The following is a 256,670-nucleotide window of genomic DNA, read 5'->3' as shown; positions in this document are numbered from 1 at the left end:
CGGCAGCAGCACCTGATGATATCCCCACCTGCCAAAAAAGCAATTTTTCTTGATCGCCTTCAAAACACAACACCTGAAAATCCTATTTGAGATGTATCTTTTCAATGAACTTACCAATAAGCCCTCTTTCAATGCAAGAAGTTTAGCAGTTTCAATAGCTTCTTCACTTGATATCTGCAAAAGCAGACAAAATTAAGTGATCAGCATATGGAATGTGGATTCAGACTAAAGAAATGCGTAAGAAACTCATAAGGAGAATAAAGAGAAAGATAATCACAAGAAAAAGGCATTATCCCTCCTTTTTATTTTTCGGAGAAAGACTAAAGAGACAAATTGACAGATCCAGAGCCAATACTACTTATCAAAGCTCCTGTTTAGCAACATCCCTACATATGAATCAAATTATTGCCCCCACTCCCAAGGATGAAGTGGGAAGTACAGATCTTTTTTCTTGTTTAAAGAAAGCAAATCTTTAATTAATTGTTTATTTTCTCATGAAGTAGTGGGGATTGGGGTGGGGGAGATAATAGGATAGAATAGTGCATACAGCAACGTGTTACTCACAGAGGACACAGTACAACAGTAACAAATCTATGAATCAATTTAAAATTCATAAAACCAATCAAAACTTTAATGGCTCACTTGGATAACTTCGTCCAGCATATTAACATCCAAAACACCAGGGATGAAGCCAGCACCAATTCCCTGGATCTTATGTGGGCCTTACACATCAGCAACCATACATTCCTCAGTAAGAATGAACGATTTACACAAATGTGGGTAGGCACGTCATAAATATTAATGCAGCCATAATAACTTATGTAGAAAAACAGATGCTAAAGATACGACTATTTTACATTTCATCGGGAGGATGCAGAGGGGCATGGACAAGGTAGATGTTGAAGTGTCATTTTGATCTCCGAACAAATTCAGAGATAAATAACACATCACATGCATGTATTTACATGTTTTCATAATACATATGCATTCATGGTAAGAAACATATTTGCACGTGGTGATTAAAGAAAATCACCCACACAGTTGCCGTAGTACAAAACCGGTATGAGAATGAAACTAAGAACATTAGCAACCCATATGAGAAACATTGACTACATTACATTCGATTGACACATAAGACAATTTAGGCTGGGGGTATGCAACAAGAGTCTCTGAAACCTGGGGACAGCAGAAATCGGTAATGGATAAAAGAACACCAGGTACTTCAACTAACAGGCCATTTTGGAGTCCCCAGGGGGGATGCAACTAAGGTCCCTTGAACCCAAAGGTAGCAGAAATCCCAGAAGATAAAAGAACACGCGGTACCTCAATCAAGCTATAAGGTCCCAGAGCAATGAGTTCTCATCCAAGCAAACAACTTCTATGCAGCACAATCAAATGTTTAAATTGAATAGCATAAATAACATTTAACTAACTAAGGTTAAATTCAAGAAGAAATGAGATTTCTGGAGCACCACATGAAACCAAGTTTACTAGTCAGGAAGAGATTTACATATTCCACTTTCCACATCATACCGACTGCACCACCGGCCTCAACAGGCAATTGGTAAAGCATATACATGAATCAAATGATGAGAGAATATAATGAGAAAAATCAGGACTCACCAGGTTTACCCCCAGACAGCACTGGACTTTCAACTGGTTCGATGCCATATAGCTAAGTAACATTTAAAAAAATAATAATAATAATAATAAGGAAAAACCAACAAAAAGATTAGGCTTTTGGATATTCATATAGCAAAAAACACAAAAAATCAGAAAAGTGAATTCCTACCTTAACATTAGGATTCTGCTCTTTCAAATATCTCCCAGCACCTGTTACTGTTCCTCCTGTCCCTATCCCCGAAACAAGAGCATCGACTTTTCCACCAGAGCCCTTCCAGATCTCTGGTCCAGTAGTCTCATAATGGATCTAAGAAAGTGTGCGAGTGTGTGTAACAATTGCATTATTTTTTTGGATCAACTTATGCCCCATGAAAAGAACATGACAGAGTTAATACCTTTGGGTTGGCAGGATTTTCAAACTGCTGAAGCATATAAGCATTGGGAGTCTTTGTCAGTATTTCTTCTGCCTTCTGAACAGCTCCTTTCATACCCTTGGCTGGATCTGTGAGAACTAACTCAGCCCAAAAGCTCGAAGAATCGTTCTTCTTTCTAGACTCATTGAAGAAGGCATGGTTATAATAAGTTTATAACCCTTAGCGGCAGCCATGAATGCCAGACCTATGCCAGTGTTTCCGCTAGTAGGCTCAATCAGAACACTCTGCATCATAAGCAACATTAAATTTTGTGATGTCATCACTAATCATGTTCTGCATTTTATTGACCAAAATATACAAACTTTCCGTGCAATTGTCACAAAGTAACAAGCTTGTCAGTAAAATCAATCCCATTTTATGAATCTAGAATCAGCAATAGATCCGAGTTATACGACTTATTTTGTGGTTGAGAGAGAGAGAGTGAGAGAGACTTCCAGCAGATTTCTTTTATGTTGATCAGCAAATTGCAATCACTTTTAAAAATTCAAAAGCAATATAGTATCAATGTCAGCAAGAAAATATTTATACAAGCAGAACAATCTCATTGGTGAGTAATGAGGAAGGAACCTTTAAAACATATGATGTATGACACAACAAGATGCACAACAAGAATTCCATATAAGGACAATAACTAAAACAAAAACTAACTTCACCCGGTGTAATGAGTCCCTTCTCCTCAGCATCTGCAATCATGCTATATCCTATCCTGCAGCAAAGGAAAGAAATATATATATGTGTGTATGTATGTATATATATCCTAATAACAGAAACTTTTATTGCACGAAATAGATTAGAGCCTTGGCCTACGATACTGCAACATCTATTTCAAAGTTATAGACTGCGTGATGTCAAGTGAATGGATCTTCCAACAAACTATCAACTTAAGCTATTAAGATGGGTATATGAACAAAAGCCTTTAAGTAAAAATTAATGGAAAAATTGTAAGATGACATTTTACTGGTTTTCTTCCAAATAGGCCATTAAAGAGACCTATATACCTGTCTTTGACACTCGAGCAAGGTTCCATCATCTCCAGCTTTGCAGCAATTCGGGCAACGCAACCATCTACAATATGGTTGAGATATACCAACGGAGTTTTTCCAATCAACTGTACATCTCGAAAATGAGGTTATATCTACCGAAAGCTATAATAATTCAGCACGTGGACAGGGAAAAGAAAAAAGGATGTACATGACTTACTTCAGTGACATCTTTTGCGATGGCTGCCTTCTCTTGTGCCATTTTTAGCAAAATACTGCAAAATCAAAAAGAGAAGGATAAGTCAATAAACAAATAGGTGCAAGATCTCGAAAATAAAGCAAACAGGACTTGGATTAGCTGAATTGATTGGAAGCAGTACCGAGATTCCCCCTTAATATTTTCATTCATCAATTAGGGGGGGGGGGGAGATCGTGACAGCGTACAGTAAGAGGTGGGGGGAACTGAAACACCTTAACCGTTCAGCTATTATTGATCCGACAAAACATCGCAGTTACAATCTTAAAAATAAATAAGTAAATTACAATTTACAAGCCAAAAGTAGCGAAATCCCAGTTCCAGCGCCTTGAATCAATCTAAATTTAATTGGCGGGAAAATTATATAGCAAAAATTCAAAGGAAAACCGAAAAATAGAGCACCAGAAATTAACTCTAGAGTTGGCACGAAGAATCGAAAGGGGAAAACATTACATATCAATGAGTCAATCCGCAGAGAAAAGACTGAAACTGGCATTTAGAAAGGCCGCTGTAATATATTTATATATGTGGTTAGGAAGAATAATGGAACACAGACTTAACCCATAGAAAGGAAATATATCAACCAACCAGGAAGATTCAAGATCTGTAAGCACGGAAAGCTGGAGGCATGACAAAACAGGAAAGAGAGCGCGGCAATTTTCCCAAAAGAATAATCAGGTTAAGGAAAACCGCTCGAAGAAATTAAAGCAGGGAGATGGGATTGGAGAAGTTGAATAGCTCACCGGTAGAATCTTGTTCAGAAATGAATGTCAATCACAGAAGGTTGACACTGGACTGGCACTCTTCCAGACGCAAGGGACGACAGACGCTAGGAGAAAGACCTGGCGGTTCTTACTCAATGAAAATTGATATTTGAGGACGATTACCAATTTGTTTTTCATTTTGAAAAATAAATGTTATCTGTGCGGGCAAAATGCGGCTGGCATCATTGCGGCGGCCGGAGAGCCATCATTTGTCACTATTTATTTTTAGTGTTTTACTCCTCAATTAAAAATTTATTAAAATAAAAAAAATAATTAAATTATAAATTCATGCCAAAAAAAAAAAGAACACGATTTTAATTTGAAAACTTAACATAATGAATAAAAAAACCTTGATATAAGTATTTTTAGAATTAAAAAACAGAATTAGGATCATTTTTATTTTATAAAATTTGAATTTATTTTAGTTTTGGTTTTTAAAATTTAAAATAAATTATTTTTGTCTCTATTTTAACCTCATTTTAATTTTGATTTCTAAATTTAAGTCTTTAAAATCTAACATTATGTTGGTTTTAAGTTTTACTTCAGAGGTTTAGAATACTATTTTAAGACAAAACAATTTTTTAGTCAAACTAAAATGGGTCTTATTAGCACTAAAGTAAATATGAAAGTTGGGTTTGGTTTTAGGGTAGAGGGTAACTGAGAAAAGAGTTTTTTAAGCTCCTTGAGTCGGCATTATTAGACCCGTGGTGGCGGCCGCGGGTAGTGGCATTTTTATCACTTTAAAAATTATTTCTTGCCTTTTTTTGACATTTTTAAAGTTGAAAAGGTGTGATTACCTATCTTCAAAAGGTGAAAATGACCTATCTTCGAAAGCCCTCAACGCCACCTTCCTCTCACTTCGGATACGCGAACAAAGTCGAATATTTTGGTCCCAGAAAAGAAAAAAGTTATGATAAAATTTTTAAGAAATAATTATAAAATAAATCTTAAAATTTATCATTTTTTATTATAAAATTTGTTATTACAGGCTAAATTTTTTTAATAATTATTTTTTTAGATTTTGTTATAATTTTTTTAAAAAAATACAGAGTCGAATTATGGGAGCCAGGTGGCTTCTAGTTATGTTCGCTGGCCCACCTGCTTTTGATGGGAAAATGACAGAGGGACAGAGGAAAAGATTTCCAATCAAATGCGGAAAAATGTTCTGACTGAGAAACAAGAGGCGCAAAAGGCGGGCGCGGGCCAAATCAGCCATCGGATCATACATGAACGTGCACACCGCTAAGATATCGCCGCATATTATAAATATAACTCCTCAACTCTTACTTTTTATAATTTAATTACAATAATTTGGTTTTAAAATAAATAAATAAATATGCTTATTGGTTGTCACGCCAAGCATGCCAATACTCCCCGTAGAATTTATCAGTGTCCTTCCTCAGAATTTAGAAATTAGAGGTACTTTGATTGTTCATTTATATTGATCGGATTTTATCAACTCGACGTCCGCGCAGCCTCGCAGTATTTAAAAAAAAAAAACTGTTCTGTGAATTATATTTTTGTCGGATATATTGATTGTTCGTTTGTTTATATGAATTAAATTTTTTATAGATCATGACTGGTATAATTTACTTTTTCGCATTGTATTTAATCGGAATATGCACATCTAAAGTACTCATCTGATTCTATTTAAGAATTACTTTGGTCATATTTCACACAGATCAATAAAAATTTTAAACTTCATTAACTCTCATTTAAAATTTAATAACTTTTAATTTTATCTTTGTTTAATATATATATTATACTTCATGTAAATAAAATCAATACAATAATAAATTAGAGTAAAATTGTATATCTATACAAAAAAATTTCAATATTCTATAAATAGAATCAAAAATAGTTTTTCTATCTGTCCTATAAATAGAAAACAGAGGAGCATGTTTTATTAATTAAATATAAGAAATATAAATTAAAGTCCACAAATGAATATATATAACTCGGACAAGTTTTCTGGCACACAAAAAAAAACCAGGGCAGGTGACAAAAAAACTGTTTATAGAGTTTTCTTTGCCAACAAAAATATTTGCAAGGTGTATGACTTGGAGAGGACGTAGATATTATTGTGCTACTCTTCCGGTCATTAATATAGAACCCAATTCTTGAATTAATTTTGATCCTAAATATAATACTCATTTTTCATATTTATCAATTTTTTTTAAATTATCTCTATGGATACTCCCTCAACCATAATCAAATAGAAGAGGGAAATGGGGTATTAAAAAATATGATTATGGTGTTTTAGGAAAAATGTGTCACTTTTCTTATAATTAACTAACTTACCTAACTTTTTTAATCTAATTAAATTAGCTAAATGTATCTCATATTAAGGACAATAGGAGTATAATATTAAAATTTTGAAACTTTAATAATTTGTTCGGCATATAAAGTTAATCATTTTTCGATTGCGAAGGGAGGAAGTCAAATCATTAATCATCCCCCGTTTCGTGAACAATCCGCGGCAGCGTCACATGCAAATCGAGACTTTTTTAAAACGGTTAATTAATACTCGACAATAACTTAATGAGTTTAGGAGAATATATTTATCTCCTCAATATATTTTTTTTGGGTTAACACTCGAGATGTGTTTTAATCACGGCTTGCTGTTTCATACTTTCACGGCAAAAATGTTCGCAAAAACAGCAATATAATAATTAATACTCGACAATAACTTAATGAGTTTAGGAGAATATATTTATCTCCTCAAAAATGTTCGCAAAAACAGTAAATAATAGTAAGTGGATAGAATATAAAAAGCATATACATCAAGCGCGTTGGTTTTCACGAAGACTTTGGTTACATTTTACGAAAGCATGTTTTTTAAAACGCAAAGGCATTTCTGCTTCGCTGGGAACAAAGCACATTTGTGTCTTAACCAAGGTGGGAGGAAAAGTTTAGAGGAAATAGTAGTTTTCCCCGCTGTAATTCCCGCTCTAATCAGTGTTATATGATTTTCACCGTTGTAACTCACAACCAAATTAATCCGCTCAACCAAATTATCAGTTTCGTTTAGAAGAAGTATGACACTAACATTTGACCCCAAAAAAAAAAAAAAGTATGGCACCAACATCAACACCATGTTCCGGACAGCTAAGCCCCATGTTTACTTCCGTGTCTTAGATACAACCTGCGATTTTTTGTTTTGTTTTTTTTCCGTGGCCAGAGTTTGCAGTCAACGGCTCATTATTATACCAAGGCTAAAAAAGAAAGTCACCAACTTGATTGAAGTGGTAAGCAACCTCACTTCTATAAAAAAAAAAATACAAATTCAAATCTCATAAGGTATACTTATTGAGAGAAGCAAAAATCCTTTATACTCTAAATCTTAAAAAGAGAAACCATTGATCAAGTGGAAAAAAACAAAAAGCCGCAGCAGTTTGTCATTTGTCGGGCTGCCATTTTCTCTAAGACATGCATAAGATAAATTGCAAGCACACCCTAACCTTAATATGGTTGAACTTTAAGGGTAATTAAGTGAACGAGGAGGCTTATATGACTTTATTACTAGTTTTTATTTTATGTTATCATTTAATTATATTACAAAATACTCCTCCGGTCCTTATTATAAGACCCCATTTGACTTTTTATTTGGTCCTAATTATAAGACCCAATCCATTTTGTCTCTTATATTTATGCATTTCTTCCAAGATAATCCTTCTAATAATGATAGTTTTAGCCAATATACTTAATTAGCGAGAATATTTTAAGAATGACAACACTTATTTATTATAAATAACCAACTTAACTTACTTCCTTAATCTCCTCAAATAAGTCAATTGGGTCTTATAATTAGGACCGGAGGAGTAAATCATATGTCACCTCTGGTCCTAATTATAAGAGCTAGTTGACTAATTTGAGAAGATTAAAGAAGTAAGTTAAGTTAGTTATTTGTCCTAAATAGGTGTTGTCTTTCCTAAAATATCCTTACTAATCAAGTGTATCGACTAGAACTATCATTGTTAGAAGGGCTACCTTAGAAAAAAATGTATAAATATGAGAGACAAAGTATATTGGGATCTTATATTTAGCACCAAAATAAAAATCAAACAAGGTCTTATATTAAGGACCGGTGGTGGTATTTAGAATCAGAGGAGTATTAAACACTAAAAACATATAACCTCCAACTCTTAATATAAGAGTTTGTTTGATTTTTATTTTGGTCCTAAATATAAGACTCTCAATCTATTTTGTCCTCATATTTATTTATTTTTTTACAAAATAATTTTTGTAATAATGATAGTTTTAACTACTACACTCGATCAGTAAGGATATTTTAGGAAAGACGGCATCAATTTATTATAAATGACTACCTTAACAATTTTTCTTACTTTATTTAAATCAGTCAACTAATTTTTATACTACATCCGATCCTTAATATAAGACCATGTTTGACTTTTATTTTGGTCTTAAATATAAGACCCTAATCCACTTTGTCTCTCATATTTATACATTTTTTTCCAAAGTAGTCATTCTAACAATAATAGTTTTAGTCAATATACTTGATTAGCAAGGATATTTTAGGAAAGACAACACTTATTTAGAACAAATAACTAACTCAACTTACTTTCTTAATTTCTTCAAATTAGTCAATTAGCTTTTATAATTAGGAGAGAAGGTAGTATTAAAAACTGGAGCTAGTACTATTCAACGTAAAATTCATCTTAGATTCCCAAAAAAAAATGCAATATTTGTCACGGTCTTTATTTCATGTCGCCTGTAGTTCATATACATGCGGTAAAACGAGCAGCGTCTCGTGTGGATGTTTTCTCTCTCTCTGCTGAGACGGTGACAATTTCTTTCCTTCTTTTTTTTTTTGAGCAAAAAGACGGTGACAATTTCTAAGCAAGTAAAAACAAAGCGAACCGGCTCGGCTCCACCCTCCGCTGATGCCCCCAGATTGCCAAACATATGAAAATACTCCACTAAACAATTTTTTTTTCATTTTTAAAGAAAAACACGTTACATCAACTTGATGTGTTGTCGTGTTGATAAACTTCTCTTTCTTTTTTGCCAACGAATTGTTGCCAAACGGCTGGCATTTATATTATTAGGCCGCACTTGTACAGGAATTCTTTCATCTAAACTAGATGGCCGGTTTTTTGTCAATTAAAACCGCAAAAAAGAGTGAGAGATTTTTTTCATTGTCAGGTCATTCATCAGGATAACTAATCTGATCAAATTAAAAAAATAATTTAAGCTAGTTATTTGTAATAAACAGATGTTATCTTTCTTAAAATATCATTAATTGACAATAACTTAATGCACTTAGGAGAATATTTTAATAATATAAATAAAAAGTATCGAACACGCTGGATCCTAATATATAAGTGATTTTTAAAATATTTATTTCATCTCTATAACTATCATTCAATGATAATTTTGCGTGCTCGTGAAAAAAGTGATGATTTTACGCATCTTTACTTCATATTACTGGTATGTTTTAGAGAACTTTATGACGCGACGCGCCACCAAGCATACTGTTAATAAAGATAAATAAAATAAATCTTCTTTCCAGGGGCACAAAGAGACTCCTTCGTCTACTGCTAAAGATGTGTTTGGATTGGTTTTTAAGAAATAATTTTACAGTGTTTGATATAAGCATGTGATAAATATTTTATCTTAATTTACGTAAAAAGATGTTTTTTAAATTAATTTTGGTGTTTTTCAAACACCGCCTTAGTCACATTTTCTTAAACAGGGGTGTCCTCTTATGGAAGGCAAATGTGAACAACCATTCCGACGAGGATTTGAAGTTTAGTTGGTAACACTTGTTTGAATTTAAAATAAAATGCTCACTGCCAGGCAGAGAAATAACCATCGGTGCATCCCGGGTTGGAAATAGACGAAACTCTTGGCCCCAACAAATCAAGATCTTCATTGTCTTCAAGGTCCCATGTTGCCTGCCTCCGTAACAATTGCCACGTCCCCCCTCTTGGATGGATTGTCAAGAACCATCTTATTGAATTCATGTGCGGACGCTTGGGGACTTTTTTTCAATATAAAAAAATTAAAAAAATGGGAAAAAGACAGAAAAATGCCACTTGAATTTCATAATTCCCAAATAATCTGCTGAATTTGAGAAAAAACCAAATTGTCCTTCATTTTAAATATTGTTTTTAAAATAGCACAGCCCTCACTGGCCAGTTGGTCGCCGGAGCTCCGGTGACGGGCCGACAATTGGTCACTAGAGCTCCATCCATCGGAATTTTTTTTGTTGAAAATTTTTACAATTTCAGTATAACGGTTAACATCTTTTGTAATACTATTAACAACTTTAGTATAGCAGTTAACAATAGGTTTTCTAGGAAATTCAACAAGCTCTGGCGACTGGAAACAATTTTTTTAAAATTTTTTACAACTTCAATATAACCGTTAACAACTTTTGTAACGCTATTAACAATTTCAGTATATCGGTTAACAACAGATTTTTCGAAAAATTCAACAATTGGTTGTCGGAGCTCCGACGGAGGAAAACAATTTTTTTGAAAATTTTTACAACTTCAGTATAACGGTTAACAACTTTTGTAACCCTATTAACAATTTCAGTATAACGGTTAATAACAGTCTTTTGAGTTTGTTAACGGCATTACTGAAGTTATAAAAATGCCACTTTTTGAATTTTCTGAAAAACCTGTTGTTAACTGCTATATTGAAGTTGTTAATAGAGTGACAAAAGTTGTTAACCATTATACTGAAGTTGTTAAATCTTTTTTTTTAAAAAAACATAACTGTTGTTAATTTACAATTTCAGTATAACAGTTAACAACTTTTATGATGCTATTAGCAACTTCGATATAGCAGTTAACAATAAGTTTTTTGGGAAATTCAACAATTGATTGTCGAAGCGGCCGGAACAATTTTAAAAATTTTTTTTACAACGTCAGTATAACAGTTAATAACTTTTGTAATGCTATTAACAACAAGTTTTTTGAGAAATTCAAAAAGTAGCAATTTTACAACTTTAATAATGCCATTAATAAGTTCTGTAACTCTATTAACAACTTCAATATAACATTTAACAACATATTTTCTTAAAAATTAAAAAAAAGGCAGTTTTACCACTTTAGCAACTTTTTTTTTGAAAATTTTACAACTTCAGTATAACCGTTAACAACTTATATAATATCATTAACAACTTTAGTATAGCAGTTAACAACAAGTTTTTCGAAAAATTAAAAAAGTAGCATTTTTACAACTTCAGTAATGTCGTTAGCAAGTTCCGTAACTCTATTAATAGTTTCGGTATAGTATTTAACAACAGGTTTTCTTAAAAATTAAAAAAAAAGGCATTTTTATAACTTTAATAATTACATTTTTTTTTAAATTTTTACAACTTCAGTATAACGGCTAACAACTTTTGTCACTTTATTGACAACTTCGATATAGCAGTTAATAACAAGTTTTTCGAAAAATTCAAAAAGTGGCATTTTTATAACTTCAGCAATGTTGTTAACAGACTTAAAAACCTGTTATTAACTGCTATATTGAAACTGTTAATAAGGTTACAAACGTTGTTAACTGTTATATTGAAGTTGTAAAAATTTTCAAAAAAAAATTGTTTTCCTCTACCGGAGCTCTGGCGACCAATTGTTAAATTTTCTGAAAAGTTATTAATAGAGTTATAAAAGTTGTTAACAGTTATATTGAAATTGTAAAAATTTTTAAAAAAATTGTTTCTGGTCGTCGAAACTTGTTGAATTTTCTAGAAAACCTGTTGTTAACTGCTATACTAAAATTGTTAATGGCATTACAAAAGTCGTTAGTCGTTATACTGAAGTTGTACAAATTTACATCCAAAAAAAAAATCCAACCGACGGAGCTTCAGTGACTAATTGTCAGCTGGCCGCCGGAGCTCCAGCAACCGACTAGCCAGTGGGGGCAATGCTATTTTTAAAACAATATTTAAAATGAAGGGTAATTTGGTCTTTTCTTTTAACATGATAATCCTAATTTGGTCTATTGAGATCAAATTGGGATTTCTCAAATTCAGCAAACCATTTGGGGATTATGAAGTTTAAGTGGCATTTTTCTGTCTTTTTCCCAAAAATTTAGGTGAATTAGTTCATAAAAATTCACTAGAGCTAATGTATGTATCTAGGTCTTATGAGTTATGAATCGATTCTTTAACAACAAGAATTGATTCTTATTCCCTTGAAGGCACTTTTTTTTTTGCTAAAGCATATGTATCTTTCTATTTGAAGCAATACTATTCGAGATACTGTTGGACACTAAATATGGGCACTCTCCCATCGAAGATTCGAACCTTGATTCATTATGTTGTGAGGAACTAGCTCTTTCTGCTAGATCCAATCCCCTATTGGTGCTTAAAGGCACTTGTTGCTGCTGAGTGTTTGAAATTTAATTCCTCTTAGTGTTTTTGTAATGTTTTATTTTCGGGCTTAGCCCTCCCTCATACAAGGAGGGGAAAACAAAAAAAAAGGCCACGTCCCACCGCTATTCAATTCAAGAATCGAAACTAGACAACCCAACCCAAATTCCTCGTCCCATTTGAAAGGTGCTAGGCTTTAAAAATTTATTATGATATTTTATAAAATAATATTTCCTCACACATTTATTTTAGAGAGAACTATAATGGGGTCATAAAAAAGAAAAAAAATTACAAAACAAGTCGTAGGAGTTGTTATTCTCTACTCTGAAAGTTATTATAGACTGTTTAGATTGTCATTAAGATTTTTTAATAATTATTTCTCTTTCTTAAAATTTAATTGTAATTCTTCTTTTATTTTATATAAAGCAAAATCGTCGAATGTTGACAAATGTTACCTTTCTCCTTTTTTTATATAATAATTTTGCATTAGCGATCTTAGAAGTTGAAAATATGCTAATAATTACTACGCTAATCCTAAGCTATTGAGGATCTCAAGCTTAATGAAATAGATAGAAGCGTCTTGAATAATTTACTGTAATTTTCGGCAATCGGCATGCATAAACAACTGATTAATGAGGACATTTAGAAAAGATAATATTTATATGTTATAAATAACTAACTTAACTAATTTTTTTTAATTTTTTTCAAATTAGTCATTTAGATATTATATTAAGGAGGAGTATTATGATATATTTTTGTTTAGGCATGTGTGATGCTAGAACTGCGATCAAAGGGAGTGGTCAGGTTATTGATTTTGTCAAAAAATTCATTGTCGTATAACAATGTCGTATTAATTAATTAACTACTATAATTGTAAACCTGAAGCGCAAATAAAACAATAATTAATAGGGCAAAACTTTTTTGGTATTCATTGGTATCAGAAATACAGGGCTTGTTTGGTTTCTTGTTTTGAAAACAGGTTTTTATTTTTAAAAACAGAAAAACGAAAAAAACTTGCTTGGTAATTTGTTTTTAGTTGACTGTTTTAAAAAATAAAAAATAGCAACATATTTTTAAAAACCAAGACACCAAAACAACTTTTAAATGTTTTCTTGTTTTTGTCTCTTTTTTATTTTTTATTTTGAAAAGTTTTGAGAAATTTTCTTCTTTTCTCACCTACTATCCATTATTTATCATTAGTAGTGATAATTATTATCTACAAGATATGATTTTCTATAGTTTTTTTTAAACATGATTTTTTAAAATTATTATTCAAACAAATTCTTTTATTTTTTTAAAAACTTGTTCTAAAAAATAATTTTATAAAATTGTTAAAAAAAACAAAGGACAAAAACAAGGCCCATATTTATTTCCTAGAAGTCAAGGACGCGAACAAACAGCACACACGGTTAAAAATTAAAATATCAATCAAAAGAAATGAATATGCTAAACGCAAGGGCAATTTGCCATTATCCTTAACTTGTAGGACTGGGACCGCCAAGAAAGGAAGAAGAAATGGCTAATGGCATAACTGGGAGGAGGTAGGTGAGTCGAGGGGCCAGAACACGCAATATCGAGGGGCAATATCGTCCCGCGGGAGCCAGCCCTCCTACACCGATCCGTACATTCTCTAAACGTCAAGGCAACACAGATCTTGCATTCTCTTGCATTATTCTTCTCTTCGTTGCTGAACCGGGTCCAACCGAGCACATGGGAGTCCCTGCCTTTTACCGGTGGCTGGCAGACCGCTATCCGCTCTCGATTTCCGATGTAGTCGAAGAAGAGTCGGCCGCCGGCGACGGCGGTGTTTCTTACCCTGTTGATGTGTCGAAACCTAATCCCAATGGCATGGAGTTCGACAACTTGTACCTGGACATGAACGGTATCATTCACCCTTGTTTCCACCCCGATGGCAAGGTACATGCTTCAGCTCAACTCACTTTTATCTGCTCCTTTTGTCCCCCCAATCACATGTTAATTTGTTCTCCTTCGTTTGAACCGGCAAATTTGCAAGTGAATTCACATTTTATAGAGAGTCTAGAAAAGGCTTTATGGGATTAAATTTCCATACTTTAGAAGCAGGGTTGTATAATTTTCTCCTTTCTCGCAACACCTTGCTATGGATATGCTTTTTCATCTACTATGCTTTTTCCATATGGTAATTCTCATAGTAATATCTGCTTCTTTAGTCCAAGAAAGTCGGTAAGTACAGTTAATGCTAAACTTAACTCGAGAGAGAGAGAGAGCAGGACTTTTTAGTGGCATTTATTTTATTTACCCCATTTTCTGTCTAGAATCGAGCATCATCGTTCCATTCACTCGGTGAAATTTCTGCTTCAACTTCCTAACGCATATTTACATGACTAGCGTAGAAGAACCTCATAGAAGTCTGCTATCCCAAAACTGCTGGGATCAGTGGTTTCAGGATTTTTCGTGGACCGTAGCACTAAAAGATTGAGATAAGAGAGACAAACGGGTGTAGTTTGGGTTGGAAATTCTTTAGTTGGTGTGTTTGTCTCGTCTAACTAATAATTGTCTGTTGACAATATGGTGACATGATCTATGAAGTGATTTCTTTAAACTTGCATTGCTGTTTTAAAAATTGTATTGTTTCTGATAAATCTCTAATTGCAGCCTGCACCTGCTACCTATGATGATGTTTTTAAATCAATATTTGATTATATTGATCATATCTTTTCGTTGGTTCGCCCGAGGAAGCTTCTCTATCTTGCAATTGGTACGATGCATATGTTTATTTTTTTAAATTTATTTCTAATGTAATCCTTTCTTCGGGTATTACATTTCCGTTGGCAGATCTATTTATGTTAGAGCTCCGACAATGATAGGTTTTAAGTCCAAGGAATATGAGAACTTTATATCAAAGAGCCTAACAATCTTTTGTTTGCTTGTCAGGCCTATTACTGTATGTGTACTATGAATTTTAAATTTGGTGAAAATTTTATCATGTAAAGTATTCAGTCATGTGTATGGAAAATTATACCGAATAACCAAGATGGGGAAGCCTTTTATATATCCACATTTTACAAGTAGGCAATCTTTGCATCTGTCTGAAATGCTAAGGCTTTTGATTCGGTGGGGTCAATTGCTAGTTCTCTTTTTCTTCTTCATTGAAGTTAGTTAGAGAAAAGACAAGCTGTTAATCAATTTAGCATATTTGGATTATGTATATCAAAATTCTCCCCTTTCAAGGAGGAAGTCAAAGTACGATGTATCCATACAGTTGTCTGTTGATAGAATGCAATGATGTAATGCAATTCATTTAGCTAGCCCTATCTAGTGGGATAGAGCTTGTTGTTGTGAGGAGGTGGGCAAGGAGATATTCTTTTATTCTACTCCTTCTATTTGAGATTATATTTCTTGTTTAGTTGACCCAAGGGATTATGGTATCTTTTATCCCACACCAAACCAGATTTAGCACATGCAGTTCAAGGTGCGATTCAAATTATGCTCAGCCAAGTGATCAAGGCATGAATGCTGTCTTATCTGAAAATTATTGAACTTAGGTTCAGTCCAAGCAAGCCCATAGTGTTATTCTGTGATAATACGGTAGCTATTCAGACTGCTAATAATCCAGTGCAACATGATTGAACTAGGCATGTTGAGCTTGATAAGAAATTAGGAACCATATTAAGGATAATCTCTTTTCGGGCACTATATACTAGAGGCTTGGACCAGTGACTAGTTGGCTGACATTATGACTCATGCTGTTCCTAGCAAATCTATATTGTCATCAGCTCCCGAGTTGGGTATGTGTGATATTTATGGACCAACTTGAGGGGTTGAGCTAACAAGAAGTTAGGCTGTCAATTAATTCAGGATATTTGAATTATGTCTCTTTAAATTTTCCTTTTTTTTTTTAAGTCAGGAAGACATTCTTTTAATCTGGTCCTTTTCTATAGGATTAGTTGACCCACGGGACTTTGCATATATTTCACTTGAATAGAGAGGTTTACAACAAAAATTTGAATAACTTCCCTCTTTAGCCATTTCCTTTCATGTGCTCTTTTTCCCCCTTTCAAAATTTGCACGAATTCCTTATTCCATATCTTGCAGATGGTGTTGCGCCAAGAGCCAAAATGAATCAGCAGCGTTCTCGGCGCTTCAGAGCTGCAAAAGATGCAGCTGAAGCTGTAAGATACTATGCTCATGTTATTACAATGATTCTTTTATTTTCATGACGAACTTTTTGAACCTGTGATGCTTTTATGTGTGAATCTGAAGGAAGCTGAAGAAGAAAGACTGAGAAGAGAATTTGAGGCTTTGGGAGAGCTTTTACCTTCTAAAGACAAGCCTGAAACTTCTGACTCAAATGTCATCACTCCTGGCACTCAATTTATGGCCGTGCTGTCTGTGGCCCTTCAGTATTATATACAGACTAGATTGAACCACAGCCCTGGCTGGCGGGATACAAAGGTGCTACTATTTAATGCCATGTAGTTTTTACTTCTCTTGGTCCCTTCTAGAGTTAACAATGTATTTTTTGTTAAGTAATTCTTCCTGTGTTTTGTCCCTTGGAAGAAAAAGAATTTTTATGATACTTTCTTTCCATTTATTTTACTTATGGGGCTGCATTATGTGATCATTGGAAGGTTATGCTTTCTGATGCAAATGTCCCTGGTGAGGGAGAACATAAAATCATTCAATACATTCGACTTCAACGCAACCTTCCTGGTTTTAATCCAAACACTCGACATTGTTTGTATGGGTTGGTGAGTAGTTTTCCAAGCATCGTTTTTTTTTTTTTTGGGGGTACTTTACTTGACTTGTACGTGGCATTTTCTTTGAATCAGGATGCTGATTTGATTATGCTCTCTTTAGCTACTCACGAGGTTCACTTTTCAATATTGAGGGAGGTTAGTTTCCAATTAATCATTATGATGGTATTAGCTCATTGATCTCTATGCTTAGTCTAAATGATTACCCGGGTACACAGATGGTTACTTTTCCTGGACAACAGGAGAAGTGTTTTTCATGTGGCCAAGTTGGTCATCTTGCAGCTGATTGTCAAAATAAACCTCGTGATAATGCTGAGGATTGGAATCCAGTAGATGACACCCCAATTCACAAGAAAAAATATCAGGTTGGAAGACTGATACTTCACATCTGGAGCTAGATCTTTTCTTTTTCTATCCAGGGGAATTTAAATTTACTTACCCCTTGTGTACAGTTTCTTAACATCTGGGTACTGCGGGAGTACTTGCAATATGAATTGGATATACCCAACCCGCCTTTTGAGATTGACTTTGAACGCTTAGTGGATGATTTTGTTTTTCTATGCTTCTTTGTTGGCAATGACTTTCTTCCACACATGCCAACATTAGAGATCAGGGAGGTAAGCAGTTGGCAGAACTGAGTTCCTTTGAGTTATTGCCTGTAACAATAGATATCTCAAGTGTGTCAGCTTCTTGTTTCTCTATAGTCATTTTGTAGTGCTGTGCATATTTCTTTTTACCAAATTGCTTATGCTGCTGCCTTTTAACTTCGTACTAATTCAGGGGGCAATAAATTTGTTGATGCATATTTATAGAAGGGAATTCACTGCCATGGGTGGCTATCTTACCGAAGCGGGTGAGGTAAATTTCTCTCTCTTTAAAGTTCAGTTAATTTCTTCTCAGGCTATCATACTTCATTATCTTATTGTGATTTATAATTAATTCTTTTATAAAAAAGAATTAACTCATGAGCAATCAGCTTGGAAGTTTCCATGATTGTTTCTATTTGAATTTTTATTTGTCAGGTCTTCTTGGATAGAGTGGAACATTTTATCCAAGCTGTTGCTGTTTATGAAGATCAAATCTTTCAGAAGCGAGTTCGAATTCAACAGGTATTCTGCTTTTTTCTGTTTATTTATTTATTTTTATTTCCAGGGGTCTTGCGGTCATAAACCTTTTACTGCTTAAATACAATGTTGCATTACTGCTTAGTGGTTAAATACAAAGTTGCATTAAACAGATGAGGAGCGCCTGCAGGTACTTTGACTGTTGCTGGCATTTGATCTAGTTGCATTATAATTGCTCTAAGAGTGAGATAATCAAATCTTTCTAATTATTTGTTGAAGGGAAAAAAGCACGGCATGCAGAGTTCAGTGTTTGGACAGATTTTTTAACAAGGGCTCTAAGCTCTGAGGAATATTTCATTGTTCACTTTTCATATAAATTGTTTGCCCACTCAAATTTCTCACTGACGTGGTTTTTAACACGTGCATGCAAATACAATTATTATCTATTCTTTTGGTCCTGCTCATACCATGTTAATAAAAAGCTGCTGCTAATACGTCACAAGTTAGATTGTAACATCATATTTTTCTCGAGGCTCTTTAAATATTTTCATGATCTAATGTGCGTAATCTTTGTTTTCCTTTTTGATTCCATATGCAGGCTGCAGAAAGTAATGAAGAGATGAGAGCTAGGGCAAGAGGGGAAATACCTGAAGAGCCACGGGCCTCAGCTGTTGATAAGGTTCGATGTTAAGATTTATTTCCATGATATTTCTCGCATTTTGATTTGAGGATATTTGGTATTGATGTTGCTGATGTTACAATGGTATTACATCTGGGAATTGGCATTTAAAAAGCGTTTTCTCTTAGAAGTAAGTTTGCTTGAAGAGCTTGAAGATTTTTTGATTTCACAAATAATTTGTTGGGTATATTGCAGGATTCCACATGGAGAGTTTCTTGTGCTTGATTATTTTACCCCTCCCTCCCCCCAACTTTCTTTAATCATGTACAGGCAAACACAAGAGAAAGTTTAGTGTTTGTTTTGATGCAAACTGCTTTGCTTGGATTCATCATGAAATAAAGTGACCTTATGCTCGAGACTCCTTTGGAACAACTCAATAATTATTTCTCAGACTTCTAAAAATGATCATTCTTTTTCTTTGTGATTAGAATTGTACGCTTTTGTAAGCGTATGGTCTGTATTTTTAAGATTAGAAGGATTAGTATGTGAAATTTGTTTGCAGTTGGAGCCCAGAGCTGGGCCATTGTTGACATTACAAGTCTTGTGACTTTAGCTACCCAGAGTTGCTGTCAAAATACTTATGTTATTAACTGTTTATTGTTTTCTCAGGTTAGGTTAGGGGAGCCTGGATACAAGGAAAGGTATTATGCTGAAAAGTTTGGTGTGTCAGGGCTCGAGGATATTGACAACATTAAAAAAGATCTAGTGAGTTCTATTATCAGTCTTTGTGGCTTCAAAGTCTGGCTGATAAACTTAATATGCTCTTGCTTTTCATGGATTCCTCCTCTTTCCCCAAAATAATTGTGCATGCACGGATGCTTATGCGTACATACACATGCTACATATTTTCCTATTTTGTTAATCAAACCCACACAATTCCCACACGTTCTTTTTTTTTATAAAAAAAATTAAACATTCATGTTATATGCAGTTAATTCTCCTAGATTTCTTGTGCAGGTTTTGAAATATGTGGAAGGCCTATGTTGGGTTTGTCGATACTACTATCAGGGTGTTTGCTCATGGCAATGGTTAGTTTGACTTTCATTAGTTATAAAATATATGTGCTATCCTGCTTTTCCTATGTTTTCCTCTATTGACTTGTTGGGTTGCTAGATTTACATGCATGATATAGCCACTAAGACTCCTCTTTGGTTGCTTAGATGATTGAAGACTTCGGGCCTTTTCTCATGCATGAAGCTTACTTTTCTTCAAACCTAATTGTCCACAGTTTCTGAAATATATCTTTCCTTCCATGGAGACTTGTATGGTTGGAATATGAGCTTTTATTGAAAGGTGACAAGGCAGTTACAAAAATGTGGAATGATTCACTTTGTTTTTATGACTGTACTGATAGTGTCTTGATAAATGTCTTTGTGCATGTTGCTTTTACAAATGATGAGTTTGGACATTTCTTTACCTGTTGAAACTCATACTCTATTCTTGAGGACTTCTTTTTAGGACCAAGGCTATTTGTGAGTTACTTTAAGACAATTGACGAGAACTGATAGAAGATTGGCTTTTTTGATAAAATATCACCCGTGACTACTATTAAATCTCTCTCTGATTGTTGTTACAGGTACTACCCATACCACTATGCTCCTTTTGCTTCTGATCTTAAAGATCTAGCTGATCTGGAAATAACCTTTTTCTTGGGAGAACCGTTTAAGCCGTTTGATCAGCTCATGGGGACCTTACCTGCTTCAAGGTTTCTTCCCCTTTCCTGTCTTTAGATTTTTTGTCTTGCGCTTCCTATTCTATTTTTTATATATATATGCGCTTATCATTTTCATGTCACAGTTCAAATGCGCTGCCTGAAAAATATAGAAATTTAATGACCGATCCTTCATCACCTATTTCTGACTTCTATCCTGCTGGTAAGTTCGTTTGACTTCTTTTGATTTTTCCTGCTATATCTTATGTCATTTAATTTCTTTGCTGGTATTGATTTGATTCTTTTTTAACAGATTTTGAGATTGATATGAATGGCAAACGGTTTGCTTGGCAGGTAATATTTAGTGTTTTTACACTTGTGATGCTTTAGAGTGAAGTTGTGGGGGTCAAAATTTATGTTTTTAATATAATTTTGGGGACCGCCTTTCAGGGTGTTGCCAAGTTGCCATTCATTGATGAGAAGAAATTACTGGCTGCAACAAGGAAGCTTGAAGGCACATTAACGGTCTGCTAAAGGAAATTTGTTCTAGAGTTATTTATGATCACTATTTCTATAATCGATGGTTTAAACAATACTTGGTTCCGCTTTTACTGGTTATCACTGACTTTATTAGCTTTGTGGTCCGCTTTTTTCTCGTCTTCAAAATGGATTAAAGAAGAGACCATCAAATTAAAGCTGGGGATTTCTAAATTTTTCTTTAAACGTTTTTGTGGGTATTCTAGAATTTATTTTGGTATAAGTTATTAATTAATTCAATGCTGAACCTTAGTGGCTAGTTGTTTCTTTCCGGAGTTTATTGTGCAAGCATTCTCTACATATAGTTGCATTTATATGTGTTTGGCTGGAGGGAACGTAGTTGCTATACCATAGCCGCTTCTTAATATATCTGAGATCCTATGCTGCGATCATCGTATTCTGCTGCTTCTTATCCTCCTCTTCCTTATGCTTCTCTATAAGATTTTGATAGAAGATCAATTAGAAATTTATTTCATATTTTTAAAATGTTCAATTAAAATGTGGGTTTATACTTTGCACGGACTCCAAGGCAAATTGAATTGTGTACGGGTTATGAACAGTGCAATTTCCTATAGGTTTTATATCATGCATAGATACATATATAATATTTCTTACTGATTAGCTAGTCATCTGCAGGCAGAGGAGCAACTCCGGAACAGTGTGATGCTGGACTTGCTTTATGTCAGCCCTCAACATGCTTTAGCTCCACATATTGTCTTGTATTATCAACTTTATCACCTATCAGCTCCATTCGAAAGGCCTGTTTGGCCAATTGACACAAATGCTAGGTTGGTGAATGTGTCTATGGTCAATATTTATGAACAACAAGTGGTGTTTAATCAGCTCCCCTTTTCTAATTAGCAGTGGTGGAATGAATGGATATCTTTGGCTTTGTGAAAGAAATGAGTTGAGACCTTTTGTGTGCTCCCCTGTCAATGGATTGCCTCACATTGAGCATAACCAAGTACTGTAAGTTTGTCTTACATGCCTATTAACTTCCCCCAGTATATGGAAAGTTCTTTAAGACAATTTATGATGAGTTTTCTGTTGGCTGAATTTCAGAAACATTACTTATCTCAATCCCCCTCGAAGCCACAGACACATCCCAAAGCCTCCTGCTGGTGTGGTCATGCCCGGAAAGGTGTGCATATTGCAGCTGCTTCTATTTAGTTTGGCCAGACTTAACTCAGTTTGGTTGCCACCGATGGACTCATACTTTTTGACTTCTTGTGGGATTTAGCTTTCTTAATTTTTTAATCAAAGAAGAAAATTTCATATTGATCTTTGTCTTATTTTTGGATCACTGATGTAGATCATAGTTACTTTGGCATTTTTTGTCTGCAGATTTTAAAACCCATTGATATCAAACCTTTCCCTGTTCTATGGCATGAAGATAATGCAGGTCGGAGATATGGAAGGGATAGGTGAGGATCTGTTGCTCAGGTTTACAATTTCTTTCGATTTTCTTAGGATACAGTATGTCTATGATATGAGGACCAAAATCCCCCCCCCCCCCAGTTTTTGATCAATAAATGTTTTGCACCATAATTGCTGTATCTTACAAGTAATCATTAATGTTTAAGCCCTTAAAATTCTTATGCATGGAGACACACTGTAGAAAGCTTGTCACCTTACTTTTTAGCACCCAATGAATCTTACAGGCCACAAGTACCTGGAGCAATAGTGGGCCCTCAATTGGGGGAAGCAGCTCATCGTCTTGTCAAGAACACCCTTAATATTAAATTAAATAATGCATCCCATGGATTGTTGGAGCAACCTTATCAGACCAGTCCTGGCCATCAAGCAATGAACAGACACACAGCAGCTGGATCCTCTGGATATGGAAAATATTATGCAGAGGACGCAAGCAGTTATTATGCACATTATAATAATCATCAGGGCTTGATGAGCAGGCCTAGATTTCTGATCTCATCTAATGGGGGACAAAATGACAGACATAATTTTAGGATGCAAGATAGGTCACAGTACCAGGAACAGTTCCATAACATGAAAACAGGGTTTTCTGCAATGACAATGGAGGAAGGCGTGAGATCTAGATCATCTACCATTGTTTCATGCAAGCCACCTGCAATGTTATCGAGAGCGCCTAGTTCAGGGTCAGCATCCAATCTACAGCATGCACAGAACATGGGGCCTCCAATACCACCTCCAAAATGGATTATTCATAAAGCACCCACTGTGAATGGAATACATAGCAGACATCATGAAGCTGCGCAAGGCATAACTTCTGATAAGCAAATGAAGAAAGTTTACCAAGTTAAAACACGTCATACCCAAAATATGCCAGAGCAAGGAGATCGATAGTGATTGGTGTGGATCTTGTTTTGCCTGTGTTTTGGCCGCATTGGCCTTCCTCTCTGCTTTTTTCAAATTGGAGATCGCAATATATTGGTCCCCCAAGTTCGTTGACCTTTTTTCTTTTCTAATCTGGGTACTTTGAATTTGGTGGCCCCGGGCATTAATCTTATGACAATACAAATGCAGAGCAACAGGTGATGGAAATATCCTGAACGCTGATTTTCACAGCTACAGCGCTGCTCCGCTCTACTAGTGAGGTGCTCCCTTGATGCTGGACCAGGCTACACTGAGTACACCCGGTGAAAGCAAGAGCACTCATATTGGTGGTTTTTTTCTTGCCCCCCCCCCCCAACTCTTCATTTCAGCAAATGATATTTATGCCGGTTTCATAGGCGGATGGGAAAAGTTAATTGGCTTGTGTGCTCGTTATGTGGGCCACAGCATGACAGTAGGGTAGTGCACTGTATATGTAAAACCCCTTAGGACTTTTTTTGGGGGGGGGGGGTAGGACTGAAATTTGCTTATATAGGATTATACTGGTGCGAATAGCATCCCGTTGTAGTTCTCAGCCGCAGATGTAAATGTTGGTTCCGTCGTAGTTGGGGGTGGGGAGCGGGGACACACTGTTGGTAGCCGAATGTAGTATGTGCCGCAGGCAACTGGTAGGATCCTTGCTCGAAACTAAGACTCAGCTGCCCAAATTGCCAGTTGGGCTGATTTCTTTCTTTTCGCACATTTTCAGGGTCATTTATGTTTACGGGCTTTAGTGAGGGCGCTTGTTCCGAAGGATAGGAGTTTGATACGTACCAAAAAACAAAAAAAAAAAAAAGAGAGTTTGAAAGAATAAAAGAAAATTTAAATTAGATATCCCGGGGCGGGGGTGTGCAATCCATGAACAGTAATTCATGATGGATAAAAAAGGGGGTTGATTTCATGATCTTATGAACACTAAAAGACTCAAACTGAATTTATAATAGATTACATTTTATCGAAATCTTTAGCTAATAGTATATTTGTTTTAATGACTTGCCCCCATTTTTTTTGTTTTGCTATTATTAAAAAATATGTTAGTGAACTTTTAATTATTTTTTGAAATAAAAACCTATATAAAATCACCTGTAGCTTTACCTTTTCATGATTCCATTCCATATGCATCAAATATAGCAAAATAGTTGGTAAAGTCACTTAATGGGTACGAAATTTTTTTTACTAAGTTTAATTTAAAAAATAAAAAGATAATTTTCTAGTCTTTTAACTTTCAACTCATTCATAATTCATTCTTTTAGGTGTGTGTTAGAAAGATGAGAGACTGACTTGTAAACGAGTCAAAAGTTTAGAGATTAAATCATAATAAGTTATAGCTAAGAACTTGAGTTATTAGTTAATTAAAAGTTAACAAACTAAAGATTAATTTTTCCAATTAAAAAAGTGAAGTTAAAAGGTTTTAATCATTTTTTTGTTACTCTTTTATCTAACATCTTTTTTTCAATCAAAATTTTATGACCCCTTTTTCAATTTTTTTAATTAAGCCCATTAAAGTTTGTGCTCAGCTCCAATTCCATTATACCGTAGGGTTAAGGCTTGGGGCCTTGAAGTGCCTGCTCCACTGAGGAGAGATGCAGGGCCAAGAATTGGCTATGAATATTGGTTTACTTTTCTATCCCGGGTGCCTGCCCATGAACTCATTAACTATTGCTTCGGATCTCCCTGGGTTTGTTTAATGTTTACATGCCAACTTGGGATCCAAACAAAAATTTGACAAATCACCGTGCCCTTATCCCCAAATGTTGCCTGGTGTCCATGTAACAATATTTTTTTTTAAGTAAATAAATAAAGATTTACATGGAGCATTTGCTTTCCCACCTCTATCCCCACCTGTTATCAACGAGTTCCTAACTTCATAAACCCACGGTCAGGCCCAAAAAACCCATGAACCATCATCAAGAACTTCAAACAGCTTTGTACCCACAAGACAACTGAAAGAATTCCGTAAGGCCGATATAAGCATTCCAACAGAAATGCAATACTAAAGACAAGTCGCTCTTTAAGAATATCCAGCACTCAGTTTAACAGCAGCGTAACTTGAATTTAAAGCTGGAGTGAGTCTATGAAGGAAGTAATAAGGTAACAAAACATATCATATCAGGACGCAGTAGTGAGGCGACACATACAGAAATAGGACAAACGGACGCCTGAATCTGCTAACTAATCATCGCACAAAGTCGCAATAGGGAATAAACAATCTATCGTTACGATAATGCGCCTTTACGGGAAGGCAAAACTTCTTTTGTAGAGCAGGCAAGACTTCTTTTTTTTCCCTTGTTTTTTTCCCTCTATTAGAAACAGTAAAATATTTCTGAACAGAGTCAGATCATGAGAAGCTATGCACGAAATCAGAGTCCATCATGAAAAGTGAATACGTGCAATGTCCATAAGTTGACCTTCTTCACTTGCTCAACTCGAGGAAGAAAATTTTCCGTCAGCCCAAGGCTAAGGAATAGATTGCTTCCCATCAGGCGACACATCCACCTTTTTCCCACCAGAATAATAGCAGTATCTTTTGGATTAGGAAATCCGATCTAAAATTAGATTAAAATATGCTGCTGTCCAACAAATAACAATAGTACAAAAAGCAAACCCCAAAGACCTGGCACTACATGCAACTCTGATAAGCAACTCCTCCGGAGTTCTGACACAAGAAAAAGAGTGAATCTTTCCGTAAGAATGTTCCACTATACAACACTCACTAGCGCATCCTTTACAGTTTACACTACATCATATGATACGATGGTATCACTTTACAATACATCGATAATGTAGTTATAAGATTATAAGGATCAACAATATTCTACAGTAAGCTGACATTTTATTAGACAAACGTTCTATAAAATCAGCAAAAGATAGATTTAAAAAAAAAAAAAAAGGAAAGAAAAATACTAGCTAAACTATCAACCCATTGATAAATTACCAAGCAAATCTTTATGGACTAAACACAGACATGAAAAGGGACAGGAACACAATCACTCACAATAAAAACACCATTAAATTAAAAGCCTTGGTCATCGTCCAGTGGATCGCAACTCCTCCAACGCAGCCTTGATCTGATCCTGCACCAACTCCAGCCGCTTCGAGTACACCTCCAACTCCAGAATTTGTTGCCTCCTCCACTTCTCATCTACCGTCTCTCCACTGCTGTAATTCAGGGATGGCACACCGAAGCTCAGTGGCATAGGATTTAATGCCAATCCTCCAAACCCCCTGGCCCCAAATGGGCCACCCATCGCACTATTCAGTACGTCCTTGAACAGGGGCGACAAACAGCTCCTCACCGTCTCCTCAATCAAGCCTGGTATTATATGGTTATCGTTGTAAATATTATTACTAGTATTAGCATTATTATTACTAATACAATAATTATCCCTGTTTGACGCCAATCCATCATTCAAGTCGCGCTTCTCATCGGATCTGATCCCGGATCGAGACCGTGACCGCTTCCGGGACGATGGCGTTCTCTTCTCCGCAGGAATCCCGATTATTACCTCATTCTTGGACTGTGAGAGGCTAAAATTAGGGTTAGGGTTAGGGTTGGGGCTGATTTCGTCGTCATCCAACGCGGTATCTTCGGCAGCTGCGCCGGTTGAACCCAAATTACTCCAGATCTTGCGAGAAATTTCGAAGGTGGCCTGATCGTGAGGGCTCTTAAAGGACAATTCTTTGCCGGCGCTAATCTTATTCAAAACATTGCGGTATTTCTTCTTCAGCCTTCGGAGCTTCTCAACAAGCTGGTTTTTGTTGAAGTCGAGCTGAAGCTTGGACTTGATTTGGTCGTAAAACAAGGCGGTATCATTGTGGTGGGAGGATCCACGCTGTGTGGTGTAGTCAAGGAAGCCCTGCAAGAGCTCGATCTCGTCCTCATCGGTCCAAAGGCGTTGAAAAAGTCTGCGAGAATCGTCCAGGGGCTTTTTCTCTTCGCTGGAGTCAATTCGCTGACGCTTGGGATCGACGGTGTCAGGGACGACAATTGTGGTAGCGGTGGTCGAGGGAATTGGGGCAGGAGCGCCGTTGGAGACAGTAGAACTGGGCACGGCGACAGTAACGGTGGCGGAAGGGCCGGGGAGGGTAGGGGCGAGCGCAGAAGAGGTGGAAGGAGAAGCTTCGCGATCTTCATCGTCCTCAGGTTCACCAAGAACGTCGTCGTCGTCGTCGTCGTCTTCTTGAGACTCGTCGTCTTCGTCGTCAAGGTCCTCTTCGGGGAAAACGGCGTCGTGTTGATCGGATGCCATGGGGAAGAGAAGAGGTGGTGGGGCTGGGGGGATTTGATTTTGGTAAGCGTGGTTTAGTGGCGTTGGGGTAATGTTATGCGGAAGGGGCGAGTGAGGAGGGTGAGCTGGCTGGTGCTCTGGCGTGATGGCATTGGAGCCACATTGGATGACGACGCCATCCCTGTGCTGGGCGTGCTAGTTTAGGTAGTGCATTCCCCCAACCAAACCCAACCCACTTTCTCCGTTATCCCCGCCTTTATTTCATTTCATTTCATTTACTTTGTACTCTTCCCAACTTATGTATGTCGTCTTCCTTTTTTTTTTTTTATCACGTCTTTTGATGGGCAGCGTGTTAATTCTGTTTTTTCAATCATCAATTTTTAGATCAAAACAAGGAAAGCTTTTTATTTATTCTTTTTTTAAGTGATGAATTACCGGTCGCTACCCATATTGATGCGATTTTCAGAAAATAGAAGGAACTCTGGGAAAGAAATTATTTCATTTCGGTAGAATGCAAGCCAAGTTGGCTAACAGAAGAATGCAGTTAATTATCCAGCTGGAAGGTGAAACGTGAGGTCTAAAACGTTGAAACCCAACGGATCACCGCCAAACGCCTCCGCCTCGTGCTCTGTTCGGCCCAAAAAGTAGAAAACGCATCCCAAATTGACTACCCAGTGCCCAATGGGCTCCGCATGCACAACCGGTCGGCGGACATCTTCACATGATTGTTGTTTCTTGTTGCAACTGTCAACATTTCAATGCGCTTCCCATTCTCTTTCGCCAAGTTTCACCCATCACCCATGCTCTGAAAGAAATCATTTCCAGATCAACTTTAGGGGAGTATTTGCAAAAAATACATTTATTCTACCGTTGCATGAAAAATATTCCTACCTCCTGTACTTAATATAAGACCTTTTTTTATTTTTTATTTTAGTCTCAAATATAAGACCCCAATCCACTTTATCTCTCATATTTATGTATTTTTTTCTAAGGTAGTTCTAACCAATATACTCCTTCAGTCCTTAATATAAACTCTATTTAACTAATTTAATTATGTTAAGGAAGTTAGATAAATTAGTTAATTATAAAAAACATGACATATTTTTCCTAAAACATCATAATCATCTTCCTTAATATCTTACATGCCTCTCCTACTTGGTTGTAGTTGAGGAAGTATAGGGATAATTTAAGAAAAATTGATGAATATGAGAAATAGATCTTATATTTAGGACCAAAATCAATTTAACAATTAGATCATATATTAAGAACTAGAGGAGTACTTGATTAGCAAGAATATTTTAGAAAAAACAACACATTTATTACAAATAACTAACTTAATTTATTTTTTTGGTCTACTCAAATTAATCAGCTAGTTCTTATAATTAGGACCAGAGGCAGTATTATTTGAAATATGCTTATATCATATTATATGTGGATTTTTATCATCACCAATGAAAATATCTCTCCAATTTTCACCGCCAAATTAATGTGAGGATTGGACTGTTTGGGAGACTTACCCCAAGTCTGGTGAATTCTCAGGACTTCCTACACATGAATTTACTCTCCAACAAAAAACAGATGCTTTGTTCATTATCATAGTTCTGTTTCGTTATAATAAGCCTCATACGTAAATTTTTAAATTGTTAAGAAAGGATATCACTGATAATATCCATAAAATGTTACATAACACTGCCCAAAGGATTAAAAGTAGATAAAACTAAACGGAAGGGTCCCTGGTTGAGAGATGGCTTGGGAAATACTAATACAATTAACAGGGGTTGATAGCGGACAAAGTGAAGTATTATGTCAGCTTTGTCGCGAGGCGACGAATATTGGAGTTGAAGGGTCACGTAGTTCTTTGAACCTAGTGCCTTTAACTGAAGAGGGGAGTCAGTGCCTTGAAGGAACGGGAGAAGCAGGGGACTTCAGCGCTACAACTGTTTTGGATGCGTTTGGCTTCATTGCAGTATCAGACAGCGGCTATATAATCTTTTCTAGCACGCAATGTAAAGCTGGTCCGAGTAAAGTTGCTTGTTTGCTACGTCTCAATCACCCGGGACACTTTAGTATAACAAGATTTGGACTGTGACCCTGACACACACTAAATAAATATGTTGGGAAATTCTCCACGCACCTCACTATCCGTGGACCGTGGTTAAAAAAACAAAGCAGCTTGTATTATACTATTCACAAGTAGCCATTTCTTAGTGTATGCTGCGTAGTTTTGAAAAATGTGACATATAAAACGCAGCAACTTCGAACCTGCACTATCTTTGCCTCAGGAATTATTAGTACACGAGCGGAGTCCAGTTGGCGACTACCTCAGATACTTCCAACTCTTGGCAAACCGTTATATATATTTCGTGAAATCGAAGATTCATGAAACAGGGATTTGTCAGAAACAGAAACTCACCTTGAGGAACTGTAAGGTGTTTTCATAGTTTAGAAGGAAAACAATCAGTAAAGAGGGAACTTGGCTTTAGTCTTCTCAAAGACTTGTTCTGCAATGACGGCACCGCTGCCATCAGCCTTCTTGATCTCCAAGTGAGCTTTCTGATGAATACCGGTTCCCCTCAGTGCATCTGCAATGAAGTCATCGAATCCAATTGCTATTGCAGCTTCTGCTTCGGCTCCATACACCAACCTCTGTTTCAGCACAACAAACAAGACAAATTTTGAACTTGTATTCTCTTTCTTTTCAACGCATTCTTTTCCTCAAGTAAAACTTGACATTTGAAATGAAATTAGGAGAACTTTCACCTTAATTCTTGACAGATGAATTGCTCCAAAGCACATTGGACAAGGTTCACATGACGCATATATTTCACAGTCAGAAAGCTCGATTTTATTTAACGTTCTACAGGCCTACAGATCAAGTCATTTTTAAATTGAACTATTGAATGAATGCCAAGACGAAGCATATACGAAGAGAGGACAAAGAAAGAAAAACTGGCATTATATGCATGAATAAATGGAACCCAAATCCTGTCTATGAGCACAGATAAACAGAATTATGAATAGGTATAAAGAGGATAGGGTAGCAATGATTATTAGTCAGACCTCTCTTATAGCAGTAACCTCAGCGTGAGCGGTAGGGTCAGTGTTTCTTAAAACCAAATTATGACAGCTTACAACAACTTCATCATTTCGAACAACAACAGCACCAAATGGACCTCCATCGCCACATTCGACCCCTTTATATGCTTCTTCCACTGCTTTTGTTAAGAACTTGTGGTCTCTATCCTGTACAGCTGATTTGACAGGACAAGATAACACTCATAACTTCAGGGAATAAAATGTCTGGCAGTAAATAGCCAGCCCCTCTAACTTCCTAAGTGACACTACTTTTGAGAGAGAATGATCTGTGTGGATAAAGCAGCAAGATAGATTTTTCAATCCACTAATTTAGGAAACAATTCTTCAATGGATCCGGATCAAGCAGAGAATGTAATTCCCTGAATAACAACAAATGACGCAATTTTGAGGGCTGGTATTGTAAGTATATGTTGCCTATGGATGCAACACTGTAATTAAATTCATACATATATACATCTTGAATAAAATATTTAAGCCAAAGCAGATGTGGAAAGAAATAAGAGAATACCTTAATATCTATAAAAGATAAAAAGAAACAAAACATATACCTTGGGCATAATAGATTTTGATCTCTACAGATAAGCATAAAAGAGAGGTACTAAAAAGTTGGTAGCAAAACATTACTTTCTTTCTTCTCGCTTAAATCAAGTAAACAGAGAAACGCACAAACCTAGATCATCAGTAAACAGAGACAAGAGCCCCTCTGTGTATGTGCGTGTGTGTAGCCTTCGTGACTCAATGTATCAAAGAGTAATAGCCGTTCACTTTCCTCGCACATTCGTTAATCTAAATAATACATTTATAAGATGGAGGACCTTTTCCAAGCATAATCAGCTGAATGTTAAAATATATATCGATATCTAATACACAGACACGGTTTTGACTAAGTAATTATATCTATTTAAAACAACAAACTATAATTATATTATGATCTTTCATATTTTGCGATTTTCATGCCCATTATATCTATCATAAACTAGATTTTAACAACTTTGCGTCTATCCCGTAACGTTAATATAACGGTCACACATTAAGATGTCATAAAATTTAACTAATATGAGATGCAATTTTTCATTTTTCCCGGTAAATAGATGCATGAAAATTGAGGATACCTTCTTGGAAACCGGCAAATGCAGAAGCCACAGAAATCGCTCCTTCTTTAGCTTCCACTACTATGATCGAAAACAAGAAAAGAGGAAGTGAAGACTGTAAAATTCTTCCAACCAGAAAATTAACAATGTATTGTCATATAATAGTTATATAGATATTGAAAATTACAGCGGATAACTGATGATGAAGAAGAATGGTTAAAAAGTATATAATACTCCATCGGTCAGATTTTATGATACGGATCTTCATATGATAACACAAACAAATAAGAAACAAATGTACATAACAAGCCGTAACTCAGGAATAGTCCCCCCCCCCCCCGGACCAGCAGGAATAGTTAGATTTTGTCCCTTCCCAAACATCCGATAAAACTGGAAGAGTCGTTAAATTTTACTTTGCAGAAAAATCCACGGACTTTAAGCCTCAGAGTAGATACACCGATTAAAAAAGCACCTATTTTTCATAGTCATGTGACTGGATGCGTTTGGATTTGCAAATCCAGATGGCATTTGTGTTTTGAATCGGTTCAGTATTGAATGGTCTTCGCGTTGTTACTTATAGCAGTTTCTGCTCTGATCTCCATCCTAATACAGTTCCTTTATCAACCATCATCACACTTCGACTGGGTTCTCAGCCATATTAAAGCACTTCCTGCTTTGGAAACACACAGGAAAGACATGCAATCGACTCGACCGAAGGACATTTTCTTTAACAGGTTGAGAATATTGATACAAATTATAACAGAGAAAACAAAAACAAGGTTAAACCGGCGATGATTAACGAGAAATTTACCATTGGCAGCAGCCGCAGCAGCAGTATTATCTTCCATGAATGTATAAGAGGACAAAGGAGAGAATCTAGCGAATAGGTATTCGAGAAACAGATGGAAGCCAGCGGGGTAAAGGAAAGGAACGAAAAGAGGAGGAGGGGAAAACAGAACCACGAATTGTACAGATGAAAGCGAGAAAAGACTGAGCCAGAAGCCAAAAAGGAAACGGGAAAGAAAAAGACGTGATGCGTTATATATTTATTATATTATTTTGGACCAATGGCGAGTCACATTTCGACTTTCCTTGTTATCCTGCCACACCAGATTGCCGGGAATTCTCTCGTGATATTCTTAATTCTTTTTTAGCAGGATATTCTTAATTCTTTTGAGTAGGGCTGTTCACTAAACGGATCGGGATCGGACAGGCCTATCCCGGTTCCGTCCCGATAAACAGTAACGAACAGATTTTCTGTCCCGTGTCTCAGTCCGTTCCGGGGTTATTCCAGTCCAGCCTCCAAGTCGGGACGGGACGTCCTGAAAATATTTTTTTAATTTTTAATTTTTTTATAAAAAAATGATTTTTTTAATTATATTTTTTTGAACTTAAATCTTATAAAAATATCTTTTTATTTGTTTGGGTACTCTTAAACAAAAGCTCAAAATATTACATATAATAGTCATTTAAAAACTCTAAACAAAAGCTTTTAACACAATAAAAACTTGCTAAAAATTCTAATCATTAATAATCTCAAATCATTAACAAATATAAAAACTTTAAATAAATATATCTATAGTTCCATACAATAATCTCAAATCTTAAAAAAATATGAAAAAAAATGATATTATATAAATAAGATAAAAAATTAAAAAAAAAAGAATCGGGATGGGACGACCCCGTCCCTTGTCCCGTCCCGTTACGGTCCCTTTTTTGTCCCGTCTCGGTTTGTCCCGTCCTGAAAAATTTCGGGACCGATCCGTCCCGTTCTAATAAGATCGGGACCGGAACGGGCCGACCGGGACGGACCGGCCTTGAACACCCCTACTTTTGACCTGATCAAAATGCGTTTTTAGTCTTTCATGCTCAATCAGTACTAAAACATTCGGTTAAAAAAAGTAACATTATGACAAAAAACATTTTATTAAATGCATTCATTCCTTGCTATTTTTAAAGAGGCAGAATCGTATTCAATATTTTTATATATTTTTTTTAACATAAAGACTACTTTAAAAAAATAATTAAATATGAAAGATGTATGAATTAAAATTTTATATTTAAAATTAAATTAAATTTTCACATACTTTTTATAGTTAGATTGAAGGTAGCACGTACTGTGATTAGAAAACCAAGGCTCATGGGTTGGGCTGCATCTCCAACAGAAAAGAGAAGCCGAAAAGGGGTTCAGCCCATCACACAGTCTCCTAAAGAAGCAAGTGTGCTCCCCCTTCTAAGCGGGATCAGATCCGAAGACCCCAAAAGAGGATCCGTCACATCGCGCTTCAATCATTCCATGACATCCCAGCCCTCCTACTGTCAGGAGGTTTTATGGATTCTGCACTATTTAAAAATAATAAGAAGTGGAAAAAAGCACTATTTCAGAACACTTCCATTTACTAGTCGGTGTCGTTTTTATTTTTGGAAAGTTCTTTAGAGCTCTTCTCCAGAGAAACCTTTTTTCATTTTGGGTTTCACTGCATTTCCCAGTTGTTGTGTTATTTTTTAAATTAGAAAGGCAGATATTAACAAATTAAGGTTATAAGTGAGAAACCCAATACGCCCGTATTTATATGAAAGTTTTTACGGTATCCTATTACTATTTCTACTTGTAAGTCATTTATAAGGGGGAAAAATTTGTCCTAAATATAAGTCACTAGTAGAAAAATTAATAATTTTTTTAATTTTACTCTTATTAATTTAATACATGCGAAAGAGATAAAATAAATAGGCGAGATAAAATATAAAAATATCTCTTCTTATAATTTACGTGACTTGGAGACAGAAAAACCGATTCATGGGGTTGAGAAAGTTAAACGTAAAACGTGGGTGTAGTGTCCAATTTAATGAAATGCTGACAGTGATGTGAATAATTCTAAAGAGTAAGAACAAATAAATTAATGAATAAAATTTTTATGGAAGAACGCTAGCAGGAGTGAGGTGACATAATGCAATGGAAATCCAACTGCTTTGATTTTTGCCAATAACATCGAAGAGGATGCTATGGTGGGTCATAGCGCGCGATTCGTGTTTTCCTCTTATTCTCGACATCTTTCTTTCTCTTCTGAAAACGACTGCATCACACGTGATTGAGGTTTGAGGGACAACAAAGCAGAGCAAGAGGTTGAGAAACCGTCTCGTGTGTTCTGGCCCCATCAGGGATTGACTCACACCAATTTCACATTTTCGTAGATCGACGTCTACAAATCATTCACACATCAAACCATAAAAGTTATATTTTTAAATTTAGATTTGAGACCAAAACAACAAGCGCTCTCTTACGTACGTACGTACGTACGTAAATTTACAAACGGTCGATTCCTATTCCTGGGTGTGGAAAGAAAAGGGAGAGAAATGATTGGCTGTGCCATTTTTTTTATAAAATTAATAACATTATAATAAGAAAACTTTTAGATGAGCAAAAGGCTGGCAGCCAATCACACACTTGATTCAGTGTATCGTCCCTTGAAGATCTTACACACGGTATGTCATTCACTATTGTCGGCATGATCCCTCCACAGAGTTTATTGTTTCTAAATCACTTTATCTCGGAAGGAAAGAGTCTATGTAAGGTATTTTATATCCATGAAAGAATCTATGTTTTATACGTCGACAGCATCGACTGGGAGGGAAACTGTCCTGCGTAGAGAGGGAGGAAGCAATGACCCTGCATACGAACTCTTTGTATTAACCACACCTTCTTCACCAGTGAAACCCATCGCCTCACAAGTTCGGGCCATTTGGGTGTCCGAATTGGGGCGGCTCATATTGACAATAGAACGGCAACTCCAATTGTTAGTAAAGGATTTTGAGTGAATCTCTTGGTTGCCTGTGTTTAATGCGTCTCTCGGCGAAAGGGACAATGACATACTATATTGTCGATCCCTGAGTTCCCTTAACTCGATTTGATAGGCTGCTCTGAGCCATCTGAGTTCCTGTTGAATCTCTTTCCCACCCCTGTCCTCAAGGTCAACACACAGTGAACGAATTGTAGATAAGTAATGGAATCTTGATAGATTTGATAGACAATTTCTTGAGTTGGGTGTAATTTCACTTTCCCTGACAACCTCTCCCTTGTCTTCTGCTGATGCTTGTTTATCTACTGGTTCATTTTGTTCATTAGAATGGCTGCGTTCAGAATCTACAGGAGTGATCTCGCAACTTTCAGGTTGTTTCCACAACTCCTGATATTGGGTTGATGTGTTTGGAGCATCCTCTCTAACACGATCTTCATACTCAGACTGGAACATGATCTCCTCAAACCGCCCATGCGTTGAAGCACTACAACATGGAAGAAGTTGCGAGTTCTTGGCACCTGAAGTATGTGGCAGAAAATTCATGGAGCCACTTGATGTATGATTCGATGCACAATTGTGACAATGCTTTTGATTTGCGAAGCGAGGAGTTTCCTCAATCCCTGGTCCCGGCCTCCATTCAGGCACCAGGGAGACTATTTCCCCATCTATCATATCTGCTATTCTGGTCACATCTTGATCAGTAATATCAAGTTCTGCAACCATTTCAGTTGCCACACTTAGTGCTGTGTCCATCTCTATGTCAAACGGGAAATGAATATTTCGGACACGACCTGCAATACAGGAAGTCTGGCTAAGTTTAAATCGAGTAATGAAATATGCAGCAGGTATATGCCATATATCGAAACAAAATTAGAGCATGTGACATTTCAACCTTCTTTATCCGCAATTCTTAGTCTCAAAAAGATGCCACCGTCATCTTTCCTCCGGCCTTTGATGCTTATGTCAACATCTTCAGCTGGATCGTCATCGCGATGCTCAAAAAGTTCGATTCCACTTGGTTCAGTATCAACTGGATGAGAATACCAGTATCCTGGAGCGTCATATCCATAATAATTTGAGTATTCACCGCTTACGTTGCTATAACTGCGGTGAAGATCTAAGAATGGATGACGGCCAAAAGGGCCCAAGTCATCAAATTCTCTACTATCTACTAGTGTCGAATTATAGAAGTTATCATCAATTTGGAGAAACGGGTCATCAAGAAGCTCCCTTGCTGAGAGTCTTAAAGACACTGTTGCCAAGCATTTCTCAACAAATTGTCGCACTTCCGGATCTTTAACTTTATACAAAGCATCTGGCTTTTTCCCCTGGAGATATAAAATGTCAATGAGTTATAGCCAATCCGAATAAACAAGTCTCATTTCACTTAGAAAGAAAACCTCTTACAGATATAACTTTCTTGTAGATTTGAGCCGGATGACTGCACTCGCTGTAAGGATATTCAAATGTCACCATCTCTAATATGCACATTCCAAAGGAATATACGTCAACTAATTCATTATATGCCTCTTCATATACTTCTGGGGCCATAAACTCAGGTGTTCCTGTGAAAAATAGACAGTAGCAAATAAGACTCAATCCATAATTACTCATCCCTGCTCCAGTCAACCCTCCCTTTTATATTAAAAGCAACAGCCACGCTATAAATAATTTCCAAAATCAAACATTAACTAACTATCAACGGTGTCAGATTGTTTTTTGATACCCTCTAGTTGTGATATACACTGACATGAGATATAGACATACCGACACAATGAGCAGCGAGGGATTTTTTGAGAATTGCTGCCAGGCCAAGATCCCCAATCTTCACTTCCCCTTGGTTTCCATTAATAAAAATGTTATCGCATTTGAGATCTCTGTGGATCACAGGTGGGTCGTGGCTATGAAGATACAGAAGTCCTCTCAATATTTGTCTACACCAATGCTTCACTGCTCTGATGTTTACTCTCTTGTGCTTTAGCCTGTACCTGTTCCGTCGTTGAAAGAAGTATGTAAAAGAAGAAATAATACAGATCTCAAAATCACATAAAATATGAAGTGGAAGGAAGTAATGAAGAGGGAAGAAAATCGCTGGAAATCCGAAGGACTTACTGTCTGAGTGTACCAGATGTAAACATTTCAGTGACGAAGTTGATATTTCTATTGGCAGTGTCAACCCAAGAAGTGTAAAATTTCATAATGTTTTTGTGTTTCAGCGTTTTGAGAAGATGAATTTCACAGTAGAGCCGCTCAAGTTCTTCAGGGCTTTGAAGGAAATCATACAGCTTGACTTGGTTCCATGCAACTTCAATCCCTTGATACTCATCAAATGCTCTATATCTGCATTAATTGAGGAGCCAAACCGCAAAATCAATGAAATTCGCATTTCTACAAACTAGAAAATCACGGAACAGATCAAATTCGGAGGGAATCTCCAGAAAACAATCAACTCGAGCGCTTCCAAAAAAAAAAAACTTCAAATAAAATTATCAGATGCGGAGTCCGAACTGAGTTTAGATTCATACACTATCTTCGAAGCTCCTTTGCCGAGGATTTCATTGTACTGCAACAAACAAAGAAAATAGCATCATCAAACTGAGCGAAGCAAGGGAGAAAGAGGGGAAGAGGAACAGCGCCATACTCTGCCGTATCTGCCAGTAGGATCAACTTCGACGAACTCAGAGTAATCCGGTTCTAGGTGTGCGACACCATTCATTCTCTAATCTAATTTGAGCTCCTTTTGCTCTGTTATGATCAGGTCGAGTTTTTGGTTATGGATTCTGCCTTTGCAATTCTGACACAGGAACAGAGGAGAGGAGGCCGAAAGAGGGAAGGAGGGGGGGGGAGAGGAATAACGTTTATTTTCACAAGAAAAAGATAATGCTTTTTTGTAAACTTTAGGAGACATAAAAAATTGGAAAAAAAACAGAGAGAGAATCAAATCAAAGAAAGGTAGAAAGGTTGTCAAATAATTGACGAGAGAAGCAGAGGAGAGGGCATTCTGAGGGGTAAGGAAACAGAGGAGCCGTCCCGAGGACAAATGGAGAAAGAAGAGGAGTCTTGCCTGGCCTGAACATCCGAGGGAGGGCTATAAGAACCAAAAACAGCGAACAAGCACGGGACCCATATGTCCGACCAGCAACATGAGACTGCATTCCAGCCTCGTATCTCATGTCTGAATCCTAATGGCCGCTGATTCTTATTGTTTAACCGTAGTCATAAATCATAAGCACGTTCCCAGCGCCAGATCCATTTTTGAGAGATGAACTAAGGTGAGTTCGTATGCACTACTGATGACATTGAGAAATGAGAATAAAATGGAAAAACCCATCTCATTTATGAATAGAATGAATAAGATAATTAATATAATAATAAAAATACTTAGATTATGTGTCTTTTTTTATGTGAGCCTATAATAATTAAGTGATAATAGTAGTATTTCAAAACTAAGATACTACTTAATCACGTGTGCTGATCGGAAAACTTGATATGTAATAAATTTAAAAAATAAGTGCTGCACATATGATGATATGAGATAAGAAATAACAAATTAGTTAAGTTTTCAGACATCTTTAAAATATATATTATGATTATCCCAGAGCAAAACTTGTATTTCGTGTATGTAGGACCGAAGAGAGCATAATTATATTGCTTCCGGTTCTAATTATAAGAGCCAGTTGACTAATTTGAAGAGATTAAAAAAGTAATTTGAGTTAGTTATTTATCCTAAATAAGTGTTGTTTTTCCTAAAATATCCTTGCTAATCAAATATATTGACTAGAACTCTTATTATTAGAAGGGCTATTTTAGAAAAGAAATATATAAATATAAGAGACAAAGTGATTGAGATCTTATATTTAAGACCAAAATAAAAACCAGACAGGTCTTATATTAATGATTGGAAGCAATACTATATCTTTGACATCGGATGCCGTGTCCATCTTTGACTCAAGAGCATTGTCATCTATGCACTGCATGCGTTTTTTTAAAGCATGACTCCAAATTCCATATCAGAATAAATAAACTTTTAACGTGGACAAGAAAAAATATAAAGGAAATACGTACATAAACTTTCTCTATATTTATTATTTATTATGTTAAGTTTTTTAATAATATAGAACTAAACATCCTATTTTTATATAGATTTATAGTCGAGTCATTTTAAAAATAGGACACATACATAATCATATATGATTCAAGAATCTGACATGCAATAAATTTGATCTAGCATGATATGTTTCATATTTGTATACTTAAAAAAATTACTTGAATGACGTAACTTAGAAAGTGAATCATTATTTGCAAGTTGCAACTTAATCAGTTACCCAACCTATGCAGGGCAAAGGATACAGGCGTACCTAATGCTATGAGATTAGAAATCCATCTGTAATTAAACAAGTATATATTCCTCCGATCCTTAATATAAGACCCATTTAACTAATTTGATTAGATTAAATAAGTTAGGTAAATTAGTTAATTATAAGAAAAGTGACACATTTTTCCTAAAACACCATAATCATCTTTCTTAATACCCCATATTCCTCTTCTACTTGATTATAGTTGAGGGAGTATTCATAAGGATAATTTAGAGAAAATTGATAAATATGATAAATGGGTCTTATATTTAGGACCAAAATGAACTCAAAATTGGGTCTTATATTAAGAACCGGAAGAGTATAATATTGTTCCTTTAAAGTCCATGGTCCTGCGCCTTCAGAATTGAAGGGGATATTAAATAAGATACACGGGAGCACAACTTGCACACGTCATGTGAGAAATGTCTTTTGGATTTTTCAATAGATGGAATAATTAAAAATTATTATTAAATAATAATGACAAAAGCATGACCATTAATTAAAATATTTAGATTCCATGTCATACAAAAGTACTCCTCCGATTCTTAATATAAGACTTAATTATTAAATTGGTTTTAGTTTTAAATATAAGACCCATTTGTCATTTTTATCAATTTTCTCTAAATTACCCATATGGATATTCCCTCAACCATAATCAAGTAGAAAGGGAGGGGGTATTAAGAAAGATGTTTATGATGTTTTAAAAAAACATGTCGCATTTTCTATAATTAACTAATTTACCTAATTTTCTTAATCTAATCAAATTAGTTAAATGAGTCTTATATTAAGGATCGGAAAAGTAATTTCTTCCTAAATAAGAGCACTAAACAAGTTAGTGCATGTTTGGATACTCAACAATTCATGTAAAAAAATAACGTTGAGAGAACTCAATTGTTAGAACTTGCATTGAAAAACCCAAATTTTGAGCAGCAAAACTCGCAATTTCTAATTCCCTCTTCTTCTTCTTTAATAATATACAACTCAATATTTCTAATTCTGATTTGTGCCTCACCAGCACCAGTCAAAATAAGATCAGGCGCGCATGATTAAAAGGGCCACACAGCAAACTACGGACTACTTGGTGGTAAAATAAGGGGGATTTGAAACAAACAAGAACGGGCAGTTTTGTCATTACACATTGATTACCGGACTTAATTTTTCTTTTCGTCGAATACGGGTATGCGGGAAAAAGGCTTTCCCCAATACGGTAAAAAGACTGCGATTTGAATATCGGTATTATGTCAACCGAACATGAGGCGTGCGCGCGACGTTGGTTCACATTTTGATGGAAGGATTGCCGAGAACCAAACATAGGCTGTGTTTGGGTAACACCTCAAAGTCATGGTTTGAGGACCCAAACCATGGTTTGGGGAATAAATCACCTAAACATCTCCTCCAAAAACCAAAACCATGGTTTTAGAAAAAGCAAAATTTTTTTGCTTTTGGAGAAAAAAGGAGAGTGTGAGGGCCTATATGATATATCTTGTTATTTTTTTATAAACATAATTTTTATATATTTAATCTTATATTTTATAAATATATATACACATTAATTATTTATTACTTATATTATCTTATGTATTATTAATTATGTTGGTAAAAAACATATTATTAACAATTTTATTTCTTCAAATTAAAATATATCATAAAATTTATTTTTTCTGTAATTATCATATTAACTTATGTCTTTTTTTTAGTAATTTATATATATAAAAAGTGCTTCTGATAACAACTATTCAAACACTCTCACTTCTCAGAATCACTTTTTTACAAAAGCTATTTTTCACAGAATCTATTTTTCCCATAATCTATTCTCCAGAATTACTTTTCCAAACCACGGTTTGGTTTCATCCAAACACACCCATAAACTAGTTAACCTGCCAAAGAAAACGAGAAAACAATCATTAAAAAGTGGTAAATAATACTACTTCCGGTTCTTAATATAAGGCCCTGTTTGACTTTTATTTTGGTTCTAAATATAAGATTTCAATCCACGTTGTCTCTCATATTTACTCAATTTTTTTCTAAGATAATCCTTCTAATAATTATAGTTCTAGTTAATACACTTGATTAGTAAGAATATTTTAGGAAAAATAACACCTATTTAGGACAAATAACTAACTCAACTTACTTCTTTAATCTCCTCAAATTAATTAACTGGCTCTTATAATTGGGACCGGAGGTAGTAAATGATAGTGAAAAAATTATAAATGCATTTTTTTTATATATGTTTCATATAACACATACATCTAGTTATTTTTAAAAGGAAAAAGGTCTCTGAATTTTAAATATGATATCTATGTGTTTTTTTCATCCCAATTGAGTCATTTGATTTTATTTTTTAATAACAATAACTCTCATAGCTTTCTTCTGCTAGTATTTTTAGTCTCTATGTAATAGTTAATGATATTAATAAAACAAAATTAAAAATTTAATTAAGAAAAAAACACATAAGTGTCAAATTGAAAATTAAAAAAAATATAGGTATCTCCAATATGGTTTTATCTTTTTAAAAACTATCCATCACATGATTATGTAGAGTAATATTTTATATAATTTTATAATTTATAATCATTATTTGTATTTACACGATTGAAGACTGAGAGGGAAATATAATGCATTATATTCAAATGAATGATGACTGCAGTTTCTAAATATTTCTCATTTGTACGGTGGCGATAAAAATAGTTCTAATTTGTGCATTGTAATGGATTTCAGACCTGTATTGCTTTTTAAAAACTGAAAAAAAAAAACAACAAACAAGTATTGATACAAATATTCAGTCTGGTGGGACGTTATTGTCGTGACATAAAACAGCAACGATGAGTCGAAGATGCCGCGAGCTTTTTTTTTTTGGGGGGGGGGGTTTCCGTGAAATGCCGTACATCAGAAGGGTTGGGCAAAAAAGAAAGAAAAAGAAAAGGACGACCAAACAATGCAGAGAAATATAAAAGTGTTTTTTTTTTTTTTTGGAGGGGGGTGTTTCAAGATGGATGAATGGTTATTGGTTAGCGAATGACGGGGTATCTATGTTATTACCTATTATGGCTCACCAAAAGCCAACCTGCTCATAATTGTAGTTGATTAAAACGAAGGAACATGTGCTGGACGCGCCAAACGACGCCAACGCGCGTGCGCATACCTTCTCCATTTTCTTCCTCGTGACCATGTGGATTCACCTGTGCATCTCAAACCCAAAATCATGGGGTTCCTCTCCACAAACTACATGCAATGCACCTTTTACCTAATCCTGGGAAACCTCAACCCTGTTGCACTATATATTTCCCCCAATAAACAATATCTTAATACTTCTATGATTTTATTTACAGCACACCTTCAAGCTGGTTTTTTTTTTTTATAAAAAAAAGCACACTTTCAGGTTTCAAAACATTTTATTAAAATAGGGAAAAAATAAATCTTACTAATTTTATTTTAAAATTTAATAAATTTTCAATTCTGCTGTTATTTGATATATACGAATTAAGAAAGGAACAGTTTTTTTGTTTTTTGATGAACAGAAAGTAAAAGTTAATTAAGAGTAAAATTATAAACTCATGTAATAGGGTCAATGAGGTAGCTTGTTTCTGGAGTGCAAAATAGCATTTGTTGAAGATCACAGGCATATCGTATTTCTGTAAATGAAAACACAGTTCACACACTTTAATAAAACTCTTCCATGGCAGAGTAAAATAGAGGGGTGTGGGTGATGAGGGCAAAGGGACATGTGTGGTGTTGGGAGCGTAGGGTGCAATGACTGCCAAATAAGGGCACACAGATACACGAGGTGGGATCCTAAATACGCACCTCTTCGCCCCCAATGCTTCTCATCAGGAGAGGGATACAAACACAAAATGGTTATATCTAATTAATGTGTTTTAGTTCTATCTCCTGCCCCTGGGCTAAGCTTGCCGAGTTGCAGTCGCTTATCCCAATCTCAAATCAGGAACGACACGGCGACAAATTGGAACACGGGTTTGTTAATTTAAATGGAAGTGAGTGATGTGAGTGCGTGCTGATTACGCTGCAAATTAAAATCACCCACGGAAAAAGAGTACGAACAGAAGCGGACGGAGGAGGTGTACGAATCAGGGAACTAATGTGTCCCCACCACCATTAACCAGCACATCAGAAGATACGAGGCTGTGTGGTGGTGATGCCCCTGTCTCTGCCCTTCTCGATCGTGTGTTGTAGGGATGTTTGTGCTCAAGTGTGGGGCCGGCCAGCCTCCTCCATCACCTGCTGCCACCATCTAATATCTTGTGGATGCTGTGGTTTCATTGTGTGCGCCTGTCTCTCCCTGTGAAGTTTGGCCTTCCACGTGACGAGCCTGGCTGGTGGCCTTCTTTTCAGGCTCATTCATTTTCCTATATCACATATATTTCCCAAACGATAAGAATCACCCCCTTCTCTGCCTTTACGTCAACAGGATATAATAATAAATTTGTTTGCCGTGGTGGTTTTTGACACTGAATTGCCCCTCTCCGTTTTCTACGTGACCTTCTTCAATCAGTGAGTGAATCATGACGGTGAGGAACTTCAATTTTCTCCTCGCTCCCTTTCCCACTATTGACGCGGACATGCAATACCACACTTCTTTCCCTACGCCGGCCTCAGTCGAAGCGCGCCCCAATAATTTCCTATATCAATTAAATTTAGGAAAGAGACGCTGTTCCAGACTTCCAATCATGGGGTATATGTTCAATATATTGATATTTCTGTGGAATAAAAAGAAAACCTCAAATCACACTACTTGTAAGTTACGAATGGCCTTTTTTTGTGGAATATACATGCTAAATTAACATGCTGATATTCGGTACACCATAATCATTGCGTCTAAACTCTACAGATGAAAGATGCAATGAAATACTTGTAAGAAAAAACTGTTGCAACGCCATGAGTGGCGTGAAAGGCCAACGTATAAGATAAAAACTAAAAGGGTAAATAGTGACAAATTTGGGGCCGAGAACTGGCCATCCACTGTCCCAAACGAGCCAGTAGTGGTGATCCAAAATCCAAATCTTCCGTGTTCCGACTGCTGAAGGCTTCTAGAAAGTCAAGGGCATGCAAAGGATCAGTCAAAAGAGAACAACAATGGACCATAAAAAAAGATGATTAGGTAATTGATCAAGTTGCATGGCCCATTATTTTGTTTTCTAGCTGGTTTATGTATAATGCGGGCATTTTCTGATGGTATGTTTCCACAGGTACACCGCCAGAATCAGAACATATCCGTTAAATTACATTATAAACAAAAATTTTGCAATACTTCAATTCCTCCCTATCACATTTGATTGCGTACCAAAGCATCCCTTTCGTGCGAAAATGATGTTTCGAGTGTGGAAAACCCTTAAAAATTATTTAGTTTGTTTAATGTTTAAATTGAGAGGCTTTGATGTTAGAAAATCAATTAAACAGAAAAAGTAATACTTTAGAGACTCAATGGAAAAGCTTTATGATCAAGTCGGGAGAAAAGCATGTCTTAATAAGTCCTTATCTGGGGCATAAAGTTACGATAAAGATCAAGAGAGACGGGTGGACCATATTAAATTTAAGACAACTAAATAACAAAGTGATGGAGCATGGCACCATCCAAAAGATGAAAGGCGGCTGCCCAGCTTTGAAAATCAAGTTGATTCCCATCCATGCAGGGACGCATACAGCATCTACTGTAATTTTATATAAATCACTTATTCCTTCTCTTTCGAGACAATGCAAAGCGCATTATCTATTAATTAATTAATACATAACAGACATCATGCTGCATGCTCTCGTGCTTTTTATTCACAGCTATTCTTATAATTTTTTTAAATATTATACCATCCATTTTCGTTTATTTTATTTTCAAAGTTCACTTTGTTAAAAAAGTGAGGACAAAGTGACAGGCTAGAGAAATAATGAAATACTACCTCTGATTCTAATTATAAGAGCTAGTTAACTAATTTAACAAAATTAAAAAAATAAGTCAAATTAGTTATTTGTAATAAATAGGTGTTGTCTTTCCTAAAATATCCTTACTAATTAAGTATATTAGCTAGAACTACCATTATTAGAATGACTAACTTGAAAAAAATACATAAATATGATAGACAAAGTGAATTGAGGTCTCATATTTATGATTAAAATAAAAATCAAATAATATCTTATATTCAGAATCGGAGGTAATATGACTTTATTTTGATGCGAAGGACGGAAATAGCCTTTAAAAACAAAAGTGACACGGGTTTTAACTATTGGCCCAAAATGTCCGGCTGTAATCGGGCTATATGGCCCAGTACCGATTTGCCCGCTCCAGCCAATTTAGCATGCGAGTTCTTCTAAACAAAAATTTTTCCGATGCATGACGTGGTTTTGTAGAGGGGAGAAGAAAAAGAAAGAGAGAATGATTGATTCAATTAAAATGCATGCAAAGGGTTTACTTATCACAGGGAGGAATTTTGCAAAAAGTTCACTCATTTAGACCCTGTTTGGCAGAGCAGTGAAAATCTCTCATAAACACGTTTCATGTAAGTTGAGATAAAACTCCTCTCACGTACTTGCCTTGTATTTCGTAAATCATTATTAAAAAGTTATTTATAAACTACTTATAAGCTGGTTCTCAAAACAACAAGCCAAGAGTCACTGAATTTGACGATTTGTTCCCTGAATTGAGCCAGATTTATTATGTTTTCTTAATCGCTGACACTAGTGCTGTCAATAAGAGTTTCTCATTTTGTCCTTGATTTCTCTGTTTTCTGTCACTGCATCATTTCCATTGCTAAATTATTATTATTATTATTATTTAAGCTAAAAGCTAAAAAGTTCAGATCTGAAGCCAAAACTAGGTCGATATGCAAATTTGTGTTGACCCCCCCTTTTTCCCCAATATCAACCAACTAGATCGAGAACACAAACGAAAGAAGAAATCGAATCTTGAAGACGGCACACTAAAAGAAGCCGGAGGGAAAACAAAATGAAATGAAAAGGGGGAGGAGAAATAAAGAGAGGCGGGCCGAAGAGGGGATCAATCTCTGGCCAATTCGTGCTGAAAAGCCTTGGAAAGGAAGCTACCTTGTTCAAGAACAACAATGAGGGGAGAGCCACTGATGCCACGAGCAAGAGCATTCATAATCTCGGTCATGAAGGACTTGAACTCGTTGCCGTCCAGCCATCCATTTCGGTCTTCATCAAACCTCTCGAAGACCGATCTGCAGAGCCCATCAATCTCAGCCTTTTCTCGGGGATAGTAACCTAATGGCAATAACTTGCGGAATACGCCGCGAACATCGTCCTGCGAAAGCACTCCGTCGCCGTCTTCATCAAGCACCGCAAGCCATTCCCGCGCGAATTTATCAAACGTGTTCTTGTCATCCACAAACTCCGTGATCGTCGAGCAACTGACAACGGCAATGCTCATTGTTGGGGTTTGGAATTCAGATTGGCATCCGAATGCCTTCGGCTATAGAGTATCAGGCATTGCGTCCTCACACTCTTCTTATATATGCTCAAAAACTACTAACGCCCGAAACGCTGGCCTTTCCAACGCTTCAACCATATAATTTGACTTTTAACAAAATTATGATTTATGAATATCAATATCACATCGACCGACGACCACTCTGTAACCAACCTCACCCTTTTTCTCTGGCCACTCCCGAAACTTGTTACTTTACACAAGAATCGAATTTCTTAGCAACTACTCCATGTAGCTTTATTTCTAGTATTCTTTCTTTCATTCTCTTTTTGTAACACATGCTCGTGATGTGGCCTACAAATATTTCTGGCCTTTGAATTTTATAAAAGTTTTATTTTTGTATTTTAATCCAAAAAACATATCATATTTTTAATTTATTTGGTCCATGACAACGATATTTTCCCTTTAGTCATTTTAACTCGTTCCGTACATATGCACCTAGTAAAAAAATGTGTATACAGTGACATTCATTTTATTTATGACTTAAACGAAAGAAAAGGAAAAAAAATTGTCAATACATCAGCAACGTAACATCAAGTTAAATTGTTCACATCATACGGCATTTGGATTTTGGATGCAAATTTAACAAAATTTCCAGCGAAAGCCTCCTTGTTAATTTGCCTAACATGATTCAAGGTACTACTACAGAACTATGAAACAAAAATGTTTGAATGAATCTAAAATGTTATAGCATGTCATATTTGCTGGTAAAAAAAAAAGCATATAATATTTTGTTCACAAGTAATGATTAATATGACTTAATTTCTCATCAAATTCTACGCAAGACAGAAATTGAATCCTCAACTGAGAAATGTACATGCACACAAACATATATTTGAGAAAAAGAAACAGTTCTGCTGTATGCGTATAGTAAGGGTGTGTTTGGATTAACAGTCGTAGAAGTAATTTTTTTTCAATCTGATTGAGTAAAGTCAGATAGTGTAATGTGATTTATATTTGGATTGAATTTTATAAAAAAATCAGTTTGAGAAATTGAAATTTATTTGGATGATAAATGAAAAAGTAAGTTTGAATGCAACATAACTTAAACGAACATAAATTTTATTAAGTACTACATATCTAATATTATATATATATATATATAATATGACCATTTGAAAAGAAGTAAGGAAAATAAAATTATTAAAAATAAAGAAATTTAATTTATCATTAGAAAGAAATTATATATATAATGTAACCATTTTAAAAGAAGGAAAATAAAATTACTAAAAATAAAGAAATTAAATTTATTATTAGAAAGAAATCATATAGATAATGTAACCATTTTAAAAAAAAGTAAGGAAAATAAAATTACTAAAAAAAATTAAATTTATTATTAGAAAGAAATTATATATAATGAAGATGTTGGGGAGGCCTCTGTTCTATTTTTTATCTCAAACGATTGTATCTTGTTTTCTCTTACATCAGGAAAGATAAAATACATGCAGGAATGTCAGAGTAGATAACAAATTTTAAAATCCAATTACTACTCCAACGGTATCAATAAACGCCTTGGAAACTGGAAAAAAGCAGCTTAAAATAACTTTTTGCAGAAGTCTATTTGAAGACCAAAACCCAGGTTTGTAAAATGTGGGCCTAAACATGTTTTTTCCTCCCACCCACCTACAACTTCTTCGGTTGGGATGCACGTTTGGGGCCCAAACGGCATCCCAAACACGCTCGAAGTAAGTTGAGGATTGGATTGTTGTTGATGGGGTCAGAAGGCTGTGCAGAGAAGAGCTAGAAAGAACAGAAGAGCGGCGAGTGCCAGGAATAACGAGATTGGGGAGCAAGCCTTCCATGCCCAAAACATTGACATTGCCTGCCCCTCACTTCTGTTGGCGACATCCGACTGCCATCAACAGACCCAGATAAATAAATAAGATCATGCAGGCCACGTAAATTCTATAAAACTGAAAGGATTATAGTCTTCATGATCACAAACTCTCACCACAAGAGGTTTCAGCAACTCTGCGCTATCTCTGGCCAATTCGTGGTGAACAGCCTTGGAAAGGAAGCTGCCTTGTTCAAGAACAACAACGAGGGGAGAGCCACTGATGCCACGAGCAAGAGCATTCATAATCTCGGTCATGAAGGACTTGAACTCGTTGCCATCCAGCCATCCATTTCGGTCTTCATCAAACCTCTCGAATACCGATCTGCAGAGCCCATCAATCTCGTCCTTTTCTCGGGGATAGTAACCTAATGGCAATAACTTGCGGAATCCGCCGCGAACATCGTCTGGCGAAAGCACTCCATCGCCATCTTCATCAAGCACCGCAAGCCATTCCCGCACGAATTTATCAAACGTGTTCTTGTCATCCACAAACTTCGTGATCGTGGAGCTATTCACAACCGCAACGTTCATTGTTTGGGTTTGGAATTCAGATTTGATGGTTCCAATGCTTCGAAATGCCTTCGTCTATAGAGTATCAGGTATTGCGTCCTCACTCTCTCCTTTTATATGCTTCAAAACTTCTAACGCCCGAAACGCTGGCCTTTCCAACACTCCAACCATATAATTTGACTTTTAACAAAATTATGATTTATGAATATCAACATCACATCGACCACTATGTAACCAACTTCACCTTTTTTCTCCGGCCACTGTACTCCCAAAACTTGTTACTTTACACAAGAATCGAATTTCTTAGCAACTACTCCACGTCGCTTTATTTCTAGTATTCTTTCTTTCATTCTCTTTTTGTAACACGTTAGTGATGTGGCCTGCAAATATTTCTGGCCTTTGAATTTTATAAAAGTTTTATTTTTGTATTTTAATCCAATATCATACTTTTTGTTTACTTGGTCTGTGACAACTCATTTTAACACCTAGTATTTTTTTTTTTAAAAAAATTTCTATGCCGTGATATTCATTTTGGGCTTGTTTGGAGCTCTGTTCAAAATGAATTTTTAAACAAGTTCACATAAGTTAAAATAAAATTCTCTTTGTATACTTACGTCGTATCTCGTAAATTATATTTGAAAAGCTACTTATAAGTCAATCTAAACAAACTTTTTATTTATGACTTAATCGAAAGAAAAGGAAAATTTTTTGTCAATGTATCGACAACGTAACATAAGGTTAAATTGTTCACATCATATGGCATTTGGATTTTGGATGCAACGTGCGTTTTGGTAAATTTAACAAAATTTCCAGCGAAAGCGTCCTTGTTAACATGATTCGAGGTACTACAGAACTATGAAACAAAAAATGTTTGAATGCATCTAAAATGTTAAATTTATATAGCATATCATATTTTGTTCACAAGTAATGATTAATATGACTTAATTTCTCATCAGATTCTGCACAAGACATAAATTGAATCCTCAACTGGGAAATGTACATGCACACAAACATATATTTTGAAAAAAGAAATGGTTCTGCTATATGCGTATAGTTACTGGGAATACGACAAGCGATGAAATAAGTTGAGGATTGGATTGTTGTTGATGGGGTCAGAAGGCTGTGCAGAGAAGAGCTATGAGAAATAGAAGAGCGGCAAGTGCCAGGAATAAAAAGATTGTGGAGCAAGCCTTCCATAACCAAAACATTGGCATTGCGTGCCCCTCACTTCTGCTGGCGGCATCCGACTGCCATCAACAGACCCAAATAAATAAATAAGATCATGCAGGCCGCGTAAATTCTATAAAACTGATTGTCAAGGATTATAGTCTTCATGATCACAAAATCTCACCACAAGAGGTTTCAGCAACTCTGCGCTATCTCTGGGGTATGAGGTTTTCGTCTGATCTGGAAAAGTAATCAAAATTATGGGACACAGTGCAGGTGATGAACCAGATCATAACAGACACGTGCTTGTGTGTTTCATTTCTTGAGTTTCATTCTACATGGTTGCTTTCAATTATGTATGAAAGGGAGGCCATAAGAAAGGGCACTTATTTTGCACCTTGGTCATAACTATCAGGGCTTACGTTGCATTCCTCAGAATCTGCTGCGGGAACATCTCTTGGCCTGCACAGAATGAAGAAGCACAAGCACCAGAACGAAAGGTGAACCTACGGGTCTATTTCTATCAACAGAATAGATATACAATGATCACCGACAAAAGTAGAACATTCGATCCAGCTTCACCTCTCTAGCGCTTCAAATAAAGCTAAGGACGATTAAAGAGAGGAAAGCGAGGGCAAAATTGAAGTAGGCCAACTCTGTCATCATTTAACTAGTGCTGCACCAAAGATTCTTGATCGACAAATTAAAAAGACCTAAAATTGATATGGAAATATCATCACAAAGCAACTCCTACCATAGTTGATTGGAAAAATTAGCAGATTACCCAGTTCTTATATGAAACATTATAAGTATCCATGCGTTTGCTACCCCACCCATGGAAAAGTGATGATGTCCAACTCTGTCTTTCGAGAATTGACAGCCCCTCTTACCACTATATTGTGTTCTCTCTTAAGACATGGGGAAATATCTAAATGCAAGATACTAATAAAATGCTTAGTACATTCAAATAGTGGCCGAATTAAAATTGGTTCGGTTAGCTTCGAGTAGGTAGAAAAGAAAGGCCATGAATAGGTACTCACCAGTCTTGCGATGGCACTGCAGAGATGCTAGAAACCAATGATTTTGTTCTCAGCTGGATATCTTTAAGCATTTTCCATCGATATTCCACATCTTCATCTGTTCTGAAAATTAACTGTACACATGCGTTACCGACTCAAGCAAATATTTCTTCTCTAGTTCTAATGTAAATTGTAAATCTACCAAATCAGCAGGGATCGGTTCTGCCGCTCGAATAACTAATCCTACAGTCTCAGTAGCGCGGCTATCAAATCAAAATATTGACAGCAATGAATCTATTTTCCACCGTAGGAATGAGCCGCTCATAAAATTAGCGCAGAATGTCAATCAATTTGACAAGAAAGACAACTGAAGAATTGTGAGTGAGAGAGAGAATATACAAGATGGGTTTGGCCGGTAGGTTGCGTAATAAGGATTCGAGGCGATCAAGTTTAGCTCCGAGCTCCAATAACTTGGATCGGGCGGAATGTACGGAAGTGGGATGGATGAGACGTTCGTGCTTGATTCTGCTCTCCAAGTCCTCCAACCATCGGGAAGCCTCCTGGGCTTCTCGAAGCCAGGCATCTATTATCAAAGGAATCTTGGACATCTCGAATGATTTAAAAAAGAGAAGCAACAACCTCGGAACAGCACAAACAGCGTGCAGTGTCAGTGTCTAATTAATTATCCATATGCGCTGGGAGCAAAGGAGTGGGTGGTCCTGGACGGCGTTGAGGAGCGGAGCCTCTTGAGACAAGAAATTAATGGAAGCCATAGTGATAATTACCGGCACATGATTGAGCTGCCGATGAGAGAGAGCAGACAGGGGATAAGGTTTTGATTTTGACAGTCACTTGCTTACTCTGTAATATTGTTCGCCATTCGTCAGGAAAGAGAAAATACATGCAAGAATGTCAGAGTAGATAACAAATTTTAAAATCCAATTACTACTCCAACGGCATCAATAAACGCCTTGGAAACTGAAAAAAAGCAGCTCAAAAGTAACTTTTTACAGAAGTCTATTTGAAGAACAAAACCCAGGTTTATAAAATGTGGCCCTAAACATGTTTTTTCCTCTCACCTACAACTTCAGTTGGGATGCACGTTTGGGACCCACACGGCATCCCAAACACGCTCGAAGCAAGTTGAGGATCGGATTGTTGTTGATGGGGTCAGAAGGCTGTGCGGAGAAGAGTTAGAAAAAACAGAAGAGTGGCGAGTGCCAGGAATAACGAGATTGGGGAGCAAGCCTTCCATGCCCAAAACATTGACATTGCCTGCCCCTCACTTCTGCTGGCGACATCCGACTGCCATCAACAGACCCAGATAAATAAATAAGATCATGCAGGCCACGTAAATTCTATAGAACTGAAAGGATTATAGTCTTCATGATCACAAAATCTCACCACAAGAGGTTTCAGCAACTCTGCGCTATCTCTGGCCAATTCGTGGTGAACAGCCTTGGAAAGGAAGCTGCCTTGTTCAAGAACAACAACGAGGGGAGAGCCACCGATGCCACGAGCAAGAGCATTCATAATCTCGGTCATGAAGGACTTGAACTCGTTGCCATCCAGCCATCCGTTTTGATCTTCATCAAACCTCTCGAAGACCGATCTGCAGAGCCCATCAATCTCGTCCTTTTCTCGGGGATAGTAACCTAATGGCAATAACTTGCTGAATCCGCCGCGAACATCGTCTGGCGAAAGCACTCCGTCGCCATCTTCATCAAGCAACGCAAGCCGTTCCCGCACGAATTTATCAAACGTGTTCTTGTCATCCACAAACTTCGTGATCGTGGAGCTATTCACAACCGCAACGTTCATTGTTGGGGTTTGGAATTCAGACTTGATAATTCCAATGCTCCGAAATGCCTTCGTCTGTAGAGTATCAGGTATTGCGTCCTCACTCTCTCCTTATATATGCTTCAAAACTTCTAACGCCCGAAAGTCCGAAACGCTGGTCTTTCCAACGCTCCAACCAGATAATTTGACTTTTAACAAAATTATGATTTATGAATATCAAAATCACACCAACCACTCTGTAGCCAACTTCACCTTTTTTCTCTGGCCACTCCCGAAACTTATTACTTTACACAAGAATCGAATTTCTTAGCAACTACTCCACCTCGCTTTATTTCTAGTATTCTTTCTTTCATTCTTTTCTTGTAACACATGTTAGTGATGTGGTCTGCAAATATTTCTGGCCTTTGAATTTTATAAAAGTTTTATTTTTGTATTTTAATCCAATATCATACTTTTTATTTACTTGGTCTATGACAACGATATTTTTCCTTTAGTCATTTTAACTTGTTCCGTGCATATGCACCTTTTTTTTTTTTTTTAATTCTATACAGTGATATTCATTTTAGGCTTGTTTGGAGCTCCGTTTAAAACGAACTTTTAAGCAAGTTCACGTGAGCCAAAACAAAATTCTCTTCATATATTTATCTCGTATCACGTAAATTACATTTGAAAAGCTACTTATAAATCAATCTAAACAAACTTTTTATTTATGACTTGAATGAAAGAAAAGGAAAATTTTTTGTCAATGTATCGACAACGTAACATAAGGTTAAATTGTTCACATCATATGGCATTTGGATTCTGGATGCAACGTGCGTTTTGGTAAATTTAACAAAATTTCCAGCGAAAGCCTCCTTGTTAACATGATTCGAGGTACTACAGAACTATGAAACAAAAAATGTTTGAATGAATCTAAAATGTTAAATTTATATAGCATATCATATTTTGTTCACAAGTAATGATTAATATGACTTAATTTCTCATCAGATTCTGCACAAGACATAAATTGAATCCTCAACTGGGAAATGTACATGCACACAAACATATATTTTGAAAAAAGAAATGGTTCTGCTATATGCGTATAGTTACTGGGAATACGACAAGCGATGAAAGAAGTTGAGGATTGGATTGTTGTTGATGGGGTCAGAAGGCTGTGCAGAGAAGAGCTATGAGAAATAGAAGAGCGGCGAGTGCCAGGAATAAAAAGATTGTGGAGCAAGCCTTCCATACCCAAAACATTGGCATTGCGTGCCCCTCACTTCTGCTGGCGGCATCCGACTGCCATCAACAGACCCAAATAAATAAATAAGATCATGCAGGCCGCGTAAATTCTATAAAACTGATTGTCAAGGATTATAGTCTTCATGATCACAAAATCTCACCACAAGAGGTTTCAGCAACTCTGCACTATCTCTGGGGTATGAGGTTTTCGTCTGATCTGGAAAAGTAATCAAAATTATGGGACACAGTGCAGGTGATGAACCAGATCATAACAAGACACGTGCTTGTGTGTTTCATTTCTTGAGTTTCATTCTACATGGTTGCTTTCAATTATGTATGAAAGGGAGGCCATAAGAAAGGGCACTTATTTTGCACCTTGGTCATAACTATCAGGGCTTACGTTGCATTCCTCAGAATCTGCTGCGGGAACATCTCTTGGCCTGCACAGAATGAAGAAGCACAAGCACCAGAATGAAAGGTGAAACTACGGGTCTATTTCCATCAACAGAATAGATATACAATGATCACCGACAAAAGTAGAACATTCGATCCAGCTTCACCTCTCTAGCGCTTCAAATAAAGCTAAGGACGATTAAAGAGAGGAAAGCGAGGGCAAAATTGAAGTAGGCCAACTCTCTCATCATTTAACTAGGGCTGCACCAAAGATACTTGATCGACAAATTAAAAAGACCTAAAATTGATATGGAAAAATATCATCACAAAGCAACTCCTACCATATTTGATCGGAAAAACTAGCAGATTACCCAGTGCTTGTATGAAACATTCTAAGTATCCATGCGTTGGTTACCCCACCCATGGAAAAGTGATGATGTCCAACTCTGTCTTTCGAGAATTGACAGCCCCTCTTACCACTATTGTGTTCTCTCTAAGACATGGGGAAATATCTAAATGCAAGATACTAAGAAAATGCTTAGTACATGCAAATAGTGGCTGAATTAAAATTGGTTCGGTTAGCTTCGAGTAGGTAGAAAAGAAAGGCCATGAATAGGTACTCACCAGTCTTGCGATGGCACTGCAGAGATGCTAGAAACCAATGATTTTGTTCTCAGCTGGATATCTTTAAGCATTTTCCATCGATATTCCACATCTTCATCTGTTCTGAAAATTAACTGTACACATGCGTTACCGACTCAAGCAAATATTTCTTCTCTAGTTCTAATGTAAATTGTAAATCTACCAAATCAGCAGGGATCGGTTCTGCCGCTCGAATAACTAATCCTACAGTCTCAGTAGCGCGGCTATCAAATCAAAATATTGACAGCAATGAATCTATTTTCCACCGTAGGAATGAGCCGCTCATAAAATTAGCGCAGAATGTCAATCAATTTGATAAGAAAGACAACTGAAGAATTGTGAGTGAGAGAGAGAATATACAAGATGGGTTTGGCCGGTAGGTTGCGTAATAAGGATTCGAGGCGATCAAGTTTAGCTCCGAGCTCCAATAACTTGGATCGGGCGGAATGTACGGAAGTGGGATGGATGAGACGTTCGTGCTTGATTCTGCTCTCCAAGTCCTCCAACCATCGGGAAGCCTCCTGGGCTTCTCGAAGCCAGGCATCTATTATCAAAGGAATCTTGGACATCTCGAATGATTTAAAAAAGAGAAGCAACAACCTCGGAACAGCACAAACAGCGTGCAGTGTCAGTGTCTAATTAATTATCCATATGCGCTGGGAGCAAAGGAGTGGGTGGTCCTGGACGGTGTTGAGGAGCGGAGCCTCTTGAGACAAGAAATTAATGGAAGCCATAGTGATAATTACCGGCACATGATTGAGCTGCCGATGAGAGAGAGCAGACAGGGGATAAGGTTTTGATTTTGACAGTCACTTGTTTACTCTGTAATATTGTTCGCCATTCGTCATTAGATTTGCCTCAAATCATTATCACGCCCCTTAGCTTTAATCCCACTCCAAACTAAAGTCGGCCTTTCCATTTCGGCGGGGAAGCCACGTTGACGTCCTTCACTCCCTCCCTTAGCGCCGCTTTTTAGTTTTTATGCTTTGAAGAAATAGAGGAAAGAAGCTTGAAAAAAAAAAAACAAAAGCATGGCGACGAAATTTCTTCATAAGGATCATATTATATTTTATTCAACGAAAACCAATAATATTTCAAGACTGTTAACAAATAGCAGTTCAACCACTAAAAACTGAGTCGATGTCTCGCGGGGTTTTTGAAACTGAAATCTGATCATTTATGAAAATTCTGTCAACGAACTAAATGTAATTTTTTAAGCGTTCTTTTTCTCGGGATGCAATTCTGTTAATGAACCATGATTATTTGAATGTAATTTTGCTTTGTCACAACTCGTAGGCTTTCTACTGCTTATGATGCCAACCCTAAACCGGTGATGAACGGCCATATTAAAAAATTTGTGTATTCCTCCCATATGATATCTATTTCGTGATCATGTGACGCAAATGGTGCAACTGGTATAAATTTTTTATGCATGGAGTGAGCATTCTTGTCCATGCTTGTGGTAGTGAGTGCCTTTGTCAACATTTTAGTTCTGAAATGAACAGCACACATGGACGCGGTCACGAAGGGGTGTCACCTGATAAACTCTTGCCAGACTCTTCACTTCAAACCTCGTGGTAAAACAAGTCGTGCTATACTAAGGCTACGTTGAGTATGAAATATTGAAAATAAAAGATAAAGATTGGGATTGGGGTTAAAAACATGTGTTAAAAATATGTTTAGTATGAGTAATTTCTTATCACATAGAATTAGGTAATCCCATATAGACAGGATTGAAGAATACCACCTTCTCTTATAGTATTCTCTAATCCCACATATATGGATTTGTCTAATCCCAGATATCATATAATTACTCATACTAAATACCCTTTTAATGTAGTTTTAGATTTTCAATGTCAATCTCTATTCTTCATTTTTAATACTTTGCAGCAAACAGGACCTCAGAAACCAATCCTGTTCAATATGCAGAGATAACTGAAATAGGCTTTATTTCTCTCAGCAAAGCCCTTTTCCATGCATAATCCTTACGAATATTCTATGTTGCCTGAATTCCTATTCGACTGATATAATGGGAGAAGGGCTGTGAGGGGAAAAGTCCAAGTACATTTTAGAGCTGGCCGGTAGTTAATTAGATCATATTTATCCATAGGAAAAGGGATCAAATGCAAAACCCAACAGCTAGCGCTGCAACCCCCTGTTTTTTTTGTTTTTTTATTAGGCGTAGTTAATGGGCAATCGGCTCACTCAATAAGCACAGTTTGGACATGAAGGGCTTGGGCCTCAAACAATGCGTTGGTTGGAGTGATAAAAATTTAACAAACGAACAGGATCAGATAGGCATGTGATCGAGCAGTCATGATGATTGGAATTGGGACCCCGCGCTTTGTTTTGTTTGGAGGGCCCACAGCTACATAAGCTGGTGGAGACATGTTTTTCAGGGGAAAGCTAAGAATTCAACAAAAGGGAAAAGAGAGAAGGTGACAAAAAGTGAAAGGCATTTTTGGGGTATCGTGTAGAAATATCTAAGGCATTTCCCCGTTTGAAATGAGATGATTATGGCTTTCTTTGAAATAATGGTGAAAATTTCTTATAGACATGTTGCACGTAAGTCGAATTAACTCTTCTTACATACTGGTTTTATATTTAGTAAATCATAATTAAAAAACTATTTATAAATTGTTTTAAATGTGTTCAATGATATTGAAGCACGGGACAAATGAAGCATCCATTATTGTGCCATGAGATGAAATAATGTTACATAGTAACTTTTCTTTTCTTTTTTTTTTTTAAAGAAAATAGATGAATAGTGAGGAGGGGCGTGATGTGCGGATGAAAGTGCCGTGCTGGGCAGCACTGTCCTGTGCCTGCACCTCACAACATGTCATCATCTCTTATTTTCTCCCCATCCCTCGCAATTAAAATCCTTTCTCAGGGGGAAAACACGCACACCTTGGTTCGCCCACCTGGGAATCCTTTCTGCAATTTATTTCGAGTGTTTGGGAGTTTCTAGAAGCATTTTATAGAATTATTTTCATGCAAGCGGAGACATACTTTTTTTAATATATTTATTTTGGATTCTATAAAATTATTTCTAAAACTGTAGTTTGGTTTTGAGGAAAATCGTAAAAAAAAAACAGTTGAAATTGACAAATTACATATAAGGACTAGCTCAAAAAAATTGTTATTAAAACTCATACTATTGTTGTCACAACACATATTAGTATTATAACAGGTTCCTATTTACAATTTTTCTATTTCAGTGATATTTTTTTATGATTTTTTCTTGGTTCTATCTAAACATGATTTATCAAAAATACTTTTAAAAATTGCTTTCATACTAGTTGAAAAGAAATTTTTCTTGCATACTTATTTTGTATATCGTAAAATCATTTTTTAAACCCACAAACACTCACTTATCTGATTCTTCACGTTTCAGCAATTCTAATAATAAAGGGCGTTAGCCTTCATCTTCTCCCCCAAAAAGGGGGCAACTTTTACATGAATTTTCACCATAACTGACGGAGTGCCTGTTTCATTTACAAAATATATTAAAGGAATATTTTAGGATGATGAAATGTAATTCGACTATGATACGTTTGTCATTCCAGTTAGTATTTCGTATTTTATTGCCGTTCACTGCTTAATGTGAATGATTGTGGTTTGTGGGCATCATTCCTTAAATATGGGCTTATATTAAAGAAGATTGCAAAACTCCTAATGATAAATATGGTTAATGACGATAAATACAAACATAAATATAATACTCCTCCAGTCTTTAATATAAGACTCATTTAATTAATTTGATTAGATTAAGAAAGTTAGGTAAGTTAGTTAATTATAAGAAAAGTGACACATTTTTTCTAAAATACCATAATCATCTTTCTTAATATCCTCTCTCCCTCTTCTACTTGATTATGGTTGATGAAATATCTATAAGGGTAATTTAGAGAAAATTGATAAATATGAGAAATATATCTTATATTTAGAACAAAAACCAACTTAACAATTAGGTCCTATATTAAGAACAGAAAGAGTAGTCAGTAAATAGAAGTCAGAATAATCCCAGGTTGGCCATCATTCTTTCCTCCAATTTGAAGGCAAGGGTGGGGACATGAGTGAAGAAAGGCATATTATCATTGAGATGGGGGATCCAGGTGGCAGACAGCTGGCTGAATTGGCCAGAAAGGGGATTGTCTAGCATTTATTTCCCTCGCACCGCATGTGCCCAGCCCATTTTGCCCTTTGCAATTGCTTTCCTTTTCCTACTCGCCCCTCGCCGCTTTCTTATTTTGTTCCTTCCTGTGTTCCTCATCACCCCCAACTCTTTCTCATCCTCAACCTCAAATGACCCTTTTATCCCCTCTAACGGTCACTCTTTCTTTCATCCTTTTCCCTCCAACGATCACTTTGTTTAGCTCCCTCCGCACCCCGCATTCCGACAGACTAATCACTCCCCGACACGTAAGGACACTTGTGTAATTCCACTCCCACTCCGAGGTTCTTTCCGTAATTTGAATATTACTGTTATAAACAATAAGAACAGAGCGACGCCGGGAACAACAAGAGCTTCGATATCACGCCATAATATTCTGCGATTGATTTTGCTGTATGTATAGAACTGAGTCATGGGCGACTCAAGCCGTTCTACTTTCATTGACATTGATTTGATACCTTTAGGAGGAAAGGTAATTCATCAACATCCTACAATCATATTCTTTCCTCGGCCTCTCTGTTTTTTTGTCCTTCATGATATGATTCCATTGTGTTTTATAAGAAAACTGGCATTTATGGCTCTGCTTTTGGAGTTTTTCAGCAATTCATGGTGAAAACTAGCAAAGGTTCTATCTCTGTATTGGTTTGCGGAGACCAAGAGAAGCCTGCTCTAATCACTTATCCAGACGTAGCTCTCAATTGTATTTATCTTCAATACTATCTCATTTTTTCCCAATATTCTGAGCCGCGTTTTATCATTTGGACGCATTCAAACTCAGTCAGGATATGTTGACAATATGTTGGTCTTTTAACTCGCTAGTGCCTGAAGAGGCTCATGTATTTCTTTTGCAGATATCTCCTGTTTTCAGGGTCTGTTCTTCTGCCCAGATGCTTCTTCTTTGCTGCTTCACAACTTCTGCATTTATCACATTGATGCTCCTGGGCACGAGGTCGCTATCACGTTTCTAATAAATGTTTCTTTCAAGGCATTGATGTGTGTGTGTTTATCTTCTAGTTGTTATTATAAACAGCCTTGAAGATCAATCTATGCAAGAAATCGGATAAATCCTTCTTCCATGTTGTGTATGGTAGCTAACGAGGACCTTTGCTGAACATTAATTAGCTGGGCTTGCTTGAGTTCGCAGCTAGGGCGTCAAAAAGTTGGGGGAGTGGAGCTCATGATTTGATGAAATACTGATCATGAAGTAAATTTCAGATCATAAAGAGAATAAGAGCGTTGTATATCGTTACGCGCATAGTTGCCTCCTATTTGATGGTTAATGGAACATAAAATGTTTCATTTTTTCCTAATATAATTTATCCTTTACCCATAAAATTTTTTTCTCCGGGTGAAACTGTGGTAGCTTAGAGTATACTCATATATCTAACAATATGACCCAAGTGATAGGCAGTCCACTGAATCTAATAGACTCGTTCTCATTTGCTCAAGAGTCCTTGCAGCTGGGAGCTGATATGATTCCTTCGGACGAACCATTGCTCAGTGTGGATGACCTTGCAGACCAGGTCGTAGAAGTGCTTGATTTCTTCGGGTATGTCGCCTTTGCTCTTTCTGTGCCTCGATAGGCACCCATTAGGTATTGTTTTTTAACACAGGACACTGCATTATTGTATGTGAAAGGAAAAACTTGGATCTCTATAGCAACTTCATCCTTTAACATGTTAGCCTAATTGAGGGTAAGAGATTAAGCATATATGTTGATTGCTAGTCATCAAGATGAAGATTCTATGGTATCATATGTGCAAATTGATATAGTGATGATACCAAATGATAGGCGGTCACTTGGCAGGTGATATTTCCTAGTAATTTGAACAACAAAAGCAAATGGATGTACCTCCTTGGAATACTCGCTTGCATTATGTCTTTCTTTAATCTGAGTCTACGACTTTCTGGTTCTTGTACCAGGCTGAGAGAGGTTTTATGCTTGGGTATAACAGCTGGTGCTTACGTCCTCACGCTATTTGCCGTAAGTTGGCAAATATTGGTTCTAACTTTTCTTTCATAGTAATCTAATGTAATAAATCCTCATGCAATATCCCACTCTTGGCAGATGAAATACAAAGAACGGGTGCTTGGCTTGATTCTTGTTTCGCCTCTTTGCAGAGCACCTTCATGGACCGAATGGCTTTACAATAAGGTTTTAATCTTCGTCAGCTTAGGCTTCGTTACACGTAACTGCATAAGGAATTTACAGCTAGCTTAAGGCAATGAAATAGGTCAAGTCAATGTCATCCTCGCAACAGGTTTATTGAAGTTGTATCTGCAATTTTATATCTCCAACGATGCAGGTTTTAAAGAATTTACTATACTTCTATGGCATGTGTGGTTTATTGAAGGAATGCCTTCTGCAGCGTTACTTCAGCAAGGTAAACTTCCTTGTCTACGGGAGAAATTGGGAGGAAGAGTGGCAGCATTATGTAACATCTCTTTTGTACGTTTCTTTTAGGAACTTAGAGACGGTGTGGAGGGAGCAGAGCCAGACATGATACTAACTTGCCGAAGGGTATGAATATCAGAATATCACAATTTGAGTAACTACTGATACACGTAGGCATTTGGCATCGAAATATAATTGAAGTTGTTGGGAACGAGAGTCCTGTGGATGAGCAGGCCTGACTGACAAGTGGACTTTCTTTTGATTTATGATTGCAGCTTCTGGATGAAAGGCAAAGTTTGAATGTCATGCGTTTTCTTCTAGCCATTAATAAGTAAGTTGTTATTGTTGTTTTGAGGAACGTGTTTTTCTGTTCACACCTTTTATTAACAAAGAAAAGGCTTTTAACACACAGTAGGCATGACCTCACTGAGGGTCTCAAGAACTTGCGGTGTAAGACGCTCATATTTGCGGGGGCAAGTAGTCCGTTTCATGCTGAATCTGTGCACATGAGCGCAAAAATGGACAAGAAGGCCTGCGCCCTTGTTGAGGTAGGCAAAGGCTAAGTAATCCATTCACTGTGATCTGTTACTGCATAGCAATATCGTTCTAACGATAAAGATTAGAAAACCAATCACAACCTTTCATAATATTACTGAGACACAGAAAGAAATGAAGTGATTGTGCGGTGGTGTTTATTTTTTTAGGTCAAGGCTTGCGGGTCATTGGTGACAGAAGAGCAACCATATGCCATGATAATTCCGCTCGAGTCATTTTTAATGGAATTTGGGTACCACAGAGAACCAATATTTGCTTCATGCCCGTCGTCAACCACTGGGTCTAGCCCGGCTAGCCGAATAGCGCCAGAACTCCTCTCCCCTAAGAGTCTGGGGATTAAGCTCAAGCCTATCAGAACCAGAATGAATATTGAAATCTAATCTAAGATTTGCACATAATATAGAAGATAACTAGTTTAGCGCATTCTTTGGTAGGTCCTAACACCTACATGTAATTATGTGTCGTTAGAGGCAGTAACGTCACCCTCTGGAAAGCCATTCTTTCTTCTGGTTATCTTATCAACTTCCATTTTTATTCCAACTGAAGAAGGGCCACACTGCCATTATTTTCTACCGGCAAAATTTGTATGTTCTTTGAAGAACTCATTCAATGTCATCAGCATTGGGCTGGTTGGGCCAAGTCGAGGTTAAACTCATTGTTATCAAAATGGTGTGTTTCATCCGCGTACAGGGGCGCTTTAGGGAAAAATGTTTACAGGCAAGCAGGATGCAAATAAGTGCCGCTCATTACGCCCACAAAATAATTAATTAAATTTGAAAATAGCTTCTTCTTTCTTTCTTTCTTCTCTGTTTTTATTTTCCCCTGGACAACGAAAGGGTTGATTCATTGGCCTTTGATATCGTGAAGTAGCCGAGTTAGTTAACATTTGAAAGATGAAGAATGATGAGTACGCCTTGCGTCTAAACTTCACCCGATCACATCCAAGATCTTACTTGTAACTGTGTCTGGCACTGACAAAAATTTGCAGGAGAAACGACAAAGATAGATGTTGGTACAGCCGCACAGCAACAAATATGAATTTGCAGTATTGTATTCAGCTACAACAGAGTGTAAGCAAGCAAGACGTTCGAATTTAAAACCCTCACGCTCCTTTTCTTTTCCTCCACATACGCGTTCATATAAGGACAAACCTTTCAGGTATCATCTTCCTCGTCATATTGGTACATATCTCTTCAGAGCTTGCTTCCCAGCAACTGCCGTTGCCGCAGCAATTCCGCCGATCGCACCTGCGATAGCAGCCGATCGCGGTCCAGCCGCCCCCCTGTAAAGCGCTCCCGTACCAAGTCCTGCCACGACACTGTTCAACAAATCATCCTTACCCCTCAAATGGATAACGCCACTCTCTAGACCAGCAAAGATTAAGCCCAAGACGCCGAGCGAATTCCCGAATCTGCGGCCGGTTTGACCTCCCGAATTCAGGATGCGGTTGATCCGTAGCTTTAGCGAGTCACCGGGCTCAGCAGCCTTGAGGCCTTGGACGGTGCCCTTAGCGGCGCCGAACATAGCACCTGACAAGTAGCCGCAGCCGGTGTAGTACTGCAGATTTTCGCCCCAGGATCGATGGGCTCTGGCTGCCTCTTCGGGAAAGAGATGCTCTGGGGCGGTAGGGAGGTTGTAGAGTTTCTGGATCGGAACGTTGAGGTCTTGATACGGATGGTAAACCCGCGTCTTCTCCTTGTCTGGTTTGCTTGAATCCATGTCAGGAGATGTCGGGTCACAATTTCAGCTAAGAATTCAACAAAGCAGCAATTTGAAGGGTGTGGATGGCTCTGTGTTGAAGGATTCGTTGCTTAAATTGGCCGGCGAACACACATATGTCAACTATAAGGCTCCTCCCCTGGGCATCGTGTTCGTAGGGTTTAACGCCTCCAAGTCCAAGGGTTTTGGCACTTGGTGGTTCGATTCCCTTCCCTCTTTTTAAGATAATTAATTTAAAAACTATTCTTGAGCTGGTATGTTCGAGATTTTTACTATGTGGCCTTGCCAGCGTTACTGGCCACCTTTTTTCCAATGAAAATAGAAAAGTAATCCCATATTAGTAACTTAACCAGATAGCCTGACCAAAAAGAAACCATAAATTACCCACTAAAAAAGAAAAGAAAAGAAAAGAAACATGGTTGGCTTAAAAAGTCAATAATTTTTACTAGTTCTGGTTACATAAATTTGCCACCCTCACCTATTAATTTGTTAATTCAATTAGAGAGCATTAGATGAATCAAAGATCATAAAATTGTGATACATTGAAAGTCACGAGGGTGCGGACCCCAGCCATATATTCGAGGTTAAGGTTATCCCCTGTATGGAGAAGACGAATGACCACAATAGGCCTCCTTATTATTCGCAAAATTCTTATTCATAAACTTGGTGCGCCCACAGATTCTGCAAGCGTTCTTGAGGCTAAGTGTTTCGGTCTTCCAGGGCCAATTTGTTTATCAAGTGTGATTTTAAGTTCTCTTGATTAGTAAATTCGCTTATTTGTCGAGACTGGAAACCTCCCTTTGTGCAAGTAATACCCATGATTTTTCTCTGCCATGCATGCGGTTTTTTGTTGTTGATGTTTATGGACACCTTTGTCTTGGAGGATGTGTTCTGTGTTCCTTTCTTTTGGGGATAAGAGGAGGAGGCCGCGCGTGTATAAGAGATTATGAGTTACGAACAAAAAAGACTGGGCTAGAGTTTGCCTAAGATTTGGGCCTGCATAACGTCCCAATGAGACTTGGCCACGTAAGCGGGGACCGATGGAGTCACAAGTCAGGACGCCTCTTTCCACGACTCATTGCAAGTTGTTTCAGACTCAATAAAACCTCACCTGCACATAATCTTCTCCTATTGACGCCTTTTCCTCACTTACGGCCCAGCACGAGTGGATCGTCCCCCTTCATCTTCACTCTACGAATATTGCTAAGCAAACCACTCGTGGCAGGCGCTGCCTCTGATGGACGGTCCAACTCCGAAGCGCCTACATCAGGCACTGATCATGAGTAGGTTATATGGGGGAAGGGGTCAGTGATTAGGGTGTACGATAACAGTGTATTCGTCTGCAGCATGTGAAGATTCCCAACCTTGTGTAACTGGTCCCATCCTCTGCATCATCTCACGTGTCCTGCCATCTGGATGCCGTTTATTATCCCATCCGCTACTGCATAGGATTCTAATGGCCCAGTGACAACCATGTATATTTAATTGCCTTTTTTCCCTCTTATCATTTTCCCGCCCCAGTCGCCTCCCCCTCCCCACACTCACCCCCCGCGCGCGTCCCCTTTACTCCCCGCAATGCCTTGACTCAATTAATTATGACACAGCCTGAAGAACCATGGTCATTTATTTTCATGTTTGCTAACTTCCTATATCATGCTGATGAAAGGCCGATGAGGATAAGCCCGGGTTTTGGGTGGAAAGAGGAAAAAGCCGAAATGAATTGCAATATTGCAACGTGGATGGATATTGACTTGTCCGATGTCGCCGCGTTTGTATTGCTGCGAGGTGACTACTACGAGTAGGAGGGTGGTACTGGTGAGCTCAGTTCCTTCTAAAAGGGTGTGGTGGGCCATCCCTCCTCTTCCACACAAGGACAAATTCCTTGATAGATGTGAGGGCGGGAGAGAGAATACTGGGAGGGTGGTGTTTTGTAATGTTTTGTTGGAGCTAGCGTTTTGCCCATTTACGGTGTGAGCAGCAGCAGGAGGAGAGAGTTGAATGAGCCTAGTTAGAGGGAAGAAGAGAACTCTCGCTCACAACACAAAAATGTTCGATGGAGTCCCAGACCAATTCCATCAGTTCATGGCACCCACAACCTCATCACTTCCACTTCACTTGCCTTTCCCTCTTAATGCCACTCTGACACCCAATACCACTATCTTCCCTACCATTGATCCTTATCCCTTGCCTCCGCACCACCCACCCCCTTCTCCTCCCCACAAACACCAACAGGATAACAGCTTGGACAGAGCGTCCATGAACTCGGAGGTTGAAAGAGAGAGGCAATTACCTGAGCTCATCAATTCCTGCTGGACTCACGATGAAGTGCTTGCGCTATTCAGGATCAGATCTAGCATGCAAACCTGCTTCCCAGACCTCACATGGGAACATATCTCAAGGTAATTTAACTTGCTTAAACTGGATCACATCCGCTCTGATTATATCTTTCCCCTTGTTTCTTCTTCTCAACTTCCAAACTCAGTTAAACTCCACGCGTTTGGATTTCACCATCCAAAATTAAATTGCAAAATTATTAACTAACTAAACCATGAATGGGCTGGTGGAATTCGTGTTTGACGATCCGAGTATTCGTATGTGCTTTGCTCAGTTCCTTGTGGTAGACAAAACGCATACATGCACGTCCGCTTAGCTGTTAGCTCGCACAGTGAAAAGCACCGTATAAACTCCGGGGAATTATGAGGGCGACGAGCTGGGAAGGGGACGGAATTACAAGAAACTCATTTTGTCTAGCCATTAAGGGCTTGTTTGGAGCTCCGTTCAAAACGGGCTTTTAAGCAAGTTTACGTAAGCCGAGACAAAACTCTCTTCACATACTTACCTCGTATTCCGTAAATCACGTTTGAAAAGTTACTTATAAGTCAATCCAAACAAGCTCTATCTTTATGGCCGTATATAGGTGTACAAACTAATTAAGACACATGTATGAATGATTTATGCTATACAGCTGGTGCTGGATCTTACACATTTAATTTATGGTGGGGGCAGGAAGCTAGCAGAGTTTGGATTTAAGAAGAGTGCGGAGAAATGCAAGGAGAAGTATGAGGAGGAAAGCAGATACTTGAACCACATTAATTACAACGAAAATTATTGTTTTATTAGTGAGTTCGAACAAGAGCTTTATCAAGAGGAAGGAGATGATCAAGACCCTGAAGCCGAGGTTGGGACAGAAGAAAAGTCGACGCCGCAGCTGCAAGAGCCAAGGGAGGGACAAGAAAAGACGTCAGGCCATGCATTGGAAGAGGGTTCTACAAGACATGACACATCAGCAGCACCTGTCATTACGAAACGCTGCGTGGCAGAGAAACCAAAGGAGAGAAAGAGAAAGAAGCAAGACGGTAAATTTGAGATGTTTAAGGACTTCTGTGAGAACGTTATCAGCAGGATGATGGCTCAACAAGAGGAGATGCACAATAAGCTTCTTGAAGATATGATGAAAAGAGATGAGGACAAGTTTGCGAGAGAAGAAGCTTGGAAGAAACAAGAGTTAGACAGGATGAACGAGGAGCTCGAAATGATGGCGCACGAGCAAGCTCTGGCGGGCAATCGGCAGGCCACAGTAATAGAATTCTTGAACAAATGCGCGGCGAGCTCTCCCAAATTAACAAATAATAGTTCAGATCCGAACGCATTGCATTCGCAAAACCTTCAATTTTCTGTCAAGATTAATAACGACAACAATGAGCCACCACCTTCTTTTACAATGATATCGCCAACCCATCAAGATACAATAAACACTTCTGTAGCTTTACCCGTCATGAACTCTAGAGCAGCAAGAGCAGTAGAAAACCCTAGTTCAAGTCATGGCCAGGGGGGATTACAAGTTGCAAAGAACCCTGGTTGTCTCAATTTCGTTTCAACATATAAGGCGTCGTCGAGTGAGAAAGGAGACGTGGGGAGGAGATGGCCGAGGGAAGAAGTGTTGGCTTTAATAAACCTGAGGTGCAGTCTGAATAACAATAATATTAATGAAGACAAGGAGGGAATCAAGGCTCCACTGTGGGAAAGAATCTCACAGGGGATGTCAGACATGGGATACAAGAGAAGTGCGAAGAGGTGCAAGGAGAAATGGGAGAACATAAACAAGTACTTTAGAAAAACTAGGGATATTAACAAGAAGAGATCGCGTGACTCCAGGACTTGTCCTTATTTCCATCTACTCGCTACTTTGTATTTTCAAGAAAAGCTTGTTCCCGATCAATCTGAATTAGGGCCACAAAGCAACATGGTTTCACCACCAAATCACCCTTCGCATCAAGTCATGCACTTCGACGGAGGTGACAACACTGTGATGCAGTGTACCTAAGGTTTTGCATGCGGATTAATCTGTTTTAATTTAATTCATTTCTCCATTTCATGACATATATATGATGTTTAAATGTCACTTTTTTTATAGCTTTCTTTTGTTATTTCGTCCACCATTATTCCACAGCATAGATTAATATAACATATATAGCGCGCGCGAGCACACACAGAGAGGAATAGTTTGAATTATTTTGGCGAGCAGTATGAGCACCGACAGTTGAGGGACGAGAACCATGTTTACAGGTGCGAGCTCTAATTATTATATACGAGGACAATGACAGCGGGGGAATTAGGGGGAGACATTCTTTTTAAGGCATGTATAGAGCCTTTTACTGGGACCGAGAAAGAGAGAGGGAGAGAAGAATAACACGGTCCATTCAAAGCCAGGTACATGAAAGAAAGGTATATCAAACTAACGAGATCTGATTATGCGAAATACTTATCTTTTTAATCATTCACGTTAGGAATCAGGTGATGGATAAATCAAACGTGATTGAAGTCGATTCCCATAAGACACAATGTGGAGCACTATTAGCAATGCTTATGTGACTTTAACGTAACAGGTAGCATGCATTTACAGGAGTCATTAAATGGAATATAACTGCTAGGAAGAACGAGTGCGTTGTGATCAAGTCCAATTAATCTCTTCTAAAATGGAATATATATAATTGTTTCGAAGCAAAAAATTGGGTGAATATATACATGTGTGTGTATATATATTAATAAATGAAGGGGATGGTGCAAATTGAATAGTCACCGTGAAAGGGTTGGCAGTACATAAATTTTTGTGTGGAAGTCAACCAGATTCACCGCCGAGATGTTCACGAAGGTTGTCTCATCCATTGAGTTAGAGAAAGACGAGATGTCGAGTCACTAATCCATAGCATGTCTTAATTTATCGGGTGTTGAATAGCATAAACATTGGGTGAAGGATCTGAATACATAACATGTATTTTGTCCTTAATGAGGGGAATGCGCATATGAAGGAGATGAGTTTGTGTGGGAGGGGGTCCCACTTTGTCTTTTCTGTGGTCGGGCCCCGCGGTTCTCGCCCCACATGTGCTGCTCTTTTGCTCCTTCCTGCATTCCGCCAGCAGCATGCGCTTGCATGTGCATCTGTGGGCTCCACAATCATCCATCCCACGGTTTCAAATCTCTCCGTTTTCGCTTCCTAAAGTCAGACTTCATCGCGGCCGTCAACGGCCTAGAGTCAATAGGGCCGCAAGCTTGGAAGCCCACTGGGCCTCTTCCGTTTGGGCTGGGCTTAATTTCTTCGGATGGACTCCGGACATGCCCCGCTCACCCGTCTGTTAATCCCTGTAACAACAGTCCTTGCATGCCCCAGAGCGGATACTAATCACTATGTATGCTTTGTCATAGTGGCAGAGAAGACAAGTAAATCTTGTTATGGAAAAGTAATAATACCCGTCGTCAATATGGATATGAGTGCTAATGTCAATGGCAGTGGGTATGCGTACGGTCCTTGTTTCGGCCTGCAATGGTTACTATGATTAAGATGGAGAGTATGCTCTCGAAAATGGGCAAGCATAATGGGACGTAGCGAAAAAAATCAAAACTTGTCTGTGGCAGTGAATGGGTGTGTAAGGTCACATAAAGGTGGGCGTTGTTCATATCACGAGCTACAAAAAGGAACCACAAAAAATAATCATTCAATTTCACGACCAGAGTAGGTTGGTCTACTTTTGCATGCTCTTTTTGGTGCGTTTATGTGAAATGAATGCCTTTTGACCAGTGCTGGCAACAACGAATACCGGACGAAGAGACCCTTTTCCAGAACCAAGGCTCTTTTGCCGGGGGGGTTGGGATTTTTAGGAGTAATATGTAATGTAATGCCACTGAACTGTTTTCCCCAACACAGGAATGAGAGGGTGCTCAGTTAGTGCAGTTATGAGACTGGGACCTATTTGGCTGCAAAAAGAAGGTCAGGGCAAATAATCCCAGCAAGGGATGATGACGCGAGTTTGCTGAAATGCCCTTAAAATTTCTATCTCCTCACTCCCCATGCCCAACGTTGCTATAACTTCACTCTTCCGTTCTCGTGGCCTTTTCTCGTCTGCGGTCAAACCCCTGCGCCTCCTCGCCAGTCGCCTGCTTTCTTTTGGTGACCCTGGTCAAACTTCAGGCTTTTGCTTTCTTGTTTCATCACTGTTCCTTTTAATACGATAACTGATTTTGGATAATTAATCTAGGGCGGAAATGTCTAAGTTTTTACTTTTATATTCTATTATTAACAATAGCGATTAGTATAAGTGTTTGCCTTTTTCACCACTGCTGCGAAAATGAACGGAAAATACGAATACCGTGTAGAGGTGAGAGAGAAGTACTGTAGTGGAAGCAAGAGGGAAAATATGGCGGGAAGATTTTGGGGGGGGGGGGAGTTCTCATTCATTTAGAAGCGCATAAAATGCAGAGTCCGACATAATTTACCTCTCTTTTGGTTTCAACCACCGTATTGCTTGCATCCAACATAACACATGGAAGTCGACATACAGTAACAGTGTTAGGTGGGTTATCGTAAGGGCGTCAGAACTACTCAGTGCGCCACCAAACTTTGCTTTAATGCTTTAATATCTCCTCCTCCTCCTCATCTCCCTTTCCTGCGCGCCACCACCACCCTTTGGTTGCGTTTGGTAGGAAGCATTGAAAATGAGGGATTGAAATTGGGATTACAAGTGAGAAAATCTATCAAAAGAGTGTTTAGTATAAAAGATTGTTTGATATATGGGATTAGCCAAAGCCATGTATGTGGGATTGGAGAATACCATGGGGAGAAGTGGTATTCCCCAATCCCACCTTTATGGGTTTGCCTAATCCCATATAACAAATAATTACTCATGCTAAGTATTATTTTAATGATTTTTTTTAATTACAATTCCAATCTCAATCCCTCATTTTCAATGCTTCGTACCAAACGGGACCTTTATGTTTATGCGGTTTCCGTGTGGCCATGCGGGTGCTCCTCCTCAGTATTGGCTAATCACTATTACATCTCAATCGTCCGACAATTCATATTTAACCTAATTTGTTTTTATATTTTTTATATTTTAATACATGCAGAATTTAAATTATTTATTTATTTATTTATTTACAAATCATCCGTCAAATATTTTAAATGTGAATTATTGGAACTGTGTGCAAACGATGCAATTTCAACTTAAGACCACGAGTGACAAAGCCAGTTCATCCTCTGCACATACATGCCTCTTTTTCGTCTTATCTTTCTCCCTTCTATTCTAAAATGAATGGGAAGAATCTGGGCGTTAAATACTACTCCTCCGGTCCTTAATATAAAACCCATTTAATTAATTTGATTAGATTAAGGAAGTTAGGTGAATTAGTTAATTATAAGAAATATGACATGTTTTTCCTAAAACACCATAATTATCTTTCTTAATACCCTCTCCTCCTCTTCTACTTGGTTATGATTGAGGGAGTATCCATAGGAGTAATTTAGAGAAACGTGATAAATATAATAAATTGGTCTTATATTTAGAACCAAAACCAACTCAACAATTTGGTCCTATATTAAGCACCGGAGGAGTATCATCTTTATTCAACGTTTATTAATTCTTGTGCTATCCCAAACTCAAAACCATTTTTTTTAAATTTATTGGTGTCGGATTTAAATATCAATTTTATAACATAAAATTATCCCATCTCCTATTTTCAGCTCTGCTGCATATTAGCCTCGAGCTCAACTTAAAATGATTCATTCATATTGTTAATCACTGTGAGTGTTGCGACTTATTGGGTTTTCCTATGCTTTATGTTGATAACATTAGTAGTTACAGTCTTACTGTTCGTCTGACATAATCAACCCTTTTTTCTATTAATAATACTCTCAATACTTCAAAATCCACTTATTCCAATTTAATTTAAAAAAGCATATTAAATACGTCACATTAACCATGTAGAACTTGCTCTTGCAAAATAACATAAATTTGCATTGCTTCGATGCTTGTGTATATATATATATATATATATATATATATATATATAAGTAAAAAAAAAAAAAGATTATCGGAGGAGGTGTGTTTTGAGCACTGGTTTTTCTATTTCATCACTAAATCGTAGTGGCAATGATAACAAAAAATAACTATCTGAACGTGTTTTATTCTCAAGGATAATTCGAAACAAACATTTTATTATACTAGCTCCGGTATTTAATCTAAAAATTAGTTGACTAATTTGAGTAGATTAAAAATTCTTGTAAAGTTAGTTATTTGTATAATAAACATGTGCTGTCTTTCTTATAATACATTTGTTAAGCAAATATATTAGCTAGAACTACTATTCAATTAAATTTTTAACATGTGCAATCACTATAAGAACTATATTAGAATAAAATAGATAAATATTAAAGACAAAATAAATCAAAATCTCACATTTAAAATTAAATTAAATGTCAAACTAATTTTTATATTAAACTTTGTACCCTCAACAATATGGGGAGTGCTTATGTTGAGTTATTGAATCTCTGGGAGTTGTTAGGATAGTTATCAAATTATAATTTTAAAAATATTTTTACGGTATACAAAATTAATACGTGAAGAAATTTATCTCATTTTATAAATTTTTTTTCTTTAAAAAAATACTCTTGGGTGGTCCGAATTCCCAAACATCCCTATGCCTGCTGGTGCAGCAATTCAGTTCACTCTGCAATTTTTTGACAAGGGTTATAAGAGCAGCACAATGGATGTCTAACGCTCGGAATGATTTGCCTGGCCTTTTTTCCCCCTGATTAGGAGAAAAGAGAATGAGCCAGAAGAAATTTTTGGAGATGAGAGAAGCGGGTCCCTAGAGCTACATTTTTTTTTGGGGGGTTTTTGGGGAAGGCTCGAGAGATTAGCGGGGTAAGGGGAGAGAACGACAAAAAAGAAATGAAACTGAAACAGAGCCCAATAAAGTCGATCTCAGAAGGTGTCGAGTGTGGACACCCCCACCTCCCGTTCTTTTACTTTCTGCTTCTTTCGACACAGCACCCCCATAAAATAACAACATATTTTTAGAGGGCGTAGTAATCAGTATTTCACTTCCATGTTGACCCATCATATTCATTTCTTTTTCCCTACGCTCTGAAACCTTCATGTTCCACATCTAACTGCGACTATCTCTCGCGGGCCTCCCCTCTCCCAATCCCTTGCTCTCTTAAACTATATTATTATAATAATCTCACACCATAACCCCCGCTCCCTCTCTCTTTCTCTCTCTGTCCTTTTCTTACTCCCAACGACAATGGCGGAGCTTCTTCTGCTGCTTCCTCCTCTGCTGCTGCTGCTGCTTCTTCCTCTCATGCTTCCTCAACAGCGTTGTCGTTTTCCAGCTCTTCCACCAATGTCACACTCACAGCTCTCATTCTCAGCTTCTTCTCTTCTCCGCTCGCTTTGAATCCCCTCGATCTGTTTCACTTCTTACAATACTCAGGTGCATTCTGTCTTCCCTATTTTTCTCTTGCTTGAACTTCAACCTACTCCTGATTTTACGCCCTTATATCACTCTTTCATACATATTTTCCCACTATCTCGATTCCTGTTTGGTTCTTGTATTTGCTATTTTCACAGTTGAACTTGAGTGCTTACTTCGATTTACTTCGATTTTACTCCTTTCTCCTATATCTGACTTTGCGACACTCTTTGTCTGTTACAGACTGCTTTCTTACTTTGCATTTTTGCAATGCCTTAATCGCATTTTCGGTATTGTTAGCCTGTTTGGAACAAATATAGGAAACGAAGCATGGCATGCTTTTTGATCTTGCTACCCCCAATTTGTTTGTCAGAGTTCTATGGCCGGTGCTTCGTCATGCATCTGCTGGTCGAACGCGGCATCCATTTTCCACCATTATTCTCTCCAATTACTATTTTTGCCCCTTTGGTCAAATTCAGAATACATTGCTAAAGTATCGTTTAGAGTTTTGCCCCCCGATGCCTGAACTTTCGTGGTTAACTTGATGTGATCCAGTGTCAGTTTTTTTCATAGACCACGTCATCCTAACGTTGCTGTATATTGCGTTTTAGTTACCTTTTTTTTTTTTTGGCGGAATGCATTTGTATTGTAGTTACTGGCGAGCTTTATAGGCTCGCTGTATTTCCTCGTCAGCACTCGCTGTTTGATTGAACATTTAAAATGCCACTTCTGCTTGTTTTTCCCTCCTAATATTTTTATCGCAGATAACTGTGTGCTGGATTCAGCTTTGTGAATAATCACTACTGCATTGCAATTCTCTTTTCTTATATCCTGAGAGAGTATAAACTACAGAGAGAGGAAAAAAGGTCACTTAGAACCATTATTGACTTCATCCGATTTTTTCGATTGTTGTTGTTTTGATGTTCAATTATCGTTTAACTATTTCCCCATTTTGCCTTTTCATAAGGACCTAACTTGCTAGATTTGGTCTGCTCCTAGGGAAGGTTAATCTCTTGTTGAACTCATGGAGCAATATGAAATACTCGAGCAAATTGGAAAAGGTGCTTTTGGTTCTGCTCTTCTTGTGAGGCATAAGCACGAGAAGAAGAAGTGAGAAAGAAACCTGCATTGGTTTTTTTTTTTTTAATTTGTTTCTGTAATTACTACTTTAAACTATTATAATCATGCAACGCCAATGCCATAATGCATTGCTGAAAGTGCTGTTTTCTTTTTCCTTTTATGCAGATATGTTCTGAAGAAGATTCGCTTGGCACGCCAAACTGAGCGATCTCGTAGATCTGCGCACCAGGAGGTTAGTGCTGGATAATGATTTTAACAAATGAATTAACTAAAGCATTTTGGGCTGTCTATTCTGAAGACACTAAGGGCTTAAAAATCAGTTTCACATAAGAGCAGTTTGAATTTTTGATGTGAATATGATTGGGATGTTTCTTACATCTCGGTTCTTTGCCTTTGTAGATGGAGCTAATCTCTAAATTCAGAAATCCATTTATCGTGGAGTATAAAGATTCATGGGTAGAGAAGGTAATCTCTTGGTAAATTCAAGAAATTTAACTCTTGATCTTATCTTAGCTAAACTAACCCTGAATATGTTGTTTGTTGTGTTCCTTTGATGTAGTACTGTTGAAGATTAATCAATAATAATGGTTGGAAATCCAAGTGTTATATGAAATAGCCGATTAATACTCTTGTTTGTATTATCTTACGCTACACTAACTGCAACTATTATTGATTTATTTATTTATTTTCTTCTATGATAAGTTTTTGTGCTTTATTTATTATTAGGGCTTGTATTGCAAAAACTAATGGCAACCGCTTTGTGTTGTTTGATATTGATGATCCGCTTCTCAGGGTTGCTATGTGTGCATTATTATAGGTTACTGTGAGGGTGGAGATATGTAAGTCCTTTTTGTTTTTAAATTTCTTCTTATTTGCAGTTCATAGTTCTTTCTCCTATTTGGTGGCTTTTGTAAATTGTAGTGTTGTCAGTGTTATTAACACCGACATGGATTTAATTACAGGGCGGAAGCTATCAAAAAAGCAAATGGAATTCTTTTTCCAGAGGAGGTAATGCTAATTTGGTTTGTCCCCGCTGAATTTGCAATATATACCCATTTAAATTTTTCTCTCGTATGAGAAAATGGTCTGGAATATCAGTTAGCATGTGTGTGTCTTGAAGTATTCTCTGTCTGCAGAAACTTTGCAAGTGGCTTGTTCAACTTCTTATGGCACTTGACTACTTGCACATGAACCATATTCTTCACCGGGATGTCAAGGTTAGCTGCAGTTATCTTGTTTTAATTAGCAGTAGTGATATCATTTGCTTCCTAATTCTTGAAAGCTGTATACTAATTGGGAAAAAAATCACTTGGTACTGATCAGTGTTCAAATATATTTTTGACAAAAGATCGAGACATACGCCTTGGTAAGTTGTTATGTTGTTTCTCAGCCAAGAAGACTACTATTTTTTGTTTTTGGGCAAGAAAATGAACATCGTGATCTTGCTTACAATGACTTAATGATGAAGCAGGCGATTTTGGACTTGCTAAGATGTTGACTTCAGATGATCTTGCTTCTTCTGTAAGATATTTTTAAGATATAAATTGAGTTATGCTTCTGATCGTAACGTTGGCTTGACGTAGCATCGTTAATGATAAGAATGATTTTCTTTTTATTCTGTTGACTTAGGTCGTGGGAACACCTAGCTACATGTGCCCTGAGCTCCTTGCTGATATTCCTTATGGTTCTAAATCAGATATTTGGTCTTTGGGTAAGCATCTGCAAATTATGTAATTATTTCTCTGTTAAATTTCTTATTGTCTTGTTAACTACGTATTAATGACCTCTAAAATCTGCCGTCCAGGATGTTGTATATATGAAATGACAGCACATAAGCCTGCTTTTAAAGCATTTGTAAGTTTTGTTTTTCCTTTGGTTAAAAAGGTTTTTTTTGTCTCTAGCTTGTCTTTTCGGAGCTTGTTTAACGCTATCATCGCTGCTACTTTAGAAAATAATTCAGTTTATTTTGTTGTTATGAAAATTTTTCTTGACCAAGTGTTATATGAAATTAATCGGCTGAAACTTTTGTTATATTACTCTGTCAACAAATTTTTTGTTCTGTGAACTGAAGACTGAACTCGAGTTTTTGGTTTTTTTTTTTTTTTCCCAAGAAATGCTCAGTGCTATTTTTAACTTAGTTTCTCTCTGCCGAATTTGGTGTTTTAGAATTTGGTAGATTATTGACCACTTTAGCTTATTTTCACTATGAGTTATGAGCACGCAACTTTGTGCATGGCTTTGATCACTGGAAGACTTGTAGAATTCTAAATTGCATCTTTGATATTTTTTTTTTATTTTAATTTCATTGAGCAGGATATACAAGCACTGATAAACAAGATTAACAAGTCCATAGTGGCCCCACTGCCAACAAAGTATTCTGGTGCATTGTAAGATTTTATTTTCATCATCAATTATAGTTATTTTGGTTAAAAAAAATTATAATTATTTTGGTTAATTTTGCCTGTGGCAAATCACATTTGCAAGTCTTGCATTGGCATAGATAGCATTCCCATGAACCTAGCTGCCAAAGTTGCCCAATAATACCTACTGTCGGTTAGTTAAAGACCGTTGAACGTGGGTTTTATGTAAAATAATATAAAGCAATGTTTATATTATGGATGATACTGTTGATCTGATCATATTTTTATTTCCTCTTGGCAGTCGTGGTCTTATTAAAAGCATGCTGCGGAAAAATCCAGAGCTTAGACCTAGTGTATGTATATTCTCTCGTTGTCTTCTGACCTATATAATAATTCTATGTACAAATTTGTCATTGATCAACTGTGTGCTTCTGGTTGATGCAATATTCACTCGAGTAGTTGCAGACAGACTCAACCTGTTACGCGGAACCATTTTTTCATTTGAAGTGTATTTGTGGTGGCAGGCCGCAGAGCTACTTGGACACCCTCATCTTCAGCCTTATGTTCTCAAGATCCATCTTAAAATCAATAACCCCAGACGAAGTACACTCCCAGCCCATTGGCCAGACTCCAAATACACGAAGAAAACTAGATTCGTGGAGGCAGGAGATGATGCTATTTCCACCTACAGGGATAAGCGGAATTCTTTTAAAAACGACCGGACTTTGAATCCTAGCATATCTGAAGCTGAGCTAGATTCTGTAGGCTCTACCCTAGAAATAGATTGTACTCCAGACCATTTGAATCACCGGTTAGCAGAATTATGTGTTGGGGATAGCCCTGAAATGAACAAAATCCGTAAGCCAGGTGTTGCCAGGAACTCACGCGTTTCCAGAACTCCAAGATCAACATCGTCAAAAGCTTTGGCCAGCCCTAAGAAACAAATGGAGTTCTCAAAGAATCGTGAGCTGGTAAGACATAATGGAAGTTTTCTGGTGTTTTTTCTTGGGCTGAGGGAGGAGGGGGATGTTGTCTTAATGGATGCTAATGCTATATTATACGAGGTTTCTTTTTGACTTAATTAAATGATTGCTTGCAGCACCATATCCCACACAGTGCCAGAAAATCTCTCCATACGACTCGCAGAGCATCATTTCCATTGCCCAAAAGAGGTGCTGTTCTTGGCCACGAAAAATCACCTCATATTTCAGTCAACTCCCCCCGCATTGACAGGATAGCTGAATTCCCATTAGCATCATATGAGGGTCTACTGTTTCCCATTAGCAGAACTTCATCAACCTCTGCACAGGGTTCCTCAGTCTCGCCGCCTTTTGGTGATCGTTCAATCATGAAAGATAAATGCACCGTTCAGGTGTCTGATAGAGCTGCTGTCAGGCCTAGTTTGACGGATGCTTCGCAGGGAACCAAATGCAACGTGTATCAGGAAAAAGATGAGGTGAAAAGTGGGTCCTCTGATCAAAATGCAACTGCCGGTGCGTCAAGCCATACCTCTTTAGACTGGCACCGCCGGCATTTTGACACTTCATCGTACCAACAAAGAGCTGAAGCCTTAGAAGGGTTGCTCGAATTTAGTGCGAGGCTGCTACAACAAGAAAGGTATGGAGAACTTGGGGTGTTGTTGAAACCCTTTGGACCTGGGAAGGTCTCTCCACGTGAAACTGCTATCTGGTTGAGTAAAAGCTTCAAAGAAAACACTCAACCATGAGGAATCCTTTTAAAGTTTAAACCGCTGTACTTGAAAATTCTAACTCGTAACCCCTTTGTAGAGTACGAAATTTTCTTTTCCGCTTTTCGTAGAATGTTGGGAATTAGATTGCTGCTAATTTTGTAGACTGTCAAGATTCGGCATATAGTTTTCCCCACTTACCGAATCATGTTAAGCTGAGGTCACAATCTGAAAATTGAGGACGAAACTGATGTCTTCATGATATTAATATAATTCCCGACTGACTTCATTTTTTTGGGGAAAAAAAAAACTGTCTAATATTTCCGAATTCCGTGCTCCGTTTCGCTGTCCTTTGCTCGAACGGGAAGAAAAGAGCCATCATTTATGAAATAAAATTGAAGGCCGTACTAATGTTGCATCAAAATTGACCCTACCGTCTTAGTTTTTTTTCCTTTAATTAGTTTTGAAAATCACTCGCAGCGTGATGAACCCTTATACGTAGTGGTTTATACCGAATGTGAGGATCAATTAACAAAACGAAAGAGGAAAGCTCCAATTACAAGAAGAGAGTTTGCTCTCTAGTCACTACAATTTAAAAATTTGGTTCTCCCAACTTTATGGCATTCTGCTGCTTTTGTGATGCTTGGGTTACGGATTACCCATTCCATCTGGCATGCAGCAGACCATTCGTGATTTTGCTTCACCACTACATTTTTGCGCCAAATAATAGGTTGGTGATGATACGGAGCAGGACTAGGGCATGTCCCGAAAGTGCTACACCACAACTAACATTTGAAAACTCCGACAGAAGCCACCAAGTACCAACCAACCATTCTTCCAAGACATCACTAGCCCTTCAAATTGAATTCCTCGCCTTGTTATGAACCGAGAATGAACTCTGCGTTCGACCATCCAATGGCTCTATAGGCTTGTCAATGCGCCTGATCCCACGTTTGGGGCGTTGTTTTGGTTCACTCTCGGACCGAGCTTTGGCCCGCGATGACTCTGTTCTTGTCATGTAATTTGGTTCGCGTGAATATGATTGTTGATGACGCAGGGAAGTGGATGAGCTCTCTGTTGGATTTAATCCAGACATAGCCGAGTAGTCTGCCGGGCTGTTTGGTGCTGAGCATTGACGGTGTCGCTTCGAAAGCGAAAGATGCTTTGAACTCAGCGTCCGGGCATCATGCTCTGTGCTCTTACGAGGTGGACCGTCTAGACGGGCACTTCTGCTTCTTAAAACTCCTAACGATTCTCTCAGATTCATATCCTTCGATTCCTGCATAAACAACTCCGGGAATTCCTTTAGAATTAAATTAATTCATCTCGAAAGCTAAGCAGAATGGTGTGAGGAGAACTCACTATACATTCTCGTACGTGACTTTTGTCGAGAAGGGTGGATTGTTGAGCCGTCAGAATTCTGTGGATTCGGGTTCTAACTTGAATGGTTATCAAGGCGTGCATGCCGCGCAGTGCGGTGGTTGTTTGCTTCCTGACAAGGTGACCTCTCACTAACGCCTGCAACTTCACCAGTCCCCTCAGAGCATGCAGTGCTTTTCTTGCCTGAGAAATCAAAACTTGTATGTGAGAATATTCTAGAATGCAAGCAAAGCCACAACATGAAAATACGGGAATCATAATGGTACCAAATAAGTGCGGAAAGCAGCCTGAATCTTGGTAGCGGCGGCGTTTTGGATGTGAGGAGGAGGGAGAGGAAGGGATTGGAGGATGGCCCGTATTTGGAGCTTGGCAGCTTCAGTTAAATCAAAAGATAACGGCAATCTCTGCTCTGCTACCTTTACTGATTTTCTTCCGAAGCTCCATCTACGCTTCACTTTGGGGCTGTGGCTCTCCCTCTGCCCTCCTCCGTCAATCTGCTTGTACTTCTCTTCCTTCTTTCCTATCAGCAAGTTCCTGATCCACCTGCTCGCCTTCCCCATTTACACCAACCTCTCTTACAGGATTTCGTTCTGTTTCAAAACACTTGAATGCAGGTGCTTAACTTCCTGGTCATATATTTACATACATACAATATATACTCTTGTTACTCTTCTGCTTGTCCAGTATAATTATTATTAATGGTTTCGGCCTGCAATGTTTTCCCCTGATAGAGCCACTTGCCATTCCGTTGGATTTGGAAGCTTTTTTAATGTCATATGGAAGAGCATTTCCTCAACCGGCTCATCTGAATTTCAAGTACACTGCTCATCATTTACAAGTCGGTTATAAAATTAAAAGGTCCTTTATTTTGTTATCAGGAAGTGGTTCAAACTTGAAAGTCGTGGTGAATCAGAGCTAATGTTCCCTTCCCTTGTGCTCAAGTCCCCAAGGGCCCCTGCGCAGCAACTGGATACGCAGTTAAAGCCCCCACCTAATTCACCAAATCAACTCAGCATTCAGATAACAGAATCATCAATATCTCTATACTAAAACTGACAAAATAACTTGAACTATAAACAAACAGTACCCGCTCTAGACGCATTTTATTGCAAGAATCAGCTTTGTTTATTTTAATTTGAAATTGTCGCCGCTTTTAAATTTCCACCAACACATTGACCTGGTCTCTGGTATGCCGTGGTAAACAAGACAAAAATTAGATTCCGTGCTCATTTCGTGGACTGCTCCTTTTAAATTTTGACCACCCACCTTTTATGATATTTTATTGTTAAAATTTTATTTTATTTTTTAAAATTTCTATACAAACAGAATATAAAATAAAAATAATCATCTAACTATCATATACTTAAAAGAAAAGATATTTCAAGTTCAAAGCAAGAAATGCCAATGAAGCAGGAGGGGTTTCTTCAGTCCAATTTCGACTTTCTAGAAGTTACTGTTTGAACATGAACGAACGATAAAATACTAATATACGTGTCTGACTTTGATCTCATCTCTGTGCCGTTGTATAATGTTTCGCTTTTGAATTTGTGCAGTGTTACACGCTCCCACATCATCAGAAGGGGTTCTATTCAGAGAGCCTATCAGATCAACGGCATTGCATATTATATTGCCAATTAACGTCCTCTTTTATTTTTTCCTTTTTGTTTTTAACCTGGTGTCATTTTCCTCACTCCCTTCTCCTTACTCGTTCCGGCTCCCAAATGAATTCTTCTTCTTCTTCCTTTTTTTTTTTAATAGAAAAAAAACCCCAGTTTCTTCTACTTTTCGCTCTTCTAGATGACCGGTGGCATCATCTTGAAAGTCTCTCAATTTTGGCGCAGCAGAGAGAGAACTTTGATAAGGAGCAAGGAGTTTGTTATGTTATGTTCTGTGGCCGTGGTCGCCAAGATGGAAGTTCTAGAAACATGATTATATTCCATATAACTTCAAGTTAAAAATTCAACAGCGTACCGAACCAGTTTTGACATGCAAGATACACAAGAGAGCCGCGTTTGTCTCGTGCTCAGCGGTTTTTGTGTTGGCCCCGTGTTGAAAAATTTAATAATGCCCTTATTAAATGAGAAGAAGGACACGACTCAGCGAGGTGTGAGCTAAACTAAAGATTACAATAAACAAAACGAGCTTTCATTGCAAATTTAAGGGAACAAGTAATTCATATAGCCCAAACAACCCGCCATTATCTTTTGATTATATTCTGAAGTCTAAGAAAAAAATCAGCCTTATTCAGTATTTTCTACGTTTATTGACCACCATCATAATATATAACGTACACACAAACCCTCCTCTGATCATCTCTCAGCTGAATTGCCTTGGCTCTCTCTCTCCCTATCATGGCGTCCTCCAGGTTGTTGGGCTTTGTAGCTGTGCTTGTCATGTTGATACCCATGTCTGCGAAAGGGGGTCCTCTGGATGATATTTTAGGTGCCTAGTTTTGTGTGTGTGTGTTTACCTGTTTTCTCACTGTCTTATCTCTCAATTTGAATTATGAAGTGCTTTACTTAATCAGTTGTTTGGATATTGCAGAGAAGGTTTGCGATCAAGTGGAGTGTGGGAAGGGAAAGTGTGTGGTGAACACAAGTTTGCCCTTGAACTTCATCTGTGAATGTGATTCTGGCTGGAAGCGAACCAAAGATTATGACAATTACACCTACGCCAACAACTTTCTCCCATGCGTCATTCCTGAATGTAAATTTTCAGATTAATTAACGTCAACCTGCCTTTTTAGGTTTCGAATTTATTCAGATTCATGGCTTAAAACTAAGTAAGAACAAGCGCAGGTAGCCTGGACTACGGTTGCCAGTCAGCTCCACCTCCAGTCCCCGACAGGGATTATCCCTACAACCTCTCTGCCTTTGATCGTCAGTATTTTAACATAACACAACTGCGTCTCATTCATGCTTATTATTATCATTATTATCTTTAAGGAAACATCTGTTAAGCAAATATATATACACATATATATATATGACAGCTTGCTACTGGGCTTACTGTGGGGAGGGTCGTTGCACGAGGAACAGAACACATACGTACTCTTGCGAATGCGATTCGGGTTACTCCAACCTCCTCAATATTTCAGTTTTCCCATGTTACAGCTCATGTAAGCGCACAGTTACTGTTATTCTGTTCATCTGCCGGGCTTCTTATAAATAAACAGTAAACTGACGAAAAAATTTGTTGGTACTTTAATTGGCAAGGCACTATTGGATCAGACTGTTCCAGGCTTGGAATCAAGGTCGCCGATGCTACTTCCAGTGACGGTGGTGGTGAATCGAATCCAGGTCAGATTCAACACCAACATCCCACCTTGTCTTGCTCTTCTCGTTTATACATCACTCATTATGACCCCACAGAATCCACCATCTAAGAACACCTGGATCGCTGGAAATTTAAAGAAGTGGAGCCAAATATTCAACATGTGTGAATGAAACTGACCAAAAATATAATTTAGACAAAGATAAAACATTTGGGTGTGTGGAAAGTCAATCATCCCACATCACTGTATTTCAAAATTTTCAAAGGGCGTTATTGTTAAAGTTATCCCGTGTTTAACAACCACCTCCCATCACCATCCAAAATAAGAGAACAGGAAGGCACCAGACGACACGAGCATGTTAATTAAAGCAGCAACCAACATGCGTTTTCATGATTAGAAGAAATTTAAAAAGAGAGACTTGCTTACGTTTGGTTTGGATGTTTGCAGCAACTTCAAAGCGTGCGGGGAGGCTCCACTGGATGGCGATACTGTTGCTGTCCACGGGCGTGGCTATGTGGAATTAGCAGGCCTTAGGCCTTTATCTCTTTTTCATTCATTGCCTTCTTTCCATCATTGTTTCTTTTTGCTTGTTTGTGTGTGTGTGTGTAATACATAGAAAGTATATTATGTATAGAAATAAAATCACGGCGCAGTCATTGCGTCATGTACACTCGTACTACCACGTTCATGCTTCACCTTCCATGAGCTCTGTGTTCTTCCTACTTAGTGTTATCACTATATATATTACTTGCGTTTCTTTCATTGGCTCTCTGCTCCTGCCACTATTCCTTCCTCTTGTTCTCCTTCTCTGCTTGTACTCGGCTCACATTCCACAATGCTTTGCGTCCCATGCAAATCACTTCTGGAAATTGAGGAGGAACAACAATAAATTTAAAACAAAATCATTTTTTTCGGCTGAGACAGAACTTGAGAGGTAACACTCAGATGGCTTTATTTATCGCAAAACATGATAATTCTGTTGGATTGGATGCAGCCAAACATCATGAAAACGCCGCGTCATAATGACAGGCATCTTCAGCGGATTTGATGCCTGTTTATACCCGTAACTGTGGTCAGGGCAACCTCGTTCGAGATCTAAAAGGGTTATGAAGCCTCAAAAATAGCAATTACGAAATTTGATAAAATCACGATTTAATTGGGATTTTAGTTTTTTCCATCATACTCTTCGTCGTCTTTTTTTTTTGGGTCAATGCACTGTCAAAAAAACTTTGATTGTTATAATATTGTTAACTCCTTTTAACCAACGAAAGTTAGCTCTAACAGAAAGAACTAGTTTCTTATAAAGTAACAAATCAAAGGTTTGAAGATGCTTATGTGTAACCCCAAAAAAAAAAAACTCCTTTTGCTCACAAAATGACTTGATTATGTTGAAAAAACAATAGTGACTTGATTATGAAGCCAAAAGTAATGAATTATTTCCCTTTGTTAATTTGGTCTTCTGAACAAGATTCACATGAAATTCTACCGGTAAATAACAATAATAAAAATATCTAGACAAATTCAAGGGCGCAGTCTCAATCACCGTGCCATTCCGATGTCCAATTATCACAATAGATATGCAGATCACATCACCATGCTTTCCAAACGTATGCTACTATATGTGTTCCAAAATCTTTACTATTATGGAGCAAGATAATTGTGGATTTAGTGTTGATTATTTTTGTATAATTTCTCCCTTCATTAATTACAATAATTATTGAAATATTTACGAGGGTTTTCTGGTCAAACAACATAAAATATCATTATAATTTAAGTTATTGAATAGTGCTTTTTGTATTATGTGAACCACTTCAAATAAAAAAATTTTTTGGCCAGACAACTTCAAATAACATATTCCTTTTTTTTGTTTGGTACAATTCAAATAACATATTTCGAAACACTGGCAATATGACGCTTATAAAATTTTTGACTCTTCATAATTTAACTTCAAGGCCCGCAATTTTATCATAAACCCAACGATTACAAAGAACATTGTCGGCCCAATAAAAATAGAAACTTCTCGGGCCATGCTCCCTCGACATGGCGTCATTTAGCCGTGGCAACTTGCTGTTTATTCGCTGTTCTGTTCTCTCCGTCGTAGGCTTCCCAGAACTAGTCTTGCCCTTTTCTATCCCTTTCCCGTTGTCTCTCGATTCGCTGTTTCTCTGGCGGATCAGCCATGTCTGCAGAATCAGCTAGTGCGATTCACAAGAACCAAGTAAGATCGTTTCTTGTTATTCCTGCTTGCCTGTGCAAATCTTGTACTTCTCTTTTTCCTTTTGCAAATAAAATTTCTTCAAACTCAGATTAACAATTCTTTTTTGTTTCGGTTTGCTGCCGTCAATCAGCAGACATAAGGCTGGAAAGTTTTGACACTTGGTTATATTTCTTGATCAGGTTGATCTGTTAGACTTCATAGACTGGTCTGGGGTAGAATGCCTCAATCAGAGCTCTAGTCACCCTCTTCCCAATTCTCTCAAACAGGTATTTTCACTCGAATTATGGTTTATCTTACTTATTGTGAAATTTCGTCATTCAATTTGACAAAATTCCTTTTTGTGCGGGAAGAATCATAAAAACAAGTTGTACATGAGTTTTATATTTTAATCTCCTGTTCTTACCGAGCCGTGGGAGCACAAGTGTTGCGTTTTTCAAACTCTTTTTTTTTCCCTTGATCGGTTAGAGGGATATTTTTCCATGTTGCAATTAGCGTTCCACCCTTGATGACTTTTTTCGTTTTTTTTTTTTTTTGGCTTTAGCTTTTTTCCCCCTTTAGTTTTAATTGTTTAGTGAATAGGGTTACAGAGAAGATGAGAGCTTGCATTTGGAGAGTGATGCGGACGAGCAGCTTTTGCTATATATTCCTTTTACGCAAGTTGTAAAACTCTATTCCGTTGTTATCAAAGGACCTGAAGAGGAAGGTATTCGCTACAACACTTTCTAAGTTTATCCCTTGCATTGCATAAATCTGGGCATCGATTAAACCGTGCTCTTCTCACTAATATGTCTTCCCCCTTTCCCTTTTACTTATGATTTTTCCCATAATGCCCTTTCTCTGTCCCTGGAGTTCTTTCCGGCATTCTTGGCTTGCACACTATTATATCAAATGTGATCATCCCTGTGAAATTTCACTGATTCACTTTTTGGAAATCTTCTATATTTCCTGTGTTGTCTTAATGAAACTCGACGGTCATAAGAGAAACAGAAGATGCTTATATCAGACTTAGTCTATTGTGTTTTGTAGAAAATATAACAGTAAGAGATAGTGTTTGTCAAACCCAGCTGCTTGTATCTAGGCACAGCTTCTTTTGTTGTTTTCTCTTAGCCATGTATCTCTTTTCTTTCTTTCTGTCTTTCTTTCATTGTTTTTGTGGTGATTTGATCTTGCTAAGAAAAGAGGGGTAAGGCAGTAACAGTAAATTGAACTGGTGAATGTTGACTGTTGTCGGACAACTTACCTATTTCAGATGCTAATTAGTTCAGCGGAATATTTTAAATAAAGCAACGATTAGGTTGGAATATATGATCTCCATGTATCACTACTGCACACGTTTCCTGTTGACAATGATTACAGTAGGACTCTAATACCAGTTCTCTTTCAGGTCCAAAGACTGTGAAGTTGTTTTCCAACAAGGAACACATGGGATTTAGGTATAATCTGTGTTTAAAATGTATCTGTTTATTATATTATTTGCGTCCCTTGTCTCAACTACTTGCTGACTATATATACAAATGACAGTAATGTCAATGACTTCCCTCCTAGTGATGTAGCAGTTTTATCTCCAGACAACCTTCTGGTCAGTAGTCAATAACTCTATGTAGGGTATCTACTGTTATTTACAGATATATTTTACCAGAATGCTTGTGAATTTTATGCTGTGAATGATCAAGTTGAACTTTGACAGGGAAAACCTGTAATTCTAAAGTATGTCAAATTCCAAAATGTTCGTAGGTATGTTGATTTCCTTAACTTTAATGGGTTTCTTCCTTTTATCATTCAAATATTTAATTAGCAGCTGACTGATCTTCATTGATCGAACAGCTTGACAATTTTTATTGAGGACAATCAACAGGGTTCCGAGATCACTAAGATTCAAAAGATTGTACTGTATGGCACAACGTAAGTTTTAAAACACCTCTTGACCGCCTCACTTTGCTATGAATATGCTGCTATTATGACCAATCCCTGATGAGCTGTCATTTCTTTATTCGTCCTAACTAAAGTTGTATGGTACACTCGGAGATTTCTTCAGGGATGTCTGATTGTTTATGAAATTATTTTGAGTTGGGGTCTAACTGAAGAAAGAAACACCATTTTACATGAGCCGGATAGTTAATTGATCTGGCCATTTTCTGTATGCCTGCTTCAATGCCTTTCTGTTGGAGTGTTGGCAACTTTTTTGGTTTTCTTGTAAGTGAATGAATTAGCCAGTTATAAGTGACAACGCACATCCAGTGAGATTGGAAATTTGTGAACAGCCTGAAGGATGTAAACAAGAGACAAGTTCCATTCAACCTTGTTTACATGAATTTTCGTGCACCTTCTTCTCAGAAGAATATATCACGGAGGTTATATGGTTGCTGAAGTTTTATTTAATAAAACATTTAAATCTTGTGTCTCAAAGTATTGCCCCTAAGATGATGAGGTGTTAGTGTGGTCTCAGTGAGTGCTGAGTAAGTGAGTCGTCCTCATTCCCCACCTTGGGGCAGTGAGTAGCAGTTTCATAAATTTACTTTTGTAATTTCTTGTTTAAGGTGTTGCCTATTACGAAATGGCACGTATTTCTGAATCTTGAATTGTAATGCAGGGTAGAGACAACGGACATGAAGGGGTTGAAGAAGATTGAGGATCACTGATCATGAACCGGAGACATTTGAAAATTGATGGATGAATCGACTTATGTCCATTACTTGCATTTCTGCCGCGAGAATTTTTTATTGGAAGTGTTTTATGCTGCCCCCTGCATTATATTTAATGACTTTTAAGTTGTATCTGATTTCACATCAGGCTGACGCACATTAACCTGGTTAACGTTGGCGGTAGGAGGGAATATTGAGCTGTTCAAAGATACAATTATTTTTCTTTTTCCTTTTTTTTTTTTTAAATTAATGTGGGAAGTGCCTGGAAACATAATTCAGTTAGGCGTTTTCTTGGATAGCTTAACTTGAAAGGACCTCAGCTGCAAAGGTTAGACTGGATTTTGATCTAGGCTTACGATTTACGATATCATTTGTCAACATGGGGTTTCGACTTCGATCTGCATTCGTTCGCCCCTGGCTTCAGGTCTATACCCAATGTCCGCATGAGGCTCAGCCGTTGCGGCGTTATCATGCATAACAAAGCCAATCTGCCACCTGCTTATGAATACGAACTTCATCTTTTGGGATCAGTAATAACTTTCAAGTATCTAACTACGTTGATGTTTTTGATGAACGGTTTTCTTCGAATATGACACACTGATCATTGGATTTAATGACCTTAAGAGGGAGCAGCATTTTCAGGAGATTGAAAATGAGAGGTGGGAATTGAAATTAAGATTGGAAAAAATCTATCAAGACAATGTAGAGATTGTTACATGGGATTAGAGAATGTTATTAGGGGATGGTATTATCCAATCTTATCTTTATGAGTTTGTTTAATTTCATATTACAAGAAATTACTCATTGTAAATATTTTTTTAAATAATTTTATAATTATAATTTTAATCTGTATTTGTTATTTTTAATGTTTTGCATCAGACGGGATCTAAAAGTAAAATTTCGATCAGCAGCAGAAGAGAAGATTTGGATCGCTAACATGTTGGAATCATTTGGATCTGACCTTTCGGTAAAAGGCCCATGGCTTCTCAACTTCTGCTCCACTCCATCAAGCCATCCAGATGTCACCCTTACGAGCTCGAGGCCATTCAAAGCTCATTTTCTAATCTTGGCAGTGAAAAATCAAAATGAAACAAAACGATGCACCAGCCGGGAATCGAACCCGGGTCTGTACCGTGGCAGGGTACTATTCTACCACTAGACCACTGGTGCCGTTCATTTGCCTGTGTTGCGTTCAAAATTCTCATCTCTTAATTCTCACTCCGCCAACGTCGCAGCTGGGGCCTTGTGGGAAATGAGATAGAGAGTGCTCCTTTTTATATTTTATATTGTTCGGTTTTTTTCGAGGATAAAAATTAATACTCCAATGAGATGCGGATGCCCCTAATTGCTCCGCCCAAGTTCGTCTTTAATCCGTAGTCCTGTCGCCCCCAACTAAACCAGAAGTTCGTCTTCTCCACTCCCGCCATCGCGAGTTAAGCCATCCCTCTGCAAGCCCGACCACCTAAAAACATTAGTGTGTCCCTTCTTCTTGCGTGCGCTTTCATTGTCGGTCAGGTTGAAATATGAGAACTATGAAACACTGAGATGTCATTGATAACTAATTCCTTCTTATCAAATCTGTTTCTAAGGAAAGCAAATATTCGTGTGAGCATGCGCAGTGAAATCCCAATTTTTTATAGTACAAAAGTATAATTCGTGATTGTGGGACTATTGCCAAGAACAACCTCGGTCGTCAATTTGAATACTCAATTCTCGAAGCGTCTGGCCCATGCTTCTATCTATCATATGCTATGCCTGGGTTCCGGAGGCTGCGTTCATAGTAAAATCAAATTGATATTGCCGTTACAGCAGCCTTCGTAACACAAATTACCGCATTCTCCGCTCATATTGAGGCCTTGGAATCTTTTGGGGGCGTGTTAGCAAATCTCCAGCTGAATTGGTCCCTGCTCTTAAAGTACCGATCACCTGCCACTTCATCAATGGGAACTGTCTCAGAAATTTCTTTGAGGTCCCCATTTGAAAGTTTCAATGACAGTGCATCCAAATTTTGATCTAGGTTCTTAATCTTCGTTGTTCCTGCAAAGGTCCAGAAAATTCCTGTCAGCTAATAAAAAATATATATACCCCTGCGACAAAAGAGATGGACAAATATAAAGATAATGTCGTTTTGACATAAACAGAACATGACGCGGCAATGAATCTGAACTACAAGCGTTAATCCTCAGATTCAGAGCAGTGAGTTTTGATGGGAATATAGGAAGCCAGCCGCTCACCAGGGATAGGCACAACGTCATTGCCTTGTTGGAGTACCCATGCCAATGCTAACTGAGCAGGAGTGCACTGATGCTTCTTCGCAATGCTTTCCACCCGATCATATATTTTCTTGTTCTTCTCCAAATTCTCTGCTTGGAATCGGGGATATGAACTCTAACATGTGAAACAGCCATCAGATAACCGTGGCTCTTACATAAAAAAGTTGTTTTGCCCTCTCAATTTTTAATTATGCTATAGTGGGTAAACAGTGCGGGTTATTACCCTGCACTGTACTAACGTTCTGTAAAGAAGAGTACTGGCCATTTTAACCAAACAAAAGGATATTGTAATGTAATAAGGAAAGTATTTTATAAAAATAAAATATTAAAGGGGAAACAAGCATGCTTAACTAATGTTTCAAACCGAGGATTCAAAAATAAACGTGAAAGATCGTTGTATTCTGTACCAAGGAGCCACGTGCAGGCACAGTTTCCACAACTCCTCGACCACCAAAAAAGCCACGACCAAGAGGGCTATATGGCACTATTCCAATGCCGAGCTCTCTACAGCAGAAATCCATCAAGAAAGTGAACTCACATGACCAGAGTCACTGATTCGGAAGACAAACATGCACAGACAGCATCGACTAAGTTTTGGTTATTTGTTTGGTTTTTACCTTTTAATCCTTTTCTTTAAGCTAGTATACTGTAATGAATTCTTCGGGTTGTGATTTAAAAAGCTAGATAGAAAGCGGAGAGCTAACCTACAGAGAGGAACTATGCCCTCTTCAACATCACGAGTCCAGAGGGACCACTCTATTTGCACAGCTGTTATGGGATGAACCGCATGCGCTCTCCTAATTGTGTCTGGACTAGCTTCAGATAATCCAATATATTTGACTTTTCCTTCTTCCACCAATTTCTTAAGTTCACCCACCTATACATGTTGCAACAAAGTACTCATGATTAATGTATACTGCTGTAACACGTACGCCATATTACAGGGTATTATTGTAGAGGAAGAAATCGCTGACCGTATCTTCTATTGGCACTGACTTGTCCACCCTATGCTGGTAATAGAGATCAATGTATTCCACACCAAGCCGTCTCAAGCTGCCTTCACAACATGAACGCACGTATTCCGGTGTACCTACGACCTCAATATCAGCGAAGAAATCTGAATCTGCCTTAACACCAAACTTCGTTGCCAGCTGGATTTTTTCTCTAGGTAACTCTTCTATGGCCTGCTCATATCATGCCGGGGAACCAATAGAATATGTAAAAAGTTTAAAAGTGATACATTAAAATGAGATATGTTTTTACAAGTTTAGTTACTTTGACGTGCAAAAACAGTTAAGGAGAAATTTTCGTTGAACAATATGCAGAAATATCCTTTTTTTTGCTCTAACAATGGGGAGAAATTTCAACTGCAAGAACATTGAGCTGCTAATCAAGCTTTCCAAATCTTCGTTCGGAAAAAAAAAAAAAACAAAATGACTCGTTTTTTAAGGGCACAGGCTCTATCAGAGCCAAAATTCTTCCGTGAACAAGCAAAACATAGGAATCAACAGAGAAATAGCCGTGAAGATAGATCATATTCACCTTTCCGACCAAAATCTCGTTGGTATTGGCTCCATAAAAGTCGGATGTATCAAAGAACGTAATCCCTTTACTGAATGCGTACTTGATAATGGATATTCCGACCTCTTCAGGGACAGGAGCGTTATAGACTCCGGAAAGGCGCAAACAGCCAAATCCTAACTTGGAAACCTGAAAAGAGGGCATGCTTATCCAGCATCATACACAGAAAGTAGTAACAGAAGCAATTGTAGCGGATAACTCAAAGCCTAGGGTTCCGAGCTTAACGCGAGACATGTGAGGCGCGGCCATTTTGGAGAATGGATTTCAGATATTCAGTATCACCGTGTGGATGCAGAGGCGATGTATATAGCACGGCTGAAATATGTGGTGTTTGGTGCAGTGATCCATTGTCAATTGCCAATCGTCACTGAAAATGTAAGGCAAGGAAAGTCACAAGCGACGCGTAAGAAATTTTAATATTATATTATACTTTTTTAATTAAAATATTCTAAGTGTGACACGTTTAGTCAGTCAGTTAAGTTACTGAAAATGTCAGGCAAGGAAAGTCACAAGCGACGTGTAAGAAATTTTAATATTATATTATATTTTTTAAATTAAAATATTCTGAATGTGACACGTTTAGTTAGTTTAGTTAATCAGTTAAGTTTAATTCAGATAAGATTTTAGATTCAGTTCTTTTTAGTCATTTCTTAAGTTTGGTGATGGGTTAAGTTTTGATAGCTGATTGAGGGAGCATCTGAAAAAAAAAACTTAATATATGGCTCTTAAGGTTTCCTGATTAGTGGCGGCTTTTTTCTTGTTTTATCATTGTATCCACTTCTCCGTTAGAATTGATCCTGATATCTTTTTTATTAATAATATTTTAATAATTTCAGTTATTCTAATTCAGATTAAGAATGAGAGCATTGTGGATTGCTTTCTAAAACTGCTTTCTCAAACTATCTAGTATGACAAGAAATATTTACAAGTCTTTTACCACTATTTTAATGGTTGTAGAGTTTCATATGACTATTTGAATAAATACATGAGTTCGACATGGATTGCTCTTAAGACGACGTCCATGAGCAGTGGCATTCACGGTAGCCGCCGCGGCCGCCCTTAAATTTCAACCAACACTAAGAAATAAGTTTTCTATCTCAACAAATAGATAAATAAAGGAAAGTCACTGTTACATACCATCACGAAATCATTAAAAAAAAAAAAAAAGAAAGAAAGACTTTGCCCTACAAACTAGATCACATAGTCCCACGTAGTCATGTCAATAATTTTTCTGCTTTTTTTTTTACCAGCACAATAATTTTTTGTTTATAGTTTTGATCATCAAGTCATTTAATTTTACTTGTTATCACAATAGTCTATTTTTGATATATTTGCAAATCTATGTAATATTTAGGGGATGTTTTGCAATCCTCAAAAGTGCTTCTAAAAAGTATTTTTCTGCAAAACCAGACAAACTCCTTTATATATTTACTTCATAAACCGTAAAAACACTTTTAAAATCATGTTTTGGTTTCTATCTAAACATCTCTTTAATCATTACTCTGTCCAAAATTAACTGGAGTAAGTTTTCAGTTTCCAAAGAGCTTTTTTTTAATCAATCCAAAATTTTACGTGGAAAAAATTAAATATATAAATGAGGCCAATTTCTTCTTGAGACCCGTAAGATTATACCCAATCACTGCGCAAATAATTCGCTGATGTGTCAAAGAGGAAAGGAGAATTGCAAATATACTGTGCAAACATATAATCTTGAAAGAGATTACGTGTGCAATAAAAGCGATGCCGAGTGATACAACTTCAAATGAATCAAAGCTTGAAGAATTAAAATTCCCCCCGGGGGGGGGGGAGAAGAAATGGGCTTAATTTTTTATTATTCAAATTTCACAACGTATTTAGACCGCATAGACGGATTTATGACTCTTCTTTTCTCACATTTTTCAGTTTTATTTATCCTTAATATATTTCTCAGCCGGTAAGCAGTCGTATCTCCGCTTTATAAAAGAAATTAATTAAAAATGGCAACGGAAGTATCAAATTCAAAAATTAGAACTGCTTGGCATCAGAAATTAATTTTTACATTGGATTGGACTAGATTTGTATATAGCTTACTACATTTTTAAATTAAACACACAGTTTCTTGCCATAAATAATGAACATGTTATAATCAACAAATTTACAGAATTTTGCGTAAACATAACCCTACACTAGCAGATTTTTCCGACGTATCGGAAATTTTAAAAGGAAAAAAAGAACACTGCACCCTCAGCCAACTCATTAACGGAACTTAAACCAACCTTTGATTTGAATGAAGAAGAGGTAAGTTTGAAGAAATTTTGAAAGAACTTGAACACAGAAATTATCGATCGAAGAGAGATTTTGAGGTTCTGCCCAAACATTGGTGGATAAGTCATAAGTGTGATTTTAATCTGGCATGGGGTATTTATTTATCAAACCCTAAACTTAAACTGGACATACAATTACCTACTAAATTGAAAGGAGAATAAAGAGGGCAACAGTAGCCTACATTGCGTAGCCGCGATGCAGTGGAACACGGAGGAGCTATGGAGGGGACAAATCAGCCAGTTCGCTACGTAGTCGACGGCGAAAGCAATGGCCGGCGTTGTTTCCATCTCGACATCTGGTTCGTCAAGAGAATGAATAAAAGGATCAACCAAGTTGCGTTCTGCAAATTGCGAAGAGATGACAGTGAATGGCTAGTAAAAAAAGGACAGTAACAGTGGATGCCGGTTAAGATTAAAATAATGTGAGCTGTACTATACAGAGTAAATTAAGTAAATGCCAGTTAAGATTAAAATGATGTGAGCTGTGCCATTAATATTTCGCCGAGATAATAAAATGACTTAAGTATGTGCTAGTTAAGATTAAAATGATATGACTGTGTTATTGAAATTCTTGCGAGATGATAAAATGAATTAAGTAAGTGCCACTTAAAATTAAATCGATGCGAGCAGTCTTATTGATATTTTTACCGAGTCAATAACAACTAGTAATTATGATCTGCGAGCTGGCAGGTGATTGAGTTTGGCTTGACATGCTGGCTTTTGTGGACGCGGAGGAATAAATCAGGATAAATTTAGAGAGCCAAAAAATCCGAAAAGAGTGATTGATCACTATGCAAAGGAGTGCTTGATGGTGTATAATCTAAGGTATTGTTTGGTATGAGAAAAAAATAAAAGGGGGAGGAAAAATTTTGATAAGCTCCATTTAAAAAAAAAAAAACAGAGAGAAGTAGGGTTTCAAATTTTGAATAAAAAAAAGTAATATAAAAGAGTAACAAAAATTAAGTAAAATGTTCTAACCGGACGACATCTTCAATCTTTGAAGTAGGACTTGTTAAAATTTTTCCCCTCCTCCTTTTCTCTTTATTTTTTCATACCAAACAGATCTAAATGATAACAGAGAAATGATGAGAAAATAAGAATGTATTAAATGGACAAGACCGGAGGACCGGGTTTTGCCCTAAAAGCATGTAAACGTATTAAATGCTGGATCAGGGGATTCAGTAGGAAGCTGTGATTGTGTTTTGCCCTAAAAGCCAAGATTTGGGGCATTTTTACAGGCTTGAAAGTGGCCTTTAATGTTGGCATTCAAAGTTTAATTGTTGAATCTGATTCTACAGGAGCTGTCCATATTCTGTACAGGCTAAGGGATGAGAAGGGCCTTGAATCTAGCCTTCTGAAAGCAGTTAAATTTGAGTTCGCTAACTTTACATGGATTAGGTTTCAACATGTCAATAGGAAAGGTAATTCTTGCGCGGATTGCTTTGGTAACCTTTTTTTTCAGATTGAGTAGGTTCTCACTTCTTTCAAGAATCCACTTTCTAGAGCTTGGAATTTTTTGTATAGAAACACAGCGGGCGTTGCATTCCCACGTTTAATTTTGAAGCAATGAGATTGGGCTGACAATCCCGTACTTTAAAAAAAAAAAAAAAGATCGTGATCTGTGAGGTGTGAGCTTGTGAATAGCTTGCTTGACAAGCAACAGATTCGAAAAGGGCAGCCGATTCATGCGGTGGGTCCCACTGCGAAACCTTCTCGTTATATCCGAAAACCGGAAAAAAGAAAATCAGAAGGGTGGGCACTATAGAAATTAATAATACTATATGGTAACATCCTTTCGGCCAAAAAACAAAAGGAGAATTACATTCAAGTCCCACATAAGAGAAATAATCACTATAAAGTCTCAAATAACAGTCTGAGCAGCCTGAAATAACAAGTCTTACAGTGAGAATGACAGACTTGTTTTTTAATTACTTGGAACCTCATTGTAATTCTTCCAGAAACAAAAGAAGCGAATATCCTTTCAAATATACCCCAATTTATCTTACCCATACCATTGTCAGCGTTTCCTTTTCTGCTACGCCAAGATAATATGATAATCATGTTGGGGTGAAAAAGGGGGGGCGCAAGAACATACTTCTAAATGTTATAAGTTTTAGTTTAATTTTTTTTGGTGATAAGTTTTAGTTTAATTTCTTAATGTTATAAAATGTTTTCCAGGCCTTTAATCATAAAAATAATAATTTTTGTTTTAATCATAGTTATTTAAAAATTTAATATATACATTGAGAATATTTCATCAACATTTAAATTTTTCATATCGCATGCAATGTACAATATAACATTTCTAACATTGAAAAAAATATATAAAAATTCGAACAAATTGTATTATTTATAAATTATAAATACCAAGGTCCATTTATTGACATATTAAAATATTGCCTTGCAAAAAAGCAACGGGAAAAAAATGAGAAAGAAGAAAGCTGATGAATATGCGAAGGGAAAACAGAGAATGTTACTAATCAACTAGCGATGATGCGACGCGACGTGAATAGATTCCAAATGTATTCACTGAGATAATCCTAGGACGTTTATCACTGTATTACTCCCCTTTTTTGTTTTTGTTTTTACTTTAAGATGATTTAAAATTTATATTTAAAATCATTTATTTCTAAATACGATACATAATTTTTTTAGTCGCTGTTTTTTCACAATACATAATTCATAATTATGTGATGTTTCAAAAAAGGAGAGTGAATCTTTATTCCTAACTTGCCCGTCAAGTTTTGCTTTTGCGTAATAAAGGGAATCATGGCATGGCCGCCTCATTTCCACTCTGTGATAAAGGGAAGTGACAACACTAGAGGTAAACATCATAATCTCACGCTTTTTTCCGTTTTTATAATTATAGCGTTACGTTTGCATATAATTAAATTCCTCTCTTCATCACATGGATGATTTAATTTACGGTAAATTGTCAAAGGCCTCACAGTTATTATACTATTTACCGAATCACCATTCCTTAACTGATATGGGATGGGCATATACATTTAAAATTAGGAGAATTACAGTGAGGTCCCAAGTAAGGAAAACAATTGAAAAACAAGTCCCACAAGTTGTCATTCTCACTATAAACCTTATCATTATAGATTGTTGATGTTGTTATTGGGACCTTTTAGTAATTATTTATTTTCTGTGAGACTTCATTGTAATTTTCCTTTTAAAATTTTACTTACGCCAAAGCATATGTTTAATTTTTTTTAACTTCAATTTCATCTCTTAACTTCAACAAAATATATAATTGGTCTTTTAATTTTAAAAAAACATTTAACAATTATGATTACTTTGAAAATTAAACTCAATGTGTTCGTATTTATTAAGAATGTTTTATGAATATTTAAAATTTAAATGCTATTATTTTTTTAACAATTTTAGAATTAAATTAAAGGATTAAAAGTATACTTTTTAAAATTAAAAAACTAATTTGAAATCTCATGTAAAATTAAAAATTAAAAGGAGTAAAATGTACTTTAGCCTTTTATATATTGATTAATCATGACAATTCGCAACTTATTCCAACTTGTCTACTGCTTTTAAATGATTCCTTTTCGCGGATAACTAAGGGGCCGGCCAATGTGCATATTAGCGAAGAACTATTAAAGCTCTTATTAGCTAGTCAAATGCAGCCGTAGATGATTTTTTTACACGCAAACTTAAACAGTAAATACTGTTTTTTTTTGGGGGGGGGATATTATGGATTTATGGTCTAACTGATCTGATGTAAGTTTTCCTCCCTTTTCCAAATTCGCCAGCCATTTTCGTTTCCCAAGCAATTTCACAAAATAAGCTATTTTAAAGTGTATCGATATACATAAATACAACTTAATATGTTTTAAATTTAATTTCTTAATTAAATTAATTTTATTTTCATATCTGAAAACAAAACGACGCCTTCTCATGTTCTGTAATTTTTAATGTCAAGGAAATCAATTAGATTTATCATCATATTAAAAATAAGGTCACAATCTGACGTGTAAAATCTTTAGTTACTGACGTCGATGTGTAGTTATTTATTGTATTATAGGAGTAGTATATTATAACAGAAGTTAATTTGTTTGAAAAATATATATTCGCAATAATATCAACGTGTTTAGGAGAATCAAATATTACTTCTTGTTTGGAAAAAAAAAACTTAGAGCAATTTAATTAATGATAATTGTTTTTTAAAAGGCATTCAAGCATGATTTACCATATATGATTATAGCGTGGAAATTGGAAGGCTGCCTAACATCGTTGGGCGGACATTTACTTTCTTTTCCCCTCTTTATGCACGGGCGGGCATTCACTTTTATGCAAATGCTACACTTGAGTACACATTACATCAAATTCTAGTTAGAAATTCAATTTAATTCTAAATATAAGATTTTAATTTATTTTATTTTTAATATTTATTTATTTTGTTCCTAAGTAACTATAATTACACGTATTAAGGAGTTTTCATAAAATAATAGTTTCAATATATATAATTAATAAATATATTTTAGGTAAAACAACATTCATTTATTATAAATAATTAATTTAACTAATTTTTTTAATATACACTTGTTTATTAAAAATAACTAATGCAATTAGTTTTTTAATATTCATGAATTATTTATCTAATTATTATATTAAGGATTAGAGTTGGTATATATTCTTTTGATCCTATTTATAGGTCACTTCCAATATCTTTCACATATACCAACAAAAATCTTAAACCTTTTTTATATTAAAAAAAAATCTTAAACTTCATTAACTCTCATTTAAACAGTAACTTTTTAATTTTATCTCTATTTAATATACATTACACCTTACGTAAACAAAATAACACAATAATAAATTAAGGGTAAAATTGTATATCTATGTAAAAAATTTCTCTCAGTGTCCTATAAATAGAACAGAAAAATTTCTTATCTCTTTATAACTAGGACCACAGAATTAAGTATGTTGGGGGTGGAAAGGTGGAAGTTTAGGTAGGAAAGTTCAAGACTTGAGCTATTAATAATCATCTTCTAATCGTGAGAGAGACAGGTTCCCCACCATTATAAATTGATTACGGTGATTTTTTTTTTTTCCCTTTTGCCCCGGCCCGTCAACGCGGGAGAAGTACTGTTGAAGATGTAAAATATACATTCACAAACGCACATATATCATTTGTAATACCAACGGTGTTTTAAAGGCAGGCTACGCTGAGTTCTAATAACTAATCCAATCCAAATGCAGAAGCGTAAATTAAAGGTCATGCAACATCAGCTCTTTCTACACACGACATTCAGACAGGTTCCCCACCATTATAAATTGATTACGGTGATTTTTTTTTTTTCCCTTTTGCCCCGGCCCGTCAAGAAAAAGGAGAGAAGTACTGTTGAAGATGTAAAATATACATTCACAAACGCACATATATCATTTGTAATACCAACGGTGTTTTAAAGGCAGGCTACGCTGAGTTCTAATAACTAATCCAATCCAAATGCAGAAGCGTAAATTAAAGGTCATGCAACATCAGCTCTTTCTACACACGACATTCAAACCCAATATGTATACTGAACATATTCAAGAAGAAAAAAGAAAACTTAAAAATGTATGCATATATATACACGGCAAGAAAAAGTAGAGAGAAAGGAGTTTTGGCGGCAAATGTTTGCAAAATGGCCCCCCCTATATGTGGTTGCTCAGGTTCTGATTGATACCTAGTTTGCAAAGTGAAGAGAGGGAATATGAAGTGAGGGGAGGAGGGTTGCACGGCTAAAGCAATTGGAAAAGGGACGACCTTGGAATATTCAGAAGGTCTTGCATGTGGAGGGTGCTGAGCGTGATATTATTAAATTGCGCCCCCCGCCCCTTATTTCTTTTGGGGACCGCATTCATGCATCCTCCCCCCTTTTCCGCCTGCCTTTCTGTTCTTCCTCGTTTCCCTTCCATTATCACCATCCACATCCATCTCATTTATTGTTCACCCCCACTTTACTATCTCCAATTAATTAGCACAGAGAGGTTAAGCAGTATTAGCAATCATATTCCTACTTCTCTCAGTAGCCAGCCTCCCACACAAAGATCCCAAACAAATTAAACAGACGTGAACAGAGAGATCGAGGTGGAGATAGCCGTGTGTGTGTGTGTCCTTCATCACATACATGAGACAACAGATATGACAGTGCAAACATTCATTTACACAAGCTACTACTTGCCTCGTGCTTCATGTCTGCCCATAATATATAAATAATTTCACCACCAAACGGGGCGGGGACCAAAAGCACAGAGAGGTTAAGCAGTATTAGCAATCATATTCCTACTTCTCTCAGTAGCCAGCCTCCCACACAAAGATCCCAAAAAATTAAACAGACGTGAACAGAGAGATCGAGGTGGAGATAGCCGTGTGTGTGTGTGTGTCCTTCATCACATACATGAGACAACAGATATGACAGTGCAAACATTCATTTACACAAGCTACTACTTGCCTCGTGCTTCATGTCTGCCCATAATATATAAATAATTTCACCACCAAACGGGGCGGGGACCAAAAACCAAAGGAAAAAAGCAACCCTACAAACACACACGCTTTATCACGCCTTTTGCTTGCCGTTTGTCTATATCTTCCTCTCGCATCGCTCTTGTATATCTCTCTATTCCTCAACTTCCTCCTCAGAACAACAAGAATACGGGGTGACAGACGCCGAGGGCCTAATTCAAGGGGCAATATATGTACGTGTGTGTGTATATAGTCCTAGGTAACCTATATATAAAATATATGCACCTGCAGCAGTTGAAGCTGCCAGCATGATCTGAGCTTACCTTCTGATATTGATTTGGGGCGAGAATAGATCATGCGGCAGTTTCACCTGTTGAACGGAAGCATACCCCCCCACCGGCCCTATTTCTCTCTCTGTTTCCCAGATCCTCTACCTATCTCGTTCCGCCTGATCCTGCCATCGAGCCAGGTTTTGCTTTCTTCCTTCATTCCCTTCCTCCTTTTGCTTAATCAATTAGCAATATACAAATATGTGTGTGTGTGTGACCTCATCCCTACTCTCAGTACTTTTCATTTCTGCAATTCTACACATGTAAATTAAACTGGCCGATATGTGCATACATTTCCTGAGCAACAGATGCGGGATGTGTTCCGATTTCAAGTGACCGAAACGCGGTTTGGTGCTTTTGATGATGACGGTGGTGGTGATGATGCATCACGTTTCCTGTTATCAATATTCAACGCTTTGGGCTTGTCTTTTATTTTCTTTTTATGGCGTGCCTTTTTTTTTTTTTGTGGTTCCTTCGTTTGCAGTTGTGTTCATCATCGCACACGGATGCATTGGTAATGTTTATCTGACCCTTTTATTCCGCTTGCGCATCTTTCAACCTACAGGTGCATGTATGAGGAGAAATGGGATCTTGCAGCGGCAGCTTTCAGTTTCAGATCTACATGCGCCCATTTTCGATGAGAATCCATTCATTAACACTGATCGATTTATGGCGTCAAGAAGCAGGTGGGTGACTAATTCAGGGTACGGAATTTCTTATTCTGCTTTTCTTCGAAACTGGGCATGTTATTTAATCATTCATCGGCGCAGCGGGGCCTGTATATATGATGTAAGCAAATTCAAATGCGACAGTTAAATAGGAGACACGCTATTGAGTTTTAACATTGTGAAGAAGAAATAACTTATTGTTATTTGTCCTGCTTGATAGAAGAAATTAATAACTAGTCAGATCAGTCCGATGAAAAAGAAGAGTAGGGGGAATTTATCTGATTTGGCTTGAGTATACAGCGTACCCAGTTGGGAAATTAACCAAAACGAGGAAAAGAAGAGATGGAAGAACTTGAAAGAATGAGAATCAGTGATGTGTATGCCGTTTATAAATTATGATTTTCAACTTTGATGTCTCCCAAGGATTTTGCATCGTGAAAAACTATAAGCTTAACAACGGAGCATTAGGAACATTGTGAAGAAGAAATAACTTATTGTTTTTGTCCTGCTTGATAGAAGAAATTAATAACTAGTCAGATCAGTCCGATGAAAAAGAAGAGTAGGGGGAATTTATCTGATTTGGCTTGAGTATACAGCGTACCCAGTTGGGAAATTAACCAAAACGAGGAAAAGAAGAGATGGAAGAACTTGAAAGAATGAGAATCAGTGATGTGTATGCCGTTTATAAATTATGATTTTCAACTTTGATGTCTCCCAAGGATTTTGCATCGTGAAAAACTATAAGCTTAACAACGGAGCATTAGGAGAAACCCATGCAGTTCATACTAGGTACTGCATAAAGGACAAAGTCTCCATCGGGATCATGGTCAGGTTAGCAGATAAAAACTTTATTTTTGTGGGAGTGACTCAGGATGAGTGTGAGATGTCATATATAACAGACGGACGACTCAGGATGAAGGATGGTTTATGGTGGTCTGGACGGCAACAGTGACACAGCTAAGTACGGGATCTAGACGATAGATGGTGGTTAGAAGCTTTATTAGGCTGAGAGAAAAGTTTGACAAGGCAACAGCTAAGTAAGGAACATAGTAGCTTTCTTTTTTGTTTTTTGCTCTCTGACAGTAAAAATAGTAGCTTGACTGTGGATTTGCGGTACTAGTATTGGAGATAATAGTTATCAGGGTAGATTCCTGCTAGTATGTTTCCAGACTTCACGTGAAGCAGCTGGCCAGCCGAAAAAATCATCTTCAGAGGTGTCATTGATCAGTTGGTTTTCCGCTACGTACTACATAGATATATATATATATATAATATCTTTACATTTTCATATGTATGTCTTCATGTATCCCTCGAGGGAAGCTGTATGCATACTCTGATTTTTAGCTGCCCTAATCAAAACAAGTTCGAAAGCCAGCGAAAGTGCGCCTCATTGTTAACTAATCCTCATATCTCTATATTTATATGGCATTCCAGCCATTTACGTACGTACTTTCGTATTTCTTAAGCATTGTTAACTAAGCATCCACTCGTCATGTTGACACGGATTTTACAAAAGTCATATGCCTGTTCTTCAATGCACAGCATGGATCACACTCTTCATGACTTATTAATATATAATACAGTAACGCTACTTATCGTTAATTTTATTATATATGTTTATACATTCAAATTACAACTTAAAATTTATGAATTAAATTGATAATACATGTCAGAATTCTATCTTCCCCCTGAATTAATTAAAAAATGTAAATGGTATAAAATGATAGTATTTAGCTTCATTTAGATTGATGATTTTTTTTAAAAAATTATGCGATGTAATTTATGCCCCTAAGGTTTGAATGATTGAATCCCCTTTGTCATATAAAAATCATATCAAGAAGGTATTTCTTTACAATTTTTAAGTCGTAAAATCTTTCCCAGTGTTGATGATCCCATCATATATACCTGATTGGTACTATAAAATCAGCGTAAGCTTAGCGTAGTATAATTTTATTATTATCATTATCATTATTATTATATAGTTGGCAAAAGAGATGTTATCAATTTTTCTATACACGTCAGATGTGGAGTATTTTTCTTTTTTGACCTGGATCAGATGTGGAGTAGAAGTACAGACTAACAGTTAGCTTCCCTCCATTTGTCTCGCAATGTGTGCTCGTTTTGGGCAAAATTGTAATATTCCAAAAGATGGATTGATTAATTTCCCTCAATTTTTTCCTCTCAATAATTAAAACTGCTTTCCGCTTGTGATCTCATTACAGTAAGCCTGAATCAGCCTGAAATTAATAAGTTTATTAATATCGCAAAATCAATCTTATATAATATATAAAATCTGCCAAAAAAAAAAAAGGCCCTTTCATAGGCTATGGATAAGGTATTTTACACACTAAACTCAATGCTTTTCGGATGTCTATTTAGTTAGAGGTTAGAGCTGAGAGGTAAAAGCATTACAGCTGTCAAATATTAATTAAAGAACAGTATGCTAATTAAGAATAGAAGTGTAAAAAGAAATACCTACACGCATGAATTCTTTTTCCTCTGCGCGTGTGTAGGGACTAAATATGACGGGGTAAAACACGGCCTGCAATATGATTTTACATGAAGTGGTCGCCGTCGAAGAATCGATGCTTTCCAAGTTTAACGGCATATGCAGATAACAGAGAGGGAAAAGAAACTAACAAAATGACGTACCATGAGTAGCTCAAAATCACTCTATCTTGAAATTAATCTCCAAGCGTTCTTCTTGCTCCCGCCGTCCTCGTCCAAGAATACAAATTAATGATCAGATTAGTATAATGCCATTGTAGGTAACTGAGGATGACAATGATGTACTCTCCCTTGTACTTTTCTTTCTATTGCTGATATTAATAGGTTGGCTGGGTTTATTACATTTTTTTGTTTCCTGCCACGCTTAGATCGAAGACATGAGTAAAATGAAAACAAGGGGTAGTGTAAATATTCTAACTTTATACTGCCTGCAAGGGTTAAATTTAGACACCATCATAATCCAAATCCGTAAGCTGAAAACAAACGTTATCAACCAGCGTGGTCAGTAATACTGTGCCAGCTAGTAAGCGCACGCGTGATCCGATGGGAAGCTACTTAAACCATCCCCAAAAAAAAAAAAATGTTGATGCAAGTTCTAGGAATTATGGATATATAGTTGAAGTTTTCTCAAACCGCGCCATGTACCGTGATGAATATGTAATCATATATCGAGTGTATTTACAGCATGACCAATCAACGAGGAAAGTTCAAACATACTGCCAATGGAGCCGGCCTACGGCTTCCAAACATCAGCAGAGCAAGTTTAAAATTAACAACTGAAAACTGGTAGCTGTAACTTGGTGGTTAAAAAGATACCTGAAATTTTCTGATTTCACTTTCTCAATGAAATCAGTCTCTCGAAGAGGGATAGGAATCATTATGTGTACACACAGTATTATGAGTGAGCGGCGCAAAAACAGAGCCATTGTATAACGCGTCGCTCTTGAGCCGTAGAAGCTTCCCTCTCAAGCCTCTGGCCCTCACTAACTTCTGGTACAGTGGAAGCCTGCCTGGCATAGATCCGGGAAAATCATATAGAAATGGAGCTTCCATCGAACCTGTTACCGGACGAAGCGAGCCCGGGGTGGATGAACAAAGCAGACAACGCGTGGCAGTTAACTGCAGCCACAGTGGTGGGTCTCCAGAGCATACCGGGGCTGGTCATCCTCTACGGGAGCCTCGTCAAGAAGACCTGGGCCGTTAACTCTGCCTTCATGGCCTTCTACGCCTTCGCTGCTGTTCTACTTTGCTGGGCTTCTTGGGCTTTCCGAATGTCCTTCGGTGACGAACTGGTTTGCTTCGTGGGAAAACCAGGCGTTGCGCTGGACGACAAGTTTCTGTTAGAGAAGGCGTTTCTGGGGTTGTTTCCCACCGCAACCATGGTGTTCTTTCTTCAGGGCGTGTTCGCCGGAATCACCTTGATCTTAGTAGCCGGAGCATTACTTGGTCGGATGAACTTTCGAGCTTGGATGCTGTTTGTGCCACTCTGGCTCACTTTTTCCTACACCGTCTCTGCCTTTAGCATTTGGTCCCCCAATGGGTGGCTTGCAAAGCAGGGCGTCATTGACTTCTCCGGAGGCTTTGTTATTCATCTCTCCGCCGGCGTTGCCGGCTTCACACCGCTGCTTATTGGGTATATCTTCGTCCCTCCCATCCAGCCACTTTATCTGGTTCTTAAATCGTCAGAAACTATCAGTGTTGTTTGACTTACAGTAAAATGTATACGGCGTTTGCGTTTTTAATATATAGGTGGGTGGGTCCAAGATCAATGAGGATAGGGACGCGAGTCCGCAAACACCAAACAACATGATTATGGTGCTCGCCGGAGCGGGGCTGCTGTGGATGGGGTGGAGTGGATTCAACGGCGGAGGGCCGTTCGTGGCGAGCACGGTGGCATCTCTGGCCGTCTTCAACACACACGTGTGTGCCGCCACCAGCATCATCGTCTGGGTCATCCTGGATGCCTTCTACTTGGGAAAGCCCACCGTGTTTGGCGCCGTGCAAGGCATGATCACTGGCCTTGTCTGCATCACTCCCGGCGCAGGTAATACTAATAACCACCTTACATTCTGTATATTTCCGATATTTCCTCCTTCACGCTTAAAACACTTTATTTTAATTCACCTTGCAAATAACTGCAGGAGTTGTGCAAGGATGGGCAGCCATCCTGATGGGATTGATATCCGGAAGTGTTCCCTGGTACACCATGATGATTCTCCATAACAGGGTGAGGTTCTTGAAGGATATTGATGACCCTATGGCCGTCTTCCACACACACGCCGTGGCCGGCGTTCTTGGCGGCCTTCTCACAGGTTTCTTCGCAGTTCCTAAACTCTGCCATCTCTTCTATGCGGTGCCCGATTGGGAGAAGTACATGGGCCTTGCTTATGCGCTTCAGAATGGATCTACACGTGCTGGTTTGAGACAGATGGGGATCCAGGTCGAAGCCATGGTGCTCGTGATATGCTTGAACGTGGTCATGACGAGCTTGATTTGCTTGGTGGTGAGGACCATAGTACCACTTCGAGTTGAGATAGAGGATTTGGTTGTGGGGGACAAGGCAGTCCATGGAGAGGATGCATTTGCGTTGTGGAGTGCTGAGGGCGAAAGAATTCAGAATCTAAAGCGCAATAAAGTTTTTGATGCTCAAGATTACCCATCTTTTACCCCCAAGTCAAGCAGCACAATTCAAATGGTCTGAGTCTAACGCGTCTGCATTTTGGAAAAGTGAGAATATTCATATCTAAATTAAATTCTCTTGAAATGACTGTGTTCCTTCAACCTGCATTGCTATGTTCTGGATATATGTATCAAATTCAACACGGAATCCGTTCCTTCGCTCCCAAGCAAGTACACTCTTTAATATAAGATCTTGTTTGACTTTTGTTTTGATCCTAAATATAAGACCTCGATCAATCTATTTTGTCTTTCATGTTTATATATAGTTTTTCAAGATAGTCTTTCTAACAATAATAATTTTAGCCAATACATTTAATTAGTAAGAATATTTTAGGAAAGACAACTCCTATTTATTATAAATAACTAACTTAACTTTTTTTTTTTAATTTACTCAAATTAGTCAACTAGCTCTTATAAATAGAACCTGAAGTAGTATTTAGGAATATCCTTGCGATCATGGGGAAAGAAAATAAGATTATGAAGGTATTTGAATCACTCCAAAAATGTTTTTAAAAAGTATTTTTTAAAAAAATTGAGGCAAACTCCTCTACATATCTACTTCGTATGTCGTAAAATTATTTTGAAAATCATGATTTAGTTTTTATCCAAACATTTCTATGTCAAGAGAAAATCAGATACCATTTATATGCTGTTGTCGTGTTTTCTGTTTAACAAAAGGAAAGTATTTTCCGACTGAGGCACTGCAAAAAAATGTCAAGGCATTGATGTATATGCCGAGTTAAGGGAAGAACTCATTCAACCCCATCACCACTGTCTACGGGTCAAAATGAAATTTGAATTTATAAGCGTCTGTCTCTTTTAACATTGGGTTACTGGGCATTTTTATTAATATTAGACTATTTTCAAGGAGTACAGAAAATCCTAAATTATTCATTAAAATAGTGTTGCTCTTCAAATATTAAAACGCGCAGCTTCACGTTTATAGGCGTCACATAGCTTACTCATCAGGTATTCATCAACCCAAAAAACCTATCAACCTGAGTTGGTAGTTAACTGGCAATGATGCCAACAAAGTATTGCTCTGATGGTATAAGTTCCCGCTAGATTTCTTTTAACCTTGAGTTCGAGTTCCAACACCTCTGTAGGAAGAAGAAACCATGAACTCTAAATCGAATTAGCCGATTTTTTAGGTATTTGGTAATAAGCATATATGTACTTGTTGGCATGTAAAGCCTTAAAAAATGGTGCTATGGGCTTTGATAAAAAGAAAGCAGCGGTGCCAATTATTTCACACTATTGAATTTTATGTATTAGTTGCATTATTTATATTTTTAAGGTAAAAACACTCTAAACATGAAAATAACGTGACTATTAATCGGAATCAGTTTCAATACTCATCATCTTGATATATATTTTGAACTCATTGGATCTGGACCGTTTATATTTGATTTGAACGATTCAGATTTAAAATCTTTACTTAATTATTTTTAAATAGAAAAAACTATTTTTGCAAAAATGATAGTTAATAAATTATTTTTATTTTAGATTATATACATATTAATATAATTATTTAAAATAAATAAAAAATCAAATCTAAATTATCAAAATAAAATACAGATAATTGAGATATGATGAATTGGTGAGTGCTGACACTAGCTTTGTTATTAATCAGTTGAGGACGGGGTGCCCCGGCAAAACAGTGAAAAGGGAAAAATACCATTTAGCCCTTCTTTAACTTGTAGTGGTAAGACCATATGCAAACCGGTCTTCCTTTCTTAACTACTAAGGCCTTGCGATCTCAGCATTGACTCAATCCGCGTGACGTTAAACGACCGGTGGAATTCTTATTTATTACAAGTGAACAATGAAGAAATGAAAGCGATCAATTAACAATTTAATAATTAACATTAAACTATAGGTGGATTTGGACGAATGGACGCATTTCACATGAATTTATTATTTGCTTCTGAAAATTGGAAATAGAAATAGGAATGGGAGTTAAAGCATTGAAGTCCAGACACGGAAAATACAAGACGCAGACCGTATTATTTTTAGGTTCCAAAACTTCCCAAGTCCTCCTGCTCAGCTGAGTTCAGAGTTCAGACTATCCCGTGGCAGAATGACGGACGGAGCGTTGCGTGTTCTCGACGGAATGCACATCAAAGCCGTCGATCTCTCCCTGCCGAAGCCCGACGACGTCTTCTCTGGAGCTCAGCTACTGGACATAGCCGATTCTAGAGCCTCTGATTCCCTCTTTGGTCTACCATTACCGGAATTAATTAGAGCCTCTGCTCTATTGCGTATCATCACCAGCGATGTCGACACTTTCCGGTCTTCCGAGTTCACCAAGGACAAAGCCTCCCGGATATTCAAAGACTACATCGCAGCGATCGCCGATGAACTCAAAGGTTCATATCCTTTTTGTGTGGGAAATACTGAATTCTAGTTTTGTTGTCTTAGCATATCCGATATCTGCCTCTTTTCAATCTCAATCACTCAAATAATGCACTATAATTACAACCTTTTCATTTTTCAGCGAGGTCGATTTAACTCTTGATTTCCTAGTCACCAGTGTTGAGTGGTTCGTGGGCTTTTGTACGATGTGTTTGGTACTGAACCCCTTTTAATCTGTTCGGAGTTTCCGCTGGGTAGGGAAAAATGAAGATGAATTAGGAAGATTTCAGGAACAAAAAAATGCCACTAGAAATAGCACGAGTCAAATAGGGAATTCAGAAGTCTCTTTTTGATACTTAGATCAGACTTAAAAAAAACCTGATGTGGATGATGGGCCTGAATTTCACTTTCTTACGGAAAACGTTAAGCTTCTTTAACCTTTCTTTTTCTTAAGTTCTATGATAAGTTTTGAACGATTATCAAATCTTCCGCGTTTTCCAAATTGCGCTTTCATGATCAAATAGTTCGGCGTTGATGTTTTGACAAAGGAAAAAACGCTTCATATTCATACATTGAAATTATACGTGTAGGTGATCCTCTTGTTGTATCCATCTTGGATGGTAACACTCTGCGGTTGCTTTTGGAGGACGAGGACGATTTTGCCATGTTAGCAGAAGATATTTTCACTGATTTGGACGCTGAGGATAAGGGGAAAATCAGTAAGAGTGAAATCCGTAACGCTCTTGTCCAGATGGGAGCTGAGATGGGTGTTCCTCCTTTCTCAGGTTCACTTTTTTTCTGCTTTAGGCTGCGGCGCTTGTTTTTATTATTGTTTTCTGTTTCTTCCTGTTTTAAGCTATTATACTTTATCAGGAATTTATAAGTGGCTGCAGCATCAAAGCACTAGGACCAAACTTTGGCGTTATCTTCTCCCTCCCCAGTAGATTTGTTGTCCCTTGATAATGAATTGAAATTATGCAATATATAATCATAACCACCAAAATATAGATACTCTGGGATCCGATCCGCGTACGCGTGTTAATGGAAGATGCACAATTTATTTTGTATATGCAAGAAAAATGAACCTGGTCCTTTCTCTTAGCTGATCCATATACTCATGTTTATGGTACTTGTGAACTTCATGTATGGTAGTTCTCCAAATCTGAGAAACTGACAGCTTTTAGCGTCTTGGACAGAGTTTCCTCAGCTAAACGACATACTGCGAAAACATGGAGCAGATGGAGAAGAACAACTGGGCCAGGCACAGTTTGCACAACTTCTCCAGGCCGTTCTGCAAGATCTAGCTGAGGAGCTTTCGCAAAAGAATGTCATTTTTATTCGGAACATAAAAATCATCAATGGCTCTAAGCTAAGACAGGTATCTTCTACATCCATTTGTCTTTACCCCAGTTAAATTTCATTCTTATATCTATAACATTAATCTATTCCATGGTAAGTGTTTCTTGCATATCTGAGAACTGATTTACTATTCATCTTCCGAGTCTAAAGATGACAATGTTAGCATCTGTTGCGCTCTTATCTCCTTTCTGTCTTGTACTATTCCGGTCCTAATTATAAGAGCCTGTTGACCAATTTGAGGAGATTAAGAAAGTAAGTTGAGTTAGTTATTTGTCCTAAATAGATATTATCTTTCCTAAAATATCCTTGCTAATCAAGTGTGTTGGCTAGAACTATCCTTGTTAGAAGGGCTACTTTGAAAAAAAATATATAAATATGAGAGACAAAGTGGATTGGGGTCTTATATTTAGAATCAAAATAAAAATCAAACAGGGTCTTATATTAAGGATCAGAGGTACTATAACGTAGCATTGTAAGTTTTGCTCAGTGGGATTGGTCATATCAATTCAAGGTTGGACATTGAAGTCAGAAAGGGTTTTTTCTTCTTTTTTTTTTTCAAAAAATAAAATAATAAGTAGATGCCGTCGTGCCAGTTTACGCCTATGGTTATGCATAACTGATATTGTAAACAACGATGCAGCTGTTGACCAATGAAAAGGAATTAAGCAGCATTGCAGAAAAGCTTGTGCAGGAAAAGCAGAATTCCAAGAGCGGGTCAGGGAATAAGGAAATATTAAGGAGCTTCCTTGAAAGAAATGCGAAAGAGTTGGGTTTACCACTATCTGAAGCGGACGAGGCAGTTGTTCTTCTTTATGATGATATTTTTGCTGATGTAGGTAAAGAGAAACATGAGGAATCGGATAAAGATGAGTTGGTAAGGTTGTTGAAAGAAATACTGCAGAAATTTGCGGAGCGGCTTGAATCCAGTCCAGTTTTTCAGGATTTTGCTGTATAAGGTACTCGAGTTATTGCACAGCTCTTCAGATTCATTATCGGGTGAATTTGCTGTGCTGTACGTGAGTCATTTATCTGTGCATCTAAATACACACCCGTCCCTTCTGCTGCGAAAATTTGCATTATACAGTACCTTCTATAGTGAGTTCTGTATTTGTGGATTTATGTAACATGCACATGAACTCCATTTCTTTTTTCTTTTTTACCTTCGAACTCCATATTACAATTATAGAAGAACATGCTGTTGTGATCCGAGTTTTTTTTTTTTTTATGGCTTTGAAAAAAGTCAATAGGCCTGTAGATCCAGGGCTCATCATCTCTTGTTATCCTCAAGTACTGTCTTGAGTGGGTTGGTAAAAAAGGTCATGATTTGAGGAGAGGATCGAGTGTGAAGTGTGAACATTAATCAGGGTTTAATCGCTTTTTTTTTTTTTTTAACAAAGAGAGGGCCTAAGCCTAAAACAAATTACATGTTACTCAAGTGTGGGTATAAATATTCCAAGACGTCATTTCGCTTAGCGCCCCAACATATTTGGCGCCATATATCCGTGCAGAAGTATTCATTCCTCCGACAAGGACTACTTTTCAACCAAATGAGCAACCATATTTGATGTCTTGGAAGCATATTGAATACGAAGAAACCAATCACGTCTCATAATTTCTTTTATGCGATCCCAAACTATGAAAAACACATACGTGTCTGTGAATCATTAATGAGTCTATTTACTAGTAGTTTGCAATCAGACTCAGAAGTAATACTATTCAAGTCGGGATCTCAAGGGGTAGTCATTGGCTTCAGCAACGCCCATTCTTTAGCTGATGTCTAGAATAAAAGTTTTGGAATTGTAAATTTCCGTGCTGCTATTGGGCTCGGAAACGGATACAACTATCGTCCAATGAGAGTAGCGACCTGGGTGTGGGCCGCATCAATAATAGCCAATATTGTTCGGCCCAAAAGACAAACAAGAATGGCCCAAAATAACACTAACTCAGAGGGATTAAATCCCAGGCTGTCTCTGTACCCAAAGCCCCTCAGATAAGCAGAAGCATTGATACCCTATTTAGGCCGGACCATCAGCGACGGTATTTCTGTTCCTGGCAACGTACTTCATCCAATCTTAAATATAAAAATTAATTTAACTTTTAATTTAATTTTATATATAAGATCTTAATTTATTTTGTCTCTCATATTTATCCATTTCTTCCAAAATAATCCTCATAGTAATTATATGTATTAAAGATTTCATCAAATGGTACTTCTAACTAATACAAATGATTAGCAAGAATATTATAGGAAAAATAATACCTATTTTTTACAAATAACAAACTTAACAAATTTTTTTAATCTATTCAAATTAGCCAACTAACTTTTATATTATTAAAGATTCGAGATAGTGTCTCAGTTTGACTTCCCAATTCATATTCAACAACTTGTGGATCTGCAAGTCATGAGGCTATAGCAAATCTCTAGCCTTTTATCTATCAGCATGTCTATTACCAAGGAAGGAACATGTGGGGCTGGGATAAATACATCATAGCATGCTATCGTTCTCGAAGTCTGATTTTGTGATGCCTTTGAGAGAATTGAACATTTCACATTCGCATGCCAGTAACCGTGAATCCAATTTGCCACGAAGCCACTTTCATTCAGGGAAGGACCTCGTGACTGAAAAGTCTACACGTTATGCATTCATCTAAACGAAGAAAGAAACACGTTATGCATGTGAATGCCCGTCGTCGTATCCTCCGCCCTGTTGCCCTCGCTTTTATATTACTATTATTGTTATTGATTATTGATGATTATACCAAAGCTTAGGAGATTGCACGTGACTTGGAATAGAATTACCAGACGGATCAACATCCTCCACCAGTGCCGTAACCTTTCCCCATCAACGTACCTATATTGCCCCTCTCATAACACGTCTTTCTCATTTCGGGCTCTCCTCACGAAGCCATGTTTCCTTATTTCCGAGTTGTAATTACTGCACCAAATAAACAATAAATACAAATAATAACTACTCTGGCATTTTAAAATGATTGTTATAATGGCTGGTACAGTTAAAAGTAAAAAAATAAATAAATAAATTTGTATGGATAAAGTTAAGGCAGTAACTAGTAATTACTGACCACGTTATCCCAATTAGTTGTGTGTGTTTGGCGAGACGCTCTGCCCGTCCAAATCAGATGTCCCAATGTTGCAAAACGCACCAAACAAGTTCAAATTTGCCCCACAAAGTTTAACTTTCGAACTTTTGAGTCATACAGGAATTAGGCAGAATATCAAGCAGCAGCGACCTACTTTTGATAGATCACCATTTAAATAAGCGATGGCATGGGCAAAGGCTTCATGATTAACGAGAAGGAAGTATATAATCCTTATCTTATAAACCGATCATAAAGATAAACAGAACTTTGAACTTCTGGCACAGTAAAACAGCCCCAGAAAGCAAGTAATGGGCTTAGCAAATTACAACGAAACCCGCCACAACCTTCCTGAATCCTTACTTCCCTCCTACACACCAACAAACCTCAGACAAAGAAATCCTCAATAGCTAATGAACACCACCGATGACAACATGAATGCTGACTCTTCAATTAAAACAAATACACGTGTAGCCGACCACTGCATAGCCACTTCATTCTTTGCCGTCAGCAGCCCGAAGTGATCCCAGCTGAACCGGAGCTTGAGTTTGAACCACTTTGGATGACCCATAGGATGCAATATCAACACCCTGAGCCTTCTCTTTCTCAATCTGCTCCTTAATCCAGAAGTACGTTATTCTCAGCCCATCCTACCAGATGAAAAGTAAGATCACTGTAAGTACGCACAGAATAAAGCTGACGCTTAACCACATCAAAACTTCTAGAAAATTAAGAGAAGAAAGATGATACAAGGCTGAGGTCAACTGAAAAGAAGTGAAAGTGAGAGGATCACTTTCTTTCTTCTGAATATACCTTCAACTTCATAGTTGGAGCCCATCCAAGTTTCTCTTTGATCAGAGTGTTGTCTGAGTTACGACCGCGGACACCCTCTGGGCCAGGAATGTGGTGAATAGGAATATTCTTGTCCTCGAAGCTAAGAACAATCTCAGCCATCTCATTCATGCTCACCATCTCATCACTCCCAATGTTTACTGGCTCACGGAAATCTGATTTAGTCAATCTAAACACAAATAATGGACCAAAATGGTAAGTCTTGTAAATAAGAAAACCTCACAAAAAAAAAACAAGAAGAAGAATTAAAAGAAGGCAGGAAAAAAAACAAAAAGAAAAATGCTTACGTATCACTGCAAAACACTTTGCTTGTTTTTCCCAAAAAAATCAGGCAAAAAAAAAAAAAAGGATTTTCCCATAAGAAAAATGAAGTAAAACACAAGCACGTCAGGAGTAGAAAATTCTTGGCGAAGAATTCAGTACAAAGGGGTTCCTTCAATTAATAATGTTTCTCTTTAAATGCCCCAATTTTGAAAAAACTCAGTTTCACTAGGAAACCTACTTACAAAGTTATAGATTTTCAGTATCAAAAAATTTTGACATTAGTATCTAACTGTGAAATATATTTACGTCAGTAAATAAACATTAACGTTCATAATTATTCTAAATATAATCAGCTGGCTCCATTTTATTTTTTGATACAAGGGCTATCTGATGATCTGGGAGAGCAGAAAAGGGAGATGGGCCAATGCGCGAGTTGTCACAATTGAACTCTATTCGTTGGTTCCCAAGGGAATTTGGGTGCAGGTTGAGCTAAGGCTCATTGCTAGGCTTCATCCTTATTCACAGATGTGGCAAGTCCAGAAATTAACTTTTCAACTCGGGGAACCCCCACAAAGATTATCTGCATGATTCACAGAATCAGTTAAGACTAACCTAAGTACACCTTCAACGCACTCATCAATGAAGGTGAAGGATCTTGTTTGCAATCCATCTCCCCACATCTCAAACTTGTCGGCGGAAGTGAGGGCCTTTCGGCAGAAAGCTGCAGGAGCCTTCTCCCTTCCACCTGTGTGAAGGAACAACAAAGTCACAAAATTGGCAAATCAACAACGCTGCAATTCATATTTTCCGAATTATAACCCCATTTAGAGAGGGCAATAACTCCAAATTTGCAATTAAGAGAAGAGAATACCTTTCCATGTCCCAAAAGGACCATAAATATTATGGAACCTACCAACACGGCACTCAATTCCAAAATCCTTGTTATAATGTTTACATAGCTCCTCTGTTGCAAGCTTCTCCAGCCCATATGCATCTTGTGGCTAACACATATCATTAAATTAGCCACGTGAGTTCTAACCTTAATGGGCAAATCAAGAAGAAGCAGAAATGATCTGATTAGAAAAATCACCAACAGACCTCAGCAGGCCAGGCATCAGACTCCTTCAAGCTCACATTAGTTTCCAGTTGTTTAAATTCAGGGTAGATACAAGCACTAGAGGCATAGAAAAACCTGAAAATACATTCATGGCATGTGACGTGTATTAGTAAAAAGGCATAAACTCAAAGCACAAATTGAGCAAATTCAAGATGGCTAACCTCTTGACCCCGTTAATCCTGGCTGCCTCAAGCATGTTAAAGCTAATCATTGTATTGTTGTACATGATAACAGAATGATTGGACTGGATAAAGCCCATTCCACCCATATCAGCAGCAAGGTTGAAAACATGGTCAACATCCTTCGTAACCTTTAGACAGTTCTCCATGACTCTGAGATCAACAAGATGGAATTCTTGGCAAAACATGTCTTCGGTCATGTGCTCATTTTTCTTCCAATCAGAGGCTATGATGTAATGACCCTCGGTTTTCAGGCGCCGTGCTATGTGAGAGGCAATAAAACCGCCAGCACCAGTGATGGAAATCCGAAGCTTCTCTGAAGGCCAGTAAGGCTCTCTCTCGAGGTTCTCATAGGTGTAGGCACCGTAGTCAGTTTTTCCGGTACTTCCCATTCTGCAGCATTGAATTAGTCATGCAAGGACTGATTGATAGAAACTCACTTCACAAACATTATGTCACACTTCGGACACAACCGAGTTTCAACGAGGAAAACATCAATCAGTTATAGAACAAAGTTGAGTAACACGCAAAATTCGGGAAAAAAAAAAAGAACGCTGCGAAAGCAAAATTAGCAACGAGAAAAACATTATAATGGGATTAGAAAAAGGCGAACACGGGAAAGCAGCTAACTCGCTCGAGTAGGCAATTTTCCCCCTCCACATGTTAGAAATACGAAAAGCACTCATCGACGGATAACAGTACTCAAATCAGTTTCTTCAAAAAAGAAAGAACAATGAAAGCATAGCTGCCAGAATGTTCGATTGAAGCAGAGGATTAGCACACCATACAAAATGGCCTAGTGAGGGAGATGCAGAAGCCTATGAGAGAGGACACCAAAAATGACGCAAGTGACAGAAACGATTGAGACCATACACATGAAATGAAACAGTAAGGCAGTTAACAAGAGTGGTATGCTAATAAATAAAAGCTCAAACCCTAAATTTGAAGAATGGAATAAGCAACGGCTAAAAAAATGCAGATAACAAGAACGCCGCAAAGGAGACAGAGGAATTGCATGAAAGAATGAAAAAGGAATTGAAGGACAAACCTGAGGAAAGGTGAATTGAAGGCAGCAACGAACTAGAGAAGAAGAGAGACGGCAACCTGAAGGTGGTGAGAAGCCATGGGGGGAAGGAGCTATATATAGACTGGATACAGAGCGAGGCAGGAAAACCACTCATTTATTACCTGCTCACGTGAACCGATCGCCGAGAGAGGAACGTACACACACAGACACCCAGACGCCACAATATTTCCTTCTTAGCACCGCGCAATAAAGATATAATTACATTTTAAAAGATGATAATAAAAGGAATATCCGAATTCAAATACTCACATTGATGGCAGAGTTTTTATTTTTATTTGAACATTTATAAAAAAATGCTTTAGTGTCATATTTTAATGAAATTTTTATAAGGAGGGTTATCAATACTTTTATGTTTAAAGTGAATTAAATTAAATTATCAGATATAAGTGGCTTTTCTTTCAAATAAAGAAAATACCAATACGTTGGCTAAAGAAAAGAAGATTCCAATACAGGTAGTCATGCAATTTTTTCGAAGATTAATTTCCCTCAAATGTGAAGTGCTTTTTTTTTTTATAAAAAAAAAGTTTATTAACTATAAGTCCAGCACCGTCCTGTGCCCAGATTAGTCAAGGCATGAAAGTTACCCCCACTAATACGAGTATTAAGAAACGAAAGTAGTATAGCATTCAATAAACTAATTTGAGAAAATGATTAATATTATAAAAAATGAATTAATTTATTATATTTAAAACTAAATTCAACCTAGCTACCTTTCATCTTAAGATTTAAGAATACGAGGGGGCAAGATGTTTGTTTTATCATTACACGTTACGGTAAATGTACTACCTCCATTTGATAATATAAAAATTAGTTAGAGATTTAGGGCTTGTTTAGTTTTTTTATTTTGAAAACAATTTTTTGTTTTTAAAAACAAAAAAACTCGTTTAGTGATTTGTTTTTAATCGATTGTTTTAAAAATAAAAAAACCAAAACAACTTTTATCTGTTTTTTTTTGTGTTTTTTATTTTTTGCTTTGAAAAATTTTAAGAAACTTTCTTTTCTTCTCACTTACTATTCAACACTTATTATTATCAAAAACAACTATCACCTACCAAGTATAGTTCTTTATGGTTTTTTTTTCCAAACATGATTTTTTAAAATTATTACCCAAAATTTTTTTTATTTTTTGTTTTTAAAACTTATTCTAAAAAACAATTTTATAAAATTATTCTGAGAACAAGAAAACAAAGAACAAAAACAAACAGGCCCTGAATTTTTATCCTAAATATAAAATTTCAATATATTTTATCTTAAATATTTATCCATTTATCCATAAATATAACTCTAATATACATGATTAATAAGAATATTTTAGGGGAAAAAAAAAGTAACAATAATTTATTATATCAATTATAGTTTTGTAAATTAATTATCTAACTCTTAAATTAAAAAATCTAGTATATTTAAAAGGAAAAATTATATTGGAGCTACCTATATGTTCTCTCAATTTTTAATTGGGTACTTATATTTTTTTCTTAATTAAATCATTTAATTTTACTTTTTTAGTAATATTAACTCTTCTAACGTCCCTTTATGAGTATTATTAGTTTCTCACTAATAAAAAATATATATAGGTATCAAATTCAAAATTGAGAAAAAGTATAGGTTTTTTTAATAGGGTTTTTCTATTTAAAACGATAATCGGTGTTGAAGAAAAGAAAAGAGAAATGAAGAAGAGCAATGGGGCGCTATTCTGGTATTGTAGTGCGCATGGAAAATTTTAAAGAAAACACAGAAGCTTTTGAAAAATGTGGAATTTGGCATGCTGGTTTTAAAAGTATCCTTGGCAGAGACAGGGAGAAAGGGAAGGAGGGAGGAAAGTACCCGGAAGCTGCGTTGCTTGGCCCAATCGCAGGCAGCCCCTCCGCCTTTGGCTGCCTTCCACCTTCTTTTGCAAATTTACTTGTCGTGATGACCCCTTCCTCCATAATTTCCATTGCCCTGCGACGATTATGTTCTTCAACCCTGCTGAGGGTTTTGTCGGCTCTCCCCAGAGATGGCCAATGGCCGATACAGGACACAAATTGAGAAGGAGGGCGAGGCTGTTGATAAATGGAATTGTAGAGGGTATTGTGGTCATCCAAGTTTTGCTCTCCTGGGAGTGGGTTTTGCCGGCGCAGGATCCTTTCACCATACTATTGTTGCCAAGCCTCGCATAAATACAACTGCGCATTACGTCATGTAATAACTTTTTTTTTTTTGGGGCCCATACAGGATTACAATTCCTGCCGGTTTAAAAAATTTGTAAGCATTTAAATTCATTTTAGCTGAAGGCATGCGTTCAAACCACGAAGCTTCTTCCAAGCTGATGAACAAACTAATGATTATATGAGAATGAAGTAAAATCATATTGTTCCTTGGATTTTTTTTTTTTTTTGGGTTTTAAGGGAAGCGTGAGCCTTTAATCGCTGTGTATTGTTGGGTGTTCTGAGATACATTTTATGAGAGAGCAAGTGAGTCAGGTGAAATGGCGTAATCGCATTTGGGTCAAAGCCTGTGAGTGAATGGAGAGATGGCCGATGGGCAGTGAAATGGGCCGAAATTATATCCAATAAGAATGAAGAAGACACGTGTGAGGATGAGGGAGAGTTACGAAGCAGCAGAAGGGCCCAAAACGGGGGCGGAGGGATCACCAAACGGATAGGCAGGGATGCAAGTGGGAGACTGCGACGTGACATTGATAAGTCATTTACTGCGCCTGCTTCTACCTTTTGGGGACACGGATGAGTCATTTTGATATTCTTCGCCACTAATCCTCCATCTCCACTTGCCCCTCCGCCCAATGAATCCTCATACGCTTCGCCTTTTTTGCGCCTTTTCAACTCACAAGCGAGATCCAACCTCGGAGTTTCAACCGGGTTATGAAAAGATTTAAGCATCGAATCCCCATATTCTTAAACACCGTCACGATTTCAAGCCTAAATTTTGGTTGTTTTAAACTTCAATCCAGAATAATTCAATCAATATAGCTTCTTAGTTCAGAACAATTATGTGGTTTTCTTTATTCAAAAGAATACAATTCCTATAATTCTTTTTAATTCAACAAATTACCATGGCTGAGTAGCTGTAACTCGGAAAGCCCTGATGATTCTAATTCTAGTCGCGGGATCCGATATGTCGGCCTGCTCTCCGACAGCAAATCCGATTCCAATCTTTTGGGCCAAACGGTAAGTCCGACCTGCAACTAACAGGGCTTTAACCGGAATGACCACGTGGGCCCATAGTCCACCAGCCATGTTTATCCATTATCCTTACTTGTTCCGATTGAATTTATACGCCAAGTATTTCGTTTTGGAGCCACGTCATTTTACCACCGCCTTGTTTTGAAAATTCCGCCGCATATATAGTGTGTATAAATATATAAATATAATAACTCGGATCTCATTCGATTTTAAGAATCTCGAAAATTTAGGGGGCAAAATAACATTTTCGCGCGTGAACCCCATCAAATCCTGTTCTGTTATGCCCTGTCCGAATCTGAAATATAGGGATCCTGCACCAACGACCTTTTTTCACTCCATGATGACCTCAGCGGTTCCCTTGCTTTTTCTCCATTTTCCCCATTTTTCTACTCCACAAATTATTACATCTTGTATCCGTCACTGGCATTATTTATTTTCACTACATCCGAAGGGGATCATGAAAACGAACTGGGATATTGTACTATAAATAATAATGACACTCCTTGCAGATTTTATATCGACTATTCATGTATCATTATCAATTTTCCAAGACAAAGAGATGAAATTGGATTTGTCGTGTGGAGATGAAGAGAAGGTGTGAAGGCGGACATGTCTGGGAAAAAATTCATGTCATGGCACCGTTAATGTTGAAACGTGAGTACAAACTATTCCAAAGATGCAAATGGCCAATTTGGGGAAAGAAAAAAGTGGATAATGGTCCATTTTGAAATTGAAAGGCGATATCGATTAAATTCACAAAGTGCAGACTGGATAAGAATGAAGAAAATAAAGGGAAACAAAATCGGACCCATCCTCCATTTTCAAATAATAAATTTCTTTGATGACGGCATACAATATAAAATCCGATCCCATCTGAATTCCTTTATTTTCGCAGGATAAATTAAAAAGTAAAAGTTCCACTTCATGCATGTTTTTTAATTTCTTCGTATCCGGGTCAATTCCTGTCTAATGCGATAACGTTAACACGAGAAAATGAGAGGATGTGTTCTCGATCGGATCGTACAGATACGATCCCACACGCTTTTATCGTCTTGACGATCTAGAAAATCTTTTATATTTCCCGGGCTTCTCACTTACCGTATCCGTAATGAATATTATTACTTGTTGATCCGCATTAATTACATGCACTGGGTCCTCTCATTTGCTCTCATTGGGACAGGATCAGACAGCCATCCAATCTCAGAAGCGAAGCGGGAAACAATATGGATAGAGTGCTTTCAGTGGAGGAAATTTCTGAACAGTTTTGGTCGCCGCCGGTATCCACCGTAAAGGATGAATCCTCCTCCGGGATGAATCGCAGTGCTTCCGAGTGGGCCTTCCAGCGATTTCTCCAAGAAGCTTCTGCTTCCCATGCTCCTCGCCCTTCTCCTTCCTCCCGTCCTGACAAAAACGACGAGCCTAATCTTGAGATTAAGGAGCAGCCCAAACCCAGACAGGACCTCACGGCGCCATCCATTCCCAAGAATGCTGCTGGCTTTCCCAATGCACCTTCTCCAAGCGTCCCTGTCGATTCTGAGCAGTACCAGGCTATCCTTAAGAGCAAACTCAATCTCGCTTGCGCTGCGGTCGCCTTGACTCGGGTACTTCTTTTCGTGACACCTCTTATTTTAGAATTTACATTGCTGGGAGACTTGGCAAACGTAATAAAAATATATGCGGCGACCGATAACACATGTGTTGTTAGTTTCTGTACTGTTTATTGATTTCTGAAAACCATTAGTGATATTATTTCTTTCCCGACTTTATAAAATGGCTACTTCTGGCCGAAAAAAAAAATTATAAAATGGCCGGATAGGCCGGATTTTTAACGTAGTCGGTGACGTGATCCGGTTTGTTGGCTTTAAGGGTGCGAAGTATTAGAAATTTGAGATTCAGAATGGCGTGTTTTCTGTCTCTCCTTCAAGCCCCTGCCCTTGTTGCTTTCTGTAGCTCGTTGAGATTCATATCAAAACGAATAGTCCAGAACTGGACTCATTTATTGTTACGTTTTGGGCCAAATCATTAGAAGGTTACGGTTTTTATGGAAGTGAGACTAAATTAAAAGGCAAATGGAGACTCCAGTACCTTTGGCGGGCAACACAAATTGTGCCGATAGAAGCAAAGTCCGCTCTATTTGGAGGGTTGCTTTTAAAGTCAGCTGTCCGTCGGACTTACGAAGGCACAAGTTTGAAGATTGTTACTGACATATCGACTCGTATTTCCCTTCCTATGCACAGTGATTCAGATTATAGTTTTTAAATGCGGTCATTTCTCAAGCTCCTACCAAGGCTGAGTATTAGAAGAATTGGGCTTTTAATGGTATCATATTTTCAACTTTGGGACCAAAAGGAGCTGTAGCTTTTGCGGTTATAATTTATGTTCAACATCTCTCTTTTTCCTTGGTATTCTGCGTAATTTCTGTTCTTCTTATATGCTGTATAACATTAAGCGCTTTGTATTTTACTGCATGGTTGTAGTAGCACTTATTCTTTTGTGCTCTTCCCTCTATGTCACGCCAACTCTCAATATGCTTGCAATTTTTTGCGGCTCACTGGACTGATTCTACTATCTGAAATTGATCGTAGCTTCATGTATGTTCGGCTTCAATGATTTTCTTAATAATTTTTCAGATGTGTAATTTAAAAATTCTCATATGGTCTAACAGTGGTTACTGTTTCCCCATTCCATCTTTGTTTCTTTCTTTCGTTATTTTTATATATATAAACCTTTTGGAATTTAGCTGTGTCTCATGCTGTTTTCTGCTCATGGCAGCAGGGTTCCTTAGCCAAGTCCCAAGATCCAGCCACTTTACCTAATGGCGTATCAAAGGCCAATAAAACTTCTCAAGCTGGATCTCCTGCTACCTTAGAAGGTTTGAATCTTTAATGCTTGCAGACATATTTATGAAAGTTAGTGCAGATGTAGGTATTGGTGTGTGAATAATATACAGTGAACAAGATGGATGGCATTTATTTATATCCCATGTGTTAAGAAGCTTGATGCATATTATGCTTAGTGAATAATTATGTCAATTATAGCTGCCATTGTATGACCTTGTAGGACATGATCCATCTAACATACCCGATAAAGATGCGAAGGGACCAGTTGCAATTCCTTCATTACCTGCCGTTCAAAAGAAACTGGCGATTGCAACCAAGCCAACAACCAGTGGATCATCGAGGGATCTGTCTGATGATGAGGAGGTTGAAGTGGAGACTGAAAATATGGAACCTGCAGATGCAAAACGAGTAAGGAGGTACACTAATTTTGGCTGCATACAATGAGTTTGTTTCTGGTCATGTTCAATCTTTTAGTGTATGTCTGTATATGCTCTCAGGAACCAGTTCCAATGTGAATGTGGCTTGTGTGTGAATTAGAATTTTTTGAAACTTCACAGATTCATAGACTTTCCTTCTGAATAAATTATGCGATTGGCCTGCCAGACAGAAATTGTATCTAGTGCATCCAACAATGTGGGACCGAATAACTTCTCATGTTGCTGTTAAAGCTGCATGAATGTAGAAAGAAGAATATGTAAAATATTTTATTAAACGGTTCTTCATTTAGTGAGGGAAGAATTACGCTATGCGATTATTTGATGCCTAATGGTATCAGTATCACAGGATGCTTTCCAATAGGGAGTCGGCCAGACGCTCGAGAAGAAGAAAGCAGGCTCATATAACTGAGCTTGAAACACAGGTCGTATGATCTCTTTTAAGCTCCCATCCCTCTCAATTACTCTCTCCCCATGTGGGCTTCTTTCCAATTGAGTCGTCTCTATTTTCTGACCTAATTTTGCACTTTAGGTTGCTCAATTAAAAGTAGAAAATTCATCATTGTTAAAGCGTCTTGCTGACATAAGCCAGAAGTACAATGAAACTGCTGTTGACAACAGAGTCTTGAAAGCTGACGTCGAAACATTAAGAGCAAAGGTAAGCGGCTTGGAAGCGTTCTTTCAGTTGTATTTGTTTTGGCATTAAGAAAATCCTTATGTAGCAAACATACTAGCTCTTGCTAAAAGTTGCTGTTTCTGCTGGATGTCATATTCAGGTAAAGATGGCCGAAGAGACCGTGAAAAGAATAACTGGGTTAAACCCAATGTTCAGTGCCATGTCTGAGATATCATCGATGGGTATGGCATCATTTGATGGAAGTCCTTCCGACGCATCAGATGCAGCTGTACCTGTGCAAGATGACGCTAACCATCACTTCTATCAACTCACTTCTAATAATTCTTTGTCCGGGCCTGATTCAAGAGTCAACAATGGAGTTGGAGATATTTCTTCCATGGAAAATGTGCAGCAGAACCCCGCGGCAATGGCAACTGGAAACAAGATGGGGAGAACAGGTTCCCTGCAGCGGGTGGCTAGCTTGGAACATCTTCAGAAGCGCATCCGTGGAGGTGGTGCAGATTCTTGTAGTCGGCCCTGCAATGGAGAGCAGTAATAAAAAAGAGCAGCCATAAAAAGGAGCATGGCTAGAGAAGTTCTGAAGCATTTATTTCGGTTGTAAAGGATGGCCTATTCATCTTGATTATGTTGTAAATCAATTTGATATGCTCAGCAAACTTGTAAATTATGCCCCATTCGTCTTACTTTGCAACCCATCAATTGCCAAATGTAATTACTTATCTTCGGATCGGTCTTTTTTATTTTTTATTTTTTCCCCCACTCGCATTCGGATTACTCACTAGTCACTAGTCATTCACTCATTTGCGTATATTTTTTATTAAAAATTAGTTGTAGGATCATTTTCTAATTACTTTCTAATTACTGTATTAATATTTACAAGGGAAAAAAGTTTTTACGAAAGGGAGAATTTTGATATCAGTATTATAATTGTTTTTAATCTTTTTTTTTTTTGCGATCTATAATCGTTTTTAATCAAAATGAAAGCGCGCGTTATATGTAGATGAAAAATAAGCAATAAAGATGAAAAATATTGCTTAGCTGAGCCCTATTCTCAATTGAAAAAGAAGGGGAAAAACAAAACAAAATTAAAAAATATCAGTCATACTGTCATAGGATAGGGCCTTGGTCCACGTTATCTCATCATCTCCAGCCGTCGCACATACCCAAGAGGTCCCAATTTGCGCCGGAACCTACACCAGAGCACGCCCAACGCCGGATTTCTCAAAGATCTCAAATAAACAGACGATGGAGATTTCATCTTCTCTTACCCTCTCCCTTTCTTCTTCAATTCCAAGAACCCCCGTACATCTTCCTCCCTCCTCCTTCCTGGTCACTAACTCTACCTCCACATTCTTAAAGAAAGCTTGGATTGGTATTGGTTACCCTTCGGTACGGGAACGAATCAGAAGCAGAACCACTCAATCCAAAAGGGGTCTCACTTGCAACGCCTTGTTCGGATTGGGTGTACCGGAGCTCGTTGTCATTGCGGGAGTGGCTGCTCTGGTTTTCGGACCCAGGAAGTTGCCAGAAGTGGGTCGGAGTATTGGCAAAACCGTTAAGAGCTTCCAACAGGTTCCTACACTCATCTGACACAGCTATAGTTATAAATTATCTACTTTGAGTTAATCTACTGCCCTTTCGCTGGAATTCTCTTTTAATTATGATATTATTAAGGATTTTTTAACTCGTGTGTATGGGCACTTTAATTAGAGTTCAAAGAGTTGGAAAATGAATTCAATTTTTTCCTCCTCTATGTAAGCTTACGCATAGCATCAATCCGAGCTTGAATCTATGGAACCTTTCGGTTTCTTTCGGAAAAGATTTGATAATGCATATCGATTTCGATTCTGTCGTTTTCAGAGTTGGCCCTCGTTGGAAGCCTATAGGCTTTGTGCATAGCCTCGCCAAACACCCCCCCCCAAAAAAAAAAAAGCTTTTTTTTGTTGGGGTTGTGCTAGCTGAACCGCACTTTGTGAGTGTGGAAGATCTTGCCTTAGTTTCACTAGATTCGTGCATGCAACATGCCTTTTGGAGTATTCATGACTGATGTGAAGCAGTGATATTTGAAATATCCCTGATAGTCAGGTGGACTTTAGTATTTTATCCCTCTGTTTCATGATGGAGAGGGAGTGTGTGCATATTTGTAATTACATATACGCTCACATTACTTGCATGAGTGCAGATTAAGGTTTATGCTTACACTAAAATGTAAGAAAAGACCTTGAGATGTGCTGTTCTATTCATGACTTAATGGTGCGGCTTCCTATAAATGTTACTTTTCCGGTTCTTAATATAAGATCTATTTAACTAATTTGATTAGATTAAGGAAGTTAGTAAGTTAGTTAATTATAAGAAATATGACATGTTTTTCCTAAAATACCATAATCATCTTCCTTGATATCTTTTTTCCTTCTTTTACTTGGTTATGGTTGAAGGAGTTTCATAGGGATAATTTAGAAAAAATTGATAAATATGAAAAATAGATTTTATATTTAGGACTAAAATCAACTTAACAATTAGATTCTATATTAAAGACGGAGGAGTATATTGTATGTTGGATTGATATATTGCTAGTTTTAGCTGCATCTGCGCCTTAGGTGTTTAGTGGCTAGTTAAAAGAGTAGACTGTCTTTTTAGGCATGCTCTTTTCTTCGTCAGTCTCTCTTAGACAAGAAGCTCCATTTGTCTTGTGAAAAAGATGACAGATTGAATGCTTTAATTATCAGGTGCTGTTTCGTATACTTTTGCAGTACTTACTCTCGTCACAACTCGTTGTGTTCATAGAGTATTCGTTTTGCCTGTTCATATTTGCTTTTTTATGAAAGAAGAATCAAACCACAGAAAATAATTTGTTAATGACTAGGAAATCTTAAACAACATGACTTAGAAGGGAGAGGCAAGAGTTTTTTTCTTTTTTTTAATTGTTTTGAGGCTTGATATAATTATTTGCTTGGAACAAGTTTGGATTGTGGAACTTTTGCTGCCACTAAAGTTCATGGCTGGCACTCCAAATTTCACTTGAAAGCTTGAGCTTTTTTGGTGGAGTTGCGACCTTGGTTATATACACTGAGCATTCATTAATCTCTGTGGTATGTCTGCATGTGCCATGTGGCCATAATTCTCCAAAAAATTGCATTGGGAGGATTTCCTAAGAATTAGAAGATTGAGATCTATTAACTGCTGAATTTTTTTTTTACACATTGCTGTTAAAGTTTCTATTGAAATGTAAATCTCGCAGGCAGCTAAAGAGTTCGAATCTGAGATTAAAAGGGAACCTGATACCATAGAAGAGACTTCTGCTGAGAAACCTGCTGCTGTCAGCGAACAGGAGAAGCAAGATATCAAAGTCTCTAATTCAAAGGAGAGCGTATGAAATTTGTAAAAGATACGCCAAGTAGGTAGCTTAGCAAAATTTCACAATCGCACAATCCATTAAAAGAAATTATTCTACCCTGTCACCGAAATTTTCTTTCGACGCTTAAGTTATGTTCCTTTGCAATGGTCTGCTCTGTTCACCGGCATATATGTGATAACTCCTCGTGAGCTCTGTAGGCCGATTTCGTGGCAGCTTTTGACGACTGTCCAGATGAGAAAGTAGGGGAGGATTAGTGGGGTGGGAGAAAAGTTGATGCTTTTTACACCTTTCCTCAGTATTTAATTAATAGTTGAAAGTTGCTTACCAGTTACCCGTTCAAAAATTTCTGGCAAATACTTGTGGAAATCAGACTTAACAGAGCACTAGAGTTGGATATTGGAAGGCAACGAACATAGTATAACAGATCGCGTTTGACAACAGCCACAGCTTTCTTTTGCTAGCACACAAAATTGGAATGTGCTGGTTGATTGTGTGGAAGGAATGCCAAGGGTTTCTTCTTTGCTTCTTCTTTTATCTCTTTTTTTGTTTTTTAAGTTAGGGTGAGGTGTCTTCCTATTGGGCCGGAGGTAATCTTTGTTAATGCAGGGGAAAAAAAAACGTATGAGAATTATTTTTAATTGAATTTAACAATTTTCAAATTTGATGTGTCATTTCTCGAATCTGAAAGTCCAAATAGATCTCATCTTGTAAACTAGAAAGTAACCAGTTAAATGTGGCAGTAAATGAACTCGATGCCGTAAATCATTGCGTGGAGAACAGAGTCATGCACGATGTAGTAAATAAACACTTCTTCGATGCTAAATATCAGGGCTTTATATATACTAGTATAAGGGTTTTATATTTAAAAACAGAGGAGTATCATTTTTTATCTTTAATATAAAAATTAGTTTCATATTTAATTTAGTTTTAAATATAAGACTTTAATTTATTTTGTCTTTCATATTTATTTATTTATTTAAGGAAGGCTTCGTAGTAATTACATACATTAAATATTTCAACAGATGATAGTTCTAATTAATATACATGATTAGTAAGAGTATTTTAAAGAAGATAATATTTATTTATTATAAATAATTAAATTAGTTTTCTTAATCTATTAAATTAGTAAATTGATTTCTGTTTTAAAAACCCGAGGTAATAGTATATAAAACAACGGTTGACGCTTGCTCAGTCTGATTAGAATTTGAGAAGGGCATCGTTCAAAAGGTTGGAAGCTTGGAATTTTTTAAAACTGGAATGAAATCCAGGTGGATCGTTTTGGTTTCTTGGATGGATGATTGGAGGCGAATGCCTCATGCCCAACTTGTTTGGCAGTAGGCATTCTCCACTAACGCAGCCCGCGAAAGTGGTGATGAGAGGGACGAAGTACTTGTCCACAAATCTAAACTAAAACGAAACTCGTCTAATTAGGTTATTGGATCTTCCATATTATATCCATCTACCTACCCGGTAATATTATAAGCATGTTGGATATCTTATGTGGTTCACGCTTGACTTGAGTCGGTCGAAACCGGCCGGCAAAAGGGACATCGCGAAGCACATTAGGCTGTAAACGTTCATATGCGTCGTCCAATAAGTTGCCCGCTTTCTGCTTAGGCCAGCCCATGGATTGTTTTCCCATCTTGTGAACTTGTTTATTTGAATTGGCGCTTTGCTCCGTTACTCCTCCGTTATGGAGTATAATACTGAATGTTTTCGACCCATTGCTTGTATGCAGATCTTGATTTTTCTGCGAGCCTGTTTTTCCTTTTAGAAATTTTTTCTTGCTCTTTTGTCCGGTGAAAGGTTTCAAATCTCCCATGTATATAAAATTAAAAAAAGAAAAACTACAAAAATACGAAAGTATCGCCCGCCTTAATTTTCGCCTAAAAAAAAATCAAAATCAAATTACAACTGTAAGAAGTAATGGCCACGAAAATAATTTATGAGAGAGGTGGATATATTGAGAATCTGTGAACCCGATGAAAATGCTGTTTTATTTAGTCTTAAAACAAATGACATTTTTTTCATATTATTATACGTGAATTTCTGGAAAGACGTAAGCTTCATTTATCAACCAGTGTTATTCTTGAGGATGGAGTTTTAACCGCGTGAATGTGAAGCCTCGAACTCGAATCAATACGAGCACAGAAAATATTTTTTGGAAAAACTATCTTCAATTGAGTATAAGTTAACAATATTCAAATAGTATAATCCAATTAGATATCCATATAAAAAAGTAGTCTTTGTTTAAAAAGAAATAATAAATGTCTTTTTAATAATACTTAAAAAATAAAATATTTTTATTTCCAAATTTCTGAAAAATTTAGTACCAAGAAACCATGAAGGGGCTGTTCGGATAGAAAATATGTGGAGTGTTTTTACGGATTACGAAGTAAATATGTGGAGGAGGTTATCTCGTTTTGCGGAAAAGTGTTTTTGAAACCGCGGTTTTGAGAATACCAAACACCCCTAAAAGTGCTTACAAAAATTAATGATTTTGAACGATGTTATGACTGAAGTCTTGGTCTTTTGGAAAACATATCTATCTTCCCAAAAAAAAAATTCTACTATTTTTAAAAAAATGTGAACAATTTGGGCGGAAAGAAAGGGTTGTGGGTGGAAGAAAAACGTGGGCAGATACGAAGTATGCTTTCGAGTAAAAATCTTCACACACCAACCAATGGAAGCTTTTTTTCCTTTTATGTTTGTTTTTGGTTTGACGAGAGAGATAGAACCACGGAAAGGACTGTTACCGGCAACCCAAAGTTCCAATTTTCGAATACCAATAGTGAAATAGCTGTGCTTAACTTAAAAAGGACAAGGGATAAAACCCGGTGGGGCGCGTGCACACAAGAAAGACTCGAATCGAAGGAGGGATGAAAGGACGCCGACTTTGTGTGTGTACAGAGGTTTTAGTCAGCCTCTCTCTCTCTCCCTCTCTCTCTCTGGTCTTCCTATAAAGCCACCGCGCACTCACTCCCGTCTCAGCACCTGTCTTCTAACCATAAAGCTGGAATAAGCCACTCCTCATACTACATTCTCTCCTCGGGAATCTCATTTCCATCCCGCCTTAACGCCTTCGTCCGAATCCTCCTTCACCCCCCCCCCCAAAAAACAAAATTCCTTTTCCGCTTTTCGTGCCCTCCGTTCCATTTTCCAGTAAACAATACTTGAATATAATGTCGCCTTAATCCCCTTCCCCACTAGCTTCAAGTGCTTTGGTTTTACAACAAGAACGCTGGTAGGAGGAGAAGAAATGGCCTGCAATTCTTCGGAGGGATTGGGTGACGATTTTTTGGAGCAGATCTTGGCTGTACCCCCTTCTGCTTACTCCAACAGTGACGGCTCCGCCATGCCTCCAATGGTGTTGCAGTTAGGCTCCGGCAGCAGTGCTGCTGCTGGCGCCGGCTTGCGCGAGTCCTTAGGCATAGGGAGGGGCATGCCCTTGGGCTTGAATTTGGAGCAAGGGTTTCTCGGACAAGATGGTAGCAGAGTACGGTACGGCGGTGATGTTGTGGACGGCCACAATGTAGCTAATCGCCATATCCATCTTAATAATTCCAACAATACCATCAACCCTTCTTCCTCTTCAACTTCTGCTATCTCTGTGAGTAATTTTTTGCCTTCGACTTTCTTCAGTTTCCGTTCACTTTCCTTTATCTTCTTCTTTATGCGCTGTGCTTGTATTGCAGGATAGGGAATCCTTGCAGAGGGCACAGGGCCTGTTTTCGGCGTTTGGACCGTTGGACCTTCGGCCGACGACGGTGCCATCCCCGCCGCCTGCTCCCTCTCAACTCCCGCATCATCAGGTAGTCTTTTAATAGAATTAAGTGACCATATTACCCTCAGCTCCCCGTTATTCTTATCGGGCGAGGCCGGGGCAAGACCGTAATCTGACGCGAAATATAAACGCCGCTCACTGTCATTGCACAATAATTGAGCTTGGGTTCAAAAGCCATTATGACGTGTGACGCTATGAAATATAGTAAACCTTAAAGTTGGGTCACTTTGCATAGATTCCTCAGTGATGGTTATTATTATGCGCTTCATTTCTGGCCATATCTTTAATCATGATTTTTTTTAAAAGGATACTTAATTATGGGTTTAACCCTTGAGAAAGCTACACCCAAATATTTTAAAGGTGAGATTTCCCTTTCGTATTGGAGTATTGGCGGTTTGACAAATCTGCCCTCTCTTGCGGTGTTTCGGCCATTCAACATCCGTATTCGCGGAATCAGCGGCTTTCTTTCATTTCATGAATTTTTTCTTTGAGCTCAAATTCTTAGTCTTAGGTTTAAAAATTCATATTTATAATGATATTGTCGATATTCTATGCTCTGGGTCGAACCGAGGTAGTTCATTTGGCTGTGTCCCTTACGCGTTTTACTAGGAGCGTAGACTTCTGCAGTGAATGATAGTGCGCTTAACCTTACCGCGTACTCTTGTACAGAATGTGTCGTCCTGCTGTCGCCCTTTCCATGCGTCCTTTGTCTACTTTTCTTTTACTTTTAATTTTTAATTTTTGAGGATGCTGTGCCTGTGTTCGTTTTTCCATTTTCCTTTTCCTTTGAACAGCAACCCTCTATTGGTGGATTTGGTTAGAGAGAAATTATGCTATTTTTCAAAAATCCTACGTATCCACCGTGGTTATATGGGTAAAAAGAACTTTAATTCTCCCATAATCGAGATGTGACAAAAGTTTTACGTTGGCAATACTCGTATCTGGTCTCAGATATCTAATAAAATTTATGGAGTAAAGTTTCTTTTATGGGCAATCAATCCAATCTTATTCAGACAAATAAAAAGATTGTTTCTTGTACGTAGTTTGCACTATCTAGTTTCTCGGTGAGGAAGTCTGACTTTTTTTAGACGCACAAACACGGAACAAGGAAAGGAACTCCCTATTCCTATGCAACCGCAAAGTGAGATGCCAGGAGTTGCAGTTCTAGTGTAAAAATGTTAGGATGTTCACCAAAAAAAAAATGTTAGGATGATCAATGATGGTGTTGAAGGGCATACCTCCAAAATCTGATTAAGCTTCCAACTTATGATTAAGCTTGTTTTAATCATTTTATTATCTTTCAACTTATGATGTTAGTTCATTATCTCAATGCAGCCATTTCATAGCCAACCCCAAATTCAGGGGCCTGTTGCTGCTGGGCCTCAACCACCTGCCATTCGCCCTAGAGTGCGAGCAAGAAGAGGGCAAGCCACTGATCCCCATAGTATTGCTGAACGGGTAAGGCACATATATTGTCAGCCCTCAAAGTTTTAGAGCTTGATGCTTTCTCTGTTGAATATGGGACTCTGTGTGTGTGACTGAAATGAGTAAGAAAATGAATAGCCAAGAGAAATTGAATTTATTGAGTGCTTAATATGTGAAAGTATGGCTACTATTAAATCTTTACATTCTTCTGAATCGAGAATCATTTTTAAAGTTTTGGCTTCTATGGTTGCCTCTTTCCTGCTCTAAGAAATGAGATGGCAAGACTGCGAGTGTGATAAAAAATACTACTTCCGGTCTTAATTATAAGAGCCAGTTGACTAATTTGAGGAGATTAAGGAAGTAAGTTGAGTTAGTTATTTGTCTTAAATAGGTGTTGTCTTTCCTAAAATATTCTTACTAATCAAGTGTATTAACTAGAACTCTTATTATTAGAAGGGTTATTTTGAAAAAAAAAATGTATAAATATGATAGACAAAGTGGATTGGGATCTTATATTTAGGATCAAAATAAAAGTCAAACAGAATCTTATGTTAAAAACCGGAAGCAGTAATACTAATTTAAAGGTACGTTAGGTGGTCTGGAAAGTCGGTGATGGTAAAATTGTGTGTGCTCGGCTTGTTTATAATACCTCTTCAGAGGATCACTTTAGAGGCACTATTTGTGAGCCGGAGAAGTCCTTTAATTTCAGCAGGTTTCTAACCCTACTGACATTCGATGGGATGGCGTTGAATCACAATTCATTGATATTCTTCTAGTAACCTAGTTCAACATCCTTTCTTTTCACCTACGACTACCTCTAGATTCTTTTTTTCCCCCTTCGATGTTCTATACATCTCTGTGCTGCAAAAAAAGGATTCATGTTCTGCTTTTTTACTGGGTATAGTTGCGCCGTGAAAGGATTGCTGATAGAATGAAGGCTTTGCAGGAATTAGTTCCCACCGCCAATAAGGTTAGTGATATTGCTAGAAATGAATATAATATTATTAATAATATTTTTGGCAGGACTCCTTTGTCCATGTTTTTATTAACTATTCAATTCAATTCGCGACATTTCATCTGAACCTTTCACAGCACTCAAAGCATTGCCGGTCCATTTTTTGACTTCATGTCAGGGACTATATACGACACATCTCTATATGAAGTATTAAGCATTATCAAATTATTTAGTGGTGGATATTTATTTGTTTACTCTTATTATCTATGAATTTACTTGGAGTTCGAGCACACGTGATCCTTTTCAACTTTGAAATTTAGAATACTGCTGGGTTTTAATGTGTGATCCATTTATGCTCATACATTATATATGAAAACCGTTGCTGTAGACTGACAGAGCGGCTATGCTTGATGAAATTGTGGACTACGTGAAGTTTCTCAGACTCCAAGTTAAGGTAACTATTGAAGTTCTTAATATATTTGTGATCGAGGAAGTCTTTCTTTATCCCGACTTATCCCGGATGTTCGCGGATGTCTTCATTGGTCGCTATATTACAAATGCTAAAATAATGATCATATCCATCATTGTTTTAACAAACTAGCATCGATTATTTTAGACTAGTACCAGTCTTCTTTTTTCCTATACATGGTAGGGCCTAGGGCCTGGAAATCTATGGCCTTTGATTTCACTTTTTCTATACATAGTGCATTACAAATCCGCAGCAAGTCGTAACCGCGAAACAGTTGCGCTGCGTAGCATTAGACGAAGTCCTTTTTTGCTTTTTAAATTTGTGCCGCTTGTTGGAATGCGACTTGATCTTGATCATTCATATATGTATATATCCTCACAGGTCCTCAGTATGAGTAGACTGGGGGGAGCTGGTGCCGTAGCTCAGCTTGTTGCGGATGTTCCTTTGTCTGCAATGGAGGCGGTAAATTTGTCGAGCTTCCACTCAACGTTTCTTTTTTTGACCTCGTCATCCTGTCTGTTCTTAGTTTTGTCAAGAACCACGCATGCAGCTATTTTTGTACCCGGGCGTGCGTGGGGGCCACCTGTATGAGCACATAGAAAGAGATATATGCAACTGTGCATATAGTTCATACTACCTCGGGCTTTTAATATAATAATCAATTGAATAATTTGAATATATTAAGATTGTTTATTAAGTTTGTTATTTGTAATAAATAGGTTGTCTTCCTTAATATACCCTTGCTAATCATATGTATTAGTTAGAACTATAATTTGATAAAACATTTAATATGTGCAATTACTATAAAGATTACATTGAAAAAATAGATAAATATGAGAGACAAAGTATATTAAAATTTTATATTTAGGATTAAAATCAAACTAACTTTTATATTAAAGATAGGAGGAAATATATGTGTGGAAACAAACTTGGTAGCCCACTGTCCTATTTTGATTCCTGCATCAACATGGGGCATTATTGATTGTTTGGTGCAGAGGGAGGGCGTTGACGGCGGGGGGAATCAAGCAGCCTGGGAGAAGTGGTCAAACGACGGCACAGAACAAGAGGTTGCAAAACTGATGGAAGAAGATGTTGGAGCTGCCATGCAATTCCTTCAGACCAAGGCACTCTGCATCATGCCGATATCTCTGGCTTCAGCCATTTTTCGTACGTCCCAATCAGATGCTTCTGCGCTCACCAAGTCCGAACCAAACAGCCATTCTTAGATTCCCACACGGGACAAGCTTGTATCTCGTAATTGTCTACCACGTTTCTGATCATGGGTCCCATATTAAAAAGGGCTGTTCCGCTGTCAAACTCCTTGTTGGATGGAACTTGGAAGAGGATGGGGCGAGCGGCGGTGTTCATTGTTTTCAAGTTTTGTCATCAGTCATCACAAGGAGGAATAGCCATTCCAAATAAGTAAAACCGGAGGCCAATAATGTTGTAGTCATGTTCAGGATCACAGAATCTCTAGGCCCAATTATTGATATTGCGTTGTTATCTGAAATATCAGTGGTGGGGTAGGTACTTGGCAGTACATGACCAAATTTTGTGGTGCGGCATCCTTTTTCTTTGTTTTTCACTTTTTGGGCTTAGTGGAAAGGGGGACCCCTAAAAAGGACGGGATGGGAACGCCTTTGATGCGTCTGGAGAAAAGTTGAATGCAAGTGGGAGCGGGGCTGGTAAAGCCGTTTGGAATTATCTGATTCATTGGAAAGGAAAATTTTAATCAAACGGCTTTTTTGCGTAAATATTTTATATTTTATCACAAAAGATTGTAGATATAATAATTATTTAAAGGACAAAAAATGTTTGATTAATATGCCCTCAAAAAGGTATGTTTTTCCTTTTCTTTTCCCTCCAAGCACCACAGGACTACAGAAGATGAGAAGTGGGAGGAAAAAAATTAAACTAACCTAAACACATCTAATAAGCTTCGATAAAATTGCTACACTTTGGCAAGGTGATTATAATAACGATTATGAGAAACTACAGCGGCGCTATAAAGCTGAAGCACAAATGCTGGCCGATGATGGGAAGTTTGGAACTAAAATTAAGAAATTAAAGCATCAGTTCTGGTGAATTATGAATGTTAATAGATTTAATTGCAATTATTTAAATTTAAATTATATTTAAATAAAATTATTGTCATTTTTTATATTCTAATTATTTAATTATATATTTTTAATATCAATTTATTAATGAAGTAGACTTTTACAAGTTTGCAATTTGAGTTTTCACTCAAATTTACATTCTTATCATTTAAACTCTCGAGTTTAACAATTTTTGTTATATTTTTGTTACGTCTCAAGCTAAATTTATCGAGTTTACGCATAGTAGCTTGATATTTTACTCATAGGTGAGAGCGAAAATTATATTCTATAAGCTTTAAGATTAGAGAAATAGCTAATGTATTGTTATAATAATGAAAAAGATAGTATTAATGTGTTTTATATGAAAGTACAGTATAAATTGTTTTTTTCTTACCGTAAAGTACAGTAGTCGCCCTTATTCTTATTATAAGTTTCAAATAATCAATTCAAAGATAATGAATAATTAGTTAAAATTAAATAAATAAGTTAGAAATATCATTTTGTTTCTAAATACCTCCTTGTAATAAACGAGAAAATTGATGAAAGAAAATGTGTAGAAAAATGTGATAAGATAGATTATGATAGAGAGGAGAAAATAAACAATTAAGAACAAAATTTAAAAAATTACATTAAATATTTAGACAAATATCAAATTGAAATTTATAGAATAGATTACACTCATTCCTTGTGCGTTTGTGTTAAATTTGATTTTTGATACCACGGAACTCTAATAACAACGATAAAGAAAAATACATTTATTTTAAATATAAGATTCGACTTGGTTCGAATTCTTACAGAAAACAATGATGCTCGGTACCCTGCATGACTGGCAAATTAGGGTCAGCTGTGAGCTATTGAAGGTTAAACCTTGGGGTTTAGATTTTTTTTTTTCCCCCCCTTTTGCCAGATAATTCAGTTTCCCTTTTTTTTTTTTTTCCCGGCGGGTAAACTAGTGAAGGTGACAGTTATTATGAAATAGAGGAATTTGAATAATCGAAATCAAAGAAACCTGGGATTGTCGATCTTTTGGTTAAGCTGCAGCTAATGTTTAAAGCCAGTCATACTAAAATCAAGTACGAGTGACGTACGATTCCCCCCGGGGTGGTTTTTTTTTTTTTTTTGGGTCTATGTCTTACGCATTAAGAGAAAACTCACATACTGGTACCCACGTTTGTTGAGGGATTACTTGCAACCTCGTTCTTAAAAAATAAATGACAAAAAGACCTCATACTAATAAAAAATTTAAGAAAAGTGTTTGGAGTAGAGCCACCTAGTAAGTAACAAGCGATGATTGTTCAAGGGAACATTTGAATGTTTGTCCACCAAAATTTTGCAGACGTATGCTCTTTTACGCACGCACGCACGCACAATGCCTATATTTTCGTTGGTCCAAATTTGTTTTAGCCCAGAATCCGTTAAATGAAGAGTGGGCTGGGGCTCTGGGCCTGCTTACTCATGGTGCTGTGCCGTCCCAACCCTTAATGTCGTTTACCGATCAGACGATCGTTCAAATTCATGCCGTTCGTCTTTCGATTGCCGTTTGCTTCCGGAAGGGTGGAGTTTAGAACTGGCCACTTAACTGCAAATCTGCAATTGATGATGCAGGACAGGCAGAAACCATCCTCAGAGCCAGGGTTTCCAGAGTCACCCTCTCTTTACGCCCGAGAAAGAATTTCGACGGAATGAAGCAGAACTTCGGATGCAAATTTTCGCCCTCAATTTGTAATTTTTTCTGGTCATCTCTGTCGCAGAAGTGGCTAAACCCGTGAAAACCTAAAACCAGCTCATCTCCTTTGTGAGTATGTCAATTGAAACTACAGCTTGGTTGGTCACGCGTTTATTTTATGTGATGTTCTTAACTCTTTAGCTTAAACAGACCTGGCTTTAGACCATATTAATCTGACCTTCTGAACTATAATCTAATTTCCTTGCTTCTTTTGCATTATAATTGGCTTCCATGACGTTATTTTATATATGGTCTTCTGTAATCTGGCCTTGGTTTTGTCCGTAGCTCCTCTTGATATTCAGTAGTCGGATGGTATCAAATGTTTTTCCCTGCCGCCTAGAACTCGTTTCTCAAGAATGCATCGGTTCGTTTGCAGGGGTCCGATGATTTTTGTAAGCTACGTCAATGATCCCGCTTCGTGGAGATGCATTATTTTTCACCTTACTCCTGACAAAAGCTGAAGGGAGTTTTGCTTGAATGATAATTCCATGCTTAGTGTGCCCCTCCCTTCGTCAGTCCCATGGGGATGGTGACAATGTTCATAACTACTCCTCTTACTACTCGATGCATGCCTAGCCAGCATTTGGATCCGGCTATGCAAGTATTATCACTTTAAATCTGGGCGATTTTTAGACATGCACAGTCTGTTTCGTTCAGCTCGTCCGAAAAGTAGTGCAAAATGTAGAAAACTCCTGGGGTTGAAATTGTCATTTATAGGTATTCTGGGAATTGTGCCATCAAGTTTTGCTACATCACTACTGAATTCAAAATAAACTGGTTTTAGAATTGATGTTTGGTAAAACATACTTTTGTACTTGTTATGTTGAATATAATAAAGGAACCCCAGATTCTTTATCTACCTTTGAGCTTTGGCTACGTGTTCATCTATGTATCGTAATGGTTTGGGCATCCGATTCTTTAGTTTGGGTTCCCATAGTAGCAGGACAGCCTGGGATCCAGCTGTGTCCCTTCAACTCAATCACCCAAGTCTTGTCTTACTTGAGAAATGCAGTTCAAGGAATCACTTGAAGCAAATTTTAGGGCAGATTATGAGAAGCAATCTTATTGGTCAGACATTTCCGATGAGCAGACTGCTAGTGTTCTCTGCCATCTCACACCCTGAGAACTTAGACGTGGCTGAAGTCCTTTTTGAACACTTTACTCCTCATCCCAATCTCTTTATCTACAACACTATGATTTCTGCATTATCATTTTCAATGGGCCACTCATTTGCGTTATACAATGCAATGCTACGTGATCATCTGCTACCAGACAAGCACACACTATGTCGACTACTACATTCTACCAAATCCATGGCAGAAACCAAGCAAATCCATTGTCATGCTATTGTTACAGGTTTGTTTCTTCAAGGTTATCTGCAAAATACCCTCATAAAAGCTTACTTGGATAACAGAAATTTGGATATTGCACTTCAGCTGCTACATCAAATGCCTGCTCCAGATTCTGTTTCATTCAATGTCACTATTGTTGGTTTTGCCAAGCATGGGTTTGGTGCAAAAGCGCTACAGTTATTCCACAGAATGGTGAATTTGGGTGTTGAACCTGATGACTTTACCATATTAGGTCTTCTTGTGTCTTGCAGGCAGCTCAGAAATCTTAAGTTGGGAAAATCTGTTCATGCGTGGATCCAAAGGAGGAAAGATTTTGGTTCTTCATATTTAATCTTGTGGAACGCTCTTCTTGATATGTACTTAAAATTCAAAGAACTGGAGCTTGCTTGTAAGATATTCAATCAGTTGGCGAAGAAGGATATTATTTCTTGGAATACTTTGATTGTAGGTTGTGTCAAGTCCGGGGAAGTAAAACTTGCTCATGACTTTTTTGATCAAATGCCTTGCAGAGATATTGTTTCGTGGAATTCTTTGATCGCTGGATATGCTCAAAATGGTCATTATTCAATGGTAGTTGAGTTGATTAAGAGCATGATTGCCCATAATGTGAGTCCTGATCATGTTACAGTGGTGAGCTTCATCTGTGCTGCAGCAGAGATAGGAGTACTGGATCAAGGTAAATTGGTGCATGGGTGGGCAATAAGGAATACGGCGAAGGTAGATGCATTTATGGGTTCAGCACTAATTGACATGTACTGCAAGTGTGGGAGCGTAAAAATTGCATTGACTATCTTCAGGGAAATACCTGAAAAAGACATTGTTGTATGGACAACAATGATTACCGGATTTGCATTCCATGGTCTCGGAAAGAAAGCTCTGGAACTCTTTGCTGAAATGCGGAAGTCTGTAAAACCAAATGAGGTAACTTTTGTAGCCGTTCTTACAGCTTGTACTCACAGTGGCCTTGTGGATCAAGGTATAAAAGTTTTTCACGATATGGAAGCAATTTATGGCATTGAACCCAGAGTGGAACACTACGGGTGTTTGGTTGACCTTTTAGGGCGATCAGGGAGATTGGCTGAGGCTAAGGTTGTGCTTGACACAATGCCAATGAAACCAAGTCGATCTGTTTGGGGGGCTATGTTGAGTGCTTGTAGAGCTCATGGAAATGTAGAATTAGCAGAGATGGCATTGACAAAGCTGCGAGACTTAGAGCCTGATAAAGAAGGTGCATATATTTTGCTGTCCAACGTTTATGCTGCATGTGGCTGGTGGAACTATTCAGATCAGGTTAGAGAAATCATGGAAGGTAGAGGACTAAAAAAGACAGTCGGTCGTAGTAGTGTCTCCATTGATGGAGTTGCTCATCATTTTGTGGCGTCTGATAGGCAGCGGCTTCCCAGATGGGAGGAGATGCAGCATATCTGTAACTTTCTGAATAGGCAAATGCAAAGTTGCCCTGAATCTCTCGAGTTTTTATTTTGACAATATTTATTGGAGGTGGAAATCTTAATTTATTTAAAATCTCAATAAATTTATGGTAATGTGTACGTATTCTTCGTTACATATTTTGGATAGAAATATTATTGTTCAAGCTGTGTAAGATCCGTTTGTTTTTTTTTTTTTAGAAAAAAAAGTTTGAAATATTTTAATTTAGATTTAATTAATTATGTTAAATGATTATATGATTTTTAATGGAAACTGGCTTGTATTAATTAAATACTAGTCATGTTATGAGTCAAATACAGAAGATTTTAACGATTGCAATTTATTTTAGTTATTGAAAAGTAAAAATACCTTATTTATGCATTTATCTTGTCTCAGTGCATCATATTCTAACATTGTCAAATTTAATTAAAAATTATTTTAAATGTATTTTCATTTACAAAATTTAAACCATTAACCGCGCTTAAGGACATTGAGTCCGTTCCACTTCCACCGGCCCGATAAGGCTCGTAGTAAGAAGTAAGAACTAACGTAAACTAGATATTTCTAGACGACGACGAAGGCACGCGCATCCTACACAACGCAATTGCACAGGCGTATGAACTTGAAACGGACCCAACACCTTACTCCACCCATCCCCCACTCCGACAGTCCGACGCCCACCCACTCGCTGCCTCCTGTATTTCCTTTTCCTCATCCTTACAACTACAGAGATTCTTCTTTTATTCTTCGAGAAAGGAAAAAACAAACGTCAAACTTGATCAAATTTTAGCTAGCTGCTCACATTATTTAAACTCAATTTGTTTGGGTTGTCGTTAAACTAACTTCTGAAATAATTACCAGTCCCTTCAGGAACATCCGATAAATAATAAACTACAGAAAAAAATCCGAAAAAAAATTACATTTCACTTTACAAATTTTTACGTGCAATTCTCGAATTTTTTCAGATATCGGCTGGAGAACAAAAAGTTCATCGGATATCAGAGAAAAACAACGCTCATGCCCATCTCGCAACCCCCCACCCCCCAGCCAACCACCACAGACAGGCTACATAAACTTTCACGAAGCATCCAAGAAAAGACAATACCTGTCACATAAACAGACCTAAACCTCCAAACCAAGGCCATTGCTTTGCTTGTAGACGCAAAATATACATAAAAATAACGAGTCTCCGGCCAGCAACCAACATAGCAGCAGAGGGCGAAAGCGGATAGGATTAGACCTTGAGGACCCAAATTCATAATTTATAAAAGTTCACTAAAACAATGCGAAAGCATAAAGCAATTAAGAAATTCCCAACCGTAAATTGTTTATCCATTTCCAGTTCAATCTACATTTAAAAATGAGTTTTCACATCCCATCCAATTTATCTAATCTGGACAATGCCAGCACTGACCAACTTCTGGATCTTGTTCATCACCATTGGATTCTTCGTATGCTCCTGAGCAGCCTTGGGATTTTCCTGAAAATCGACCAATACCTGCATAGATCCCCCAAATTTCATAAGCACAGCTCATTCTTGTCACACCAACGCCATATACGACCAAAGTTAAGAGGAGCGCCGCATGGGTAGCATACCTGTCTCATAATAGGGTCTTGGAGGATGTTCTGTATCTCCGGGTCCTGCATTGCCTTTGCCTGAAGGAGCACAAGTAACATAGATGAAGAAAATTTAAAAGTGAAACAGTTTGTGCTATAAATGTTTTACAATTGAGTCACACCTGTCTCTCCTTCAACTCCTCAGGACTTATATCTCCACGGCTGGCCTTATTAATTTGTTCTACGCACCTGAAATAGATATATATGTTCAGACAATTACTCCGGTAGAGCGTATATAAAAAGTAGAAATATGAAACCCAACAAACACCAGGAATGTAACATAACCGAATACCTTCTTATGCCGTCAAGCAGCTCCTGGTTGTTTGAATCATGTTTCAACCCCTCTTGATACGTTTCCAAAGCTTTGTCATATTCTTTCATGAAAAACTGTATGGCACCTTTTCTAGTATAACCCTTTACGAAAGTTGGATCCAGCTCAATGCATTTGTCAGCATCTTTCAAACCCTCAGGCATTGCGCCAAGTTTTGTGTAGCTTGCAGCTCTGTTACTGTAAGTCTGAAGACGATAAAATAATTACATACATATTAGTTCCAGCATTTGCCTAAGTTACAAATGTAAGCTCCACTTAACAAGTAATATTACCCTAGGATCCTTAGGATTCCTTCTTAAAGACTCAGTGTAATGCTTCACAGCTTCGGGATAATTCTGTTGCTTAAAGAAATCATTACCTGCACATTTATGAATGACGATTGCGTTCAATACGCAATAAAAAAATGCCTATATCATAAGAATAAGAAAAGGCATGGGCTCACTCGAGAAGGGGGAGCATCGACAGCACACTAAAAGAGAGGGTACCTTTTTCACGCTCCTCGTCAGCCAATATCGGATCAAAGTATTCTTGCTGTTCAAGTTCTTTCTTAGCCTTTTCTGCATCATTCAATTTCTTCAAGGTGTCAGGGTTGCGATGCTCTGTAAGTGCCTTTTGGAAAGTCTCAATGGCAGGTTCATAATCCTTTGGGCATTTTGCCATTTTCACCAGGGCAGTTCCCTTCCTTGTCAAAGCTCTTGCAATCATCTTAAAGTCTGATCTCAATTCTCTTCCCCTTTCTACAGCCTTGTCACAATCTTTCATGCATTCTTCTAACTGTCGTTTTGAATTTTTTTTTTTTAAAAAAATTTTGTTAACATAACCTAACAATTTTGGTATCACATCAATGCATTGAAAAATTAAATACCAGTTCAAACATGCAGGCACCCCAAGCATAAGAAGATTTGATATAGTTACTTTTTCACATGAGAAGCATTCTCAAATATCCTCAGCCACAAACACTAGGTCTACTAGTAACATGAATTGGTGACATAGAAGCTTCTACACTTCAGGATCGCACTAATACCTACATCCTTAGAAGGGGAATTAACGTTCGACTAATTGTAGTCATTCTAGTAAAAAACTGCACAGAAAAAAAATTAGAGTAAAAACAACCAACTTGCATAGACATCCACAATATATTCGGCACCATAATAGGTATCGACCCTCATATACAATAGCGTGGAAACTAAAGCGTTTATCACTTCTGGCCGTTAAACGACATCCACTCAAATTAACATGGAATGAACACTGCTCATTAATATAAGCCAAGTCTTACCGAAAGAAGAAAAAAACCATAAGTCGACTGACATACCTTTCCCATTTCCAAGTAAACAGCAGCACGGTTTGTGAGATACGATATATCCTCATCATCCAATTCCATAGCCTTGGAGTAATGCTGGATTGCCGCATCAAAATCCTTCTTTTTGTAAGCCGCATTGCCTGCCTCCTTTTCCCTCTGGGCCTGGGCTTTTTTCTCCTTCGCTTCCTTCTCCTCCTCCGTCAATTCCATGGACCCGGGCTCGGGCCGCTTCTCTTCCTTCGCCGGTTCAGCTTCAGCAGCTCTCTTCCTCTCTGCCGGCGGAGGCGAAGGGGAAGCCTCGGGCATATCAGTGTCCTCGTTCGGGGTGCGAATCTTGAGGTTGAGCAAAACTCCAAGGGCTTGCATGATTCTTTGGTCTTTCATATACAAGTTCAGATTGTTGGGATTTTTCTGAATATCCTGCATCATCTTCACGAAATCAGGTTGCTGCAGATATGCTCTGGTGGTGGGATCGGCAGTGAGCCTAGCCCACATCTCGGGTCCAGAGAAAGCGTCTCCGAAAGGATTGCCCATGGGCGGCACGGAACGTGACCTAGAAGCCGCGGCCCGGGCATCAGCCAAACCGGATTTAAGTGGTTCATTATTGGGGTCGATTTCAAGGCCCTTCTTATAAGCAGCAATAGCGTCGTCGTGTTGGCCGAGTCCAAGATGAGCGGCGCCGAGACGGCTGTAGCCCTTGGACCAATCGGGCTTGAGCTCGACGGTCTTCTTGGCATCGGTTAACGCTTCAGAGTATTTGTGAAGGGAGGCATAAGCGGCCGATCGATTGGAGTAAAGGACATGGTTACCGGGGGAGAGAGAGATAGCTTCGGAAAAGTGACGGATGGCGGCGTCGAAGTCACCGGAAGAGAAAGCGGCATTTCCTTTGGCCTTGGCTTCTTCGGCCATCGGAAGGGAAGTCGGATAGAGAGACGGGTTGTGTGTTTTTGATTCAGGAGCACAACGGCAGGGCACACCAAAGAGGCGGTATGATGTGGCGCTTGGGTTTAGCCGCTTAGGCGAGAGGCCCCAGAGACTTCTGGGCAGGCGACGGGGATTCTCGAAGCTTCTGCCAAATCATCCATTTCTCACTGGGCAATCCCGGGCCCTCTTAGGGGATGTGTTCCCACCCTTCATCGGACTTGCGATTATTGTTATGTAAAATATACCATTTTGATCTTGTTTATTAAGATGAAATAATCATAATCAAAAAACTGTTTATAAACAGTTCTCAACTCTGCAATTTTTTTTTTATAAAAGAAGAGGGAATTCACCTATATAAAGGCAAAGAACCCTAATATTATTATCTCCGATTCTTAATATATAAGATTTTATTTGATTTTTATTTTAGTTCTAAATATAAGACTCCAATACACTTTATTTCTCGTATTTTCTTTTTTTATTTTTCCAAAATAGGTCTTATAATAATAGTAGTTCTAACTAATAAACTTGATTAGTACAGATATTTTAAGAAAGACAACACATATTTATTACAAATAGCTAACTTAACTTATTTTTTTATTCTGTTTGAATTAGTCAATTAGTTTATATATAGAATAGGAGGTAGCATTTAATTAGATGTTCTTAAAGAGAAGGACAGTATGCATGATTTATGCGGTCTGAGGCTTGGAGCTCGCCTCTTTTTTTTTCCCTCCTTCCTCATTTTTTGAAAAATCTCATATTAACCTTTATTAGATTAAAAAATAGATGCATTGAATTTAATATTTTATAAAATTGTATTATAAGCATAAATATATAAAATTAAACTATTAGAATTTAACATGCACAGTTCATAACAGCAGCATTGAACATATAGGGAATTTTTTTAATTTATAAAATACCGTAATAATAATTTTATAAAATACTAGATATGAATTATTTATTTTTTCAATCTAAGGATAGAATAAGATTCTAAGAAGAAGGAAGAGGATGTGCTTCAAAATTCAATAGATATATGCATGGCAAAGAAGCACCTGAATGGCGTGGTGGACTCTGGAGGCCATGTGTGGGCCAAACACAGATAAAGAAAACCTGGGCTGGAGAACGGATGCGTAATGACTTAAGCAGACCCTGGGCTCTCGAACTCTCGAGGCCCATATCTAATGGGCTCTCATGACGCCCCGTCTCTTGCGAGTCGTGATTCTAAGGACGGCGCGGCGGCGTATTTCCAACAGTTTGTGTTGGACGCGCATCATATGTACCCAGTCCCCAAGCACTACGACGTCTTTTTCTTTATTGATGTCCAAAAGCTGAAAATGACGGGTGAGATGAAACCACGAACGTAAGAGGGAAAAGCATCAACCTCAAAAAGGGTGTATTTACTGTTAAAAGACATGCGCGGGGGCTCCAGACGGGATGCCACACGGGGGGCACAGTTGACTTTGACACCAACCCTTTTTTCCTGTTTTGCCCTCTCTCCTCATTAACTCCCCGTGCACGTGAACGTGGCCTTTCATCTTTCGCTGATCCACTCTTACTACGATGCTCCGGCTGTCGATCGCTCGGATGAGCAAGTGCCGGCCACGTCGCCCCACCCCATCTGCGTTCACTGTTTGCTCCAGTTCGCTGCGCCATGCACAAGAAGGCAAAAGCCCATTGCATGCAAGCGTCGCCGTAAAATTCAATTGATTAATTTCAATTTTGTAACGCTCACTTGCCTTCAAATTCGACACTTTCCAATGCCTGATCACGAAGGCCCTCCTATTTCCTCAACACTCGCCACACTCGTTAGGTACTTTGATGGGTCCCGCGGCACACAGTTGTTGTTGGACCCCGGCAGCTTTGGATAGCCACCACGCATAGTGGACAAATTAAAGGATAATAAAGTATATGCCCCTCCACCCCCCAGTTCAAAAAGATTAATATGCCAACCACTCTCCTCTACTAAACCTTATCTTCCCCCCCCCCCCACAAACTCACCTCCCTCCAAACTGCTGATCCCCAAAATATCCCTTCATCTCCCTCCGCTTGATCATCATTCATATCGATTACCCTTTACTTGCTCCTAAAAAAGCCGTCATTTCTGGCTTTGTGGGCTCTCCCTTCCCCGGTGAATGTAAATTAACAGGAAATTCAATTATTGGTGCTGCTTGGGGGAGCCTGCCTCGCCAACAAACACACACCAGCACCATAGTGATTCTTCCTGTAATTAACGTCACCCGTGACATCATTCTCCCGACAAGCTGCGGATGAACCAGCCCCACACGTGACAGCGTCCCCCTGCAGAGGCTCAGTCCCCAGACCTCCCCCCGGCCTCCCCATTTTCTTATATTAGTAAGCCCCTTTTCTCCTTCTAATACTTTTCCTCTCCCGCTCTCTCAACATCCCCAAACCTCTCTCCTCGCTCTCGCTCTCCAACATCAAAGCCTTCACTTTCTCGGTTGACCTCCAAATTACTCAGGCTGAAAGCGTCACGGACAGAATGACAGGGTTGAAAGAGGCAGAGCCAGATAAGTACAGCGTGATTAATTTCGAGGAGACCGAGTTACGACTCGGACTGCCCGGTGCTTCCTCTGCAGCCGCCTCCGACTCCGAGCCTGCACTCAAAAGTACCAGGTGCGCTGGCGGCAAGAGATGCTTCTCCGACACCGCTGTGGATTTGAAGCTCAATCTGTCTTCCAACAGTGCTACCCAGTCAACCCACAAGCCAACCGACAACACCGCTGCTGCTTCTCCCTCTAACGATCCTGCGAAGCCACCCGCTAAGTATGGTCCTTCTCTCTTTTCCTTCTTACTTATTGTTTCTTCACGCTTTTCGCATATCTAATTTCGTTTCCGCTCCTCTCGTACTGATTCCATGTTTTACCCGTGACCCAATACTGGCTCTCGTGCGTCAAACTGTGATCGAAGGGCAGAACTAGGATTTCATTCCGTTGTTTTGGTCTGCGCTGTTATTCTCAGTTGTGCTTAAATTAACGCTTTATCAGTTCAGGCTATAGATACTATAGATGCATGGTCTTGTCCTTGTTTAACATGAATATAATTGAAAGACATTTATGTAGACAGGGAAGGCAATCATCCTGATTCCTACAGACCTGTAGAGTCTAAATATTGTTTGGAGTAGATTTGAATGACATAGCAAGATTTAGACTGATACATAGCATAGCGTAATATTTTTGGTCGATATATTCTCGAGATCGAATATCGAACTTCGGATTAAAAATTAGGCAGAGCCAGGGGCAGAGAAATGAGATAACTACGAGGCGTCCTGCATACACTCATGGCTGTAGGTGAAAAGTGAATGGATTCTCGCTCCAACCACTTAAAATGAGGTTTTGTGATCAGTGACTGTGATGTGGGAAAAGAAACATACGCATTCTGAGGTGCTGCGCATAATTAATTGGCCATGATGGGAGGTGGGGGGGGGGGTGAGTGATCCAGAAAATGAGCAGAAAGAAAGAGAGAATGATGAGTGATGCAGAATGGTTTGCAAATTAGGTTGCATATCGTGTGCGGATGGCACGGCTGGTTGTCGGGAAGACAGAGCATAAGGACAAGACACCAGGAATCTTTACTTTTTCTCCCAGGGCCCAATCATTTCCCTTTCACCGGTCAAAGCCAGCCCCTCCTTCGCTTATTTATCATTTATTACTTGTGAATTATCTATATCTTTTATTATCGTTATTTTAAATCAAATAGTGCTTCGTTACTACTCAATTATATTTGATTTGTAGAGACTTTGCGATTCTTTTAACAAAAAATAATCCTGTCATTTAATAATTAAAATTTAATATGTCAATATAAAAAAGCAGATTTCATGTTTAAGACTAAATAAAAACCCGAGATATACCGGACACCGTATATGCATCTGGGAGCTGAGGAAGTGTAGTTGAGGATGCATGTGAATGGCTTTGGCGGCTTTCAGTTGTGAATAGCGAAAAGTTGCTTGCGTCGGTTAACGGAGTATTAACGTTGTAATGGAATAATGAACACGCAGGGCGCAAGTAGTGGGTTGGCCACCGGTGCGATCGTCCAGGAAGAACATCGGGGCATCGCAGAGCCAGAAGAATCACAAGGAAGAAGGCGCTACGTTCGTGAAGGTGAGCATGGACGGCGCGCCTTATCTGCGCAAGGTGGACTTGAAACAGTACCAGAGCTACCAACAGCTGTCAGGGGCCCTTGCTAAAATGTTCAGCTCCTTCACCAACGCCAACTATGGCCCCCCTCAAGCCTCCAACCACTTCCTCTGCGAGAGCAAACTGATCGATCTCCTCAACGGCTCCGACTACGTCCCCACTTACGAAGACAAGGACGGAGATTGGATGCTCGTCGGCGACGTCCCCTGGGAGTAAGTTCCCATTATGCCTCACCATATATCCATCTCTTTCGTCTTCGTTTTTTATGTTCCTTGACTAACTCACGAAATCAACAGAATGTTCGTGGAATCCTGCAAACGCCTGCGCATCATGAAAGGATCCGACGCAATTGGGCTAGGTCAGTCCCAGAGTCTTTCATTAAGCGACTCTAGTGGCCTTTTACTTTCTTCTTCTTTTTCCCCTTAGTCTTATTCCTGCGTGTTCATGTACAGCGCCGAGGGCAGTGGAAAAGTGCAAGAACAGAAGCTGAGCTCAAATTTTGATATTTCAAACATCTGCCCTGCTGGGTTGCTCACCGGCGCCAAACTGGCTCCACATCTATATCGAATCTGCGCACGAGAGCCTGGATGATATGTCTGTGCAATGTCTGTTTTGTTTTTGGGTTTAATTTTCTTATATATGTAATATATATGAGAAAATAGTTCGAAATTTGTGAGGGACATACGGTAAATTAATATAGATGTTCATATATATGTGTGCGCCCCCTCCTCCCTCTTTTCAGTGATTAAAAAAAAGAAAGAAAGTGACTTGGTCTCTGTTTACTGGGTGTAGCAAATAGGCCATGTGCCCTTGCCTGCTAAACAATATAATGAGTGAGGGGATTGGTGACGGGAGGCAAAAACATATGATTCTATGAACAAAATGATAGGGTGGACCCATTCCCCATGTGCTTCCTGCCTTGTTAGGGCTCCGCTCATTTAATATTTAATCCACACCTCCCATCTCCTGCCTGTCGTCTATCTCACAACAGGCGAATCATATATAATTTGATCCATTTCTTAGCTATCGAAACGTGTTATAACGTATTGTGAATGTCTCCGAACCGCGAGGTGAGTTTGGGTCGTGTAAACGGTATCTTTTGATGTGTGAATGCATGAAAATTATATTACTCCTCCGGTCCTAATTATAAAACCCAATTGACTTATTTGAGGAGATTAAGGAAGTAAGTTAAGTTGGTTATTTATAATAAATAAGTATTGTCATTCCTAAAATATTCTTGCTAATTAAGTATATTGGCTAAAACTATCGTTATTAGAAGGATTGTCTTAGAAAAAATGCATAAATATAAGAGACAAAATGGATTAGGTCTTATAATTAGGACCAAATAAAAAGTCAAATTGGGTCTTATAATAAGGACCGGAGGAGTACTTTCCTAGTCTTATTTATAAATTTTTTCTAACAGGTTTTATACATGTTTAAAAAAATCTTAAATTTTATTAATTCTTATTTAGAATTTAATAATTTTTAAATTTTATTTTTATTTAGCATACATTATATCCTAGTGAGCACAATATTAGATAAAAAATAAAATTATCTATTTATATAAAAATTTTCGCTACCTGTCCTATGATCAAAATATTATTTTCCTCTTGTCCTGTAAATTTGATCGGAGTACTGTATTGGAGTCTTATCAAACAAGTACATAGTACTGTGTTTTGTTTAATAAAAAATACTTCAAGCACGTGGCATCGCGGTCATTTTCGTGATGGTGGCTAAAGCCAGTGCTTTTAAGGTTATGTCGGTCATTAATCAAGAAGTGCCCGGGAAGCAGCCAAGCAAGGTTCAAAACTGTGGTTCTTGCCTGCCAGATCTCTGCCCAAGGTGCTTCTTGCTCCATATCCGATTTCCACTTTAGGAAGTTCATTTCCTTCCACGCCTGCACATGCAGGTTTCCAAGTTATACAGTTGTTGTTCATGACTGCTTACTAGTAAAAAAAAAAAAAAAAACCGAATCGGTTTGTTTAACTAGGAAAACGGATGAATCGGCAATGGTCTAATTTGATTTGAGGACTGAACTTGTCAAAGGTAGAACCAATATCAAATTGTTTAAACGAACCAGTGAAAACTGATAAAACCTGGCATGAACCGATGATGAACCAGTTTAAATGATTATGTTGATATTAGTCCTATTTGTTCTCGTTTGGTTCATAATATCTCAGTCATTATAGATTTGAATAAATTTTAATAATGATTATAATATCAATTATTATTAAATTTAGTTATTGATAAATCATAAAAATCAAAATTCTCAATGTTGTTGTACTTTGTTATTTTTACAATTAAACTATCACTATATTTTTTTTGTATTTTGTTATTAGTGATTATTAATGTTGTTATATTTTGTTATTTTTAATTAAATTATATCATTTTAATATAACCAGTTTAACACCAAATTGACCATCGATCCAACCAACTGACTCTTGAACCACTACTTCAATCGGTTTAGTGTCCAGTATAGTTTTTTTTTTCTTTGGGTCTGATACTTTAGTGCATTTTGCACACTGCTCCTGATACAATATTTAATTAAAATATACCAAATAAAAACAATATTCATTCAAAAACTAAGGATGTTTCATCAACCGTCAACAATTTTCTTTTTGAAAGACGTGCAACCTGATCGATTAGTAAAATTGCAGTCGGGTTCCAAGTTCTAACACTAGTTTAGGATGCGGCTTTTATAACCATGCCCAGTGTGTCAATTTTTTAAGTTCCAAGATCAAAAGAGTTGCAATATCGTGAGATATTTTTGGGGGCTTGTTATCACAAAGGGATTTTTTTTGAATTTTTTTAATAATATCATCAAAATGATATAAACAACTTAATATACCTAGTGGTAGAGACTTTAAAACACCGCCTGCTAGATTTACTCCACCGCATCATTTCATCATTTTTCGTTAATAGCTCGCAATGTCTCTACTCATGGAGAAAAAGACCGAGCCGCTTTAAACTCTCAAAGGCCCAATACCCAAAATATGATATAAGGGGGTGTAATTCTGGACTTCCTTTCGACTGTCAGTTTGACGTCCGCCCTTTTCTTCTTTTGTACCTACGTACTTCCGAGCCTTTGGGCTGCAATGAACGGAACGGGGGAAAACCAACAAAAAACAAAATTAAGGGAAGCCTTTCTTCGCAGGCGACCTCAATCGGGCCCTTCAGTTAAAAAAAAAAAAACGACAGACAAACAGATAAATATAATAACGCATTCCTGGTAAATCCACGACGGGGACCTCATTAATGTCATTTGTCGGATTCGCCTTCAAACGGGCAGGGACAAAGAAGGGCGGCCCACTTCCACGTGGCGGATTCCCTTACACAAGACCTTAGATATTTTGATAGTGATATTCGCAGGGCCAATTGGTTCTCAGCTGTTGGATGCACCCAGTTTGCGACCGCGAAGGCATCCAACGATGCCGGTGCATGCAACCAAATAGCGCAGCAGCCGCTCTCCTTTATTATTATTAAAATAAATAAAAAAAGCGTAGCAGCCACATGGTCATAGCGAGCAGGAGGCCTATAAAGGGGCTGTAGGCAATAGCTTCCAAAGCCAACAAGGCAGTGGTTTGCCAAAGGAACAAGGCGGCGATGCAGAAACTGTTGGGGTGGCTTGTGATCGGCGCTCTAGCCGTTTTCGTGAGAGGTGAGCAATGTGGGAGGCAAGCGGGGGGTGCTCTGTGCCCAGGCGACCTGTGCTGCAGCCAATACGGATGGTGTGGCAGCACCGATGAGTACTGCGGCGAGAACTGCCAGAGCAAGTGCAAGGGCGGCGGGGGAGCCAGCGCTTCCAACGTTCGTGCCACCTATAATGACTACCAACCGGAGCTTCACAACTATGACCTCATCGCCACCAGAACTTTCTGCGCCACTTGGGACGCCTCCAAGTCTTACGCCTGGCGCAGTAAATACGGCTGGACCGCCTTCTGTGGGCCAGCCGGCCCTCGCGGCCGAGACGCTTGCGGCAAATGCCTCAGGGTCACAAACACCAGGACCAGAGCGCAGGTGACGGTGAGGATAGTGGACCAGTGCAGCAACGGAGGCTTGGATCTGGAAACCGGCGTATTCAACCGACTGGACACCGATGGCTTAGGGCACCAACAGGGCCATCTCATCGTTGATTACACATTCATCGACTGCGGCGACGAGTTGGACTCCTCCGGCCGCCACCCCTTACTCTCCATACTCCAACCCTAATTAAGCTACCCATAAGGCCGTTAGCCCGTTACCTTCCGAATAAGTGGCCTATATGTTTCTGTGAAGCCTACCTCAACGTACGGCCACAGTATTTTGTCAATGTATGCGCTATATTATCCATGAAGAGTAGAGTAATATGTATGTATGTATGTGTTGCTCCGTGCTGAAATCGAGGCTTCTCATCCGTATCATAATGTTCAATTAAGCCGCACTCTCTCTTCCCCTGCGTATTCAAGAACTTGTTTTCCCAGTCAAACAAGTCTTACATTCAAAGCTTTAGGGAGTGTTTGGATAAAAACCAAACCATGGTTTTAGAAGTGTTTTTATAGATTACGAAGTAAATATGTAGAGGAGGTTATCTCATTTTGCGGAAAAGTGTTTCTGAAACCACGGTTTTAAAGCAACCAAAAAGCTTTAATTCATAATTACAAAAGCGATGTCGCCGAGACCAATCGAGAAGCAGCCGTGAGAGCGAGAGGGAGCTGATGCTGTCATGTCACCTTCTTAATTTGACTGATTGGGGTTGGGCCCATGATTTTATTATATCTAGGGTGACACTTGGATATCTTGTATGCATTTTGACGCTCAAACATTCACATGTTCCACGCTTATCCCGTGGGAGTAAATTGGAAGAAAGGATGATGAGGTGGAGGTGAGTATGGATATGTACTAGTGAGGGCGAATGCGCGAGCTGGAGCCTATCATATGTGTGCACGCACGCGCACCCAGAGCGTAATAAACGAGATAATTAAATAGCAAAAGCAGCCGCAGCCCTAAGGCCCGGATTATTGCCTCGTGCCGCCTGGCTAGTAGCACACGCCATCTTCTCGTCCCATATAATCAATTCCCAACTGCATCTCAGGCCTCCATCTTTCTTTTCGGTGTGCTGCATGGATTAATTTCTAAATGAGAAATCAGAAAAAGTCAAACTAACAATAACCATACCCTGCCACCGTCTTAAGGAAACATTCAAAAAAAAAAAACTTAAATTCAAATCAGAATTGTTTTCTACATTTTAACAAATTCTGCAATCAACATATATTTTCCCAGGAGTTTCTTATCACGCCTTTGGGTATGATTGTCTTTTTACAGGTTTTGACGGTATGGAAGTTATAGAACTTGCTTCTGGCCATATGTCTCCATGAACAGGGAATCCAAATGTTGCTGAGCTGCAGATAAGGTCCCGAGATTTCCGGTCATATAACCCCTGCCATTACTGCTCTCCCTGATGACGTTTTGTTTTGGTTTACTTGTTCAGTGCTGATCCCCTGAATTCGAAAGTTGGTTGATGATGGGTAGATGTAGATGCGAGTACGCGAACCTTGAGCCTATCATCACAGGATCTGTATTGGATGCTCATTAGTTTTGATAAACACTCGATACTCATCACCTGATGAGTACTGAACGTGGACACTTTGTACACGCGCGTCCCAGGAGTGAAAGCAGTGGGGGGCCGCGGCTCAGATTATTGCCACGCGCTACCTAGCGATCGAGCACGCGTGGTTCTCTTATCCCATATAAATCAATTCCAACAAGATTCCTCAAGTCTCCAACTTTCATCTGCTCCGTTCTAGCCGGTAGAGAAAAGAATTCATAAGTAATCCTGCCTCTTATCCTAAAGACAAATCCAACTATAGCCATAAATTGACATTAACTAATATAATTAACGCGGGGAGTGTCTGAAAGTTGTCGCATGACATACAGACTACAGAGCAGGGATATGTATATTAACCAGGGCCAACGAGGGATCACATTAGATCCCACTTTGATAGAACCCTGCTTCTGCTTTTCAAGTGGAAACAATATCATTTTTAAACTACTCCAATCATCTATGCAAAGATGATGCCGGCAATATAGTGCTTGTTTGGAGTCATGTTTAGGTGGCTTTTCAGTAGCTTTTAGCTTTAACATGTTTGAATGTGTTTGAAAAAATTAAGAGTCTACGCTAAAATCACATATTTAAGCCAAAAGGTAAAAATTACAGATTATAGAATTGAAAAAGTGGAGAGAGAAAGACAACATATGTGTCATATTTCTTTTATCCAAACAAACTTCTTTTTATTCAATTATATTCTAAATAATTTTTTTACCAGTCTTATTTTTAGGAACTAATTTTTTTAAACTCCAATTTAAACACAATTCATCTTATTGAATTTAATTTTTATCCAATCTTACTTTTTAAAAAATCATATAAAAAATAAGCTTTTTTTCACTGTCAATCCAAACGGACCTATAATTATAGAGATGATGTCGGTTAAAAAAAAAAACCCCAAATTACCAGCAAAAATTTTGATTTAATTTCAAGGAAAAATTTAACGATAAGATGTGTCTTAATCTGTCATATCCTCCCACAAGGCGTTTTGATTGGGAAATAAATATTTCGACGAAGATCGTAGACTTGGTGTTGGGTCCACATCAATGTCATGCGTGCGTACGGTATGAATTATAGAAGTCAGAAAGCTTGCTGCTCTGGAGTCCACACAGCAGCAGGGGATCAATCCAAACGTGAATGAGTGGTGAGGTCCCGAAATTTCGAGTCAAAAAGAACACATCATTATTGCTCCCTGGCGACGTTTTGTTTTTTTTTTTTTTGTGAGGGACATACAATAAATTAAGAGAAAATTACATACAGGTCTCATAAAAGAGATTTCATTCATCTAAAGTTTCACAAAATTTCAAAATTACTGACAGGTCTCAAAGAACCTTAGAGTAATATATTCTATTTGTAAAATGACCTTACTGCCCCTCACATTCCAATTTCACATTTGTTCTGTCATTACGATTTACAACATCAGCAGTGACTATTAATAACCCAATAAGAAGGTGTTAACAACCTAAACAATATCCGTTAACAACTTATTTTATAAAATCACATAACCTTCACATAAGAATAAATTATAACCAAATAGTATAATACAACAACTTTAACACTAAAATGGGAAGCTTTTCGAAGCCATTAATAACTTTAACTAAATCTACTAGGATTATAGTAAAATTTTAATGTCGATATCCATTGACAACCTCAACGGTGAGTATTAATAACATAAGGATAACTGTTAACATCCTTAGCAATGTCTATTAACAACTGACTTTATAGGATAATATAACATATAACTATAACTAACTGAATTATAACTAAATAGTGTTAAAGTTAATCTTACATAGTTGTCTAAATTATAACTAAATAGTGTTAAAGTTAATCTTATATAGTTGTTGGATGTCATATTATCCTATGAAGTCAGTTGTTAACAGACACTGCTAAGGTTGTTAACAGTTCTTCTTGGCTTATTAATACTCACCGTTGAGGTTGTCAATAGATCTTTGTATTAAAATTTTACTATAATCCTATTGGGTTTAGTTAAAATTCTTAATGATTTTAAAAACCTTCCCATTTTAGTGTTAAAATTGTTGTATTATACTATTTGGTTATAATTTACTCTTATGTGGAGGTTATGTGATCTTATAAAGTAAGTTGTTAATAGATACTGCTTAGGTTGTTAACACCTTCTCATTAGGCTGTTAATAGTTGCTGTTGAGGTTGTAAATCGCAATGACAGAGCAAATGTGAATCTGGAATGTGAGGGGCAGTAATGTTATTTTACAAATAGAATATATTACTCTAAGACCCCTTAGGACCTGTCAGTAATTTTGACATTTTGTGGGATCTAAGATGAATAAAATCTCTTGTGTGGGATTTGTATGTAATTTTTTCATAAATTAATATAGATGTTCATATACATATGTGGCCCCTCCTCCCTCTTTTCGGTGATTAAAAAAAAAAAAGTGACTTGTTCTCTGTTTATTAGGTGTGGCAAATAGGCCATGTGCCCTTGCCTGCTGAACAATATAAAGAGTGAGGGGATTGGTGGTCCGAGGCAAAAACATATGATTCTGTGAACAAAATGATATGGTGGACCATTCCCCATGTGCTTCCGGCCTTGTTAGGGCTCTACTCATTTAGTATTTAATCCACACCCCCCATCTCCTGCCTTTCGTTTATCTCACAACAGGCGACTCATATGTAATTGGACCCATTTCTTAGCTTTCAAGACGTGTTACAACGTATTGTGAATGTCTCCGAACCGCGAAGTGAGTTTGGGTCGTGTAAACGGTATCTTTTGATGTGTGAATACTAAATACATGGGAATTATATTACTTTTCTAGTTCTATTTATAAGTTATGTTTATCATGTTTTATACGTATTAAAAATTTTTTTAAAATTTTATTAACTTTCATTTAAAATTTAATAATTTAATAATTTAATTTTTATTTAGCATACATTTTATTCTCGTCAACACAATATTAAATGAAAAACAAAATTATATATTTATATGAAAATTTTCTCCACCTACCTTATAAATATGGCTAAAAAATTATTTTCCTCTTGTCCTGTAAATTTGATCAGAATAGTATATTGGAGTCTTATTAAACAAGTGCATAGCAGTGTTTTGTTTGATGAAAAATAATTCAAGCACGTGGCATCGCGGTCATTGTCGTGGTGGTGGCTAAAGCCGGTGTTTTTCCTTTCACCAGTCATATGCATTAAAGCACTTGTTTTCAAGGTTATGTCGGTTATTAATCAAGAGGTGCCTGGGAAGCAGCCAAGCAAGGTTCAAAACTGTGGTTCTTGCCTGCCAAATCTCTATCCAAGGTGCTTCTTACTCCACATCCGATGACCACTTTAGCAAGTGATCATTTCCTTCGACGCCTGCACGTGCAGGTTTCCAAGTTATATTATTGTTGTTCATGACTACTTAGCAAGTATGATAACCAAGGTTGGGGGACTGAATGTGTCAGTTTAATAAAATTGGTGAATCAGCCAATGGTCTAATTTGATTTGAGGACTGAACCCATCAAAGGCGGAATTGATATCGAATCGTTCAAACAAACCAATGAAAACTAGTAAAACCTAGTATGAACTGATAATGAACCAGTTTGAATGATTATGTTGATATTAGTCCTATTTGTTCTCATTCGGTGCATAATATCTCAGTTACTATAGACTTGAATGAATTTTAATATCAATTATTATTAAATTTAATTATTGATTAATCATAAATATCAAAATTTTTAATGTTGCTGTATTTTGTTATTGTCACAATCAAACTATTGTTATATTTTTTTTGTATTTTGTTATTAGTAATTATTAATGTTATTATTTTTTGTTATTTTAAGTTAAATTATATTATTTTAGTATGACCAGTTTAATGCCAAACTAACCCTCGATCCAACCAATTGACCATAAAACCACTACTTCAATCGGTTTAGTGTCTTTTTTTTTTGGGTTTGAATTTGATACTTTAGTGTACTGTGCACACTCCTCCTGATATAATACTCTTCCGGTCCTAAATGTAAGATCCTTATACAGTGTGTATATAAGGGTCTTACATTTATGACCGGATGAGTACTTTATTAAAATATACCAAATAAAAACAATATTCATTCAAAAACTAAGGATGTTTCATCAACCGTCAACAATTTTCTTTTTGAAAGATGTGCAACCTGATCGATTAGTAAAATTGCAGTCGGGTTCCGAGTTCTAACACTAGTTTAGGATGCTGCTTTTATAACCATGCCCAGCGTGTCAATTTTTTTAGTTCCAATATCAAAAGAGTTACAATATCGTGAGATATTTTTGGGGGCTTGTTATCACAAAGGGATTTTTTTGAATTTTTTTAATAATATCATCAAAATGATATAAACAACTTAATATACCCAGTGATAGAGACTTTAAAACACCGCCTGCTAGATCTACTCACCGAGCCGCTTTAAACTCTCAAAGGCCCAATACCCAAAATATGATGTCATGGCCTCATGGGGTGTAATTCTGGACTTCCTTTCCATTGTCAGTTTGACGTCCGCCCTTGTTCTTTTGTACCCACGTGCTTCCGAGCCTTTGGGCTGCAATGAACAAAACGGGGGAAAACAAAAAAAATAAATAAGGGATGCCTTTCTTCGCAGGCGAACTAAATCGGGCCCTTCAGTTTAAAAAAAAAAAAAGACAGACAGAGAGAGACATTATTTTATCCACAGACACATAAATATAACGACGCATTCCTCGTAAATCCACGATCGGGACGTCATTAATGTCATTTGTCGGATTCGCCTTCAAACGGGCAGGGACAAAGAAGGGGGGCCCACTTCCACGTGGCGGATTCCCTTACACAATACCCTAGATATTTTGATAGTGATATTCGCAGGGCCAATTGGTTCTCAGCTGTTGGATGCACCCAGTTTGCGACCGCGAAGGCATCCAACGATGCCGGTGCATGCAACCAAATAGCGCGGCAGCCGCTTTACTTTTTTTTTTTTAAAAAAAAAGGCGTAGCAGCCACGGGGTCATAGCGAGCAGGATGCCGTATAAAGGGGCTGTAGGCAATAGCTTCCAAAGCCAACAAGGCAGTGGTTTGCAAAATGAACAAGGCAGCGATGCAGAAACTGTTGGGGTGGCTTGTGATCGGCGCTCTAGCCGTTTTCGTGAGAGGTGAGCAATGTGGGAGGCAAGCAGGGGGTGCTCTGCCCAGGCGACCTGTGCTGCAGCCAATACGGATGGTGTGGCAGCACCGATGAGTACTGCGGCGAGAACTGCCAGAGCAAGTGCAAGGGCGGCGGGGGAGCCAGCGCTTCAAACGTTCGTGCCACCTATCATTACTACCAGCCGGAGCTTCACAACTATGACCTCATCGCCGTCAGTGCTTTCTGCGCCACTTGGGACGCCTCCAAGTCTTACGCCTGGCGCAGTAAATACGGCTGGACAGCCTTCTGTGGGCCAGCCGGCCCTCGCGGCCGAGACGCTTGCGGCAAATGCCTCAGGGTCACAAATACCAGGACCAGAGCGCAGGTGACGGTGAGGATAGTGGACCAGTGCAGCAACGGAGGCTTGGATCTGGACGTCGGCGTATTCAACCGACTGGACACCGATGGCGTAGGGCACCAACAGGGCCATCTCATCGTTGATTACACATTTATCGACTGCGGCAACCAGTTGGACTCCTCCGGCCACCACCCCTTACTCTCCATCCTTCAACCCTAATTAAGCTCCCCATAAGGCCGTTACCTTCCTAATAAGTGGCTATGTTCTGTCGAGCCTACCTGCCACAGTATTTTGTCAATGTATGCGTTTTATTATCCATGAACCGTGAACTAATACATATGTGTGGATGTGTTGCTGCGTGCTGAAATTGAGGCTTCTCACCCGTATTATAATGTTCAATTAAGCCGCACTCTCTCTTCCCCTGCGTATTCATTCATGAACTTGTTTTCCCGGTCAAAGAAATCTTACATTCAAAGCCTTAATCAATTCAGAAGCCGCCGTGAGAGTGAGAGGGAGCTGATGCTGTCATGTCACCTTCTTAATTTGACTGATTGGGGTTGGGCCCATTATTTTATTATATCTAGGATGACACTTGGATACCTTGTATGCTTTTTGACGCTCAAGCATTTACATGTCAACGCTTATCCCTTAGGATTAAATTGGAAGAAAGGATGATGAGGTGGAGGTGACTATGGATGTCCTAGTATGGGCGAATGTGCGAGCTGGAGGCTATCATATGCGTGCACGCACGCGCACCCCGGGCGTAATAAACGAGATAATTAAATAGCAAAAGCAGCCGCGGCCCTAAGGCCCGGATTATTGCCTCGTGCTGCCTGGCTAACTAGCACACGCCATCTTCTGGTCCCATGTAATCAATTCCCAACTGCATCTCAAGCCTCCATCTTTCATTTCGGTGCGCTGCATGTATTAATTTCTAAATGAGAAATCAGAAAAGGTCAAACTAACAATAACCATACCCTGCCCCCATCTTAAGGAAAAATTCCCAAAAAAAAAAAAAACTTAAATTCAAATCAGAATTGTTTTCTACATTTTAACAAATTCTGCAATCAACATATATTTTCACAGGAGTTTCTTATCACACGTTTGCGTATGATTGTCTTTTTACAGGTTTTGACTATATGGAAGTTACAAAACTTGCTTCTCTCTGTATGTCTCCATGAACAGGGAACCCAAATGTTGTTGAGCTGCACCTAAGGTCCCGAGATTTCCAGTCATATAATACCCGCCATTACTGGTCTCCCTGACGACGTTTTGTTTTGGTTTACGTGTTCAGTGCTGATCCCCTGAATTCGAAAGTAGGCTGATTATGGTTATGTGTAGATGCGAATGTGCGAACTTTGAGCCTATCATCATACGTGTACACTCGTGCCCCGGGGGTGAAAGCAGCCGCGGGCCCATGGCTCGGATTATTGCCACGTGCTACCTAGCGATCGAGCACACGTGGTTCCCTTATCCCATATAAATCAATTCCAACGGGACTCCTCAACTCTTCACCTTTCGTCTGCTCCGTTCCAGTGCGGTGTAGAGACAAGAATTCGTAAGTAATCCTGCCTCTTATCCTAAATACAAGTCGAACTATAGGCATAAATTGACATTAACTAATATAATTAACGCATGCAGGGAGTTTCTGAAAGTTGTCGCATGACATACAGAGCAGGGATATGTACATTAGCCAGGGCCAACCAGGGATCACATTAGATCCCACTTTGATAGAACCCTCCTGCTTTTCAAGAAGTAGAGATAATACGATTTTTAAACCATTCCAATCATCTATGTAAAGACGGTGCTGGCAATATAGTGCCTGTTTGGAGCCACATTTAAGCGGCTTTTAAGTAGTTTCTGGCTTTTAATATGTTTGAGTGTGTTCAGAAGAGCTTAAAAAATTAAGAGCTTATGCCAAAATCACACAGGCTCCACTTGGATCAACAATTAGAAAAGTAGCTTATGAAGAAATGAAGATAGACAAGAGCTAAATTGGACAAGCTGAATTGTATTTGGATTGGAGTTCAGAAAAGCTAGTTTACAAAAGTGAGATTGATAAAAAGTTGTTTGAATTATGATTGACTAAAAGTAAGTTCCGTTGTAAAATGATCAAAATGGGTATGAGTTTTAATAAATAATGAAACATGATAAAAAGAATTGATTTCACATAGTACAATGAAATTAAAATAATTTAATATGAAGAAGTCAAATTTAATGAGTGAATTGAATTTTAAAATTTTAAAGAAATCATAAAAAAATAAATATAAAGCGAAAGATGAAAAAAAAAGGATTGAGATAAAAAATATTTTAAATATTTCGAATACTACTTCTAGTATTCCGTGAGTACACCAACTTGTTTTTTAATTTTATGTCATGTCCCGTCATTTTCTGAATGCTCGAAAATCTTCAAAGAGGCTCCAGAGTAGGGGTCAATATAGTCACAACGGCATGAGAACTCACGGCTCGTGGGTGATTGCTCTGAATAAAGAAAATAAGTGAAGAACTCACAGGAAAATAATTGCCAGAAGGGAGAGAAAGAGGAATAAAAAAAATTCCTGACACCTCAAAAAAATAATAAGCTCTTCATATTTGAAAAATAAGCTTCATTCTTTGGCTTGCATGGTGAGATAGTTTATATTTTCATGAGCCCAATACAATATAAGCTCTTCCAAACAACACCTTCATTTTAAATTGGGCTTCTCCTTGTTTCAAGCCACGTTTGGGCTAGCAGACACTGATCCAAATAGGCTCATACTTAAGCCCAAAGTTAAAAATTGCAGTTTATAGAGTTAAAAAAGTGGAGAGAGAAGGACGACATATTTGTCCCATTTCTTTTACCCAAACAAACTTATCTTTACTCAATCACATTTCAAATAATTTTTTACCAACCTCGTTGTTATAAACTAACCTTTTTAAAATCTAATCCAACACAATTGACATTATCCAATTTAATTTTTACCCAATATTATTTTTCTAAAAGTTAAATTAAAAATAAGCTGTTTTTTCACTGTCATTCCAAACAGATCCATAATTATATAGATGATATCGGTAAAAAAAATCACGCAAATTACCAGCAAAAATCTTGATTTAGTTTCAATGAAAAATTTAACGATAAGATGTGTCTTAGTGCCCATTTGGATTAGCGGTGAACAACTGTGATTTTAGATAATCGTGATTTATGTTTGAATATTTTTTTATAAGTGATTTTAAGAATTGTTTATTATGTTTGGTTTTTATTTATTAAAATCACTTATGGGTGTATAATTACTAAAAAGGACATGAAGTTAATAAAGTTGTTTACATTTTCATAATTATTATATTTAATAATAAATTTTATTAAATATAATTTAATAAATGACATGAATATTTAAATATTATGTTTATTTTAAAATTATTATTATTTAAAATCACTTACAAAATTTATGTGTAGTACAAATATTAAATAAAAGACCCCATATAAATAAGAGATGAATGAAAATATAAAAAAAATTAAAATAATTACTATTAGAATGAGGGGTAGATTAGAGAAAATTTAGTTACTAAAGATTCATCGGGATTTTTCAAACGCAAAAGCTACTTCTTATTGCTTATCCTAAAAGTGCGGTGAAAGGTTAAAATCACGATTCATCGGGATTTTATAAAAATCACCCAAACACCCTAAATATGCTTCATAAGCACTTATTTGAATTTAAACGGGCTTATTTAAAATCCCACCACTTAACCAAACAGGCTCCTAATCTGTAATATTCTCCCACAAGGTGTTTTGATTGGGAAATAAATATTCCGACGAAGATCGTAGACTCGGTGTTGGGTCCACATCAATGCCATACGTGCGTACGGTCTAAATTATAGAAGTCAGAAAGCTCGCTGCTCTGGAGTCTATACAGGAGAAGGGATCGATCCAAATGTGAATGAGTGGTGAGGTCCCGAAATTTCGAGTCAAAAAGAACACTCATCATGATTGCTCCCTGACGACGTTTTGTTTTTTTTGCCATGGATCTGAATAAAACACGGACACGTGGAGTTTTTTTGGCGATCGTACATGTATTCGTGCTTAGGGTATATTGATCCCCGTATATTTATTTGTAGTTACTGACAATCTAGTTAACCCCGTCTCAATCAGCAGCGGCTTCACATATAAATGGTTCCATTGTCCGTGGTTTTGTGTTCCGTATGTATATGTTTGAGTATGGGTAGACCGTCTAGAATGGTGTGCGTGTAAGAATTTTCTTGATGAGTGTTTGTTTCCCGTACGTACAACTGATCGTTGAAAAGTCAACATGGAAGCTTCAAAGTGTGTAGCTGGGGAGCGGTCAATGAAGATGGCGGGCAGGATGGTAAGAGCAAGTTGGTGGAAGCCGCGTGATGTTGCATAACTTGCGCTGAAAATGACTTACCATGCCAATAATAAGTGTGAGGGGTCTATATCCACAATGCCCTGAATGAACCGCTGTTGTGACTACCAGAAAAACCTCAGACGCAGTCAAAAATATGTGACGCCGGCGAGGATATGTATCAGGAAGAGAGTTTTCCGGATTTCAATTTCAATCTCAATTATTGAAATGCTTCCCGGAAGCTAAGCACGGTTTTCTCCGGTACGCTTTATTATGTGCGTTTATATTACGGGCCATGCATTGCAATCATGCGACTGATCTGGTGTATAAGCTCCGGAATCGAAGTAACCCATACAGGTTGAAGATCCTTCACCGGCTGCTGATCGTCGTCCCGCCTTATTCTGTCGTATTTACGTGTCCCCCTCATATCCTAACACGTTGAAGTTATAATTGCCTTATATATTAACTATTTTTAACATATATATATATATATATATATAGATAAATATCAATTGGTTTTCAGATAATGTAGTTACGGCCTCTCCCGTTGGAGGTTAACCAAGCGAGAAAAGAGATCAATTGGGGTTTGTGATTTGCGTGGAATGGGATGATCAATTTGGCCACACGCGGTCTAATTAAATGTGCGATTCAATTGTTTTGTAATCAATTGGGGTTTGTGATTTACCTTAACGACCTCACTTTAGTTTTCTTAATTATAAATAAAATAGACATATGAAAGTAAGTTTCTGTCTGGCCAGCATATGAAGGTGAAATTAAACGAGAGCTTCAAACTTCAACGTCAGTGATCACGTGTTATGCTGCATGCCTTTTATAGCTAATTTCGGAATGATTAGACTTTGATAGTGGCTTGAAGATAAAATCATTATTAGTTAGTTAATTTAACCTGTGCACAGCATCAGAAATTGTATAAAAATGTTAAAGATATAAATGAAACAAAAATCTAATTCACGTGATTATATTTGTGAAGAGAAAAATTAACGCTGCCAATGCAAGTAATTAATAAAATAACGATTAAGTCAAACGGGTGACAAAATAAGACATCGTGCATTATGCGCAAGTTAAAAGTTAAAACCACTCGCATGAAGTGAGCTGTAATTTCACAACTTTGTAACTAGCCAGCTGCTTACTTCGTACTATTATTTCTTTTCATCGTGAAGAAATACACAGATTAATTAATAAGAAAACAAAAATTATATACTCGTATTTTGTATGATTGATCATTATTTTTTTTTCCATTTTTTCCCTTTTATTTAATATTTAATAAAACTTCAAACGAAGAAAGCGTAAATAGCGACTGACTTTTAGAGGCAGGACTGTGTTGAATTGAGGGCATTGATGAGTGGGGAAGACGGGAGAGCAGAGGAGGCCGCGTTTTGAAGAAAAGCAGCAATAATAGAGATGCGTGTGAAGGGAAGTCGGTATGGCAGCTTGACTCGTAGAAGGGGGTGGAGTCAAATGAATAGGGAGGAGTGACGTGTCAATGTGAAGGCAAGGGAGGGGCAATATGATAATTTGACAGAGCGAGGTGGCCTGTATATAAAGTGCACAATGGAGCCGAGGGAAAGATGTGAGATTCGACCGAGAGAAAACACACAAGAGATCCATCATTGATCATCCATGGGGAAGGCGAGCGTGAGCAGTGTACTGTGGGCGTTGTGCGTGGTGAGCGCTGTGGGAGTAGCCTGGGCACAGAGCGCCACCAATGTGAGGGCCACCTACCACATGTACCAGCCGGAGCAGCATGACTGGGACCTCATGGCCGTCAGCGCATTTTGCTCCACCTGGGACGCCTCCAAGCCCCTCTCCTGGCGCAGCAAATACGGCTGGACCGCCTTCTGCGGCCCCGTCGGCCCCCAAGGTCAGGCCGCCTGCGGCCGCTGCCTCCGAGTCACCAACACCCGCACTGGCTCCCAGCAGACCGTCAGGATTGTGGATCAGTGCAGCAATGGCGGTCTGGACCTGGACGTCGGAGTCTTCCAGAGGCTGGACACCGACGGCAATGGCAACGCTCAGGGTCATCTCTTGGTCAACTACGACTTCGTTGACTGCGGCGACTAATCTCGTCTGCGTTAATAATTTAATAAGCCTCTCTACTGTATTCACTCCTCGCCTCCATGTCTTCTAGTATAATAAAAGCACTCTGCTGATCTAGAGAGCGCCAAGAGCTGGCTTAGCGAATTCATTCTACTCGTAATTACACCGCCTGTGTTTCTTCATTCCTTCTTCACTTGTCGCTACCTCTTCGGCCTTCCACCAGGGATGCTTAATTATGATGCACGTAAGGACCGAAAAAACCAATCGATCGATAATACTCCTCCGGTTCTTAATATAAGACCCATTTAACTAATTTGATTAGATTAAGGAAGTTAGGTAAGTTAGTTAATTATAAAAAATGTGACACGTTTTTCCTAAAACACCACAATCATCTTTCTTAATACCCCTCTCCCTCTTCTACACTTGATTATGATTGAGGGAGTATCTATAGGGGTAATTTAGAGAAAATTGATAAATATGAGAAATGGGTCTTATATTTAGGACCAAAACCAACTCACCAATTGGGTTCTATATTAAGGACCGGAGGAGTAATATACTTCCTCCGTTTCTTAATATAAGATCTTATTTGATTTTTATTTTAGTTTTAATTATAAAACCCTAATCTACTTTATCTTTCATATTTATATTTTTTTTCCCTAAAATAGTCATTTTAATAATGATAATTCTAACTAATAAACTTGATTAGTAAAGATATTTAGGAAAAATAACACCTATTTATGACAAATAACTTAACTTTTTTTTTCTCTTAATCTTCTCAAATTAGTCAACTAGTCCTTATAATTAGGATCAAAGATAATACTATGCATGTATATATTTATATGCATGTATTTTGCCATCACTAATTCCTCGTCTCCTGATCAGCTTGTTACCACCACCCATAAATATTAGAGGAATTGAGCTGCCGGGAAAGAAATGCAATCAAGCAGCCGGCATTGATATATCGTTTCATGATTACATGCCTGAGCTTTGCCTGGTCGAAGGAAAATCTAGTTTGTGTGCGTGTGTGGCAGGAAAAGGACTTTCCTATTAGTAGTTAATCGGGGTTATAGTTATTGGCTACGTACCACGTCCCTTAATTAGGGGAAAAAAACTGAAAAAATTTATCTCAAATCAAAACCAAATTCCGCTTGATTTGGAAACTTGTACATGTCGCTGGTTTGAACGAAGAAACCATCCCCTGGTTTTCTTGTGAGAGCGACCCGACTTCAGCTTGGCGCGCTTCCTAGCTCCTACCAAGCTAACGCATTTTGCGCGCGTCGAACTCTCCTTAAATATTTGACGAAATCAAGAGCAGTCCCGCCCCCCCGTGGTCGTGATCCCTCCGTCGTATCTATATCCACTGAATTTAACACAAACCGACGCTCCGTTTTTATGTGCTCATAAATGTCTTAAATTCTTCTTTCACCCGCCTATTCCAAATTAAATGAAAATCTAATTTCAGAAATTACCTTAGCTGATTAATTTAAATAACAATTTAAGCATAAATGACCGCAACTCATGCAAACTAAACAGAATTGGTTGAGTTGGTAGACAGGTACGTATACGTCTTGGGCATGGATCCAAGCATTAGTACTGTTGAAGAAAATTACTAGTAATTACACGTCATATGCGGATAGAAGTCGCAAAAAGTAAGCAAACAGGACACAAGTGTGATCGGAAGAGGGAAAGAAGTGAAAAACAAGGAGGTTGCTTCAGTACTTGGCCACACACAAGGAGAAAAAAAGGGGGGGAAAAAAGGAGGTTGCTTCACAGATGTCCAATAGCCGCACTTTGAGGCACAGTGCCTCACAATTGTAATTGTCGGACCATGAGATGAGGGTGAGGTATTCGCATTACACGCCCGAAAAGCTTTTCCTTGCAGGTCTTGTTTTCTCTTCATGCTCTTTCGTTCAACGCCCCCATCAGCAATTCCCCTCGCTGTTCTTTCCTCTCTCCAAGTTCTAACAAATCCGCCTCGTAATTTTCCTCACTTCTATCCAATTTTCAACCTTTTCCACCCCTCGGATCCACTCCTCTTCCACGTCCACTACACCCCACAACAATTCAACCAACCCACTCTGTAAACTATCTCTTACGATCTTCGGCCTTCTCTCGCTTTGGATTCGAATGCACCTTTCTGAGCATCCGTTTTAGCTGAATAATGGCGAGCCAGGTGGTCAAAGTGGGGAGGGAGAAGCTGGAAGCGTGCATGACATGCCCTCTTTGTCATAAACTGTTGAAGGATGCTACTACCATCTCTCTCTGCCTTCATACGTGTAGGTTTTCCTATTCTCTTCCGTTTTACGCACCAACAATCTTACTTCTTCCGCTCTTCGGATTCTTTTTCGTCTTCGTTTTTTCATGCGTTGCGTACAGCGGTTCGGATTGATTCTGGCCTGCGACTACGTTATCTATGGCTTTGACTTCTCTTCTGATTATGATTTTGATTGAAATTTTATATTTTGCGGCGCTTTCGATGATGTTAGGCGTCTCTATGCTATGTATTTTGTGCTTCAAAATTTGGACGTCGTAGCAGCTCAGCGCTGTGTCATTTGTAGAACTTTTCGCTTATATTTCTTTAATTTGCTGTTGCCTTGGAATAATTAGTCAATCAGCATGCTTCTCAGGGTTTGGGCTTTCAATGTGGTTCCTTAATTCCTTCTTGTTTGAACGACTACAATTGTATGCATTCTAATTTACTTTCGCGAAAACATTTTGTGACCTCATATTTTAGCATGGTGAGAGCGTTTTACTGTAATATCTATACAGTGACGGAACACCTGAGGTTAATATCCTTTGCTGTTTTTCAATTGGTTAATTGGATTTCTAAGATTTGACTGTTGAAGAAAGGAGATTTTCATTTTTTGGGTGATCAAAAGAAAGGAGAAACTTTGATTGTGTTAGTTCATGCGTCTTTCATTTTTTGAGCTCATTTCCTATATTTTTGTGTAGATGGAACGCGTAGGATTGCCATCCCCCATCTTCGGTTCTTCACTACTACTGATATAAGTTAATGAGACATTCTTAATATAAACGATGTTGTTATTAAGGACATCAATTTTTTTGTTGCCATTGTAGTATGAGTATCTAACCTAGCAACCTTTTTTGGCTTTCTGAGGCATAATTAACATAAACCATCTTGATGGTATGGATGCAATTAATGTTTGTCATCATTACAGTGTTAAACTTAGCAAACTGAAGGAAATCCTTTTTTGCTTCCATCTGGAAGGATTGTTTTATCTGCTCTATTGAATTCTCCGATGGAATCTAAGGGGGAGTGTGGAACAGTTATGCAATTTCTTAAGGAAGTGTAGTTGCCGCAAAATTTCATAATATGCTCGATTTTTGCAGATCTGATGGCAAATTTTGTTTATACGGCAGTAATGAATTCCATCCACTTGCCTTTCTTTTGATAGCATAGTTTGGCTCATCAAATGATATTTGGCAAAATACCTTTAACATTGAACTCTGTACCAGTCTGCAGGAAATGCATATACGAGAGATTCTCAGATGAGGAAGCAGATTGCTGTCCAGTATGCAATATTGACTTGGGCTGTCTTCCGGTGGAAAAACTGAGGTCTGTTGTTGTTCGTTATTGCTAATTTAGTTGTACAAATATGTGTGGTTTATGAGGAATTTGAATTGAACGGAACAAACACGCTACGGACTGCCTGATTATAGAAATCTTACTATCTTTTTTGTACGAATTTTGCTCATTTCTGTTCCCCTTCTTACTGCCTTTTTGTTGGCATTCGAGATTTAAGAATGTCCTTTTGCTTATAGACTGATCTCCTTTTTCTGCTCTTCATCCTTAGTCTGTGAATGCCTGCAACTTATTTGTCTTCTTGTGGTGTCCGTGGTTACCTGACACCTTCTCCCAGATCTTAAGTTTTCCTCTACTGCATCTATCCTGAGTAGTGTAACAAATAACTGTCTGATTAGTGACCTACCTGGACATTTACCCCCATACTTTCATTTAGCAGCCCCCTTTGTTTTATTTTCATGAGAATCATTCTTTTACTATCTGCTTAACGTGCGAAGACAGCCTACTGGCGTAGCATGTGCTTTGAGGACATATCTTATTTCTGCATTTTATCTCGCATGCTTTTATTCATAGAAGCATGAAGTATTTAATCTATGCCATATAATTATTGGTGAATACTGATATTTGTATTGTAGCTAAATGTGATAACTTCTGGTAGATTGATTCCTTCCTCAATAAGGGATAATCAATTTGCTACCCTTTTGTTCATCCTGTATTTTAAACTAGCACAACTTTTTTCTGATAAATTTTTATAAAATCTATATACAATTAATCATGTGTGCCTAATGATAATATTCAGGCCAGATCACAATTTGCAAGATATTAGAGCCAAAATATTCCCTTTGAGACGAAGAAAGGTTAAGGCGCCAGAGGCATTACCTTCAGTACCTTTGCCAGTAAAAAGGAAGGAAAGATCACTTTCATCATTGGTGATTTCTGCTCCTAAAGTTTCAATGCAGACTGGCTTCACAGGAAAGAGAACAAAAACTGGTACAAGAAAGGCTGCTGCTTTACGCGGATGCAATTTTGCTGTTCATGAATCCATAAAGAAGGAAGAAGTCTATACCGAGGATAACCCTGTAAGCTCAAGCTCACCTGATTTATCTAATATAATTCTCAAAATAGAGGTCAGGTGGGGTCATAGGACCTGGGGCTTTGTTATTTTATGACTCAAGGTTTGGACTTGAATTTATACACAAGTTACCGGCATGCTTGGTGAAAAAATCTTTACTTTCTTGTAACCATCTCCTCTTATTGCGTTGTTGTAGGATTCTTCCACAGCTGAGCCTTCTAAGAAGAATAGGCCAAACGAAGATGCAGAGAACAATGTGGACCTTCCAGAAGGGAAAGTTGATCTCTGGACGCCCTTGAACTGTCTTGTTGAAGCTGCCAACAGAACAAAATCCTCAAAGTTAACTTCACAAGGCCTGTCTCTTGCCAAATCAGAGCCTCCAGCTACTCCCAATGGTGGACTAAGCGTGCCTGAAATTACAGGCAAATCAGAACCCTCTGCTTCTGTCCCTAGTGAATTACGTATGTCTAAAACCAAAAACAAGGATAACGGACATAAAACAAAATTTGGAGATGAGAAGGATGAAAATGTTGTGCCTCCAGGACAAGTGAGGCGGAGAAGGGTGCGTTCAGCTGGTCAGAAAAGAGCTGCAGCTCCTGAGATTTCTGCCTCAGCCCAAGTTATGCTAGATGCAGTTCGGGGCAGGGGTAACAGAGAAAACTGTCCTATTTGGTTTTCATTGGTTGCTTCAGAAGACCAGTAAGTTACCTAGCTATAGCTAGAATTAATATAATTGTATAGTGTTCAACTTCTGTGTGGCCCTTTAATTTTGAATTGACATTTTATGTTCAGGAAAGGAGATATTCCCTTGCCACAGATTTCAGCATGCTACCTGAGAATAAAGTAATTCTTCTTATCCCATTGCCTTTCTGCTGGCCTTATTTTCGTTTGCTTCATATATGGCCTGATTTTTAGACTGATTGTGCCTCTACCCTTTGAACTGTTAATGAATTGAAATTTTCTCATTCTCCTGTGTCAGAATGGTGGTTACTGTCGATTAAAGAAGTATAAAAAATCTACACAAAATTTTTGTACATGCTAATTTGAAGTTTCTTAAAAGAAACTCCAGCATTATAGTCCTATAAAAACATTAGTGACGAAGCAACATATAAAACATTTGATAGAATAATGTCAAGAAGATTCATAATACCCTAAATGTGAGCATGAGATTCTGCGAAGCAGTGCCTCCTATTGCGTGGTTTTGAAAGGTAAGTTAAGCATTCGTCAGCTGGCTTGCTTCTATTGTTACCCATCCTCTTGTTTTTCTTTTCTTTCTTTCTCACATGCTCTTCTTTATTTAGTATATTATGTTTTGCTGACCCAGAAACAAAAAATCATGTTTTGATGGATAAAGAAGTGCGCAGTGAATTATGCGGGCATGGGTGATTGGTGTCTAACACTTGTTTCTTCCCCTTTCACAGGGATGGTACTGTGCCGGTCTCGTATATTCAAAAGTACCTTGTTAAGAAACTTAATCTTGCCAGCGAAGCAGAGGTGAGTTCGATACAATAGTGGTTGCCAGCATCATTTTACTACACATAAGCGTGCGACACCGGTGGGGACATTATTGGGTTGGCAATAATATGATAGTGTTATTTGACAGGTGGAAATAATGTGCCGCGGTCGACCGGTGATGCCATCTTTGCAACTGCATAACTTAGTTGATCTCTGGTTCAGGACTGCCTCATCCTCTAAAAAGATTCCTGCTTCTGTTGGCTCCTCCGCCAAGGACTTCGTTATGGTTTTATCATATTGTCGGAAGGCCCTCCCTCTTTAGACATTTTCTGTTCTTCTACCTCAATTTTGCTCTATCTTACGTTTTGTTTTTTTCTTCTCACCCATTGAAGTCTTCTCCAAGATAATGAAAATAGGAATCATAAGAACGTATCGGCGCATTTGCTGTTCCTATGCCATTGTTTGCCAAAGAAATGCTTCTCTTTCGAGTTGTCACTGTTCAAATCACATCATAAACTTGGGATACTCCCACACTCATTTCTTTCGAATTTTTTTCATTTGGAATTTTTCATTTTGGGATTGGGAGCAATACCAGCAACAACTTTCTTCTTCACATTTTACTTTGGAAGGTCACCGTTCTGTTTACTTTGGAATTGGGTTGAAGTTCATTTGGCATTTAACGGTTTTCAAATTTTAATCCTCTTTGTTCTTGATCTCAAGTATAGTTTGATGAGACGATGACAACGAGGGAAAAGCAGTGGAGAGAACGACATAATTATGAAACCACAGGGATTGTGGGAACAAGTGAATAGGTTCGGAGTGTGCATGATTGATCTGCGAGGGACACTGGATGTCAAATTAAACGTCCTTGCCTTGGCCTTAAAATCAAAATTATGGGGCGAGACGCTGCACTTTCATATTCTGTATCTCTCCAGACCCTTCATTCGTACCCTTTTATCCCCTTCTCTTCCTTCACATTAACCGCTGCATCTATACACAATCTAATCCACTCATAATTAACCTCCCTCGCTATCAATATCAACCTCTGCATATAACAGAGGATTAGTCATAATTTTGAAAGCTTTCTTCGCCAACTTCCCCTTCCCACCTCTGCAGTCCTGTATTAGATACTACTAGGAAATCAGCCCATCCTTTATAATGGGGTTGGAATTTCACGATGACCTCAAACTGTTGGGGGGTGGGGGACGATTGAAATTGCCAGAGGCCCGGACGAAAATACACCGAATAAATAACGAACAGATAGTACAACGGTGAGATCATAACCACAAGGAGCAAAACCTGCCGTAGTTATGGTAAAAAGTAGATTGTGCATCAAGAAACATGCTTAATTACTTTATATCAATTTTGAATATCACACTGAAATATGACGACGATACTGAACTAGCAAAAAGCCAAAAAATAGACAATCGAATGAAGCCCCTTCCTCAAAAAGTCAGGCTGAAAATTTTGTTGCCTATCGAATTGCAGATTGTTAGCATAAAAGTCAGAGTCAGTTTGTGTCCGGGAAGTCAGCAGACTTCGTCATCGACGTTTCCACCACCTCCTTTCAAAAGGCGACATTCTTCATCGGACCAGCAACGTTAAAACCAATAAAAAGAGGGAAATTAAGAAACAAAGAACTGAACACACCTCGAATCCTATTACGCTCAAATCCGGGTATACGTTGTTGTGAGGGGTTGGCTTCCCACAACGGAAAGCAAGCCACATTCGGCAGCGGTTTCCTCATCAAGAAATATGTTAAAGGTAAACAGAGAGAGAAGAGAGAGCAGAGAGTAAACAGTAAAATATGTATTCAATCGACACCTGGTATAATTTCTAACATCCTATTTATAGACCACTAGTCCACTACCCATTTCCCATTTACCTTCTTGCCCCTACTAATACTATTACCAGTTTACCACATATCAATATACTCCCCCCCAACAAAAGATCCTTGTCCTCAAGGATCAGTACAAAGGTGGAAATTAAAACATGTAAGTGGGGTAAGGCACTCTTTTTTTTTTTTTTTAAGATCATAAGTTGCTAAGACTGGAAGGACAAACAAAAACAAAAGGACATGAAAACCCAAACTTGTTGCAGCTTTCCTTCAAATCCCAATTCCATTGTTGCACTTGATGCTAAAACCAAACGAGTAGAAGGCCCATAATTGGTGAACGAGACCATCGTCAGTAAACCACCTTTCCCAACCAATTTCTAGCAGCATTTTTTTCCCCATCACAGCTAGAGTGCTTCCAAGGCAACCAGAATGTTGAGCCATGATTGCAGTTGACAAGTGCACGCTCCTTACCCATCATACGAAAGGTTTCACTATCAGTAAATGATCGGCCCTTAACTGTTGCATACAAACCAAAAATCCATACAACTTCCAGCCATAACAATTCTGTTACAATCCTATTGACATAACACGTTGCCGCGGTGATGAGATTAATGACAAGAACAAAGGCTAAGAAGATCAGGCCTAATGGTATGATGAAAGCTGCAGCTGCAACAGCCATGGTCAAGCACAAAGCCACAGACACACCTTCCCCAATTTTGATAGAAGCAAAGAATTCCTCAGAAACAAAAAGTTCCTTTGCTTCAATCGCTATAATTTTTGGCTCTACCTGCAGTAAACTTCCGCACCACATCACCTTTGAGATGGAAGCGAAAAACTCAAAAGGCGAATAACGAAGCTCTTTGGTCTGGGTAAAGATTTTCGGGTTCAATAAGACCGGCAAGGAAACGTACGTCCCACCCCAAAGACGCCCCAATAGGCCCACTTCTTTACTCCCCGTAAATCCAACAAAAGCCAGCATCACATTAATCGCTTTAGTGTTTGGGTTCAACCCGATTTTAGCACCAGCCCTACCCACCCAGAATGTAAAACCATCTTCGTCCTTGCTGAGCTGATCTCTGACTTCATCAACCAACAACTCACGTCCAGCCGTTTGATCAGAATCCCTCCACTTGATGAATAACGCAAACAGCTCCGGCGAATGCATTGGAGTTCGCATAGGGTCGTTGATGCATAGGTCGGCCAGTGTGTTCTCCATTCCTCCTACTAAAAACTTCTCGTCAGCAGTAGTGCTGGACAGCAATAATGGTGTGACAGCACGGTAATGAAACGCAACAGTTATGCAGTGGCCTAGACTCAAGGTTTTGACCTCTGTAATGAATGGAATCTGCTTAGTGGCCTTCAACAGATGTGAACAAGATGCCTGCAGAAGAGTATTCATAGAAGACACAGACACAGAGGTGTTCGCAGGCAACGAAAAAAAAACAGAGGGAGCTATAAGGGCTTGCAACTTGGACTCATCCCCAAGTGACTGTGGAAGGGGGCCGAACTTCGGTCCCAAAATGGAAGAAGACCTAGAGGTCCCAAAATCAGTAGTTCGAGCATCAAACAGAGAAGACATTTGTGACGTCTTGGGAACAGAGAAGGATGGGCGTGCCCTCTTGTGTAAAGCCCAACAGCATCGAAGGTATAGTAACTGTTTCGCTAGAAAGAATAGTTGATGAAGGTAGAGCATCCCATAATGCCAGAATCCATCATCACTCCCGCAACTAAGCAGAGGCGCTGGTTCTTTCATTTGTTGATCTGTTCCCATCTTCTTGTCATTCTCACATATTACTTGATTTGCTTTAGCCTCACCGATTTGAGTCTTGCCATTCACGACTGCAGCTACATTGTCATGTTGAGATGATTCCTTCATAGCTTCGTCTAATTTCTCGTTGTTGAGATCCTTCAGCTTGTCATCAACAGAAAGTGTGCATTTCGAAATCACAGTAACTTCTTCAACTCTCTTAACTTTTGTGTTGGCCTTCGACTCCACCATTGTTTCTGCACCAGCTTCCGTGTCCTGGTTCTCATTGGTCACGTTGTTCATATCATCATCGTTGGCTATTTTGTTTTCGGTTGCAACGATTTCATACAGATTCGAATCGTTCCTAACTTCATCTCCATTTTGCTCATCTGATTCGACAAGCAGAATAGAGGTAGATCCCCCTTCGCCTGAGTCAGTGACCAGATCTGATGAGACATAGGAGATTTGAGCAAGAATAACTTGGAGATATTCATCCAACCTACTCGCCGATAATTTCAAATCATTGATAGCCAGAGCATGTTGGTCCAGGCGTGAGTGAATAGCATCAAGGGAGACTTGCTGGAGCTCAAGTCGATGCTCCAAATCATCAATGCATGCAGAGGATCGAATGTCCGGCGGTGGCGCCATGGACCGGACAAAAGGCTCTGATACCTTTGTTAAAGGTAAACAGAGAGAGAAGAGAGAGCAGAGAGTAAACAGTAAAATATGTATTCAATCGACACCCGGTATAATTTCTAACATCCTATTTATAGACCACTAGTCCACTACCCATTTCCCATTTACCTTCTTGCCCCTACTAATACTATTACCAGTTTACCACATATCAAAATAAGTCATCCGTGACCCGAAAAACCGCATGCAACCCAACAAGTACAATAGCCACTATGGAAGACACGAACAAATTCAGCCAGACGCCAGCAAGTACAAGTACCAAAACTGTTATTAATCCCAGACCACAGAGTACCGTTCCGTCATCCAATGTTTGGTCAAATAAGACAGGGGGGCTATCACGACCGAAGTAGAGGGAGTACCAGGCAATGAAGACGATCATGTAAACGATCATGGCAATGGGATGCCAGAAGAGAATAATGAAGATGATCACAAGGGAAACCAAGACGTAGTTATACTTGAAGTAACTAAAGTTTCGTCTGACGCGTAACATAGCATCGGTTTTGGTGCGGGGGCGGGAGAAGGCGGAGAAGCCGAGGAGCTGGGACCATGGGCGGGGAGTGACGTAGAGAGGCCGGGAGGCATGCGTGGCGGGGGAGACGAAGGAAAGATCCGACGTCGGTTGTGGTTGGGAGGGGGCGGGGGCGGGGGAGGGGGCGGCGGGGGTTTTGATGGACATTGGTGGGGGAGAGTCGGATCTAGCACTGTAACTGTAAGAAGAAAATGAACGTTGGCGCTGGCTTCGCCTCCAATAAAGAACGGGGGAAGGAACAAGAGAACACCGAGTGGGCCCGTCTTCCAACCGCTTTTGATTCTTTAGATCTAGTAATAATAATGATCGTATTGGTTCAACTTTGCTTCGGCCCCAGCCTCACAAAAATGCCTAATAATTATGATCGACTTTCTCAAGCCTGCGTGATATTGTTATTGATTGATATTCATAATATCCTCATGGGTGATTCATATTTGCATCTCACGTAATTTTACAGTTCGCTTTTGCTGCACCCTCCCTTTCTCAACTTCCGAAAGATGCTGCTCCAAGAAAAATTTAGACACTTTGATTACTATGACAACCCTTCACGTCCTCTACAATAGATTCATATCTTTTTCCTGGAAATGTGTGTTTATGAGCATCCAACAAAACACAAGCCTCGCTGAGCTGTCAACGACGGAATACATCACCGAATGAATAGTTTTAATTGATCCTTGCCAGTTGCAGCTGATTTTTCTTTCCTCATGTCGCAACGAAGAGGATACGCATGCTTGCCGCTATATTCCTATAGGATTTCCTGATTTGCTCCTTATAGAATAATCTTACCCATCGAATATGCAATTAAAATTCATCCACCTCTATAAATTTTTTACCCAAATGCGGCAGTTAGAATCGAATGAAATGTTTCCGTTTCCATTTTCATTTTCCTCTACTTTTTGAGGTTCTCAAAATTACCATAATCAATTTCGCAGCAATTCCAGATATCTCAAGGCACTCACATGGTATCCATGACTTCTGCCCATGTGGACAGCAATAATTTCGGAACATGCCAACTGTAAAATTTTTCTAATCACTAATTACCAACATTATAAAACAGATCCTAACTTGTATTTAAAAATAAGGGGAAAAAATAAATACGTTACAAAAATAAGATTGCCCCATCAGCAACATTTCAGCTTGGTCGCCCTATGCTAGTTGACTATACATCATCCTTAGCCGTGCCATGAAATTTCCTCCCAGCTTCAACAGCTTCCCTGTAAGGATAAAACAGTTAAGAGATGTATACGCATGCAAAAACAGTTATATACGCATACTTTAAGGCACGATGCATGCACAAGGACACGGGGTATATAAAGATATAGCATGAATACCTGAATGCATTTACAAGCTCCTTATTTTCAGGATCCAGCTTTACTCCCTCATAAAATGCATTTGCTGCTTCATCGAACTTCTGCAAGTAGGACAGCAAAGGCAAAATTTACAAAATGGGAATCACATAACCTACTGTCAATGCCAAAAAGCAAAAGAGTTTGTAAGCATGCCTGCATCAAGCGTAAAGCTGCCCCTTCCCTATAACAAGCTTTTGGCCAGTCTGGTTTTAATGCTCTGCAGGCCTTTGCATCAGCTAAAGCATGCTCAGCTTGACCCAACCTGATCCAACAAAGACTTCTATTGGATAGAAGAGTAGCATCAGTGGGGTCTAGATCAATTGCCTGTCACAACGTTGCAAAAATAGAGTACAGTAATTGAGAAAACAATCATTCCATAAAATATAAATAAAAACATTTAGGATCTTTATTTTCTACGACTGCACTCCCTCCGTTTCTTATTATAAGAAACGAATAACCGAATTATGTTGATTAAAAAAAACAGTTAAAATTAGTTAAGAACAATCAATGTGTGAAAAGTATATTTTTTTTCCAAAAATGCCCTCATTAACAAGGAGAGAGAGAGCATGAGAGAGAACAATTAAATTATTAAAAGAGAGAGAAGTGAGAGGAAGAGAGAGTGTGAGTTGGAGACAATAAATATAGGTAAAATAGGAAATCAACACAAAAATTAAAGATAACTTTTAAGTATCTCTTATATATAGGAATATGCCATAAGCATCAAATGTCTCTTATAATAAGGAACGGAGGGAGTACTAGATAAGCATACTCAAGCAAATCAGAGATCAGGATCAAACAAGAACTCATTAGGCTCTATTTACATATTTTCTGGAGAAGTTACATTTAAAAAGAGAACTTTGCCCTCAGACTACTATCTAATGCTTTTTTTAATTACTAATTTATTATGCATTGTAGTTTGTAGCTCTCAAAATGACTGAATTTGAAAAAATAACACAGTTACAGAAGGACACAATTCATGACTCAAGACTCAAGTGCAAGATCAGCAGACTTTACCTGCGTATAGGCATCTACGGCCATATAATAGTCTTTCCCCTTAAAGGCCTCGTCCCCTCTTGATTTTGCTTCCGCAGATTTCTTCTTGGCTTCAGGTGTCACCTAGATCAGTTAAGAAACTATTATAATAAAGATAAAGATGGGCATTTATGCGCATTAGCCGATAGAGTCAATATGTCATTTTTTATACGGATACATAGCCAAAAACCAATTGCCAGTATGACAGCAAAGGGGAATTACAAAATTGAAGATAATTTCAGCTATCACACATGCTTGAGAAGATTTTAATAAATAACGAGAGTGGAACAGGAACAAAGTATAAAGGACAGAAATAATTTTGGTAAAAATCAAAGATTAAGGGAAATTCAATACCACTCCAGCATAATGGAGCAACTAAGAAGCAGACCAAAATTAACCAAAATAAAGAAGAAATTGATATATTTTCATAGGAACAAATGAATGCATTTTATTTAAAAAAGAGCAAACAAACCTCAGGAAGATTTTGCTCTGTCAAAGCAGTATCCTTGCGGCAACCAGTTTCTGAAGCATTTCTTGTTTCCTACAAGGAAAACATTGTTATCACATCAATTTTAAATATCCTAGAGCAGTAAAATGGGAGAATTACCAAGAGGTCCTAAAGAAGAAATTTAACTAACAAAAAATTTCAATGACAAGTGACCAGCCTGAATCTGTTGTTATTACCTACTTTGAAACTCGTCATTACTTACGCTTCACTTGTCAATGAACTTTAAGACGAAGATGAATTAGAGAACTTGGAAGCAGCAGAATTACTTGGAAGCTTTTATTTTCATTGGCATTTTAACCGAGCTAAAATAAAGGCTCTATTTAACAAAATATATCCAGAAGAGGCTTCTTAACATAAACCTCCTGCCCAGCATGTTATGACTATATCCTAACAATATAGCAAGTGCTATAATACTCCTTATTTAGAAATAAAATAGGGTTGATATAATCTTTGGTCTGTCAAATTTGTTCTTATTTTGGTTTTAGTCTCGTAAGTTTCAAACTATAAGTTTTGGTCTTTTAAGAGGCAAAACAGTCTAGATTTTTATTGAATTATAGAGACCAACGTTTTAAATGAAAAGAAACTTAAGGAACTAAAACCTATGGTTTGAAATTTGAGAGACCAAAACCAGAATGAGGACAAATTTGGAAAACAAAAAATTGTATTAACCCAATAAAATAAAATGTTATAGCTTAGTAAAATCGGTGATAAGGGGAAAAGAGAGCTGACTACTTGTTTTTTATTTTCTGATTGCGCAGACTCTAATATGCCATCAATACTCCAAGTAGGAACAGTCTCGACTATTGATGTCAAGGGGAACAATATCTCAACAGCTTTGCGATTGCCCCTTAAAGCTGCAACCATTATTGGCTTCATTCCGTCCTGACATGCCCCCAAAAAAAAAAAAAATCACATTCTAACTCGAATATTGATGAAGATACAACAATAACAATAAGGTGATTCTGGATGCAGCATTCTTCACAACCATAAGGAGTACAAGTGAAAAGCAAAAAAGTATGAATAACCTCAATTTTGGAAATGAAGAAATAACAGCAAGCACTGAGAACTGATATAGAATTCCAAGGACACATGTTCCTCAAATAAGTGGACAAAGAAGTCATTAAAAAAAAAAAAACCTATATTTTGTACGATGCCAGGCATGCTGTTATGGTAATGGCATCTGGGTGTTAGCGTGTCTGCACGCGGTGGGTGCATACTCATCCACTTTCGTCCAAGCTCAAGTAAATCGATGTCATGTGAGTACAACACAAATCACTCGTTATATCACTAGTAAGCATAATCAGTTGCAGGTTACATAAGAACAGTAATCGGCAAGGTCTGTGCACCTATGACGCAGGGTCGTTCATAAAGTTAAGTTACAGTCACTTAGTTCATTGTGTCCAGGACAAGAAAGAAATGATAGAATAGCAAATGACATAAAAGACCACCAGTTTAGGAATAACCATATCATATAAAGACAAATATCAATCAGCGGGCGTGTTTTCAAACTCTTAACAGCATAAGTGAATGTTCCAAAAGGAGAAGATTATAGTAAGGTCCTTAGAATCAGCACACCTCATCAGCGACATTGGGATCAGCTCCAGCTTTCAATAGGCAATTTATAAGTTCTGGATTTCCGTTATCAGCAGCAATGTGCAAAGGAGTTGCTCCACCAGCACTAACATTTACATTAGCACCTGCCTGTGCATGACATGCAAAAGCATGAGGATTCAAAGTTTCTATAATACTTCAGGATACAGCTAAGATTTGGCATATGGTAAGCCCCTAGTTCATAATCATTATTGACATATTAAGATTAAACATAGAACAATGAGAGAACAAGAATTCATTATTTTGTTATCACAATAACCCTATCATATTATTTATCAGAACAGAAAACAAGAAAATAAAATATTTTATGGCCACAAATAATAAGTTGCAGTCATCAATAACTTGATGAAAGATACACTACCACACTGCTTTTTTGGGAGATGGAATGTTTCAAATTTCAATCTCAATCAAGCATGAATTTGTCATTAATATACTAGATGTTTATGGAATATGTACAACCTGAACCAACAGCTCTATACATGTCAGAGAACCAGCTGCCACAGATGAGAGGAGAGGAGTAACACCGTCGTCAGTCTCAGCATTAGGCTGCAATGCCACATTGACAAGATCAAAATATTATAAATCTATACTGTACCTGTTGCAAATTAAAATAGTGCCTCCTACAGATAAACTTTAAATTATATATTCAAAATTGAAAGAGTTAGAGTCTGATCTTTAATCCAAAAAAGGCATTCTCATGGAAGATTATCTATTAAATTATACCATATTAGGAGCATATTACGCAGCACTATTTTATGGCTTATCTTTATTCACAGAAGTTCTGGCAAGCAAGACAAAATTGTAATTTAGCATCTTCTATCCTCCATTTCAATGGCATCAATCAGAATTACTGATGTTAATTAAGCCCCTCAATTATGCATAGTCAGTCACAAGGCTCCCTTTCTCTAATGGTTCGCTATCCTCATGCCCAAATCCTTTATTTTCTACTTCCTTTCTTCTGTTAAAGGTCTTCAATACCATAGGCCCAATAACATCAGATCCATCAAAGTCAGATACAAAGACATAAGCTATCAACATGGAAGAAAGAAAAATTTTCTTCTTTATTTCAAGGCGTATAGAAACAACATAAAATATTTAACATTAACTTATCGTTTGAATATTAAATTAAAATGGAGTTTTAACCTGCCAGAATTCCCTCAGAAGTAAGCTTAACTGGTCAGCTTTCTTTTATAATGGACATTATTCACGATAAGCATCGTCAAATTATATAGAATATCATCAATATGGCTAATAAAAATAAAGAACATATGTGATCTTACGTTTGCATGATGTTCTAACAGAACACTGACGGCATCTTTCTGGTCATGACCCGCAGCCCAAGTCAATGGTGTTCCAGCGTCACTTTCTAAATCAGCATCAATACCTCTGGAAAGCAAATACTTGAGCAACTCAATGTCTCCTACAGGAAGGCACATACTAGATTAAAATAAACAGAACAAGAACAATAAGACGGCTAAATTGAATTCTGTTAAAAAACGCACGAGATTAAGAGAATAAGAGATCGTAAAAGTAGACTGAGAGGCAATTTCTTTTTTATGCAGAAGTGCACATAATCTGAGAAATTCTGGGAAAGCACCTATTCCTGCGGAATGATGCAAAGCTGTGGCTCCTAAGTTGCTAGCAATAGTAGGATTGGCACCACGGTCAATAAGATATTTAGCCGTAACAGTATGCCCCTGACGAGCCGCATGAATCAGAGCAGTCTCGCCTGAAAAGAAATAGTAATTCGAGAGGTTAACATTTATTGGAAAATTTACAAGAATTTATTGGCAAATTTACAATATAATAATAGGAGAAGAAAGTGGATTTTAATATTTTATATGTGACAGAACAATATATGTTGCAGATATTTGCAAGGACAAAAACATATTACCATCGTCATCTCTCTCATCCACGTTTAGCTTTAATTCCTCCAACAGATATTCACAGACTTCAGTCTTCCCTTCGCGAGCCGCAAAATGTAGTGCTCCTCGTTTATTTGCATCCTTGATTGCTGCCACGGTTTTCGCTAAATCCCTGTCTTCATTAAGCTGCCCCGCCAAATCTACCCCAGAAAGGAAGAACCCAGATGAAGAATTTGAACAGCAAAGGCAATAGTAATGACGAAAGAATTGTAGGCGAAGAGTGAGACAATTACTTTTCAGGAGATCAAGATTTCCAGTGCGAGCTGCGTTAAGAAATAGTTGAACTTTCTGCCTCACTGCATTGAGAGAAGGTATGGAATTACAACAAAATTGACATGCCGAATCATGCGACGCAATGGTAACTTCATACTAGCAGAAAACCCTGCGAATCGGAGAATATAAAATTGCACTTATCTATATGTGAGGGGTAAAGGACAAGGGACCTGCAAGAGCGTCAGAAGCATCGCGGGCCATTGGAGGGCAGAGGCAAGAAATCTCTTCGCAAAACACTCGCTATGGAAGTCTCTGTCTTCGGTTTTGCGGCGGGCTCCGGGTTCAGTAGGCTTGGACGTCGGGTTCGCGCGCCGGCTCCGCAAAGTCCTCAAATACAGGCACGTTTTCTGTGCTTTTTGTGGCATATGTACTCACTTGCTTGTGTGCCTTTTTTTTTTTTTTTTGGGTTACCACTTGCTGGTGTTTTGTGCTGGTAATTGAGAGCTGTGTGAATGAACGTAAGAAACTACCTATAATTTTTTTTATATCAAATTAATGTATTTGTACAACGGCGAGAAGAAAAAACAATTAAGAATAGATTTTGTAAACAGAATGATTATGCTAATAATCCTCTAAATATTCTCACTTTATCAAAATAATTTTTTTATAAATTTTATTCTTTCAAAATTTATTTGTAAAATAATTTTTTTAGAGACTATTCTTTAAATCATGGTAACGCCCTTTTTATCTAATATATATATTTGTAAATATAATTTAAAATATGTGTACATATTTTTATTTTAGTTAAGTGCAGATCATTCCTTTTTCCCCCCTATGACCCATATCATTATACTTTTAACCTATTATGAGGTAGTAAAAAACTTTAAAAACATGATACTGATAATGATTGAGGTAAACGAAAGAATTTAATTATTTTTCTAAATAATGTAGATGCAGACAACAACCGTTATCATATTATATCTTTTTAAATTATTTTTTGACGTTATTTTCTGATTGTGATCTCTGAAGGCAGTATAGTTGGCTTAACAGTTTTAATAGGAGTATCTTTCAGGGACGTTCTTTTGAAAGGCATCACTAATTAAATGTCCATAAAACGAAGCATCACGCCTTATATTGTAATTAAAAAGATCTTAAAATGCTCCTTACAAATGAAAAAGGAGAGAATAACTAGAAAATACTTTGCGGCGGAGAGGAATTCAGGTTTGTTTGTCTAAAGCCCAAGAGGACGCTGGATACCCTCGATATTACATGCTTCCACTTTCCAGTCTTGCGCTGACAATATCGGGCCTAAATGGACTGACACTATAGACCCGGCCCATTTCCCCCCGCTTTCAAAGCATTTGTTGCGCATTTAAAAAAAAAAAAAGAGGGAAAAAAACAGAAAACGAAAAGGACGGAGACCCAAATAATTGCCGGAAACAATGCGCTGCGTCCCATTTAATTTGCATGATGATGAAGCAATGGTGGATCGCCCTCCGCATCATGCTGCATGGAATCTAATAACCCTCTGCCTTTTCTGCGTCCTTCCCTACGCCGCATCCTATCCCTTCGCCTCAAGAAGACTGCATCACCGAGCATGCGACCGCCTGAGCCCACCGCCTTAGCCTCATCTTCACTTGCTCTGGATCCTCCCCTTCACATCCCCATTCTCATATTAATTAGGCATGTCATTTCACACAAACACCAAAGAATAACTTCGTTCATTAACGGATCACATACTCTACTGGATCTCACGCAATTGAAGAGCTGTTCTGGGATTACTCATTGGCCCACACATAAAAATGACAGCTTTAATTGGAAAGGATGGATTAAAAATTATTATATTATAATTGCTTGGAAATAAAGCTTCGTCAAAAATTCTACTATGAGTAATATGTACCACTTGTTATGCTTATCCTCATTATTTATCTTTCTTTAATTAATCACATGACTATATTATGGGACTGTGATCTGATTCACGAGATCAGTACTGGCGTTAAGTGGACGAGACGCACATGTGCGTCAATATATATATATACACATACCAGGGCTGCAAATCTTCCATGAATCAGCGTCGCTAGTTGGGCTGGGAGAGGAGGAGGAGGAAGAGCGAGGGGAGGCTGAGAGCTGGCGGTTGACGGCGAAATAGAGGTCGAGTGCGGGTAATGTGGCGCACAGCGCCTGGCCGTCTTCCTCGTTGAACCCAAACCCCAATTCTATGCACCCTCTCAGCTCGCTCAGGTCCTCGTCCGTCACGTGATCGTAAAAATCATGACTCTTCCCCGCCCTCCTCCCTCGCTCCGATCTTGTTCGCCTTTTCTCCCACGCAATCTCTCTGCGCGTATCCCCCAACGACAGGGGCTTGGATAGCCACTTCCTCTTCTTCCACAGCGGTGTTGCCGGCGTCGTCGTCGTCATCTGCTTCGTCTGTTCCTCCTCCGAGCTCCCCATTCCCTCCTCTGCCATCGGCTTATTCATTGGAGGTAGCGATGAGAGCCACCTCGTCGATCTAGCACGCGGAGGAGTGGGGTGGGCCTCGATGCCTCGCCCATTGCCAGCCTCACTACCTCTCTACATAAACACCCCACGCATTCCTCTCCCACCATTCATTTCTAACATCTCTGCGTTATTTTTGATACCCGCCTGCTACATTTGGGTAAAATATCCTCGTCCTCTAAATCTATCCTGTCCCTCTTTCCATCTCGTAAGCTCCCAACACTAATTCTTTTAGCACGCCCTCCTAAATATAGTCAGAGTAGAACCACCAAAACATAGACTTTTGCATTCTTTTAACATTTCAAATTAACTTCGAACCACTGCACGTGTCAGATCAAGAATTTGTCAATTTTTACACTTCTTTACTGAATGAAATGTATAACTTCTAAAGTAACAGGAGGCCACTTAAAATAGGTTCCTGTTGCTTTACTTTGATTTGAGACGGGACTGATGAAGAGGCCTCCTGCCGAGAGTGATGGCTGAAGAAAGAAGCACTCCCTTTCTGGCCTTTCTGTTGTCGTGGGAGGGGAACCGAAAGTGGTAGTGTACATACGGAGTCATGTTATTTCAACAAATGATGAGTCCTCATGTTGTCCAGAAAATCCATCCTATATTTAGAGCCCCGTTTCAAATTCTAATCTCATGGTAACCAATTGCATTCATTTCATTACGGTGCTCTCTCCCATTCATCGGTTTCCAACAACCTTCTTCCGCGTTTGGTACGAACAACAAGAGAAAAGAAAAAATTCCATAATCAAATTTCTAAAACGCAAATCTACGAGTTCATCCTCTGGCTCTTGCCTGGTTTGGTTCCTCCATCCAGGTGAGAGTTCCTGAAAAGCTATCTCATGATCAAGATGCCTTAGACAGCTCCGAGAGGCCAATTTCTTCTTTTTGGGTGTGCATCAAAAACACAAAAAACTCTTCCAGTCACCTTCCATCATGCACAGCGAGACGAGTGTGTTGCTATGTCTCGTGTGCATCTTGGGTTTCCTGAGAACCCCGGAAGCATGGGCCAAGGGCGAAGAGCCGTTGGTCTTGGGTTGTGGGCTGGCCGACGGTGGCGGCAAGGATGCCGATGGAAGGCAATGGGAGGCAGATACTAAGTACTTGTCGGGAGGTGATTCAACAACGTTCAAAGCATTGTACCAAGACCCTTCGGTCATGTCCGAGATTCCATACATGTGGGCACGAGTTTTCACCTCAGTGGCAACGTATAAATTCCCAGTTCTACCCGACAAGCGTTATTGGCTTCGCCTCCACTTTTACCCCTCCGTTTATGGTTCCTATAATCCGAGCAATTCATATTTCTCCGTAACGGCCAACGGGGTTACGCTTTTGAGCAACTTCAGCGCTTCTATTACTTGTCAGGCCCTGTCTCAAGCTTACATTGACAGAGAGTATTCCCTTGCCCCTTTGAATTCAGATACTCTCACGGTAATTAAAACCAATGTTGCACTTTTTTATAAAAAAGAAAAAAAATTCGCAACCTAAGTTAAAATCAATTTATGCGAACATTAAAAGAGTTTTTTGGCATACCAGCATGTATATTTAGATTTTATATACACAAGATAATTAATGATATATGCAACTACTGCAATTATTTATAATTAATTTCTTCCAGGTTACTTTTAAGCCATCAGACAAGTACGATCAAGCTTTTGCTTTTGTTAACGGGATCGAGGTGATTCAAATGCCAGATTTGTTTGATTCAGCCATTTTAGTTGGGCATTCCGAACAAACCGTTGATGCAAAAAGCACGAATTTGCAGACAATGTTTAGGCTCAATGTTGGTGGGCAATATATACCGCCACTCCAAGATTCTAATCTTACAAGGACATGGTACGATGATACGCCTTATTTATATGGCGCATCAGTTGGGGACACCAGTCAAGCTGCTGACGATGTCACTATCGACTACCAAACCATGCCACATTACATTGCTCCTCCCAGTGTCTACTCTACGTCAAGATCGATGGGGAACGATCAGAACGTGAACATGGGATATAACCTCACCTGGACATTCCAAATTGATCCAAATTTCATGTACCTCGTGAGGTTTCACTTCTGTGATTATTATTTTTCTAGAGTGAACGAGATAGTTTTCGATATCTACGTGAACAATCAAACGGCACAGGCCGAAGCAGATGTAATAGCGTGGACAGGGGGAAAAGGAGTGCCAACGTACAAGGACTATGTGGTGATTGTGCAAGATGGGCAGGGCAGCGAGCAATTATGGATCGCTCTGCATCCATCGCCCGAAACAAAGCCTGAGTACTATGATGCAATATTGAGTGGGGTAGAGATATTCAAGATCAATGGCACAGCCTTGGCTGGGCCAAATCCTCAACCGTCAGATATGCTGGTGAAGAGTAAGCAAAAATCGCAGACTTTTAACACACCCAGAAGCAGTCACAAAAAGACCGTATTATTAAGTGCCGGAGGAGCCGCGGGAGTTGCATTCTTAGCTGCAATATGCATTGTTGTGTACCAGAAGAAGAAGAGAGCGCCGGGATCAGATTCACATACATCATGGCCACCAATCTATGGGAATTCCCATTCAAATGGCAGTAGATCCACGATGTCAGGGAAAAGCTATGCTGGAAGCAACATATCGGCCATGGCTCAGGGTCTTTGTCGCTATTTTTCCCTGCAGGAAATCAAGCAAGCGACCAAGAATTTCGACGAGTCTAATGTCATTGGGGTTGGAGGATTTGGGAAGGTTTATAAGGGTGTTATAGACAACGGGATGAAAGTGGCCATTAAAAGGTCGAATCCACAATCAGAACAGGGAGTGAATGAGTTCCAGACTGAAATTGAGATGCTTTCGAAACTAAGACACAAGCATTTGGTGTCCTTGATTGGGTTCTGTGAGGAGCAGAATGAGATGTGCCTTGTTTATGACTACATGGCTCGCGGCACCCTAAGGGAGCATCTATACAAGAGCAGCAAATCTCTGTCTACTTTGTCGTGGAAACAAAGGTTGGAGATTTGCATTGGAGCTGCAAGAGGGCTTCACTACCTTCACACTGGGGCCAAATACACCATCATCCATAGGGATGTCAAGTCAACTAACATTCTATTGGATGAAAGTTGGACTGCCAAGGTTTCAGATTTCGGGTTATCAAAAACAGGTCCGGACATGAAAAATGGGCATGTTAGTACAGTGGTGAAGGGAAGCTTCGGATATTTGGACCCTGAATATTTCAGGAGACAACAGCTGACCGAGAAGTCTGATGTGTATTCATTTGGAGTGGTCTTGTTCGAGGTTCTATGCGCAAGGCCGGTTTTGAATGCTAACCTTCCAAAGGAGCAAGTGTCTCTTGCGGATTGGGCTTTGAGCTGCAAAAGAAAGGGGACGTTGGAGGATATTATTGACCCGCGTCTGAAAGGAAAGATCAACCCAGAAAGTTTGAGCAAGTTTGCAGACACAGCAGAGAAGTGTTTGAGTGATCATGGGCTTGCCCGACCCTCGATGAATGATCTGTTGTGGAATCTAGAACTTGCTCTTAACCTCCAACAAAGCACAAATGGATCGAATAACTCTTGGGAGGAAAGCGAGCTTCAAGGGGCGTGTTTGCGAGACAATGACGTGGCAAAGCTTATCCGTACAGGTGAGCATGAGGCAGGCCAAGATTCTGCTGATACTTCACAAGTTATCTTCTCACAAATCGTCAATCCTACGGGACGATGAACGCAGTAATATTAGGGGCGATCTAAGGAACCCATGCCATCATTCAAGTCCATAGATGCTTTGTTACCGTCACTCGTGTTGGCTTTCATGCCTTCCACCACTCCCTTATGTTGCTGGACGGCAAACCTAAATATATCTTTCTTTGGCCAGGCCTTATCGATAAATTTTTAGATTGTATAAAGTTTTAATATGAATATGAATTTAAAATATTACTGATAACATAACATAAAAATATGAATGTTGTTGTTAAACTTAATATATATTCAAGATTCCATTCGCGTTAAAGAGGGAAAAAAATCAAATATCATCCGCCAGGTCAGGCACGGAGAAACACACCATATATGCATACCACGACCGATTCAAAAACTTTGTCGTGGCATCAATCCCACACCGTAGATAAGTGTAGATCCAACGGATCATATTTAAACATGAAACCAAACGGGATGGCGATCCGGGCGACTGCGCTTTCCACCAATCAGCGCTTTGGAAATATATTTCCCCCGCCCTTTATAAATTGCGTCGCACCGATAAATCATCACCACAGGAGCAGCGATTGTTGATATCCCCTGTCTTGAGTCTCATCATGGCGGCCTCTGCCCAGTCTAAGTCCAAGAAATCCGCAGTCGCGAGGAAACCCAAGTCCTCGCCCTCACATCCTCCTTTCGCCGAGGTATTATTTTTAGTCGTCCTTTTTTTTTTTTTTTCCTTGAGTTCCGGTAATTCGTCTACGGCGTGATGATTGATGGTGTGCTTCTGCTGGCTTGGCAGATGATCACGGATGCGATCGCAAGTCTGAAAGACAGGACCGGTTCCAGCCAGTACGCCATCACCAAGTTTATCGAGGAGAAGCACAAGCATTTGCCCCCCACTTTTAGGAAGCTGTTGCTGAACAATTTGAAGAAATCTGTGGCCGCTGGCAAGCTTGTCAAGGTCAAGAACTCCTTTAAGCTTCCACCCAAAAAGCCGGCTCCTGCTACCACGAAGCCTACAAAATCAACCGTCAAGGCCGTCCCGAAGTCTCAGCCTAAGCCCTCCGCTAAACCAAAAGCAGCGGCTAAGCCTAAAGCCGTTGCCAAACCTAAACCCAAACCCACTGCTGCAAGAAGTGCGAAAGTGACTTCGAGGCCGGCCAAGACATCGGCCAGGACCTCGCTAGGGAAGAGGGTAGCCAAGGCGGCAAACACTGTGAAGAAGCCCAAGAGCGTGAAATCGCCGGCCAAAAAAGAGGCTGTCAAGAAGGCTAGGAAGTAGAAGTAGCGAGCGTTTGTTTGTTAGGGCATGAGTTCAACTTATGTATCTGTAAATTCGTTTGTAGAATGGAAAGGAGTATATTTTGTTGGCTTCCGAAAGAGTATTGCTCGTTTATTTACTAATGAAAAAATGTTTCCAGTTGCAATTCTATTTCCAAGAAATATGCGATAGACCCGCACCCCTGGTTTAATAACTAGCAATCGAAGGAACTTCTACTTTACAAGTTGGTGCATCTCAATCTCGTTCGTCCTTTTTAGGGGCTCCAAGCCCGGGAATTGTCCGATATCATGACCAAGGAGCGGATGAAATTCTTGCTCCAAACCGATAGCGAACTCCGATGGGTGATGAGCTCCGTCATGCTGGAAATAGTCTGCAATCTGGGTAAAGCAATAAGCATAACCGTAAGTTTGCGATCCGTTGCATTAATAAAATGGACCAAGTTTGGAATGACAATTACATGGTTGGCGAGAGCTATTCCACTAAACACGGCTGCCTCTATACTTGAACCTAGCAGCCAGTCACCACATACACCAGCTCTTCCGTAAGGATCAAAGATGCAGGGAATGCCAAGTGTATTTGTTGGAAGAGCTGCACCCCTGCAAGTCATTGATCAATATCAGTATCGATATAATCAACATATCGCCAACATCTATACAAAATATAATAAAATATATAGGAAGTTTATAAGCCCTAATTTTAATTCATCCTTCTCCTGAATCTGATCCAATATTATATAACCTTTGAAACATTAGCCAGATAAATAATTTAGTTTTCATTCAAGCTTGTCTTAGACAATGGCGCGGAAGCGAGCAAGCATATCAGAAGCGCAACTACGGGTTCATGACTAGCATTCTATCCAAAAGCAACGTTGAATGAGATAATAGTCAAATGGGTATTAAACATCCTGATCGAACTAACGTTCGCTGAGGCCCGGCCAGCATATAAATAATATGTATGCATACATCCATGCGTCGTTTTAGAGGCTGGCACAAAGTACAGGGTAGTGCAAACATCTGATAACTGCAATCGAGTGAATCCAGGCGCTACTTCTAAAGAGTCAAAGGTAATTCTTACACATCAAGACCAAATTATACTCGCCCGTGAATTTTTCCTGGTTATCTTGTATGCCTGACGGAGATCTTTTAAATTCCAATGATGGCACAACATTGTCAAAGCAATCGAACTTAATACTTAAAGATTGGATTCTCACCATAATTGGAGCCTGGTATAGAATGGTTTCTGAAGAGATCCTTTTGGTAATCCAAGAGCAGCCTCAACACCCTCTAGCATGCCTGCCTTCACCTTCGTTGCAGTGGCGGTAGGGATATTTTCCTGATAAACATAGTATGGTATTAGTTTATCAAAAATAATATCGTTACTTCCCATGACTATTCAAACCAAACCGAAGCCTAAACGTGATCTCACCATTGAAGTCAGCATAAGAAAAAATCTAGAACAGTCATTTTGTCTACAAACCTGTGGAACCTTGTTTTGCTTTCCATAAGCAGCAGTGCTCAAAAAGGTCCAACAGTGGGGACCACCACTTTGGGACTTCAGTAGTTTTTTGGTATTATTGCCCATCCATGAAAGAGAATCAACTCCTTTCACAAAAGCTCCTTCAAAAGGTATTGCAGCTGAGCTGCCTGGGAGAGGAAGCGGATCATCAAATGCTGCTAGAAGGGCCCAAATTGAACTCAACTCTAACCTCTAGCATACCAGACAACAAAAACAAGAGAATGAAAATAATGTAGCTCGGCGCCTACCCGTAGATGAAGTGACAAGTTTACTAGCATATAAAGTCAAATGAACCAATAAGGAATATGTCTGGGTTTTACCTTCATTTGCTTAGCTACTAGTGGTAGTCCTGATGACATAAGCAAGCGATTTGCACATTTTCCTGTAAGTAAAACAGAGCAGGGAAGAGTTACTATAAATGAATAAGTCAAATAACTCAAGCTACAACTCAAAATCTCCCCCGAAACCGAGCACGACTTTGGAACCCAAACATATAGCAGAAAAGACACCGTTGCTACACTGAGGGAGCTAGAGATGGACATATTAAGTTACCATTGTGTGCAATAACAATAGCATCAAACTTCCCACAAGGTTTCCCATTCTCACTCAAGTGCCACATCCCATTGAATGGCTCAAGTTTACTGATCCAGCATGGTCTCACCACACTTGCCATGTGAGTCTGCAATGAAAGATTCTTATCAGGGATGACAATGAAACATAAGCAGAAAAGAAGCTTTCAACCAGTAAACAGGTTCACTGACCATTGTTGTATGAAATAGATTATTTTCTTCGGAATAAATCACAAATGTCATTTCCTCGTAAGAAATTAGTAATTTAACAATTATACTTAGGAGTTGGCAGTTACCACAGCACAACTACCCCTGTGCCTTGGAAGCAGAAGCACGTTGGTCTCAACAATGTATTTACTTTATCAGATATTTTGGTTAAACTTTTAATCACCTCAGACAGTAATGAATCAGCAAGTGGCCGCATTCCGTCTGTGCCAATATATCTTGAAGGAGATGGTGGAAATGGAACAAAATGACCACCATTATGAAGTTCTCCGATTGTACCCTGCCACTCTTGGACCAAACCCTTCTCCAACCAACCATCAAGGAGCTCACGAAACAGAGAATCATTCACTGTAAAGAATTGCGCTGCGTGGTCAAATATCAAAGGCTGCGGATCAATCACTCGGGTTCCCATTCTTCCTCCCAGACCATGAATACCCTATAAACAATATGCAGAAACAGATGGTTAATTCCCGAAACTGCTTATTCATTTTTCCTTTTTCTTGCTGCAGAGGAAGACTTCAATGCTTCTATTGCAATTTTCTTTCATTGGAGTTCTTGACTAATGCAGTCATTGCTTGTCAAACGGTACTCCTGAGGGTTCAAACGGAAGATGCAGAAATCAATGTAATATATAATTCGACCTTTGACATGTAGCGGGGGACAGGACCATAGAAAAGCTTGGTTAACTATTATGTTTCAACTCATAACTCCTAACACAACCCAGGGTTATCCGACGACACAAGTACTAACCAGAAAGCAGAATACCAAGTTACCAACTAACCGTGTCGAATACAGTGGACCGTACACCACGCTTCTCCAAATACGTGGCGCAAATGATTCCCGACATGCCACCTCCGATGATGCCAACGACTGGGTCATCTGAGATTGGAGCAGTGAAGTTAACTTGCTCTTGGTTGAATGTTTTCTTGAGAATTGACCTTCGCGATGTGCCATAAGAAGATTTTCCGCGGCTTTTTGTGCTAGCCTTTTGCTTATCCGGGGTGAATTTGGGCTTCTGTATCGAGGCGTCCAGTTCGGATGTACAGGTCAGAATTCCGAACCGCGCGAATGAGAAGGCAATGGGGGATTTAGGGGTCTTGAAGGGTTGAAAAGGAAGGGAAGAGGAAAATGAATAAGAAGATACCATGATTTTTGTTAGGCAAGAGAGAGTCGGGTAAATGGGGTGGTCACACTGGATAAAACACGTTATGCAGAGACCGCCCAGAAGTGCGATGGAGGTGAGAGAAATCAGTGCATTAATTCCATAAGAAATTAAAAATCAGTATTTAATTGATAATACCTTCGCTCTTTAATATAAAAATTAATTAAATAATTTAAAAAAATTTTAAAAATTATTTAGATTAGTTATTTGTAATAAATAAATATTATTTTTTCTAAAGTATCTTTACTAATCAAAAGTATTAGTTAGAATTATCATTATTATAAAAACTATTTTAAAATAAATAAATATATATAAAATAAAGTAAATTGGAATCTTATATTTAAAATCAAAATAAAAGTCAAAATCATAATTACTAGCTAGTAGATTGATAGACCACTTAGCCCTCAATCCCCTGGCCTTGTTTTCCCATGCATGAGCAGCATTTACGGCATCCTTTGGATATGAGAACAGTTGCTGATTTAATTAGTTTTTCGTCCCGAAATAGTTTAATATTACAAGTTTTTCCAACAATTTTAAGAATACAGTTCAAATCTTACTAACAAAGACAACAAGAGTAAATTAAAGCTAACAGATAGTTTTTTTTTTTTTTTGACCAGAAAAAGCTAACAGATAGTTACAGCTCGAAAAAATTAATGAAAGAATGGATTTTGACTCGTGCCATGATGCCAGTGGACAATCGAGATAAAGCTTTACCATCTAAAGCGGGCTTTAATTACTTCATACTTTTAATTTTTAGTTCTACTGTCCAAGGCCCATCTCAATCTCAAATTTTTTTCCCATGCGGTCACAAGTCTCCAGCCAGCTTGTCTGATGAGCCACGCTCCTAATTTGATTTGACAGTGATTTTTCTGGAGACATTTTCAAGTTTTTACCAACTTTCAAACATGAGAATATTATCATAACTCTATCAACCATCTAAAGCATTTGCTCGCATATTTCTGCCAATAGGGCAAGAAACACGCATCGTTATTGTATAGCATACCTTAATAAGGTCCTGGAGAAAGCAATAAGATATTTTCTCTTATAGAATTATCCTCTCACCAGCGGGAAGAGGCGGACAGACTGCGGAATATCACATTTAGTCCGGTATTAGATCATAACTCTATCTTTACATACAACATGATATGCACCAATATAACTTACAAAACATATACAATTCAAGTTAGCATAAACGGTTTAACACGTCAGTCCGGGTGAAAAGAAAATAGGTTCATCTCTTTTGCAAACAATCCCACATGAAGGCTACTTTCCTCTCAACTGAAGGTCAGTATAAGACTTGATGGAAGCTCATGACAGGACAGATATATCCGCATTCGTCTGGTCCGAGATTTTAGGAGTAGCAGCTTTCGTTTCCTTGTCCAGTTTTGGTCGTTCCTTGGTTTTGCAACTGCCAATGCTGTTACGTCCAATGACCTGCTCCTTGCCTTTCCTAGTGACAGGAGTGCTATTGCATCCCTGTTTAAAGTTGCCAATGCTGTGACGCTGTGCACGAGTACAAACTTCCGGAGATGAGGTAACAGCATCACCACAACTCTTCCTCCTGCTTAGCTTTGGTGATATGGGTCGAGTCAGCGGCGGCTGTATCAAAGGAGAACTGAGATTATTTGGTCGTTCACCAGTTTAGATTATCATTCTTCTAGTTGAAAAGAATTAAAAGCAACGTTATACACAACAAGGAAACAATGTAGTAACATCCTTCGTGAAAGCACATTTAAATTTGAAGTCGGCAGCCAACAGCTATATGTGCCTGGCGGCACGGAGTTTACCCTAGTTGGTGATAGGTTGTGGGTTCAATCCCTCTTTCAAGCACTAGCTTGACCCATGTATTAAAAAAATAATAAAAAAATTTTTTTTTAAAAAAAAACGAAGTCAGCAATAAACATGGGAGCACCTAGAAGCAAGAAGCCAAGAACCCCAAAAACCTGTGCTGAAAATACAGCCAAGTTAGTGACGAGTACAAGTTATCTCAGCCAAATAATTAACAATATCTTGGCAACATGAGAGGTTTAAATTCTGAACAGACTGCTATCTCTGAAGGACTTCTAGGGGTCTATCCAAGCAAATTCAGGAACCGTCAATGATAGTCATATTCATCCAGATTCTTCGGGAACTAGGAAGAACACGTGAAAAAAGAGAATACCTTTTTCAGTTCAGTTTTCGGTGGAGGCCCCTCATAGTAGAAACTTGGTACTGGATTTGCTTTAATCACCAGGGACTTTCTCAATTGCTTGAGGGCTGCTTCTCTCTCTTCCTATGTCATTAAACAAAACAGTAAATGTCATTTCTTCAGTTCAATGTGTATTTAGTGACCTAATGATAACCGATATACGTGGCACATCCCAGGGTAATTGAAGAGGTGATGGATGTCTCTGTCAGGGGGAAGACAAAACGAAAGGATAACAATGGAAAAACAAAAAATGGCTGCGCTGTATATGATAGTCAGAGAAGATTAGTGTACCCTCTGCCTTGCTTCATATTGGCCTCTTTCTTCTTCAAGAGCTCGATGTTTCTCCTCTAACTTCGTATAGAACTGGATGGATAAACCAAAATGAAGATAAGAACCAACACTACCTCTTCATTCAATCTATAATATCAAACACTCAAGCAGAATATATATGAGTTGACAGTTCAGTAAAACAATACCTCCTTCCGTTTCTCCGCCCGTTCTGAGCATCTAAATGTAGGGGCTGTGCCCACAGTTACCTTAGCTCTGGCAGTGCGCCCAGATGTAGCACTAAAATGAACGGTTAAAGAACAAATGACTGAATGATTGGGGGGGTAATTAAGTATACCTCCTTCCTTATTGGGTTTTCCTTTTTTTTTTTTTTTTTTGGGGGGGGGGGTGTGGTTTCCAACACCCGGGTGCAGGCCAAATCTCAAATTCCTATATCTATTTTAAACACCTAAAACTTGTTCTCTTCAGATTAAAACTATCAAAATGATAAAATTGTAGAGGATACGAGGAAGCTACAGACCAATCATCCTCATCATCACGGTGCTTATTATCTTCAAATTGCAAGAGCTTTCTTGATGCAAGGGGTGAAGTAGGCTGAAAAACAAATCAGAAGAATTTGCAGATCACTAATCTGACATTTTTTTTTTCCCAGAAGAGTGCAAACACCAATAGCAATAAGTGTAAAATATGCCCCCACCAACACAAACCATATTTATATCAATAGGGAAGCCTGTTGCCATCAGCAAATCAGCAATGTTTGGAGCCAATTGCCTTTTTACGGCCGATACCATTTCAAAGGTAGTAGATTCAATCTTAATTAGTGGCTACTTACATTTATTAGGCACGGTATATGAGCTTCCACTAGTAATTAAGTATAATTCAAGTATGAATATAACATCAATAACAAGCGTTATCCCACTAGATGAGGTCAGCTATACAGATCACACAACACCATTGCACCCAATCAACAACCAAATCTTTAATTCAAGTATGCATGTTTGTCAATAATGGAATATCAATTTTGTGGCATTAAAGGGTTCTTGTATCAGACCGGTTTGTTTAAATATTGAAATCATATCAGAAACAAAGCCCCCAAAAAAAAAAAAAAACTGCGTCATTGTCACTGCATGTTCAGTAGTCTTGAAGCAAAGGAACTATTCAACTCTACATGTTCAATTGACCAGAAATACCTGTGAATTCTTTGTTGAGCTGGGGGAATGAATATTGTCAGCATTTGGTGACAAAACACCAAGAGTTTCAACAGACCGTGAGTTCGAGTCATGCTTCTCATCAGCCAGATCAGATAACTGTGAATCAGAGTGTTTTGTATTATCTTCTCCCACAGAAGTGGATCTAGTAGCAGGCGAACTTAACATTTTGATACCCTGTATTTCGTTTTTCTCATTCTTCTCCTTAGGCAAGACACCATCATGGTTTGTGCTTTTAGTACCCAAAACATTATTCTTTACATGACTTTTCTCAACAAGAGAATTAGCTCCAGTACTTTCCTCTGCCTCGTGATCCTTTGAATCAACCTTAACTGCCGCAAGTTTGGGAGAAATGTGTACTTTATCATTAGGCCTACCGTTTGAGGCCGCTGGGACAGCATTCGTCCTCCTGTCCACAACATGTATGCCTGTAACTTCCCTCCCCATAACGCTGCGCTATTGAAAATAATAGATTATAGGGTAAGCAACATAGTGAATACAAAATATATAAAATTGTAAGCAAGCCCTGGAAGGGGGGGTGGATAACAAAGGCATTCTAAATTTATAGATGAGATGGGAGCATAACTTTGATAGGGGACAAACCAGCATCATAATTGTTTTCAATAAAAAATGATAAAGAACCCAGTCCACTAATATTCTAAAGTAAAATTCTATAGACCGATAATTCTTCATAAATTGTCGAGGGAAACCTAGAGATCATCCACTTGAAAAATAAAAAATAAAAAGAAATAATGATGTGGAAGACAAATTGTTATAACATGGTAAAGGCAAAATTCTTTTCCCAATAAATTTTAAAATATATGCATGAGACTTCCCAATTGAGAATACAATGTTATTATGGCCTAAACCCTCTGCTCGTATGAATTAATCATTCTTTTACATGATCTTGTTACTTGAAGCCACCATAGAAGGAAGCATTATACCGATCAGTTTAAACGCTACGGAAAAAACACTTCATGTTAACAAGAAGAAGAAGAATCCTTTTGAGCCACGACGTGAAAAAGGGCGAAATGGGTAATTGGAAGAGTTTTAGGTAAGACTCAAACAGTTATTGCAGAATCATTCCGAAGCTCCGTGCAAATTTCGTGTATGAAGCCCAAACATTTAAGAGCAACCTCAACGTGATCTAAAGATGAATGAACCACACGTAAAGACAACTTTACGTCCTGGAAATCCGGAACAATAAATTCAACTGAGATACCGTTTCCGTTCAGTTTGATTAATAGAGAGGATCACAGAAGGTCTAACACAAAGAACAATATTCATTATTGGTATAAATGGTTCTTAAGCTGAGGAAGAAGCTTTGGTCAATACAACTGCTCAAAATAGAAAATGAAAGGCTTAAGCTGGACCCAACAAACCCAGAAATAAACCAACGACATAGATACAGGAAATATGGAAGGCATACAATATTAAACACGAAGAACATGTAAAAGACCCGCAGATTTAAATTTTCCCAGTTGACCCAATACATGTATATTGCAATTATTAAAAAAGATGGCCCATAGTGGCAGCTAACCAGATAAATCGAACAGCCGACGAAAGACGAGGATCCGATATTGCCAAAATCCTTTTTCCTGAGGCTAACGCTATAGTAAGAAAAATAAAATAAAAAAGAAGAAGAGATAGGCTTGGCTTCTTCTAAGCCAGCGTTGTCAAAATGGGCAACCTCCCGAGCGAGAAGGAAAACAAAACAGCACATAAGAAAGGCAACACAAAAAATGATCCCCAGAGCAATGTAACGATAAGCCAAATAGGCCCAGCAAAATCAAAGATCGATACCACATTACGAAGATTAACCATAATAACACAAAAAGAGCGGTAATCACACCAGAATCAGTCAATAATGTGAAATTTTCGCTTCCAGTTCCGCTCCGATCTGACAGGATCTCGAGGCCTTCCTCCTCCTCCTCCCTCCGCTCGCTATTGGGCTTCCCTGTGCGTGCGAAATAGAAAATATTTCAAATGGGTTTCAATGATATTCCTTGTCTTTAGGGAGGTTAACAAAAGCTTTTTCCCTTTTAGTTTCGCACCACTGGTTTAATGTAGAGACGTTTATATAGAGAAGTTTCCGTGACTCTTAACGGCGATACTTCTGTTTTTTTTCCCCCGCCAAACGGGACGATTCTTTCACCGTCTGCTTGCGTGGGGCTCGGGGGATTGACGGGGCTAAACAGAGGGAGATTTTTCAACGGAGTTACGCTAGAGTTGAAAACTTCAAGACGAAAAAATGAACAGATAACACGGGCAGTGGGGGCAGTGGAAATTCGGCCTTGCGCCCTGCAAGTGATATTTGATGCGCCCATACCCAATCCAACAATTTTAAGCACCATCTTCAATTTAACCATAGTTCATCTTGTGTGTGGAAAAAAAAAATAGTACTTCCTCCTATGTTTAATATAAAAATTAGTTTAATTTTTAATTTAATTTTAAATATAAGATTCTGATTTATTTTGTTATATATTGATCTATTTTTTCTAAAGTAGCTATTGTAATAATTGCACATGTTAAATGTTTCATCAAATAATAATTATATCTAATGGGCATAATTAGTAAGAATATTCTAAGAAAAACAACACATATTTATGACAAATAAGCAATTTAACTAATTTTTTTTAATATTCTTAAATTAGTTAACTAGATCTTATATTAAGAATCGAAAATAGTACTCTATCATATTAGTTTACACTATAATATGGGTCTTATATTTAGGACTAAAAGAGTAATCCTTAATTGTTGACATTTTACATTTATGCTAAAACCAATTCAATAACTAACTCTTTTGTTTACATTTTATATTTATACTAAAACCAATTCAATAACTAACTCTCGTGTTTAGGAAGGAAATGGTAATTTTTTGATCGAAAATGTTTTTTTTTTTCAAAAAATCTCATTCCATAGCTGACATTGAGGATGAGAATGATAAGCCCGTCTTTAATACACTTTTTGAAGACTTTTCATATCTTTGTATATAAATTATTTTGTAATCTATAAAAAAATATTTTTCAACAATGTCATTGACATAAGCATCGTTAATTAATTATGACAGGAGAGAGAGGTTGAGAGTTGAGTGAAATTGGGTTAAAAAATTAAATTTGAAAGATGGGATATAATTTAAGAGTATTAATTAACTTTAATCAATGTTTTATTTATATGAATAAATAGAAAAATATTATTTGCATTATGATCACTAAAAATGTATAGAGCAAACACTCAATTTTTTTTTGGTGAACAAATGTTTTCTATTGTTGAAACGAGTGTATAATTATGAACTTAAACTGCGATAACTTCTCGTCCAGCATTTCCCTTTAATGGTTATCAAGAAACTCGTTTTAGGCATCAATGTGCAAAAGCAATTGTTTATTTTCCAAACTAAAATGGCCATTGACTTCAAGTGTTCAACATATCAGTCCCTCCCTAACTAACGCTCAATCACTTTGTCACTAACCGAAACTTCGCCAGATGGCAATTGAAGAAGTTATTTTTCCCGGGTGGTACTCCCTCCGTTCCTTATTATAAGAGACGAATAACCGAATTGCGTTGATAAAAAAAACAGTTAAAATTAGTTAAGAACAATTAATGTGCAAAAAGTATAATTTTTTTTTCTAAAAATGCCCTCATTAATAAGGAGAGAGAGCATGAGAGAGAACAATAGTAAATTCTTAAAAGAAAGAGAAGTGGAAAGGAGAGAGAGTGTGAGTTGGAGACAATAAATATGGGTAAAATAGGAAATTAACACAAAAAAGTAGAGACAACTTTTAAGTGTCTCTTATATTTAGGAACATACTATAAGCATCAAATGTCTCTTATAATAAGAAACGGAGGGAGTAATATACAAGGGACATGTTGATATTAGACAGGAAAACTTAACTCTGAATAAATCTAAATCTCATATTTCAAGGAGATTTTGAAAATGCGCCGTTCAATGATCGTTTTGGTCAGCTAATAATAATGACTTGACTGTTTAGTTATGTGCCGTGTATATCCATGCATATAGATAATATTGGGGAGTGCCTGAGGCTGATGAGGAAGCTTCGCACGGCAAAGCACTGTTCAAAACTCCTCACTCCTCATTGGCTTCCTCCCCCTTTTCTTCGCTTTACTCATCCTTTAAGACCTTTTTTGAATTTCAAAGTGCATTGGAGGCAAACACCTTTTTCCTAATCTATTTCATATGCACATCATCCTCGTTCATATGGGAATCACATTTGAGGTTCAAATTTCACGATATCCGAGTCCTAAAAAATTGTTCGGAGATAAGTTGCAAATATGGATTAATACGCATCTTAAAAAACGCACCGAACGACAAAATTCTCAGCATTCAATTTTTCAAAAGCCGATCTTTGCCTTGTCATGCCATAAATTAAAGGAGGCGTTAAGATGAAGTTAGTTAGAAATTAGAGCTTGCGGCTGGCCACTGTGTTGACGCCGAGGAGAAACCAACGGCCTAGAGACGCCGTTGCCGTTAATCACACATGTAGGCGACGTTTGGTAGTTTCCGGATAAGCCAGGCCAAGTAATCATATCAAATTGGACATTGGGTTTGCACCACTTTAATCTAGACATCCACTTTTGAATATCCGACATTCTGATGCTCTCAGGTACCCACAAAGTCAAAAAAGGATCCCACCCCTCGTTTCAGAGGCTTTTTTCCTTTTTCACTCACCCTCCCCATTGGAACCCATTAATTCTGGCTTCCTTGTGCAAGCTGCTCACGCTTCAAGCATCAATCAGTCCTGGTCTGTGGGCTCGGGCGGTGGTCCTATCACTGGCTACCACGCCTAAACTTCATCTCCAGCAGTCAGCCCATAAATTATAGACAACTATGAACATGATCACCGCCCTAAAACGACACAAATGGTCACATATGCAGACATAATGGTGGCTGAGAAAGTTTGAGGTGTATAGTCCACTAATTCGGCATTCTTCATCTTTATTATTGATCGCACCGACTATGAGTGGAACCCCATGTAAACGCATATATGGTCCCCGACGACCATGTCCTCTTGGGAGGAATCTGGCTTAGCTTCAGTCGTCAGGGGGAGACGTGGAAGCTTGGCCCATGACTGGTCAATTTGTCTTCGCACGACGGTAGGTTTTACAAAAGCTAGCTCGACACGCTCGGATATGAACCCAATCACCACCAGACACCATGAGTCGATATACGTCATCATAAATTGAAAGGGCATGGATCCCACACTGTACCTGCTTTCTCAGTTTTCCATCGTTAATTGAGTAATCGCATTTCACACACGCGGCCACCCACCCCCCCAAAAAAAAAAAACCTTATCTTTTTGGTGGGAATGGTCTCGACAACAAGCTAACAAATGCCAGAAGCTTTGGGAGGGAGATTGATATCGTGGCAGGCACGGTCAAATATTATACGAGATAGCCGAGGATATCGAACTCTATGCATTCATTGGAGAGCCGGCAACGTGTGCGAGTAGCCTAAAGATTTTGTGTCATTACAAGTAATCATTGGAAAGAGCTGGGCGTGTTGATCTGTTGGCGGAACATGTTGGGCTGAGGAGAATGAAATAAAACTGGAACACACACGTGTGGAGCAAAGAAGCCCCGCATGTCAAAGGAAAGCGAAACAAAGAGCAAATTCGTGTGATTTGGTGTGGCCCCACCATATCATTCTGCCGCCCTTCATGTTACTTAAAAGTAGATGCTGCAAATCAGTGGGGATTCACATAACGGGACCACGCCAACCAACAATTGAAGCTAAAGAGCCCGAAGCATGCACAATATATTCTTACACACAGCCACATATGCATGCATGAATTTATTATTGTTTAAAACAGATAGAAAAGCAGCGTACATGCATCATTTCCTTTCTTTCCCTCCCAACCATTGTGGTCAACATAAAACCACGCCCCTTACCGTGGGAAGAAATTCAAAAAAATAAAAAATAAAACCACACGCCCCTTTTCTACCAACCTTTGATCAACCAAATGATTCAGCACCACCGCATGTTGCTGAATCTTTAGTATTACATCCTAGTTTGTGGCATAAACGCCATCTTCGATCTCTAACTTCACACAATGTTTATCCTTCATTTAATTGTCACTCTTCAGTACCTGATCCATCCTTTTTAATCGATCCTGTTCACATTACTGAGAGTATGTCTTTTTTGCACGGGAAAGTTTATTAAGAGCCTCCGCCATGCTGCCTCAGAGAGAAGGTGAATTAGGGACGGTCGCTATGAGTTATTTCGTCTCTTTTTTTTTTGGGCCAAAAAAGGGATGGCCCTTTGGTTTCGCAGTCGGCTACAAAACATAAAGCGAGGTCGATGTCGGTGGTCAGCCCCAGAATTTTGGGTCGGGCCTTTTCATCTGAGGATTTGGGCCTAGAGGCCGTCGATGCAGGGTCCTATTCGTCAATCCGCTCAAAAAAATAACCACCACGCAGAGTTTCTCTCTCCTCATAACGGACTCGTTCTTTCACTAGGTTTAATCCTAACTGCCAATACACTTTACCGCGTCCACTTGCCATTAGACGCCAGCACGTGTCCGCTCCTCACTGGTTTTACGATTCCCAGAGTCCCGTTCTATATAAGCCTGGCTCTAACTGATTTCCCCTACTTTACCGATCGAGCCTTTCTTTCCTTTTCCCGCTCCAAAGCATTCCGTACAACAAAGCGCAATAGAATAACACGGTTAGACGATAACAATGACGACCGTTGCTGCAAATGGAAACACTGAAGCCCCCAAGAAAAACGTGACGCAAGTCGCCGTCAATGGAAACGCTGAAGCCGCCGAGAAGAAAAGCATAACGACCCTTGCTGAAAATGGAGACACTGACAACTCGAAGAAGAACAGAATCCAGGTTTCCAACACTAAGAAGCCGCTTTTCTTCTACGTCAATCTCGCCAAGGTACCCATCTGTTTTTATTATTATATCTCCTTCTCTTCAGGATTTATTTAATCTTGATATGTATATTATATAAGGAATGCAGTCTCTTCAATGGCCTCAGAAAATGAACAACAAAAGAACGCTTGAATTTCCTGTAGAAATGGAATCTTGTTCTGAAATCTGAGTTTCTGGGCACATTATCTGTATGTTGTTCGAAATGATTTGTGCTGGACTCCTTGAATCGCATTTCTGGCTTCTGATTGATAACAAGCCATAAGTTGTAGGAAACAGCTACATGAAACATTTTCATTGTCATAAACTCTACGGCTGTTGGTTCAACTTTAGGAAACAGCTATTGCGTTCTTATGAATCTGCCGAGTCCTGATGGTTAAACTTCTCAGGATCCCACTCTTTTTGGTCGATTCTTGCATCTGCAACGAATGCATTTTGATGTTTTATATATTTCCTCTTGCTCGTACTCTTTATTTTTTTGTTCATTCGCAACCAATGGTCGAATAGGCTCGGGGTTTCGCGATTCGTGGTAGTAAATAATGTAAATAATCAAATGGCATACTTGAAACGAAGGATGAAACCCAACCCATGAGGGTAGATAATTTCCTGGATGTGTATATAATGACCAAATGGGTTCTTCTTTGATGCAGAGGTACATACAGCAGCACAATGAGGTTGAGCTTTCTGCACTGGGGATGGGTACATCTTTCTCTGAATCTCATATATGTTTTCTGTTAGGTTGTCCTTGGATATTAGATGTTTCTTCTTTCGAAAGGTAATTTACAAATTGTGTTTTGGTAACCCATACAAGGGATGTATTCATCTTCATATGAGAAACACACGCACAATTTCAATCCTAAAAAAGGGCTACTGGAAAAGGAGGTGTTCTTTTGCACCACGGTTAAACGATTTTTTTTATTATGCCAGTATCTTTATGCTGCTGTGCGAAAGAGTGATCCATTCCCTTTCCCCTTAGTGCCTCTACGTACGTTTGTAGTGAAGAAATTGATAGCACCACCAAGAGTTTAGTCTGGAAATTTGAATCCTTTTATTGTCATTGGTTTTCTCTTACCCGTGGTTGCTGAATCCAAAATTACGGCATATAGCTGGTGCAGCATCGGCGTTATAATTTCCCTGGGTGATTCTTTGCATTTAACATGAATGTTAGAACTAAGTTTTTGTGTTTCTGTATAGCTATCGCGACGGTGGTGACAATTGCCGAGATCTTGAAGAACAATGGACTCGCCACTGAGAAGAGTAAGATTTCTTTCTTCTTAGCATGTTATCAATGCCTTATTTGCACATGGTGAATGAAGCCAACTAATTAGTCATGGGATGGAGCAGAAGTTTCGACATCTACCGTTGGCATCAAGGACGAGAATAAAGGTCGTCTGATGCACAAGGCTAAGGTGGGCTCTAAGGCTTCCGACCTTTATTTGTCCTAATTTTTTATTCTTCTGTGATTTTGTCGGTAATTAACTTGGTCAATGATCAAACTGATATATCAATATAATTAAGGTCTTACATAGGTAATTAACTTCTTCTTATTGATCCTTTTAGATTGAAATTGTGCTGGGAAAATCTGAGAAGTTTGACAATTTGATGGCTCCTGCAACTAATCCTGCCACTAAAACTGCATCAGAAGCAGCTGTTGCTGATGCCAAGAAAGGATGAATAGCGTAGAAACCTGTCAATAATGTGCACCTGTTGTAGTTAATATTCAAATTCTTTTGCACTCTCTGCGATCATAGAGATAACTAGAGAGAACATGTATAATTGTTTCATTGGATACCCATGAGATCAAGGGTGACGTTATAATGATAAGGCGCTACTGAGCGGTCTTAGTAGAGCTCATCTTTCCACTGTTACAGTTCATAATATTTCTCTGCTGCACATACTGATAATGATCATTGGTTTTGAGCCGATTGTAGTTCCCCAATTCTTCCTAGGTAGACAAAGATGGAACCCCGCTTTAAGCTTTTCTTATAGGACTTCTAATTTTAGGTCTGCAATGCTGTCTCTTACAGGAAGAATGCGATGTATTTTGAGCACCCTACTTCAACAGTATTAAAATCAAGGGAACGTTTAACATGAGTAAAATTTGATGTCTCAGTCTGATGATTTTTAAAGCCCTTTATAGCAGCCAAGAGTATCTTCACCGGAGTGGATAAGATCGACACCATTATTTGTTTCATGAGGGACTTCATGGACAGTGAACGCAGACGGGTTTTTAATGCTTCACGTCTGATATGGATTGCACCCCTACTCTATACTACCAAAACCCTGTTTTTGTTTCCCAAATTTGATATAAATTATCTGTCATTGGTGATCAGTGAGAATGGCAAGTAGACTGATGAGAATAAAAAATGAGCGAGATTTTTTTCTGGTGACTGACTAAAATTTAGCGGGACTTCAATTTGAAAATGAAGAGCGAAGACATAAGAGATGTTGATGCGTCGAAAGGCCAATGGTCCAAGAGGCATTCTCCCCGTAAAAAGTTAAAAAGGACACAGAAAAGACGTGCGAAGCATAAACTATTTACAAAGAATATCGCGGGAACATTACTCTAAACCGGCCAACCCTATCCCTAGCTCTCTCTCTCTCTCTCTCTGTGGCCAAAACCCCATGCCTAGTTCTGCAGATTTATTTTTACCTCAACGTTCTCTAACCTTCTCTTTCCTCTCCCCAAACCCTAGAATTTTAACCGTTATCCTGCCATGCGAACTCGAAAGTTTCTTTGAAATTTTCATTTGAGTTGCTTTCGATTAACCCAGGCAAGTTTGAGCAGCTGGCGCACACTTCCAGTATTCTGGCACCTGTTCCCTCGTTGATTAGCGCGCAATTTTCCGGATTATAGGTTTGTGATTGCATCTATTTCGATCTAATATAATAAGGGACTGTTTGATGTCAATTTGACTTTTGGTTGTCGACTGAAACTTTGGAAAGCCATTTAGATCGTATTAAGCTCAACTTTCTGCGCTTCCTTGGTTACAGTTTTTCTCCCCCGTACAAACTGTTCTTACCATGTTATAATTATTTCACCCCCGTACAAAAAGTTGATAGATTTCAATAAGAGAAAACACCTTGAAGGTGAAAGAAAATACCAACGGCCTCTTAGAATTAGAAGAAGAGAAAAAAAGTTTACAAATGCTCACTAATTTTGGAGATAATTATCTTAATAACCTCTTATTAGATACTCAAAAGAACTCTCTTATGTAAAAATGTTTATGACTGATTAGAGGTTAACAAATCAAAAGGGCATATAAGGAATTAAAATATCATCTCTCATCTCCCCTCCAAAAAACCCCACTTTTGGAGGGGAGGCTAGAAGGGAAGAGGAGGGGAGAAGAACCCCTCCCCTCTTTAAAAAACATCTTAACCAAACAAGGGGAGGGTGGGAGTTCCCCTCCCCTTCTAAAAAATTATACCAGCCAAACAAGGGGAGGGGAGCAACTTCCCTCCCCTCCCCTCCGAAAACCCCGTACCAAACATAGCGTACAGGTTTGTCCTATATTGCTTTCTTTGTTAGTTCTTTTAGCACATTAAATAATGGGGGATTACATTTTGGGAGTATTTCTTTTATTATTTGTAATGAATCGTTGTATATTTTTTGTTATTAATTTAAAACTAGCACTTGATGTGGAAATCAGTTGCCTTTGTAGTTCAGCGATCTAGCCCTGCTTGGAGTGCATATGATTGTTCTGCTACCCATCTCAGTCAAGTCTTTCCCCAGTTTCTGATACATTTGCTCGCTTCCTTCTAGTAAACCAGTGACACCCCTATGGCTGAAGTTGATCAAAATTTAAGTGAACCTGATGCTGAGCAACCAACCGAGAATTCAGAGCATGAGCAAAGAGAGGGGCACGTTGAGGAGCCATTTGCTGGAAGTGGTGAGAAGAAATGGCCTGGATGGCCTGGGGAGAGTGTCTTCCGGATGTTGGTTCCTGCCCAGAAGGTTGGTGGTATAATTGGACGCAAAGGAGAGTTCATCAAAAAAATTGTAGAGGAGACTCGAGCTCGCATTAAAATTCTTGATGGTCCTCCAGGGACTTCAGAAAGGGCTGTAAGTTTCTTTAATCTATTCATGTAATTATCTCCAGTAAATTTATCAACTCAGTCACTATGACTTGTCTGGATTGCTTAAATGTGACAATTTTTTTTTTTAAATTTCAAAATCAATTTCATCCTTGAAATATTTTCGCTTTTGATTGCGGGGTTTTTGTTATGCTTTTTTTTTTTGGGCGGTTGCTATTAGAATGGAACTTTTTTTTTTGTACTTGGACTTCGCTAATTATTTTTTTAATCCATTGGGTTTATGTTAGCTTCTTGACATTTCTCGATGAGCTTGTTAGTGAAGAGAGATAACTGTTGAATGCTCTCTAAATTTTCACAGGTTCTTAGCTACTGAAATGCTTAAGTTATGTCACAATCCCAGAATGATGCATATGTCGTATCTATAGTTTTTTCGGTTATTAAATAAGTGGATTTTAAAACAGAGTATGTTTATGAAGTGCATCTCCTTTTGATGGATAATGTTATATATGTAATTAATTGAAGTATTTTTCTATTTAATTTTTGCTTCAAACTACCGATATAGTTAGATTGGCTCAGGGAACAGCCAAAAGTATCAGGGATGAGGCTTTCTTGATGAATTGAAATATATGTTTAACATTCGGGAATAGTTCATGGCAATAGTAAATATCCAGTATTTGTATGCGTCTGACAAAGATGTCAAGGAGGAGAACAGATTGTGGCTGTCTTTCCTTTAGTAGTCGTTCATGGTATTTTACCGTGCCCCTATACAGTAATTAGAAGTTTATTTCAACTATTAAGCAGTTAAGAAAAATCATGTACAGATGGCTCATGATTTAAAGGATGGCCTTAATTGTGCACAGTGATCAAAGCAAGACGAAGAAGAGGAAGAAGATCCAGAAAAGATGAGTGATAGAAAAAAAAAATCCTTAAAAGATGAATGAATTCTAACAAAATGAATCTGTGCAGGTTCTGTGGACCAATTTTAAGGCAACATCTCAATCATCAATAAGATCCCAATTATGAAGAACCAAAGATCCAGATGCAGGGCAGGGATCAGCAGAAGTGCTGAAAAGTTTATAAAAATGTAGATATTTTGTATCAAAGTATCATGAAGCTCTGCATTCGATCTGGTAAATTCAGAACCTGGATGATTGATGCCTTGCCACAGATTGCAAGCAATGAAAAAGAAACTTATATCCGATAGTTAAACCATCAAATACAAATACTTAGTGTTTTTTATTGTCTATATGTTATTATGAGTAAAGGGATTTAAAAGCTACTATTGTTTAGTTTTATTTTCAACACATGGAGAGCTTCTTTATGTAAATGAGAAGACAGTGTCATTGTTCCATCAATTATGTCGTTTAATGACTTATTGTCCTGGGGGAATGATTACTTACAGCAGTTGACACATTTCTTCAAGGTAAGGAAAATAAAATGCGAAAGAGTTAGGCTGAAGGAAATGTTTAGACTATTGAGTAGTTGAAATGCTATTAGCAAGGGATATTTCTGAAAATCTAGTGAGTATTTGGAGTGATTGCATGTGTTAATAGCAGGCTACTGCTGGTACTTGAACCAAAAGTGGTTCTATATTTCAGTTATATATATTGATATGGAGGGAAAATGATGTGTGTAGATTAAGTTGATGGATAAGCGGTCCAATTGAGGCACTGAATTTAGCGAGCTGGTCGCAGTTGATCATTGCTTTCAGTAAATATGTTGAGAGGTGGGGGTATGATTGGACCACATTGTGTTGTAAGTGATTGAGATATGAGGGTTCCGACGGGGGAAGAAGATACTATCCTTTGCTATACTCTTCAATTTGGTACTTATGCTAGTTAAAACTAGTATATGACCTAGCAACTCACGCAATAATTTAACAAGCGTATATTAAAAAGATATCATAAATAGCATGCATAAGATTGTTAATTTTTGTGTCTAAGTTGCATAAAATGTTGTAGTTGATCTGAACAAATTTTTCAAAACGTTATGAATAGCGTTTAAATGTTTTTTCTTATCTTATTAAGAGCTGATTGTAATAAGAATATGATTGAAGAATAAAAAATTAAATGCAGTTACAACACCTTTAAGAAGTGTTGAGCTGGTATCAGCTGTTTTATTATCGTTTTTTTATTTTTTATTTATTTTAAAAACTGCAACACCTGTCTGTGCATGAGAATGGATTGAATTCCTTGCAGAGATTGTTGGTGGAATACAATGTTTGGTAAATAGAGCTGTCGTTGACTGGCCCGATAATATGGGTTAAAGCAGAAATATTTGGTTGTCCATTCTATATTGTTTTATTTGTGATTCGTTGGCAACTATGGATGTTAGGGAGAATTATTACGAAAAGAATGGTCTGAAATTACTGTTTGTTGTTCTTGATTAGGTAATGGTTTCTGCTAGGGAGGAACCTGATTCATCTCTTCCTCCAGCCGTGGATGGCTTATTGAGAGTTCATAAACGGGTTATTGATGGTTTAGAGATTGATTCTTCCCATGCTCCTTTAGGTGTTGGTGGGAAGGTCTCAACAAGGCTACTAGTAGCAGCATCTCAAGCAGGAAGTTTAATTGGGAAACAAGGAGGAACAGTTAAATCTATCCAAGAAGAATCCAATTGTATTGTTAGAGTTCTTGGAACAGGTTCTTTGGGCTTACTTCTATTATAAGATTATTTTGTTTGTTAAGCGCTAGTGCTATATGTTTCGCATTATCTGTATTCTAGAATTGTTTTCCATGTTCTTCATGATTGTGTTTATTTGAAAAAAATAGCCAATCTAGTTTTGACCATAGGATAAGAGATTGGTATTAGAGCTCGTCAACCTCTGCCATCCATAGGAACACTCAAGACATAACAAGGTTAGTCGGAGGAAAACCACTTAATTCAGACGCTTCTTCCTGGTATATACCAGAAGTGGGCGCTGACTTCTATCACCCTATTAATTATCTTGCTCACTGAAGCGTGTTCGCGACCACTGCTACAGCTGTTAGGAAAACAGCCATCAGTTTGCTCTGACATCCTAGTCTAGATCATCACAATCCATTAGCGACATTTGGATCCATCCTTCATCCCTGTTAAAGAATCGGGGATATGATTTTGGGGACAGCTGTCGGTCTTGTTAGTCCTGAGCAGCAGTTGCTTATTTTAGTTTTCTGAACTTTTTGTAAAGTAAATTAATATTTTTGGCATTTTGCTAAGCATTGGTTTGTTGTACTCTTCTACAGAGGACCTGCCTCTGTTTGCTCTTCAAGATGATAGGGTTGTTGAAGTAGTAGGGGATCCTACTGGGGTGCTTAAAGCAGTAGAGCTAATTGCCTCCCATCTGAGGAAGTTTCTTGTTGACCGCAGTGTAATTCCTATATTTGAAATGAATGTAAGCGTGTGATTAAATCTAAAATTTTTGAAGGGTTTATCTCAAACAATAGAAATGAGAAATGATACTTGCTTATTCTTTTTCCAGATGCAAATGGCAAATCCTCATCCCATGGAGCACCTCCCACCTCACCAATCATGGGCTTCACCTCCAAATGTTAGTGGAGGTCCTGGTTTCGGACCTACTCAGCAATACATGCCACCTCCAGGACAACTTGATAATTTTTATCCACCAGCTGAGTTGCCGCCTTCAGTGGACAAACAGTCTCATCATGGTATATCTGCTTATGGAAGAGATGCTCCCATAGGCATCCGTGCATCTTCAAACACCCAATCTGCAGCTTCCATGGTCACGCAGGTTTTTTTTTTAAAAGGGTTTTTTTGTTGTTACTATGGGGAACCTAGCAACTATTCATGAAGTTATATCAACTGTAAATTCACAAGTATTTTAAAGTGTAGAGTAAAAAGCTACTGAGATTATCCTCACAAACAATTTGAATACAAATATTTGTGTCTCAGGGCATATTATGTGAGGTAATGTGTGCTGATGTGAGACAGGGCCGCTGTAATGAATTAACTATAGAAACTTGTTTTCGAATGCAAATTATGGACACGGTCCTTGACTACTTTGTAGTTTGTGCTGATACTCAAGACGATAGAATAGATGAGTGTTTGCTCTTTGATTATGGCCTCAGCAATAAATTGCTTGACTCATTGTTTTGTCAGATCACCCAGCAAATGCAAATTCCTCTGTCTTATGCTGATGCTGTTATTGGGACTGCTGGGGCAAGTATAAGCTACATCCGACGAATCAGCGGGGCTACTGTTTCTATACAAGAAACTAGGGGTGTTCCTGGGGAGATGACTGTTGAAATCAGTGGAACAGCTTCTCAGGTCCAGACTGCTCAGCAGTTGATACAGGTAATCTTGATTCTGTCCATCATGTTTTTCATTCTTCATATCTCGTTAAAAGCCTTTGGCTGTGTTTACAATCGAGAACGCAACAAATCCTTTCTTCTTCCCCCAGGCGTATATATTCATATTTTCCTTATTGAAACACGAACTTCGTCAAGTCTGCAGCAAGGAAAAATTTGGAACAATTTAAAGTACGTGCCAAAAGCACGTGCATTTTCTGTTCATCCCTGGCAAAGGAGGAAGTATGTCTTGGAAATTGTTTTCATGGATACTTTGTTGTAACGGACGATAGTTAAGGGCTACGTTAGGGAGAGTGAGAGTGGGGAAGCCAAGGGGAATATCCGAATATGGGTGAAGTGAAAACGAGGATCAAGTTTAAATTTAATTTTATGAGATTATTTTTCCGTTAAAGCAGAGAAAGTGCAGAAGATCTAAAACTCGTGTTAGTTGTTGCTTATAATCTTCAAAATATCACTTTTAATAAAAACTTGCAGGCAAATCCTGTAATTTCATATTTTTCTCTTGGTGCATTCTCCTGGTCTTTATGATTTCCGTGCATGAATATTGTTCTGTACATTATTCATCTGTTCAAAGAGTTCTCATTTGCAAGATGATGCCGTGTTCCAGCTGATTTATACCGCTTGATTAGCATGTAATTTTGGATTTTGTTGTGCAGAACTTTATGGCTGATGCCGCTCCATCGCAGCCACAGGCTGGCGGGCCTGCGACCGACCAAGCTTTCAATTCTTACACCGCTGCTCCTCCGGCTTCGGCTCATGCTTCTGTCTATGCATCTTCACCGTCTAACCCAGGACATGCCGGCGGCTATGGCTCAGGGTATGGCGCAAACTATGGGTTCTAAACGGGGCCGTACAATCATCCGTTAGCTTCATGTGAAATGGCATTTGATGGATTATTTTAATTATTATGATAATAAAAGCAGACATTTAGTCCTCTTAAATTTCATGGTATTATGAATTTGTAAAGTATATTTTTAATTTTGTAATCTTAATATTACTAGTCTTATTGACGTGAAATGTTGATATTATAATTTTAAATGTTACTTCTGTCAGCATTTAAAATTTGCAATGCCAATATTTTTTTTTTGAGTAGGATGGTATCGCTAACTCTTCCGGTATCCCACATCACATTGGGTGCAGACTAATCCGGGGCGCTTCCCAGAAGAGGACTTCTCAGAATTCGAGCCCATGACATGATAGGGACGTGATGCCTTGCCTTCCCGTTTGCAACTAGTTGAACCTGCCCTCCTGGGCTAATGCCAACAATTTTTATTAATGAAATTAGACGGTGTTAGAGAATTGAACAAATGAAATTAAAAAATCAAATTCAAAACTTGTAAAATAGGAGTTTTTTTTTTTTTTTTTTTGCCAACAGTAAAATAGGAGTATTAGAAGTAACGTTTGCTCTAGACCCTTCTTGTTGCCAAAGATTGCTCTGGACCTAGATGAGTGCTGTGTCAGTGTTTGTACTTCGTATTTGGAGAATGTTAAGGAGACTAGTATACTTCGCATCCAGCTGCAACAGGAATTCCATGAATCTAGACTGCTCGATGCATCTATACCTTCTCAATTTTTCAGCAATTCTAGAAACTTGAGATCATGTTATTTTTTTGGCCAAAAGATCATAATTGTTGGTTATGAAGAGTAAATGGTTCAAAATTAATTAGTAATGAAATGACAGTAAAATTGTAGGCGTCAGCAGGGAGAGGAGATCCCTATTCCCTAATCCCTAGTGCTGTCATGCCGAGAAATACAAACCACGGCACGGGGTTGTAACGGCAACATCCGACTGCGAGAACAAATATGGAATAAAAAGCAAAGCGACGTTACCAATGATTTGAGAGGATACTATTATTCACATGAAAGCAGCTACCTCAAATTCATTCACATTTAACTGATGGACAGACTGAGCTATAAAGGCTAATAATAATAATAATAATAATAATAAACAGTAACAGTAACACTTCACTTGGGCAGTTGGGGCTGGGCCCTTAGTTGGGAGCTGCGCACGTGGTTCTGAAGTGACCCGTTTGATTGCACCGACTACAATGTACCACCCGCTTTACCCGTCCACGGTCTTCTGCCCGAACTCGCTTCTTCCTCGGTCGTCCCGGAGGCCGGAGTGATTTCGGCGGGTTTATGATGATTTCGGCGGCCTGGCTCGCATTGGGATCCGTGTCCGACAACTCTTTCCACAGTGATTTATCGGGAATCGGATGTATGGTCTGTGAATAGGTCTTCCGGTAAGTCGCCACAGTGAAACAGCTCTCGGTGAATCTGTGCACATTCTGCCTGCATGACAGAAGCGCCGCCACAGCATGCGCACACGGCAGCCCGTACAGCTGCCACCCACGACACAGACAGCAGCGGTTCCGAATGTCCACGATGTTGGTGCCTTCATGGGAGATCACTTCAAATTCTGCTTCATTAGCACGAAGCACCTGATAAGTGCGCGCGCGCTCCAGTGCCTCTGCAACTCGTCTCTCCGCCGAAGGTACCAGTATGGATGTCCACTGCATGCTCGTCTCTCGGCGCTCGTTAAACCAAGTCATCAGCTGCCTTCTGATGCATTCCATCATTTGAATTATGGGAAGGCCCGATGCTTCCAATATCCAATTATTTAAAGACTCCACTATGTTCGCGGTCAGGTGACCAAACCTCTGCCCTTCAAAATATGCCGTCGCCCATAAACGAGGAGGAATTCTTCGAATCCAATACGCAGCATCCTGTGATATCTCTTCAATCTCTAAAACTTTTGCTTCAAATTCAATGACCGTAAGAGCATGAGCTGCTTCCCACAGAAGATTAACAAGCATTGTGTTATTAAACTCCTTGCGGAAGCTGTCGCTCAAGTGACGCATGCAAAATCCATGGAAAGCAGTAGGAAAATTTGCTTCCACTCCGTCCACAATTCCTTTCTGCCTGTCAGACAAAATTGTAAGCCTCGGCATGTTTTCCGTGTTAATCTCGAGCAGGTTATGAAGTTCAGACAGGAACCACATCCAGTTATCATCATTCTCCTCATCAACAACACCAAATGCCAGAGGAAACAGAGCCCCGTCACCATCAAAACCTGTCGCAAGAAGTAAAGTACCAAGATACTTGCTCTTTAAATATGTTCTATCAAGCCCCAAGAGTGGTCTGCAAGCATTCAGAAAACCATATATAGATGCTTGAAAGGATATGAAGAGGCGTTGAAAGCAGTTATCGGTTGGGTTCCCGTAAACAGATGCTATGCTACCCGGATTTGTTCGTTTCAACTGTTCACAGTATTGTGGAAGCAAGCGGTATCCCTCTTCAAATGATCCGCGCATGGCAGCCATGATGCGCTCCTTGCCTCTCCATGCTTGCTTGTATGATAAAGTGATACCATGAACCCGGTGAATCTCTTCCAGTATCTCCTTCGGCTTACAATTAGGGTTCTCTCTCAGCCTTTGCTCCACTGAGCTTGCAACCCATTGAACAGAGGCTTGCTGGTGACCAAGATGATGAATCCCTCCACACGTATGACTCTCATGAATTGTCCTAATAGTAAAAGTTGGAACTCCCGGGAGCTTTGCTGCATGGATGCGCCAGGGACATCCTTCGCTTGCACATTTAGCAGTGAAGCGTGTCTTGTCAGATTTTATAGTCTGCATCTCGAAGTGAAGAGCAATAGCTGTATCCCTCAATGCCCTCCGGCAACTCTTGACATCAGGAAATTCTTGCCCCACTGATAATTCATAATTAGGAGTTACAGCAACTGTGCGAGCCTGAATTACAGGTGGCGTTGTAGCAACTACTAGTTGGGACTGCTGAACACCCATATCTTGGGTAGAATCAATCCCCATTTCTGGGTGCTGGACAATAGCGAGGTCCAGATTTTCATCAAGTTCTTGGTTCTCTGAAACAGTCAACTCATTGTTTTCAGACAGTGCTAGCTCATGGTCATCATGCTCAGGCTTTCGATCCATGGATAACTCATTCTCATGACCATAATTGTGATCATCATCACCTTCTTGATCATGCTCCTGTCCCAAACCCAATTCATGGTCATGGGGATGTCCCAAGCCAAGCTCATGATCATGGGCTTGTCCCAGACCCAAATGATGCTCATGGGTTTGTCCCAGACCCAAATCATGGTTTTGGCTGAGGTCCAAATTATGATTATGGCTCATCACCAATTGCTGATCATGACCAAGGGCTAAATTGTGACTTTGACCAAGTATCAAATCATGGTTAGCCATTGAAGACATCAGATAGATATACCAACAGCAACTACCGCTCAGTTCACTAGTCAAAAACCTGCTTAGTGCTTGGAAAACCTGTTGCAAGAACCCCTAAAATTCATTAGTCAAGTAAAATAAGATAACATCGACACTTTGTTCTGCTCACCTTTTGTCATACGCGGTACATGTCCCAATGAAGTTAAACAGGCAACAAAATAGAGGGGCAACAGCATTACAGCAATAGCTCCCCCCCCCCCCCAAAAAAAAAAAACAAGATAACTATTTATCTGCAGTTTTCCATTTCCCTTCCTTCCATTAAGCTCCAGTTAATAATATCCAGTAATGGTTTTGTGCAACTAGAGCATGTGAGGCATGCATATTAAAATGTAAGACAATCAGACCTACTTCAAATTGCATGTGCAGCGTTCTGTTGATTACAAATGCATAGTTCAATGTGATGAAGAACCAATATTCCCCGGCATTCCGCTTGGATTACCATTAATTCATGGACATAACAAAATAATGATGATGATGATGAGGTGCAAGAACAAATTCCGATATTACATTCTTAAATTGTCAGCATTTGTTTGAAGAGAAGAAATAACAGGCACGAGAAATTAAAATCACCTTTGAAATCCAAAAGTATGCACTGTTCTTAACTTGAAACTCTATAAAACACTAGCGAGACAATACGTAAGTCATAATAGAAAACAAAAACACCACTTCCCTCAAGCTTCAAAATATAGCAAATTGCAGCCCAACCCACGGGAAGGGAAAAAACAAAAAAAACACTTCAACCTAGCCAGGAGGTAACCTGGAATCGAAAACCGCGCAACCTGCGCGTAAAGCCCTACTAAGGATAAAGAAACTAACAAAAAGAACAATCTTTCATAAAAAAAAACTCTAATCACAGCCCAACTGTAGTGATTGCTCAGCTACGTGAACATGTGAGTATATAAAATGATAAAGATACATAATAACAAGATAACAATTTTTTCCAAAAAAGAATATCACAAAAACTACCTGAAAAGTCTCAATCCGAAGGATTAAAAGCAAAATCCTCTCTCCGATGCCAGACCAAGGCCAAAAAAGGGTATCGTACTAGGGTATTAGGATCTGAAATATAAAAACGGGAACTGGGTAATGTTCGGAACTTGCAAAATCAGAGGGTCGAAGCATTTAGATGGGGATCGAACAAAGGGCAAGGGTTTTGTGATCGGAGGGGAAGGAGGTCTCCGAACAAGGAGGAGAATTTGAAAAGAAGTTGAGGAAAATTGGCGGGGAATTGGAGAAAATCGGAATTAGGGGAAGAAGGGTGAGGAGAGGAGAGGAAGATTGGGAAATAGAGGGGCAGAAGGGGGAGCGACTGTGAGGGTTGACAATGGAAATACCGCCACACAGAATTGGGGCTGAGAAGAAAAAGAGGGTATTTAGGTCAAAGGAGATCGGCCTCTCCTTTCTCCGGTTTTCCGTAATTACTGTTTTGCCCTATTTTCAGGTTTTTTTCCTTCTAACCCAAACGCGACTTAGGCTTTAGGCGGGGGAAAAAAAAAAGAACTTGCCACCCTCATGACTCTCCGTTTAGTTATCATGCTTACTTTTTGCTCAAAAAAAAAAAACAACACACACACACACACACATATATATATATATCATGCTTACCCTGCAACGAGCCTCACATGCGGGTCCGCGTTGATGCAATTTTTTATGCTTTTTGAATAATTATAATATGAATCACGGTTTTTATGAATGCTGTGAGTTAAATATAATGTTTAATTATATATCTATACATCTAAGTGTAATGCACAAGAAAAATTGTCATTTAAAAATTGTTCAAATTTAAAGCAGGTATGAATTTTTTTCCCCGAATTTCATACCCACCTTTTCTGATACCTTAGATGTTGCATGATCAGTTGGAGACAAATTAACCACACAAAAACAAAAAAAAACAAGGCCCAACAAAATGTGTGAAAAAGATTTTAGATTTTTTTTATTGATATTGATTTAGTTAATTTAAATCTCAACGATTAATGATAATCAAATCCGATAATTAATTTTTTTTATTAAACAGTTCAAGTTTACTGACATAATTAATTCATAAAAAATGGTAACAGAGCTGTAAGCTGTGCCATTCTCTAGTTTTTTTTTTTTTAAATATTTATACTGAGGTTTGTTAGTTAGTTTTCAATTAGTTGAATAAATCATTAAATATTGAAGTGGTGAATTTAAGGTGCTGGTTTGGTGGTGTTTTTTCTTCTGTTGATGATTCCTCCGGTAACCCGGAGCATTATCATTGACTCTCCTTTGCCTCTTTTTTTTTTGGTGGGCGGAGGCGGTGGATTACGGCCCATTCACTTTTAAGGATTCAACCTTGGGCCGCTCCAGAGATATCTACAACTGGTCTCTGAACACTTCTGAGGAACACAAACATTTCATCAGACGAAAAAAAAGGGATTCGGCTCCAAAAGAAAGGGGTTAACAATGCCCGTTTAGAATATACGTGGATCGTTACCAAAAACAAAAAGAATATACGTGGATCAAGATAGACAGTTTTTCCACTTGGAGCATGGCTTGACTTTGGGGGAGTTTGACAAATCGTGAAAACACCTAAAAAATATTTTCACCTTTTTTTATATTTTGTATATAGTAAAATTACTTCTCAAAATTAAATCTAAACATCACTTTTTGTGTGGTTCCTACTCACATGCTTTGGCCCTAGCATGGTTTAATTGAAATGATGTTAGTATGGCCTACAATAAAAGAATGCAGTTTGTAATAACTGAACTTCTTTTTTTTTTTTAAACGATTAAATGGGTAAAACATTTGGTTTGTTCTAATAGCTCCCACTTGTAATAATATACTACTTCCGGTTCTAATTATAAGAGCAAATTGACTAATTTGAGAGGATTAAGGAAAGAAGTTAAGTTTAGTTATTTGTAATAAATATGTATTGTTTTTTCTAAAATATCCTTGCTAATCAAGTATATTAGTTAGAAATATCATTGTTAGAATGACTATTTTAGGAAAAAAAATACATAAATATTAGAGATAAAATGGATAAGGATATTATATTTAGGACTAAAATAAAAATCAAACGAGATTTTATATTAAAAACCGGAGGTAGTAATTTTTATGACGGGTAAAATCCAGAGTAGGGTTGTAGGAAGGCATTTAGAGGTCATGAGTTTGTAAGGATATGAGACAAGTATACATATTTATTGTCATTATCTCTGGACGAAAATCTTAAGAAGCAAGCCAGTGGGATGGATAGATAGATGGCAAACTATTGGGGACAAAAAACAAAATTCTGCTGGCCAGTTCGTGGCGCTTGGAACAGGTATAACATCATCACAAACTTGTGTGGCAGATTTTGCCGTAAATTACACCCCAATAAATTGGCTGTGCTCACTTGCCTTTATGTAGCATTTTAGATGCATAGATAAAGGAAGGGAACAAAAAGCAGGGATGTTAAAAAAACAGAGACTACCAAAAAGGTAGCATTATGATTTACGAATGATGTGATTTCAAGGCACCAACCATCAATCATTCATGCTCTTTTTTCTTTTTTTAGTGGAAAGTGAAATATGTATTACTGAATTATGTACAGAGCGTCAGGTACAGATAATAGCCAATTAGCTAGTACTAACAATAGCATTCACTCATTCATGCTTTAAAGTTCAAATGGAACCCACTACACACGCCCCATTCAATTTCACATATTCACTCCTCTTCTTTTTCTTTTTCTTTTTTCCCAATAAATACTCTGCATTCCATTAAGTAGATGAAACCATCCAGCTGAGGAAAGAGAGAATTGCGTCTTGCTCTTATGATTGCTAAAGTTATTTTGTATATCTTCCTATCGAATACATAACTTCTTCAGCATTTATTTTTCCAAGGACAGTATTTTCACAAAATCATTCCTATATCAATTCTTAATATAAGAACTAATTGATTCATTTAAAAAGATTAAAAAAGTTAGTTAAACCAGTTATTTATAATAAATATATATTATTTTTTTAAAATATCTTTATTAATAATGTGTATTAAAATTATCTTTTTATGAAAACATCTAATATGAGTAACTAATACAAAGACAGCTAATACGATAAATAAAGTAAATTAAAGTTTCATGTTTAAGATTAAATTAAAAATTAAATCAATTTTTATATCAACACGGCCAGGCAGTAAATTAAAGGGCTCCAACAACTCCTGATTGCTTCAGATTATCGGCACAACAGTTACCCCACAACTCTGCTAACGTGCCGCCACGCCCGTCCTGCTTATCTGCCCATTCATTCCTTACAGTAAGACAGAGTCTTCAACAGGTCGGTTACTAACAACTTTGGCGGCATCATATCACTCTCTAGTTTCCTTTACGCTGCCGCCGACCATACCTATTTATAACTATGACCCCCGCATCTTTAGATAGTCTTCCGAAATTCCAACCGACCACTCCATTGTTTCTTCGACTCATCCCCTGCATTGCGATTCTTGGTTCTGTTCTCACACCACGGACCCTCTCAAGTAGATGCGCTCATTTCCTTGTCATATTCCCTCCCTCCTCACTGATTGGCCGATTAAGATTCCTCCTCCAAATTCTTCTCTTCTTCTCCGTTCTCATCTACCCATTCGGGGGTATTTTCGGTATTGCAAGAGACCTTTATTCTTTCACTTATCAGCAGCCGACTTTCTGGCGGTTGTCGGTTTGTTCTTTTATTCGACCAAAGTTGCTCTCCCCCAATAGGAAAATGCGATTGCCGCGTTCATTCCAGTTGGAAAGCTTCTGCCATTTTTGGTTGGGCCTTTGATTTACTTCGTGGAGATTACTCATCTCCCACCCCCCGCTCATCACTTTATTGTTCTTTCAGTCGTTTTGGGATGACTCTGTTTGATTGAGCTCTCTCACTCCAGCATTCATTATTTCACCTGAGAAGGTATCACGCCTTTTTCTGATCGTGCATGATTGGGGCGTGTTTTCTAATATCCCGATTGCCCATTGCTTTCGCTTCCAGTAACATAATTTTTTTAAAGAAAAAAATCCTATCTGATGGCTTAACTGATTCTGGGTCGTAATACTTGGGAGCTTCGATTTTTGGATAAGTTTCTTCTGCTTGAACTGTCCGCAGCTGATGATATTGGTATTTTTCTAACTTTTTACCTCTGAGAACTTCGAGACTTCCTGGATATTTATTTTACATCTGGAACTTTATTGATTGATTTCTAATTTAGCATCCATTTAACGTCATCCGAGTTTAAAAAAAAAAAAAAAAGACTTCCGGGTATTTAGATTGCGATGTTTGATCTTGTTCGTGTACTTTCTCCACAACACATCCGATCTTCTGATTCTTCAGCGGAACAGTAAGTAGTGCTTCTAATTCTGTTCTTCTTTCCCAGCATTTTTCCTTTTTGCCTTGAACGATACTAAATCGAGAACATTGGAGTTTTGCCCATTTAAAGTCGGTTTCGTCACTGGGGTTACTTGATCTGATTCAAAAATGGCTGCCGTGGGAGTCTCATCTGCTAATTCACACAACCTTTCCGCGGGCATTACTGCAGCCTTGGCTTCAGCTTTGCTTGAGTGGTTGCTGATCTCTTTCCTGTTCGTTGATGCTGTCTTTTCATTCATTATTACGAAATTCGCTGGCCACTGCAAATTGCAAATACCGTGCCTGTTGTGCTCGAGGCTTGATCATGTGTTAGGCAAGGAGAAAAAAGGGTACTATTGGGACTTGATTTGCAGAGGTCATAAGCTGGAGATTTCTGCCTTAATTCTTTGTTGTGCACACGACAAGCTTGTGAATGTTCATGGGATGTGTGAAGATTGTCTATTCTCCTTCGCTAAAGTCAACAAGTCCAGTTCTGAAAATTACCAGTTATTGTTAGGTAAATTGGGAGAGGGATCTAAGACCCCGCATGAGCAGGATTGGTTATTGGATGACCATAAGATTTCTCTTTCAACAACAAAACAATGTTCTTGTTGCGATGAGCCAAGGGTCTCTTGGGGCAATGATCCAAGGTTGGTGTTGACCAAGTCAGTCAGGTCTGAGGCTACTGAATTTGATATTCCATCATCATCAGGTGATGTTGGAATCGATCTTCATGAGAAGAGGAGATCAGAACCGCGTTTATCGGTGAGAGCAACTCATCTGAGAAGAATTAGCCAGATTGATCCTTTGTCTCATGTCGGGTACACAGAACTGAAGATCACTTCTGATAGTGAGTCTGACGTTGCTTTATCTGATGATGATGATGTCATAAGCACCCCAATTCGTGAAACACATGATACGAACGAAGATATAAATGTTCAATGTGTACAGAGGGAGCCTCATGTTATTGACTTAGATGAAGACTTGGCCTCTGAAAAACCCTTAGGCTCACCTTCTCCGTGTAAACCGTCAATAGAATCAGAACCAGGGATGCATTCAGGATATACAGATACTCACGGAAGTAAATCTGCAGCACCAGTCACCGTGGAAGCATCAAAAGAAACCTGTAAGTTATATTTTAGTTCTCTCTTTGTCTACCTTGCTGTACTTGGATATGGAACGTGCGAAAATAAAAATAGAATGTTAATCTTAGTATTAGTTGATGTAAAAAAAGAATACCCACGTTTTCAATTATTTGGATTCTTTTTCTTTATAATGAAGAACAATGTCACTGTTTTTATATGGAAAATCTGTTCAATGAAACTGTTCGTAAGTACATGGTTTCACCTACATGAACTGTCATTCGTATAAAGTTTTATCTCAAATAGAGGATTTATTAAGAAATGGGCCTTTTAAGTTTCTAATAAAACATGCAATCAAAGACCTTGGTAGGATCAGGTTTCTCTCAAGTTCCAATCAGGTCTTTCATGAGTTAACTTGATGGAAATTATCATTTGAATAGGTGATGATTTGACAACTTGTAAGGTGGGACTGACATCTGAGCAACGATCTACCATAGGGGATGAGGAAATCATCAAGCCAGACATTAACCGAACAACATCTGAAGCAGGTCTTGTTTTAGGCGAGAATGGTCAGCAATATCCCAATTTACTGGATCTCGGTGATGCTTATAAACTAGCCGTAAGTAATAGAGGAAGGCAGTTATCAGGCATGCTTGCAGAGCAATGGCTTGGGAAGGATTCTTCAAGAATCAGTGAAGATTTAAAGATATTATTGTCACAATTATCTGCCGCTCGAGGAACTGACCTATCAGCAAATGATTTGAGTCCTAGATTGTCTGTAAATAGTGATGAAGCGAAGACTTCTGATGCATCCAACTCTGCTGGAATGCAGATACTTCAAAAGAGGGTCTCACTTGAGAGAAATGAGTCTGGTCTGTCCCTGGATGGAAGCATTGTCAGTGAAATTGAAGGTGAAAGTGCCGTTGACAGGTTAAAGAGGCAAGTTGATCATGACAGGAAACTTATGAGTGCTCTGTATAAAGAGCTGGAGGAAGAAAGAAATGCTTCTGCAGTTGCTGCAACTCAAGCGTTAGCCATGATAACTAGGCTGCAGGAAGAAAAGGCAACACTGCATATGGAAGCTTTGCAATGCCTAAGGATGATGGAAGAGCAGTCAGAGTATGAGACAGAAGCTTTGCAAAAAGCTAACAACCTTCTTGCTGAGAAGGGGAGAGAGCTGGAGGACTTGGAAGCAGAGCTTGAGTATTTTAGGAAGAAATATCCTGATGAGTCAACATCGCAGCACTTGACTCAAACAAGCTCTGATATGGAGGTGAAAGATATTGGTTTGGATCAGCCGCAATCTTCTCGTGCGGAAAACAGAGAAAGCATCCATAGTATCTCAGACAAAGCTGCAGCGCTAAACATAGCTTTGGAGGAAAAGAATATTGACCCTGTGAAAAATCCACAATCGGAGTTTGATAATGAAAGATTATATGTTTTACAGGAGTTGAAGAAGTTGGAGACGCAAGTGTATGGTTTCATAAATGTCCATCGATCAGCGCACAATATCGTAAATTCTGAATATCAAGAAAATTGTGGGAAGTTTGTCAATAATCAACCAATGCAAGATTCTGTTTCTTCATCTGAGAAACCTCCAGTATGCGACGAAAATGGCAGGCTTGAGTATGATGTGATTGGCAGGTTGCGAGTTCTTGAGGCAGACCAGCGTTTCCTTGAGCATACTATCAACATACTGAGGAACAGGGAGGAAGGACTTGAGTTATTACGAGAAATAGCTGATCGTCTGCAAGAATTGCGTAAGATTGGGATTAGAGAAATAGATCAACCTGATATTTCAGGCTGTATTTTATAGGAAGGTCAGTACAAACTGCTGATTTACGTTCAACAGTCAAGCATGAGGGAAGATGTTGAATTCCCAGGACTGCATAATAGCTCCAGTACAATTGTCCCTAGTTTTTCATACTTGGGTAAGTTGGGTGATGGCTTGTCTATATTTTGCAGATGGAAGCAGGAAAATCAATGCTAGTGCGCTGGGACTAGGAGGGAGGTACATTGTGCTATAGTGAACCAGGATTCCTAGACTCGTTGCAAGTGTACAGTAATTATAACCCTATAAACCCTGTACCCTGCTTTTTTGTTGGGGTTCGTTTCATTTTGCAGAGTAGGCAAGCTTTTCCATGAGCCTATTTCTTTTTTTTTTTTTTTTTGGGTCAGATTCCATGAGCCTATTTCATTTGCATCGCATTTGAGTTGTTTGTTCAATAACCAGATTTTGGATTGTCAGAGGAATGAGTTATTGGAATATGTATTTCGTGTCGTCTTGCATCTATTTTGTATATTCAGAAAACTGCAGGTAGACGGGTTTTTGTACTATATTCGCTGTAATTGCATGCATGACGATGACGCCTCAGTTTTATGCATTGATGTTTTCATTAAGAGGAGTTTTTCAGGCGTTTGCTTCAAGCGTGTGGGGATATGGAATATCAAAATAGCAGTAGTTATCTTCAGTCTTGTTCGTGCATCTGATTACACTTCAAGTTCTTCATCCCGAAAAATATGAGAGCAATTTTCACTTCACTCGGGTAGCCGAGGGCGATTCTTTTGTTGTGCTTTTCAGTTCAGCTGTATAAACCCACCCAAGAAAAAGAGGCAGTTTACTAAAGAAAAAGCGCCTTTCTCCGCTGCTCCCTTCTCCCGTTCTGCTGAATTTGTCCCGTGGAAAAAGATTAGATTTATAAAAATATTATAAGAAGGCAAAAGAATTAAATAAGTCTCAATGGTTAAAACACTATTTGGATAATTAAAAAAAATACAGAATAAAGTGGAGAGAAATCAAATTAGTTTTTCAGTTCTAAATATAAGATTTATTTTATAATATAAATAGATATGGAGACTGTTTTTTGTCATTTTGAGCGTGAAATAGGGGGAAGTGATGGAAACCGGATCGTGGAATTTCCACGTGGATACCTTCTAGTAACAGCTTCTGATATGCTCTGCCTATTCAAAATGGGTTGGACGTCTGTAAACGAACAGCATTGTTTCTCCAATATCAGAGGCCCTCAACCTCCTGCTAGGGGACAAGTGGTCTAAGCAATCCCTTCTAGATTGGAAATTACTGCAACGAGACCCCTTATTTGTGACTTCTGGGTCACACTCCAAGAGATCCGATTCGAGCACGTCCATGAGGCTGCCTCTGAAATTTATTTGCATTGCGACCCGGCTGCGGAGGTTGGCCATACAAAATTTATTCTACGTGCACGGGGGAAAAAAAAAAACAACCGCGCCGTTTTGTTATGTATTAGTACATAGGGTTCGGTAACAACCGCGGTTTCAGAACCCCCGATCGGTAATATAACCACCTCGTTGGCTAAAGAAACAATCCCTTGACTTGTATTAAAATATAAGGAAAACCATATTGGAGGTACCTATACTTTTTCTCAATTTTCAATTTGGTACCTATGTGTTTTTTGTTCTTAACTAAATCTTTATTTTTCCTCTATTAACATCATTAAGCCTTATGTAGAGACTAAAAATATCAATAGAACAAAGTTATAAGAGCTAATATTGCTAAAAAAAATAAAATTAAATGTTTAATTAAAAGGGAAAAAACACATAGGTACCAAATTAAAAATTGAGAGAAAGTATAGGTACCTTCAATATGGTTTTCCCTAAAATATATACTTGTACAATATTTGTCACCCAGGAACAGGGCAGTTTATTTCTCAAATTTTGTGAAATATAAGGAAGAAATCATGCATGTCTAGTCTGTCTATAAAATGAAATATATAGTAAACTATACAATTATTTTTTAACTTCGGCACACAGCACAAAAAAACTAGATCTTCTGTTCTTTAAGAAAACAGTTCCATTAAAAACATTGCAAGAGAGGAATAGTTTATAGAAATGCGAAGTGATTTGAAAAGTGCTTATTCTCAATACTTAAGGAGGAGCCTGTGGTTGACAATTTCTTTTTTATTCTTTGGAAAACCTTATTTTATTGCCGAATTACATAAAAAGCCACATATTTAAAATATTGAAACAGAGAAGTTAAAAGGTTACTATAGTAAACAAAATTTAAGAGATCGTATTTTTGTCTTAAAAAATTATTCTGTTTTAGTTTCTAAGAAGTTTGCAGTTTTTTAAGATTTAGATTCTCTATCATGTTTAAATTTATAAACTGCCCAACTATAATATATGGAGGAGGAAAAAATTATATTGAGTGAAATAAAATACGTAAAATAAACATTTTAATTTTGCAGCCATACGTTACTTGAGCACAGAACGGCCGATTTGGGCGGAATCCAAATTCATTTTACTGCTTCCTTCTTCTTACCCCGAGAGAACCTTTTTTCCTTAACAACCACCGACCACGCACGCCTGATGCACCGAAGTAAATGTTTTGGAAAGGCAATAAGGACCTCTACAAATTAAATGAAAATTGACTAAAACAAAATATGAACCCATGTAATACTAACTATAGTCCTAAATATAAAAATTAGTTGATTAATTTGATTAGATTAAAAAATTAAGTTAAGTCAGTTATTTGTAATAAACAAGTATTGTCTTCCATAAAATATCCTTACTAATCAAGTGTATTGACTAAAACTATAATTATTAGAATGACTACTTTAAAAGAAAAAGGATAAATATGAGAGACAAAATAGATTAACAAGAACCAAAATAAAAATCAAACGATGTGTTATATTATTATAAGGAGAGATGGTATTAGCAAGTCGGTGGGTCGTTTTGTGCGCTTAACCCAAAACATGAGCTTCCATATGTATAGACTCGTTCAAGCCTAAAACTTAAGTATAAACGAAGAACACAGAGGACTCTTTCAAACCCCACAGTCCAATTAAAATATATATTACCTCGTTTGAATTTCAAAAGGGAAATTTCTGAGTCTTTGAGTTGGACCAATCTCTACTCTATACTCCAAGCCGCGGCTTTTGATCTACTCGTCTCGGTGTTCAACAAATCTCACCTTATTCGTTCATACTCGTACGGAGTTATACAAGCAGCCGTCTATAAATTCTGAAGCCTATTCTTCCCCTTCGTTATCATTCCCAGTCCACAGTCACAGATAGATATTATAGTTCTTTCCTTTCTTGGCCCAATTCACACATATTGCTGTTCTTATAAACTCACGCCTCGCTTTCGAAAACCTGAGACGAATGGGTTACTACACAAAGGTATTTGCAGTGCTGGCTGCAGTACTGATATTGAGTCCGCAGCAAATAGTGGCGTCGAGGCCATTGGAACGGGAGCAATGGTTGCAGAATAACCCGATGGCGCAATCACTCCGGCGAGGTCCCGTGCAATCTCACCCAAACCCTTGCTCCACCATCCCCGGTCGTAGCCGCGGGCGATGCACTTTTCAGATCAACGTTGCCGGCCACGATGTTCATGCCAGTGCACCACCGGCATTTCCAGATGAACCGGTCAAGTTCGGTGCAGCTTCCATGGTTAATAATGACACCCTCGAACATAACTAGTCGGCTTCCTTGGGTTAAGCCTCTCCCACACAAATTCATTCATATATTCAAACTGTATATAAATATATATATATGGACACCTTTCAGGCCGTACTAGCGTTTCCCCGCCTCCATTCTCCCGGGGTTATTACTTGAAGGATTCGTTTTCCAGGTTCATATTCTTTTATTCATGTGTGGTTTTGACTCTTTCAGTTTGCTGTTAATCGATCGAGTTTCTTTTCTGGTTGAGGGCTGTAGGAGATGTGATATATATATATATATATATATATCGTATTGTTTCTTTGCCTTGATTGTTCATGTTGATGATGATATCGATATCAGAGAAGCATGGATATGATATTAAGATTTCGAGTATTAATTCTATACCCAGTTTAGTAACGACATATATTTACTTCAGTAGTAATCTTTTTTCTGGCAAGAAATATTTGTACTTTATGTAATCACACAAATGTTAGATAAGCTAAGTTAAATGCTTTTTTAATCACGGAAGAGGCGAGATATCGAAGAATTGAATGCCAGGGAAAAAGTCAAAGTCAAACTCTATATATGCGTCCTAATCATGACTAAGAAAAGCGTCACCTTATATAATCTAAAATAAATAATATTACTAATTTTAATAATTGATCATATTAACACCACTAATTAATATCGAGGAACATAATCCATCGTTGGGGGTCAAAATTTGTGGGCTATACAATCGTTGCTTGGGAAGCAAACATTTGACGTCGGATTTTATAATGAAAGGGGCGATGGATGACTTTTACACGGCGAACTTCAAATCTGCATGCGTTGAATGTCAGGCACTACTAGTCTTCGGAGCTCTCAGCCATGAGATGGTTGTCAATGTTCGCGTTTAGAATTTCTCCTCTCTCCTTCTTATTTTCTTCCCTTCCTTTCCCCCCCCCCCCAATCCTTAGATTAACATTTCAAGGATTCAGATTTTAACTTTTTAAGAATTGTTATTAAAATATTAAATTATAAAAATAAATAACAAATTATAAAATACATTAAAATTTAATTCTAATGATTTAGAAAATGTACTAAATATCTTTAAACAGAATGTATAAGCAGTTTATAAAAAAATTAAAATCTAAACTGTTAAAATATGTTAATCTAACTGCTAAAAAACAGAGAGAGAGAGAAGAGGACGGGAAGGGAACCGGTATGATTTGCGGTGAGAGACCGATTCAATGTGTCGAACCACTGTTCTGGTCAATTCATTACACAGGGAAAAATAAAAGTCAAATAATCAGCCTAAAAAGCCAAACTAGCAAACCCCAACTACTTCCACTTTATATGATACTTCATCCTCTTTTATTTTTCGGTCCTCAGGGTCAAGGACGCTTTATTTGAATTATATTGCCAATAACAACTCTCCTGCGATCTTCAATAGTGCCTTCTCATCACCATTTTCTGTTTGTCTGATCAATCGGCGCATGCCTCTAGCATCACCGCGAATAGTATATAATTTTCACCCTGAAAACTGAAAAGCATTTTTTTTAGCAGTAACTGAAAAGCATTTTTAATCGGGGAAAAAACCGAATAAAATAGCAGTAGCATTTTCCATCGGAATTAAAAACGCGTTACAGAATATAATCAATCAACACGTGCAGATCCGATATACTACACAAACACAAGAAAAATTAAAACTTAAAAGTAATATTAAAAAAACAAATACCTCAGTGCAAAAAAAAAAGTGTAACTAGACGAACCATGAAGAGGCGATTTTTCCTTTTTTTTAGGGTAAAATGCTTAACCGGTTTCATGAAAAGAAAAAGGGAGAAAGTTCGTATAGAGATCAAAGAACCCGAGAGTGAGGGTTAGTACGGTGTATTGGTTTGTATAGCAACGTGATGCTTTTGGTCGAGCGTCATGCACGGTGGGTGGAACTTAGAAGGAAGTTTGGGTGGCGACGTCGAAGAAAAGCCCCTGAAAATGCTCAGACATAATTACACTGCCCGTCGTTTTCATCTAGTGAAGGGGCGATAGCAATGCGCGTGCCTCCCATCTCATCAACCCCACGCCAGACGGACGAAAACGTGTGAAACCCTGCCTTGAAGTTGATTGCTGGGCTTATTAACATTTCTTTTGGTTAGTAAGCTTGCCTGTTACATATTAATCTGGGGCCGACCAACCCTAAAAATAGTAGGATTTGCTCCTAGTTAAGAACCCCTTACATTCGCAAGCTCAGATCATGAACGGCCAAGTTGAACACGACAAACATGTACTGTGTTCAGCTAATTAAGCCGTACTGCGTGCTGCCCAGTGCTTGCAAAACCCTTTGACAAGAGGAGGTTTATGAGTTTGGAATAACGGATTTGTCTCTATAATCTAATTAAGGACGCGGACAGCTCATGGATGTACAGAAATAAATTTGATTAGTTATTCGCAATTAATTCAAAAGTCATTATTAATGAAGAGCTGGCGCATAAAAAGCGTTCCTTGTGTCAGTATAAAATCAAATGGGAAAGCAGGTCGTCCGGGCTTCCTGGCAGATGGAAATTTCAGGAATTTTCCCACGCCAACCACTGAATTACAATGTACATGTGCATCCTCTCAAGCAATGCGCACATCATTCATAGCCCGGGGCTTATTTTAAATAGGGCAGAGAGCAGGAGCACCCATGAGCTAGGGTGATGACACGTGGGCACGGCTGAAGAAAAGGGGGTCCCACCAGGGCCATGCACGTTGTAGATTTACAACCTCACCCAATGTGCGGGCGTTTAAATGCGAAAGTAAAATGCAAGCCAGGTGCAATTTTAGAACATGAAGGAATATAAACGGATGGTGGTGGGGGAGAATTGCATGTTGTGCCACGTGTAGCATTAGGTGGTGGCTGGAGAGTCTCCCCCCCCTCTTTTTATTAAAAAAACGGTGCACTTTATTAGAGTGAACTAGGGTTGCATATTTATCTCATATAGATAAAATTACCTGAAATGATCTGATGCATGCATGCATTGCCTCATAATAGGACGTCGTAGCGGGAGGAAGGAGGCACGGTGATGGGGGTGTTGATGATGTGTCTCCACATTTGCGAGGATAGGGGCCTGCTCCGCGATTCCTATCCATCCAATGAAATTGGTCCAATGGTCACGAATTTTCAGGCAACGAAGCGCAAGCACCGGATCACTGCTCTCATATTATATGTTTCTTGTTGACAGCATTGATGGAAGGCGAGCAGAATGTGTTAATTTCTTACACGCGTCTGTATAATTATACTTCTCACTGTAATAATAAGCGCCAGCGGCCAGGCCCCATAGCGGGGCATAGGAAGCCTGTACTAGATGGACCGTGGGCCTTATTAATTTCATTTGGACTTGCACCATTCCTTGTCAATTTTTATGGTGTCAATGTCACCATCCATCTAAATTACTGACCACACCAGAATCCCTCGACATTAATTATGTCCCCTTTTTCCTGCATCTCTCTGTTTTACAAGGAATCCGTCCCTAGCTGCCCTCGCATTTCATCAATGCCCACCCCTTCATCATTAATTCATACCAGTATTATCACTTTTTCTTCTTTTTTTTTGTCGTCTTTTGTCTCACCTGGCAATATAAACGGAGAAGAAGATCAACAAGATTTAACCAGTTAATAAAAAGTGGTATAATAATTTATAAGGTTGTGAGTTTGAATCTCATAACTAATATGAGAACCTCATTGATACATAATATTTAAACGCTCCTTGAACTTGAAAATATGCATTAATCTTGACAAGTTAAAAAAAAAAAAAAACAAATGCACACCCACTCGTGAGGTGCAATTTTATGCTCAAGACACGCTTAAAAAAGGTGTTTAACTAAATCATCATCAATATATTACTATTGTTAATATAAAATATTAACTAATTAATTAATAATATATTATATTATTAAGAATAATGAATACTACTACTTCCGGTTCTAATTATAAGATCTTATCTAATTTTTACACTATGTGATGTGAAATACATGATTGGCTTTTCTTTTTTTCTTTCAATAAACACCTAAAGCCACCGGCTTATTCTTCTAGTTATATTACCAAGAATGACATTCGTGGCACAGGCAGTGCCGTGTTCGGGCGAACCCAAGTCTTGGACACAGTGGCATGAATTCTCCTTTATACTCCTCCGTTACTTAATATATTACTTAATTATTGAGTTAGTTTTAGTTCTAAATATAAGATCATTTATTTATCATTATACAATTTTTTTAAATTATTCTTATAGATACTCCTTCAAATAATCAAGTAAAAGAGGAAGAGAAGGTAAAGAAAGATGATTATGGGTGTTTTAAGAAAAAAGTGTTATATTTTTTATAATTAACTAACTTATCTAATTTTTTTAATGTAATCAAATTAATAAATGAGTGTTATATTAAGAACGAAGAGTATAAGAACAGACTCAATCGTGATGATTAAACAAGCAAAGAAGAATTCGAAATGGTTTATAAGTTGTATTTGTGGGATAGATAGTACCCACCATATTCCGGCAACGCCGTTAGCATTTCCCTTTTTAAAACTGAGTTCAAATTGAAACAAAAAAATGATGTGGACACATGCACACACCTTTCTAAGATGCGGTGTGCTTTGGTCTTTATCAGCAAGTGGCTAATATTTATTCCGGCGGACCCAACAAAAACAAGGGCTTCATACTTCAGCCCGTGTGATAAAACCTGTCAATTACATGGATCCGTAGAATTATTATTACTCCCCCCGCTCCACATAATGATTCTCTTGGAATTATGTGTATGCGTTAAAAAAAGCTAATAAATAACATAAATCCTAATAAAAAATATTACTCGTAGCCATAAATTTTAAAAAAATGCTCGTAGCCATTATACTCCCACGTAAGTACTTTTCACTTGTTGAAGCATAATATTACAAAAAAAAAAAAATTTCTTAAAAATGAAAGATACATTATTTTCAGACAATAACAAAACCTGGGTTAAAGGAAAAATAGGAGTTGGACGCCAGGAAATGAGCGGTACGGAGCGGAGCGGGGCGAGCAACGACGTGGGGGAAACGCGTGACGGGGGCGCGTGTTGCAACGGATACAAGCCTCGGAATCTCTGACACAAGTCCAACGTCAGCTTCATTAGCCACTTATACCAAAGCGGGCCCAACAGCACCATCGCCTTCCGCGCTCTGATGTTAACACTACAGTAAAATTCTCTGACACAAGTCCAACGTCAGCTTCATTAGCCACTTATACCAAAGCGGCCCAACAGCACCATCGCCTTCCGCGCTCTGTCATGTTAACACTACAGTAAAATTCAAACCAAAGCAAACAAACAAAAGTAAAACCCAAACAAACAGCTTCATTTTCTTTTAATGCATCATTTATGCCATCGCTCTACCAAAACAATCATGCTGAGAAAATGTAAATTAATAATAATGTCATGTGTGAATACAAAATCACTTGAAAGATATTACTTCTCTGATTTTTAATATAAGACCTATTTAACTATTTTAATTATATTAAGAAAATTAGGTTATTTAGTTAATTATAAAAAAATTAATTTAATAATTAAATTTTATATTAAGGATAAGAGGAGAATCCATTATGGGGTTGTGGAGGGAAAAATTATGCCATGATTTAGTACATTTCAAAGGAAGGAAGGATTGAGTATGAAAGTTAGAAAAATATCAGTTACATTACAATGAGAAAAGGCTTGGAGATTTTGATTCTCCGAGCCTGCTCTGCCTCACATCCATCACGTGACCTACTTTTTAGATGGAGAAGAGCACGCAGTTCTAGGCAGGGAAACATGACTACCCCAGGAGGGCCAAAACAAACAAACACGAAAATGGAAAAACACTGCCCTCCCTCTTTCTCTCTCTCATTTACTGTACCCACTAGTATGTAGTATCCTTCTCTGAGCGGTAGTAGTAACACTGTGAGGTAGGGGAAAGGTGGGAACACAGAAAAGCAGAGACTTTTGTTTCTCTTTGCAGTTGCAACTCTTGCAGGGGTGTGTTTCCTGCTCTGCTCCACAGCTCTGTTCGGAGAGAGATAATTAGATAGAGAGTGGGATTTAGACGCATATAAATATAACTTGTGTGAGAAATGCAGCAGCAGCACCTGATGCAGATGCAACCCATGATGGCGGCCTACTACCCCAACAACGTCACCACTGATCACATTCAACAGGTTCTCTCTTCATCTCCTTCTGCAACTTCATGCCTTTCTTTCTTGCTTTCTTCTATCTAACGATGATCCTTGCTTCTTTATTCTCATTCCGTTTGGTCTGGGCATTACTTATTGTATCCGCACCGACTGGCATCCTTTTGTCTTTAAGTACCGTTTCCAGTGCTTTCGCATTTCTGGTCTTCCTGGTCATGCCTCATTCCCTTTATTCTACTTCCCCTTTGTCATTTCTGCTGCGAGTTACGTAATTGCCGGTGGTGTGAGTCTACGGCGTTTGCGGTCTACTCTGCTGCCCTGGAGTGGGTGCTCTCTGCTTTCTTCTTTTTGGCAGTGTATGGATGATTGGCTGAGCTAGAGACCGCAGGAATGATAGTTCTTTCCTCTACAAAAGCAGCTTTTGTTTGGATAACCTTATCATCTACCTAAATATCCCTTATCTCTGAGGACTTTTTAAGTTTTGATATTAGCTCTGTTCGCACCCCACATGAGAACGGTGTGTTTTCTGAATGTTTTTTAGTAATGGACAACATGATTGAACATTAAAGTTACATAGACCACTCAAAGCCGTCACGTTTCAGTCGATCGCAGGACTGAGTCCTTAAACTAGATTGGTTGGTATTAGCCGACTTTCATTTCAAATTTGAGATTTGAGATACTCCCGATAACACTCCGTGTTCTGCTGTTTGCTATATACATTCCCTCATTCTGCGTGACACGTATAACCTTTTTGTTGTTGTTGTTGGAATGGAAGCAGTATACCTGGACGAAAACAAGACCTTGATTCTGAAGATTGTTGAAAGCCAGAACTCTGGGAAGCTGAGCGAGTGTGCAGAGTAAGAATCTAATTGAATCAAAATGTTTCAAAAGACTTCATGATTTGAATCGAGGACTGCGTTTATGTTTTGTTTTTCAGGAACCAAGCAAGGCTACAGCGAAACCTCATGTACTTAGCTGCAATAGCGGATTCTCAACCCCAACATCCTGCCATGCCTGGCCAGGTAAAATACCAAACTATGTCACACTCTCGAGTCTCGAGTTAATAAGTGGGCGTTTAACGAATGAATAATATGTCGCAGTATTCTGGTAGTGGGATTGCTCAGCAAGGAGCACAGTATTTTCAGGGTCAACAGATGACACAGCAGCAGCTCATGGCAGCACGGTCTTCGCTTTTGTACGCTCAACAGCCTTTCTCGCCACTTCCGCAGCATCAACCCTTCCACACTCAGATGGGAATCAGCTCCAGTACTTCAACCCCACCACCTCCACTTCACTTGATCAACGCTGAATCCACTCATGTGGGACCCAGTTTTCCTGATTTTGGCCGCAGCAACGCCGGAGATCAGGCCAAGCAAGAAACTGGGAGCTCAGCTGAGGCCAGAGGGGGCAGCTCCGGTGAAGCCCTCTTCCTCAAACCTGCTGATGATTAAACAGTGAAATTTACTCGGGCGGATGTTTGTTTGTCTTAGGCTACTACATTCTATAGGGCACATCGCCGGACCTCGCTTATTGCGTCTTCTTCATTCTGTAAATTTTGGTCCTTTAAGCTTAAGCTTTTATGCTTACCCTCCTTCTTGTCTTGTGATGGGGCTTTTTGACTGATTTTCGGGCTTGAAATGATATGGTTGGTTGGGCTCGCTAAAACGGAGCGTTGCGAACGTACGGATTCGATAAACCATAATCGAAATTCATCTGAAGTTCTGAACCCTTTGAAATCGATGAAATTGTTTGATTGTCTGAGAAGTAATGATTGTAACCTTTTTTTTTTGGGAAAACTAATTTGGAGGTCCTTTGTAATTATACTCAGTTTTGAATCAAGTCCCTGAGTTTTTTTTTTCTTTTTATTGGATCCTTTAAATTTCCACCGTCATATGTGTTACTCCCTAAACCTAAAACTGTCAAGTTAAAATTAACACCGTTGAAAGTTCCGTCTAAATCATCATCTTCTTCGAATTCCTTCCACCATAACCCCCAAGCTTTCTCTCTCCTTCCCCACCATTATACATCTTGCCGTTCCATCTCCAACATGTATGCCATTAGAGCTCGACTTTTTTGACTACACAGCTGCTATTATTACTTGAACAATTGTACCCATCGCAACCAAGAAGCCTTCACATATGGGCCTGGCCATGTGGGATTCCATGACCGGTGCAGCAACTCTACTTCTACAATGGAGGTAACCATGATTGATAATGAAGTGAATGGCTGTTTGGAGGATTTCTGGAGACTTAGAACGGTGATCCTCCTGACGGTGACAGTGGAGGATCTCACTAGAGTCAACAGCCGCCGTGATCTTGTTATGATGATATTGGTTCGGAAAATGTAACAGCACGTATAGTTCCCCCACCTTACCGCCAATCACGCCCGCTTCTCGTTTCACCAATGCAAGAAGAGATATAATAATGTAGGCTCCACTCCGATGAGACATTTTGGGAAGGAGAAATGGATGAGTTATATGCATTTCTTTCTCATTTGTTGAGGATGATGTCAATAACTAAACAAAATTTGACTTGGGCTGCTATAGTGATTAAAAGTTCTTATATGGATATGATCTCAAAGTAGCACTCTACGCTGAAACATAGGAATAATTTGGTTCATGCACTGGTTTCTCAATATATCTTCTTGATTCAATCAGGGTCATCCAAAATGACTTGGGTGTGAATTAGGTATATTTTCTGGGATATTTGATTAAAAGGCCTTGTGGATGATTTCTAGATAGCATCCACCAGATTTAATGGTGGGGGAAGGAGATGATATTAAGGAAGGAGAAAAGGAGAGAGAGAGCTTGGGGGTTACAGACTTACGATGAAAGGAGATTGAAGAAGAAGATGATTTAGACTTTCAACGAAACTTTTAACAGTGTTAGTTTTCATTAACAGTTTTAAGTTTTAGGGAGTAATGGATCTAACGGTAGAAACTTAAAGGATCCAATAAAAAAGAAAGAAAGTTTAGGGACTTAGATTCAAAATTGAGTATAATTATAAGGACCTACAAATTAGTTTTCCCTTCTTTTTTTTTAACCCAAGCAATGATTATAAATTGAACCAGCAATGATAGGATATTTTAAATTTCTTTAAATATATTATTTTCATGTATGAATATTACAGGAATAAAAATGGAAAATATCCTAGAGTTCATGAATTTAAATACATATAGGTCTAAAATAAGATACAGTAGCTAATATTAACGCTAAATATAAATTAATTAAGTTCTCGTGTATCCAGTTTGAAGTTATAAACATCTGATCATCATCATCATCAAAATAAAGGTATGAAATATTCGTAGATCAATGCAGGAGAAATTAGGCTAATGGACCAAGAAGACGGTGCACAGAATGCCTGGAAAAGTCCGTTTTCCCCGTGTTTGGAAACGGGCGTTTGCGAGATTCAAACCATCGTTTGGAAAACCGAACACGGAGGGAAGCCCATGGAATCTGTAATCAAATTGAAGGATCGAGAATTCAAGATTTCAAAATTAAGATTCGAAATTAAACTATTAAAGTGCCTCTCTCGTAAATTGCCTTTTATGCTGAGGCGAAGCTTAAAATTGTTAAGAATCCAACCTTCGTGCAAAGTCTAGCGTCCTTCGGTTCTCCTTTCTCCAGCATCCGTTTTACTTGAAACCACTATCATTAAGATTCCACGACTTGTGTTGTTTAAAAGCGTTCTCCCCCAGAAGCATCAGCCGTGTGGGTGCAACTGTAAGCAGGTCACTCGCGGTCTATTAGTAATCTCAGATTTTCTCGTCTTCCGCTGTGGCTGGAGCGGAAGATGCCAAGATGGAGATGCCTTGAACCGGAGATGCGTTCGGTTGAAACCAGTGAAAATGACAATAAAAAATGATTTTGGTAGTTTTGCAAAAACTGTCTGTTCAGTCTTGTACGCTTAGATGATACTCCTCCGGTTCTAATTATAAGACTCATTGACTTATTTGAGGAGATTAAGGAAGTAAGTTAGTTATTTATAATAAATAAGTGTTGTCATTCCTAAAATATCCTTGCTATTAAGTATATTGGCTAAAACTATCATTATTAGAAGGATTATCTTGGAAAAAATGCATAAATATAAGAGATAAAATGATTGGGTCTTATAATGACCAAATAAAAATCAAATGAGGTCTTATAATAAGGACCGGAGGAGTATTAGAATTTAGAATCATGAGCAAGAGAGCCAGTGCTTTGTGAAAGTCAAGATTATTTTTGTGAAACACAGGATGATTTGGTCTTACCATCTTCGACATTGGGTTGTTTGGCTCTTTTAAATAATTCCAATGTTTATAGTCTAATCATAAATGCTTCCGTTACATGGTCATTCGGTGTAAACTTTGCTTAGATGTAATGTACTGTTTTCTATTTTTATTTAACTTTTATTTTGATCATAAATATAAGATCTCAATTCACTTTATTTTTCATATTTATCTATTTTCTTATAGTAGTCCTTGTAATAATGATAGTTATAGTTAATACACTTAATTAGCAGTGATATTTTAGAAAAGACAACACGTATTTATTACAAATAACCAACTTAATCAGTTTTTTTAATTTAGTCAAATTAGTTAAATAGTTTTTATATGTAGGAGGGGAGGTAGTATCTTATCTTCCTAAATTTTTCAATGGCAATTTTTATATTAATAAAAATATTTACTTAGATACCTGCTCCCGCGCTTCTACATGCCACTGATCTTTCATATTATTTAGGAGGTATTTGGGAACATATAAAAATATTTTTAAAAAGTACTTTTTCATAAAATAGAACAAACTTTTCTATATATTTATTTTATATATTATAAAAATATTTTTAAAACCATAATTTGATTTCTATCTAAATATTCTCTTGGTTTAGATTACATATTCAAATATTTTTTGAGGGTTAAGGTGCGCATGAACATGGTTTTATTTTTTGGGCCATTTACCATATGCTGCACTAACAAAAAAGGAGTGCGCATCGTGATTTTTTTTTCACCAAGAGAATCCTAAAAGTTTTGCTTCCCTCCAATGAAACAGGCTGACAAGTGTTTCTTTGAATTGGGAGTAGCACCCCTTCAAAACAAATTTTTAATTATGATTTTAAAAATATAAAACAGGTAAGTAAGATAAGTTTTACTTCAATCTAAGTGAACATATTTTTTTTCTGGCCAACTTACGTCGACATCCTTACAAATATCCATATTAAATGACTCCAAATAAGCTCCAATCCTTTTGAGTAAACTAGCGTATGTTGGCGCACAAGGGTCAAACTATCTGGGAAGATATTATTTTTAAAAAATTCTTTTTCTGGGACCAAATTCTTGAGAATTAAATTAAGGCATTTTATCTTTTAAGACTAAAAATTATTAAATATAAAAATTCAACGTAACGTTCTGTCACTTTTTTTGGGCCTTGAACGTTCTGTCACCTGACAAATCGTCAAAAAATGAATCAAGCTGCAAGGAAATAATCTCATGGCGTGCCAGACTCCCGTTTAGAAGGAGAAAGGGAGACTTGATCAGCAGCCACGAGTTGGCGCGAAAGCAAAGGGAAAGGAAGCTCCCGAAGTTGCAGGTCCTCTCGAAGAATGCCTCTTCCTCGGGCCCTTCGATCCGCATTCTATTTCCACTCACAAAACTTTCTCTCCTCATCAGTCTCTTCTTTCTTTCTCCCATTTCCCACTCTTTCTCTTTTCTTTCAATTTCTTCCCTTTTTTTCCCCCAACAAAATGGCGTTTCCAGGCCTTGGCTTCACATATATCTTTTTCGCTTGGGGTTGGAGTTCAATCTTTTCCTAATGCGTCATCTTTTAAATTCTGGGTATCTATGATCCATAATGTTTAGACTCGTACGTACATTGGCGGTAAGTGATCGGATCCTGACATTGTTATCTGAACTTGATGAAGATAGAGGTTAAGGGGTCCAACAGCTTCGGATTTACAGCTCAATAATGGTATGCGAGTTTCGGTTCATATTCTGGACTTGCATGCACTGTGTTTTGATTTTCCCAAACAAAATCTCTCTCTCTATTCTGTTACTGAACACTTTCCTGTTACCCCCCTTTTCTCCTATTACAACATTGTCAGTTTAGTTTCTGATAATATCTGACTGGCAATCGCATTTAACGTAAGCCGTTTGCATGTAAAACTAATGGGCTATGGCGGCGCCCATACCGTATCAACTTACGGTATTCGGAATCTGAAAGAATATGGAAAAAGGATCAGATCATTCGTGAAATGTAAAAGAACGTAATGTTATTGGAATATCTTGCACTCAGATACTGACGAAAGCCGGAAAGAAAAGTTATAAATATGATTTATATATCATCAGCATATGATTATTCACGTATGATTCTATAGATTGTAGAAGAACAGTTTCCTACCATGCACCCATGTGCTGGTACACTCAAACATGGCCAGAACAGCTGTTCCTTTACATAGCAACATAACTATTAAACTTAGTTGACTGCATAGAAGTTTTGTCATGAGCTAATGGGTAATCTTAGTTTCCGACTAGATGCTGAACATCGATTTGAATATTATGAGAAATATATTTATAGATTCCACGTTTGTGTGAGGATGCCATATCAAGTGATTACTAGCCGTTCCTTCAGGATCCAGAAAGCGTTAATTATCTTCCAGTTTAAACACAAGAGAGAAAATAAGATGATGACAGATATGAGATCTTGCCTTTAGCGATTAACTCGACCCATCCTCTAACTTCTGGTTTGTGGCACTCAATTATTTGGTTACTATTTATCTACTCCTCCAGTTCGCTATACAAGCCATTTTCTCCCAGTTTGTTTTGATTCAAAATATGTCTAGTTTAATAATATTTAGAGCACTTATATTTCCCCCTATTTTATCCTTTTGTGATAATTAATTCATTGCAATTAATGTAGTATAGAATTTTGACAAGGATATGTTTGGAAAATTTTTTTTTTTTTTTTATATATTTAATGACATAAACTTCCTTTTAACTACTATTTGTTTTTGTCTGCATGAGATAGTTCGATCGGACATATTGTGGGCTGGCGGAGTATTATTATTTCTGAAAAATATTCCAGTACTATCTATTTGAATGTTAGTGTGATGTGTCTAAAATACAAGGAAGAAACTAATATGTTGTATACTTAAGTTTAGAATTTTATAATCCTTCTCCAATTCACTGTATAAGAATGGAAAATTTTCTGTCAATGAATTAGGAACATATAAAATATGATTCTGCATCTCCACCTGCAGGGAACTCCAGTGAATATCATTGTAGGTTCTCATGTCTGGATTGAGGATCCAGATGTTGCTTGGATTGATGGGCAGGTATCAAAAATCTATGGAAAGGATGCCGAGATTGAAACTACCAATGGGAAAAAGGTTCGCCTGCTGCCAATAAATTGTTCCTTCATCCTTTGTATCTGGGCATTTTTCTTTTTCAATATCGTCGTAAGTTCCCCATCTGCATGGACTTTCATGCTGGAATTATTGCTCAGCGATCTTGGATGGATGAACAATTGAGTTTTGTTTCTTTTATGATTACAGTTAATGCAAAAGAAAGAGAACATCATAATGGCAAGCATGATTACTCCTCCTTACGGACTTGCTATATTTACACTAATAATGAAAGGGCAAGGATACACGCACGAGCCTTCTCTCTTTCTCATAGTTTTGACGTTGTACTTGATATTTAAATCACCTTGATCTACAATCAATTATACGTATTGTTTAAGTTCCTCAAATTGGCGGTCAAAATAATTGACCTCTCCTAAATGAGCCTAACTCAATCTCTATTTTGTTCCTTGCTTTTCTTCTCTAGTTCAATTACTGCTGTGGGCATACTATGCTGCCGTAAGAAAATTATGTCTATAATTCTACTTCTACAAGCATAATAATGCCTTCTTTCGTGAAGCATCAATTACTCCCATCCATGTATTGTCAATTGGAAATGGAATGCACAAAACTATAGAAAATCGATTCAGGCAGAAATTTAATCTGAATTACCATCTCAACTTCTGTTTCGGGGTTTTCAAGGTTTCTGCAAAATTATCAAAAATATATCCCAAAGATATGGAAGCTCCAGCCGGTGGAGTGGATGATATGACAAAGCTGTCTTATTTGCACGAGCCTGGGGTCTTGCAGAACCTAAAATCTAGATATGAATTGAATGAAATATACGTAAGGCTTTCTTTCCTTTAATATTGCATTGTATGCGAAGTTTATTAGCCGAAAATGCTTATTTCCTTCTCATTTTGTTATTGTAATGACAGACTTATACTGGAAATATTCTTATTGCCATAAATCCATTCCAAAGACTTCCTCATCTTTATGACCCTCACATGATGCAACAGTACAAGGGAGCACCATTTGGAGAACTAAGCCCTCATGTATTTGCAGTAGCTGATGTTGCATATAGGTAATTTCTTATAGCCAATTTTTGTTTTTGTTATTGAGTCTTGAAGCAATGATAAAGTTTGTTGCCATGTGACATGGAGGTCATATGTTCGTGGGAGCCTTGTGCATGCTGCCACCTTTTTTATTGAACCAAATATCTAATTGATTCTCTTACTAAAATCAGGGCAATGATTAATGAAGGAAAAAGTAATTCGATTTTGGTCAGCGGGGAAAGTGGAGCTGGTAAAACTGAAACTACAAAAATGCTTATGCGTTATTTAGCTTTCTTAGGTGGTAGGGCTGCTACTGAAGGACGAACGGTTGAACAACAAGTTCTTGAAGTAAGATTCAACGAACTACTCATTCTATAATTGTAAAAGAACAATTTGCATTCCTTTACCAATAACATTCTATTTTTAAGTAATTCAACATGGAATCTCATGTGACTCTGAATTGAATGATCTGAATGCAGTCAAATCCGGTTCTTGAAGCATTTGGCAATGCAAAAACTGTTAGGAATAACAATTCGAGGTGTGTGTATTTCTTTCATAGAGGCAGTGAATGATTACTTGGACTTCATTTCTGTCTCACTGCATTCCCTCTTACCCCATTCTGCAACTACAAGACCACTTGATGTTGACAGTAGCTGTTGGAGAGATTGCCATTTATGGAATTTTCTTTTCCTAACTTGTTGATTACCTCAAAAGTTTTTGCCAACAACTGTTTTCAAATTTTCCTTGTTTTAATGATGCAGTCGATTTGGTAAATTTGTTGAGATCCAATTTGATAAGAGTGGAAGAATCTCAGGAGCAGCCATTCGAACTTACCTTCTGGAGAGGTCTAGGGTCTGCCAAATTAATGATCCTGAACGCAACTACCACTGCTTTTATCTCCTTTGTGCTGCACCACAGGAGGTGTCTTATTGTTAACAATCTACTTGTCGCTTGTGATAATTCCTTTTAATAATTATGGCAACTTTTGTTGGCAGGAAATTGAGAAATACAAATTAGATAATCCTAGATCATTTCACTACCTGAACCAATCAAGTTTTTATGAACTGGCTGATGTAAGTGATGCTCGTGAGTATCTTGCTACCCGGAGAGCTATGGATATTGTTGGAATAAGCCAAAAGGACCAGGTATATCTTTTCATGGCTATGAATTTAACTTCTATTCTGCTAAAATATGGAATGATTAAATTGACTCTCTGTTTTCCTGACTATTTTGTGTCAGGAAGCAATTTTCCGAGTGGTTGCTGCAATTCTTCATCTTGGCAATATTGATTTTTCCAAAGGAAAGGAGGTTGACTCATCAGTTCCAAAGGATGACAAAGCGAAATTCCACTTGAAAACAACTGCAGAGCTTCTCATGTATGTTTTCTGCGATGGGATTCAATTACCTTCAAGGTGATTGTCATGATCGTATTTCATGTTTTATCAGGTGTGACGCTGATGCCTTGCAAGATGCATTGTGCAAACGTGTCATGGTCACCCCTGAGGAAGTTATAAAGCGGAGCCTCGACCCCCAAAGTGCCGCAATCAGTAGAGATGGCTTGGCAAAAACAATTTATTCTCGGCTATTTGACTGGTAACATGCTTTAAATGAAAACAATTCCATATTTTCTGTCCTTTATTATGGTACAAGACATGGTTTTGGCACTAAGTGAAATTATTTGGGATTATACAGGTTGGTGGACAAGATTAATAATTCAATCGGACAAGATCCAAATTCCAAATGTTTGATTGGGGTCCTCGATATCTATGGTTTTGAAAGCTTTAAAACTAATAGGTAACCTATAATGTAGCCAAACAAATTCATATAAATGAGAATGCAATGCTTAACGTATTGCAACAAACGACATCTGCTTGTTTTCAATCCTTTGTAACTTAATTTCAGCATATCATGCTCTGCAGTTTTGAGCAGTTCTGCATCAATTTCACAAATGAGAAGTTGCAGCAACATTTCAATCAGGCAAAATCTCTGACCGCATTAAGCATTTCAGTTTCTTGCGCATATATTATTTCCACATTTGACAAGTCTGATGATTTGCAGCACGTGTTTAAAATGGAACAAGAAGAATATACAAAGGAGCAGATTGATTGGAGCTACATTGAATTTGTTGATAATAAAGATGTTTTAGACCTTATTGAAAAGGTTCCCCCTCCCCCCCTCTTTTATTATGATATTCTGATTGATTAGAACCTGCAAAATGGTCAACCGACTTGTCCAGAATAGACAATTAGAGATATTTACGCTTTCAAATATTCTCGTGATGATCTTTTTTATGTTGTCCAGTGTTATTTATCTATTGTTCTAAGGATACACTACAGTCTATTTTTGTGACTCTGCAGTACCTTTAAACAGAGAAAACACTGTTGATTGCTTTCTGTGAATGTTAGGCATGGACATGTGGAGCATTGCCACCTTACATTTGCAAAACAGAGAAACAGAGCAAAGTGTACAGGATATGAGGGGCTTGTGCTTTATCCTCTCATTTAGTCCAAAGGGACCATTAAAGAACCTTCTAACAATTTTAGCCTTTGAAATGCATTAGTTCTTGAGAACAACTGAACAATCAAGAAGTTTACTTCTGAGTTGTTTTCCACTAGATTTATGCTTTTAGGCTTATTTTTACAATCTGCCAAAATCCAATTCCTTATTAGGCTTTTCCTGTATTTCCCCTATTTTTTTTCTTAGTCTTTCATGTTGACTCTTCTTTTGCAGAAACCCGGAGGAATTGTCGCTCTCCTTGATGAAGCCTGGTAAAACAATGTTTTCTTCCTTCTTCTTCTTGATTGTTTTTTGTCCTCTGAATTTCTTTCTCCAAAGTAGTGCTCTCGTATCTTGTTCAATATTTTTTTTGACTTATACCTTTGGATGGAAAGATGGAAAACTTTGGTTCTTTTTGTCTAATTGACCTTGTCACAAAATTAGATGCCATATTGAATCTGCTCCTTCATTCTTCTTATTTCTCTTTGTCTTTCAGCATGTTTCCCAAGTCAACACATGAAACATTTGCAAATAAGCTTTATCAAACATTTAAGACTCACAAGCGTTTTATAAAGCCCAAATTGTCTCGAACAGATTTTACCGTTGCTCATTATGCCGGGGAGGTATGACTAATTATCATAGCATCAAATGCTTGAAAATGAAACATTCTTGCTTATGGATTCTTACACTCATCAAATGGACAGGTCTTATACCAGTCTGACCAGTTTTTAGATAAAAATAAAGATTATGTGGTTCCTGAACATCAAGATTTGTTGGGCGCTTCCAAATGCCCTTTCGTAGCAGGTCTTTTTCCTCCTCTTCCAGAAGAGACATCTAAATCATCGAAGTTTTCTTCCATAGCTTCTCGTTTTAAGGTATCATTACTTCCTTGTCCACTTGTATACCTGCACAACATTTCCTTAAAAAATTGAATGCATTTTTACTATCGGGCAGTTAAGAAACCATGTTTTCATAATCTGAATGGTGCAGCTACAACTACAGCAACTAATGGACACATTGAACTCGACAGAACCTCATTATGTAAGATGTATAAAGCCAAACAATGTCCTTAAGCCTGCAATATTTGAGAACGTCAACATTATGCAACAACTTCGCTGTGGTGTAAGTATGCCTGATATCCGACTTTTATTCCCTTCTTTGGATGATCGTTTGTATAAAAAGTATATCCATAATTCTGTGTCTCCAATCCCCTTCTTTTGTAATATCTTATACTTGACCCTATAGGGTGTTCTAGAGGCAATCAGAATTAGTTGCGCTGGTTACCCTACTCGCCGTCTTTTCTTTGAATTTGCTCACAGATTTGGAATCCTTGCCCCAGAGGTTGTGGATGGAAAGTAAGTACTTTTAGCACATCACCTGCTTCATGCCAAGACAGCACTAATCTAAAAATTTATTTCCTCTATGAGCAGCTCTGATGAAAAGGTCGTTTGCCAAAAGATTTTAGAGAAAGTGGGTCTTAAAGGATATCAGGTATGTTTTGCCGAAGTAACTATTTTTGTCATGTAGTGGATTAGCAGAATTTTGCTGGGTTAAAGAACTAAAATCTATGAACATGATTGCATAATTGTATTACATGCGTAGAAACATTCGTGCCACCATATTTCAGGGACTCAAAATACGTTTGATTGGCTATGAATTGTTGTAGATTGGGAAAACGAAGATATTCCTGAGAGCAGGTCAGATGGCTGAACTAGACGCACGGAGGGCTCAGGTACTCAGTCGGGCAGCCAAAATTGTCCAACGGCGCATACGAACCCATCAAGCTCGTAATCATTATCTTGCATTACGTAGAACTACCGTATTCATGCAGTCTTTATGTAGAGGTGAGATACTCCAAAATTTCAACAACCTAAGTCAGTTATCTACCAAATGCTATTTAATTTTCAAGATTATGGGCTTCTCCAATTAGGATGTGAGACACACTTCACTGCTTAATCAGTCTCTTGTTACTACATTTTACTAACATGCATGATATATGATCTATAGGAAGACTGGCATGCAAACAATATGATAACATGAGAAGGGAGGCCGCTGCAAAGAAAATTCAGAAAGACGTGCGCAGATATACAGCTAGGAAAGCCTATAAAAGACTCCAAGCTTCAGTACTTATCTTGCAAACAGGTTTAAGGACAATGGGTGCTCGTAACCAATTCAGATTTAGGAAGCGTACTAAAGCTGCAGTCACTATTCAGGTCATTTTTTACTATACGATTGACATGACCTGCCCATTATGATCGGTATACAGTATTCATAAATAAACACTCTCTCTTGAAAATTGCAGGCTTGGTGGAGATGCCGGAAGGCCACTTTGTATTACAAGAGGCTCAAGAAAAGTACTATTGTTGCACAATGCAGATGGAGGGGGCGATTGGCCAGGAGAGAACTTAGGAAACTCAAAATGGCATGTTTCTGTCTTTCTAGTGATTTTTATTATTTTTATATTTATGCTATTACTGTCTTAATTGTGATATCTGTGTGGCAAGCATGTCCTCTCTTTACTAATTTTCTTGATATAATTTCTCTTTCTCTACTGTTAGTTAAAATTACTTTATTTGCTCTAGGCTGCAAGAGAAACTGGTGCGCTTAAAGAAGCAAAGGATAAGCTGGAAAAACGAGTGGAGGAACTTACTTGGCGTCTGCAATTAGAAAAAAGTTTAAGGGTAACATCTATATTTTGTGGATGGATATTATGTCAGAAATTTTTGTTTTTATGATATTGTATGCAATCATGAATTTTGAAGAAAAAACTAAACCTCTCAATTTTTAAGCCCTAAACAGACTACAAAATTTTGTGCAGACTAACCTAGAAGAAGCCAAAGCACAAGAAGTAGCAAAACTGCAGAACTCACTGCAGGAGATGCAGAACAAGATTGATGAAACCAATGCTTTACTTGTTAAGGAGCGGGAGAATGCAAAGAAAGTTGTTGAAGAAGCACCTCCTGTTGTTAAAGAAACACAAGTTCTAGTGGAAGACACACAAAAGGTTGAGTCACTAGTGGGGGAAGTTGAGAGTCTGAAGGTAAGAAAGTTCATTCTAACTAGACCTCACATGTGCAGTTAGGTAACTTCTACTTTCAAGCATGTGTCTTTTTATGCATATATGGTTCCTTCAAGTCTTGGAAGCATGTTTACCTATAAGTATTTTGTAAAGAAACAACTATATCAGCCTCTCAGTAAAACATTGTTCTTTTTACAGTTCCTTTACTGGTAAATTTAAACAGAAGTTGGTAGCAGGTTTACAAATCAGTACATCAGATTGAACAACATTCCTAGAAAAGAATTTATAACCTTTTTGTTTCTGTTCTGAAAATTAAATTCAGTGATATAATAATACATAACTTATCATGTTAGACAAATGGATTATTCATGTCGTTATAGATTTTTCCAGAACTAAGTACAAGTTTTATTGTCTTTAGAGTGTTTATATGAGAACTGTCATTAGATTGTTCTCAATATAATAAAGGGGTGTAGCTTGTCATGTCCTGCTTGTAAATTTGAGAAGCATAATGAAATCATATTTTGTACTGCAAAGAAAGAATTCCTAGTAAATAAAATATAGGAAAGGAAAAATAATTAATGCCAGCTAGAACGAATTATTTCTTTCAATTAAACAATTATGGTACCAAGGAATGCAAATGGTTTGCAGCGGAATTTAGATTTTTTTTCCCTTCAGTATCATTTGACTGGATCCCAAAATTAATATAAGTAGACTAATTTCTGCTCAAGTTAATGGTGATGAACTAAAGTTATTGTTTGCAGCATATCATGATGAAGTTACCTAAGTGATGTTACCTTGGGCTTTATGTTCACACAGACATCATTAGAGTCAGAGAAACAAAAAGCTGAAGATTTTGAAAGAAAATACAATGAATCTCAAGCTTTTAGTGAAGAACAAGGCAAAAAATTAGAGGACACAGAGAAGAAGGTTCGTCAACTACAGGAATCGTTAACCAGGTAATAAAGTTGTTTGATGTTATTGTTTTTTCATGCTAATCATAGATCAACTTTCAAAATGTCGATCTAAAGCTTTTCCATTTAACTCTCTTGTGGAGTACTATGGTAAACTTTTTTATACGTAATTTCATCTTTAAAGATGGGTCATAACCACTCATTAATTTGCTAAGAGAATTGGTTAAAATCTCATGATTGATTAGGCTGGAAGAGAAAATTACTAATTTAGAATCAGAGAATCGGGTTCTACGTCAGCAAGCAGTATCCATGACACCAAATAAGTTTCTTTCAGGACGCTCTAGATCTATTATACAGGTAGTCCATGGAATGCTTCTTATGCACGTACATGACTATAATATAAAGCTTGGTGTTAGTTTAATATATTTTCTTGCCTCGTGTCAGAGAGGCGCTGAAAGTGGTCATATAGTCGGAGAAGCGAAGATACCCTTGGTATGTAGCTATTTTATATCACTGTTTATTTGGGTGGGATATTACGTGGACCTGACTCTCATTTTTGCCACCTGATAAACCAATCAGGATCTTCATAGCTCATCAATTAACCAGAGGGAACATGCTGAAGTAGATGACAGACCACAAAAGTCACTAAATGAGAAACAGCAGGAAAATCAAGACTTGCTCATCAGATGTATTGCGCAACATGTAGGCTTTGCAGGGAACAGACCTGTTGCTGCATGTATCATATATAAATGTCTCTTACATTGGAGGTCATTTGAAGTAGAGCGCACTAGTGTTTTTGATCGTATTATTCAAACTATTGGCAATGCAATTGAGGTGTAAAAGGCGAAACTCTATCATGTTGTGCTCTCTTTATTACTCTTGATGTCTCTAACCTTCTAACTCAAATATTTATTTGGACTTTCAGACCCAGGACAACAATGATGTCTTGGCTTATTGGTTATCCAATGCATCCACGCTTCTATTGTTACTCCAGCGCACACTTAAGGCTAGTGGTGCTGCTGGCATGGCCCCACAACGCCGTCGTTCTTCATCCGCAACCCTATTTGGGAGAATGACACAGGTAAACACGGTGTTCTTATTTGAACAGAGCAATACCTCTAGAGAAGCTTTCACTCTTCAAATAATTCTTCTTGTTGTTTCAGAGTTTCCGTGGAGCCCCTACAGGAGTTAACCTCTCCTTAATCAATGGTAGCATAAGTGGTGGAGTAGACACATTGCGTCAAGTTGAAGCCAAGTACCCAGCTTTGCTTTTCAAACAGCAGCTTACTGCATATGTAGAAAAAATATATGGAATGATTCGGGATAATCTAAAGAAAGAAATTTCTCCCCTGCTAGGGTTGTGCATCCAGGTAGGTAACTGTTTCTTTGTGTTCAAAGATCGTTGTTAACTTCATTTGCCATCCTTCTATCAAATTTATGGATTTCAAATGTAATTGTTTGATTGTGATGAGATAGGCACCAAGAACATCCAGAGCATGCTTGGTTAAGGGATCACTAACAGTTGCAAATACTGAAGCTCAGCGAGCTTTGATTGCTCACTGGCAGGGGATAGTTACGAGCCTTGGGAACTTTTTGAACACTTTGAGGGCAAATCATGTTAGTAGAATCTCATTTGACATCATCTTTTGCCTCTTCATACTGTCATATTTGTATTATGGGGATAGGTCATCATGCATTTTTTGGCCGACCCTTGTGATTCTAAATTTCAGATTTTGCACATTACTTGACAGGGGTTTAAACTTACGTCCAACTTATTCTTCAAAAGAAGCAGAAGGGGTTTTATTTTCTCTCCTACACGTTTTATTTTCCTGCTTTGTTTTGACAGGTTCCCCCATTTTTAGTTCGTAAGGTGTTTACTCAAATTTTTTCTTTCATCAATGTTCAACTATTCAATAGGTTCGTATGCTTTGCTTCCATAGTTTTTGGGATTGTTTTCTGTTCTGCAAAATAATTTTATCATGACATATTTTGATTCTTGCAACAGTCTCCTTTTAAGAAGAGAGTGCTGCTCATTTAGTAATGGAGAATATGTCAAAGCTGGGTTGGCTGAATTGGAGCACTGGTGTTATAAGGCGACAGATGAGGTGCCTTAATTTTATTGCTCTTATCCTGTACAGTTCTGTTGATATGAGATAACTACTAACCTCCCATTTTCCCTGCCCCTCCTCCTTCCCTCTACCAAAACGATGCAGTATGCAGGTTCAGCGTGGGATGAGTTGAAACATATCAGACAGGCGATTGGATTTCTGGTATCTTTCTACCTGCACTTGTTCCGATGGTAAGATAGCCAATACAGCAAACTCATCTTTTCCACCCTTTGTTTTGTTCAGGTCATACACCAGAAACCTAAGAAAACACTGGATGAAATAAGCCATGACCTTTGCCCGGTAAGCGGAGGCAATTTTACTCATTATGGTGGCAGATGATATAGTTACCTGAACAATTCCCAACCTAATTCCTCTATTTGCAGGTCCTCAGCATCCAGCAGTTATATCGGATTAGCACAATGTACTGGGATGACAAGTATGGTACACACAGCGTGTCACCTGATGTAAGTTTCCTCAGAAAACCTTTATTCAAAAATAGGCTTGGAGTTATCTCTTCCTGAACTCCACAGCATGATAGCTTCAGGAAGAAAACGTGCAGAAAAACTATGTTTAAGCTTTGCCTCGTCAATGTTTTCATCTAGGTTATCTCCAATATGAGAGTGTTGATGACCGAAGATTCAACTAACGCAGTTAGTAGTTCTTTCCTGCTGGATGATGATTCAAGGTAAGGTGATATCGATCAAACGAGTGGATATTATTTCCCTCATTTCAGCTATCACTAATGTTTGATTTCACCGGTTTTGCAAGTTTGATGTGGTCATGAAAACCAACATTGTTTAATACTAATGTTCTGTAATCCATATGGAAGAAATGCGGTTGGCATTAACCGTTTGGAATTATTTGCTTGGCAGCATTCCATTTTCGGTTGATGATATGTCAAAGTCGATGGAACAGATAGATATCTCCGACGTGGAGGCCCCACCGCTTATTCGTGAGAACTCTGGCTTTAGTTTCTTGCTGCCAAGCCCAACTTGACAGCCTCGTCAGCAGAATTGATGAACTGCACATCGACGCATCGAGCCGGCTAATTGTTGAATTGGGACGCATCAGAGACAAGTCAATGGACTTTAACATCGTACAAAGGCTGATCTTCCTCCTTAGATGTATAACTAGCATTTGATTTGTAATGCGGGGGCGCCACTGAAAAGCATTTAAAAAAAAAAAAAAAAGGATACTCAATGCGCACTCTTCAGTTTGACTTTTCAGCACCTAGTTTTAGATACAACAGAACAGGATAATTCTTTTACTGTTTTATTTAAATAATTGATATAAAAATGCAAGTACATTTGTATCGGCAGCAAAGTTGGTTATTTTATGTTGTTTATTAAAAAAATATGCATAGAAAACAGGTTTTTTTTTACTAGAACTTACCGAGTCTGTGAATCCATTTGTTTGGATTAACGTTTGTCAAACTGATGTTTTCATAAATTATATTCGTTGTTTTTTAGGAAGTTAGTTTGACAAACTGTTCATTTAGATGATTTGAAATTTTATGAGATATACATTTTATAAGATGTTGTTTGATGTTTTAAGTAAGAGATTAAATTTAAATTATAAAAACGAGTCAGTATATTGTCGGAAAAAACTATTTGTAAATACTAAATATATTTAATCATCATATCCATATAAATTGCGGATCATAAGAATTTTTAAAATGCATTAAATTCTTACTACCTCTTGCCAACAGATATAACTTAACGGATCTAACCTAGACTATGTTTGGATCACCGTTCAGACTATAAAACATGCATTGGGACGTACGAAACGTGAATTAGGGGGTTATTTGAAGATAAGAAATTGTTTGGGATTCCGCTTTCTCTATCGCACGGTAATCTTCAAATTGACTTTTCTCTTAATGGAACTTTTTCTTGCTCATTAGGTGCGTTGCTGTGAGTGAAACCAAACGTTTTAGAAGTGCTTTTATGGTTTACGAAGTAAATATGTGAAGGGATTTGTCTCGTTTTATAGAAAAGTATTTCTAAAACCATAGTTTGGAGATTGCCAAACACTCCCCAGTAATTTTTTTTTAGCAGTAGCTGTGCTTTTTAACTGTATGTCCTTCTATAGGTTAGAGAGTGACCACCACATTTATTTTTTTCCCACCAAGAGTGACCAACACATTTATGTTTTTTATTATTCTTTTAAGGGTTAATTAATCCGTAAGTCCTTATAGTTTCAACGAATTTTGAATCAAGTCCCTATAGTTTTTTTTCTTTTTATTAGGTCCTTATACTTTTACTTTTTTTTAATTAGGTCCTTGTATTTATTTTTCTTTTAATTAAGTTCTTATAATTTCACTAAATTTTTAATTAGGTCCATGTAGTTTTAATTTTTATTTATTAATTAAATATAAGCTTAATTAAATAGATTAATACTGAAATATAAAATATTAA

At 38.1% G+C, this 256,670-nt stretch overlaps 41 protein-coding genes, 2 long non-coding RNA genes, 1 other non-coding gene and 3 pseudogenes across 61 annotated transcripts; 24 read left to right on the top strand and 23 right to left on the bottom strand.

Annotated features, from left to right (window-relative positions):
• Nucleotides 1-4: 4 nt before the first annotated feature.
• Nucleotides 5-3,900, bottom strand: LOC114746275 (cysteine synthase-like; annotated as a pseudogene).
• Nucleotides 3,901-13,947: 10,047 nt separating this feature from the next.
• LOC114746251 (5'-3' exoribonuclease 4) lies at nucleotides 13,948-24,125 on the top strand. Its single transcript, XM_028934482.1, has 22 exons — nucleotides 13,948-14,321; nucleotides 15,039-15,141; nucleotides 16,479-16,555; nucleotides 16,647-16,838; nucleotides 17,015-17,134; nucleotides 17,216-17,278; nucleotides 17,359-17,505; nucleotides 17,593-17,757; nucleotides 17,921-17,998; nucleotides 18,163-18,249; nucleotides 18,803-18,883; nucleotides 19,493-19,588; nucleotides 19,841-19,911; nucleotides 20,460-20,588; nucleotides 20,681-20,757; nucleotides 20,848-20,888; nucleotides 20,985-21,059; nucleotides 21,708-21,859; nucleotides 21,936-22,040; nucleotides 22,134-22,212; nucleotides 22,416-22,495; nucleotides 22,733-24,125. The coding sequence occupies exons 1-22, from the start codon at nucleotides 14,115-14,117 to the stop codon at nucleotides 23,394-23,396; spliced, it is 2,889 nt and encodes a 962-aa protein (XP_028790315.1). The 5' UTR covers nucleotides 13,948-14,114; the 3' UTR covers nucleotides 23,397-24,125.
• A 1,955-nt stretch (nucleotides 24,126-26,080) lies between these two features.
• Nucleotides 26,081-27,870, bottom strand: LOC114746253 (probable transcription factor At3g04930). The gene has a single exon (XM_028934484.1). The coding sequence runs from the start codon at nucleotides 27,671-27,673 to the stop codon at nucleotides 26,450-26,452; it is 1,224 nt and encodes a 407-aa protein (XP_028790317.1). The 5' UTR covers nucleotides 27,674-27,870; the 3' UTR covers nucleotides 26,081-26,449.
• A 1,880-nt stretch (nucleotides 27,871-29,750) lies between these two features.
• On the bottom strand, nucleotides 29,751-32,840 carry LOC114746255 (guanosine deaminase). The gene is made up of 5 exons (XM_028934485.1): nucleotides 32,651-32,840; nucleotides 31,861-31,920; nucleotides 30,713-30,903; nucleotides 30,413-30,517; nucleotides 29,751-30,298 (listed from the first exon to the last, which is right to left on the bottom strand). Exons 1-5 carry the CDS (start codon nucleotides 32,685-32,687, stop codon nucleotides 30,110-30,112), a joined length of 582 nt encoding a protein of 193 aa, XP_028790318.1. The 5' UTR covers nucleotides 32,688-32,840; the 3' UTR covers nucleotides 29,751-30,109.
• A 2,344-nt stretch (nucleotides 32,841-35,184) lies between these two features.
• LOC114746252 (probable serine/threonine-protein kinase WNK9) lies at nucleotides 35,185-38,875 on the bottom strand. Its single transcript, XM_028934483.1, has 7 exons — nucleotides 38,278-38,875; nucleotides 38,162-38,199; nucleotides 37,749-37,976; nucleotides 37,404-37,624; nucleotides 37,044-37,201; nucleotides 36,529-36,964; nucleotides 35,185-36,427 (listed from the first exon to the last, which is right to left on the bottom strand). Exons 1-7 carry the CDS (start codon nucleotides 38,350-38,352, stop codon nucleotides 35,442-35,444), a joined length of 2,142 nt encoding a protein of 713 aa, XP_028790316.1. The 5' UTR covers nucleotides 38,353-38,875; the 3' UTR covers nucleotides 35,185-35,441.
• A 7,933-nt stretch (nucleotides 38,876-46,808) lies between these two features.
• On the bottom strand, nucleotides 46,809-47,414 carry LOC114746181 (uncharacterized). The gene has a single exon (XM_028934372.1). The coding sequence runs from the start codon at nucleotides 47,382-47,384 to the stop codon at nucleotides 46,992-46,994; it is 393 nt and encodes a 130-aa protein (XP_028790205.1). The 5' UTR covers nucleotides 47,385-47,414; the 3' UTR covers nucleotides 46,809-46,991.
• A 1,744-nt stretch (nucleotides 47,415-49,158) lies between these two features.
• On the bottom strand, nucleotides 49,159-49,883 carry LOC114746274 (uncharacterized). The gene is made up of 2 exons (XM_028934504.1): nucleotides 49,393-49,883; nucleotides 49,159-49,293 (listed from the first exon to the last, which is right to left on the bottom strand). Exons 1-2 carry the CDS (start codon nucleotides 49,807-49,809, stop codon nucleotides 49,159-49,161), a joined length of 552 nt encoding a protein of 183 aa, XP_028790337.1. The 5' UTR covers nucleotides 49,810-49,883.
• A 784-nt stretch (nucleotides 49,884-50,667) lies between these two features.
• LOC114746276 (uncharacterized) lies at nucleotides 50,668-52,807 on the bottom strand. 2 transcript variants are annotated; one of them, XM_028934506.1, is made up of 5 exons: nucleotides 52,374-52,807; nucleotides 51,996-52,092; nucleotides 51,353-51,417; nucleotides 51,140-51,195; nucleotides 50,668-51,035 (listed from the first exon to the last, which is right to left on the bottom strand). In XM_028934506.1, the coding sequence occupies exons 1-5, from the start codon at nucleotides 52,555-52,557 to the stop codon at nucleotides 50,901-50,903; spliced, it is 537 nt and encodes a 178-aa protein (XP_028790339.1). In that variant the 5' UTR covers nucleotides 52,558-52,807; the 3' UTR covers nucleotides 50,668-50,900. The 2 variants fall into 2 exon arrangements, with proteins under 2 accessions (XP_028790339.1, XP_028790338.1); XM_028934505.1 differs by having other exon boundaries at nucleotides 51,996-52,097; nucleotides 52,374-52,805.
• Nucleotides 52,808-53,312: 505 nt separating this feature from the next.
• On the bottom strand, nucleotides 53,313-53,869 carry LOC114746273 (uncharacterized). The gene has a single exon (XM_028934503.1). It carries the CDS (start codon nucleotides 53,793-53,795, stop codon nucleotides 53,313-53,315), a length of 483 nt encoding a protein of 160 aa, XP_028790336.1. The 5' UTR covers nucleotides 53,796-53,869.
• Nucleotides 53,870-54,673: 804 nt separating this feature from the next.
• On the bottom strand, nucleotides 54,674-56,734 carry LOC114746225 (uncharacterized). 2 transcript variants are annotated; one of them, XM_028934447.1, is made up of 5 exons: nucleotides 56,391-56,734; nucleotides 56,013-56,114; nucleotides 55,371-55,435; nucleotides 55,157-55,212; nucleotides 54,674-55,052 (listed from the first exon to the last, which is right to left on the bottom strand). In XM_028934447.1, the coding sequence occupies exons 1-5, from the start codon at nucleotides 56,597-56,599 to the stop codon at nucleotides 54,918-54,920; spliced, it is 567 nt and encodes a 188-aa protein (XP_028790280.1). In that variant the 5' UTR covers nucleotides 56,600-56,734; the 3' UTR covers nucleotides 54,674-54,917. The 2 variants fall into 2 exon arrangements, with proteins under 2 accessions (XP_028790280.1, XP_028790281.1); XM_028934448.1 differs by having other exon boundaries at nucleotides 56,013-56,109.
• Nucleotides 56,735-60,316: 3,582 nt separating this feature from the next.
• Nucleotides 60,317-63,805, top strand: LOC114746222 (protein NDL1). Of its 2 annotated transcripts, none has more exons than XM_028934445.1 (11): nucleotides 60,317-60,676; nucleotides 60,805-60,904; nucleotides 61,056-61,153; nucleotides 61,665-61,753; nucleotides 62,128-62,188; nucleotides 62,273-62,359; nucleotides 62,511-62,588; nucleotides 62,669-62,725; nucleotides 62,875-62,930; nucleotides 63,015-63,147; nucleotides 63,304-63,805. In XM_028934445.1, the coding sequence occupies exons 1-11, from the start codon at nucleotides 60,617-60,619 to the stop codon at nucleotides 63,532-63,534; spliced, it is 1,050 nt and encodes a 349-aa protein (XP_028790278.1). In that variant the 5' UTR covers nucleotides 60,317-60,616; the 3' UTR covers nucleotides 63,535-63,805. The 2 variants fall into 2 exon arrangements, with proteins under 2 accessions (XP_028790278.1, XP_028790277.1); XM_028934444.1 differs by having other exon boundaries at nucleotides 60,319-60,676; nucleotides 63,012-63,147.
• A 358-nt stretch (nucleotides 63,806-64,163) lies between these two features.
• Nucleotides 64,164-80,612, bottom strand: LOC114746226 (mitochondrial import inner membrane translocase subunit TIM23-2-like). The gene is made up of 3 exons (XM_028934449.1): nucleotides 80,600-80,612; nucleotides 68,446-68,450; nucleotides 64,164-64,925 (listed from the first exon to the last, which is right to left on the bottom strand). Exon 3 carries the CDS (start codon nucleotides 64,871-64,873, stop codon nucleotides 64,328-64,330), a length of 546 nt encoding a protein of 181 aa, XP_028790282.1. The 5' UTR covers nucleotides 64,874-64,925; nucleotides 68,446-68,450; nucleotides 80,600-80,612; the 3' UTR covers nucleotides 64,164-64,327.
• LOC114746221 (trihelix transcription factor GTL2) lies at nucleotides 66,867-69,256 on the top strand. The gene is made up of 2 exons (XM_028934443.1): nucleotides 66,867-67,272; nucleotides 67,880-69,256. The coding sequence occupies exons 1-2, from the start codon at nucleotides 66,872-66,874 to the stop codon at nucleotides 69,195-69,197; spliced, it is 1,719 nt and encodes a 572-aa protein (XP_028790276.1). The 5' UTR covers nucleotides 66,867-66,871; the 3' UTR covers nucleotides 69,198-69,256.
• On the top strand, nucleotides 74,305-79,961 carry LOC114746220 (serine/threonine-protein kinase Nek2). Of its 2 annotated transcripts, none has more exons than XM_028934442.1 (15): nucleotides 74,305-74,641; nucleotides 75,625-75,730; nucleotides 75,866-75,932; nucleotides 76,100-76,165; nucleotides 76,493-76,539; nucleotides 76,663-76,708; nucleotides 76,837-76,917; nucleotides 77,024-77,066; nucleotides 77,172-77,221; nucleotides 77,330-77,411; nucleotides 77,505-77,554; nucleotides 78,014-78,087; nucleotides 78,362-78,413; nucleotides 78,585-79,031; nucleotides 79,160-79,961. In XM_028934442.1, the coding sequence occupies exons 2-15, from the start codon at nucleotides 75,645-75,647 to the stop codon at nucleotides 79,784-79,786; spliced, it is 1,818 nt and encodes a 605-aa protein (XP_028790275.1). In that variant the 5' UTR covers nucleotides 74,305-74,641; nucleotides 75,625-75,644; the 3' UTR covers nucleotides 79,787-79,961. The 2 variants fall into 2 exon arrangements, with proteins under 2 accessions (XP_028790275.1, XP_028790274.1); XM_028934441.1 differs by having other exon boundaries at nucleotides 75,620-75,730.
• Nucleotides 80,270-81,991, bottom strand: LOC114746223 (uncharacterized). Its single transcript, XM_028934446.1, has 3 exons — nucleotides 81,394-81,991; nucleotides 81,110-81,310; nucleotides 80,270-81,026 (listed from the first exon to the last, which is right to left on the bottom strand). The coding sequence occupies exons 1-3, from the start codon at nucleotides 81,685-81,687 to the stop codon at nucleotides 80,604-80,606; spliced, it is 918 nt and encodes a 305-aa protein (XP_028790279.1). The 5' UTR covers nucleotides 81,688-81,991; the 3' UTR covers nucleotides 80,270-80,603.
• A 1,420-nt stretch (nucleotides 81,992-83,411) lies between these two features.
• On the top strand, nucleotides 83,412-85,142 carry LOC114746292 (uncharacterized). Its single transcript, XM_028934521.1, has 6 exons — nucleotides 83,412-83,569; nucleotides 83,672-83,833; nucleotides 83,926-84,006; nucleotides 84,120-84,245; nucleotides 84,343-84,426; nucleotides 84,849-85,142. The coding sequence occupies exons 1-6, from the start codon at nucleotides 83,479-83,481 to the stop codon at nucleotides 84,923-84,925; spliced, it is 621 nt and encodes a 206-aa protein (XP_028790354.1). The 5' UTR covers nucleotides 83,412-83,478; the 3' UTR covers nucleotides 84,926-85,142.
• Nucleotides 85,143-86,476: 1,334 nt separating this feature from the next.
• Nucleotides 86,477-89,629, top strand: LOC114746239 (PITH domain-containing protein At3g04780). Of its 2 annotated transcripts, XM_028934466.1 has the most exons (9): nucleotides 86,477-86,619; nucleotides 86,799-86,885; nucleotides 87,199-87,322; nucleotides 88,004-88,052; nucleotides 88,141-88,198; nucleotides 88,307-88,353; nucleotides 88,444-88,521; nucleotides 89,210-89,296; nucleotides 89,337-89,629. In XM_028934466.1, the coding sequence occupies exons 1-8, from the start codon at nucleotides 86,581-86,583 to the stop codon at nucleotides 89,256-89,258; spliced, it is 531 nt and encodes a 176-aa protein (XP_028790299.1). In that variant the 5' UTR covers nucleotides 86,477-86,580; the 3' UTR covers nucleotides 89,259-89,296; nucleotides 89,337-89,629. The 2 variants fall into 2 exon arrangements, with proteins under 2 accessions (XP_028790299.1, XP_028790298.1); XM_028934465.1 differs by having other exon boundaries at nucleotides 89,210-89,629.
• A 731-nt stretch (nucleotides 89,630-90,360) lies between these two features.
• TRNAG-GCC (transfer RNA glycine (anticodon GCC)) lies at nucleotides 90,361-90,431 on the bottom strand. The gene has a single exon. It is a non-coding gene; the product is annotated as a tRNA-Gly (tRNA).
• Nucleotides 90,432-90,792: 361 nt separating this feature from the next.
• LOC114746238 (probable aldo-keto reductase 1) lies at nucleotides 90,793-93,439 on the bottom strand. The gene is made up of 7 exons (XM_028934464.1): nucleotides 93,314-93,439; nucleotides 93,077-93,244; nucleotides 92,509-92,718; nucleotides 92,239-92,411; nucleotides 91,942-92,038; nucleotides 91,496-91,649; nucleotides 90,793-91,298 (listed from the first exon to the last, which is right to left on the bottom strand). The coding sequence occupies exons 1-7, from the start codon at nucleotides 93,362-93,364 to the stop codon at nucleotides 91,105-91,107; spliced, it is 1,047 nt and encodes a 348-aa protein (XP_028790297.1). The 5' UTR covers nucleotides 93,365-93,439; the 3' UTR covers nucleotides 90,793-91,104.
• A 12,606-nt stretch (nucleotides 93,440-106,045) lies between these two features.
• On the top strand, nucleotides 106,046-108,090 carry LOC114746289 (ammonium transporter 3 member 3-like; annotated as a pseudogene).
• A 1,951-nt stretch (nucleotides 108,091-110,041) lies between these two features.
• On the top strand, nucleotides 110,042-113,052 carry LOC114746288 (uncharacterized). Its single transcript, XM_028934516.1, has 4 exons — nucleotides 110,042-110,437; nucleotides 111,014-111,208; nucleotides 111,620-111,801; nucleotides 112,423-113,052. Exons 1-4 carry the CDS (start codon nucleotides 110,149-110,151, stop codon nucleotides 112,735-112,737), a joined length of 981 nt encoding a protein of 326 aa, XP_028790349.1. The 5' UTR covers nucleotides 110,042-110,148; the 3' UTR covers nucleotides 112,738-113,052.
• A 2,032-nt stretch (nucleotides 113,053-115,084) lies between these two features.
• LOC114746243 (GDP-mannose 3,5-epimerase 1) lies at nucleotides 115,085-118,451 on the bottom strand. Its single transcript, XM_028934472.1, has 7 exons — nucleotides 118,339-118,451; nucleotides 117,273-117,685; nucleotides 117,093-117,186; nucleotides 116,866-116,995; nucleotides 116,607-116,739; nucleotides 115,692-115,899; nucleotides 115,085-115,528 (listed from the first exon to the last, which is right to left on the bottom strand). Exons 2-7 carry the CDS (start codon nucleotides 117,680-117,682, stop codon nucleotides 115,373-115,375), a joined length of 1,131 nt encoding a protein of 376 aa, XP_028790305.1. The 5' UTR covers nucleotides 117,683-117,685; nucleotides 118,339-118,451; the 3' UTR covers nucleotides 115,085-115,372.
• A 2,377-nt stretch (nucleotides 118,452-120,828) lies between these two features.
• LOC114746241 (light-inducible protein CPRF2) lies at nucleotides 120,829-126,203 on the top strand. 3 transcript variants are annotated; one of them, XM_028934470.1, is made up of 7 exons: nucleotides 120,829-120,834; nucleotides 122,772-123,160; nucleotides 124,332-124,431; nucleotides 124,620-124,815; nucleotides 125,183-125,258; nucleotides 125,366-125,491; nucleotides 125,610-126,203. In XM_028934470.1, exons 2-7 carry the CDS (start codon nucleotides 122,783-122,785, stop codon nucleotides 126,003-126,005), a joined length of 1,272 nt encoding a protein of 423 aa, XP_028790303.1. In that variant the 5' UTR covers nucleotides 120,829-120,834; nucleotides 122,772-122,782; the 3' UTR covers nucleotides 126,006-126,203. The 3 variants fall into 3 exon arrangements, with proteins under 3 accessions (XP_028790303.1, XP_028790304.1, XP_028790302.1); XM_028934471.1 differs by lacking the exon at nucleotides 120,829-120,834 and having other exon boundaries at nucleotides 122,574-123,160; nucleotides 124,335-124,431; XM_028934469.1 differs by lacking the exon at nucleotides 120,829-120,834 and having other exon boundaries at nucleotides 122,574-123,160.
• A 380-nt stretch (nucleotides 126,204-126,583) lies between these two features.
• LOC114746245 (sec-independent protein translocase protein TATA, chloroplastic) lies at nucleotides 126,584-129,343 on the top strand. Its single transcript, XM_028934475.1, has 2 exons — nucleotides 126,584-127,042; nucleotides 128,709-129,343. Exons 1-2 carry the CDS (start codon nucleotides 126,716-126,718, stop codon nucleotides 128,841-128,843), a joined length of 462 nt encoding a protein of 153 aa, XP_028790308.1. The 5' UTR covers nucleotides 126,584-126,715; the 3' UTR covers nucleotides 128,844-129,343.
• Nucleotides 129,344-131,622: 2,279 nt separating this feature from the next.
• LOC114746244 (transcription factor UNE12) lies at nucleotides 131,623-137,209 on the top strand. The gene is made up of 7 exons (XM_028934474.1): nucleotides 131,623-132,435; nucleotides 132,521-132,637; nucleotides 133,945-134,067; nucleotides 134,939-135,004; nucleotides 135,378-135,443; nucleotides 135,840-135,920; nucleotides 136,454-137,209. The coding sequence occupies exons 1-7, from the start codon at nucleotides 132,085-132,087 to the stop codon at nucleotides 136,682-136,684; spliced, it is 1,035 nt and encodes a 344-aa protein (XP_028790307.1). The 5' UTR covers nucleotides 131,623-132,084; the 3' UTR covers nucleotides 136,685-137,209.
• On the bottom strand, nucleotides 135,960-136,463 carry LOC114746246 (uncharacterized). The gene is made up of 2 exons (XR_003740258.1): nucleotides 136,388-136,463; nucleotides 135,960-136,041 (listed from the first exon to the last, which is right to left on the bottom strand). It is a non-coding gene; the product is annotated as an uncharacterized LOC114746246 (long non-coding RNA).
• A 1,901-nt stretch (nucleotides 137,210-139,110) lies between the features above and the next one.
• On the top strand, nucleotides 139,111-142,257 carry LOC114746240 (pentatricopeptide repeat-containing protein At3g04750, mitochondrial). Of its 2 annotated transcripts, none has more exons than XM_028934468.1 (2): nucleotides 139,111-139,349; nucleotides 139,657-142,257. In XM_028934468.1, the coding sequence occupies exon 2, from the start codon at nucleotides 140,168-140,170 to the stop codon at nucleotides 142,115-142,117; it is 1,950 nt and encodes a 649-aa protein (XP_028790301.1). In that variant the 5' UTR covers nucleotides 139,111-139,349; nucleotides 139,657-140,167; the 3' UTR covers nucleotides 142,118-142,257. The 2 variants fall into 2 exon arrangements, with proteins under 2 accessions (XP_028790301.1, XP_028790300.1); XM_028934467.1 differs by having other exon boundaries at nucleotides 139,111-139,353.
• Nucleotides 142,258-143,183: 926 nt separating this feature from the next.
• On the bottom strand, nucleotides 143,184-146,217 carry LOC114746182 (hsp70-Hsp90 organizing protein 3). The gene is made up of 7 exons (XM_028934374.1): nucleotides 145,321-146,217; nucleotides 144,494-144,782; nucleotides 144,281-144,366; nucleotides 143,970-144,193; nucleotides 143,800-143,866; nucleotides 143,657-143,716; nucleotides 143,184-143,558 (listed from the first exon to the last, which is right to left on the bottom strand). The coding sequence occupies exons 1-7, from the start codon at nucleotides 146,215-146,217 to the stop codon at nucleotides 143,445-143,447; spliced, it is 1,737 nt and encodes a 578-aa protein (XP_028790207.1). The 3' UTR covers nucleotides 143,184-143,444.
• Nucleotides 146,218-148,405: 2,188 nt separating this feature from the next.
• LOC114746183 (auxin-responsive protein IAA16) lies at nucleotides 148,406-151,314 on the top strand. The gene is made up of 4 exons (XM_028934375.1): nucleotides 148,406-149,013; nucleotides 150,245-150,595; nucleotides 150,680-150,741; nucleotides 150,836-151,314. Exons 1-4 carry the CDS (start codon nucleotides 148,730-148,732, stop codon nucleotides 150,871-150,873), a joined length of 735 nt encoding a protein of 244 aa, XP_028790208.1. The 5' UTR covers nucleotides 148,406-148,729; the 3' UTR covers nucleotides 150,874-151,314.
• Nucleotides 151,315-153,943: 2,629 nt separating this feature from the next.
• On the top strand, nucleotides 153,944-154,813 carry LOC114746184 (pathogenesis-related protein PR-4-like). Its single transcript, XM_028934376.1, has one exon. It carries the CDS (start codon nucleotides 153,987-153,989, stop codon nucleotides 154,590-154,592), a length of 606 nt encoding a protein of 201 aa, XP_028790209.1. The 5' UTR covers nucleotides 153,944-153,986; the 3' UTR covers nucleotides 154,593-154,813.
• Nucleotides 154,814-160,971: 6,158 nt separating this feature from the next.
• Nucleotides 160,972-161,815, top strand: LOC114746256 (pathogenesis-related protein PR-4-like; annotated as a pseudogene).
• A 5,501-nt stretch (nucleotides 161,816-167,316) lies between these two features.
• Nucleotides 167,317-167,976, top strand: LOC114746219 (pathogenesis-related protein PR-4-like). The gene has a single exon (XM_028934440.1). It carries the CDS (start codon nucleotides 167,382-167,384, stop codon nucleotides 167,820-167,822), a length of 441 nt encoding a protein of 146 aa, XP_028790273.1. The 5' UTR covers nucleotides 167,317-167,381; the 3' UTR covers nucleotides 167,823-167,976.
• A 1,578-nt stretch (nucleotides 167,977-169,554) lies between these two features.
• On the top strand, nucleotides 169,555-174,438 carry LOC114746215 (E3 ubiquitin protein ligase DRIP2). Its single transcript, XM_028934435.1, has 7 exons — nucleotides 169,555-170,074; nucleotides 171,276-171,375; nucleotides 172,142-172,421; nucleotides 172,611-173,113; nucleotides 173,207-173,257; nucleotides 173,836-173,908; nucleotides 174,018-174,438. Exons 1-7 carry the CDS (start codon nucleotides 169,960-169,962, stop codon nucleotides 174,189-174,191), a joined length of 1,296 nt encoding a protein of 431 aa, XP_028790268.1. The 5' UTR covers nucleotides 169,555-169,959; the 3' UTR covers nucleotides 174,192-174,438.
• A 782-nt stretch (nucleotides 174,439-175,220) lies between these two features.
• On the bottom strand, nucleotides 175,221-178,822 carry LOC114746272 (PRA1 family protein F2-like). Its single transcript, XM_028934502.1, has 2 exons — nucleotides 178,303-178,822; nucleotides 175,221-175,622 (listed from the first exon to the last, which is right to left on the bottom strand). Exons 1-2 carry the CDS (start codon nucleotides 178,820-178,822, stop codon nucleotides 175,537-175,539), a joined length of 606 nt encoding a protein of 201 aa, XP_028790335.1. The 3' UTR covers nucleotides 175,221-175,536.
• A 699-nt stretch (nucleotides 178,823-179,521) lies between these two features.
• On the bottom strand, nucleotides 179,522-185,763 carry LOC114746212 (putative ankyrin repeat protein RF_0381). 2 transcript variants are annotated; one of them, XM_028934424.1, is made up of 13 exons: nucleotides 185,544-185,763; nucleotides 185,334-185,396; nucleotides 185,070-185,240; nucleotides 184,773-184,904; nucleotides 184,456-184,595; nucleotides 183,635-183,721; nucleotides 183,140-183,265; nucleotides 182,294-182,446; nucleotides 181,529-181,597; nucleotides 181,039-181,140; nucleotides 180,178-180,348; nucleotides 180,007-180,086; nucleotides 179,522-179,889 (listed from the first exon to the last, which is right to left on the bottom strand). In XM_028934424.1, the coding sequence occupies exons 1-13, from the start codon at nucleotides 185,572-185,574 to the stop codon at nucleotides 179,835-179,837; spliced, it is 1,380 nt and encodes a 459-aa protein (XP_028790257.1). In that variant the 5' UTR covers nucleotides 185,575-185,763; the 3' UTR covers nucleotides 179,522-179,834. The 2 variants fall into 2 exon arrangements, with proteins under 2 accessions (XP_028790257.1, XP_028790259.1); XM_028934426.1 differs by having other exon boundaries at nucleotides 182,297-182,446.
• Nucleotides 185,764-186,887: 1,124 nt separating this feature from the next.
• LOC114746271 (uncharacterized) lies at nucleotides 186,888-187,779 on the bottom strand. The gene is made up of 2 exons (XM_028934501.1): nucleotides 187,359-187,779; nucleotides 186,888-186,967 (listed from the first exon to the last, which is right to left on the bottom strand). Exons 1-2 carry the CDS (start codon nucleotides 187,777-187,779, stop codon nucleotides 186,888-186,890), a joined length of 501 nt encoding a protein of 166 aa, XP_028790334.1.
• Nucleotides 187,780-188,751: 972 nt separating this feature from the next.
• On the top strand, nucleotides 188,752-191,503 carry LOC114746270 (receptor-like protein kinase ANXUR1). Its single transcript, XM_028934499.1, has 2 exons — nucleotides 188,752-189,246; nucleotides 189,434-191,503. The coding sequence occupies exons 1-2, from the start codon at nucleotides 188,752-188,754 to the stop codon at nucleotides 191,501-191,503; spliced, it is 2,565 nt and encodes an 854-aa protein (XP_028790332.1).
• Nucleotides 191,504-192,033: 530 nt separating this feature from the next.
• On the top strand, nucleotides 192,034-192,899 carry LOC114746217 (histone H1). Its single transcript, XM_028934437.1, has 2 exons — nucleotides 192,034-192,173; nucleotides 192,272-192,899. The coding sequence occupies exons 1-2, from the start codon at nucleotides 192,087-192,089 to the stop codon at nucleotides 192,752-192,754; spliced, it is 570 nt and encodes a 189-aa protein (XP_028790270.1). The 5' UTR covers nucleotides 192,034-192,086; the 3' UTR covers nucleotides 192,755-192,899.
• On the bottom strand, nucleotides 192,835-196,285 carry LOC114746211 (renalase). Its single transcript, XM_028934423.1, has 8 exons — nucleotides 195,845-196,285; nucleotides 195,230-195,499; nucleotides 194,822-194,948; nucleotides 194,590-194,651; nucleotides 194,231-194,461; nucleotides 193,965-194,086; nucleotides 193,212-193,350; nucleotides 192,835-193,131 (listed from the first exon to the last, which is right to left on the bottom strand). Exons 1-8 carry the CDS (start codon nucleotides 196,208-196,210, stop codon nucleotides 192,967-192,969), a joined length of 1,482 nt encoding a protein of 493 aa, XP_028790256.1. The 5' UTR covers nucleotides 196,211-196,285; the 3' UTR covers nucleotides 192,835-192,966.
• A 960-nt stretch (nucleotides 196,286-197,245) lies between these two features.
• LOC114746216 (protein WVD2-like 2) lies at nucleotides 197,246-201,976 on the bottom strand. Its single transcript, XM_028934436.1, has 7 exons — nucleotides 201,762-201,976; nucleotides 199,892-200,360; nucleotides 199,207-199,295; nucleotides 198,890-198,980; nucleotides 198,705-198,776; nucleotides 198,387-198,497; nucleotides 197,246-197,824 (listed from the first exon to the last, which is right to left on the bottom strand). The coding sequence occupies exons 2-7, from the start codon at nucleotides 200,354-200,356 to the stop codon at nucleotides 197,534-197,536; spliced, it is 1,119 nt and encodes a 372-aa protein (XP_028790269.1). The 5' UTR covers nucleotides 200,357-200,360; nucleotides 201,762-201,976; the 3' UTR covers nucleotides 197,246-197,533.
• Nucleotides 199,091-216,206, top strand: LOC114746213 (flowering locus K homology domain). Of its 8 annotated transcripts, XM_028934433.1 has the most exons (8): nucleotides 199,098-199,108; nucleotides 210,753-210,863; nucleotides 211,802-211,965; nucleotides 213,346-213,477; nucleotides 214,060-214,208; nucleotides 214,296-214,565; nucleotides 214,934-215,128; nucleotides 215,799-216,206. In XM_028934433.1, exons 3-8 carry the CDS (start codon nucleotides 211,944-211,946, stop codon nucleotides 215,982-215,984), a joined length of 954 nt encoding a protein of 317 aa, XP_028790266.1. In that variant the 5' UTR covers nucleotides 199,098-199,108; nucleotides 210,753-210,863; nucleotides 211,802-211,943; the 3' UTR covers nucleotides 215,985-216,206. The 8 variants fall into 8 exon arrangements, with proteins under 8 accessions (XP_028790265.1, XP_028790266.1, XP_028790267.1 ...); XM_028934432.1 differs by lacking the exon at nucleotides 211,802-211,965 and having other exon boundaries at nucleotides 199,091-199,108; nucleotides 213,225-213,477; XM_028934434.1 differs by lacking the exons at nucleotides 199,098-199,108; nucleotides 211,802-211,965 and adding an exon at nucleotides 208,902-208,906 and having other exon boundaries at nucleotides 210,624-210,863; nucleotides 213,225-213,477.
• Nucleotides 206,563-208,680, top strand: LOC114746218 (uncharacterized protein At2g34160). The gene is made up of 5 exons (XM_028934439.1): nucleotides 206,563-206,809; nucleotides 207,451-207,499; nucleotides 207,995-208,057; nucleotides 208,145-208,209; nucleotides 208,361-208,680. Exons 1-5 carry the CDS (start codon nucleotides 206,606-206,608, stop codon nucleotides 208,472-208,474), a joined length of 495 nt encoding a protein of 164 aa, XP_028790272.1. The 5' UTR covers nucleotides 206,563-206,605; the 3' UTR covers nucleotides 208,475-208,680.
• Nucleotides 216,207-216,946: 740 nt separating the features above from the next.
• On the bottom strand, nucleotides 216,947-220,751 carry LOC114746257 (uncharacterized). Of its 2 annotated transcripts, none has more exons than XM_028934487.1 (2): nucleotides 220,374-220,751; nucleotides 216,947-219,461 (listed from the first exon to the last, which is right to left on the bottom strand). In XM_028934487.1, exon 2 carries the CDS (start codon nucleotides 219,375-219,377, stop codon nucleotides 217,134-217,136), a length of 2,244 nt encoding a protein of 747 aa, XP_028790320.1. In that variant the 5' UTR covers nucleotides 219,378-219,461; nucleotides 220,374-220,751; the 3' UTR covers nucleotides 216,947-217,133. The 2 variants fall into 2 exon arrangements, with proteins under 2 accessions (XP_028790320.1, XP_028790319.1); XM_028934486.1 differs by having other exon boundaries at nucleotides 216,947-219,446.
• A 2,877-nt stretch (nucleotides 220,752-223,628) lies between these two features.
• Nucleotides 223,629-228,269, top strand: LOC114746279 (myosin-binding protein 1-like). The gene is made up of 4 exons (XM_028934508.1): nucleotides 223,629-224,284; nucleotides 224,745-225,842; nucleotides 226,239-227,618; nucleotides 227,764-228,269. The coding sequence occupies exons 2-3, from the start codon at nucleotides 224,846-224,848 to the stop codon at nucleotides 227,612-227,614; spliced, it is 2,373 nt and encodes a 790-aa protein (XP_028790341.1). The 5' UTR covers nucleotides 223,629-224,284; nucleotides 224,745-224,845; the 3' UTR covers nucleotides 227,615-227,618; nucleotides 227,764-228,269.
• An 8,770-nt stretch (nucleotides 228,270-237,039) lies between these two features.
• On the top strand, nucleotides 237,040-239,058 carry LOC114746291 (GRF1-interacting factor 1-like). The gene is made up of 4 exons (XM_028934520.1): nucleotides 237,040-237,387; nucleotides 238,141-238,217; nucleotides 238,298-238,382; nucleotides 238,461-239,058. The coding sequence occupies exons 1-4, from the start codon at nucleotides 237,304-237,306 to the stop codon at nucleotides 238,809-238,811; spliced, it is 597 nt and encodes a 198-aa protein (XP_028790353.1). The 5' UTR covers nucleotides 237,040-237,303; the 3' UTR covers nucleotides 238,812-239,058.
• A 5,504-nt stretch (nucleotides 239,059-244,562) lies between these two features.
• Nucleotides 244,563-255,402, top strand: LOC114746237 (myosin-11-like). The gene is made up of 37 exons (XM_028934463.1): nucleotides 244,563-244,715; nucleotides 245,370-245,513; nucleotides 245,606-245,751; nucleotides 245,914-246,070; nucleotides 246,202-246,260; nucleotides 246,484-246,643; nucleotides 246,718-246,867; nucleotides 246,962-247,098; nucleotides 247,169-247,315; nucleotides 247,415-247,516; nucleotides 247,642-247,699; nucleotides 247,781-247,882; nucleotides 248,453-248,490; nucleotides 248,715-248,841; nucleotides 248,923-249,093; nucleotides 249,209-249,340; nucleotides 249,464-249,573; nucleotides 249,649-249,709; nucleotides 249,885-250,062; nucleotides 250,226-250,431; nucleotides 250,521-250,640; nucleotides 250,801-250,899; nucleotides 251,037-251,258; nucleotides 252,054-252,193; nucleotides 252,394-252,505; nucleotides 252,593-252,640; nucleotides 252,728-252,982; nucleotides 253,074-253,229; nucleotides 253,312-253,518; nucleotides 253,625-253,765; nucleotides 253,995-254,065; nucleotides 254,154-254,253; nucleotides 254,362-254,418; nucleotides 254,500-254,556; nucleotides 254,640-254,720; nucleotides 254,859-254,941; nucleotides 255,129-255,402. The coding sequence occupies exons 1-37, from the start codon at nucleotides 244,563-244,565 to the stop codon at nucleotides 255,250-255,252; spliced, it is 4,611 nt and encodes a 1,536-aa protein (XP_028790296.1). The 3' UTR covers nucleotides 255,253-255,402.
• On the bottom strand, nucleotides 253,018-254,716 carry LOC114746177 (uncharacterized). Its single transcript, XR_003740253.1, has 3 exons — nucleotides 254,605-254,716; nucleotides 254,314-254,515; nucleotides 253,018-253,435 (listed from the first exon to the last, which is right to left on the bottom strand). It is a non-coding gene; the product is annotated as an uncharacterized LOC114746177 (long non-coding RNA).
• Nucleotides 255,403-256,670: the final 1,268 nt, after the last annotated feature.

This window comes from Neltuma alba, unplaced genomic scaffold (assembly GCF_004799145.2).
Source record: "Neltuma alba isolate B1F8T4 unplaced genomic scaffold, ASM479914v2 tig00004928_pilon, whole genome shotgun sequence".
NCBI classification, from domain to species: Eukaryota; Viridiplantae; Streptophyta; class Magnoliopsida; order Fabales; family Fabaceae; genus Neltuma; species Neltuma alba.
The sequence above is the reverse complement of the archived record's forward strand: the minus strand, read 5'-3'. Positions and strand labels throughout refer to the sequence as shown.

What these genes read in the sequence shown, in the direction of transcription:
- LOC114746251 (XM_028934482.1), top strand. Translation starts at nt 14,115, where the DNA reads ATGGGAGTCCCTGCCTTTTACCGGTGGCTGGCAGACCGCTATCCGCTC. An exon ending in GGGCCTCAGCTGTTGATAAG is followed by an intron (nt 18,884 to 19,492) that starts GTTCGATGTTAA and finishes TTGTTTTCTCAG; the next exon opens with GTTAGGTTAGGGGAGCCTGG. An exon ending in GTGTGGTCATGCCCGGAAAG is followed by an intron (nt 22,213 to 22,415) that starts GTGTGCATATTG and finishes TTTTGTCTGCAG; the next exon opens with ATTTTAAAACCCATTGATAT.
- LOC114746253 (XM_028934484.1), bottom strand. Translation starts at nt 27,673, where the DNA reads ATGGCATCCGATCAACACGACGCCGTTTTCCCCGAAGAGGACCTTGAC.
- LOC114746255 (XM_028934485.1), bottom strand. Translation starts at nt 32,687, where the DNA reads ATGGAAGATAATACTGCTGCTGCGGCTGCTGCCAATG. An exon ending in TGCTGCGGCTGCTGCCAATG is followed by an intron (nt 31,921 to 32,650) that starts GTAAATTTCTCG and finishes TTTCGATCATAG; the next exon opens with TAGTGGAAGCTAAAGAAGGA. An exon ending in AGGTTACTGCTATAAGAGAG is followed by an intron (nt 30,518 to 30,712) that starts GTCTGACTAATA and finishes CTTGATCTGTAG; the next exon opens with GCCTGTAGAACGTTAAATAA.
- LOC114746252 (XM_028934483.1), bottom strand. Translation starts at nt 38,352, where the DNA reads ATGAATGGTGTCGCACACCTAGAACCGGATTACTCTGAGTTCGTCGAA. An exon ending in CTACTGGCAGATACGGCAGA is followed by an intron (nt 38,200 to 38,277) that starts GTATGGCGCTGT and finishes TGTTTGTTGCAG; the next exon opens with TACAATGAAATCCTCGGCAA. An exon ending in AAAGGAGCTTCGAAGATAGT is followed by an intron (nt 37,977 to 38,161) that starts GTATGAATCTAA and finishes CAATTAATGCAG; the next exon opens with ATATAGAGCATTTGATGAGT.
- LOC114746181 (XM_028934372.1), bottom strand. Translation starts at nt 47,384, where the DNA reads ATGAGCATTGCCGTTGTCAGTTGCTCGACGATCACGGAGTTTGTGGAT.
- LOC114746274 (XM_028934504.1), bottom strand. Translation starts at nt 49,809, where the DNA reads ATGAACGTTGCGGTTGTGAATAGCTCCACGATCACGAAGTTTGTGGAT. An exon ending in AGTTGCTGAAACCTCTTGTG is followed by an intron (nt 49,294 to 49,392) that starts GTGAGAGTTTGT and finishes TGTTGATGGCAG; the next exon opens with TCGGATGTCGCCAACAGAAG.
- LOC114746276 (XM_028934505.1), bottom strand. Translation starts at nt 52,582, where the DNA reads ATGTCCAAGATTCCTTTGATAATAGATGCCTGGCTTCGAGAAGCCCAG. An exon ending in CTACCGGCCAAACCCATCTT is followed by an intron (nt 52,098 to 52,373) that starts GTATATTCTCTC and finishes GTTAATTTTCAG; the next exon opens with AACAGATGAAGATGTGGAAT. An exon ending in CCCTGATAGTTATGACCAAG is followed by an intron (nt 51,196 to 51,352) that starts GTGCAAAATAAG and finishes TTACTTTTCCAG; the next exon opens with ATCAGACGAAAACCTCATAC.
- LOC114746273 (XM_028934503.1), bottom strand. Translation starts at nt 53,795, where the DNA reads ATGAACGTTGCGGTTGTGAATAGCTCCACGATCACGAAGTTTGTGGAT.
- LOC114746225 (XM_028934447.1), bottom strand. Translation starts at nt 56,599, where the DNA reads ATGTCCAAGATTCCTTTGATAATAGATGCCTGGCTTCGAGAAGCCCAG. An exon ending in CTACCGGCCAAACCCATCTT is followed by an intron (nt 56,115 to 56,390) that starts GTATATTCTCTC and finishes GTTAATTTTCAG; the next exon opens with AACAGATGAAGATGTGGAAT. An exon ending in CCCTGATAGTTATGACCAAG is followed by an intron (nt 55,213 to 55,370) that starts GTGCAAAATAAG and finishes TTACTTTTCCAG; the next exon opens with ATCAGACGAAAACCTCATAC.
- LOC114746222 (XM_028934444.1), top strand. Translation starts at nt 60,617, where the DNA reads ATGGGCGACTCAAGCCGTTCTACTTTCATTGACATTGATTTGATACCT. An exon ending in TGATACCTTTAGGAGGAAAG is followed by an intron (nt 60,677 to 60,804) that starts GTAATTCATCAA and finishes GGAGTTTTTCAG; the next exon opens with CAATTCATGGTGAAAACTAG. An exon ending in TTGATGCTCCTGGGCACGAG is followed by an intron (nt 61,154 to 61,664) that starts GTCGCTATCACG and finishes GAGTCCTTGCAG; the next exon opens with CTGGGAGCTGATATGATTCC.
- LOC114746226 (XM_028934449.1), bottom strand. Translation starts at nt 64,873, where the DNA reads ATGGATTCAAGCAAACCAGACAAGGAGAAGACGCGGGTTTACCATCCG.
- LOC114746221 (XM_028934443.1), top strand. Translation starts at nt 66,872, where the DNA reads ATGAGCCTAGTTAGAGGGAAGAAGAGAACTCTCGCTCACAACACAAAA. An exon ending in ACATGGGAACATATCTCAAG is followed by an intron (nt 67,273 to 67,879) that starts GTAATTTAACTT and finishes TGGTGGGGGCAG; the next exon opens with GAAGCTAGCAGAGTTTGGAT.
- LOC114746220 (XM_028934442.1), top strand. Translation starts at nt 75,645, where the DNA reads ATGGAGCAATATGAAATACTCGAGCAAATTGGAAAAGGTGCTTTTGGT. An exon ending in AAGATTCATGGGTAGAGAAG is followed by an intron (nt 76,166 to 76,492) that starts GTAATCTCTTGG and finishes TCCGCTTCTCAG; the next exon opens with GGTTGCTATGTGTGCATTAT. An exon ending in GAATTCTTTTTCCAGAGGAG is followed by an intron (nt 76,709 to 76,836) that starts GTAATGCTAATT and finishes CTCTGTCTGCAG; the next exon opens with AAACTTTGCAAGTGGCTTGT.
- LOC114746223 (XM_028934446.1), bottom strand. Translation starts at nt 81,687, where the DNA reads ATGGGGAAGGCGAGCAGGTGGATCAGGAACTTGCTGATAGGAAAGAAG. An exon ending in CTGCTTTCCGCACTTATTTG is followed by an intron (nt 81,311 to 81,393) that starts GTACCATTATGA and finishes TTGATTTCTCAG; the next exon opens with GCAAGAAAAGCACTGCATGC. An exon ending in GTCACGTACGAGAATGTATA is followed by an intron (nt 81,027 to 81,109) that starts GTGAGTTCTCCT and finishes TTGTTTATGCAG; the next exon opens with GAATCGAAGGATATGAATCT.
- LOC114746292 (XM_028934521.1), top strand. Translation starts at nt 83,479, where the DNA reads ATGGCGTCCTCCAGGTTGTTGGGCTTTGTAGCTGTGCTTGTCATGTTG. An exon ending in CAACCTCTCTGCCTTTGATC is followed by an intron (nt 84,007 to 84,119) that starts GTCAGTATTTTA and finishes TATATATGACAG; the next exon opens with CTTGCTACTGGGCTTACTGT. An exon ending in TGGTGGTGAATCGAATCCAG is followed by an intron (nt 84,427 to 84,848) that starts GTCAGATTCAAC and finishes GGATGTTTGCAG; the next exon opens with CAACTTCAAAGCGTGCGGGG.
- LOC114746239 (XM_028934466.1), top strand. Translation starts at nt 86,581, where the DNA reads ATGTCTGCAGAATCAGCTAGTGCGATTCACAAGAACCAA. An exon ending in TTCCCAATTCTCTCAAACAG is followed by an intron (nt 86,886 to 87,198) that starts GTATTTTCACTC and finishes TTTAGTGAATAG; the next exon opens with GGTTACAGAGAAGATGAGAG. An exon ending in AAGGAACACATGGGATTTAG is followed by an intron (nt 88,053 to 88,140) that starts GTATAATCTGTG and finishes TACAAATGACAG; the next exon opens with TAATGTCAATGACTTCCCTC.
- LOC114746238 (XM_028934464.1), bottom strand. Translation starts at nt 93,364, where the DNA reads ATGGCCGCGCCTCACATGTCTCGCGTTAAGCTCGGAACCCTAGGCTTT. An exon ending in GGCATAGTTCCTCTCTGTAG is followed by an intron (nt 92,039 to 92,238) that starts GTTAGCTCTCCG and finishes TTTCTGCTGTAG; the next exon opens with AGAGCTCGGCATTGGAATAG. An exon ending in TGCCTGCACGTGGCTCCTTG is followed by an intron (nt 91,650 to 91,941) that starts GTACAGAATACA and finishes TTCACATGTTAG; the next exon opens with AGTTCATATCCCCGATTCCA.
- LOC114746288 (XM_028934516.1), top strand. Translation starts at nt 110,149, where the DNA reads ATGACGGACGGAGCGTTGCGTGTTCTCGACGGAATGCACATCAAAGCC. An exon ending in GATCGCCGATGAACTCAAAG is followed by an intron (nt 110,438 to 111,013) that starts GTTCATATCCTT and finishes TTATACGTGTAG; the next exon opens with GTGATCCTCTTGTTGTATCC. An exon ending in ATGGCTCTAAGCTAAGACAG is followed by an intron (nt 111,802 to 112,422) that starts GTATCTTCTACA and finishes ACAACGATGCAG; the next exon opens with CTGTTGACCAATGAAAAGGA.
- LOC114746243 (XM_028934472.1), bottom strand. Translation starts at nt 117,682, where the DNA reads ATGGGAAGTACCGGAAAAACTGACTACGGTGCCTACACCTATGAGAAC. An exon ending in TCCTTTTGGGACATGGAAAG is followed by an intron (nt 116,740 to 116,865) that starts GTATTCTCTTCT and finishes TCCTTCACACAG; the next exon opens with GTGGAAGGGAGAAGGCTCCT. An exon ending in CTCCAACTATGAAGTTGAAG is followed by an intron (nt 115,529 to 115,691) that starts GTATATTCAGAA and finishes TTCATCTGGTAG; the next exon opens with GATGGGCTGAGAATAACGTA.
- LOC114746241 (XM_028934470.1), top strand. Translation starts at nt 122,783, where the DNA reads ATGGATAGAGTGCTTTCAGTGGAGGAAATTTCTGAACAGTTTTGGTCG. An exon ending in ATCTCCTGCTACCTTAGAAG is followed by an intron (nt 124,432 to 124,619) that starts GTTTGAATCTTT and finishes ATGACCTTGTAG; the next exon opens with GACATGATCCATCTAACATA. An exon ending in TAACTGAGCTTGAAACACAG is followed by an intron (nt 125,259 to 125,365) that starts GTCGTATGATCT and finishes TTTGCACTTTAG; the next exon opens with GTTGCTCAATTAAAAGTAGA.
- LOC114746245 (XM_028934475.1), top strand. Translation starts at nt 126,716, where the DNA reads ATGGAGATTTCATCTTCTCTTACCCTCTCCCTTTCTTCTTCAATTCCA. An exon ending in CCGTTAAGAGCTTCCAACAG is followed by an intron (nt 127,043 to 128,708) that starts GTTCCTACACTC and finishes TAAATCTCGCAG; the next exon opens with GCAGCTAAAGAGTTCGAATC.
- LOC114746244 (XM_028934474.1), top strand. Translation starts at nt 132,085, where the DNA reads ATGGCCTGCAATTCTTCGGAGGGATTGGGTGACGATTTTTTGGAGCAG. An exon ending in CCCATAGTATTGCTGAACGG is followed by an intron (nt 134,068 to 134,938) that starts GTAAGGCACATA and finishes TACTGGGTATAG; the next exon opens with TTGCGCCGTGAAAGGATTGC. An exon ending in CTTTGTCTGCAATGGAGGCG is followed by an intron (nt 135,921 to 136,453) that starts GTAAATTTGTCG and finishes TGTTTGGTGCAG; the next exon opens with AGGGAGGGCGTTGACGGCGG.
- LOC114746240 (XM_028934468.1), top strand. Translation starts at nt 140,168, where the DNA reads ATGTATCGTAATGGTTTGGGCATCCGATTCTTTAGTTTGGGTTCCCAT.
- LOC114746182 (XM_028934374.1), bottom strand. Translation starts at nt 146,217, where the DNA reads ATGGCCGAAGAAGCCAAGGCCAAAGGAAATGCCGCTTTCTCTTCCGGT. An exon ending in GGAATCCTAAGGATCCTAGG is followed by an intron (nt 144,194 to 144,280) that starts GTAATATTACTT and finishes TATCGTCTTCAG; the next exon opens with ACTTACAGTAACAGAGCTGC. An exon ending in AAGACCCTATTATGAGACAG is followed by an intron (nt 143,559 to 143,656) that starts GTATGCTACCCA and finishes GGATCTATGCAG; the next exon opens with GTATTGGTCGATTTTCAGGA.
- LOC114746183 (XM_028934375.1), top strand. Translation starts at nt 148,730, where the DNA reads ATGACAGGGTTGAAAGAGGCAGAGCCAGATAAGTACAGCGTGATTAAT. An exon ending in CCTGCGAAGCCACCCGCTAA is followed by an intron (nt 149,014 to 150,244) that starts GTATGGTCCTTC and finishes ATGAACACGCAG; the next exon opens with GGCGCAAGTAGTGGGTTGGC. An exon ending in GTCGGCGACGTCCCCTGGGA is followed by an intron (nt 150,596 to 150,679) that starts GTAAGTTCCCAT and finishes CGAAATCAACAG; the next exon opens with AATGTTCGTGGAATCCTGCA.
- LOC114746184 (XM_028934376.1), top strand. Translation starts at nt 153,987, where the DNA reads ATGCAGAAACTGTTGGGGTGGCTTGTGATCGGCGCTCTAGCCGTTTTC.
- LOC114746219 (XM_028934440.1), top strand. Translation starts at nt 167,382, where the DNA reads ATGGGGAAGGCGAGCGTGAGCAGTGTACTGTGGGCGTTGTGCGTGGTG.
- LOC114746215 (XM_028934435.1), top strand. Translation starts at nt 169,960, where the DNA reads ATGGCGAGCCAGGTGGTCAAAGTGGGGAGGGAGAAGCTGGAAGCGTGC. An exon ending in CTCTCTCTGCCTTCATACGT is followed by an intron (nt 170,075 to 171,275) that starts GTAGGTTTTCCT and finishes ACTCTGTACCAG; the next exon opens with TCTGCAGGAAATGCATATAC. An exon ending in TTGGTTGCTTCAGAAGACCA is followed by an intron (nt 173,114 to 173,206) that starts GTAAGTTACCTA and finishes TTTTATGTTCAG; the next exon opens with GAAAGGAGATATTCCCTTGC.
- LOC114746272 (XM_028934502.1), bottom strand. Translation starts at nt 178,822, where the DNA reads ATGTCCATCAAAACCCCCGCCGCCCCCTCCCCCGCCCCCGCCCCCTCC. An exon ending in TCGGGTCACGGATGACTTAT is followed by an intron (nt 175,623 to 178,302) that starts TTTGATATGTGG and finishes CCTTTAACATAT; the next exon opens with TTCTTGATGAGGAAACCGCT.
- LOC114746212 (XM_028934424.1), bottom strand. Translation starts at nt 185,574, where the DNA reads ATGGCCCGCGATGCTTCTGACGCTCTTGCAG. An exon ending in GTATAGAGCTGTTGGTTCAG is followed by an intron (nt 183,266 to 183,634) that starts GTTGTACATATT and finishes TGTCATGCACAG; the next exon opens with GCAGGTGCTAATGTAAATGT. An exon ending in ATCCCAATGTCGCTGATGAG is followed by an intron (nt 182,447 to 183,139) that starts GTGTGCTGATTC and finishes GGGGCATGTCAG; the next exon opens with GACGGAATGAAGCCAATAAT.
- LOC114746271 (XM_028934501.1), bottom strand. Translation starts at nt 187,779, where the DNA reads ATGGCAGAGGAGGGAATGGGGAGCTCGGAGGAGGAACAGACGAAGCAG. An exon ending in ATGGAAGATTTGCAGCCCTG is followed by an intron (nt 186,968 to 187,358) that starts GTATGTGTATAT and finishes GGGGATGTGAAG; the next exon opens with GGGAGGATCCAGAGCAAGTG.
- LOC114746270 (XM_028934499.1), top strand. Translation starts at nt 188,752, where the DNA reads ATGCACAGCGAGACGAGTGTGTTGCTATGTCTCGTGTGCATCTTGGGT. An exon ending in TGAATTCAGATACTCTCACG is followed by an intron (nt 189,247 to 189,433) that starts GTAATTAAAACC and finishes AATTTCTTCCAG; the next exon opens with GTTACTTTTAAGCCATCAGA.
- LOC114746217 (XM_028934437.1), top strand. Translation starts at nt 192,087, where the DNA reads ATGGCGGCCTCTGCCCAGTCTAAGTCCAAGAAATCCGCAGTCGCGAGG. An exon ending in CACATCCTCCTTTCGCCGAG is followed by an intron (nt 192,174 to 192,271) that starts GTATTATTTTTA and finishes CTGGCTTGGCAG; the next exon opens with ATGATCACGGATGCGATCGC.
- LOC114746211 (XM_028934423.1), bottom strand. Translation starts at nt 196,210, where the DNA reads ATGGTATCTTCTTATTCATTTTCCTCTTCCCTTCCTTTTCAACCCTTC. An exon ending in CTGATTCATTACTGTCTGAG is followed by an intron (nt 194,949 to 195,229) that starts GTGATTAAAAGT and finishes CTTTCATTGCAG; the next exon opens with ACTCACATGGCAAGTGTGGT. An exon ending in AGCAAAACAAGGTTCCACAG is followed by an intron (nt 194,087 to 194,230) that starts GTTTGTAGACAA and finishes TATGTTTATCAG; the next exon opens with GAAAATATCCCTACCGCCAC.
- LOC114746216 (XM_028934436.1), bottom strand. Translation starts at nt 200,356, where the DNA reads ATGGGGAGGGAAGTTACAGGCATACATGTTGTGGACAGGAGGACGAAT. An exon ending in GGGCGGAGAAACGGAAGGAG is followed by an intron (nt 198,777 to 198,889) that starts GTATTGTTTTAC and finishes TTATCCATCCAG; the next exon opens with TTCTATACGAAGTTAGAGGA. An exon ending in AATATGAAGCAAGGCAGAGG is followed by an intron (nt 198,498 to 198,704) that starts GTACACTAATCT and finishes TTAATGACATAG; the next exon opens with GAAGAGAGAGAAGCAGCCCT.
- LOC114746218 (XM_028934439.1), top strand. Translation starts at nt 206,606, where the DNA reads ATGACGACCGTTGCTGCAAATGGAAACACTGAAGCCCCCAAGAAAAAC. An exon ending in TCTACGTCAATCTCGCCAAG is followed by an intron (nt 206,810 to 207,450) that starts GTACCCATCTGT and finishes TCTTTGATGCAG; the next exon opens with AGGTACATACAGCAGCACAA. An exon ending in TGGACTCGCCACTGAGAAGA is followed by an intron (nt 208,058 to 208,144) that starts GTAAGATTTCTT and finishes GGGATGGAGCAG; the next exon opens with AAGTTTCGACATCTACCGTT.
- LOC114746213 (XM_028934431.1), top strand. Translation starts at nt 210,582, where the DNA reads ATGGCTGAAGTTGATCAAAATTTAAGTGAACCTGATGCTGAGCAACCA. An exon ending in CAGGGACTTCAGAAAGGGCT is followed by an intron (nt 210,864 to 213,224) that starts GTAAGTTTCTTT and finishes GTTCTTGATTAG; the next exon opens with GTAATGGTTTCTGCTAGGGA. An exon ending in TTCCTATATTTGAAATGAAT is followed by an intron (nt 214,209 to 214,295) that starts GTAAGCGTGTGA and finishes TTCTTTTTCCAG; the next exon opens with ATGCAAATGGCAAATCCTCA.
- LOC114746257 (XM_028934487.1), bottom strand. Translation starts at nt 219,377, where the DNA reads ATGTCTTCAATGGCTAACCATGATTTGATACTTGGTCAAAGTCACAAT.
- LOC114746279 (XM_028934508.1), top strand. Translation starts at nt 224,846, where the DNA reads ATGGCTGCCGTGGGAGTCTCATCTGCTAATTCACACAACCTTTCCGCG. An exon ending in GGAAGCATCAAAAGAAACCT is followed by an intron (nt 225,843 to 226,238) that starts GTAAGTTATATT and finishes TCATTTGAATAG; the next exon opens with GTGATGATTTGACAACTTGT.
- LOC114746291 (XM_028934520.1), top strand. Translation starts at nt 237,304, where the DNA reads ATGCAGCAGCAGCACCTGATGCAGATGCAACCCATGATGGCGGCCTAC. An exon ending in CCACTGATCACATTCAACAG is followed by an intron (nt 237,388 to 238,140) that starts GTTCTCTCTTCA and finishes ATGGAAGCAGTA; the next exon opens with TACCTGGACGAAAACAAGAC. An exon ending in AAGCTGAGCGAGTGTGCAGA is followed by an intron (nt 238,218 to 238,297) that starts GTAAGAATCTAA and finishes TTTGTTTTTCAG; the next exon opens with GAACCAAGCAAGGCTACAGC.
- LOC114746237 (XM_028934463.1), top strand. Translation starts at nt 244,563, where the DNA reads ATGATTCTGCATCTCCACCTGCAGGGAACTCCAGTGAATATCATTGTA. An exon ending in ACAACTGCAGAGCTTCTCAT is followed by an intron (nt 247,099 to 247,168) that starts GTATGTTTTCTG and finishes ATGTTTTATCAG; the next exon opens with GTGTGACGCTGATGCCTTGC. An exon ending in TGCAGCAACATTTCAATCAG is followed by an intron (nt 247,700 to 247,780) that starts GCAAAATCTCTG and finishes GATGATTTGCAG; the next exon opens with CACGTGTTTAAAATGGAACA.